Consider the following 282,679-nt stretch of genomic DNA (forward strand, 5'->3'; position numbering starts at 1 on the left):
GAAATGGCAAGTGGAGGCGATTTGCAGAGGGCCTCGCATGCAGAACTCAGAGACGGTACTGAAGTGACGCTAAACATTTCTGAGGAAGGATGGGAGAGGATGTTATGTGACAGATAAAGCAGAAACCAGAGCAGAGAGGTGGAGGGACGCAGACACTCGGGGGGAAGACGGTGGGGAGAGCGGTGGTAACATAGCTTCCTTCCTCTTGACCCTAAGTCATCAGGACGTGCTGTGAAAACGGCTAACGGAGAATCAGTGTGGCTGCAGGACGTCTGTGGTACCCAGACGCGGTGTTTCTGAAGCCGCTTGCTTGTCTTGCTGGGGTCTCCCCTGGAAGTAGCTTTCCAGGCTTGCTCTTGGCGCATCCCACGGTGGGGGAGCTCAGCTATCCTCCTGGCTGACTTCCCGGTGCCGTTTTTTGGGGACGGTTCAGCTGTGGTTTGGTTCGTGTCCGGATGAAATGGCTCTGAAGGGAGGGGCTGTGGATGCACCACATCACAGGGCGATGCTGGAAATGGGAGATCCAGGAGTCTCTCTGGCTTCCATTGTTGACTTAATTGCTTTCTGGCAAAAAAAATGAGGGCGAAATATACATCTTTAGCTATTCATCCTAATCATAATAATGAAATGATCATTGTTACAGCAGGAAGATGACCCTACAAGGCACGCCAGCTCTTGTTTTTCTTACTTCTTCTCGCCATGTTTCTTTGGGAGTGGCTCTGCTGGGGCACTGGGGGAGGACCATGTCCCTCTTGCGAGCACCCCTCCTTCCCGCCGCAGCCACGAAACTGGCCCCTCCTCCTTTCCAGTTTTATTTCAGGCCTCTGAGCCCCTGAACCACCTTCTCTCACTTTGCTTCTTTCTTCCCTCAGGATCTTTGTTCTCTTGTCCGTCTTTGGCAAAGTTTCTGTGCACGCGTTTGCGTTTTTATTAGAAGGTTTCTATTGGAATCTTTCTTTTTAGTACCTTTTTTTCCAATGGTATCTTCACTTACACAGTCTTACCCTTTTGCAGACTAAACAATGGACCATTCACACTCTAATTTTAGATGTTTGGATCTCTTGACACACATGTGAGAACAGCTGTTTTCATGCAAGTATGACTGTCAAAGGTAATTCAGTTTGTTGGCAACTGTTACGTTAATGAAATTTGGATTTCTTTTTTTTTTCAGCTCTCTCTCTTTCCCACTTGCGGCCTTTGTCTTATTTGGAAATAGCACAATTCCTTACACGTCCCCCGTCGTGGCTGGTATCCGTGCCTCTGCAGCCGGCTGTCTGAGGTTTCCGCGTGCTCGAATGTGACGCGTCTACAGTGGGCAGGCGAGCTCGGGCTATGGTGTTTCCCCTCTTCTAATTGGTCACCCTAGACGTGAGAAACCCGGAGTTTTCAGTCAGGTTAACACTGTGCTTTATCTGATGGACAACTCAAATACGCACACACACCACAACACAAATCTTGTGCTCAACAAAGAAAACATTACGGGCACAAGGGGTAAAAAAAACCCAAAACAAAGATAAAGTGCAGAGCAAAAACCTCCTCAAAGCAGGGCATTTGTTTAAAGTTGCTAAATTACACATTTTGGGCCCTAAAAACGTTTGTGAAAAGTGCTCTGAAACTTAGACCGCAGTCCTCCTTTTGCATCTGAAAAAGCATTCTGAGATTCTGTGACCTGGAGTGCAGAGCCTGGGCTGGTGGAGGAAGGCAGCACGGGGTAGCGGGGAGCGCTGGTGACAGGCTGGGCGACAAGGGAGGGACAGAGAGCTGTGTCTCCCTGGGTGGGGTGGAAGCAGGGGGGTGACAGAACTAACAAGACGGAGCTTCGGTCGGAGAACTATGTTGGCGGTTTCACGCCTCAAAGGAATTCCGAGGTTCTGCCCGGGACATGTGGGGGAGCAGCGTGAAGGCGGCTGGAGCTGAGGTGGGCGGGCACCCAAGGGAGGCGTGGGCGGCCAGGTGGTCTCCACGGATGTGAATGTCACCCAGCGAGCCAGCACCTCAGGATAAAGGGCTAAACCGTGAGCCAGAAAAAGACGGTGCCTCTTCTCATGACCTTCGATAGTGAAATGTCAATGCGTTCAACTCATTCAAAAATTCATGTGCTTTAAGTAGCAATCATAGCCTAGACCCTGGTCTGGGGCTTCAAAAATACATCAGGCATGGACCTGGAGCGTGGGGAGCACGTAGCAGTTAGGAACCCAGGGGCTCAAAGCTCACCTAAAGGAGGCAGCATGATTCTGTGTTAGCAAATCTGATCTTTTTTTTTAAGTCAGAAATGCAGGCTTATGGGGTAATATTTCCTGACTTAAAAAACTTAGCAAACAATTAAAAAGTTAAAAGCACAGTACAGGACAATGATTTGTGGTCTCTGATTTAAAGAATTGGAGCTGCAGGCAACTTTGGGTTCTTCTGGTTCTGCCTCAAACTTGCTAGTGATCGTCAACAAAACACCTCACTTCCCTGGACCCCGTGGCCGCATCGATAACGGGGCAGTAAGCTGTGCTGGATGAGCTCTGGGATCTTTCCCAATTCTACAATTCTATGATTTCAATGTCTAGGTAGACTTCTTAAGTTTAAGTCTTTGATCCATTTTGAGTTTATTTTTGTGTATGGTGTAAGGGAGTGTACTAGCTTCATTGATTTACATGCTGCTGTCCAGTTTTCCCAACACCATTTGCTGAAGAGACTGTCTTTATTCCATTGTATATTCTTGCCTCCTTTGTCAAAGATTAGTTGACCAAAGGTTTGTGGGTTCATTTCTGGGCTCTCTATTCTGTTCCATTGGTCCTTATGTCTGTTTTTGTACCAATACCATGCTGTCTTGATGACTGTAGCTCTGTAGTACTGTCTGAAGTCTGGGAGAGTTAGATAGATTTCTAATTAATGTCCACCTGCAAAGAAGAGTGGGAAACACAGGGGCCACATCTTTTATGCTCCTTCCTCTGAAGTGTGTGGTGTCAACAGAGGGCTGCCTCTCTAGGGGAATTCATTATGGCGACTGAAGTTGGTTAACTGGACTCTGAGAAGGAGCCAGGTTTGGAAGCTACCATGATGACCTTTTGCTTTCTCTCCTCTCCCGTGCTGTGGTCAACAAGGGAGGCACTGTGGTGTAATGGAGTTGTTTAGATGGACATATGTGGGGATCTCAGATCTGTTTCTTAACAATCCCTGGGGCTTGGAGAATCATTTCCCCTGAGTCCCAGATGTCACCAGCTGTAGAACCAGAAGAGAGAATGTCCTCCCAATGAGAACTTGTTGTCTTCCCTCTGCCCAAGGAGGACGTATCATTTCCTGTATGTATGTCAGTTTGTTTTTCCATTTTGTCTAGAGGGCCACAAAGTTTACCAGAAAGCAAAATACTTGGACCAGACTAGTTTAATTCTCTAAAGAAGTGCTTCAACAAAATTATAATGTCACCGCCTCAGCTTTAAAAACTTTTTTTGGTCTTCAAAATTGCTGTTAAAGGCATTATTCAAAATGGTGGTTCAGTATTTCCTTCGAGGCAAGATGAAGGGAAATATCCCGGAAGCAGGCTGGAGGCATTTCCGTGGGGCACCATTTGGGTCCTCCCTGAGCTTTTGCTTTGCTGAGTGAGGTGGGCATGGAAAGGCATGAGCTGAATTGCTTGGGCCAATAAAGAGAATTTTTAGAGGCTGGTGAGGAGTTGGTGAATGGGGGAAGAGGCGGAAAAGAAAACTTAGCTGAAGGGGGACTGGAGAAGAGTCCTCGGGAACAAGGACAGAGAGAGCTAAGGCAAAACTGGATAAGGGTTGGCCACATGCTGGGTGATATAATTCTTTCCTCCATCTCTTTGAAAAACCTTCAGGAAAATCGACGCCACTTACTAAGGATTTTTGCTACATTTTTGATGTGATGAGTCAACTGCAAGGTGTGTGGGGTGAGCAGAGGCCACCTAAATAGTCCAGCCACTGATATAAGGTTCCCCATAATATTTTGTCTCCAAATATTATTGCCAGGAAATAGGAACTCTTGCCAAATAAAAGTATATGTTTCCTTCTGCCTAATGAGAACTATATGATTCATGGAATGTTTTGTTTCTTTGTTCAACTTTGGCTAAACAAGGCTAGAAGGTTTAGTACCCAATTGTATAATATCACCTGTTCCTAGGACATTTCTTTTTCTCTCTCTGTAATCTCTGACCTCTATTTCCTATGTTTATCTTAACTGTATATCTTGGCTATTTTAAAGACAACCCAGATTAGTGTTTTAAGATATTCCAGATCATTTGTGGAAGCCAAGGAGGGTCTGTCTCAACCAGAGCCGACTAGCAGAACATTCTGTGATGATGAGAATGTTCTGTATCTGTGCTGAGCACCTGGGGGTGGCCACCAGCCACATGTGACACTTGAGCCTTTGAAATGTGGCTAGTGCACCTGAGGCACTGAATTTTTAAATTTTTATTTAATTTTAATTAACTTTAAGTAGCTATCTCTGGCTGGTAGCTGCCATGTTGGACAGTGTAGACCTAACTGTTTATAAATTAACGAATGCTTCTGAACATCTGAAAAGGGGTCGAGGTTAAATGTTCTTCTTTACAAGATTGATTTACTTAGAGAAATCTTTTTATGCAGTAAGGAAAAAATCTTGTGTTGTACAATATGGAATTATAAGGTGGTTCAAACTCCATTTATTTATAAAAAATACCAAAATTAACCAAGTGCTTCTTATTTACTGGAGCTTTGGGAGTTCCACAATCAATTTACATCCAAATTTTTACTCAATGACTGAAATGTGATTGCCCAACCATCAGAACTAGCTGATAATTTTTGTTTTAAATAGGAACTTTGTGGGAGGCAATGTGAAAAAACAAATTTTAGTCCTGATTCTTGACCTGGGGGGTGTTTACCAGGTGTTCCCTTTATAACTATTTATTTAAATGCTTTTACATATTTTATGCATTTTTCTGTATCTGTTGATTTTCACAATAAAATACAAACAGATGCAGGTCAGTCTCTTTCATGTTTAGAGACATAACGTGATGAAACTGTGAAAGTGTCCATTTCATAGACTGACTGAGAAAAAATCATGGAGGATCGAGAAACAAACCCAAGAACAAATGGGAATTTATTATATAATAGAAGTGGCACCTCAAGTCAGTGGAGGGGAAATACGAATTGCTTAACAGATATTAAATAGGGAATATTCTCACCTATTTAGGATAACACGATACATTTGAATTTACATTTACTGGGATCAAACTATTGCCATTTGAATTTACATTTTTCCCAATGGAGTTTTTTTAAAATAAATGGTGTTAGGTGGGGAGGGTATAGCTCAAGTGGTAGACCGCATGCTTAGCGTGCATGAGGTCCCGGGTTTCAATCTCCAGCACCTCCTCTAAAAATAAATAATAAAACCTAATTACCTCCCCTCTGCCAAAAAAATAATTAAAATAATTTAAAAATAAAATAAATGGTGTTGGGTACCTTGTTTAGCTACTCAAGATCAAGTTATGTCATTTAAATTTACATTTACATTCTGAATATTTCAGTTAAGAGCAGACCTTGATACCACATTTCCCCAAGAAGTCTCTATTGCATTCAGTTTTAATTAAAGCTGAAAAAGAGTAAAAGTCTCAAAAGGTTATAACGCTGGAGCGTAGCATCAAACAACAGTGACTAAAGAAACAAATTAAAATAAAAAAACACTTCTGGATAGAAGCTTATTAATCTTAAGAAAATTTTTTTCCGTCTTTTACCTGCAGATTTAATTTCTTTTACTTAGTTGACATCCTTTCCTTAGTTGTCACCCTCAAATTAATTCTAGGTAGATCAGTGTTTACACAGAAGAAAAAATGAAGTTAAAAAACAATAGAAAACATTGGTGAGGATTTTAAAATAATCTTTGGGTGGAAGAGAGCCTTCTATAAATTTGACTCTAAACTGAAGAAAATCTCTTTGTGGCAACAAACTTCATAAACAAAGTAAAAGTGCAAACTTATTTACAAAATAATGACAGTGACAGTCTGATTTCCATAAAATACAGAGTTCTCAGATTAGCTTTTAAACTACTAATACAAAAGTGAGCACATTGTCTCAACAGGCAGTTCACGTGAAAGAAATACAAATAGCCAGTAAATATAAGATACTCTATATCAAATAGTAAAGAAATTCAGATTGAAAAGGTGGTTCATTATTTTTAAGGGAGGAGAGCCTCAGAATTGTATTAATGTATGCTATCTTTTTCTTTACTTTAAACTTACTATGTGTACTATTAGCACAATCTTGGGCAAATATTTTCTTTGAAAATGGCCTTGTCACCCATTAGAATAACTTTCAAAAGAAAGACAATGTTAAATGCTTGAAGGATGCAGAATCATTGGAATTCTCATTCATTGCTGGTGGGAATGTGAATGGTACAGCCACTTTGGAAAAAAATTGGGCAGTTTTTAAAATAAAATTAAACATACATTTATCATATAATCCAGTAATCCCACTCCTGGGTATCTATCCAAGAGAACTGGAAACTTTTGTTGATGTAAAAACTTGCACATGAATGCCCCAAACTGGAAACAACCCAAGTGTCCTTTGACTGGTGAATGGATAAAGGATGGTATATCCAAATACTGGAATACTATTCAGAATAGAGCAATAAGGAGCAAATTACTGGTTCACGTGGGTGAATGTCAAGTGCCTGTTGCTAAGTGAAAGAAGCCAGACTCAAAAGACTACATTTCCTGTGGTTCTAATTCTATGACCTGCTGGGAAATGCAAAATCATAGGAACAGATCAGTGGTTGCCAGGGGTTGAAAGTGGGGGGAGGGGTCCACTACAAAGGGGCAGCTTGAGGCAATCTTTGGGGATGAGGGAACTGTTCCATATCTTGATAAAGGGGGTCTGACTTCGTGCATTTGTCCCAGTCATAGAAGTGTACACCAAAACAGTGAATTTGACTGTGCATAAATTTAAAAAGGGAGCAAAAAGCTAATGTGTTTCTAAATTAAATGTTGGATCAAAATGAAAATGACATCTTTCTGTTTGTTTGCTTCTTGACTTAGATTTGATTACCCAGATCCTTTTTTTTTAGAAATAAACTCCTTCTAGGTTGATGCATAACATACAGGTAAAAAATACACAAATTGGGGGAGGTTATAGCTCAGTGGTGGAGTGCATGCCTAGCACGCATGAGGTCCTGGGTTCTATCCCCTTCTACCTCCATTAGATAAACAGATAAACCTAATTACCTCCCCACCACCGCTAAACAGATTTTTTTAAATGCACAAATTATAAACATACAGCTTGATTATACATGTCATAACTCTCATGTGCTTAACTAACCACCATCCAGATCAAGAGAAGGAACATCACCAGAGCCCCCTGCCACCACCCGCTTTCCTCTTCCCAGAAGGAACCAATATTCCAACCTCTAACACCATAGATTAGTCTTGCCTGGTTTTGAGCTTCACGTAAACAAAATCATCCTTTATTGAATATTGCACCCTTAATAGGCTTAGTCATATTTCAAACTAGTTTTCTATATAAGTATAGATGTGGAGACTGGATGGGTAATCACTATAATTTCTTATAGTCCTCAAATTTGGAGACTGTGAGTTGAGAAAGTTGTGAAATATTTTTGGTTTGAAATACATTTTTGGCCAACCAAACTGACCATCTTTTTTTACCTTTCTTTTTTTTAAGCTAATCTAAAGGCACTTGGGAAATGCACGCTGTACTATTTTTTAATGCTCTCTAGAATTATATTTTCCTGCAGTATTATTTTCCCTCGTGTGAGTAGACATCGGTCTGAAAATTGGCCTGATAGACTGAGCCTGTCATACGATACCTCCCTGGTACTTTACCAAATGGTGATCTGTGAACTCTTCTTGCTTTGTTCTTTTGAGATCATGCTTGACTTTTGCTCAGCTATACTTAAAGTTGTGGGGAGAAGGAACTTCTTGAAAAATACAGTACCAAAGTCTGCTCTAAAATTGAATATTTGGACGCCTCCAGGAAAAGTAAATCCATATGGCAGGTCTGTGATTCCTGCACAATTGGGTCCAAGATTCTTTATGAATTTGTGTGTGTGTGTGTGTGTGTGTGTGTACATGTGCAATCTTGCATGTGCCCTTTGTGGTGGAAGGCAATTATGCTGGTTTTGTTTTTGTTATTCTTTCCAGTGAGAGAAACTGGAGTATCAGTTCTGAGTTTCTGGGTTGGGGCAGGTTTTATTTTCTTAGCAGTAACCACGCCACGAAAGGGAAAAACAAAACAATCTCTGACAAAAAACGTCTTGAAAAATAATATCGGTAACCAATACTAACTTTTAGGAGTTCAGTGTGTTCTCCAACTAGTTCAAAGCCTAAATTAAATATTATGCCTTTAGATCCTTCTTACAAAGCCTGATGGGCCAGCTGCTCTTTCCATTGTTGGCGTCGCCCACAACCACACAGCTCAAGTGAAGGATGTCACTCGGCTGGGTGTGACCAGCAGGCCCACCCAACCCTGGATTCCTTGGTTATTATAACTCAGAAATGCCCCGAGGACTGGCCTTTGTGAACAGAGCTCAGCCGGAAGACTCTTCAATTGTATTTGCTCCTTTCCTCTCTCTACCTCTCCATGTTAGAATTCGAACCCTGGGTTTCTTGCCTTGTGGTGAGAGTTTTAATGCAAATCAGACGTTTTGCTGTTGTTGTTAGTTCCTGAGTTTGAGAGCATAGGCCAGTTCACATATGTAATGATAAACTACCCCGTAGGACTCAATTAAATTTGGAGCTAAGGGTCTACAATTCAAATCACAGAACGTTAGCAAATGAGTTACTGGGCTCAAAGAAGGTCCATGACTTGCCTAAGGTTCCATTGGTAATTAGTGACAGAAAAGGGACAGTATCTTGGAAACCTCTGATTTGTCAGTCAAGCACTCTTTTCTTATTTTCCTTTTTATTCTCCCAGAATACATTGAGGTAGTTTGGGGTTACTGCAGTGGAAGCTGGTACATTTGAGGAGTGTCTCGGGCATTTCGGTTAAGCTGCTTAGTTAAAGGGGTCTATTGGACCATGTCAGTGGATAGCCTGAGAGAGGGTGGGTGCTGGGAATGGTTTGATTTGGCAGCCCAGTGATGTCTTCTGAAACAAGGCTTCTTTTCCATCTTTCCACTTAGCCTCCTGTGGTGTCCTCTTTGTGGTTATAACACAGATGTCAGCAACTCCCTGGTCTGCCCACATCTTATCAGGACCACTGAAGTGAATGAGGGGTCATTCTGGAAGCCCCCAGAAGACCACTCTTCACATCTCCTTGGCCTCCACGGCTGATGGGTTCACTTAAGCCTGAGTCATACGCATTGTTCCAAAATCACATTCCCTTACAGCACGTATGTGGCACTGAGGAAATGCGGGTAACAGGAAGAAAATCCAGGTAGTCGCCAAGAAATGGGAAGTGCCTTGTAAGGAGGCAACTCTGATGTCTACTGTAGTTGCAAATATCAGAAATCAACCTGAACAAGCTGAGATAAAGGGTGGGAGTTAATTACACAGATACAGGTGTGGAATCTGAGGACAGGGAAGCTGATGGGTATGGGGGCCGGGGGTAGGGGCAGGAGTCAGGAATCAGGAGCCATCAGACATCCAAACTGGCCTTTCTCCCCTACCCCCCCTCCCCTCCCATCCTCTCTCTCTCTTTCTTTCTCTCTCTCTCTCTCTCTCTGGCTCATCTCCCAGGGCTCTGTTATCTGTCTGTGGACCGTCAGGTCTTGTGCGTCGGTGCAGACGGCAGAAGATGGCTCTCTCTCAGCTCCTGTACATTCATAGTCCCCCACCTTCAGTCAGTTTCAGTCTGACTTCTGTTCAGTCATAAACAGAAACTGACTAGCAGTCTCCGATTTCCAATTCCTCGTTCTGGGGAGCATCTACCTTGGCGAGCGAGGAACGCGCCTCTGCCCTGAGGTAAGCACAGTGTTCTAGTCCAGGTAAGGCCCCTGGGCCCACCTGTGTGGTGTGAGGTGAGGTGGGGCACCCAGCAGGGCTGATGGTTCTTAGAGAAGCCAGGCCAAGGGGGCAACCCCGAAGGGCCCCCTCGAGGAGGGATTTTAAGCTCTGGGTGACGTCTGTCCTCTAGACAATGACACGTCTGGCATGGGGGTAGAGTTGATGCGGAAATGCTCATACGAAGGAGCGTTAACCCACTTCCACTCAGGTCTGGAGTGCCAGGGAAGAGGTGTCGGGAGGGGAAGATGCAGATGGCACGGGGAAGAAAGGAGAATCCTTCCAAGTAACTTCAGAAATTTGAGGAAATTACACTTTATGGCCGTACAATCAAAAGGAGACATTTGCTGAATCACAGGCGGACTTTTCTAGCGTTTCAGCTCAAAGTTGGCGCTGTTATCGAGAGCTGGTCCTCAGTGATCTCCAGCAAGCCCAAATCTCCATCCTGATGATCCGTGGGGCCGGGCGGCTTCCTCCCCAGAGAGTTTCCCAAGGTTCTCAGACTTAGGTGTCCTGCTCACTGTTTACTCTCAGCAGCCCCACCCTTTCCTCTGGGAGGGTGAGTCACTGGCTGGGGTGGTAATGCCTGAGGTCTGAGAGCAAAGTCAGGCCTGACTCTTTTGGGGGCTTAATGCAAGGCAGTGAGGGTCATTTTGACCTTACCTTTGAGGATAAACCTATCAGAGAGCTTTTTTTTTTCTTTCTATTTTATTGTTTTACAACTTCCTCCTAAACCTAGAACAATAGCCTTATAATCGGGCAGGAAATCCTCCTGTGTCTGTTGGGGGTTGGGGCGGTGGTGGGGGAAGGGAATAGAGTAGCTGGTGACTTTGATGTTCTCTCATTCAACACAGACCAGGGTGGTTCCATTTGAGAAGTAAGATATTTCCAGAGGGTTTCTTTCACCTCAAGTGATTTTCAACTTTCCACAGGAACGAATCATTTGAGGGACCTTGGAGTAGCAATGGGTATTAGCCAAAGTTTAATGGGTTGAGAACATGCATAAACTCCAAGGCCCATCTCATCAGGGAAACAACGTGAAAACCCAAAGGAATCTGAAAGCAGAGGAGGGGGAAAGAAGGGAGACTGGAAAGAATTAAGAGGAACGAGGCTGAGAGCAGTGATGGCCACTGTTGAACCTAAACGGTAGGTTTGCTGGTTTGAATACTTGTCATGAGAGGTTGGCGGGAACTTTTTTTAATAGCACCGTGGACTTTACAAAGCTTTTTATCTTTCACATTCTTGGTATCATTTTATCTCCAAAGCCACATTCTGAGGTAGGCATTACCCCCATTTTGTGGGTGAATAAAGTAAGGTGCTGTAACGGAAACACTTTGCTGAAGGCCTTGTAGGAGTTGGAGCTGCGATACAGATTCCGGTCTCTGCGTGCTTTCTGCTGTCTTAATACCTTCTCACTGCGATGCAAGTAAGAAAGCCCTCCAGCCTTTCTTATGTCACTTCATTTTCACAGTGCCCCTGGAACACAGATGTATTGATTTCTGTTTTGCAGATGAAGAGATTCAGGCTAAATGACAATTTTTAACGTGCACTGGTTGTTTTTATTTATTTAATTATATTTGTTTATTTTTATTGATGTGTAGTTGATTTACAATGTTGTGTTAGTTTCGGGTGTACAGCAAAGTGATTCAGTTATACATACACATATATGTGTATCTATTCTTTTTCAGATTCTTTTCCATTATAGGTTATTACAAGATGTTGACTATAGTCCTCTGTGCTATACAGTGAGATCTTGTTTATCTATTTTATATATAGTAGTTTGTGTGTGTTAATCCCAAACTCCTAATTTATCCCTCCCCATCACTCCCCTTTGGTAAGCATAGTTTATTTTCTGAGTCTGTGAGTCTATCTCTGTTTTGTAAATAAGTTCATTTGTGTCACTTTTTTAAGATTCCACATGTAAGTGATATCATATGATATTTGTCTTTTCTGTCTGACTTATTCACTTAATACAGTAATCTCTAGGTCCATCCATGTTGCTGCAAATGGCATTATTTCATTGGCTGAGTAGTATTCCAGTGTGTGTGTTTGTGTGTGTGTGTGTGTGTGTGTGTACCACCTTTATCCATTTATCTGTTGATGGACATTTAGGTTGCTTCCAGTGGCTATTGTAAATAGGGCTGCTAAAAACATTGGGGAGCGTGTGTCTTTTTGAATTAGAGTTTTCTCCAGATTATGCCCAGGAGTGGGGCTGCTGGATCATATGGTAACTCAATATTTTAATTTTGTATGGAACCTCCATACCGTTCTCCACAGTGGCTGCACCATTTAACACGGACTGGTTCTTCCTAAGGTCAGGCTCTGTGCTGAGTTCCCCACACCATTATCTCCTAATTCCATGATCCTCCAGTTTAATGGTGGAGAAATGGAGTCTTGGAGATGCTTGGCAACGTGCCCTAAGCTGCCGGGCTGTGAAGTTTCAGCCTGAGCTCGCACTCAGAGGTCTAACCCGGAGCCTGCGTTCTCCAGCAATCCGCCAAACGGGTCATCGCAGGGGCTTGAGACCAGGCTCACCCGTCTTCCAACCACAAGCAGACATGACTGGGTTTATCTTCTCAGCCAAGCCTCAACCAACTCCTGCTCAATACATTTACTCACTTAACAGGTGTTCATCTGGTCGCTACGAAATGCTGGGCACTTTGCTAAGTGAGAAGGAAGGCTCGCACAGGGTACATTTCTGCCCTCAAAGAGCTCCAGGACTCACGGGGATGTGAGAGCGATCATCACACTGTTAGGGTGAGGGCTGTGACAGAGGAGCGTGGAGGAGGGTTCTGTGTGCCCGGGGCCACCTGCACACTGAGCACTGGAAGCATCAGGGTGTGTAAATGGGTCTCCGCGGGGCAGTTATCACAGTCAGGGCCAGCCTGGCCCTTGGACACAGGGGACTCAGAGCTGAGCCCCCACCATATTTGTAGGGATCCAAGAATAATTTCTCATTTCCTCTAAAGGCAGAAGAAAAAAGATTCACTTTGGAAGAATCTGTCTTAATATGTAGTATTAATATATTTGTCTTTATACCAAGGGACCAGGAAGGCCAAAACGCCTAAGGCTCACAGGAGTCCCGGGGTCCCTCATCATACTAGTCTGCTGTGAGGTGGAGCCCTTGCTGGAGCCTCCGACCTGGTTCCCCCACCGATGTGTGGCCTGCGCTCCTTCAGCCCACCTCCAGCGCTGCCAGTCACCGTCCCTGTCGGTCGAGGGTCTGCTCCATCCCCTGTGTTTGCATCGTTTCCCCGGCTGCACTGGGCTGCTCTGCAGGGACAGCTCGTGCAGGGAGGCTGCGGGGAGAGCGGGCCTTGCCTCCCCGTCATCATCTCCCCCTCCTCGTTCTTGGAAACATTCTTAAAAAAAAAATCTTCAAAAACACTTTTTCCCTGGGGAGAACTTTGCATACGTTTTTGGTTTTTTTCCCCTCGATGTTGATGTCTTGAGGCTGTGACTCTGGGCGGGCCTTAGCCAGTTGGAAACAGGCCGCGACTTCCAAGGGGTGGACTCACCTTCTTCGTCCCCCAGCAGCAGGTAGATTCTTTATGTTCAAGACGGCAAATTCAGATACAAAAGCCCACCGCCATCATGTCTCCTGCCCCCTCTGTCTGGGGCTGGGCTGAGGGGGACAGATAGAGCAGGGGCGGGAGATGGGGTGTTGACAGCAGACTCATGTATCCCGTGCGGAGGTAACGGACTCCCCAGTGAGGGGGCTCCCCTAGGGGCAAGGGGGTGGCAGAGGGGGAGGGTATTATTGCGTTTGCTGAGGGCGGACACCCCGCTTCTGTATCCCCTGCATCAGGAAACTAGGGAGGTGACGCACGACCTGTACACCCAACCCGAGGTGCCAGGAAGACAGAGGGACCAGTTTGGCAGCTGATGTGGAATGTGTTGGGGGCGGGGGTGGCCGCCCGATCTGGCTGGTGCCTCCCTGCACCTGACCCGGCTGAGGCAGGTGGGGAATAGGGCTGGGGGCGGGGTTGCCTGGGGACCCCAGCCAGGCTGGGAACTGGCGAGGGGCTGGTAGCCACTGGAGTAGGGCAGGATAATGGGACCCCCAGTGGGCTGGATGTGGAGCATCCTGCACATCTCTGCTTAGGGAGGCAGAACCCGGAAGTTTAGCGTGGCAGGGCGGTGTCAGGGAGTCTGAGGGCACTTTCACACAAAACACACCCAGACACCGGAGTGCCTTCTGGCAGGATAGCTCCATTTAGACTCTCCCATCCTGACAGGCAGTCGCTGCTCCGGCTCTTGGGATTTGCCTCTGGCCCTTGCCTTTTCCTCCCCATGTCCGTCTGGAGATGCCCCAGGATTGAGGCTACCTGGATTGACTGGCCTGTTGAGGGCATCGGACCTGTCTTGCCCGAGCACCTCCCCGATGTTTTGGAACTAGGTGAGTTGGGATTGGCCAAAACGGACATGACGAATGGCAAAGGTTACTGGAGTTTGGGTCAACTTTCTATGACGGTGAAGAGAAGAATCATTGTCTGTCATTGCTAGGAATTGGCATGGACCAAGTTTATTCTTAATATTGTGTTGCTAGGATGTTCCTAGCAATAATTAATAATTAAGGCAATGATTCATTTTTGGATTGCTTGGAGTTTTTTTTTTAAGTCAATTATTCATTTGTACGACAAACACAAAACTGAAATCTGTTTAAGTCACCCACTGCTTACTCGTTATTATACCTTAATGGCTTCCTACTGTTCTTAGGAGAAAGACTGAAATGTTTATTAGTGGCTCCTAGTCCCGGCGTGGTCCCTGCCCTCAGCAGCTCTCCAGCCCCATCCCCTGATCCCCACCCTCTCTGGGGCTCTGCTCAGCCCCCCCGGCCACCCAGCCCTGCTTCCAGTTCCCCAGATGCACCACGGGCTCTCCCGCAGGGACTTTGCTCCGGGAAGCAGCGGTCCTCAGCTGGACCGCTCTTTGCTCCCTCCACTCCCAGTGAGCTGCCCCACCCTTTCCGTCTCTGCTCCACTAGTGCTGAGCTGAGCGATGCCTTTCTTGACTTCCTTGATTAGGTTCAACTCGCGTGCTCTGAAGTGCGACGTTCTCCCATAGCGCCCTGTTTGCAGTCGTTCTGCCAGACTTATTTTGTGATCCTCTGATTCTGATCGGTCTTTCCCACTAGATTGATTGCCTGATGCCCCTCACCTCAGTGTCTCAGAGCCTGGAGGATGCTGGGTGTTTCATAAATATGTGTTGTGTGAATAATGCAATGAGTGAGAGGAAATTCAGGGCAAAGCAACCCCTTGTTGAGAGATTACGAGTCATGCCTTGAATATACCAGTCGTTTCTTAGAGCCAAATAGTCTTATCACCCTCAGACCTAAATTATTTACATAACACAGTTGTTTTTTGAGAATCCTGTAACTAAGCCCCACATACAAAATGATAGATGGCTATTATGTATTTTTCCCTTCTCTGTATTTTTCTTAATGGAAGCAAATGGAACTTTCCAAATATCACTGTATGATTGGAAAAACTGAAGCAGTGCCATTTTGGGGGGAGGAAAGGAAGGAAGGGGAAAGATTCTGAAAAGGGTTTATGTTTTCTAATCAAAGTCAGATGTCGAACTGATTTTGTGTTGCTTAAGGAACGTGCGAAGTTTTCTCCGTCAGGGGTCTTGTCCAGCCTTGGAGGTTCAGAGAAGGTCCCTCGAAGATAACTGTGTCCTTTAAATTCTGTGTTTAGCTGCCTGCTTTCAGCAGAGCAGAAACAACCCTCTGGGCAGACCTGAGACAAGTTTGAATAAGAACCTGCTTGAGAAAGATTTCCCTTACAAGCTACATGTTACATTTCCACTCCACAGAAAGGCGCTGCTGTGTGGCCATAAAAAGCTGGCCCCAACCACGTAACCTTTGCAGCTCGTCGTGTTATTTTTGGTTCTTGCCAACACGGATCACCGCTGTGACTCAACAGAGCCGCTGAAGCAAGAATTCAAAGAGTTTAAAGAACAGCGAACCCAGAAGTGACTTTTTTTCCCTTATGGTGTCATTATGCAACATTTCTCGTAGTTTACCTTTGCAAATTTACCAACTGCATACAGATGAGCTCAGCTGTTGTTTGGCACCTGAACCTCCGAGCTGCGTCAGCGCGCCTCCCCAGACCCCACTGCAGCCTGGGGACGGCGGACTTTCCTTTCTGGGGTGTTTGCTTTACGTCAGTCGTGACTTACTTTTCAGAGGTAAAAAAAAATATCTGTGTTGATATATCTCTCCCTCAAACAAACCAAAAATAGGATTGGGGTTGGATTTAAATGTTTGTAATTTCCCACTCGGAGGTGTCAGAGAGCCCGTATCATTTGGTTCTGTTTTGGGTTTTGCTTTTTCCTCCGTCTGCTCATGACATGAGGCCATCGGCCTTCGGGCTGACCGGCTGGAAAGCAGGCATGGACTTCAGTGGACAATCTATTAGTCTATTGATCAACATTCTTTAGATGTTTGGCTCCATGTTATTAATCACCACTGAAACTTGAAGAACATCCCAGTTCTGCCCTCTGGGGACGCAGTAGACACGGTGGAACTTGTCCCTTATCTCCTCAGTTACTGTGTTTTTAAGCTTTGTTGTTAGACTAGTTCTAAGGACTAACGTGTTTGGGTGTTTTTCGTGAGATACCTCATTAAGCAAACGTTTCACAGAACCACGGGAGAAGGCCACACATCTGATGACTTTTCTCTTTGGGAAGTAGATCCAGATTTTATGTTCTGTTGTTGCCATCGCTCAGGCTTGAGGATGCTCCCTGGCAAGAGCTGGGCTATCCAATGCATGCCGCCACTGGGGCCAGACTCAGTGCTGCATTTTGGGTATTGGAAGTTCAGTTTAAAATGTGGAAATATAATTTTGGAGCTTTTCTTCTAGGAGCAAGTGTGTTAGCCAAAAAAACAATTCTATTTCTATAATACTCCTTGGGTGTGGTCAGGAACTCCCTCTCCAAGGCAAGTAGATGATCCTTCTTTATGCACTGTGTTCAGGCATCTACTCTACAGAAAATGGGGGACACTACTGAGCCAGTGGGCCATCTGAGATTGGTCTATAGAACACAGAGGCACCGACTCCTTTTTAATTTAAAGAGATGGAGCTTTTGCTTTCTGTAGCCGGCTTCCCTTACTAGTTTTGTGTGTGCTTACACATACTTGAAAACTAGGAAAATTAAAGTGATTTGAAAATAGTTTTGTGCTAGGAGGTTTATTGTATCATTGTAATGGAAGAAAGAGCAGGAAACTCTTTTTAAAGCTGAGATATAATTTGTTTTTGTTTTTGTTTTTTAGATTCCACATATGAGTGATCTCACATGGTATTTTTCTTTCTCTTTCTGGCTTACTTCACTTAGAATGACATTCTCCAGGAGCATCCATGTTGCTGCAAATGGCATTATGTTGTCGGTTTTTATGGCTGAGTAGTATTCCATTGTATAAATATACCACCTCTTCTTTATCCAGTCACCTGTTGATGGACATTTAGGCTGTTTCCATGTTTTGGCTATTGTAAATAGTGCTGCTATGAACATTGGGGTGCAGGTGTCATCCTGAAGTAGATTTCCTTCTGGATACAAGCCCAGGAATGGGATTCCTGGGTCATATGGTAAGTCTATTCCTAGTCTTTTGAGGAATCTCCACACTGTTTTCCATAGTGGCTGCACCAAACTGCATTCCCACCAGCAGTGTAGGAGGGTTCCCCTTTCTCCACAGCCTCTCCAGCATTTGTCATTTGTGGATTTTTGAATGACAGAAATAGACTCACAGACAGAGAATACAGACTTGTGGTTACCAGGGGGGTGGAGGGTGGGAAGGGATAGACTGGGATTTCAAAATTGTAGAATAGACTACACTGTATAGCACAGGGAAATATACACAAAATGTTATGATAACTCACAGAGAAAAAAATGTGACAATGAGTGTGTATATGTCCATGAATAACTGAAAAATTGTGCTGAACACTGGAATTTGACACAACATTGTAAAATGATTATAAATCAATAAAAAATGTTAAAAAAAAGCTGAGATATAATTGACGTATAACATTGTATTAGTTTTAGGTGTACAATATAATGATTTGATACGTTATATACTGCAAAATGATCACTACAATAAGATTATTTAACATCCATCATCACACAGAGTTACAAAGTTCTTTTCTTGTGGTGAGGCCTCTTAAGATCTTCTCTCTTAACAATACTGTGTTGTATATGTGAAAGTTAACTACAGGCACCATGCTGTACCTCACACCCCCAGGACTTATCTGATAACTGAACGTTTGTACCTTTTGACCCCCTTCATCCATTTCCCGCCGTCCCCACCCTGCCTCTGGCAACCACCAGTGTGTTCTCTGTATTCTGTATCTGAGTTTGTTTTTTTGTTTGTTTGTTTGTTTTAGATTCTATGTATACATGAGATCCATATACTCACTTGTCAAAGAGCATTGTCTTTCTCAGTCTGACATTTCACTTTGCATAATGTCTTCAGGGTCCATCCGTGTTGTCGCAAATGGCAGGATTTCCTTCTTTTCTTGTGGCTAAATAATACAGCACTGTATAATTAGTTCTTATTTTAAGAAAGACTAATGGAATTTTTGAACTTGGAGATTCTGTAGAGATCATGTAGGTTTATCATTTTATTTGTAGATGCAGAAAGTAGCTCAGAGAGGTTGAAGAACTTGCCTAAAGTTACACAGCTAATTTGTGGTAAGATTGGGATTCACAGCTAGGTTCAGTATGTCCCTGGACTCACACCACCTGCTTTGGAACAAAGTGTCCCAAAGAACTAACTGCTCCCAAGAATTCAGATTCACAAATCTTAAAAAAAAATTGTTTTGATCACAAAATGTCATGAGAGAAAACACAGGATACTGAGTAAACACTGAGAATGTGAATAGAAATGGAAGTTGTGCCTATTGAAAGAAAAACAAAATGTTGCCTGTATCCTTATGTGTATCATGATTTTGCGATTATTTTTTAAGTTGTTGAAATTCAATTTGGCAAAGCAATCCGCTTTGAAAGACGCGTTCAGAAACTAGTTTTCTGTACTGACTTTCTGTCAACAGGGCGGCACTGAAATGTCATCTATAGGAACGAAGATTCACTCGCTCCTGGCACACACGGGGAGCTTGACAAACAGCTGTTGAATGGCTGACTGAGAACTACAGTGCTGTAGAGGCTCACCTTCGACTACAGACACATTAATAAGGCGTTGAAACTGCAGCGTGGAGCCGAGTAAGCCAGACACAAGTCGGCATCCTGCGTGACTCCGTTTACATGGAGTCCCAAACCGGGCACAGCGACTTTGATGATTCGAAGTCAGGACTGTGGTTTCTCTGGGATGAGCAGTTGCTGGAAGCGGGTCTGAAGGCTGGTCATGTTGTTTCTTGATCTGGATACTGGTTATACATGTGGGCCCAGTGTGGGAAAACTCACCGAATTGTGCATGAAGACATACATGCACTTTCTTGAAAGTATATTATACTTTAGTCAAAAGTAAAAAAAAATATGTATAGCATTTCATCTTAGGAACAGAGCAACTTGATAAATGCTTAGCACTTGGAAAGAAATCCCCCATAGCATAAAATAAAAGAAAATAAAAAAGAAGTTGGGGTGAGGGTTTTACTTTCCATATGCTGTAAAAGTCGCAAGTCTTACACTGTCATAGAGTAAACAGAGCTTTGACTTTGGGTTCAAGATTCAACCAGCTGCCTCCACAGACTTTTGACAGTTTTATCATATATTTGGCAGTTACAAAGGATGTTTTAGACACCAGGATGATACACACAGGTGTTGGCAGGTCTTATCTGTCTGCAGTCTTATAAAACTGAAAAAAGAAACTTAGCAAAAATAAACCATCAGGTTGGTCTATTGAATTATTTTTCTAGTTTTATGAAAAGCCCTTTCAGTGGAACTGGCTAGATATATAGTGGTGAAGAACAATTTTTCTAAATTAGAAAACTGATTTTGGTTTTGAAAAGTCAGATCTAAGTAAACACCCTTTTAAAGAAAGAATATGTTAGTATTAATGTGTATAGAACGTACTTGTAAATTTTTTTATTTTAAAAACTTATTTATTTTTATTTTTTAATATATCTCCTTTTCTAAATTTTATTTTTCACTTTTTATTTTGGGAGGAGGCAATTAGGCTTACTTATTTATTTTAGTGGAGATACTGGGGGTTGAACCCAGGACCTTGTGCCTGCTAGGCACGCACTCTACCACTGAGCTATCCCCTCTTGCTAGAATGTATTTTTTTTTTTTAAAGAGACAGTTGATGCCCTTTAAAGTTGACATGAGAATAGAAATCACAGTCTGACTTCTTTTTCTTTTCTTTTCTTTTTATTTTACTTTGAAGTATAGGTGGAGAGAAGGCTCGATAGGCAGGGTCCTCAGGAAACTGATGGGTATGATTTGATGTCAGTTTCCGCACGGGCAGTGTTTGGGGTTCATCTAGGCTTGGGGGGCATACTGGAAGAGTTACTGGTTGATTCAGATGATTAATAATTTACAGTTAGGCGTGCTTTCGAAGATGCTTATAGACTTTATCAAAATGCTAGATGTGGCTATTATGCTGCAAGAGGAACTGATTGAATTCACGGGTGTTCAGTGGAGCCCACACGGGACTCCTGGCTTCTTTATTTCCTTTCTTGGGATTAAGAGCAGAGATTTAGGCAAAGAATTAGAAGTTGGAAATTTAAGTTTCTGGCTCCTAAATCCTACTGGAGTATCACATACTTCAGGAGGCTGATAAATAGAGGTTAGTAAGTTCCATGCTTAGTTTAGAAGCGTGCGTCTCTGTGACTGGGACAGTGTGCTGTACACAAGAAATCGACACATTGTAACTGACTGTACTGCAATTATAAATAAATAAATATGATTTTAAAAAAAAGAAGAAGTACGCATCTCTAGAATCCACGGTCATCTCAGAGGGCAGAACTGCAGTCCGCCCTCAAAGGCTTTCTCTCCCCCCTTCTCTGCTTTGCAGTAGACCCATCAGCAAGCACACTCTCTTGCCCCCACACACATCCTTTCTTGACCTGCAGCCCCTCCAGCTTTTCCTGTCTTGTCTTTCCTTCACAGGAGACCTTCTTCTCCTCCTGTCCTGTCGACTTCTTCACTTTCCATTGACTTGCCTTCTGCACCAGCTGCTACTCTCTCTGCAGTTCACTCTCTTGAGGTCTCAGATGCTGTTCTGATGGTTATGTCCAGGGGAAATTCTTCTGACGCGTCTTACTTGGCACGTCCTGTAGCATTTTCACCGTGGAATCTCCTCTTTAACCCACAGCATGGCACTAGTCTCTCCTCGTTTCCCACCTACCTCAGTGGTAAATTCTTAGTGTCTCTTCCTCTTCCTACTGCTAAACTGTCAGTGGTCCCTAGAACTCTGTCTTGAGTGCTCTTACCCCTCTCTGCTTACCCCACTCCCCACTCATGCTTCCAACGTCCAAATCAGCATCTTCAGCCAGGTGATGCTGAGGGATACTCCTGGGTGTCCAAGCAGGTAGATGTCCACGTAGATGTCCTCTGAGGGCCTCAGACTCAGTCCGCCCAGAGCGGAACCCATCATCCTCTTCTGCTGAATGCTGTCTTTGCAAATATCACTGCTAGCCACATGGTTCCTCAAGTCAGAAACCAGCGGATTAACCACAGGGACCTGTCTGGTCCACTCCCTACATCCCTTCACCTCTGTTCCCTTCTCACTTCACAGCTGCCCTCACTATCGTTCGAGTCCTTCTCCTCTCTCGCCTGAATGGCAACAGCCTGCCTTCCTTTCCTCCTGTTTCTAGACGCATGGACATAATTTGCCTGCCAGCTGCCAGCGCTCACCCTTCTAACGTGCAAACTCGGTCTTGTCACTCCTTTGCAAAGAATTCCCCAGTGACTGTGCATCACCTGTTGTTTGATTTTTACTCCTTAGAAGGGCGTGTAGGGCTTTCCACAGCTAGGCCTCTTTTTGTGCCTTTAGCCCCAGCTTTTGACTCAGATTTCAGAGCCGTTGAAAATCAAGCATATGGATCACCTGGTCAGGAATCAAGGTCTTTCTTGCTCCTTGGCCTTTGCATATGCCATCCCCTCTCCCTGGAGTGTCCTCCAGTGACTCTTTGTCACACAAAATGAGACATTTACCGTTTTCCTGGCTGAGAAACTGGGGGTCCAAAATAAAGGACAGAGAAGTGATAAGTCCCAGCAACTGCCCATGTTTAGGGGCAGACATGCCACCAAGGGTTATTAAAGAGGCCGCAGGGGGTTCCCTGCGGCCCTCCGCCGTGACTCCCGCCTTTCCCCCGTTCTCCCAGGGAGAGCAGACGGGGGGTCCGACAGAGTCAGGAGTCAGCAGCCTGGTGGGGGCATGCATGGCCTTTTCACTCCCTCACCAGGGAGGCGGGGGCCTCTCTCCCCCAAAGCCAAGTGCACATGGGGAGCATCGAGAGAATCGCTTGTAGAGATGAGCGAATCCCAAGAAGGGAAGGCTGGGCTCTCACTTCTTGGCTTCGTGGTCATGAAGCTGGAAACCTGTTATCTGCTCTGGTGTTGCCACAGGAGGAGGGTGCTGCAGGGGTTGGGGGGGGGCTTGACATGCGCCCCCTGGTGTTTAGGAGCCCATGTAGCCATAGAAACTGGTGCCTCCTCTGTCTGAAATTTCTAATGGGAGAGGCTTTCTGACTCTTGCCAGCAGGGTGAGTGAGGTCCGTGGTTTAACATGATTTGGATGAAGAAGGTAGACGTTGGGGGCTTCACTGTAGTTCTCTTTGGCCTTCAGGGGACATGGAAAAGGACTTCAGTTGTTTCCGTGGCTCAAAATTAAGGAGCATGGATATTAGATGAGAGGCCGGAAGGAGGGCTTCCCAGGAGGCATCTGAGCAAGTCAGGGGATGCTGAACTTGGGGAGATGATTGAGGGCATGGACCACTGTCGGTGCCAAAGAGATACGTGGTACCCTTTCTGGGGGGATTCTCAGCCATGGAGAAGGCAGGAGTAAACCTGAACACCAACGCTAACCTCCCCCCCCCCCCCAAAACACACGTGTACTGGGTATACAGAAGCCACCATATCGGCAGAGGGCAGCAGCATCTGATGAACCAGAGTGAATCAAATGTGGTCCCCAGCACCACCACCAGGAGGACATCCGTTGTTTAGGATAACCTCTGCTTCCTTGTTTGTTTCTTCTAGTCCTTGTATCTGGAGGAAGTAGGCCCAGGAGAGAGAGGGGAAGAGGTGTCTCTGAACCAGAGTACACGGTCAGCCATTTCCCCTTCTTTCCCCTTGTCGCGGACAGTCCCTCCTCATCCTGCCCTCCCGTGTCTCCAACAAAATGACCGCTAGGCTGCTTGTCCTCTGCAGGTGACCACCGCCTTCCTCCACTCTCCTTTGCAAAGGACTTCTGAACAAGTTGGCTTCCCACAGTCCCTCCACGCCTCGGTTCCCACTCACGCATGGGCTCCCATCCATCAGCCTCCTGCCCATCTCACTCCATTGAAATTATCTTTGTCAAAGTCACCAGTGATGTCCACATTGCCACATCCAGGGGGCGTTCTCTGTCCTTGATCACCTGTGACATGGTGGCTCGCCTCCCTCCTCCTTTCCTGATTTCCGTGACACTCCTGTTCACAGTGACGTGTTTTCTCTAACCCCTCTGGTCGCTCCCTTTTGGCCTCCTTGTTGGCTTGTCTTCTGTTTGTGCTCCAACCTCGGTGTTTCCCAGGCTGCCTCTGTCTTCCTTCCCTCCCTCTTTCCATAAGTGACCCCACCCATTTCCAGGGTTTTAAATACCACGTATATACAGATGAACCGGAAATTCATTTATTCGGCCAGTGCCTCCTCTGAATGATGGAGTGTTTTCTCTAACCGTGTGCTTGGTAACTCCTTTCGGAAATCTTGAAGGGACTTCAAACATAATGCCTGTAATAGAACTTATCTTTTCCAACTGCTCTCTCCCTAACTTATTTTTTTCCCCCAAATTCCCATTTCAATAATGGGCCATGAGCCACTTTGTTTGCTCAAGTGTAAATCCTGGATCTCTTTTCTTCCCTAATTCCCCATGCCAATCTATCACCAAGTTCTATAATTTTCCCACCTCCACGTATATGTCCAATCCATCCACTGTCTCCACCGTCATCTAAGCCACTGTCTTCTGTCACCTGGCGTACTACAATGTTGCCCTCCTGGCCTTCTGGCTTTTATGCTCTGCAAAGCAGCCAGTTAAATAGTTTCAGGTACTTTATCAGACTGTTTCTCTTGGTTAAAACCCTTTGGTGCTGTCCTTTTATCCTTTGAAAGTCTAAATATCTCAAGATCCTGTCTGATATGTCTCTTGCTTACTTTTCAACCTCATGTCACTTTAAAAGTCGGCTTTATTGAAGTATAATTGATATTCAGAAAGCTGTATGTATTTAGTGAAGCAATCTGATGAGCTTGGACGTACGCAGACACCTGTGGAACCATCACCACAATCAAGGTCAAAGACAATTCCATTACCTCCAGAAGTTTCCTTATGTTTCCTCCACCTTCTTTTCTTTTTTCTTTTGGTAAGAACACTTAACATGAGATCTCCCTTCAACAAAATTTGAAGTGCACGATATGGTCCAGTTAACTAGAGGCAGTCTAGAACTTTCATAACTAGAACATAGAAGTCTCAAAAAGGATGTTCCTTGAGTTCTTCTGCTAAAAAGTAAGAGAAAATGACATCCAACAAGGGTAATTATGGTAAAACGCTTAACTTGAAACACACACTTTCGTAAACCTGTAAGTGATGATAATATCATTTTATTAATTTAACCTAAGTGGCATTTCAAACATCCCCCTTTTAGCTCACTTCTCATGGCGGGGGCAGGTCCCTTTCTGTCCTTAGCAGGAGCCCCCAGCTTGCTGATGCTGCCTGGAAGAGCTTGTTTTTACGGGTTCTGGGGAGTCTGAATTTAAAACAGGTGTATGTATGCATTTGAAAGAATCTGTTCCAGATGCCAGAAGATTCAGTTCTGGTGAGGGACGTGAAGGAAAATTAGGAGAACAAGTGTCCTATTCACATGCTTGGAAAATAAATGTTTTACTAATCCTTAAATAACATTTTACTCTGAGGTGTATTGGCAAATTTTAGTTTTATTTCTGTATGAAAGTCTCGTTTTTAGGAGTGTGATTTATACACATTTAAGGAGTAGAGGGGAGTGCTAAAATTGGTTTCTGTGATCCCAGGCTGATGTCTGTTTAGGAAGAGAATAATGTAGTTTTAGGGCCCTGCCATTTTGGTTATATTTAGTGAATAAGTTAGTATTTCTTATCATCGGCTACAGTTTAGTTTAACTGTTACGAAGGCACCTAGTCTTCTGTGTGTTGGCATCTTCTCCTGGTAAAGTATGCGATAGGGGAAGGTCCTGTGCGTTCTCTGTCTCCACCCAAGCCCTTAACCAATAGAATTCTGTTATTCAACAAATGTTTGTTTAGCACCTTCGCATGTGCCAGTTGCTGTGCTAAGTACTGGGATACAAAAGAGCTTACAGTCTAGATTTCTGGCTGGGGAAGAGCGAGGTCTGCTGGATTGTTACCTGCACTCATCAGACTGCCAATCTGGAGGGTGACTTAAAATTAGCTTTTTGCTACCTGCTCTGCCCTCCGCCCTAGTTTGCTCGTTAACAGGGTAAATTCGCTTGCCTCCACATGAAATCTGGGAAAAGAATGCCACACGAAAGCCCAAACTGCAGTGTCTACTTATTTCTGGAATATACTGTATGAATTTTATTGGCATGGATTTGACTTATTTGGTGAAAGGAAAAATAAACATGTAGTCATTAACAGGGAGAAGGAGTTATTTATCAAAGAAAAGACATTAGAAGCTTCTCCTAGGATTCAATGGAAGAAAAATTTCTCCAGGAGGGTAGGGTGGAGGGAGGGATAAATTGGGAGTTTGCAATTAGCAGATTCAAACTACTATATACAGAATATACCACTATGTACAAAATAGATAAACAACCAGATCCTACTGTACAGCACAGGGAACTCTATTCAATAGCTTGTAAAAGCCCATAATAAAAAAGAATATGAAAAAGAATATATATACATATAACTGAATCACTATGCTGTACACCAGAAACTAACACAACATTGTAAATCAACTATACTTCAATTAAAAAAATTTCTCCAGATAAAATTGCATTCTTCATAGTAAACTATGAGAACTGTATAATCCACTATTTCCATTTTTGTCTGTCCTCTCAGGAATCTCAGAGCTAAATACAGTGCTTAATTTGCTGTGATTTTAGGTACCAACACAATTATTTGGTTCCAACCTAATAATTTCTGATTTCTCTATTTATCTTTAATGGGGTTTTGATACCAGAAGTCACCTCTATTTGTGTTCGTGACACCGTGGAATTTAAGTTAAAATCAGTTAAATCATGGACTCCATATCGTAACAACAACAAATGACTCTTACGCAGTCACTGGAGGAAGCCATCCTGGAACCAGCGTTTTACTGTAGATCATTAATACGTGAGTGCTGAAAAGCTGACTCCAAGGGAGCCTCCTTACCCTGAAGGACCCCTGCTCCTGGGAGGGACAGCTGGTGGTCTGTATGGGGAAGACCCTCCTGGCAGCCCTAGCAGAGATGATGCGAACCCCAGCAGTACCCGATAAATCACACAGACCAGAGTAACACCACGGAGCCTCAGAAAGTTAAGTTGCCGTTGAAACCGCAGCCTACGGAAGGAGGCCAGGACCTCTGCCAGACCTAGGGGACTGCCTGGTAGAAGATTTAAGTGGGACCCAGAGACTCCTAACATAATAGAGAGAATGCCAGGATGCAAACAAACAGAACAAAACAAAAAACCAAAAACAAAACCCACAAGAAACTAAAAAGCCAAACCCAAACCAAACCCCAAACCACCTGTCATACCAAGAACCACGAAAATCCCAACTTGGGTGAGAGAAGACAATCAACTGACACGGCCACAGAGATCTATCAGATGTCACGTTTTCCCATCTCATCCAAATCATCAAGGATGTAAAAGCAGCTGTCATAAAAATGCTTCGTCAGTCAGTTACGGTGGGGGAGGGGATAGCTCAGCATGCGTGAGGTCCCGGGTTCAGCCCCCAGTCCCTCCATTAAAAATAAATAGAGAAAAACCTAATTCCCTCCCCCTCAAAACAAAATAGAAAAAAAAAAAGTGAAATTGTTTAAAAAAAAAAAGCTCAGAAAAAAACCAAGAAGAAAAACCTAGTCAATTACAAATTTTCTCTGGAAACAAACGAAAAAGCAGAAACTCTCAGCACAGAAACGGTAGGTATCTTTAAAAAAAGAATCGAATGGAAAGAATACAATTACAGAAATAAAAAACTCGCCAGATGGCCTCTAGTAGATTGGAGATGACCAAAGACAGTCAGTGAGCTTCACCCTCTCTGAAAAACCGAGAAAAGAGATGGATCAAAGTGAATAGAACCATCACCATTATAAATCTATTTGGAGTCAAGACACCTGGTGGTACTTTCTTCCACAGAGGAGGTGGCCGGGCTTTAATTATTAAGTTTTAAGATTAAAGCTGTAAGAATATTATTCTTTCAGATAAACCTTTCATTTTAGCATAATCTAAAGTTGACAGAAAGTTGCAAGGATAGCACAAAGAGTTCCTGTATATCCCATACACAGTGTCTCCAGTTATTAACATCTTGCATTATTACGGTACATTTGTCTCAGTTAGTGAACCAACATTGATACTGTTATTCACTAAATTCTACCTTTTGATCAGATTCCATTATCTTTTCCTTAAAAGCCTTTTTTCCCGCTCCAATATTCCATCCAGGATACCGCATGTATAGAAATCCTTTTAAAATTAATTCTTAATGGTCAAACTTCATACCTTGGAAGAGGCTGGTATTCAGAGAGAGCTGCTTTATTACTACCTGGAATGGTCAGTGGAGCAGATGGAGCTATGATAATACATTCGATCTACCTGTATTCCTGCCTACTGCCTACCAGTCTTGTTGGAATAGCTGTCAGGACCCTTGTCTTACAGCTCTCCCTGTGTAGCAAGCGTGCTTTTTTCTTTGATTGATTTTTGTGGCATGGGTGCTGATGGAGATTACGGGTTGGCTAAAAACCCTCGGGCCACCCCTTGTCACTGTAATCACATTAACCCACAATTTCGAGGGCATGAGCCCTGTTTTCCTCAGGCCACAGCTGCTGCCCCAGGCCTTGTGCAGTGGTGGGCGGAGGAGGGGGGGACTGTGCTTCGCTGGCTCTGTAAGAGGGGGAGAAGTTGTGGGCATGGTTGTTTTTAACGTGCGGTTAGTGCATCGTCTTGGCATTGGGGTCTGCCTTCAAAACGTGTCCAGAATCCAACCAGTTCCCTCTCCACTGCTTCCATCTGAGGTTCCCCATGAGCCATTGTCATCTCCCACCTGAGTGTTAGCAAGAGGTTCTCACCTGATCTCCCTGATTCTGCCCTGGCAACGCTCTAGTCTGTTCTCAACATGGAGGCCTGAGGGAATCTGTTAAAATTGAAGTCAGCTCCTGTCACTCTGCTCAAAACCATCCAATGACCTTCCCATCTCACACTTTTTGTAGTTGTTGCTGGCAGTGTTTCATGTAATTGTTTTTGTAATCAAATTTTTTATTGTAATGTAACATACATGAAAAAAGTACAAATGATATGTGTACCACTCAATGAATTACTCAAACTGACCGCTTCTGTGTAACCACCGCCCAAGTAATGGGGAAGACCAACTCTGAGCAACACGCCTCTTGGTTTCATCCAATCAATTAGTCCTACTCTTCTCTCCAAAGGTAACCACTAACCTGACGTCTAGAGTAGTCTGTTTTTCAATTTTATATAAATGGAGTTACAACATGTGCTCTTTTTTTATTGGAGTATGGTCAATTTACGATGTTGTGTTGAGTTCTGGTGTACAGCGTAGTGGTTCATGTATACTTACATATATTCTTTTTCATTATAGGCCATTCTGAGGTATTGAATATAGTTCCCCGTGCTATACGATAGGACCTTGTTTATCTATTTTACACATAGTAGTTAGTATCTACAAATCCTGAACCCCCAATTTGTCCCTCCCCTATCCCTTTCCCACCCCTCATAACTGGTAACCATAAGTTTGTATTCTATGTCTGTGAGTTTGTCTCTGTTCTGTAATTAAGTTCATTTGTGTCTTTTTTTTTTTTTTAGATTCCACATATAAGTGATATCTTATGGTATTTTTCTTTCTCTTTCTGGCTTACTTCACAGAGTCTGATGATCTCCAGTCCATCCATGTTGCTGCAAATGGCATTATTTTATTCTTTTTATGGCTGAGTGGTTTTCCATTGTATGTATACATACCTGATATATGTTCTGTGTCTGGTGTCTTTTCTTCAACATTGTGTTTGTGAGATTATCCATGTTATTGTGCCATCTTATGCTTTTTAAAAGCCGAATTCCTGACAAGAACACTCAGGGTCCTTGCTTGGCCCCAGTTCCCACCCTCCTTGGGGTTCTGATGTGATTTTTCTCCTGTTATCCCCTCTCGCCTCGGTCTCATTGGCTTCCCTGCTCTTCCTCAAACTCACCAGGCATGCATCTGCCTCAGGGCCTTTACACTTACTCTTTTCCACTGCCCAGAAATCTCTTTCCCCAGCTAACCTTGTGGCTGGTTCGCTTTCCTCTGTTGGGTCTGGATTCAAATGTTGCGTTCTCAGTGAGCCTTTGCCGACCATCCACACACTCCATGCCCCTCTTCCTTGTTTGATTTTTCTCCACGGCCCTTATTATCATACTATACACATACTAGTTTCCTGTTCTTATGAAACAAAATTCCACACATTTAGTGGCTTAAAACAACACCAGCTTATTATCTCACAGTTCCAGAGGTGGGAAGCTGGTAGGCATGTCTTCTCTGCCTCTGGCCCCACCAGGCTGAAATGCAGGAGTCAGCTGCGCAGGGCTCCTACCTGGAGTTTATGGATGAGAATTGCTCCCAGGCTTATTCAGGTTGTGGACAGAACTCAGAATTAAGACTGTTTCCTTTCTGGCTGATGGCTGAGGTTTGCTGGCATCTGCATCTAGATGGAGCTATTCCCCTTCCCCACCCTACAACCCCCACTGGCTCATGGCCCCTTCACCTTCGAAGCCAGCAAAGGCAGGTCCAGTTCCTCCTGCGTCTCAACCACCTCCCACTTCTGCATTTAAGGACCCCCATGGTTACAGCGGGCTCACTTGGTTATTCCAGGATAGTCTTCATATTAATTTATTTATTTTTCCATTTTTTAAAAACTGAAATATAGTCAGTTTACAATGTTGTGTTGATTTCTGGTGCACAGCATAATGTTTCAGTCACCCATATACATACATATATTCCTTTTCATATTCTTTTTCATTCTTGGTTACTGTAAGATACTGAATACAGTTCCCTGTGCTCTACACCTGTTTAGCAAACTGAATTCCATCTGTAAGTCCCCTTTGTAACGTGCAGTAACATATTCATAGGTGGAACAAGAGGAGGAGGGAGGGGCAAAAATCATGGGGACCACATCCCACCTACCACAATATATTTTTCTTAGTTCTTTTGTTCTCTGTCAATCTTCCCCCTCTAAAATCTGACTCGGTGGTATCCCCATGCCTAGAACAGTGCCTGGCACACTGTAGGAATTCAAATATTTGTTGAATGAATGAATGCAGATGGGATAATTAGCATGGACACCTGCCTTCCTCCTGGCACACATCAGAACTTTCTCATCCTCATTAACAGATGGCCTTGGTTTTCTCTTTAACCTGAATTTATCCAGCCAGTGTGGTTTTCCCTGGCTCTCACACACCGCTGGTTACAGCTCTGCTCATGAAGGGGGATGGCAGCACAATGACGGCAGATTTTCACGGGACCTCCTAGTTGACACACAAGAGACACATCCTGGACATGGGGCGCAGAGGGAACCACAGGCTGGGGCAGAGCTTGGAGGCCAGCACAAGCCATGGCGCCTCTGTGGAGCTCTACCCAGTGGAGCTAAATATCCAATGATTTCTTGGAACAGAACTCTTCTGGGACAGTAGAGCTAGTCATGGGAATGCGTTAAGCATTGTTTTGCTCAGAAAAAAAAAATTAATGCTTAATCTGCACATGTCAGCTATCCAGTGACAGTTTCCGAAAACGAATCATCTGGATGTTTCTAAAGATTCCATTGCTCAGTGTTATGCAGCCAGCCTAAATCCCCAAGTGACAAAGATCCGAGCTGGTGCGCAAAGTCTGAAGCATACACAAGTAACAGATTTGCCATTTGGGTTACAGTGTGGAAAAAAAGTCTCTGGAAACAGATTTATGTATTAGTTTTTCACTTTGCCACCAGATGTCCTTCATGGGTAGGAAAATATGATGGCTCGAATGATATTTTGAAGTGTGAATGCCCTGCATTTTTGAATAGTTGACAGTAAAAGGAAAGTGTGAGTGAATGTAAGTGTTACCACAGACTTTTGGATGAGACATGTATTTTGAAGGCTGTCTTACAGGTGTAGCATTCAGAAGCAATATTTATTTAACTCTCGAATGTTCATTTCTCATACTCTGCAGACATTTACTTACCATATTTCCTTTTCACTCAACTCCAAATGGATACTTTTCAAGTTTGAGCAAATTATTCTATTTAGAAATGAGTATTAAGAAATACTCAAGTCCTTACATTAATGTCGAAGATAAAAATGCAGTATGTGAAGTGGAGTTTCCCAAGGATTCTGGGTGATCAGACCTCAGGCTTTTTCACACAAAAGCCGCATAGCTTAGAACACTTTTACGTTACATGAATTCTAAAAGCAGCTACTTACATCTCGAGGAAAGTCAGTAGAAAGGGGCCAAGGTATGATTTAGCATAAAAACCAAAGACAGCAATGGCAGTGCCTTGCTTTTAGTACAATTCAAAGGAAAGCACAGAGTATAGAATATTTAACATATCAAATTAATATACCACCTCTTTTAAACGTAGAAACTATTTGGTCATGTGTGTTATAAATGTATCATAGAAACCCTCGTAATATGAAAGGAAAACGGGTGGAACGGCTCTTTTAAAGACTTTGTTGCGTAAATTTCCCTGCATGTTAACACACACCTGGGTACAGGCTGCTCACCCCATCCCGGTAGCACCAAAGGCACAGGGTAGACCTTCTCTTTAAGGGGAGGGCTCCTCACTCCCTTCAGTGGGCGGGAGTGGGATGGGCAACCCATTTCCAGAAAACTGAAGGCCATCTGCATGACACGTTAGCCAAGCAAGCAGATGTTTGATACGGATTGCCGTCCACATCCGGCTTCTTGACCGAATTCCTCCTCTTTCCACCCAGATGTTCTGGAGACAAGTACAGAGAACTTGGTGGAGCTGGTTCAGGCACACAGAGGAAGGGGCGGGTGATGTTTTGGTGTCCTGCAGGGGGCGTAGTTACCTCTGCTTTTTCTCTGATCACACATCCCAGCCGACTCCAGAGCCAGACCGCTTCCTCACCCTCACTCTCTCCCTCCTGAATCATCTGGACTGTGCCCAGCCTCCTGTTCTTCGACTTCTGGGGGCATGTTGGGGACGGTGATGGGGAGGGGCCAGAGAAGCAGCGGGTAGGGGCTGTGGTGGTCAGGGGCCTCTTACCCACCTGGAGTTCCGATTGGCTTGGAGAAGCGGTGGTCCCCATTTTGAGGTTATTAAAATTTCTCTTTATGTGCTTTGCCCTTAATGGATCTTAGGTCGTGTCCAAGTGCTTTCTGACACACATGTGCACACGCTGGGAGTGGTGGGGACGGGAGGAGAGCACACCCTCTTCTGGGTCCTCGGATGAATGTCACTGTCTTTATGGTTGTTGTCATAACTCACGCCACGTTTTCCCCTCCAGCTCTTAGGAGAGTCGTGTGCTCTTGTGTTTGTCATCTGGAGACCCCTCGTTTTCTAACACTAAATAACAGGACCCGAGAGGCCATCTTGGAGGAGACGGGAGTCAGGGTGGCTGCCCAGATGTTAATGGATAATGAATCACTAAGTGACATTTTAGACCCCTGTCATGAGTCCATCTGTCTCTCACCAAGTATCTAAGGAAAGGGGAAGGGGGGGGTGTTGGTGTGTGTTCTCTGCTGGGTCACACATGCATATGTAATACGTACATATACAGTAGATGGGTCACAACCTTCTCTGTGTTTTAAAGGGCACCGCCCTCCCAGGTGCCCTATGCTCAGGGTTTCACAGTCTTCCAGAGTTTCACCCACGGCCCTGACGGGTTGGAGCTACCTTTCCTCTGCTTGTGTCTCACTAGAAGTCTCAAGAAGGTGTGACTAGGCTTGAGAGAGGAGGAGGCCCTCGGCAGGAGGCCTGTCTCCACTTGTGATTTCACATCTTCTGATCAGAGCTCCTGCCTGCTGTGATTTTACGGACTGCAGTGATTTCATGCTTGTAACAAGTCCCAGACAGAAGAAAGAAGTGATGGAGGCTCTTGAAATCTAAGGGGCCTGGCATCCCAGGCCACGGAGGGATGTATCTCCTCCTCAGATGAGAGGAATCCCTGCAGACCGTCAGAGAAGGGCTTTCAGTGCCACTGATGTCGCCCTGCCTGAGCTCAACGGCTATGGGGCACTTGGAGAGTGAAAGTCTGTCCTAAAGACTACTGTGCCTGGACCAAGACAGAACAACAGCTGGGAGCAATCCAGAGGATGGTGGGATGGTGGGACCCTTACTCATTTGAAAAAGATTCTTTGAAATAAGATAAAAATGCTGATAAGCTCTGGATTAGCAGAAACCTCATGATCTTATAATCTCACAAACCCCATAGTCTTTATGTATTTGGTTGGTCTGGCTCCCAAATGCCTCGTACTATGTGAGGCAAGGCTGCCAGGTCAGCATTGCAGTTTTTTATTTCTATTGTGCACGCTTTCACCAGGTAAAAGATCAGAACGTTTTAAGAGAACTTCCTTCTAGGATCCATCGCTTGCGGGACATTCTTGGATGGGGTGAGGGCCAATGAATCTGCATCTTGAATGGCAGATAGTGGTAGTGTCGTTGGGGTGGAGGGGGCAGTGCCTAACTGAGAAGTGAGCCTGCCATGAAATTATAACATGTTTTATTTTACATGCTTGATCTTGTCTAATGTTCCCAGCAACCCGAGTTTCAGTGCCCTGTCTATGACCCTGAATGGGAGCATGCCAAGCCCCTACCCTTACTGAGATCACCTTTACCACCTCTCCTCAAGTTTTATTGATCTCACGTCATGTAAATTCTATTGCAGTTTTGATACATTATAATGCAACATTAACCAACAAACTGGACAAGCACTGAAACATTTCTAAAAAGCTGGAGTGAGGGTGGGGCTCTTCTATTATACTGTCTGATTACACCCTTCTTCTTTTGGGTGCTGGTTTAAGAAGCCAAGCCGAAGCCCAAATGAGGAGATAAATCAAAGCTCTCTGTCCTCGCGATGCCAGGTCTGGCTTATATTTGGCCCTGTCTGTGGAGTATGGGGTCAACTTCTCCAAGGGTATTGTCTCAACTTCCAGCAGCTGCCTTTGGAAGCCACGTGCCCGCTAAATGCCTATATTACATCAGTTAGAGAAACTAAGGAAGGAATGGGAAAACCGTCACTTTTCTGTTTTTCCTCATTTGATTCAGGTGCCATTGATTTAACAGCTGATTTTGCTTTTATTTAGTTAAAGCATCAATTTAGGCCTTTTATGTGATCATAAAAGAGGAAGGTTCCAACTGGGGTGTTGATCAGATCACTCTTCCTAGCGATGACCCCTTTGCCTTTGCTGCCTCGCCGCACCTTGGGTGCCTCCAAGAATTCTCAGTGCTTGAAACCTACGCGCGACAGAGGCGACGCCTCCGGGAGAGGGAGGGTGAAAGAAGGGGGCGGGTCTATTTAAATACAGACGAGACGCGCCTCTCCATTGGCCATCAGCCTGTCTGTTAACCAGAGGGGCGGGGAGTCCCGAGGGCTGGAGTGCGGTACCTGAGTGAGACTCGCACTAGAAAGCCCACGTTGGCCGCTGCGGGGAGCGCGGCGCGGAGAGTGGCGCGGAGAGGCGGGAGACTGCGAATTCCGGCGCCGACGCCGCTGCCGCTGTTCGGCGCACGGGTCTCCTTTCTTCCCATCCCTTCTGCGAGCGGGTGTGCAGGGCAGCTGGGCGAGCACTCAACGGAAAGCAGGATCCTCACCGCCTCTGCTTGGGGAGTCGAGCGGCGCGCGGAGATTTTGAGGGGGAGCGACAGTGCCCGAGGGCGGAGGGGCGCGGAGTTTGTGAGCAAGAAGGAAGTTTAAGCCTCGCGGAGAGGGTTGGCATCTTGAGACGCCTTGCCGCCACGGCCTGGGCCCTACGGCGGGGTAAACTTCACAGCGGCCGTGCGAGCCAGGGAGAGGCGTGCGCGGGGGTGATGCCGGGCATCCCACCAAGCTGGTGAGCGGCCCCGCTCCCCCGCCGCCCCGAGTCCCACCCAGCCGCTCCCGAGGGCGCAAGGCAGCGCACGTGCGCAGGCAGCCAGACCCGAGAGTGACCGGGTCGTGACCCGCCCAGGGGCGAGGGCGCTGGCTGCGGCTCAGCCTCGGCTTGGACGCACCTGGCTTGGACCTTGTGCCTCTCGAGACCTGAGCCGGAGTGTGGTTCTCCCGGGAAGCGCCCCCTTCACCTCCCCGCCAGCCTGGGCAACTGGGGGCGCCTCAGAAGACCATGAGAGATAAGGACTGAGGGCCAGGAAGGGGAAGCGCGCCCGCCGAGAGGTGGCGGGGGCTGTTCACACCAAGGGCCACAGCGGCCGCGCTCCGGCCTCGCTCCGCCGCTCCACGCCTCCCGGGGCCCGCGGGGCCAGCCCGGCCGGGCGGGGATGCCGGGGCTGGGGCGGAGGGCGCAGTGGCTGTGCTGGTGGTGGGGGCTGCTGTGCAGCTGTTGCGGGCCCCCGCCCCTGCCCGCCGCTGCCGCCGCCGCCGCCGCCGCCGGGGGGGCGCTGCTGGGGGACGGTGGGAGCCTGGGCCACGCGGAGCCGCCGCCGCCGCCACAGACCTCCTCCTCCTCAGGCTTCCTCTACCGGCGGCTCAAGACGCACGAGAAGCGGGAGATGCAGAAGGAGATCCTGTCCGTGTTGGGGCTCCCGCACCGGCCCCGGCCCCTGCACGGCCTCCAGCAGCCGCAGCCCCCTGCGCTCCCGCAACAGCAGCAGCCGCGCGGGGAGCCTCCGCCCGGGACGCTGAAGTCTGCTCCCCTCTTCATGCTGGACCTTTACAACGCCCTGTCCGCCGCCGACGACGAGGACCCGGCGTCGGACGAGAAGCGGCAGCCCGGGCCGCGCGGAGGGGCCGGCTCGTCCCAGCTCCGGCAGCCGCCCCCCGGCGCCGCGCATCCCCTGGGCAGTAGGAGCCTCCTGGCCGCCGGACCTGGCGGTGGCGCGTCCCCACTGACCAGCGCACAGGACAGCGCCTTCCTCAACGACGCTGATATGGTCATGAGCTTTGTAAACCTGGGTAAGGATCTGGGGTAGCTTAACAACCAGAACATTCCTCCCTTTCCAGTCTCCAGGGCCGGGTGAGAGGGTGGAGGAGCCCCTGGAACCCGGGTCCGGGCTGGCGCAGAGGGGATTCGAGGACAGGCCGGCTGCCCTCCCGCTACCTGCGCGGCCGGGGGCGGCACGTGCGCTCCCCGCGCCCGGCCCCGGGCAAGGCTGCGCACCGCGGCGGCGGGCGGGCTGGGGCGCGGGTTCCCGGAGTGCTGTGTCCGCGGGCGCGTCTCCATGAGCGGCCGGAGCACAGCCGCGCTTTTCCCTTTGGTGCCCGGCTCAGGCCACGTTAACTCGACTGTGGCAGGAAGGTCCAGCCCGAGCGGAGCCAGCTGGGAAGGAGAAGGTTCTTCAGTACTTTCCCCTCCCTATTTTGTTCTGCATCCTTAATGCTCCGAGTGCGTTTTCCCACCGGGACTTCTAGGGACTCCGACAGCAGCTGAGAACTTTGGAAACTTGACATGATTGTGTTAAGTGGTATCCACGGAACTGGGGGAGGAGGGTTGCTGAAGGAGGTCCCGAAAGGATCGCGGAAGGCGCGCCAGTCCCGGCGAGGCGGGGCTTTCGCGGGTTTGGGGCGGGATCCCGAGCCCAGTTGGGGTTACCCACCCTGTACCCTCGCTCCCATGCCTTTGGCAGTGACCCCAAAAGCTGGACTTTTGATCAGTGTTGCTGAAGCTGCAAGAGCAGAGAAAGGGTGCGAGTTGGGGGCCGGGGTTGGGCCCTGAGTTGGTCTGAACCGGTTGCCAGGCAACGGAATGGAAATTCAAGGGCGGCTAAATTGGGCTCAGCCACAAATGTTCTGTGGCAAACCCGAACGGAGTCACAGAGCCTTTTCCCCCTTGAGTTTTCTCATCTGTAAATGAGAACGGTGTAAGGAAGACTTTTTTCCAGAATCAGTGCCTCTGATTTGTGCTACTCTTGATTCAGAAGTTGGTTCAGCTTAGCGTAGACAAAGCTATGTTGGGGACGCATTCTGGGAGGGGAGAAGTGCGGGTGCGGTAGCCACGCCCGGGGTGGGGTGCAGCAGCGCCGTGGGCTGAGTCTCTGCGGACTGCCTTTCCCGTTCGAGGCGCGTGGCTCTGCCCAGGCCCCAAAGTGGGTTAGCAGACATTTGCCACAGTAGCACCCACGTCTCCAAGCCACGTCGAAGACTTCTGTCTTCTAAGGACATGATTTCCTTGAATGAATCCCATGTGAAATACTCCGGCGAGTTCTTTACAAGTCTGAGAGATGATTCTGAACTCCTCTGAGCTTTGGGGGAAGAGAGGAGGGGTGAGGGCCGAGGTTGGGGGGGGGGGGGAGGTCCAGGAGGATGTGGAGCAGGACGAATGGCATCCAAGTGGTGCAGAAATCCTCCTGGGAAACTCATGAAACAGAATCTTACCGGGAGTGGAGGCTCCAGGCCTGCCGGTGCACTGCCAGGGGTTCTGATTGGACACGAGTTTTCACCATTTATTGGGACCAAATCCAAGGTTGAGCCACCTCCAGGAAGCATTCTAAGGAAATTCTCATGCCACTCAGTAAAGTGTGTGTGGGAGGGTGGGGGAAGAGAGGGAGGGACCAGTGCTTCTTCTTATTCTACCTTTTGTGCTGCTTCTGGTTTAGTAAATTCCACCCCTTTCCCTCTCCCCCACTGCCCCTCTCCCCCTCTGCCCTCCTCCCCCACTGCCCCCTCTCACCCTCTATCAGTTTCCTGACAGCCTTAGGGGAATGTTTCGTTGCCTCTTGGGGGTGGTCCCAACCTGAAAAAAAGTGGGGAGAATGACACATTCGGCTCCTTCAGAGACAGCCATATTACAGTGTCTAGAAAACAGTTCCCAGTCTTCGGACCGTGGTTCGCAGCCTTGGCTGTCCATTAGCGTCTCCCAGGGCCCGGGAAGAAGAGATGCTGGGTTGAGCTGCTTCCCAGAGCAGTTAAGGTGGATTCTTAGTAGATATGTTCTGCCTTTTTTTTTTTTTTTTTGAGTGCCTTAGGTTTCCCTAAGGTGCTGCCATGGTCCAGAAGCACTGGCACAGGACACCATGCCATCTGAAGGAAGTCACATCATCCTAGAAAGCACTTAAGAGCAATGCTTCCTTATGTTAGTGGCTCTCAAACACTGCTGCCCATGAGAATCACCTGGGGGCTTTTAAAGCCTAAATGCCCAGGTGATACTCAGTATCAGTGAAGTCAGTGTATGGGCTGGAAGCCAGGCATCAGTGTGTTTAAGGATCCCCAGGTGATTCCAGTGTTTTGGAACCACTGCCTTAGAAGGTATTTGAAATGGTGAGAGTTGGCTTGAGGCAAGTTTGTCAAGTACAGTGACATTTCCTGTGTTGAGTGACCTCCCAGTTCTCCCTGCTCCTTGCTTTTCTGACCTTCCCTGGTCTGCAGGTCCACACTGCTTCTGAGTCACTGCTTGAAGCCGGTTGTCATCTAATTCTGCTACAGTGATGATTTAACATAGTATCTCCCCAGGGCTATTTTCATTTTCCATAAAGGATCTTTAAAGATGCAATAAATAGCACGGAAAAATTCCAAAAGCACTCAACAATAGTGTAATTTCAGGCCCAGGACAGGCTGATGTGGAACGGAAAGAGACTGCTGTGTAGGGAGCTGTGTCCCAGGCTCCTCCTGTCCTAACTGCTGGGCTCTGACTGCAAGTTGTAACTATCTGTTGGTCCAATCCTGGACTCCACATGGGTGTTTAGAAAAGAAAACCTTTTCCAGGTAAGTAGAATCTGAGTCGCAAGCCATGCCACCTGCCAGTCAAGCAATTCTGATTAATCTTAACTCAATTCAGGAGGAGAAGAAGATTGCATGACAGGCTAAAATGTGATAAAATCTAATGATCATAGTTCTGAGCATAAGGACAGTTCACCCGAAGACAGGAATTGCTCTCTAAGGATGTTGGGAGAATTCCACAGGCTTCTTAATCGGTGTTGATGGCATGTTAGTTACTGCCTTACATGACTAAACCTACAGAAAGATACACCTTATAGCATGGATTTTAAAGTGCTCTCATACCGACTGAATTGGACAAATTACAGAGTATAAGGGAATGTGTGAACTAGTTGTAAACATCCTTCTTCCCTGGAACAGCGAGTAACTTGCTCATGAAATACATTTGAAACACTATGAGCCTTTCAGCGTGGCTATCAGGAGGTATGAATCAACAGGATAAGCTTTTCTTGTGTATCCCAAAGGCTGGTCATTTGACTGGCCCACTGTTGTTGATGTTGACGGTTTTAAACTCTCTCTGGGTGAGAAGCCTGGGGATGTGTAGCCTCCGTAGTGCTAACCAGCTGGTGTGCAGTGTGCCCGGCCAACCTGGGTGCGCTCGTGGACCTGCATTCAATCAGGGCCACAGATGGCAGTTTCTGCTTGTTTTCTAATGCTAAAAATGTCTTGGCAGCCGAATAAGCAAGCCTGCCAATCTGGTGACCTTGGAGAAGTACCCTGAAATATCTCAGGTCTTAGCTTAAAATTTCCCTTAGAGAAGAAGCCTTTTCTAACCACTCCATAGAAGCTGGTGCCGCCTCCACCCCCACCTGCGTTTTATCATCACAGCACCCTGTTTATTTCCTTGGTTGCACTTTTTACAAAGAGTGTTTTTTTTTTTTCTTTTAAAATTTGCTTACTCATTTGTTTGTCATCCCTCTAGGATATCAGCCTCCCAAAGCAACTAGGCTTATACACCGCTGTAACCTAAGTTCCTAACATGACACTGAGCACATAAGAAGGTGCTTAAACAAGGTTGAATTCATGAAGATAGACAATTTCCTCATTTAAAATTCTCATTTCACTAATCGAGAAGGGTACACCTGATTTTATTTGGATCATTTAGAAATGGTATATCTGCTTTTTACTAAGTAAAACATTTGAAGTAAGTGAAGATAGGACATTGAGATTCATGGTTTCTGATGTAGATCATAATGTTTTAATATACCTCCTTTTTATTAGTTACATCTCTATATTAATTTGTAATATGCATTACATTTGATAAGATTTCTTTATCTCTGAGTTTCAGACTTCATTTATTTGAATTAGCGAGGTGTTGATCTACAGATGCTAGGATAAAATGAAATAAAAAAACTCAAATTATGGTCAGAAAAGGGAATCAGTATATATTAGTGCAAGTAACAAGAAACTTAATTGTGCTAAAAATACTGACAGTCTTCTGAACAAAACTACTCTTGGGAAACAAATTAGAAGAAAAAATGGAATACTCCCTACTTGGATTTGTCACCAGATACACTGTACTGTCTTTTTCTCACAGGTCAGTGGGCCTATTTTTTATGTAAGCTGTCTATACTTATGAAGATTTTTTGTTAGCAGAAAATAAATCCATGCCCCAAGCTATTCACAGCAAAAAGAGTCAGGAGAATTTGACTGCAAGAGTAGGGTTCAAAGAAAGCGGTAGATGGTCTCCTAAAGAGATTTCAAATAGTGAATGTGAAATTCAATGGTGTTTCAACTAGAATGTTGTACAAAGTGTTCTCAAACTCGGATCAAAGGGCAAGCAGATACCATTGTTTAGATCTCAAATGGTGTTTCCTCTGGTTGTCCTTCTAAGAATGGGTATAAATCCTTTCTAAATGTGCTGACTCATGCCTTGTTCCTCCACTGAAGGGCTTGCCTCTGATTAGCATGGAGGAAGGATTCCTAGTGATATAAACACCCGTGTAAGTGAAACCCCACGTTCAGCACTTCCTTCAGAGCGTAACGATTGTGTTTCATCACTCAGGGTCTTCAGAGTTTAGCTACTCAAAATGTGAGGTTTCACATCAATATTTTCCTTGGATCTGGGGGTGGGAAGGGGAACACTGAACATTGAAGGTAGGACAGCACACTCTCAGATCATCAGCCACTGTTATCTCTGCCTCTTGTTCATTTGTGTCTGAAGCTGAGTTAGGAAAGGGAAGAGGACAATTTCTTGAGTAATTAACCAGCGTTTGGTCAATTTTTCACAAGTCAGTTTTCCCACTGTGTCCATCCTATATTTAAAAATGAATTCTTCTGTGGAATGCTCTTTGTTGTTGTTTTTTCCTCAGTATAAAGCCATTGCAACTTTTTTCTTAATTTTTCCATTTGGAGCCTTACTCTGTTTTCTCACCCTCTTGTCTTGAATTTATCACATCCCCACCTTTGGTGCCTCCAGCTGTGGGAAGGAAAATAGGCAATATTTAATCAGATTGTTGTGTTCCTGACTAGAAGCTTCCAGAAGTGTCTTGAGTAAAAAGGGTAGAAATCGATACGGAAACTCCCTAAGATAGCAACACTTGTCAGAGTCCCCAGGTAGGTAACAGCGGTTATATATTAACCCCCGCCCCGCCCTCCCCAGTAGCAGGCAACAGAGCTGCCCTGGCCGCAGGGTGTCACCCGGGGGCTGGGCTGGGGGACAGCTGGCCTGTTCTCCCTGTTGGTGGTCCCCGCAGAGAGCTGGTGTGTCCCATTATCTTTGCTTCTGTTTCCCTCGTGACAGTTGAGTTGCTTTTATTTTCAGCACATTTTCTCACAGTACCCCTCCCTCCTCTTCGACACCCTGGCCCCCTCCTCTCTTTCATCGCTTGCCCTCCAGAAACTGGTGACCAAAACACGGTCCCAGTCTTACCTGGAATAATACGACAGTTGTGACAGTTGTGTCAAAGAGAGGGAAAGCCATTCCTGTGTTGATGAAGAAGAGAGTTACTAAAGAATCAGGCCGTGTCAACCTGCGGTTTTTGTGCGTGCCGGAAATTCTCAGCCTCTTGAGTTACACCTGCTCATCTTCCCCCACAAGCTTTGGAAATAAGACACAGTAGTTCACTGAAGTTAGATTTTTCCCCCTCTCAATTACAAGTGTTCTGAGGGAAGGGAGGGTAGAGCTCAGTGGTAGAGCGCATGCTCAGCATGTGTGAACGAGGTCCTGGGTTTAATCCCCAGCACCTCCATTTAAATAAATTAAAGAGATAAACCTAATTCCACCTGTCTGCCAAAAAGTGTTTTGAAAATGTTCTCTGCAATTATTTTTTTCCTCTGTAAATAGCATTTCAGCCCCCTTATGCATAAAGTTAGACTCCGGAGCTGGCTGGGGACTTAGCTGCCTTCCATAACATTGTTTTTCTGCAGAAACAGGCACAGCAGCAGATAGCTTGTTTGTTGTGTTTGTTTTTAATTTTAGAATTGAAGTGTAGTTGATTTTCAGTGTCGTGTTAGTTTCAGGTGTACAGCAAAGCAAATGAGCTACGCATACTTTTTCAGATTCTTTTCTATTATAGGTTGTTACAAGATATTGAATATAGTGCTATCCAGTGGGCCCTTGTTGGTTATCTGTTTTGTATACAGTAGTGTGTATCTGCTAATCCCGAAGTCCTAATTTATCCCTGCCCCCCTTTTCCCCTCTGGTAACCATAAGTTTGTTTTCTATGTCTATGAGTCTATTTCTGTTTCAGACAACCTGTTTTTAAACTGGGTTTTCTCTATCCATAGAAAGTTTGGGAGTTTTTGGTCAAATTGTGTTATTCACACATCCTAGAAGTTACAGCTTGAAAAGGTCCTTGCACATCATGTCCTCTCTTCTGTTTGCAGTTACGTTTGTTCGATTTACTCAGGACCTTCTCCTCCTCACTGCTGTTACGTCTTACAGCTGAGGGACGACCCACAGAACCGCAGAGAGATCCTAGTGTATCAGAGGAATGGGGTTGTGGGTCAGGTGTGAGTGGATAATTCAGGAGAAATGATAAAAACACACAAGAGCACAGCCCTGGGCAAGAGGTCGGGAGCCCCAATCTGGAATTGTGGGTTTTCTTTTAGTGGAGAGCATTCTCTCCTAGAACACTTGCTTTTAGAAGAGAAAAAAAGTCTGTAAATGCACATCTATAAATATCCTCCTGTTTGGTATGTTGAAGGACTGTTGAGCTGAAAGGATTGTTTTCTGCTCCAAAAGTGAGTTGAAAACCAGGTTGTCCTGGGCGGCATTGTTCCCCATGTCTGCAGGCACCCGTCCTCTTCCTGCCCTTCCCGCGTCCATTATTAAGGAGATTGAGTCCATAATAGAGATGCTATCTAAATTGCATCAGGTAATTCCCTGATGGGTCCCCACGGTCTTGTTATCTCTAACCCAGCCCCAGATGACTGGGTTGAAGACTCCGCTTCAAACATTTTTGCAGAGTGAGGTTCTGGTTCCGAGTGGGAGAGCTTCCTGACTCTCCGGTTCATGGGCACACGCCCTTGATTACTGGTCCTGCCAGAGAGGTTGGGATTGTCCTCTGCCTGAAGAGTGCTCGCTGTGTAGTGCTGATCATGTGTTCAGATTGTTTTCTCATCATCCGGAGCTCCGAGGGGGGAGGAGCGGGGTGGCTTCACGTCAGGCAGAAGGCACTGCCTGGTGGGCGGCCCTCTGCACGCTGAACTTTGACATCCACCTAGAGCCTTTCTTTGACTCTCCAGCCACTTACCCTTTTCACCTTGTCCAGAATGTGACCTCCAGCCTTCAACATCTGCGTTTGTTGATTATTGTTCCTGTGTTTACCGTCTTGTTGGTTTCCTGTCCATGAACATGGGCTGGCAGAGAACTCTGACTTGCATCTCAGCGGAGCATGAACTAACCCTGTCATCAGTGTGAGCTGTTTTATGCGCTGATGATTGGGCTGGGAGATTTTTAGAATTGGCCTTTCTTAATCTCTGAGACCACTTACTTTTCTCTTCCCCCTTTTAAATCTGTGAATTACACTGGAATATTCTAAAGACAGAGCTTTGTAAAGTACACAGTTTAGGACTGAAAGTTTTATTTTGTTTTTTTCCAGGCTTTATTGAACAGTCCTATGTCAGAATAAATTAACAGAGAAGCTGTGCATTTAAAGAAAATGCACCTTTTAGAGCAGTTTTAAGTCTACAGCAAAATTGAGGGGAAGGTGCAGATTTCCCATAGGCTCCTGCCCCTGTATGACTAGCCTCCCTCACCGTCACCACCCACCACCTGACTGGTAAATTTGTGACAACTGATGAACCTGTCTGGATGCATCATTATCTCCCAAAGTCCATAGTTTACATTACAGTTTACTCTTGGGGATGTGGGTTTGGATGAATGTCTAATGACATAAATCCATCATTATGGTATCATACAGTAGTTTCACTGCCCTAAAAATCTTCTGTGGAGAAGCTGTACATTTAGCCAGAAAAACACATCAATAAGAATCCAAAAATTCAAAACAGGCAGAGTTGGAGGTGAGGAGAAATCAAATACCTTTGTTGAACAATATTTTGTCTCTGGTGCTCTACCTCATTGGTGTATATAAGTAAGTTTGATAGACTATGTGGATTTTATTTTGTGGTTCTGTGTGTTGACACCAAATCCTTTGGAAGTCTTTTTTTTTTTTTTTTGTCTAGGAGTTTAAAAATCTTTCTTCCTCCACATACTTGCAGTGAGGTGTCTGTCACCATAGTACCTAGACAATCCCTCAGGCAGAGATATGAGCGATTAAATTTCTCGTGGGCTTGTGCCCTGTTTAATCCGTGCTCGGCAGGATTTGGGGGAGTCAAATAAGCCTGAAGAAAGAACAGTTACAGGAATTCTGTGCTTGTAAATTTATTGAAATTTGGGGGGGTGTTTAAGGGAGGGGTTAAAACGTTTTCAGAAAGGAAGGAAAAATGTTAAAACTTAGTGTGACTTTTGGGTGAAGAAACTCACAAACAGCTTTTACTGGCCTTTGTGGCAGGATGGAGGGGGCTTTAAAAGATTTTCTCAGGAAAGACTGTTGAGATTAAAATTAAATTGAGACTCCATAAATCCAGAGGCCTTTGTCAGTTAGGCCTGTTTGCTTTGAGCTGGTTTCTATGGGAAAGGACTGCACAGATTCATGGTAAATGAGAAAATGCAATGATACAAACAAGTAACATGGAAACCCTCAGGAGTGCTTTGAACAAACAGTTGGCAACTCATTTGAGATAGTTTGGGAACTTGTGAGCATTTCTTTACAAATACTGTACAGGTGAGACGTTTCTTGAACTCCCCCCCATTCTCCTTGTATCAGCTGTCCATGTTATGGGGGCATTTTTCTCCCTGAATTGTAGCTAAATTACTCATCATCTCCCCACAACATCCCTGCAGGGATGAAGCTTCTCAGGAAAGAAGAGCTTGGGGCCAGAGTGGTCTCAGTGGCTTTTGAGAAATTCAGCTTTGTTCTGTCTAACACCTGACTTGGTATGTGCTGTGGTTGAACCACCTCTTTGTCTGGTGGAATAGACGTTTCATTGAGCCCAAAGTGAAATGGTGCCAAAGGGCAGGACCAAGATGATGGAGGGTGATAGTGAGGAGGATATAGGTGTCTTCAGCTGAAGGTATTCAGAGAGTTGACTTTCTCCTGAGGGCCGTGGAACAGCCTGGCATTTTAATGGGGTCTGTTTAGGGCAAAGTCCCTTAATACCAGTATGGGAAACTCCTCCCACAAGCCTGGCACCTTGCTTCTTTCATGTACTTAATTGATGTGGTTTGACCCTGTTATACATGCACAGATATGCCATCACTGTGAGATGCAGAAACCAACATAGCAGCAGGGATGCAGGTGGTACCCAGTGGAGGCGAGTTCCCCTGTCTCCTCTGGCTTGCCCCTTTCTTCTCTTCCTCCCATTAGTACATTTGGCAACTGCACTGCATTTATTTCCTTTTTTATGTCTGTTCTTCTGCTGTAGTGTGGTGGCCTTTGGTGGTCACTGACCTAACAGAGCACATGTCCACGGAGTCTGGTAGTTTAATACCTCGAAAATGCCGCCTCGCTCACTGGAACAGCTAAGTAGCTGGCTTTCTTGATGGCGCTAGAAGGTGCTTAAGGCCTCTTCAGTATACAGTTAAGGAGCAAGCACTTGATTCAGGAAGCTTGAGCTTCTACTCTTAGTGTTACTCCTTTTTGCAGTATCATGTTCAAGTCACTTAACCCGATCTCTGGGTCTTTCCTTGCCTGTAAACGTGACTGCTGGGCGAGATCAGCATTTTCCAAATAGCATTGTCACGGAGCACCACTTCTCCCAAATGTTCCGCAGGGGAAGCTCACGGACGCCCTGCATGTCCTAGTCCTCTCTCTGAGGTTTCCTTGTCTGTGAGCATATTAAAGCCCTGACAAGCCCAGCAGTAACGAAGTCTGCTAACTTGCTTTAATAGAGGTTTTTGCACTGACTTTTGCTCTGTGGCCCACTTTTTCCTGAAACTTGTCAGACCCGGGCCTCTCTGCCCCAAGAGCCACTCCTGACCTTCCCTTGGTCTTCTCTGTAGAGCGGGGTGGGACCCAAGGAAGCTGCCTTTCTGGTGGTTCTAGCTCTCTCTGGAAGGGCCACTTTGTGTCACCTTTGACTGGTGGCCCTGACTCTACTTTTTCCTGCAGGTGGAAGTGGCTTCTGGCTGTCATTGGTGGGTGTGTCACCACAACTTGCTTGTCCCATGGTGATGCCTTCAGCCCCCTGTGTTCAATTCCCTCTGTTGTAAACACTTGAAAGGGTTTCTCTTTCCCTGGCTGGGCCCTGATTGCTGCAGCCTGTTAATTCTCTGGAACACAGCAGAGAAACCCCAGGCTGGACAAGGCTCAGAAATGAATTCTAGGAGTGTTCCCTATTGTGTTCCTATTGTGTATCTCTGAGTGCTTATTTTTTAAAACAGCTTTCTTGAGATATAATTGACAGACAATGAGCTGCATTTAAAGTGTACCATTTGATAAGCTTTGACAATTACAAGCACCTCTGAAACCATCAGTGCCATCAAGATAGTGAGCACATCCAGAGATATTCTTATAAACAGTTGCCTATGCTGGGAAACGCAGTATCAGAACACACAGAAAGTGTAGTGAAAATTCTTACCTTTCATTGATGCCGTTGCTGTTCATGCTTTTAGTTTACACGCTTTGAACATCCTTAAGAATGGAACTTGCTGAAGATGTTTGTGAATGGTTTTCTCGGATGGGAGAACTCTGGAGTCAAGCCTGCTCTTTGCAGTGGTGGCCGCCTTCATCCTTTGTCTCACCTCCTGTATTTATTTTAGGAAATCATAATACAAGTGAGCAGATCTCTTCTGACTTTGAGATCAAGCATCTGGGGGCACTTTGGGGGTGGTTAGTGATCCTGTTGGCATCCCGTTTCTCAATACTCAAGTTGAAAAGATTGGCTCCTTCTGGAAAACATCACCAAGATGCTTCGCTGTGTTTCTGTTTTAAATTCTGGCAGTTTAGGTAGGGCACAAGTCCAAGAAATTGAGGAAAGTAGACCCCAATTTACTCCTAACATCCTCCCACCCCCGCTCCGCACTCATCCTTTCCCAATATTCTGTAATCTTAAATAGAAACTGCATTTTTGGGAGGTAAGAAAAGTATTTTTTATGGCCTTTTGCCCTAAAGAATGTCTGATGTCACTTATCCTATTCGCTCAGCAAGGCAAAAAGAGACTTTTGCAGCTGCAAATTTACATTAACCATTAGTAGATAGATGGGGAGAACTTGGAGATTTTTGAAGGAAATTACTATCTAGAGTAGCATTAATGTTCCACGTAGCGCCCAGTCCCGTGATAGAGCAGTTTTGTGAAGTTACTTAACTCCCTCCCGTGCCTCCCTGCCATTCGGGGAAGCTGTTCCTTCTGGTCTGCCCACCTTCTCCTGTCCCCTGACCGCCTGGTTTCTGTCCCCATCACTTGGCGGACTTTCTTCTATCGGCCGCAACTCACCACTCTGCCCAGCACCTTCACCCTCCTCTCTTGTAAGCCTTTATCCCGCTGACACTCCTTACCCTGCTGCTATACAGTCCTAAGAAAGTCTCTCCTTAGCTTCTCTGATGCTGCTTGCTCACTCTTGGTTCTTTTTCCTTCCCACAGATTGCTCCTGAAACGTAGTAAAAGACACAGAAGGGTTGGCATATGGCACCAGACCTATACAGAGGGCTGAGACGGCCGTGGGTTTGGGGTGGGGTACCACCTGCATCCCTGCAGCGATGTTGGCTTCCACATCTTACAGTGATGACGTATGTGGACTGTAGGAGTTAGGAGATGACATGCACCCAAGTGCCAGCTTTCGGGTAACCCGTGTGGAGGCTGAGCGGACCGTGGTGATGGGGAACCCAGCAGCTGGTGGATTCAGGCGGCCAGATGTCAGACACAGGGAGACCTCTCAGCCCTGAGCACCTCCTCACATGCCCCCCTCTTACCCAGGCATCTGTTCAGAGTGTGGTCCTGCCCTGGAGTTAACCTAGTGCAGTACTTCTCGAACTGTCTTTGTGCAAGACTCAATTTGGTTTTTTAAAGTTTTTTTAATTTCTGGGGACCCATACTTTTGTAAAATTAATTAAAAATGAATTATTAGGTGAAATGGATAAAAACAAATATGTATAGAATCGAGCCTCAATTTTTAATTATTCAGTTCCACTGACATAAAATGATCAGCCAGGATGCTCTCAAACTGTCTGGACAGCCTCGGTTTCTGTGCCGATCTCACTGCAGGACAGGAACACAGAGGTGGTGGGTCTGCACAGATCTCTCGTTTTTCTTGACATGCGGTAAAAGCCTTCTTGGACCTGGCCTAGACTCGGGGGATTTGCTCTGGGAATAGATATTTTAACAAGTATGTTTGGATGTGAGGTGGTGACTAAGGGTCGAGAAACAGGGTGCTAGTTACTCGGGCTCAGCCCTCACTCCCACACCCGAGCAGGGGCCAGACCTACTGTTTCTGCTTCTGAAATCTCTCACTCCCATCTTCCCATCTTTTCCCTCCACTCTCTCCCCATGTTCCTCAGATGAGGTCTTTATGAGCTTGGCCTTGACTTCTGTGCCAGCCTCCTCTGTTGCTAACCCACCCTTGCCTCCACGCCAGCTCGGTGTTTCTGTGGCACAGATGTGATCTGCCGTTATTCCTCCTCCAGCACCTTCACTGGATCCTTACGGCCGCCAGAGGAAAGCTGGCCTGCCATCCGGACGCCCTGCCCTTTCCATTTCAGCCCCTCCCCTCCTCTTGTATCCTCTCTCCTTCAGCCTGTGAACTCCGTGCTGAGATTTCCTTCCCCTGGCCTTTCCTCCTGATTTCTTGCATAACTGCCCGTTTGATGTTCTCAGCTCTACGTGTTCTTTAAACCCCAGCTCAAATGCCATCTTAGCAAGGAAGCCTTTCTGAAATTTGCTTACCATGTGTCATGACTCTTGGGAGGAACATCTGGGACTGAGTGACCTTCCCCGGTGCAGAACAGCTCGCATTCGATGTTCAGATGTGCATTTGCAGACGAGCTCTGTGTGGCTTAGAGGAAAGGGTAGACAGCCTTGGGTTCCAGTCTGGGCACTGCCACCCACCTGTTGGGTGGATGTGGGCAAATCACCTTCAACCCTGACTTCTCTGATTCTTTTTCTGTTTTTTTTGTTTTTGTCTTTTTTTAAATTGAAGTTTATTTAGTCAGTTACAATGCATCAGTCTCTGGTGTACAGCACAATGTCCCAGTCATGCATATACATACATAGATTCATTTTCATATTTTTTTCTGGTTCTTGATCCTACAATGTGTTATTCATCTTCCTACCCCTTCTCCCGCCAAATACTGAGCACGATGCCTCACTTGAGATGGTACTCGAGAGGCTCATGACACGGATGAGGGTCGGTTTCTCCAAAACAAAATTAGTGTGTATGGTCTTCTTTCTCCCTCTCATTGCTGATAACATCAGACCTTTGAATGAGAGGATTCTAAACTGAAATGCTGTGCAGATGTGAGGGATGCTTATTAACCTCCACTCGCACCCGTGGTTCTAAGGAGAGAGGCGTTGCCGCCTTCTCCTTTTACGTTCTGTGACTTTCTGGATGGTGGTAGAGGGAAAAAAAGACCTCAGGAAGAAGAAATGTCATTTTCCCTTTATCTGATGTCATTGTGACTTTAATAAGTATTACTAGGAGTCAGAAAGAAATGCTGCCGAATCTAAATTTAAGTTTCCTGCTTGCGCCACGACCCCGCCTGCAGGTGCCGACGCCAAACGCTTATCTTGTCAGCTTCCACTGGAGGCGGCTGGCTTGGCTTCCATGTGAAGGTGTTAGACGTTCTGTTTACACAAGGGCTGAGGGGTGACATAATGTCTATTGAAGCAAAATCACTTAACTCCCCACTAGGCAACAGGGAGCGTTTAAAAACCAAACCCAGATCAAAGTCGTGGGCAGGGTTGAGATACCCCTACCCAGGGGCCTCAAGGTCTGGCCAGGGAGAGGGTGGTCTCTTGGTTGGGTGCCCGGAACAGACCTTCATTATTGCCTCGGTGTATTTCCAGACCATTGGTGAAATGGATCAGGCAGAACTCAACTCTGAGCAGCCAATCCAGAGAGACTGCATAAGTGAGCACAAATGCTTCCAAATAGGTTGGAAAGCATGTCAAATCAGAGTAAGCACGTACAAGATGTGATGTCTCTCGTTTTATAGGCTGTTATAAAAGTTGTTTAAGATTAAACAGCTCTTCAGGACTTAAATTATGTTTAATGAGGCAGGTAGGTCCTGTGACAGAAGTTGGTCTTTTTCCTTCGTTATCCCACTTAACATCTTGCCGTCCCCACCACAGCATGCCAGACGTGAACACCTTCATTTCTGGGATGAATATTAGCCTTAGTGTGGAGGAAGGGGGCAGAGATGGAGTTGCTAGAGGCCACAGAAGTAGTAAACCTGGTCCTGTTTCACCTTTTACTTGATGAACCACAAGGATGTTGCCATGGGAACTATGAAAATAATTGGACTCATATTGTAAGTCCCATCAAGTGATAACCTTACGTATTTTATACCTTACATATAGATGTAGAGGAGAGTGTATTACACAGTATACACTCCCTTAACAGCCTCCCCCCAGGCCCAAGTAAGTCGCTCATTGATAGACTTCCCAGCTTTGTGGCAGTGTAACTGACAAATAGCAATTGTCTATATTTAAGGCGTGTACCTATTGTGAAATATGACAGTCAAGCGAATTAACATGTCCACTGCACATAATTACCATTTTCTTTCCTTTTTTTGTGGTGAGAATACTTAAGATCTACCCTTTTAGCAAATTTCAAGCATACAACACAGTATTGTTAATGGTATCCATGTTGCTGTGCAGATCTCCGGAACCCATTGGTCTTACATAACTGAAACTTTGTCCCCTTTGATGAACATTTTCCCATTTCTTCTCCCCAAGCCTGTTGCAACCACCGTCCTCCTCTTTGCTTCTACGAGTTTGACTGTTTTCGGGTCTAGAGACAAGCAAGATCACGCAGCACTGACTGGCTTTTTTTCACTTAGGACACGTCCTCCGGCGTCATCCGCATTGTGGAAAACGGCAGGGTTTCCTTCCTTTTTAAGGCTGAATACTATTCCCTCGTGCGTGTGTATAGCCCACATTTTCTTTTTCCATCCATCAGCAGATGCTTAGGTTGTCTCCACACCTCGGCCAGTGCACTGCTGTTTATGTTTTGGCCGTCTTTAGGAACCAGTAATTAATTGTGTGTAATGTTGCATTATTCCGGACTTACAAGGTAAGGGTGTCTTGGCTGTTGTAATGCCTCATTTGTTGCCTGTTTGGCTCTAGCAAGGAGTACAGTTTATCTTACACCTGGAGAGCATCCTCCAGCCACGTCAGGTCCACTGTCCCCTCGGGGCTGGATACACGAGACCCTCTTTTCTGAAGGCAGCATGTCTTCCCTTTGGCTTCTCTTTACCTAGAAGCATTTGTTTTCAGGACAGGAGAAGCGCTCGCTCATTCCCGTTTCCTGATCTCCCTCTGTGTCCCTTGTTTCCGTGGCTCTTCTGGTGCTCGGGGCCCTGGCTCACGGGAAGCTGAACTCTGAATCAAGACTTCCCCTGCGGCGCCACCTTGCATCACCGAAACCCCAAGGACGGCCAGGAGAGCCCCGTTCCACACTATGAAAATAAAATGTGTCACCAGAACGTTTCACCAGACTGAGGAATTTATTTCCGTGACTCTAAGGTCAACGACAGCACGTGCTTTTTCCGCCTGGGCCGCAAGCAGGTTTCACCAACCTCTTAGCTAAGTGCTTTTTGTTTACAATCCCACAAAGAATTCCTGGCTTCCTCCAGGCTGATTCCTGCAAGTTGTGATCAACCACACCCTTCTGAGGAAGCAAATTCCAAGTTGCCATCCATCGTTTAATTCTTGCCAACATTTTATTGTGAACATTTTCAAACGTGCCGGGAAATGGGAAGATGGCTGGGTACCTCCACAGAACGCACAAAATAACCTTTATGAAAGGGTTACAATGCAGCACATGAAGACAAGAGGATGTAGCTTCCACCATCGTCCTGTTTTACTTCCTGGAAGACACAGTGGTCGATAGCATGCCTCTAACCAGGTGGCATCTGAGCATCCTGGGTGATGCACGCCCTTAAACCCAGGGACTGTCTTCAGTGTTGGAAGTGACATGTTATTTGGTGCTATGGTGCTGATGGAGTCCCTCTGAGGCACTGGGCTCAGTGCTGGCTGCAGTAGAGATGGGGAGAGGTGGAATTGCTAAGTCAAGAGAAGGAGACAGTTGCTTGGACCCCTGACCCTGACCCCAAACGTTGTACGGTGGTGCCTGAGGTAGAGGGAGAAACAGGATAGTGTAGGGGTGCCCATGAAGGTGGATTCATTCACGGAGGGACATGACCTTCAGGCTGAGTGTAGACAGAAGTGGCTGTCTGCTGGTGGATGTGGAAGGCACAGGTGTCCTGACTGAGGACCACAGGAGGGAACTGAGGAGGGGGCTTTGGGCGAGGCCAGAGGTCTGAGGAGCTGGACCCCAGGGTGAGTGGAGCCTGGTGGGACTCAGGTAGGGAGAAGTCTAGAAAGGGAGGCCGAGGCCAGCTTGTGAGGGATGGGGGAGCATTTCTCTGGAGCTTACTTGTTACTGGTTTTGTAGGTGGCGAGGACCTATTTACAACTTCTCAGTGAGGCTGTGGAGTGACTGGTGTGTGCTTTACAAAGATATTTCTGGTCTCTGTGTGGAGCAGCCCAGTGTGGGGAGACCCGGTAGGAGGCTTTCCATCGTGGTAGCTGTCTAGGTAAAACCCCCACGTACCCTGGACTTGCAGCCTTTGAGGGTCTTTCTGAAATCTTTAAAGTATTTTGCATTTTCTTCTTTTCCTTCAGTTAAGTTCAGAATGCTTAATCAAGAGGGGGTGACAAATGCGTGAATAGCGCCTACAGGATGGTAATTGTGGAAAACGTACTCCTTCTAGTAACTGAAATCTGAAAGGTTAGGATTTAAATAGACATTTGACTAGACTGAACCTGGTCTCCCTGGAACTCTTTCCCTCATTTCTCCTTACAGCTAAAGACACCCATTTGTGAGCTTAGAATTGTGGTCGAGGGGCAGAGAACGCCTTTGAAACTTAATTGGCTCGAGAGGAGGCTTAGCAGTGACCCGAGCCTGGCTCACAGGCTGCTCGGCCCAGCAGAACTGACCAGGTGGAAATTAGCCTTCGTTTGCCACCTGGTTTGTCTCCACTCTGTTGGCCGACCCACACCTGTGACAGGTGGCGTGGGAGAGAGAGGGGCCGGCTCCTGGGGCTGGGGATGGGCCGGCTCCTGGGGCTGGGTATTAGCCAGTCCTGACTCAAGCAGGTGACATACTCTTCTTTCTACCTCCCCAATTCATCACACGAGGAAAGTTTTGTTTACAGCATACAGTTTGCATAATGTCACTACTTCCATGCACACAAACCAGGACAACCCTGTGTGTGCGATCTGGCTCAGACCCGACAGTCAGTGGTGGAAGCATTTGCGGCGGCAGGATTCTGGCCCTCCTGGGGCCCGCCCCCTGCGGTTAGCCTGTGAATATGTTACCTTAAGTGGCAACGGGGAGCTGAGATTGCTAGACAGTGGACCCTCAAATAGGGAGACTTTCCTGCATGCTGAACCACGTGGGCCCTTAAAAGCAGAAGTGGAGGTGGAGGAGGAGAGATTCCGAGGGCGAGAGGGACTGTCTCTGAAGACGGAGGAAGAAGCCTCTAGCCCAGGACTGTGGTGGCCTCTAGAAGCCGGGACTGGCCCTCGGCTCACAGGCAGCAAGGAAACGGGGACGCCAGTCCTTCAACCACCAGGAGCTGAAATCGACTAACAGCTGGAAAGAGCAAAGAACCAGACCCTCCCTTCCAGCCCCAGAAAGCAGAGCAGCTCGACTGGCAACTTGACTTGAGCCGGGCGAGGCGGGAGTCAGACCTCTGACCTGCAGAACTGGGAGAGAATAGAAGTGAGTCGTTTTAAGCTGCTGGGTTTGTGGTGCTGTGTTACAGCAGCAGTGAAAAATGGATACAGTGGTATTTACACAGAGCCTTGGTCCTCTTCTCGGTCCGTTGTTTGGATGTGAGCCTTCCCCTCTAGTCATCGGTGCTTCAGTTTTACCACCTCTAGAAACAGGAACCAGCAAATCCACGTAGTTCTCAGGTGCTTGTGAGGACTGGCGGAGGTACGCCCTGTGGCAGCTTAGCACCGTGCCGGCGACATCTTCAGTGCTCGGAAGCTAGACGCTACTGTGGGATGTGCTTGCAGCTCGAGGCCCTCTGAAAAAGAACTTTACATTCCTTTCCTGTCATGCAATTTAACACATCGTCTGCTGCCGCTGAGGGGTCGGAAGCCATCAAAAAAGAAGACTGGAAAACATCGGACAGTTCACATTTAGTCTCAACTCCTTCTGGGAAGCACTGAGGCATCATGCATGCTCTGGAACTCGAAGAGATGATGTTTACGAGAGAAATTATAAAGCCGAAGCACTATGTCACCGCAAGGTAAAATAAAGTTCGGGGACCACAGACGCCCTGTGAGTAAGATCGTTGCCCACGGGCAGCTCCTGCCTGGGTGGAGAAGCGGGCCCTTACTGAGCCTGCCCAAGCAGGAGGATCCAAGCTTCACTGGCGATGTCTGAGCAGTCGTCATGTCCTGAGACACATTCCAACTCTGTAGGCCTATAATTTTGGAATTCCAGAGTCCCCAGATTTCCATAGGCCTGTAATTTTCTCGCATCCCATGACGGCCTTGGTCTCTAGGATTGCAAGTGCGCTGCTGTGTTATGATGTCCTATTCCTGGAATCAATAGAGGATGAACCTGTGGAAAAAACTGGAAATCTCTACCTCATTTAGCCAAATCAGTTATCCTCGTGAAGCAGGAAGAATCTCTAGGACTGCCATTTTGAACTCCCACATTGATGCCACTGGTGTTCCACCCTTCAGTATAAGTGCTTAGAACTTTCCAGCAGATAGGCGTTGTCTAATGTGTGTTGCATCCACAAAGGGCAGCCACTGATGAACCACCGCACCTCCACTGGGGAGGGGGAGGGGGAGGGATCGGCATTCCACGCTGTTGACATGCTTTTTGGGATACGAAGCTCCGCTTGGCTCAAATTGCCAATATTAGGGAAACGCAGGATTTTTTTCTAACCAACTTTGGTTTTGTGCAGTGCCTGTTGGGAATGTTGTAAACGGGCCCGTTTCCGTTTTTGCTGGTCACTAGGAAACTCGGAACCACTTCTACTTCCTGGATGGTATTTATTTTTCTATATTAACCTGTCTTACTTTGCTGCCCTATTTTCCTTTTGTTCCTATTTCCACCTCTATTTAATGTCTGTTTTCTAAAATTGTATTTCCATAAGTTGTCTCAGCTTTACTTTCAGGATGAGGCGAGGGAGAAAGAAATTACTGCTCCAGATCAACAATAAATTGTCAAAGAAACCATTGCCTTTTTCATGGGAGCCAGTAGGGCCACACCTGTCTCCACGGCCGTGCCAGTGGGACACTTCTTTATAGAAACAGCCTACACCCCCTGCTACATCACCACGCATGTCTGGCTGGAGTCTTTTGCCAAATGGTTATGTGTCAGACTCAGTCCCCAGTGCAGAAGGGACCGTGTGACATCGCCTGCTTGATTAACAGTGAAGGCAGGTTTTTGTTTTTTTTAAGTATTTTTATTTTAGAGTTCTTTTTTAAAAAGTCTTTTTCTTTTAAAACAAAATTGTTGGAGGGGGAATTAGATGGTTTTATTTATTTACTGATTATTTTTAGTGGCAGTACTGGTGACTGAACCCAGGACCTCGTGCATGCTAAGCACACACTCTACCACTGAGCTATACCCTCCCTTCCTGAGGCAGGTTTGATTTGACATTAAATGTGCTTTGTTTGTGGATAATGGATGTCAGAATAATTGGAAGAGCTTGTTAAAAATGTACAATCTTGGGCTTCTGTTCCATTGGCGTTGCACCAATATGTCTGCTATGGAACCAAGGATTCTGCATTTTAGGAAGCATCCAGAATGGTTTTTAATCCAGGAGTTCATGGGAGCAGACTGAGAAACACTGCCTGGAAGGGTGGGTGGATGGGATGTGAAGAGGCAGGTGGGGTACACACCAGACGGTTAAACTCTCAGAAGAAAAGGCACAAATGGTGATAATGGGCAAGAAGGGGTCCCCGACCCGGGGGCTAAAGTAGGGACACCGTGTGTGTTGAGGGCACTTATCCTACTGTCAATACCGTTGGTAAATCCATCCACTTAAACACTGGAGGTGCCTATTGGCTGCCAGCTACTTGGCCAGGCACCAAGGATGCTAAAATACATGGACCACCTACTTCCAGCAGCAGGGTTTTCAGAGGGGGGAGGCTGAAGTGTAGGTACACAGGATTTGTGCAATGTAGCAGGCTCTGTGATGGAAATACATTCAGGAATGGTTAAGGGCAGGACGAGGAAGCGGAAGGGTTCCGAAACTGGCCGCTGAGCAGGCATTTTCCTTCTTCTGAGGTTCTGAACTTGCACCATGGCCGTGATTTAGCTTGAGATGCCCCGGAGTGACTTTCACAATAACTTTTTGTTTTTGTTGGCTGCATTTCACGTGCTTTACCTGTCTTTTTGCTACCTCATTAAATGAGCTCCATAAATATAGGGACCTCCGCTGGGTATATCTTGAGATTTTTTTCCAGCTGGTTCTGGAATTTGAAATTTAAAAAGAAAAATCAAAGTCCCTTTGATTTTTTTTTAAATTCCCTATTCTTTAAACACAAAGTGAACATTCTTTATTTGAAAGAGAGACTTAATAAGTGGTAAGATTTTTAATAACTTGGCTACTACTTACTTCTTTTTAAGTCTGGTTTCCATGGTCCTCAAAAGCTTTGAGGTTAAACATCAGGTAACCTCCTCACTCCACTCGGTGTCTGCCCAGCTTCTGCGACGTTGGGGCTCTAATCCCGTCCTCCCTGTGTCTCTCTCTGAACCGTGCTGGCTGTGGTGGTGGATGGCCCATCTCAACATGCTGCATAGGCTACTCTTATTCCAGAGCCAGAACTCAAAATTCTCAACCTACTTGTCCTTGGCTACAACCCAAAGCTTCGCATGTTGTTGGATTAGTCTGTACTCAGCCACATTAAGCTCAGTGCCTTTGATGTAGCTCGAAGGCCGACTTGACCAAGTGGTATTGCCCCCCGCTGATATTTAGCTGAAAGCCAACACCATAAAAATGAACGTTTTACTGAGAGCGCTCCCCTCTCACTGCTACCTGCCAGCCCAGCCAATTGCACTGCCAAATTGGTCAAAGAAAGAGTTGGCTTGAGGAGTGCAAAGTGTGTTCCCCTGGCAGAGAGCCAGAGCCCGGCTCAGTCTCACGGGGCTCCCTAACGAAAATGGAGTCAGCATGTCAAACTCTTTAATTGGAAACGTCAACCCCCACCCCCCAAAACCCACTCTCTGAATTTGCTGCATTATAAAAGCAATTTGGTGAAGAAATGGAAAACAGCGATGAATCTTTTGACTTGTTAGGCCTAACTTCTCCACGAGCCCACCCACCTGGATTTCTAGAAGACAGTGCTTACTCTTGTCATGAGAGATCCTAACAGCGTGGCAGATGTTTCAGAGGATGTAGCTGGGTTGACACGTATGTTTTCTGCCCGAGAGCGAGCCTGCGGGAAGATTTGGCGACCTGGATTACACAGAGGCATCATTACATTATATTTACAAACCTCTGCGGAGCAGTCACAGCGCGTTAAGAGCTCTAATGGCCACGGAGTTAGGCACGGCCCCTGGCCAGCGGAGTCACCGCTGTGGGCCAGCTGCAGACGGACCGGCCACCAGAAGATACCAGGGCGCCCCTTTCCAAGGTGCGTGTTTTCTTGTTTTCTTTAGCTTCTCTTAGCTGTAGCGCCAGATGTTTTTCTTTGTGAGTCAAGTGAGACAGTTTTTGAAGACATCTGATGCGGACCTCTGTGCTGTTGATGGCCTGAAATGACGTAGAATCCACAGGTGTGCCTCGGGAAACCCTTCCAGTGGTGACTTCACGCCCCTTAACCACCGTTCTAAGACGGTGCTCATTCAGGAGCTGCTTCAGCCTTTCGTGTGACGGGAAACTCACTACTGCACAAAGATGCTTCATTTAATTTGAAAATTTTTTATTTTTTTAAATTAAATTAATGTTTTTAAGAGGGGAAGTAATTAGGTTTACTTATTTTTGGAGGAGGTACTGGGGATTGAACCCAGGACTGTGTGCATGCTAAGCGTGCGTTCTGCCCCTTGAGCGCTGCCCTCCCCCCTAGTTTTCTCTTTTTTAAATTGAAGGATAGGCGTTTTACAGTGTTGTGTCTATTGCTGACGTACAGCATAGTGTTTCAGTCATGTATACATACACATTGCAAATGTGTCTTGTGATACTCCATGGCTTTCCGCTCAGTGTAATGATTTCCCACCTCCTTAAAACCTCCTGGTCCTCGCTTGTTCTTCTAGAGCAGGGCTGGCACCTTTTTTCTTAAAGGGCCAGATGGCAGATCTTCCTGGCTTTGCAGGCACAGGCTTTGTCACGGCTACCCAGCTCTGCTGCGGTCATGCAGAAGCAGTGCTTCTGAAAGGGGGAGTGGCTGGATTCCAGTTAAACCTTATTTATAAAACTGGGTGGCTGGCTCATGGGCTGCAGTTCTCTGGCTTCTGTTCTGAAGCTGTATAATCGAGGTCCTGAATAAGAATTATTCAAACTTTTCACTCCAGGCTGGTTCCATGATGTATTGTGGGGCCCTTACTCTCCACTGGTTCTTGATGAATTAAGAAAGTCTATCTAAAGTCATTCAGTCCATCTTACGAGAGCCTTGAAGTCCTCATAGAAATGAATTTATAACTGGAATTAAAATTTTCTGTTTTTAAAAAAGGGGGACAATTTTAATACTGCATAGTTTTTTATGCCAGGAAGCTGTAACTTCAAGAAGGAGCTTTTAGTGTTCCATCATTGAGCTCTCTTGACTGGGAGTTGGCAAACTGGAGATGAGGAAGGTGCAGGTGAACAAAAATGTTTGCCTGTGAAGAGCAGAATATTTTTATGGCTCTGAACACAACCATCCTTTCAGTGCCTAGACTGTAATTTAGAGGGATGCAGAGAATAAGCCACATGACACGCCACTCACGTAGCTTTCCCCCTTCCCTCTTGCCCTACGTATTTCCCTCTTTACTGATCAGCCCCGCGTACAGGGCCGTGGTGTGCCAGAGGACTATCTCGTGGGCGTAATAAACACCTACCCCTAGCGCGGGGAATCAAGGCACAGGTTCAGCCAAGAGTCAGGGTCTGTCATGCTGCAGAAGCAGGTAACGTTAAGCACAGAACCAGCCTCATTTTTAAGATTTCTCATTATATGTGGTAAGAGCACTGCTGTTGTTAAAAAGAAAAAAATACTGGCCTGAGTCCAAAGTAATTTAAGGCATCCAAAAAGCTTCCAGAACATTTCAAGTAAGGGTTATGAAAGCCAGTCCTGATCTCAGTCAAGTACCTGCTACTTAAACTTATCAACTGGTCACTGGCCAGCCCTGTCTCTTCCATCTTTAGTAACTTTGCTCCAATCACTCACCTTTTCTGGGCATTTTCTCCAGAGAAGGGAGAGGACACAGGAAAAGTGAAGAACTAGACTGGGAGGGAGAAATTGTTCCTGGTTAAAAATGAGGCTTGTGTGTCGTTTGGAGGAGAGGGTTCTTGGTCTACCCACTGAAAGCGTGGTCTGCCCTACTAGGGAGCTGGTTAGAAATGCATCAGGTCAGGCCTAACCCCATGTCTGTGGATTCAGAATCTCATTTTCACAAGACCTCATGGTGATTGATAGGCACAGTAAAGTTTGAGGGGCACTGAGCTAGTTCAACACCTGCCACCTTCACAGAGGTGATGTGAGAAAGCTATCTTTGTTTCAGAAATGCCCACATTTAAAAAGAGCTTGAGTTGTTTTCTTGGGAGATAATTGGAGGGGAGAAGTCAGACTTCCCATGGCATTGGGATTTTGCCCAGATATCTACAAAATAAAATTATTCTAAGGGCCCAATTATAAGTATTCTAGTCACTCTGGTGCAGGGACCTTTCCTTTTTCCGAAATAAGCATTAAATGGTAGAGATTTCCCTCTAACCATCAGTTTTTCCTCTTGTGTTTTCATTTGCATTCAATTCAAAATATTTTAAAAATTTCCCTGGTGATTTCTTCTTTGAACGGTTCATTATTTAGAAGTATGTTGTTTAATTTTGAAGTATTTGGGGTTTACTGATTTCTCCTTGAATTCCACTGTAATCAGAACACTATGTGATTTCATTCATTTTGAATTTGAGTCTTTTTTTGGAGCCATATCTTGGTGAATGTTTGTTGTGCACTTAAAAAGAAGATGTAGTCTGCTGCTGTTGGGCAGAGGGCTCAATAAATGGCAATTAGATTAAGTTGATTGATTGTGTTGTTCAAGTCTTCTATATCTTTACTGGATTTCTGACTACTTGTTCGACTGATTACTGAATGTTGAAATCTCCAACTATAATTAAGGATTTGCCCACTTCTTCCAGTTCTATTTTTTTCTTTATTATGTTTTGAGACTTGGTTATAGGGGAATGCTCACTTAGGATTGTTATGTGTCTTGATGAACTGGACTCTTTTAGCATTATGAACAGTATCCCTTATATCCCTGGTAATATTCTTTGTTTTGAAGCCATCTTCTCTCTGAAATTAATATGGCCACTCCAGCTTTCTTTTGTGCACAGCATAATTTTCCAACCTTTTACTTTTAGTGTATCTGTGTCTTTAGTCTTTATATATAAAGTGGATTTCTTGTAGATAACATGTAATTAGATCTTGTTTGGTTTTTTAAATGATCTAGTGGTCTCTGCCTTTTAACTGGAGTATTTAGACCATTTACATTTAATGTAATTATTAACATGGTTGAGTTTAAAAATACCATCTTGCTATTTGTTTTCTATTTGCCCTGTCTGTTCTTTGTTCCTTTTCCCCCTCTTTCTTTGCCTTCTTTTGGATTAATTATGTATTTTTTATGATTTTATTTTATCTCCATTACTATGAATTTATCATAGTCTACCTTTAAATGTTTTACCATTTCACATATAAAGTAAGAACTTTACAAAGCTTGTTTCAATTTCCCTCTCTTGTCTTTTGTAAAATTGTCATATATTTTACTTCTACATACATTACATATCCTTATACTGTTATTTTTAAAAGCAGTCAATTATGTTTTAAAGAAATTAAAAATGAGTAAAGTCTTTTATATTTATCTACATATTTACCATTTCTTGTGCTCTTTCTTTTGTGTAGATCTAAATTTTCATCTTCCTTCTGCTTGAAGAACTTTTTTTAACTTTTCATGTAATACAGGTCTACTGGTGATAAATTCTCTCAACTTTCATTTGTCTGAAAAAGTCTCTTTCTCCATTTTTGAAAGATTTTCACTTTCAACTTCTAATTCTTTCAAATTATGATTTTAGGTTGACAGTATCTTTTTTCTTTCTTCACTTTAAAGATATCATTCTATTGACTTCTACTCTGAATGGCTTGATGAGAAGTCTGCTATCATGTTTATCTTTGTTCCTCTCTTTGTAATGTGTCTTCTATTATCTGGCTGATTTTTAAGATTTTTAAACTTTTATCAAAACTTTTTTTTAAATCATTTTTAAATCATGTGCCTTAGTGTTATTTTATGTTTCTTCTATTTGGAGATCTGTGAATTTATAGTTGTTTTCAAATTTGGCCATTACTTCTTGAAATCACTTTTCAGTTTTCCCCTCTTTCTGGGACTGAAATTACTGAAATGCTAGACTGCTTTTTATTATTCCACAGTTCACCAAACCCTGTTCATTTATTTTCAGCTTTTGGGTTTTTTTTTTTGTTTTGTTTTGGTTTTTTGTCTCTGTGCTATATTATTTTGTTATGACTTCAACTTCACTAATATTTCCTTCTTCATTATCTAAACTGCTGTTAATCTCATACAGTGTATTTTTCACTTGACTTCTGGAAATTTTATTTGCATATTTTATATATTCCATTTATTTCCTCCATGTACTAATATTTTCCTTTGCATTCTTGAACACGTTTATAATAGCTACTTAAGACAAGTCTTCATAGGTGGAAGGGAGATTCCCATTGTGTGGTATAAAGAAGGTAAAGACTGTGCTAGTTATATTATTTGCAAAATGCATAGTATGGTGTATTAATTTCCTGGGGCTTCCATAACAAAGTACCACAAATTGGGTGGCTTTAACTAGCAGGAATTTATTCTTGCACAGTTCTGGAGGCTAAAAGTCTGAAATCCGGGTGTTGGCAGAGCTGTGCTCTTTCTCAAGGCTCTAGGAGAGAATCTGTTCCATGCCTTTCTCTTTGCTTCTGGTGTTACTGGCTGTCCTTGATGTTCCTTGACTTGTAGAAGCATCACTCCAGTCTCTGCCTCTGTCTTCACATGGCATTCTTTCTCTCTCTGCTGATTTTGTGTCTCTTCACATCTTATAAGGACATTAGTCTTATTGGATTAAGGGTGCACCCTATTCCAGTTATGACCTCATCTTAAATAATTATATCTGCAAGGACCCTATTTCCAAATAAAGTCACATTCTGAGATTCAGGGAAGGAGATGAATTTGGGGGGGAATACTGTCCAATCCAATCCATATGGCAACTGTGATCCCCAAAGTTCCTTTGATCCCTTGAAGCTATGATTTCTTCAGTCTCTAATTTCTTCATTCTCTCTCAGAAAAAAAGGAACATCAACCATTTCTCTTTTTTTTAACAGAATTTTAAAATAATATCACTTTTATTTTTTTATTTTTGGTGGGAGGGGATTAAGTCTATTTATTTATTAGTTTTTTAATGGCAGTACCAGGACCTTGTGCATGCTAGGCACACACTCTACCACAGAGCTATACCCTCCCCCTCAACTATTACTCTTGTCAGGGAAATTTTTTATACTGAAATAAGACTAGTTTCAGAGATGCTGTCAGTTTCATTTCCAGACCTCTGCCCTTAAGTCTCCCCACCCTACCAGCAAACCATTGGTGTTCTCTTATGGTTATACCCAGGGCTTCATTTTCATAGATTTTCCTGCATTCTCTCCCTTTGAAGACTCACTGCACTGCAGAGCAGGGTTGAAGCCCCATCTAGTATTCCTCTTCATTCTTTCCACAGTCCTCAGTCATAACTGCTGGTCACTATTCCTTAACCTGCTAAAATGGCCCGTCTTTAAAAGTTCAGATGTTTTGGAATCCTGCCTCAAATTATCCTCACAGGTTCTCTAGCAGTGGCTCCTTTTCTAGGTCAAAGCTCTGTAGATGAGAAACAGAATCGCCACAAACTAGTCTTTGTGGTTAGAGCAGAATGCTCATGCATGGGAACAACAGTAAGTAAACGTATAGTGTTTTTTGCAAACATTTCACACACAACCCTACAAAGTGATAGCTCAGCTTCGTTCTGGAAAGATGGCGATCTGTGCAGATCCCGGCATCTCTGAGCTCACTTTGAGACTGTGAATGCAGGTTGAGTAGCCGCACGCTTACATAGGTGACATCCCTGCTTTCCAGGCAAGGAGCTGCGTAAAGGAACAAAGATTCTCACTCAAGGCTAGACATTATGGGCGGGATCAGGAATGGATTTAGAAAATGTTGGCCGAACACTCACCACCAGGCATTTTTTTTTTTTTTAAGACCAAGAAATTCATCTGGATTTCTATTAGGTCCTTGTGAGACCTTACCAGGTTTGTGTTTTGGAAAATGGCCATACTGACAGCTATGGTTTGCTACAAAGCCTATTTAAAACAGGATCAACAAAACCCCTGTCTTCCCTTCAGTGCTTTGTGGTCTTCATGTGTTAATTTTGACTTCTTTTGAATAGCTGTGGTGCTAGTGGCTAAAAGGTGAAGCTTTGGGATGCTTCAGAGGGGCTGGTCACAGGAGGCCAGCTGCAAATCTGACACATTAGGGAAGTGCAGCCTTTGGGTCTGGCTGTGCCTAGTAATTTTGGTGTCCAGTCCTTGACCCAACCACAAACCACCCCCACTCTCCACCCTCCTTCCACATGCTCATATGCACCACAGGAGGTGGGGCCGGCTTTCCCTTCTCTGTTTGCTCACCTTGTCCACAGGTGCATCTGTGGTTTGAGGAGAGGCTGTGGGCAGTGGTGGAGCAGACGTGTCTTGGGTCAGACCAGTGTGATGGTCTGTTTACTTATCAGCACTTCCCGCTAGACCAAGAGCTTCTAAGAGCAGAGCCTGGCTCATCCCTATGTATCTTTGAGCGCAGAGCCTGGCACATGTTAGCTATGGAATTATCTTCCGAATGGTAACGTGGTACAAGGAAGGCTTGCCTTTGCGAAAGATCATCCTCACTAATGATATGGGGATTCAGTGATTCAGGAGATGCTCTTACACATTCTTTAAGTCCCTTGTGACCATGTAAGTATCCTCAATGGTAGTAATAGCTTTGGTCTTACCAAAAACTTGTGTCCCTAGGAAGGTCATATGGCACCACTGAAGAATTCCAGCAGATGTGAATTTCGCCAGACGGTTTCTTGGGCAGCTCAAGGTAGAAGACACCTTAAAGAGAGCATGGGTGAAAAAAGTGCAAGCCATGTGCCATAGGCAGCTGGAAATCAGCTTTTTCAGAGGTCCTCAGTCACCAACGCCACATGCGGAAATCCAGGACGCTCTGGTCCTGGTCCTGGTCCTGGTCCTGGTCTGCCACTAACTGGCTGGCGACCTTGGAGTCACGTAACCTTTGTAGATCCTGGTTGCCTCGTGCGTGAAACACGTGCTTTTGAAGGCTTTTGGCTTGGACTTGCTTTGACTTTTAGATGAGGGACACGTTATGTGGGATCGGGGAAGTCAGATTTTAAAAGCTCCAGCTGGCGTGAGAGAGCAACGTAAGCACTTGCTGATCCCGTTCATGTTTTGCCGACGTGAGACCTTCAGACTTTCAGCTTTTTGAGCTGCTGTGATCACCTGAGTAGTGAAGTTAAAACTGACAGCGCAGAATTATAACATATTTGGCCCTTTCCCGGAGTGTCTTTGTCCGTCTGCGTGTGGATTAAAGGGCATGAGTCATCCTCCCACCCTGACTTTACTCCTGGGCTACACTGGGCAAGTCACTTAACTCTCCTGGGCCATTGTGAGTTTTTAAAATTTATCTTTTAGTTTTTAGTTGAGGTATAGTTGATTTACAACGTTGTGATAGTTTCTGGTGTACAGCACAGTGATTCAGTTATACACACACACACACACATATATTTACACACATATATACATTTTTTCCCCGTAATAGGTTATTATAGGCTATTCAGTACAGTTCCCTGTACCGTACAGTAGGGCCCTGTTCTTCATTTATTCTGGACCACAGTGGGGTTTTTTTTGTTGTTGTTTTTTTTAATGATGATTTTTTTTTTATTGAAGTATAGTTTACAATGTTGGGTCAATGTCTGGTGTACAGCATGTTTCAGTCATACATATACAGACATATATTCGTTTTCATATTCTTTTTCATCATAGGTTACTACAAGAGACTGAATGTAGTTCCCGGTGCTAGACAGTAGAACCTTGTTGTTTAGGACCATAATGTTTTAACACATGAAAAACAGATGCCTGGAGAATGAAATGTAACAATCACAGTAAAAGTCTTGAATGGATCAAAAAGTTCTCTGTGAAATAAGCATTATCTTATGAGACCTCCCAAGCGAGTTTTCTTTGCCTAGTGCTGTAATTAGCGGGTGAAAAGTCTCCAGTTAATTTTCTAAAATAATATAAGCCTATCTGTGTGTTCTTTTCTCCTGGATCGGCAGTGCGTGGCTTTGACACACTTTGTTCGCACGGTCGACTTGGCCCTCGCCTTGGCCTGAGCGTTAAAGTTGCACTGCAAACTGATACCCTCTTCAAGATTCAGACTTTCTCCTCTTATTTTCTGCTTTTCTCTGTAACATTTCTCAGGGACCATCTTTGGATTACTTACACACACAGCTGTTTTATGAGACGACGTTGGAGCTTATGAGTCAGATTACTGTTAGCAAAATGTTTGTGAAATCACTTCTTAAGTCATATATTTGCATCATGTACAACCTGTCTGACAATCCAAACATTATGCCCTGCAGCACTTGGCTGGTCATTATCGTGAGTTTTCCAGCAGAGTGTTCCAACACAGTATAATTGGGCAGTAGACAGGAGGAACACAGTGTATTATTTGAACATAGAATTCCAAGAGCATTTCTCTCTTTGTAAGATGGAGAAGGACCTGGGATATTCTGTCATGGACTCGGTGCAGTCAGTTAACAGCAGAGAAAATTCCAGTCCTGCTGAAGGATGGCCCAGCCCAGCAGCCATGGTCGGTTTTTAGCGGAGGCAACAGGAGAGGAAGGATGGAGTGGGCCAGGGCGCAGGACCCAGACACAGCCAGAGTGGGCGCTGTCTCTCATCCTTCAGCATCTTCCACTCCGCTTTACTTGCTCTTAGCCAACCTTCAGGGCCCACCCCTCCTTAAGTCTTTACTGACCTCTTTGGCATAGACGCAAACTCCCTTTCCTTGAAGTCTTCACTGCATCTTGTTTGCTTTTCCCGGATGGCTCAGTTGTCACCTGTTGACTTTTTACTGCCCCCACCTGTTTCATCCTCCTTGAGGACACAGGTGGAGTCTTACCTTGCAGTCGGTGTAGGGAAGAGGTTGTGTCTTCAGTAAGACAGGATTATCCACGTTTGGCTTATTATTTTTCTCCCGTTCTTTTTAAAATTGAAGTATAGTCAGTTTACAACATGGAGTCACTTTTTGGTGCACAGCATCCTGTTTCAGTCGTATGTGTACTTATATACATGTTCCTTTTCATATTCCTTTTCATTGTAGGTGACGCAAGGTCCTGAATATAGTTCCCCGGGCTATTCAGTATACACTCGTTGTTTTTCGTCCTGCTGTGGTTCCCTCTTTATGTTTCCAGTTGAAGATCTTTTTCTTGCTAGGTTCCAGTCTTTATTTTTCCGATGGAGCTTTAGCAGTCAGCTGTGGTTTTGTTGTAATCGTGAGAGTAGGCGAGCTCGTGGTCCTACTACTGCGCCATCTGGACCAGAGCTTCCCTGTTTTATTTATTTGAATGGCGGTACTGGGGCTTGAACCCAGGACCTCATGCATGCTAAGCACACACTCCAGCACTGAGCTGTGCCCTTTGCCTCAAGGGAGTAGCACCGTTTTAATGAAATGCCATGTCTTATTTTTCAAAGACTATGTCTGGGCCTAGCCAGTGACTTCCTGGGCTGACATTTTATTTGGACTTTGAGGTTTGCTTGAATATTTCTCTGTACTGCTGGGCACCTCCTATTGCTAAGGTCCTGTGTGTAGGATTCAGAGCCTGATGCAGTAGTGCTTGGCCCCTTGGAGCTTGCAGCCTATCGGGAGATAAGAGGAAAGTATGACATGCATATCTCCTGAAAGCCAGCTGAATAAAGCGTCACTATGTCTGATTAGAAACGTGAGCCTGATCTCAGTCCATGATGAACGGAATGTGCTTTCCGGTTCTAAACATGACAGCGTCTATCACAATACTTATATTCCGATTTAATAAAAAGGTGCAACTTGCTGTGTGTGTCCTGCGTGTGCATCCACACATTTTAAGTGCTTTTCCAGCGGCCACAGTGTCCTACCAGGACACTGTGCACTCGGAGTCTCACGTTTATCCTTGAGGGGATCAGCTGTAAGATGCCAGGGACGCTTGATGGTTGGCTTGATGTTGGAGCTGCCGGGTGACACCCGTGTGCAGCCAGCAGAAGTCTGTTTTGCAGTCGCGGTGTCCTGGGAGTCTACAGGGGGCCTTCGAACACCTAGGATGTAGCCCTTAAAACGTGACTGTGAACCTCAGGCCCAGCTTCCCACCAGCGTTCTGCTCTGCAGATACTCCTGTGGGTTCCATGACTCTTAGATAAATAGGTGAGCTTTTAGGAGCCTGTGTTTTGAAGTACAAATTGATTTGAGAACTTGGAAGAAGTTCCGCAGTATCTTCAGCCTCCGCTCGGCAGCCAACTCCAGGGGGAGGAATAATCCAAAAAAGATCACAGAGAAATGCAAGCACAGGCATCCCTTTCCTTTGAAACAAGAGGATGGGAAGGATTCATTTCAAAAAAAGAAAAAATGTAATGATAAAGTTTGGTATTTTTACAGAGGATAAGGATTCTCTTCTAGATTATTTTAAAAAGTTTGGTGGTAGGGGAGCCCTCTTATGGGAATTTAAAAAAACCCACCAAAAACAAAAAGTTTCTTTCTGGACAGAAAGAGTTTCAAGAAAACATCTGCCTTTTCTTTTATGTCGGAGACCTTTACCCTCGTCGTGTTAAGACACCATGAAGGAGGCTTGTGAGTTTCATGCAGCGAGCTCCTTGCTCCAGGGGACAGGCTGCCAGATATGGAAGTGTGGTTTGTGGCCTGTGACAGTCAGGCTGGCTCTCATGTGCCTAGGCAGGACCTCTGATGCACTCACAGAGCTGTCCATTCCCTTGTGTCCAAAAAGTGGGGACCCCGTCCATCTGCTGTAAGGAAATGTTAGGTTCAGATGGACACGCAGGTGTGGCCTGTTGGCCCTGCTTAGAGGAAAAATCTATGTCTGTCTATAGAGCAAGTGATTCAAGGTTCCCCTCCGCGGCGACGTTCTCTCCGCCCACCCTCTTGGCTTACGACGGTGGCCAATTATAACTGGACTACGAGGTCGAATATATTGTGTAGTCTGGAGAAGGAGATGCCAGAAGAAAAGCTCTGCTTGGATCGAGCGTGTGTGTCCTGCGTTCATTTCAAGTCCTGTAAACAAACACAGCTGTGGAGTGGAGGCTCTGTCCTCAGAAACGGTGCAAAAACACGGCGGTGCCCTGCCAGAGGGACCGCTGCGGGGGAGAGGAGTTCCATGACCCGGCTCCACAGGAGCACGCTGGGCCCTGGTGTCTGCTGCGCGCGCGGGAGGCGCGGGCGGGCGCAGGGGCCAGGCTGTGTTTGCAGCTGAGGCCGTTGGAGCGTTTAGAAGGACTAGTGTGGGGAGGCTGTCGGGGGACGGGAGTCTGACAGTTCATCTGCTTTCCTTGAATTAAGCCTCCGTTTAATGTTCAGGCCGTGGTCTGTGCTTCTCTGGAGGCGATGAAAGGGAACCTTCCTCTTTCTCCACTTCCTCTTGTTTTAAAACAACCTGCAACTTGGAGAAAAAGGCCCTAGAAATTCGTGGGCCCAGGGGCCTATCTTTTATACATATGGCCTCAGGACTAGTGTTCTTGTTTGTTAATTTTATTTTTTATTGAAGTGTGGTTGGTTTACAATATTAGTTTCAGACATACAGCAAAGCAATTCAGTTATACATATACACACACATATATATTTTTCAGATTCTTTTCCATTGTAGCATATTATAAGAAATTGAACATAGTTCCCTGTGCTCTACAGTAGGTCCTTGTTGTTTACCTATTTTATATATAATAGTTTGTATCTGCTAATCCCTAATTTGTCCCTTCTCCCTCCCCCCTTTGGAAACCATAGTTTGTTTTCTATGTCCATGAGTCTATCTTTGGCTTGTAAGTAAAATTTGTATCATTTTTAGATTCCACATATATGTGGTATCACATGATATTTGTCTTTCTCTGTCTGACTTACCTCACTTAGTATGATAATCTCTAGGTCCATCCATGTTGCTGCAGATGGCATTATTTCATTCTTTTTTATGGCCGAGTAGTATTCCACTGTGTATACATATACCACAACTTCTTTATTCACTCATCTCTTGATGGACATTTAGGTTGCTTCCATGTCTTGGCTATTGTAAATAGTGCTGCTATGAACATTGGGGTGCATGTATCTTTTTGAATTATAGTTTTCTCTGGATATATGCCCAGGTGTGGGACTGCTGGATCATATGATAACTTTATTTTTAGTTTTTTAAGGAACCTCCATACTGTCCTCCATATTGGCTGCACCAAACTACATTCCCACCAACAGTGTAGGAAGGCTCCTTTTTTCATGGAACCTATCTGTTAAAGCTGTTCCCACTAAGGCTAAATCTTGGACCACACTCCTGTTTTTCCCCTTTACTGCATACACTTAGGTTTATGGTATGACAGGTGAGATACTGTAACACAGACCAGGCTGTCATGAGTCTCGTCATGATCTGAACCGATGACATTACATGGAGGTCAGATTTCTGTGGTCTGGTTGCCACCACATTCTTATTGCTGGAATTGGAGGGCCCCCAGCTCTAGGGAGGCCCAAGGCAGACTAGGAGAGTGAAGCCAAGAAGGGATTTATTTTGTGCCTGGAGGTCTTGTCACCTTGGCCATTGACAGCCGAGGGGTTCTATTCCTGCCTTCGTTGAAGAGACTTGTGTTAAATACTTCCTGTGTGCAGGTGAGAAGTTGACTTTGAGACCAGATCTTCTCTCCACAGCGGGAGACTTGTAACACATTTGGATTTCGTCTCATCCCCAGTCGCCTTCCTCTCCTCTTCCTCCTTGCAATATCATTCTCAGTGAGTCACTGTCCTTGGCTCCTGGTTCCTTTAAAAAGGGATCATAGCTTGAACTGTTAAAATGGTTTGACTTGGATAATTGGCGTCCCTCCAGAGTCCAAATCCAGCCTTATTCCTTAGCGGTTCCTTGGGGTTAAGACCGATCACCCACTGTTTTGTGGATGGTTTTGCAGAGACCAGTGTTGGGCACACCCTGCAGTGGTCAGCTGGACAAGCAGAAAGGAAATGCTCCAAGTGTTAGGGATGACTGTCACCTGGAGCTCCAGCTGCAGGATGAAGTTTTGGTCAAAGCCACACAGTGTCCTGTTTCAGTCTCCCTGGGATGCATCTCACTCCCTTTTGTTATAAGGCTGTGTTCCCCTGACAGATGGCGCCCTGCAGGATGTCCCTGGAGCAGGCCCGTCTTGAGACCTGAAACCCTGGAATTTCCCAGTGATTAGTCTCTGCCCCTCCCTCCTGGTTGGGTGAGTTAGCTGCTTGGCACAGGGATGCCTGGGGTTGTGGGTTTATTTCTCGTAGAGGCCAAGCTAGTTTCTCAGAAGGGGGAAACCTGAATTCATTCCAACGTGGTCATTTTACCTGCGTCTCAGGCTTATAGGAAGGACGGGGGTAATGACATCAACTGCAACTCTTCCAGGTTGAGAGAAGAATCACCCCCTCTCCTCCCCAAAACAAACAATGTGGGTGGTCAGTCCTTGCTTGGTTCTGTTGGTTCAAGTAGGTTAGCTATTCCACGGTCCCACCTCACGTCAGCAAGAACACGTGAGTTCATCGGAAGCACCCTTTAACCCAAGTCCATTCCTCACTTTGTCAGCATCAGCACCTCCCAAGGCGAGGGACCCAGGTTCCCGTTCTCACGTGAGCTCGCCGGCCTGACCCCCTTCAGCACGTGCCGGTGGGTGGCAGGTGCGCTTCCCGTTGCTGCTGTGACAAACCACCAGCAGATGAGGGACTGAACGTCTGCTTGTCCCCCGCCAGTCCTGCCCACCAGCGCCCTGGCCAGGGGCTGGTTCATCCTGGGTGTCGGCCAGGAGGCTCTTGGGGATGTATATTTCCTTGCTTTGTCCGGCAAAGGGGCCCCTTGTGGCCCCTCCCTCCATCTTCATCTCTCTCTCTCTCTCTCTCACCCCTCCTCATCACCTCTCCTCCACTCCTTGGTGACTTTAGAGCCTGTCCCATAGTGGTAAAGGCCCCAGCCCGTGCTCTCAGTGATGGATGTATTGATCGATGATGAGACCCACGCAGGGGACCAAACAAACGTAGTCAGAGAGCGGAACTTTCTCTCCCTGTGGGCGGGGGCGTGGCAAGCCAAGGCCCAGACGTGCCGCGGTTTATTGATTGACAGCGAGGATGATAACTGCCAACCGGACCAAGCCCTGGTGTCCCCCCGCTGGTCTGTGTTCTCCTGGGGGGCTGCTGCCCCGGGAGTCACGCTATAACCCAGTGGCCAGGCAGACCCGGAGCTAGAATGCAGGAGCCAATTAGATTTCTTAAATCGAGGTTCTGCCGGCAATCCCCGGGGCCAGAGCTCCTCTAACTCTGGGCATGCCTGGGTAGAACCTGTCTGTCTGGCTCTCTGGGCCCCTCCTTTTAAGATCGCGTGGCCAACAGGTGACAGGCGCCCCCTCAGCTTGCTGCTGATTAGCTCATTCTTAATTTTTTCTCTAGGTGTTTTATAGAACATTGATCTGATTACTCTCATGCCTTGCAAGCCTGGGAGCCAAACTTTCTCTTAACTGGATTCATTATGGGCTGATTTAAAAATTTCATTTTCCAAGGGCAATGTTCTCTTATTTCAGATTCCCAGAGGGGTTTCTCACTGTAGCCCTGGTGTGCTGGTCACAGTGAGGAAAATGACAAAAGAAAGATACTTGGAAGAACCTAGATTCTCAGTTTGCGTCGAATTTTGCTCAACGGATGCTGTTTCTGTAGTTCCCACGTGTGCACCGCCTTTCACACTTGCACAGTTTCCTGTTTCTGGGGGTGGGGGAGGGGAGCTGAGATGGTGGTGGTCCTGGGGCCAGTGTGGGGCGGTGGCTTCCTGACTGCCCTGCTGACAGCTCGGCAGGCAGGTGGTCCTGGGGTGTGGTTCCTTCCAGAGCCTGCATCTCCAGCTCTTCTGCTAAGTTTACAAGCATCTCATTGCCTGAATTCAGATCCTTTTTGCTTCAAGTTGCTCAGTCGGCTCTGTTATCTGCAGTCGCACCCTGACTTTGCAGAGGAGTCCCTGCCTGGTGGTACCTGAACACCCTCCCTGCCTGGATTGCAGAGGAAGCAAGCTTTGTGCTCATGTGACTATTTCCACTTTCCCTTCTCCTTTTCTCCCTCCTTTCTTCCTGCCTTCTTCCATTTTTTTTTAATTTTAAATTTTTTTGGGGGGGGATTTATTGATTAATTGATTGGAAGAACTGGGGATTGAATCCAGGACTTCATGCGTGCTAAACACCAGCTCTATCACTGAGCTATATTCTCACCCCCCATTCCATTCTTTTTTTTTTTTTTTCTTTTTTTGATTAAACTTTTTACTTTGAAGTAAGTTGAGGCTTTTCGGAAAGCTGTGACGCCATGTCTGTTAAATGGTTTGAACGAATTGGATGAAAAAATTTATAGCCGTGTGCATGTTTTGCAAGAGCAAAACCTGAAACCTGCATCTTCCTCTCCAGAAGAAAAGCATTTCCAAAATCCTGGGGAGAGAAAGGAAATCTGCTGAAGGAGCCCCAGATCGGGGTGCTGCTCAGTTTACGGACACGCTGTGTGAGGAGCACACGGCCTGGGTAGCGAGGATGTGCTCCCGGGGTGGGGCTCCTGCTGCCCGGCTCCCCTGGGCCCCGGTACTGAGACTGCGCTTTGAACAGCATGTTTTTGTCATAGTTTTCTGTGTGGGTGCTGATGGCATCATTTAGCTCTGTGGATCCGACGTCCTGACGGAGATGAGTAATTACAGAGGGGCGTGAAAACAGTCAGTAACCTTGCGCGTCATGGTCCAGTGGACTGCACGTGGGTGCTGCTGTGGTTCTGTTCTGGAGACGCTGACTACTTGAAAGGATGTCAGCAGATGTTTCCAAGAATGTGAATGTCTTCAAACAATTTCAAAACATTTGTGTTAAAAGCTTCAGTGGCAGGTTTAAGGCCTGGGCCTGGCCTGGGTGGAGGGGTGTTGTAGGAAACAGACTGGACTTGGAGCCAGGAGTGTTGGGTGTAAATCCTGAAATCTTAAGCTTCAGCTGAGTTATTTAGCAACTCTTGACCTCCGTTTTCTCTCTTGAGGGATGATAGGGGTTGAATAGATCCCTGTGGTGTCCTTTCTGGCTTTAAATGTCTCCATCTGTAAGTTATTCCTGGCCCCTGTGGCTGCCACCCTAATAGTGTTGGTTGCCTAATTTATCCTTGGGTGGCTCCACTGCACACAGTAGGTGGGCTGTGCCCCGTGGCTGCTGAGTTCGGAGTGTTCTGATGTCTACCCACCCTGATGAGTCTGAGCTCAAGCAGTAGCTTACAGGTGTTTAAATTGGCCCCAATCCACTGTGTTGCCCTCACAGAATACGGCGCAGTATATCCTCCATGCATTCCCCAGATCCTGGGAGGCTGTTTCTTCCTTGTTATTGTCGTGAACCAAGAGCCTGAGGCCCACGGAGAGGAGTACTCTGTAGTGGGCTCTCACCGTCATTGCCAGAAGGCTGTCAGCATTAGGTTCAGACTGTGGAAAGTTCCAGTGTTTTAGGTGCCGCGTTGCACTTTTATTCATTCACTTATGTATTTGACAGATATTTATCAGGTGCTTTTTAGGTGCCGGACAGGATGCCAGGGGATACAGGATGGACAGAGCTCTTGGTTCCTGGGCCAGAGGACAAAGATAGAAGATAAATATCAGCCTTGACCAGAAGGCACATCCTTGGGGGTGGGGTGGGGCCAAGGATAAATTATCCTGGATCCTACAGGTGAACACAGACTCAACTCGAAACCAAAGACAGCTGGAGGGCATTGAAGTAAGACGGGTAATTCCACTGCTGTCACTGCCTCGGTAGGTACCAGGGGTAAATATAAGATGGGAAGTCCACAACACCCTTCTCAGTGAGAGTCAGCCACCAGGGTGAATCACCACTCCATTCCCTGGTGTCCCTGTCACTAGGGGGCAGGTGGGGAGGAAGAGGCCCTTGTGTGGGGCCTGAGCAGTGATTCTGTTTTGCCCGTTTTCAAAACACGTGCTGAACCTCTGTGGTCGCGGCGTTAACACACATTGTATTTTCTTTTTTTAAGAAAGGATTCCAAACACTTTAAAAGATTTATTTCCGCAAGACTTAAAGTCTTTTCACATTAAGCGACATTGTGAAATTCTAAGAAATGTTGTATTTTTCTTGAAAAGAAATGGGAGTTCTTCCCGCCCCCGCTGACCCCAGTAATACTAACTCAAGTGCTATAAAAACTACGAGAAGGAAGGAGCAAAGGGTGTCCGGTGAGTAAGTGCCAACGATTATTAGAATCGGGGTGGCGGAGCCGGGCAGGGAAAAGCATTGAGTGTGCAATTCCAATGATAATACTTCGGAGGTGGTGGAGATTGAGAGCATATATTAGTCAGTGTTCCCCAGAGAGACAGAACCAATCGACTGTGTGTATGTGCGTGTATATAGAGAGAGAGCGAGAAAGAGATTTGTTGTAAGAAGTTGGTTCACGTGAATATGGAGGCCAGCCTTTCCAGAATCTGCCGACACGATGTCCTAATTCAAGACCGAAGACTGGAAGCTGCTGTAGAACCAGGAGGAGCCAATGTCCCAGCTCATCAGACAGGAAGAGCTGGTGTTCTCGTTGCTAGACATCAGGCAGGGTTGGGGGTCTAGGGGAGAGTTGGCCTTTTGTTCCATTCACATCTTCAACTGGTTGGACATGGCCCACCCACATTAGGGAGGACAGTCTGCTTTACTCATGCTACTGATTTAAGTATTAAGCTCATCTCCAAACACCCAGAACCTCACAGAAACCCAGAATGTTTGACTAAAATCTCGGGACCCCAGAGTCCAGTCAAGTTGATATATCAAATTCATCATCAAAGAGCTTATCTAGTTCAAAGAGGTGGTGCATGGCCTAGGGTCCCACTGCTGTCAAGTGTCAGGAACTGGAATAGAATCCAGAACTCCTATCTAGGGTTCTTTCTACCTCCTGCTTCCACAGGAGAACGTATCTGAAGGATTCCAAAGGTACAGAGGATCCCACAGCACATCTTCCCAGACCCTCAGTTTTCCTCAGTGACAAAGACCTTAAGACATTTCTTTATTAAACCAAGCATGGATAGATTATGAAACACATTGGAAATTCCAATGAATGTTTAAGATAAGGCATGAAATGTTCATTTCTGGACCTCTAGCTAAGCTGGAGATATCTGGGTCATAAAACTTCTTTTTTCTCTACTCCAAGGAACACTGTGGTGGAAAATTTTGAGAGTCACTGGCCTGCTGAAGTGACCTAGTGGCTGTGGAGAGCCAGTTTGTATTCTGGAAAGGCATGGAGCATCCACAGCCGCCACCAAAGGCCTAAGATTTTTTTTTTCCCCAAATGTCTTGGATTTTCTCAAAAAATCATGCAACTTTTGCTTTTTGTCCAGAATATACCTTGTTTATTTGTAATGTAAGGTAATGTTTTAAGTTATCTCTTAATGGACTCCCGAGGAAGTAGATGCACCTTTAGCCTATAAAGCTGACGACTCATTGGCAGAGAGTCTAGGGCTCATGTCCCACCGTGGGAGGAATGTGGGAGGTCAGCTCTGCTATTGTCACCTTCCCATTACCTTGCTTCCCCAATCAAAAATGATCTTTGCCTGGCATTCCAGACCAGATTAGCTCTTCTTCATTATTGGAAATGAAATTGATAATGTTCCACATCAACTCTAATGACTTAGTTCAGTATAATCTCTCCTCCATACTTCTAAAGTTGAGGTAAATGTTTGGGGCAACAAAAAAGGCATCACCATTCATCATCTCTTAAGAAGAACTTATATGCATCTTAGTAACTTTCAAACCCATTCTCCTCACATTAGGATGAAATAGCACTTCAAATAGAAGACTTTTATGTTTTCCTTTAATTTAAAAGATAGCAGTTAAAACATTAGACAATGCCCTAATTTGTTACATTAGCCAAGGGGGGAAACCAAAGTCAAGTTTTACAGTGCTTGGAAATGAAATGGCTTCCTTTTGAGGGGTGGTTACCAAAGTTGGTTAAGCAAAATTCAGAGCTGAAATAAGCAGTTGAGTCATTGTGATAGTTGCCTAAGTTATACATGAAGATGTTGACATAACTTCTCACACTGCCTCCTCCGTCTTTTCACTTCGGTCAAGAGCTTTAGCTAGTTGGGACTTGACTGGGGTATTTTAAAAATTGAAATATAGTTGATTTACAATGTGTTAATTTCTGTGTACAGCATAGTGATTCATTTATACATATATATTCCTTTTCATATTCTTTTTTGTTACAGGCTATTATAAGGTATTGAATATAGATCCTTGTGCTATACAGAAGGACCTTGTTGTTTGTCTGTTTTATATATAACACTTAGTATGTGCAAATCCCAAACTCTCAATTTATCCCTCCCCTCACCCACCCCCCACCCCAGTAACCATAAGTTTGTTTTCTATGTCTGTGAGTCTGTCTCTGGTAAATAAGTTCATTTGTGTCATTTTCTCTAAATTCCACATATAAGTTATATTGTATGGTATTTTTCTTTCTCTTCCTGGCTTCACTTAGTATGGTAAGCTCCAGGTTTATCTGTTGCTGCAAATGGTATTGTTTCATTCTTTTTTATGGCTGAGTAGTATTCCATTGTGTGTGGTGTATGTGTGTATATATATACACACTCATATACATACATCCATACATACACACACACAAAACAACTTCCTTATCCATGGACTGGAACATTTAAGAGACTCTCATAGAGACATTGATATAATAGAAGATATATTAACAGAAAGTAACATAACACTAGATTTTCTTCTTTACATATATGCCTTGTTTTCTTGGGTCCCCAGAAAAAAGGATGGTGCCCAAGGAACGCCTCCTTTTTATTTCATCAACAAGTCCCCTGCCCACTTCCAGTCTTTCTGGAGGAAGAACCTCACAGTGTCGGGTTAGTCACTAGGGCTGTTTCTTCAGTGATTTTCTCCTCCAGATTTGTTCTTATGACTCATTCCCCAACTCTACAATTGATTCTTGTCAAATTAAAAGAGTGCTAAGTGCAGTATGTTTAGATGCTGTGCTTCACGTTAACGTGTTTATTGATACGGGCGGCTGCTTAGGCCTGTACTCTGATTTCCTTATGATAGTGGAAGTGGAGAGAAAGGGAGAAGGCAGATGGACAGACAGACAGACAGTAGGGTGAGAATCAAGTCCTCATGGATAGTATGGTCACAGCTCAAAACAGTCCCAGACCTTTTCTTAGAAGGTCAGGCTCCCCCGGGACCACAAGCTGGGAGGTCATAATCAGAAACTGTGGACGCTGCATAGCTCGGGACGGCCCCTCAGCTCTCTGAGTGACAGCCTGGCCCGTGTGTTCAGCAGGATGTGGGGTATTTCCAGTGCCCCATCAAGGAAGGGTATCTTCCAGCTGAGGAGGTCATCCTCGGAACTGATGGGTGTCTCCTAGGTCAGGGTACATGGCGAGGTGAAGGCGGGCGGAGTGCTGGCAGGTGGCCCCCGAGTGCACCTCAGCCATCAGACCATTAGTGCTTACCCTGTGTGTGCACCGCACATGCACGCACACACACACACACGCACACATACTTCACACAGGCAGACATCAGGCTAAGAGAGAGTGGACTGTATACGTTTTTACACATCGTGGTCTTAAAAAATGACACAAGTGATCTGTGAATGCCTGCCTTTATCAGGGCACGCTCTTCAGAGCCTTCTCCAGCGCCCCTCTCGCTCGGGTCCCTGCCCTGGAACACGGGAGTGCAGGCAGCTCCCTGAGGCCACTTCAGACACAGCAAGAGCCTTGTTTCTTCGAAGACCTCTGGCATCTGCCGGCTTGGGCAGGGAGGCGGAGGGAGGAGCCAGGCATAGAAGGAGGAACTCGGGCCAGTATTAAAATATAACAAAACAAACACATGGACCTAATGAAGACCTGTATCGTTCTGCCATCATTATGTTTTGAATAAACAGGGGAGAAAAAGCTGAAAGTAAAGCGTCAAACCCGAGCAAACACATCAGAACTACCGAATTAGTGCCCTGTGCAAACACGCCTTTCTATTTAGAGCTGGACCAGCTTGGGTGACCGTCCTCGGAGGTGGATCGCCCAGGCAGCAGTGACTTCCAGCCCCGCATCCCTCCCGGGGCCCCCTCCCATCTGGGATGTGCCTGTATATGTTGGTGTTTTCTTTGGCTTCTAGGACGTTAAGGAGCGATGACTTTGCACTTCTGTTTTTCCTCCTTTCCCAAAATGAGTGCTAATAACTTCTATATAAGGAACATTACCTGTTCGTTCAGAAGTCTGGTTACCTGCTCGCATGCAGAGGGGCAGCTCCTCAGCCAACAGTGCTGTTTGGAAAGTACTTTAAATAACAGTTTGCTGACGGCAGCCGACCTTCAGAGAATGAGACTGTGGGGAGAGGTGTGTCATACAAGACGTGACCTACATTTCAGGGACCCTTATCTCAAAGCAGTGGGAGTTCACGGAGGATAAAAGTACATTGTAGGGAGACAGACGTGTGTGTGTGTGTAACTTTCAAACACAAGCATTATTAACAGCTAACATATATTGAATACAGTGCAGTGAACATTGTACTGAGTTCTTTTTTTCTCGTCTTTTATGTTTTAATTATTTATCTCCTTTTTTATTGAAGTATAATCGATTTACAGTGTTGTGTTAGTTTCTGGTATACAGTGTAGTGATTCAGTTTTACGTATATATTCCTTTTCATGTTCTTTTTTGTTGTAAATTATTACAAGATATTGAATATAGTTCCCAGTGCTCTACAGTAGGACCTTGTTGTTTATCTATTCTGTATGTAGTAGTTTGTATCTGCTAATCCCACACTCCCAATTTATCTCCCAGCTCTTCCCCTTTGGTAATCACAAGTTTGTTTTCTATGTCTGTGAGTCTGTTTCTATTTTGTAAATAAGTTAATTTGTATCATATTTTTTTAGATTCCACATATAAGTGGTATTATATGATATTTGTCTTTCTCTGACTTACTTAGTATGATTATTTCTAGGTCCATCCATGTTGCTGCAAATGGTATTACTTCTTTTTTATGGCTGAGTAGTATTCCAGTATGTGTGTGTGTTTACGTGTGTATATATATGTATGTGTATATATACCACAACTACTCTATCCAGTCATCTGTCAATGGACATTTAGGTTGCTCTGTGTAAAATAAACAAGGTCCTTCTGTACAACACAGGGAACTACATTCAGTATCTTGTAATAACCTATAATGAAAAAGAATATGAAAAGAATGTATGTATAACTGAATCCCTATGCTGTACACCAGAAACTGACACGACATTGTAAATAAACTGTACTTCAATTTAAAAAAAAAACACATTATTAACAGCTAGCCTTGTGCTGAGTACGATGCAGTGAACATTGTACTCCATTCTTTAAATGTGCAGTCTGACTTTACTTCCACGACAACCCTGGAGATGTTGGTCACCCCCATTTTAGAGATATGGAGCCTGAGGCCTTGGAGAAGCTCAGGGCCTTGTCCGAGTCTCACAGCAACAGCGGAGTCCAGGCGTGTCTGACTCCAAATCCCCTCCCTTGACCACGAGCGGATTCTGTCCCTCTGTGAACGAGTAGACAGGGAGCTGTTTCCTAGACTTCGCTGCCGTGGCTGCATGTTTGTAGGTTTCTCAAAACGACGGACAGGAAAAAATTGAAAGAAGGAGAGAAATTGGAACTGATGTTAGTGCCAGGATTTCGGACCTAGAAGAGAGTTTGAGATCATCTTGTTCTCACCCGGCTCTGTTTTACTGGTTCTGTGAAGTGCCTTCCTAGATTCCATGAGTGAGTCAGGGCCAGACCTAGTCTTGAGTCTGGGATGCCAGACTCTTGCCTCTGATCTATTATTTCTGTCCTTCACTTGGTATTTGTCACCTTCTTGCCTTGCTGATGATCCTCTCTATTCATGTCTTATGTCTTCAACGGGATTAGAAAGGTTCTGACAGCAGGTCCTGCCCAACTTCTCCCCAGGCTCATGGTTCAGCACCTCAAACATGTAGGTATTCAGATACTTGTGGCTTTAATGTAACATTACGCACGCCGGACCACTTGGGGAGTATTTCCTGGCTCTGGTGCTGGTGGGTGGATTATCTTGGAGATTTCTGGATCCCTGTGGGTCTCCCAAAGGAACTGAGCAAGAGGAACCCGAGTGCTTGCCTTACCAGGCAGGTTACAGCCCAGCAGGTGACTGATGGGCGCGAAGTGGCAGACACTGCTTTCCAGTGCCATGTCCGAAGCACCAAGTTACTGGGGCGCCTCCTGGGGGAGGCTCAACTCATCACCTCCACTCCTCACCTGAGTGGATTTCATCGCTAATGAGATTTTTTTTTAAATTGAAGTTTAGTCAGTAACGATGTATCAGTTTCCAGTGCACAGTGTGATGTTCCAGTCCTGCATATACACACATATGTTCATTTTCATATTCTTTTTCATTAAAGGTTATTACAAGATATTGAATATAGTTCCCTGTGTATACAGAAGAAACTTGTTTTTTAAAATCTATTTTTGTATATAGTGGCTAACATTTGCAAATCTCAAACTCCTAAATTTATCCCTTCCCACCCCCCTTTCCCCCTGTTAATGTGCAAATAGTATACTTCTTAAGAGTGGTAATAAGATATTGTTACTCTTCCATAGAGCTCTGTTTTGTCCAGCGTGTTCTCAGGTGCATGACTTCACTTCACCTGCAGTGTGTCTTGGTGAGGGCGTCAGCCCCATTTGAGAGATGGGGACGCTGAAGCGGAGAGGAACCTTTAAATGGCAGAGATGCCGTCTGAGGTCAGGAAGGGATTGATGAGAAACAGCCTTTTCCTGGTGCCTCCTCGGTGCTCACTGTGTCGTCTTGTGGTGTCTGGGGAGAGTGTTTGGGCCCTCTGGTCTTTCCTCCCTGAAACCACAGGCAGCCTTTGGGAACCCATTTGCAGCCGTGGTTCACCTCAGCCTACCTCCCTTCACGGGCTGTGTGCGGCTGGGTGAGTGTTTGAGTTAGGCGGAGTCTAGATAGCGCACACACCCAGGCGTTTATTTCTGTGCTGTTTCTACTTGAGTGGGGATGAGTAGTCATGACCTATTCCAGGGGAACCGAGACGCCCCTGCCTTTGTGATGTGTCTCTGTGACCAGTTTAATTCCGCGTCTCCTGGTGTGTGTGTTGCTGGTACCAGGCTGTCCACCCACCACAACAGCACTTTTGATTCTTTTTGAAGAACTAAGGAAGACCCTTCAGACTCTTTTATTAGTGTTCCTGAATCCTTGAATTAATCGGAATCCGCCTTCTATGTCCCGAACAGCACTTAGTCGGGAGTCAGTAAGTATTTGTTACATGTGAGTGAGACGTTTGTATTTTTAACCTGTACCCTTAGCAGCTTTCTTATCCAAAGAGTACACAGCAGTCCCCTCTTATCCATGAGTTCGCTTTTGAAGGGTTCAGTTACCAAGGTCAGCTGCCATTAGAAAATTATAGATGGAACATTCCATAAGTAAACAGTCCACAGGTTTCCTGTTGTGCTCCGTGCTCAGCAGTGTGGTGACACCTTGTTCCATCGCACCCGAGATGTGAATCTTCGCGTTGTGTTCCGTGTGTTCTGCCTGACGGTGGAGTATCAGGTTGACGGTGGTGTCATCTTGGTGCTTGAGTTCAAGCCATCCTCCTTTTACTTAAGAACGGCCTCAACGTGCACAAGGAGGGACGCTGGCCGTTTGGATGTTCTCTTGCGGTGCCTCACGTGTAAACTGAGCTTCATCGTAGGTGTGTCTGTGCAGGAAAGAGCGTAGTATATGTAGGGTTCCGTACTCGCCGTGTTTTAGGCGTCCACGGGGGAGCTTGGAACGTAACCACCACAGATGGGGGGTGGGGCTGACTATGACACATTAGGTGACTGTCTTATTTGCCGCAAAGTTGTCATTAAAGCTACTTCCACTGCTGTTTCAGCCCCTTCTCTTGAATGCTTAGTACTCAATAGTCAGGAGACAGTTTGCATTCTATTTAATCCTCACCAGATTTCTATAACATGAGTACAGTCCCCCTGCGGGATCCATGGGGGCTTGGTCCCAGGATCCCCCAGGGGTATCAGCATCCATGGATGCTCAAGTCCCTTTTATAAAATGACAGCATTAGCGTGTAACCTCCCTAGGGGACTTATAACACCCAATACGATGTAAATACTATGTAAAGAGTTGTAAACAGAATGGAAATGCTACGTAAACAGTTGCCAGTGTGCAGCAAATACAAGCTTTGCTGTTTGGAACTTCCTGGAGCTTCCCCCCACCCCAGTATTTTCTATCCGTGGTTGGTTAGGTCTGTGGATGTGGAACCTGCAGATGTGGAGGGGCCGGCTGTACTGTTGTTACTCTCATTCCCACTCTGCCGTGAAGGAACCGAGGCTCAGAAAGATTAAGTCACGTGGCCAGTACGTGGTGAGCCCCTCGCTCCTTCGTCAGCACCACGCCGCGCTGTCTGCCGGCCACCAGGCCTGCGTGGTGTGGGCTGAGACTGTGAGCTGGTCCACTGTTACACTGTATTTGTACAGATTCAGACTTGGTGAGCACATGCGTGGCGCGTCGGCGGGGGTCGGGGTGGGGTTGGGGGCGTGCGTACAGCGGACAAAGCACAGTCTTGTCATCTCACAGGCCTGGCTCAGAATCCTAGTTCTGTCACCCACGGACGTAGCACGTTATTTCCCCCAGTCGCATCTCATTGATTCATTTGTTCATTTAGCAAATGCTTACTGAGTGCCTGTCAAGTGCTAGGGACTGTGTGGGAGGATGCAGTTAAATAAAAAACAGGCATGGTGTCAGCCAAGGAGCTTCAGTGCTGACAATGATGGGCCGAGGTAAGTGACTGGAAGGAGAGAAGCTGTGAACCGGAACCAGGAGTTAATTCTGGGACAACCAGTGTCTGATCAAAGGCATGGCGGCAGCAAGTGAGGAACTTTTGAAGAACTGAAGGATGGGGCGTAGATGCAAAGTCTTAAGCAGCATTTGGGATTTTAACCTTCATCCCAGGAGCAGTGGGAGGCCCCTGAAAGGTTGAAAGTGACTGGTGGCGGGGGTGGGGGGAGGGCAGCTGACGTGATCAAGTACATATTTGAAAAAAAAACGCACCATGGGACTGGACAGAAGGGAGCGGGTGGAGTGGATGGGGAGCTGGTTCAGGGAGTGACTGTGGCAGGTGAGAAATGGTGGCTTGAATGGCTGAGAGGAGATGGAGAGAAGTGGGTGAACTTGAGAGCGATTTCAGAGGTGCACCGACAGGACCTGGTGATGGAGGAGACACGAGGGAGGTGGGGGGGGCGTGTAGATGAGGACGCACTGGTTTCCAGCTTGCAGACCTGACAGAGGGAGAGTCACTCATTGAGGTAGAGAACGCTGGAAGCCCAAGACACTGGGTGGGTGGGAGATAGATTATTGTTTGGGTTGTGATCGTGTTGAGTTTGTGGTGTCTTGGAGCCATGCAGGGGAAATTGCTGAGCACGCCTTGGTGCTGGAGTTCTGGAGTGTGAAGGAGAGAGGTGGGGTAGGGACAGAACCTGGTGCCAGCAGTGTGTGCAGGTAACCGAAGCAGTGGGTGTCCATGAGCGTGCCCAGGGGATGAGTCCAGAGAGAGGGAGAGAAGGCGACAGAGCATGGAGGCTGCAGAAGAAACCGAGGAGCAGCCTGGAGGTCAGGGGAAAACCAAGGGCACTGAGAAGAGGGTGTGCCGAGAAGGAGGCAGTGGTGAATGGCTTCAAATGCTGCTAAGAGATCACAGGACGAGAACTTAAAATTGTCCATTGAGGTTTGCCACGTGGAGGTCCTTGATTCCTGAGATTCATTTGATGGATGGATGCGGGCAAAAGTCAAACTGGGGTGAGTGAGCGTGAAAAGAAGAATCAAGAAAATGTAGACATGGTCCAGACAACTTTCATGAAATCTGGGTTGAAGTGGAGGAGAGGGGTAGGTCTGCACAGGAGAGGGGGGAACGCAGAGGGGAGTTTGTGTGGTTGCACTGTGGAGAGAGGCGTGTGTTTAAGTTGTCCCTGGGGAGGACCTAGGTGAGGGGGAGTGGCTGACTCTACAAGGGAAAGATTAGGTGATGGAGAGGATACAGTGGAAATGTCTCTCTCGTAAGATAACTATGAAAATTAAATGGGATCGCATGTTAGTTCTCAAAACAATTGTTGTTCTCACCCCTTGTGCTGTTACACATTTTTATTGGATTCTAAGCTTCCATCTTTCTGGTCTGAAAAGTTCTATTTTTATTTGATTCCTCTTTGCCACTTACTTCCTTTAGGTAGAAAAATGGTTTCTTTCAATGTTCATTCTTTCTAATCTTTTTTCTTCCTCCTAAATTCAGAATTTTTTATTGTCCAGTAAGTGGATATAAACATTATTTAGCAAGGTGGGTAAGCCATCTAGTATGTCATATGAAATTTTTAGTTGCCTTTATTTCTAACCTTCACACTCAGCAATGCATGTCACGTGATAAAATGTTCTTTCCTCCGTCCCAACTTCCTTTGGTGATTGTTGACATTTTTTGCGTTTCATCACTAGATGTGTGACTCATCTTCCTGTATCTCCTCCTGTTTATTATCTAAGTCAGTCTCTTTTTTAAAAAGGAAATATGAGCGTTAGTAATCTTCAGTGCCAATTTCTTTTAAAATGAATTGGCCATCTTCAAGTATAGCGCTGTGGGTCTGGTGTATGTGTCTGGAGTGTGTGTTCGGATCATGTGCTAGTAACATGTTTAAACTGTTGTCACAAGGATTTATTGCATAATAGAGCTTTTCTGTGCCAGGATACATTTTTTAAAATTTATGCCTCAACGCAGATATTTTCCCCAGGGTTCTTGTTCCCCCTTCTCATGGACAAATTTGGTGAAATTTGCTTTTTCTGGGAAGGTCCTTTGAACTTTAGATGACAGCGTTTGCTACGGGCGTGGGGGAAGATCAAACAGAAGAGAAGGAAGCGGAGTGAGTTGATCTTGGAAGAAGTGGGAGAAATCTTCTTACTGCACAGTAGGACGCTAGCCCTGAGCTTACAGGAACAGCAGAGGGAAGGAGGGACCCGCTGTCCCCACAGGGACGGGTGGCTTCCTACCTCGGATCTCCAGTCCCATGGCCACTTCCTCCTTCCCGGGCTCCAAAATGTGCTGAGGAAGTGGAGGAGGGTTTCATTTTTTATTACGGTTGGAGCTGGACTTTTCAGCGCAGGAAGGGGAGGCCCCTAGTACCATCTACCACCTACTCAGAGAAGGAATCACTGATACTTTCCTGCCAAACCAAGAGAGGTAGTCATGGAGACGAGAGAGTTTAGGTGAATTCTGGAGGAAACAGATTTCCCCCCTGGACACCTGTTCCAGGCAGCTGGAGGAGGGCCGTTGAGGGTTAAGACCGTGGTGGTATACCAGATAGCCTTCTGTGATGATCTGTTTTCCGTATTTTCCATTTAATGTTTTTGAAAACATTTTATTTATTCAAAAAATTGTTTATTTTGTTTGGGGGAGGAGGTAATTAGGTTTATTCAATTGCTTATTTATTTTAATGGAGGAGCTGGGATTTGAACTCAGGACCTTGTAGGTGCTAAGCACACACTCTACCACTGAGCTATGCTCCCCCTCCTTCAGTATTTATATAAAAACAGTGCTTGTCTCCTACCCCTGATGCTACAGAGGGAGAGAGGCTAACAGGCTTACTGGGTTTGGCACCCTTCAAATAAATGTTTAAACAAATGCAAGGCATTATTGCTGTAGTTGACACAACAATAGCGCTTCAAGAGTGATGCTCAATTGGCTTGTTTCTCTTCATTTCTCTTCATGGGTCGCAGCCCTGAGTCCTTGTTAGGAGCCTCCTTGGTAAATGAGAGAAGGGGTCTTTGTGTCTGAAATTCAGAATTGCCACTTCGTAAAATTGGTGTGTTTATTATGATTTTATAGCGCGATTGTCTCTTTGAGAGGCGGTGAGTGGGGAAAGTCCTCTGTAGCTGATGGGGGCGGGGTGGAGGTGGGAGGAGGGCGCCTCTTTTGTGTTCAACCCCAGTTGCATCTCAAGCTATGAAAGGAATAAACAGGGGGTGCAACGCAGCAATCTTCTTCGACTCCTCCCCTGCCTGCTGCTGGCAGAGGCGTGAGGAACAGCCTCATACTTTGCTGTGTCTTGCAGGCTGCTCTTGCCTGAAAACATAGTCTGTTTGTGGAGGGGAAGGACGTGGCTGAAGAAACACTTGTACATAAAACAGCTGTTAAATGAATCTCCACACACTGAGATCAAGAGAACGTGAAGAACTATGTCCTTCCAAGGACCCTTTTGCCAACTTGGAGCCTCCTTCAGAAAATAAATACAGCCACGCTACAAGTTTCTGGTAACTTAGTTACTGAAAAATAAATCAAGCTACTCAGACCCCGAACCTTGATTTAAAAAAAAAAATCTCTGCAATTGAAGCCAAGGGAACTATGCAGAAAGCTTCTTTACCCTGTTGTTCGTGAAGGGGCCCCAAGGAGTCCCGGAAGGGCACAGAGCAGAAGCCCCGGCTTCCCAGCGGAGGGAGAGCAGGTCCACGTGGGTCTGGCTCTTTAAACTCCACCCACGATGAGATGGTGTTACCAGGTTGTCAAGTGTTCTCTGCATTTTTCCTTCTCTGGGGCTTGATGCTCGGTGGCTGCCGGGAAAACTGGACGGTCCCCCTGTCTTAGCACCTCTGGGCACGCCTTTCCTCTGCCTGGCTGGGAACATCGCAGAGGGCTGATTGCCTTGGGTGCCGGCAACGCAGTCGGAGTGCTGTTTCTGAAAGACGAGGTCCCTTTAAAACTTCAGGCTCAGGCTTAGAGAATTCTGGTCGTGTGCTACAGATGTTTTACAGTTTATTTCCAAACAGCTGCTTTTCCCTTCTTTAGTCTGTTTTTCTCTTTTTTTTTCCCCTCAAATAAAATCCCTCCGGAAACCTTTCAGCTCACATCCTTGGCAACGCTTCCTTAGAAAAGGCCCTCTCGCTGCGCGGGGCGGCACGCACCTGAACAGCACCTGCTGCTGCAGGCCGGCCGTCGGCTCAGCAGGTCGCCGTTCCCTGAGTGAGGGGTGAATGTGTGCCTGTCTCACAAACCTCTGGGGATTCAATCAGCCTGGGACACACAGTCCCCCAGGGACAAGGGAGCCCTCCAGTGCACTTCAGGAGGCAATCCCCAGAGGAAAAGGAAAAGCAATGATTTATAATGCATAACACTCACGCAGAGCGTCAGGCAGAAGAGCCCTGTGCAGGCGACCCAGTTCAGGGGTCAAAGGAAGGATTTCCTTGAGGGGCCACCAATTTGACAGGCTGTCCCTCTTCGAAGTCCACCAGCTACCCTTCCAGGTAGGAAGAACAGGAATAATTAAGAACCACAGACAATTCCCAAATCTTGGTGATGGCTCTCACAGCCGCCTTTCCTGGTCCCTTTTCCCGGAGCTGCCACATGGAGCTTTAGTGGGCTAATCTGAGTTCGCCTCCTTCCGTTCCCTTTTCACTGATCCCCTGAGGATAATGAGAGAAGGAAAAGTCCAGTGGAAGAGGGAGGCGCTGGGGAGTCAGGAGTCAGGAGTTTGGGAAATCGGTCCTTGAATAGCTCGCGAAGTGTGGATCAGCTCTTAGTCCAAGGGAGTTGTGTTGCCTTGTCCTCTTGCCAGCTGTGCATATGCAGAGACACCACCTGTGTTGAAAACCGTGCATGGATCTCTGAAAAGAGTCCACACTGAGTCCATGTCTGAGATGGAGTTACACCTCAAAAACAGTTATCAAGTGTTTAAGGATGAGGTGCTGCGAAGCCAAGAGAGTAAAAACAATCCATGAAGGCGTGTTTGGCCAGCTCTCAAAAATCTTAGACACTTGCAACACAGTCCTTGGCTCGGATGCTGGATTTTTCCCATTCATGCGCTTTTTTGACAGATGAATTGTTGCAGGCTGCGAAAAAGCTCTGAGAGGAATCTGCCAGACTCCTCACTCACTCAGAGCCGGGGATCTCTTTCCTCGCAGCCCCGTGGACAAAGCAAGGGCCTGTCTGCCTTGTGCAGTGAGCCGTGTGGCCACTTTCTGGCTCTGTCTGAAAGGGTCAAGGCCTCATTCAACTCTGGCATATTTGTGTGTTGGGTTGGAATGAAGACTCTCAATTTAGTAAATATTCGACACTGATAGAACTTTTCTGGAATTCGTGTTTCTTAACTCCTATGGAATGTTTATTACTTTCATTATGGTAATAATGAGATGGCTTACCCACCATCCCATTAATCACTTGAGCTTGGCATTTCCCTTCTAGAGTTTGCCTTGCTTTTTCTCCGACGGGTGGGCTCACGTTTCTGTCTGGCGTGTTTTATCCACCTTCTGGGTTGCTGACTATGATGGACTGATTCTTTTTCTTCAAAAAAGTCATTTTGATAAAACTACATTGAGCTGTTTCACACGTAGCTTCCTTCACCCCACATGCAGTAAGTGTGACATGGTGGCAATAATAGAAACGGATGCTTCATGTTCAGCCACAAGAGTGGGCAGCCCCTCGTGCATGGGGAGTTCTTGCCCAAGCCTAGAGTACGTTTCTGGGATCAGTGGAGAAGGATTCAATCAGTTGAATTTAGACCTTCAGGTATTCTTGGCTGGAGCAGCTCAGAGGCAGTAAGTTGAGGGCATGGGAAAAAGAAGAGTCATCATTTGCACCTAATATAGAAAGGACTGGGGGTCACGTGTAGTCCTCCCAGCTGGACCCTACATATACTAGGAGTGACTTCAACTTCAAAGAAGAAACATGGCATATCCTACTGTATGTACATATTGTACATGGTACAAAATGGGGGAATGATTAGTCACATGCTCCAGATACTGGCCTCCGTGTATACGTAAAGAAACTATAAACCCCTTCCCACATTTTTAAGCCAACAATGAAAATTCCTAATCAATTTGAACAGTTTTAAAGGTCCATTGTGACAATGTATATCTGCTTTAAATATATTTTCATCACAACGTGGAAGTTGGGGATTTTCACACTGGGAAACCGTCCACCATTATAAAACAAACAGTGGCAAAACCAGTCCTCATGATAAAACAGATCCAGCGAATCAGAAGTGGTCACTGTGGTTTGGTTTTTTTTTCCCCAATTTAAGTCAACATATGTCTTCAAACCACTATCTGACTTCTGAATTTAAAGTCTAAAATATATAGATCAGAAAGGCAGGGACCTTGCAATGAATCTGTCACCTGGGGAAATAAGATCCCCCCACCATTATTATATCCTCTCTCTCTGTTTTATTTTTTAAAAAAATGTTTTTTATTGAGTTATAGTCAGTTTACAATGTTATGTCAGTTTCTGGTGTACAGTACAGTTTTTCATTCATACGTGAATATACATACCTCTCTTGGTTTTAAAGGGAAGTTTTCTGTACTTTTCTCTCCAGGTCTCTCCCTCAGGAGTACATTCTTGAATGACTCTTGTTCGTTGGCACCCCAGACGTTTCTACACCCTTGTCAATGTGCTTCAAGATTCTGGAGGGGAGAGAAGGCAGGGGAGGTAGGAAAGGAGAACCAGCATAATCTCAGGCTCATTGGGTTTAGGAAAGAATTCATATGGAAACTTGAGGTTCTGGAAATGTAATCTACTTTTAAAAACCATCCATGCTTATGCCCTCTCCAGAAAATCTCTGTCACACCCCCTCCACCCAGGGGTTTGCGGACCCCAGTTGGGAGATGACCGATTTAGAGCACGTGACTCTTAGTAGCCATCTGTGTAGAGAGAAAGGTCAAGGAAAAGGGCCTTCATGAACACTGTGGAAAATAAAGTAACCGGAGCATAGATGGAAGTTTAAAAATAGGTAGTAAAGTGCAAAGAAGATGAGATACACGAGGTTGTAGTTCACACGGTCCCTTGAATGGAAAATGCAGGGATATGAAGTTACGGGGGAGATGGACGGACAGACAGGCTGGCAGATACTCCTGTCTCAGAGGGTAGCTTGCTCCTTGGCGGCCAGTTCCAAAGTGTCTTAACAGCTTCCCTTCTGGAAGTGCTCTGGGCTGGTCATCACTTCCCAGCTTGTAGGATTTCTTCAGAGACTCTCCCTGCTGGACTTTTGACAATGACCCTCTATCTTTTCAAGTTACAGGAGGTTCTTGAGGGCCTCTTCTAACCCTGGCCAGTCTTCAGGGGCCTCACCGGACCTGGGGGTGTTGCTCTCACACCCTCCGACTGGCCCGGGTGGGGGCTGCCGGGCTGGCCTGTGTCCTGTATCCTTTGCTTTCTCAGTGTCGCCAGTGCTGGAGGCTTTGCTCCGTGTTTGTCAGCTTGTCATGTGGGGTCATTCCTTCTGTCTGTGCTTCTGAGCAATGCTCTGAGTTCCAGAGGCTGCAAGTATTTTACCAGTCGCCTCACTCAGCCGGGGTTCTGAACCTGGCCCACTTGCGGTGACGCTGGCTGACGACCACGCAGGCACAGCTGTTCCTACTGGGGTGTGCGCATGTGTTGATGTGTGTGTGTGTGTGTCTGTTCACGTTTGTTTTCAAGCGTTTTCTTCCCATGGTCCCCTCCTCCTGCCCCTTCGATGTTGGGGGAACTTTCCTAGCATCTGGCAGCGAGCATCAAGTCGATGCTGTTTGCATCGGTCAGTGTTCATCATGGTCCTTGAGGCCTTTGCTGTAAAAACAGAACAAAAGCCACCCAGTTCCTTTCTCAATGCCTGTAAGATGCCACTGCTTCTCCAAATACTTCTTCCTGCAGGTTTTCCTGCCTCCACATGTTTAAGCTTCTCTGAGGAACGGCTCTTCCTTTTTACCTTCTGTCACATGGAAAAGCTCTAATGCCTTCTGTGCCCCGTTCCAGCTCTACCCGGATCCTCAGATTCATTGATCTTCCTCCCTCTTCCCAGGTTCAGATCCACTTTTCTGCAGGCTCCTTCCCTGGGGCTTGAAACATGCCTATGGCCATCTGCCCTTCCCAGAAAACCTCCTGGCCTGCCCTCCCCTCCACCAGCGCACCGTCTCCTCTCACCTTCCCATCCCTCCCTCCCTCCACTGACACCCCTGTCTGGCTGCTTCCCATCAGAGGAGGGGGGCCTTAGACACATCACCCCTCTGTGTGCACAGCCACTCCCGCCACCCAGCGAGGCTGCTCCGCCGCGTCCTCTTGGCTGTCACTCCTCCCCTCTGGGAGGCATCGGCTTCCCCTGGCTTCTGTGCTGCGTGCTCTTGGTCGTTCCTCTGCTCTTTCTGCCTCCCCGCCTCCCTCTGTCCATCCTTACAGACGGCTTACATATTAGTTCTTTGGGCCCCGCCCTTGGCCCTCTTCACCACTTCTCGCTCTTTGTGGCAACTTCACCTTCTCCCAGGGCTTCACGTTGTCACTGAGCTGATGTCTGTTAAGTCTGCATTTCTAACCCAGAGCTAACTCACTCACTCTCTCTCCAGACCCTCCTAACTGCCCTCCAAAGATCACCCCTTGAAAGTCCCAGGAGCCCCTCAAATTCGACATGCCAGTTCCGTTCTTAAGCACATGGGGGAAATATCACCATTGTCTCCCTCTGGGACTTCCAGGAAATTCTCCTTGTTTCTTCCAGCCACCCATGGGACCATATCCGCTCTGCTACGCACACCACCAGGGGGCGCTCCGTGGGGGTTGTTGCCTCCTAGGGCTCCAGAGGGAAACAAACGCCTGGATCTCCAGGCCCAGCTGCAAGCCCTAGCATCCTCAGCCCCGCGCTCTGCCCCAGGCAAAGGCCTGTCCTCGGAGGCTCATGTCAGAGTCCATCCTTTGGCTCTTTTCTCTCGCTCTTTGTGTCCCATGACTTGGAAATTTCCTTTCGGGCATCCAGGAGAGAGCAGAGGGAGCCTGGCTCAGCCCCTGTTCATTCTATCAAAACTCTTTACAGAAGGATTTTGACTTTTGAAATTGAAAGACCAAGAGGTGGGCTGTCTTGTCCTCATGCTCTGCTATAATGATTTTTCTGAAATACTGGACTGACTTATGTCAACAGTGGCTCTAGTGTCCCAGGTGGAAAAAGGTCACAGGGCAAAAAGAAGTCTGGGAAGGGGCATGGGGGGCAGGAACACTTTAGCTGAAACCTCACAGTGAATTCCGCCACGTCAGCCTGCAGTCCCAGGCTGACGGCGTGGAAATGAGAGCAGAGTCAAGGACCTGTCCTCTGCTCATGGCCCTGAGCCGTAGGGCAGGGGCGTGGACACAGGTTGCTCTCGCTGTGCCTGCCGTTCATAAGAGGAGACCAGGAGGAAGCATGCTTTTCCAGGGACACCTGCCACAGGGTGAAAGGGCCATTTGCAGGACGCTCTCCTTCCTCACAGAGAACAGCTTCTAGCCTCAGATGCCAGCACTGTCTGGGGAAACAGAGTCCTTTTCAGGGAGCAGTTATGTCTTCTCAGTGTGTATTAAACTGCAAAATAGCTTAACAACGGCCCAGTTAAAGAAAAGAACCCACCGTGTTGAACATCTCTTTGCTGGGTGCTCCTGGCGAGCTGCCCCTCGGTGCGGGGGTGGTGGGCACGGTGGGGGTGAGCACGGCTGCTGGGCCAGAGCCTCTCACGGGCAGAAACAGGCGGGAGACTCACGTGCACGCAGCCTGGGATGTTGAAAGAGGTTGGCTCCAGGGGCAGCAGAAACCCCACGGAAGGGCCCTGGAGCAGTCCGATGTGGTTGGTGCAGGTTCCCTGAGGACAGAGTCAGGTCCGAAGGAAGGAGGAGTTGGCCCAGGAGACGGGCTGGGGGATGTGACGGGCGGCGAGGGGGATTCCGGATGGAGGAGGTGGAGTAGCGGGGCTGCGGTTGGGGGTGAGGTAGCCCAGCTGTCTCAGGAATCTCCAACACGTGGCTCAACAGGGAGGCAGGGTCCTGGCCACTAAGGGCCAATTGGTCCTGAAGCCACTTAGATCCAGTCCTATAGGGGATGACAAGCCACTGAGAGAATTTAATCAGGAGTGATGTGACCAGGTGCACCGCGGGGCGGCAGTGAGGAGGATGCATGGGAGAGAACTTCACGATGAGAAGCAGAGGCGAGGTGTGACAGGGTGGAGAACAGGAGACAAATGCAGAGGACACCAGGGGAGTCACACTGGTGGGACTTGGCACTGACTGGGAGGGGGAGGGGAGCAAGCAGGGTGTTGACGCTGACCCCAGAAGCCTGTCTTGGGTGTGTGGATGGAGGTGGTGCCTCTGAATGAGGCAGGCGATGAGGACTGCCGTCCGGGTTCTCCAGAGAAACAGAACCAACAGGATATATCCTGGGTTTGTATGTTTATATAAATTCATATATTATATATTTACTTATTAACATTATGAGTCATAAATACATTTTAAACTTAGACAATTTGTTATGAGGAATTGGCTTGAGCAATTATGAGATGGAAAGGTCCCAGGGTCTATAAGCTGGAGACCCAGGCAAGCTGATGGAATAACTCAGTCTGAGTCCGAAGGTCTGAGAACCAGAGGAACCAATGGTGTAAACCCCAGCTGAGGGTAGAGGAAGATGAGATATCCCAGCTCAAGCAATGACGCAGGGAAAAAAGGGGCGGATTCCTCCTTCCTCCTCCTTTTGTCTGTTCAGACCCTCAGCAGGCTGGTGTCGCCCGCTCACACCGGCAGGACCATCTCCCTCACTGAGTCTGCTGGGTTCAGGTGCTGTCTCATCCAGAAACAGCTTCATAGATAAAGCCAGAAACAGTGTTGAATCTGGAGACTCCGTGGCTCGTCAAGTTGACACACAAAATTAGCCACCGCAAGGAGGAACAGGGGGTTGAGGCAGGGGAAGATGGTGAGGTCATTTGGAAACAGATTGAGTTGGGAGTACCCTTGGGATGTACTGAGCAGGCAGTGGGAATCAAGTCAGTCACTTGTCTGAAAGGGCAAGTCTCGAAGCACAGGACGCGGAGCCTGCGGCACAGAGTGATGGCTGACACCACAGAATGGAAGTGATTGCCCAGGGAGAGGGCGGAGGGTGAAGACAGAGCGCTTCCTGGGGGAGATGGAGATGCAGGTGGGAGAGGAGGGTCCTGGGAAGGAGGCGAAAAGAATCGGGAGTGCATGGGATCTAAAAGCCAAGGAGACCGTATTCAGGAAGGAGAGCAGGCAGGGTCTGCAGAGAGGCCTTGAAGGAGGAAGACAGAAGAGGGCCATCTGGGTGGCCAGTAGGGAGCTGAGTGGTGACCAGAGGGAGGAATACTTGGCCGACTTACCACGGATGCAGCCAGACCACAGCCATCGTGGTGGCCTTGGTTCTGCGGCAGGAAGGTTCCTTCTGCCTTGGTGGAAAAATAATGTTATTTTCACCCTGTTCCCCGCATTGTTGCTTTAGGGCATGTTAAGTAACATCTCTCCCTCCCTTATATGTAGGAAGATTAGTTCTGGGCTTTGTCTTGATGCCAGAGCATCTTAACTAATTTTTCCTAAATTCACTTAAGTTATATTGCAGACAATCCGTTTAGAGAAAAAAAAATCACCCGTATGTGTCAAATGTCTTCACTTTTATGGGGCCTAGAAGTCATAGTGAGAAAGTCATACGTACAGAACAGTGTTTCCTCTTTCATTGCTTTACTCTTAGTTTAATCAATACCTAATGGAATTTTAGTTCCGTTTCATACAATATTTACTCCGTAAGGAAATGAATAGCAAAGGTTTTTTTTTTTTTTAAACAAAAGAAGGTTGCTAAATTCTCAGTTGAATCAAAACTTGAAATTTTGTAAATGAGTGAAATAATTCAGTGACATAATCTTCTGATTCTCAGTTCATAGCCACCCACGCCTTTCTGGATAACTGGTTCTGCTTCCCACGTATCAGCACGGTCTGAGGTGCGTGAGCAGAACTCTGGGCGGTGGTTTGTCATGTGGGGCTGGGGTTTATTTTTTTACTGTTTGTCAGTTTAAGTTATCAGATTCGGAGCCTAGATGTCTTCTTCCAGAACTGCGTCATTAAGTACTACCTGTTCCTAATAAGGTTCAGCGTGGGCTAGCAAATCCAATAATGAGGCGAATTTGGTAAAGCAGTAGGAAATTTCGCAGTAACTACAACAAATATACATCATCATACTCTTTGTGGAGATGACACACTGGAAATTTCAGGTGGTGCTTATTTTTAAATGTATGCTCTATTTAATGTGTCCCTAAGTTCTCAGTCTCCAAAATAAATCTAGCACAGACAGTACCCCCCCCCTTCATCTACCACACAAAACATGGGCTGTTACTTGTCCCGGGCCGTGCAGTGTATAGTGGCCTCGGCTTTCTCTTGGCATCTAAAGCCAAGGAACTAATATTCTGCGAGGTGATGTATTTTAATCCCAATAAGCACCTAGGAATTCATCGAGTGAAAAGTCAAGGTTAGCAATCGACCTTGGCAAATCGATGCTTGTAAATTATTTCAATGTGAAATTGTGTTTCAGGTGAGAGACACGCGTGGGTGTTGAGAGGAAGCAATAAACCATCCAACTTCAAACGGCGACCTGTCATCGCACCACTGTTCTCACTGGCCATTATTCACAAGCGTCCCTTTGATTTATTTTTCTCCCTGGGTCTGTAAATCTCTTTCTTGGAGTACACATTGCATGAGTAGTAAGTTCCACGGGCCAGGAGATCGCCAGGTTCATCTCTTAGACTTCAGCTTTATTAGTAACAGCAACAAAAAAGCGGATTGACGCAAGCTTTCCAGAGCCCCAGGTGAAAACGCAATGATTTTAGACTCCACTTTTTTGTTTCATGTGTATTTGTGTTTTTTTTTTTCTTTTCACTAAATGAACTTCTCTGTGATGGTTTGTTCCATGATGCTTTGAGAAGTGCAGAAACCAGCAGCTGAAGAGATGAGACGTGTCAGCTGGTCCCTCCGTCTCCCGGGATAGGGTGGCTTTACCTGGAATTACGTCGTGGACCCTGTTTCTCTGTCGTTCTCTCACTTTTCCAGCTGAAACTCCCCAGCAGGCTGATGTTCGTCTCTTAATTAGTTGCCTTGTTCAGTTGAGTCAAGTGCTAAGGAGATCAAGTCTTGGATTTAAGAATGACAGTCACCCTGCAATTGACACAGGGACGTAACTGTTCAGAGTACATTGATCTCTGTGGAGTCCATCAGCCTTCTTATACTTTTAGGCCAAATCAGCTAAGTTCTTGCCATGAGTCATTAGGTAGACCTGGATGCAAGACCAGAGGGCTGTGGACTCTGGGCTCACAAGGAGCCACAGAGATTGTCTTGGTTGGTAGGTCTGCTTGAACAGGATACCAGAGGTGGGGTGGCTTATAGACAGCAGAAGTTCGCTTCTCACAGTTCTGGAGGCTGGGAAGTCCATGATCCAGGCACTGGCAGATTTGGTGTCGGGTGAGCGCCTGCCTCCTGGCCGGGCTTGGACAGCCGTCTGTCCTCACGCGGTGGAAGGAGTGAGGAAGTTCTCCCGGGTCTCTGTTCTCAGGGCACTGACCCCACTCAAGAGGGCCCCACCCTCCTGACCTGAGCACCTCCCAAAGGCCCACCTCCTAATCCCACTGGGGGTTAGGAATTCAACATAGGAACTTTGGCGGGGGAGGGGGAGACACAGACATTCAGTCTGTAGCAGAGATGGTCCTGGTCATCATCCTACAGGTGCAGACCTGAGACAGAGGAAGTCAGAGCCTGTTCACAGTCACACAGGCCCTTGGAGCTGGTACTGGCCGACCACTGCCCAGTCCAGCTCTCTCCTGGTGTCTCCTCAGATGGCCCAGATCACTGTTGGAAGCAGGTGAACGCACCGATGCAGTGTTCATGTCCCACGTTTTCCCAGGTGTTTCCTCCTCCCCGAGGCAGTGACAAATGGCAGTCTTGTTCATCTCGAGGGTGAGGACTCAGACATCCCTTCCACCCCCGTGCGGGGAAGTCTGCTCTGTGCTGCACCCTGGGCTGAGGGTAGGGGTATGAGGACCCCTCGTGCACCTGCTTATGTGAGAGACTTCTACATCGTCCTTGAGATCTGCACCACGTGGAGCTGAAGGGAGACAATCTGCAAAGTAACCCCCCTGGATTCAGGTTTTATAACGACCAGCCTCAGCTCAGGGACCAGAGGAACCCCTGCAAGGATTAGCGGGGCTTGATTTCACAGATTCCACAGTCCGATGCCAGTGATACAGGCAGAGCAGCATCATGGGCACCGACGGGCCTCCTGGCCAGCCTGGGGAGATTGGATCATCTCATTACATCATTTTTAATTATTACCTCTTGACCTCACTCGCTGACTTTCTCTCACCACATCAGGCCCTGATTTTAATTGGTCAGTAGCCTGAGACTAACAAGCTTACTCGAACTTTCCAACACAGAGCGAGAAAACGCCGCTGCTGCGAATTCCAAGGTTCGGACGGTAAAATCTGTCCAGGGCTCCAAGGGAGGCGGAGAGGAGAGAGCCCCTTGCTCAACAGAATAGCCTCATTTCGGGGCCTGCGTGCCAAGCTTAATTTGTTAAAATGACCACACTTAGTTCTCAATTATCCGTTTCAAGGGTTATTTACGCTGTGGATTTGCAATGGTCACCAGGTCGCAGCCAATCGAAGCCGGTGGGGCAGGGTCGGACGCTGCACCAGGGATTGCGGATCAAGTCAGAAAACGACCAGAAACGTGGATTAGCTCGGGGACGGCCTGTGGAGATTAGTGATGAGATTAACGTTGTAATTTTTTCCTCCCGCAAAGAAAGGCGGTTTGATGCCAGTTGAAGGTCATTGTGCAAGTTACTTAGCTCTTCTGGGCCTCGGGTTTTCCCTGTGAATAAAGAGTAAGTTCTCTTTTCCCTTCCAGTGCCAACACCCCATAAGCACAGGACCGTGACTGCAAACACCTGCAGGAACTGATAGCGAGCTAGCCCAGCGTCCTGACCCGCCAGCTCGCTTCAGTAAATAAACAGTGAGGATTTATAGCTGACAACAGCAGCGGCCGAAACCTGCTTTCCCTGGCTTACGGTGTTTGTAAAAAATAAAATAAAATAATGTCTACAAGGCTTAAGAGCATATCATCTTAGACTCCTTGAAACTTTAGCAGCTTTGATTTTAACCCCCACCCTCCTTAGTAGTTGCCCCTTTGTCAGCGTCATTTCCGTGTGCTTCGAGAGCCCGTTGCTGATGGCTACGTGTGAAAGCAGACATTCCAAAGTGACGACATCTTGAATTGATGGGCTTCTGGTGATGCTTTTTGAGTCTCCTGCTGTTTATAGTATCTTTATCAGCATCTCCTCTCGCATTCAAAAGAGGCAAACGCTATTGCGGGAAAGGGAGGCGCGTGAGTGAGTGTGTGTGTGTGTGTGTGTGTGTGTGAGAGTGTGTGATCTAACAGCCGCCTCCCGTCCACGCGAGGTCCGCCCTCCTCTCACGACCGCCCCCAAACACGTCACGGCTCCCCCTCATCTCAGGTAAAGGCCGTGAAGTGGGAGGCAAATGAGATAATAAATGCAAAAAGCCCTGGAACTCTTAAGGAGCTTTTAAACGTAGGCTTACAGAGTTGTCTCGTGGAGTCCGGTAATCCCAGTGGGAAACATAAATGTCCGTAAAATGTCCCATCGAAGCCCTCGTTTTCCCGCATACTGGCCTTTGCCCCGTCGCCCCAGTGTCTCACAGCATCTCTGTCTACATTTATGCCCTGAAGTCGCTCTTCCTTTGCCTCTCTCCCTGGCCCCGCAGTCCTGGGAAGCCAGGTCTTGGAACTGTATCTGAGTGGTGGGAGCCCTTGGCTCTGTCCTCACTTAGCTCAGGGGTTGCAGGGGTAGCTCTCCTAACTAAAGTTTTCTTTTCCTTGGTGGGAGGGTGAGTTTATATATTTAGTAATTCTGGGGTTCCTTTTACTGTCCGTTTTATGTCCAGGTTCAGGAACACAGTGGAAGTATTTATTGGAATGGCTCTATTTTTCAAACCAACTGATTCAATCGATTCAATAATATTTCATTACTTTAAAAAATTACATTCAACGCCTGTTTCCTAGTGCCCCCTCAGCCTTCGCCTGAATTGGTCAAGGGGAGGTATTCAGGCTTCTGCTACAAAATAAAGCAGAGCAAAAGGGGGCCGCACATCCTTGCCTGTGGCCGGGGCTCCAGTCAGTCGAGCTGGTCCGTCCACCATGTCCGTCTCAGTTTTAGGGGAAAGCGCCCGCTCGCTGCCTGTCGCGGGAAGCTGTTAGGTTTCAGAACTGAGACTGCTCTCCAAGGGCCACTTAATGGGGAAGAAGAAGAAGTATGTCTCCCTTCCAGAACGTAGTAATGAAGGCGAAGATGACGAAGCAAAGTATTTCTACATGGACGATCCCTCCTGTGGAAATGAACAGAGTCCCTTCATTCCGGCGGCTTGGCATCCACTTCTTAATAGAGCCTTCATTAACTCAAGCCGTATCCTCTGCAGAACTTTCTTGCCGAATCCCCAGGCTGCTTTGTTTCTTGTTTGCTGAAAGACCAGTCCTCTTCTTTTTGGCCCTGCCTGATGCCACTGGACTTCAACCCAGCTCTTCATCGTGGGGCGGTGACGCACCGAGAAATCCGAGAGAGAGGCACCTGCGGCGCCTGACGTTCGGGCCGGGCTCTGCCAGGCCGGGTCTGAATGCGTCCTTGAGAGCAAACCCAGGTGAACAGGAAATCATTTCCTTCTGGCCGACATGGAGCTCTGAGGTCCACTGCGATCAGCTGCCGCGGCCGGGACAATGGGACCCTGCCAAGTCATGCTTCGCCCCCAGGCTTGGCATCCCCGTGATCTCAGGTGGTTTCACGAAATAGCTCCGGGACTAAAAAGGTCTGTGCAGATAATAGAGCAGTGTCGGAGGAAATATTTTCCCTCCATGCTTGCCTCCCAGTTTGGGAGAGGTGTGCCAAACTGGGGTGGGTGGGAAGCCCAGTGTTCCCAGAATGCAGCGCGAGGACAGATGCCTTCTGTGTCTCCACGGGGCTGATGCAGAGTTTGGCCTGGGGGCGCCTCTCGTGAGAGTGGTTCTCGGTTGGCGGAAGCAGCAGCCTGCCTGACGTTTAGCAAGGTGGGGTGCATGGTTGGATGGCAGGACTGATGTGCAAGGTCAGCTTGATCCAGGGCGGGGAGACACGTGCACCCCCTGAAGTCTGTAGGAAGCCCTTTCTGTCCAGGAGAGACAGGGTTCCCTGAACCAGACAGATCCAGAGGGCAAATTCCAAAATCAGCTTCCTGAACACACAGAACTTGGCCAGCTGGCCATTTAGAGAGCTCTGCTCGAGAGGTCTTCAGCTCGAATGAGAGCCTTATGCAAGCCAGCTAATTTAATACCGGCCCCATTGTTTAATGATGTTTTGGGTTTAAAAGAAGAGTATGACTAAGTCCTGTGGGAAGAGGGTCTGAAGGTTTTCATTCACTCGGTCACCCCCGAGGACCTCTCTGTTCCTGCCGCCAGCTGTGCAAAGGGGCTTTAAACGGGTGTGTCCCTGTCCTCTGCACCTATGGTGTCATACAGTGGAGTGTCATTCAGAGACTAAGGGTAGCCCTGAGAGTTGATCTTTCTCGAACCCTGGTTTCCAGAGGGCTTTTCATGTGGCAGTCAGAACTCAGATGGCTCGGTCGCCATGTTCAGCGTGAGCCTGGATTTTGAAGCACAGCTGAGGGAGGTTGCTGGCATCTGATAAGCAGGTGTTAGACCTCCCATCAGGGCGGAGGAAGGGCAGGTGGTCAGCGGACCTGCAGAGAAGGTGCGGCCCTCCCCTCCGTGCGCTGCTTCTGAGCAGGTTGCCCACAAGGAGAGGGCGGCAGCGGTGCCCTCGAATGGACTGACACGTCTCCTCTGGATTCTCAGTGGACCATGGAGCATCACCATGGTTCCTTCATCCCAGGGAGATGCTCTTAGGCAATGCCCGCTTGCCAGATGCTGGAAGTGAGGAGATCTGGGGCCCACGCGGCAGTCTGGCTCAGGGTGCACACGCTGGAGCAGGGACTGGGTTGGGCACTCGGTGAGCAGGTCCTTGCTGGCTGCCTGCTTCATGCTGGACACTGCTGGAGGCTGGGATACGACAGGAGAGAAGAGAGACAGGGTCCCTCCACTGATGACCCTCTCATTCTAAGGAGGGAAACATGAACCCGAGTAAACAGAACGTAAATAGCATCACCTCAGGCTTTGACGGCTGCTAGGAAAGAAGCACAGAAAGGGCTGAGTGGATGGGGTTGGCCGGGGTTGGCCAGGGCTGGTCCCTCCATCTGAGGAGGGGAGGAAGGAACTGAAGCATGGGAAGGACCTGCTTTGTGAGGAGTCAAGGGACAGCATCACAGGCAGAGGGAGCAACAGGTACAAACGCCCCGAGGCAGGTGACCTGGGCTGGTGCCAGTGTGGCCGGAGGAGTGGGAGAGGTGGGTCAGGCCGAGGAGGGAGACAGCGGCCACATCACTGAGGGCTTTGGATTCCTTGAAAAAGAGCTGGATTTGTTCTAACTGGACTCCACTGAAGCGTTTGAATGCAGTTGTGACGTAATCCAAGAAGCTGCTACGAGATGAGGGTCTGTGTTGGGTGTCTCCATCACACGAAAGCCTCAGGGACTCCCCAGTGCTTCCAACTGGCTTTCAGTGTCCTTCAGCCTGGCTTTCATTGCTTCCCTTCATGCAAACTAAGCTCCAGCTACTGTCCACCTCTCCTCCCTGCACTTTCCTGCCTCGAGGCCTTGGCCACACCATGGTCTCCATCTCCAGAGAACTCGCCCCATCAAGGCTCTGTTCCCATGGCGCCCCCTTCACCTCACCTTTCTTTCAGAGTTTTCCCAGCTCAGCTGTGACCTTCTTTCTCCACCAACCATTGAATACCACTACGTTTCACCAATTTCAAGACACACATCTTTTTGCCACATTTAACTTCTGAGGCTAAGTTGTACCTGACACTTGATAGCGTACCACAGCTTAGTCGGTAGTGCTTCCAATGTTCTTAGCAGGTGTATAAAGGGATGCTGTGTTTTACAGTGAGTGGCGTCTTAGATTGGATAAAATATGGTTATCAGTCTACCGTGTACTACTGTAATCCATGTAATTGCATTTATCCTCCTGAAATGAGAGTTCTGTGCTCAAGGAGAACGTGGTACCCCCTTTTTGTATCCCAAGGTGGGCACACTTGCTGACGTGCAAAGGTGGTGCTCTGCAGTGAATCTAAAATGCTAAATAAGAGGAAAATGTGCAGGAAACAATAAGGGGCTTACTCCGGCTAGATCTGATGGACCTACTTGGAGGACTATGTGACGTGGAAATGTCTAGGATGGGGTGGGTGACCGGTTTAGCGGAGAGCCCCAATGCTAATCCAGTAATCACTAGGATTATCTGAGACTACAAGTTAGATGCAAAGTCATGGCTACAGACCAAAAGCTTGGGTCCCCCGCCAAATCCATGCAATGAAATGTTACCCCCAAATACATTGGGGGTGGGGTCTTGGGAGGTGGAGTTGAATGAGGTCATATGGGTGGGGCCCTCGTGAGTGAGATTAGTGCCCTTGTGAAAGTCATGAGAGTGTTGACTTCTCCTGCTACGTGAGGACACGGTGTAAAGGTGGCCTCTGTGAACCAGGAAGCAGGCTTGCACCAGACTCCAGGTTGCGGGCATCTTGACCTTGGATTTCCCAGCCCCCAGAACCGTGAGAAATAAGTTTCTGTTGCCCATAAGCCATTGAATCTATGGTATTTTTGTTACAGCATCCAGAACTAAGACAGCCATGGAGGTAGGAAATTAAAGCAGATGTTTAAGTAAGAAGTGATTAATGTCCTTTTGGTTTTACCCCTCACTTCTGATCATTCTTCTTTTCCTGATTCTCCTCACTTCAAACATTGTAGATTTTCTTTTTTTTTTTTTTAAGACTACCTTCTTTTGCCTCCAGGCATCCTGCCATGTAAACTGGTTTTCCACACTCCTTTTTTCCCTTTGCCTTTCTCTCTGTCGTTCAGTAGAGATCATGGTCGTATACACAGTGAATGTCAGGGCAGAGTTTTCAGGCAGCTTGATGACTATCAGGACCAGTCAGCCAAGGCCTTTATTTAAACTGCTAGTTTCACATTCAACTTGAACTTCAGTGAGGATAAAGATTTTAGATCCCAAAGACACATGGGCAGTGCTAGACATCTCCTCTTTTCCCATTCCTGGAAAATTCACTCATTCGTTTATTCATTCAGCAAACATCTAGTGTTTTCTGCATGCCCATTACTCTACTGGGTTCAGAAAATACACAAATAAAGATGTTCCCCTCCTTCAAGCAGCTTCTATTTTAAACACAAAGGGAGCTGGGCAGCGGGTTTAATATAGTGTCAGAGAGCATACTGAGGACTCCTGTTAGACATGCAGAAACAACCTCCTGTACTGGGGTGATTTAAATTAAGGGACTGACATTTCACTAAGGGCAGTGAGTGATTTGAAAAACAACTTCCATCTTTTTCTGTGACTGATTTTTGGTGTATAAAAACCAGCCATTACCCAGAAATACCATCCCTCTTCTCCACCAACCTGCTGCTTGTAAACATACTTACGGGTCACACCAGAGTGACAAAATCTTCCGTAGAAAACAAAGTATTATTTCGAAGCACTTCTGGTGTTCAAAATGTAACCCTGTTTACATAATAACGCTGTTGATCTGCCGTAAATCTTCCTTGCCTGTTTCAATTTTTCGTCCCTAGTCTGGAGAGTCGATTAGATCTAGTAGACGGAGTGACACAGAGGCTCAGAGAGTCCCGGCCTGAGTCTTTCCCATGTCAAAGAGCTGCACTGGTCATTTCATCTGTCACCCTCTCCGTGGAGCCAGAGTAGGCCCCGAGCTCAGTGCCCACACTGCGTGTGATGTGAAGTTCATAAAAATGTTATCTTTTTTGGCTTACAAAACCACACACTGACATACAGGTATGTGAAGGGGCCTCCATCTACTCAACACACAACACACTTTTCATCTTGGCTGTAGTCCTCTTCAGAAGCGGCATGAGATTTGTATCTTTTCAGCTCGAGACACTGAGATGCTCCTTTTCTTCCTGCTTCTCTGCTCGGGTCATTTAAAGAACCGAGTCTGTCCTGCTGTCTTATTTTAATGGTTTAGGAGGGATGGGATTTTAACTGTATAGATGCATCAGATCCTCTGGAAGGAAACCAGATCTAACCCCACGAGAGGTCTGTGGAGGTTTCAAGTAACAGGAATGAATGTGAACCAATGAGCACATATTTCATTATGACCGGGGAAAACAAACAGTGTCAATATTTGGTTCAAGGGCTTTTCAGTTTTACAAGAGCTCTCGGAGGACCATGTAAGGCAAAATAAAACCCCACAAAGAGCATTTTGAGGGTCAGTAGAGATCATAAAATATTCTAGCACAGAAGTCACAAGGCCATTAAAATCTTAAATGCTCCGCGATGTGAAAAATGTCCCAGTGAGACTTCCCACACTGAGCGGGGTCATCACGGACAGCACATTTGGGTCTGTTTATCTCTGGTTGGAATGACACGTGACTGCAGCCGCATTTAGTCTCATTACTGCTCAAGTGTGAAGTGTGCACTTGGAAAGAATGCAGTCTCCCCCACGTAAGGATTGCTGCATTCTGAGATGTGGGGTCAGCAGTGTGGTTGGAAGCTTTTTAGGAGATTAACATCCAACACATTTTCTGCAAAGCCTGCTCAACACATCCAGTTAACCGCTTGGTGCCAGCCTCCCAGGGGCCCTGGGATCCAGAGGCAGGTGCCGCGCTCTGAATTCCCAGCCCCTCCCCCCACCTGGGGGAGCAGGATCTTCAAATGACGGTGACATGTGCATTGTTATCCAACCCAGCTGGATAACACCGATTTCTTTTACAGTGATCACTTCTAAGCAAGAGTAGGCAACCTGTAAGTTATACTCCTGACATCCCATTTCTAAGATTGCCCACCAGCTGACTTCCTTGTGTACAAACATCTTTATAATCCTTTACATCCTCATCCTGAAGTGTACATATCTCTTCTCATATGTAAATTGCAACTTCTTCCCCCGGGTTTTTTTTTAATTCTTATTTTTTATTGAAGTGTAGTTGATTTACAACAGGTGTACAGCAAAGCAATTCAGTTATTCTTGTATGTATATACATACATATGTATTTTCAGATTCTTTTCCATTACAGCTCATTATAAGAAATTGAATATAGTTCCCTGTGCTATACAGTGGGTCCTTGTTTATTTTATATATAGTAATGTGTATCTGTTAATCCCAAACTCCTAATCTATCCCTTCCCCCACCCTGCCCCGGTAACAACAGTTTGTTTTCTGTCTGTGAGTCTATTTCTCATTCGTAAATAAGATTTGTATCTTTTTTGTTTTGAGATTCCACATGTAAGTGACATCATATGCTATTTGTCTCTGTCTGACTTACTTCACTTAGTGTGATAATCTCTGGGTTCATCCATGTTGCTGCAAATGGCATTATGTCATTCTTTTTAATGGCTGAGTAATATTCCATTGTATAAATATACCACATCTTCTTTATCCAGTCATTTGTTGAGGGACAGTTAGGTTGTTAACCATGTCTTGGCTGCTGTAAATAGCCCACCCAGATTTTTGACTCAAAACTGTATAGCTTTCAGTGTTGTACAAATGTATCCCATTGGCTCTTAATAGCTATATTCTCTGGTTGTTTTCTCTCTGGTTCCAAGGAACCCATACTTCTACTGAGCCTGGCAAGTGAAAAAGAAAGTGATTTAAATAAAGGGAGTATATTGAAGCAGTTGATAAAGAATTTTTAGTACAGTCAGCCCTCTGTATCCTCTGGTTTCACATCAATGGAGTCAGCCAATCATGGCTTGAAAATATTCAGGGAAAAAAATTCCAGAAAGTTCCATAAAGCAAAACTTGAATTTGCCATGCCAGCAACTATTTAGATAGCATTTTCATTGTATTTACAACTCTTACATACCATTTACATTGCATTAGGTATAAGTAATCTAGAGATGACTTAAAGTATCCGGGAGGGTGTGTGTAGGTTATATGCAAATACTACACTATTTTATGTGAAGGACTTGGGCGTCGGAGAACTTCGGTGCTCAAGCTGGGTCCTGGAACCAGTATCCTCGGGAGGGCTGTATGTATGGCTTTTCCTTAGGTATCTTTTTCTTTCTTTGAGTTGGACAACTCTCAATATTTCACATCCTAATGAAATTACTTTCCACTTAGTAGTCCGCGTGTGATTGGGTTACTCAGTACTTTCTCAAGACAAAAATGTAGTTTAGAATTGGCGTTTCATGCTTTATCAAGAGGCCATGAATCTAGGTAGCTAGGCAGGTAGGAAGGAAAAGCTTCAAGAACTATTATGAGCTGGGAATGGATCGGTTAACACCCCCGTCTCCAGTTTCAACCATAGCATTGAACCAAAAATTGCCCCTAAGTGGAATAACTTCCTGACAAGAGGGTCCCGCTGTTTCCCTGCCCTGCCATTTCAACATTAAGAAGTCTATAAATGTCTAATTACAACATCTCGTGCTGCAGATTGTCAAGTCTCCTTTTACTCTTATGAGTGGAAAGCAGTGGGTCGTCCTCTTACATGATGCTGTCCTTAGCTGAGGGAGAGAGCAGTGCCCCACAGCAGCCTTCTCTCCTGTCCCATCTCCACCCTTCGCATACACATAGAGCAGAGGTTCTCAAAGTGTGTTCCACAAGCCAGCAACATTGACATCTTCTAGGGGATGATTAGATGTGCATTTTGGGGGGCCGCTCCGCAGACCTACTAAACCAGAAACTCTAGAGAGGAGCCCATCAACTTGCGTTTTAACTGCCCGCTCCAGGCAATTCTGATGCGTGTTCAGTTTGAGAACCCCAGCTAGAGAGGATGTTGCGGGGAGGCAGTCCCAAAGGGGAGAGGGCCACGCAGACCATCTAAGAAGGGCAGACTGCCCTGTCTCTCCATCACACTTCAAGTGCATCTTAAAGACAAGCATGGAGTGTAGCCAGACTGTACGCCCATGTCTGCGAATGATCCCAGTTCTTTTTCATGTTACTAATCTAAAGTATTTAGATGTTCAAAGAAAGTCAAGTAGGCGTATAAAGGATTGCATTCATAATTAAAGTCAGCTCATGCTCCTGGTTGGTAGAAGACAAACTTTTGTAAAATCTGAACATTTATTGATCGGTGGATGGAGAAGTATTTTGCAAGTAGACCAATGAACCATGCACATTTCATTGACCAGAAACTGCTCAGCACTCTTGGGGGAAGTGGGGGACCATCGCAAACATGCTCAAATCAATTGCCTGGAATTTCTGTGCTGCAGTTAACATCTCCAGACTGCAAGGTCTGAGTTGTCTGTTTGAGACTTTGCATGTATTCTTAGGACACAGGAGGTCAAAAGAAGATTTGGCTGGTCTCTGAATCCCCTTCCCTCTTCCTTCCAACAGGCACCAAACTTGTCAGATTCTGTTTACCCTGAAAGAGTGAACTGGGCAAATGTTCCACTGCTGTGATCAGAAGCATCCACTCGCCGTGAGCACTTCTGTGCCTCGAGACTCCAGAGCACTTGTGATCACAGGAAAATTTAGAACTAATTTTTTAAAATACAGAATTAAAAATTGCTTTGGCAAGGGCCCTGTTTCTTGTCGTGGGGGTGTAGGACAGAAAGCTACCCCCTTTTAATATCTACAGTGATAAAGACATAACGATTTTAAAGCAATGGCTTCAACATTCATCCTTGAAAAACTTCTGGCTTGAGTTTATTTGAAAGGGAGCCCTCTGGTAGCTTTTTTGCAACCTGTAATAAACTCATTGGAATGAGTGGGAAATAGATATCGTATGTTTCCTGAACCTTCCTGGGTCCGTGGCCAGGAGAGAACTGCTTGTTGTTCATGGGGTTAATGGTGTCCGAACCTTACTTGCGTGTGTGATTAAGGATGTGCCTCTTGCATTCAGTCCAGGTTTGGGGAAGATTAGCTGTTCTAAACAGAAGTGGAAGAACAGCCCAGAAGAATTGGGAAAAGAATGCGTAGCAGGAGCAACAGGATTCTTTTTTCCTGTGTGTGGCTCTGTCGGGGCGGAAAGGGATGAAACGCCGTTTAAAAATTAAACGCAGACTAACTGCTGTCATCCTCTGAGAGATGCCAGGAAACATTTAATCCAGGAGATACCCCCGACCGTTGACCACATCCCACCCACCCCCATTCAGGGGAAATCTTCAGACTCTGTCACTTAGACGGACACGGTGATTGCTGCAAATGCTGGTGGTTGTTTTTTAGGGTTTACAGCGCAATGGGCAAAGAGTATGTGACCGTGTTTGAGTTTATACTACATTCAGCTCCGGAAAAAGACTGTGTCCAAACTGGCCAAACTGGTTTCAATGCTTAAGAAGTCTTCTAGAGAATAAAACATGGTCAGAGACAGCAAAAGGAAGGGAAATTGAATCTGATCATGAAAATGGATCACTCCTGCCAAATCTCTTACGTGGTGAGATCACTTATTTGCACGTTTGTTCACTGAACAGTTGTTGGGTGGCTGCTTATGATGTACAAAGCTAGAAATTGTTAGCCCAGTTTTTTAAAATTTATTTTTATTTTATTAAAATTTTTGTATGGGGGGAAGTTAGGTTTATTTATTTATTTTTTATGGAGGGACTGGGGATTGAACCCAGCACCTCATGCATGCTAGGCACGCGCTCTACCACTGAGCTACACCCTTCCAGCCCACAGTTTTTAAAACATTAAAAAAAAAAAAAAAGACATATTTACATCTCCTACTCTACAGATTCTCAGTTGGATCGAAATTTCTTGGTTAATTGTATGTATTGATAGAAAAAAATATAAATATGAAAGTATACATCTCCTTGACTCACTGAAGAGGAAGAAACATTTCCTCCATGTAAAGTTGCCCATCTTATCCAGAAAATCCACAGATGAAAACAGCCCCAGAGCGTCCTGGGGTTCTGAAAGCTCCAAGGGGCGTCCGAGAGCCCCCACGCTGGTGTCCTAGACGTGCAGATGCGAACACCGAGCCGAGCCGAGCGCGCGGTGGTCCCGGGGCTGCGGAGGCGGCTGGGGGACTCGCCGAGCACAGGGGCTGGCTGCCTCCTTCGGGGCAGATGCTCGACACGCACTAACGCTTCTTGGGGCGCTTGACTGGGTTCCAGCTGCTCTGCTGAATTCAGTGACTAAAACGAGAACTAGAAGTGGAAAGTCGCCACCCTGCAGTAGCTCACAGTGCTTCTGTCTTAGATCTTCTTCCTCCAAAGCTGCCAAGTAGCAGCTTGCAAAGTGAGGGAATTAAGCAGAGGATCGCTTAGGAAGGATTCATTCTATAGGATAGTGGCACTTGGTAGATTTCACTCCAAGCGTTGAAACCCATGTATTCTTTTTTTTTTTAAAGGTTTTTTTGGGGGTAGATAATTAGGTTTATTATTACTGTTATTTTTAATGGAGGGACTGGGGCTTGAACCCAGGACCTCGTGCATGCTAAGCACGGGTTCTACCACTGAGTCACACCCTCCTCCTAAAACCTATGTATTCTTGAGAGAAGAGAAATCTCAGTGTGTCTGAGAGGCCACTCCTGGGCCAGCACTGACTCTCGGGGACAGGGGACGGGGCGTTTGAGATGAAACAGGCTTCCGATGTGTTCCTGTGGGGGTAACAACAGTGTGGAGTCTGACTGTGGGGCTGGGGGATTGTCACCCAGCTGTGGCCATCTTTTGAAACCTTGGGTCTGAAGCAGAGCCCCCCCACCCCACTTCCCGCAACTAACCATGTATCTTTCCCCCCGATTGGGAATTGCGACATCGAGGGTCTGAAAAATGCCCTGTCAGTTCAGTTCAGCTCACATTGGTGACGAGCGAGTCCCGCTAGTAAGTTATGAAGCTCGTGCTAAATGATGTCAAAGGGCAGGGGGTCAACGTGACGGCTGTCCTCTTGCGAAGGCTCCCACCTCTCCTTGCATCACGGGCCCGTCTCACCCCCCACCAGGCCGCCGTCCTCAGTGACTGCACAGTGATTCCTGGGTGGACAGATCTACCCCCCCAACTCCCACCCCGCTGGCTCCTGAACCCAGAAATCCAAGACACCCCCTTCCAGATGCCCCGCATTCCTGGCTCCTCTGGGGCCATGACCTGGGGCTCTTGGGGGGAGGTCCTACAGCAAGAGTCAGACGGGTGTGAAGGCCCACGGGTCCAAAGTTCAGGGAATGTAGCAGGTTGTGGGGTGGGGAATGCTTGCTTGAGAGACAAGACGGCAGGAGGGAGAAACCGATGGCGGAAGAGGAAATGGGAGAAGAATATTTGGAAGACGGTTCTGCTTTGTTGGGATGACTCCTGCTGGCCTGGTCACTGTTGCTACGGGGATGGGCTCCCTGTTGAGGCAAATGTCCATCTCCTAAGAGAAGCTTTTTAGGGATCCTTTCTGATCCACTGTCTACCTGAGACAACTTGATTTAGGAGACACTGTTTATAAAGCACTCAGTGTTTTGGAATAGGGTTGAAGTTCAGGGTCATTCTTTTCAGCTCCTCCACTTGATGCTAACACAGGGTGTCATTTGACCTCATTGATTCCAGGCTTCATCATTGTCTCGCCCACACGCTCCCACCCCACCCCCTTTATTAAATTCACGTGGGTCGTCTCTGCCCTCAGTTAAACTTTTCCAGTTAAACTCTCGCAGAGGTGAGAACTCCTTTACAGATAACTTCTATCGTGGAAGCATCCAGTTTTCTCTTGGGCTGTAAAAGCCTCTGATGATGAAAATGCTTAGGTTTTTGCTTTTAAATTGGGATTCTGAACTAAGTGGGGAAAATGTGTATATGAACATTTCTGCCCTGCAAATGGTTATAAGAGAACAGGGTAGTGGCTCTGCTTAGAGCTTTGAGTAAACATGGGCAGGTGTTCGGTGGGGGGGGGGGAGCATACTGAGGCCTGAGGTTCCAAATTCAGCATCGATTTGGTTGCTTGGGGTTCGAGTGGAGTCTGATCGAGGCTCGGTACATTTCCTATACTTTTGATAGAGCTGTGTTATAATTGGATCGAGAAAGTGGAAGGACTTTGGGGAGAAGAAATAAGGGAAGCTCTGGGCTCGTTCTGAGGACTGATGGTGCATGAAGTCCAGATAACAAGGGTCTAAACTTTCAATCTTAGGAAAAGATTCTGCTTAAGGACCACTGTCCATTCTGTTCTTATGAACATTGGCTTGAATCTCAGACGCATTTTGAAATTCAGTGGTAGTCTTTGGGCAATAGAAATTTTAAAAATGAAGCCATTACAAACTGCAAGAAAATAAAGGTCATTATTATTAACTGGACTCTAGACAGGAAGAAGCATTCCAGCTATAAAGTAGTAGAAGATTGTAGAATATGTGTGTATGTTATGTATACATATTCCTTACACATGTATGTGAGGAAACATATACCTATATATTAGGCTACATAAAAATTTAAACTTACTTGTGTCAAAATATAAACAAAAATAAATACATTTGTGATATTAACTCTGGTGTATTTGTGGCAAATGTAGACAACAAATATGACAAAAAGCTGTCCTTACTGTATAACAAACTCATGCACGTCATGAAGAAAATACTAAAACTGAACTTAAAATATGCAAAATACACACAAACAAAACATCAAGAAAGAAAGAGAAATGTCTCCGGTGCATTTTGAACAACTCTTCCCCGATGCGATGAGGCGGTGTCCTGTTTGTAAGGCCCCACGCGAGGGCTCTCTCCCAGCTCTGCACTTTCCCTGAGCACTTTCCTCTGTGAGTGGCGTAACTGCCCTTGCATCCTTGTTTTTGGTGATTACTGGGAAGGTAAAAACACCATCCTTAGCATGGGTGAGTGATCTTCATACCGTGCAGTTGGTATATGCCTGGTTTTCTTTACTTTCCCCCAATTTTCTCACTAATTGTCACCTTGATGTCTGATTTTATTTTGTAAGCTACCTTGAATATATTTGGAATGCCACAGGTTTTAAGTAAATCATTACATATTGTACAACTTCTGCAGACATTCCATAGCATCTCTCTGCAATTTACCTTGGGAATCCCATTGGTTCTGTGCACCTGAGTGGTACACAGCCCTGGGGATAAAGAGCTGGTCAGATGTTCAAAACGCGTCTCTCCCATTGTCCTGTCCAATGCTCCCCACTCCGTGTCCAGCCAGGGATTCAGGGATTCAGTGATTCGGAATGAAAACCCAGCTGTTCTTGTTTGGTGGTGCCACCTGGTGGCCAGTTTGGGGACTCGGCTCTTCCGGTTCTTCCTCCAGCCCCGCCACCACCTTTCTGGGCTTTGCATCATCTTCTCCAGTTACAGATGGGGAAACAGAGAGAGAGGGTAACTTGTCCAAGATCACAAATGGAAGAAAGGACAGAGCTAAGGTGTGGATCCAAGTTAGCCAGTGTATGGGTTTTCTACTGCTGCATAACAGGTTATCACAAATGTAGGAGCTTAAAGCAACATCCACTTGTTAGCTCGCCATCCTGGAGACTGTAAATCTGGGGCTGGGGGCATTGACTGAGTGCTCCGCTTAGGGTCTCACAAGGTGGGAATCAAGATATCAGCCAAGCTGGTCTCGAAAACTCTTGGAAAGGCATCTGCCTTGAAGCTTGTCCATGTTTCTGGAAGAAGTCATTTCCTTGTGGTCGTAGCAGTCGACTGAGGTCCCCATTTTCTTGGTTACTCTCAGCCAGGGCTGCCCTCGGGTTTGAGAAGCTGTCCGTATTCCTCAACAGACCGTCAGCCCCTCTGCCTTTTGAGCCGGCGATGGCATCATCCCGGGAACTCCTCTGATGTCCTCGTCCCTGCTGGTCGGAGAAAACGCTGCTTTTAAAGGGCCCCTGGGATTAGATTAGGTGCACGTGAATAACCTCTCCCCTGGTTAACTTTAAATCAGTTGGTTAGTAGCCTTAATTACCCCTGCAAATCCCCTTTGCCAATCGGGGTGTGATTTCTCATCGTATTTACAGTTCTGGGGATTAGGGCAAGAAGTCTTAGGGGTTCATTTTAGGAACTGACCAGCCACAGCCAAATGCCAAAAACTCTTAACTTTTTCTTCATCCTTAAGATGGTATTTATTGTGTTTCCCATTTCTATTGTTCTGTTGTTCAACACCTCCTGCTGTTTTTTTATTTTATTTTTTATGGAGGGACTGGGGATCGAACCCAGGACCTTGTGCATGCTAATCATGTGCTCTACCACTGAGCTGGTTCCCTCCCTGCAACCTTCTGCTGTTCAGTTTTATTTCAGGATTTCTTTTACTCTTCCACATAAAGCACCCGTATTCTCTTAACCTTCTCCTTTCCCATCATCTCTGAATTCTTCACTAGCATTCACAAGGAGCAGCTCTCTGCCCCGTCTCTTTTCTCTCATTACATCTCACTCCCCAGGCCAGTGGGTGGAGTGGTCTGCGAGTCAGGAGGTCCAGTCTGTCCCTAAAGCAAGGATGTGGCTTGTTCTCTTAGTTCCTTAGTGTCATCAGCTGGCGGGAGCGAACGTGACTCTGTTAACTCATTTGGGCTATAAAATGAGCTCATGTAAATGTTGCTTAAAATGTTCAAATGATGTGATGCCACGCTTGCTCCTAAGTTACCTGTTGTGAGACCTTTATTCTTCTCTTTCTGGGGCCTTTTCTTTCATGGCAAGACCAAGAATTCCTGGGATTTCATCAATGGATCAGCCTTGGGTTCTCTCACCAAGCTGTGAGAGCCTTTACTTGAAGTGCTTCCGAGAGGCTGTGATGCCAAAACATTGATGAGCGGATGGAGGTGGAGATGATGTTGGACGTGGGCCAACTACCTCTGTGCACGCAGAGTAGCAGAGTGGCCAAGAGCACGGACTGTGCAAAAAAAAAAAAAAAAAAAAAAATCTGGACCGAAGTCCTGGCTTTGACACTGATAAGCTTTGGGAGTTTGGGCAAGTGTCTCATCAGTAAATTAGAATAATATTGGAGATGCAAAAAAAATGAATTAGATGTTTGTAGAGAGCCCGTCACTGCTTGGCACATGAAAAGTGTTCAGTAAATAGTTGCAATGGTTACTTTCGCTGCTGAGACTTAATAGCATAGCCTTGGTTGAAATTACATTATAATGAAGCATCTCAAAGGGTCACATGATCATTGATGGATCATGAAGTTGAAGCATAAATTGATATTAAATTTTAAAAAATAATAAATACCATAATGAGGTCTTTAAGAGTAGAGGGAAATGGTTAAATTCATCCCCATTATAATTACTAATGAGCACCCCCCATATAATTACTAATGTGCTCACGGTTAACATTTTCCTTTGTCCCAGTGGCTGGACTTTCTAATACAACCCACTTATCCAAAGATAGAACAAGAGGACATAGGCCATAGTAGTGTAGAAGTAGTCGTTCTGGTTGGAAACCAAACGGTTGGCGGGGCATTTACCGATCACTTGTGTTCTGATGGGGGTTACCCCGTGCTCGCTGGCCCAGGGGCTGCATTTGGAATCTGTGACGCAGGGGGCAGGAGGATGGAACATTTCCCACAGTGAGGACCTATGGAAGTCCTGTCTTCTGGGTTGCAAAGCCATCAATTAGGATGGAAAATTGCAGGAAAGGCTTGTGTGTCTGTGTTCCTGACAAAATGTAAGAAAGGAAAAGAAAAGAATGGAGGAGAGGTGGGGGAGGCGGGTGGCGCTTATGTTCCTGTAACACCTGTGTCCTTTATTTTAATCCTCCCAACAATCCGCAGAATGGATGTCCTCCCATTTTAAAGGTAAGGAAGAGGCTCAGAGGTCAAATAACTCTTCAAGGCCACGCTAATTGGTAAGGGATAGGTCTGGAATTTCAACCCAGATCTGTCTGACCACAAAAACCTGTACATTTTCCACTGGTGTATGACTTAGGATTCTGGCCCAAAGTAAAATCCATAATTAGGAAAGATGGTATTTTCTGTGCATGCTGATCTTTATTTTAGACCAACTAATTAAACTGGGAGGGCTGGTTCTACTTATTAAAGTGCATTAGCACATCAGAGTATAGTTTGTCTGCCTTGGTGGTGGTTATTTTTGGTTTTACTTTTTCCCCTTAATGTCCACTTTCCCTAGAGGGGTTATATATTTGGTTAAAAAAGGAAACCCACTATGGTATTGGGGGAAAATGCTGTAGAAGGCAAAAATTTATTACTCTACCATGTCTAATGCTGGTTATTAGCTGACTGGTCTTTCCGTTACAATAATACTTCAGCGACTGAGATCAGAGCCTTCAGATCATCAGGATGATCTATAATTCTGAACTCTACTTAGGACAGAAAGTGACAAATTCAAAGACAAAGGCAAGCAAAGATTTAGGCTCCCACCATTATCAGTCTGGGGAAACCAACTCCTAGGTAGGTCCTTGGCCAAGCATGTATTCAGCCTAATTTAAAGTGATACTTGGCCTGTGAACTTTCCAGGCTGCAGAGTGCTTTTGCACGTGTTAATGAGCTCATTTAATTCTTAGATTCTTGTGTGTGTGTGTATGTGTGTGAGAGGCGTGTGCTGTGACTTCAGGATTCTTGCAACCAGACAGCATCAGTTTCTTTTTTTTTTTTTAATTTTATTTTGCTTTCCTTAATTTATTTGATGGAGGTACTGGGACCTCGTGCATGCCAAGCACACACTGTACCACTGAGCTGTACCCTCCCCCCACCACATTGGTTTCTATCTTCCTTTCTTGGTGGAAGCTAACGCAGACATGCTGCCGGAGACTCTGTCGTTAAAGAACGATGCGGTTGTTTGCTTATTGAAGCAGAAAACGGCCTTATGTTTTAGAGCTGAATGAACAGTGTTTCTTAGAATTGTGTTTAACCTTCAGCTGACCCAAATATTAGATTATCCCCACCACCTCCTGTAGCGACAGAAATGCAGCATTGGACTGAATGGGCTTCGAGTCCCTGTACCATCATCTTGTACCATCACGTGACATTGAAAAAGCACAGAAACCGAGGTCGGGAACGCCAGGCTGGCCGACATGACTCAGCCAGCCTGTCCCCGGCTGTTGTGGGTAATCACGGTGTGGGTCCGACAGGTGAATGAGTTTCCATCAGGTCTCCATGCCCACACATTGTTGTTTTTTTTAAACACATTTATAATTGGACTCTTTCCTTGAAAAATGTTTTAAAAGCATGAAATAGACCAAATCCGTGGCTTAGACTGTTTCGTTCTGCTGATTTTTCTCAGTATTTACAACATACGAAGAATTGCAGTAGATCAAAAATAAGCAAATACCTACAAATTAGAGCCGGGGAAGCAGCCCCGTGTTTCTCATCTCACTGCCATGGAAGCTTGGAAAAGCATTCCTGAACGTTCTCTTCTCCGTAAGAGTGGTACCATGATGCTTGCTTCAGACTTTTAGGATGTTTTATATTCAGCTAAAGGGGACTTGGGGAGGGGAGGGAACAGGAAGAATTTTTGGAATATTTAATCCTCCCTGTAGGATGTTCTTTAACTCACTGCCACCACATGTGGATACTTCAGGCACTTCTAATTCTGATTCGGGGAGTTTTTCCCCCAAACTTGCTGGCAGCTGCCGGCGGTAACTGACATCTTCATGGGAGTTGTGCGTTGTCGATAAACACAGCTGAAGGAATTCTTCATCGTGGCCTGCTGCTTTTAGAGGTCCCCTTTCTTGTGGATAAACACTGGCTATGATTCAATACTAGTCACAAACCAGCCCCAAAGGGACGTGCTTGTAGCCGGCATGGTCATGGTCACACAGAGCCAGAGCCCAGGCTGTCCTCAAACCAGGATGCCTCGTCCAGGCCTCGGGGGCCGGGACTCCGGCTCCACGGCCCTTGTTTTCAAAGTGAACAGGGATGGGGCTGCTTGTGACCTTCAGGATCACGTCAGCTGTCAGGGTCCACCTGGGCCAGGGGTCACATGTGACACCTTGATGACATCAAAAAAAGGAGAGGCCATCATGATTGGGGAGAGGAGATCCTTCTAATGAGCTGATGCTTCATTTTATAAAAACATAAACCCATGAAGTTGGCAAGATGTTCTTTCTGGATTTCAGAACGGGCTATCCCCTGTCCAACCAGGGAAAGACTTGAGAACATGAGTAATTAGAGGGAGAGACATTTATGATGACAAGATGAATGGTGAGAATTGGCTGGAGCAGAGCACGAGGGAAGGAAAGGGACCAGCTGTGGTGTGAGACACACACAGAGGCACAACCACACAGGCACGCGGGTGTGTGAGTACACGTGTGACTGGGTGCGCCCACGTGCGGACACGCGCGATCTCTGGTCCAGATTACGTCTAGAGAACGAGGCTTTAGCGGAGTCGATGTCCTGTGGCAGTTTGGTGACCAGCTCATCCCGGTTTGCCTGGGACTCTCCTGGTTTTAGCACAAAAAGACCTGTGTCCTAAAATATCCTTGAGTCTTGGGCAGACCAAGACCACTCTGTACCTCTTACTTATAGATCATCTTTAAGACCCAGCTGGTGAAAATGATCCAGATGAAACTCAAACCCGGGTGGACAGGGCACAACTGCATGCCTGTTCCATTGTCTGTCTTGTCGCTCGCGGTTGGCTGGCTGGGGTCCATCCAGGTCAGTTTATGTGCTCGTGTCTTAGGGGTTGCATGCCTACAACAGCATATTTTACTGTCAGATCTAGAGATCTAGCAATTGTTTGAAATCGGCAAACTTGAGCAGATAAATAGGCAGAGAGAGCAGTGACACGGGGAAGCAGGATGGGAGAAGGGAGGATGGGAGGGACTAGGGAACGGGCACGGCCCCTGGTCCTACTGAGAAGGTCTGCATCACGTGACTGGACCAGGATGCGCCCCGCCATGGCGACCAAGAATCCCTTCTGGAAATCCTTCTTAGGTGCATTTAACTTTTTTCCCAATTACAATTTTCTTCTAAAACTCAGCCTGTTAATGGAGATGGTCTTTCCATCCTAAATGTTATATTTCCATCTTCCAACTGGAGTTAATACTGTGATTTTTCAACCAGAAACAGATGCTACATTTTTTTTTTGTAATAGAGTTATCATAAATTGGACTACAGTGAATAACTTTTTTAATCAGAGGAAAAGAGGCATCCCAACTGTGTTTCTAGATGTCTGAGAATATTTAGCACTTTCTTCAAGAAATAAAGTTAAGACTTGGTGAAACAGGGGGCGTTTGTGGTCCACTTAAGTGATGGACTCAAAGTTTTAAAATTTTAAATAATACAATGGATTTTTATTATAAATAGAATACATTGTGAATAATTTATAGAGATAACCAAAAATAAAGAAATAGAAATTACCCATAATTTTTCTACCATCCCAGCTAACTAGAATTTTGTCATATGTCCTTTTAGTCTTTTTAAAAGTATATGTATGTAAGGGGGGGGAAGGTACAGCTCAGTGGTACAGTGTGTACTTAGCATGCATGAGGTCCTGGGCTCAATCCCCAGTACTTATGTTAGAATAAATAAGTAAATAAACCTAATTACCCCCCAAAATAAAAAAAAATTAATATATGTATATATATTTTAATATACGTCTGAGTTACAAATGGTATCACCTGTACATACCATTTTAAAAATAGATACTTTGTAAAGGCTTGCTCTTTTTAAGAACTTTAAAAAATGAGATCTGATTGATGTAGCACACTAGTTTCAGGCATATAGCGTGATGATGCGATATTTGTATGTACAGCAAAGTCTAGTCCCCAGTAAGTTTAGTTAACATCCAGCATCACACACAGTTACAGTTTTTTTTTTCTTACAATGAGAACCTGAAGATATACACTCTTAGCAGCTTTCAAATATGCGATAGCAACATATGCAAATATGTTCTTTTTTGTTATAAGATCGCTCTGGCTGTTGCAGCATCTCTAAAGAGGATTAAAGCTCTCCTCTCTAGACAATAAATTCAAACCCGTGTGGGTGTGGGTGTGGGTGTGGGCAGGAAGCTCAGATTCTCTCTGAAAAGGGTTTCCTTTGGGGCTCAGGCCTCACCGACGACTGTAGGCTTCTGTGTTGCTTCACGTGGCCCCTTCCCCTCTCCCCACCGGAAGGAGCTGTATGTAGGAGCTTTTCTGGCTCTGAGTGCTTTGTGGCGTGGTCACCGTGAGCACTTTAATACCTGCGTCCCCAGACATGGGTGAGCGGAGGGCGGTCGGCTCGTCTGCTGAGGCAAGTGAGCGTGGCCGGGGGAGTGCGCAGCCACTGAATCCCTCCTGCTTCATCGTCTGCTCACCTCAGGCCCCCTTCTCCCGCTGACCGTCGTCCTGCCCGTTGTGGGCTGTTCCTCCAGCTGTGCCTTTCTTCCGGGGGACCGCAACCTTCTTGAGCTGAGTAGGACACCCAGGCATCTTGGAACACTCTGCCTTGCCGTCCGGCGCGGTCTGGCTGTTGGAGCCAAGATTTGCGTGGAGAGGGGCCGGTGCTCCGGCTTTCCTGGCCCCGCGCAGGGGCTGGCAGCTCCCAGTCTCAGGGGGGGACTCAAGGTGACGGCTAGGGTTCTCGCACGTGCCCTCCAGACGGCCGCGCCTCTGGCCAGCCCTTCTGCTGTCGGTCCTCCCCGAATCTCTCCCATAGGACCCATGACTCTGCGGGGCAAGGGGACAGCATGGTTCTGAGGGGTCAGGTCCCAGTTCCGCCCTTATCAGTCACGTGGCCTTGAGCAGGTGGTCTGCGTCTTTGAGAGCCCATTGCCCCAGATGGGCGACGGGTTGGGAACGGCGACTCCCGTGCGTGGGCATCCTGACGCTGAGGTAAGACAATGCGCGTGCACCACTTAGCAAACTGGCCCGCGGCCAATAGTCCATATGTTCTTATGTCAGCACAACATTCTCCACTTTCTAAGAATATTCGACACCTGGCACATGACAAAGGAATCTGAGGGGACTTTGGCCATTTGGAATCTGAGGATGGAGAGGTGCTGGGAATGAGATTTGACCTGACACCAGGCCTAAGGTTCAGAGCGTTGTCTCCACACGTCTTCCTCCCTGTGCTGCTGAGGACGGACTGCGTGCTGTTCTGACCCTGGAAAGTACTTTCTCAGGGGACCCTGGCGTTTGACGGGGGAGATGCTTGCCTCTCTCTGCCTTCTCTGTGCAGTTTGCTGGGTCTGTTTGACCTCTTTCTCCCCCATCACCTCCTGACACCTGAAGCCAGTCTCCAAGCCTCATCTCACGCCAGATCACAGCCTGGAGCCGCGCCACCTGGCTGACCTATTTCTGTGGGTCTTCTCTTCACCCTGGGAGTAGGGGTGGAGACAGCCTCCTGCCACCCCTCAGGCTCTCCGCCTTCTAAGGTCCCCAGTCCACTCCTCCCTCTTCCTACCATGCCCTCAACCCCTGCGCTCTCCCTTTTTCTCAGTGTTTGTGAGATTCTCCCTCCTAATTATCACCACTCCTCTGGGAGCCGCAGGACAAAATGAAGCAAAACCGTACAAATTACCAAGAGTGCTGTGACTTTCCAAAGTGCGAGTCACAGAAGTCGTCGAGGCTGCCTTTGGGCTTTTGATGTGCTGGGATCTGAAACCATAGCAACTGTGTCCCCCGGACATTTCGTTGTGCAAACCCCAGCCCCCCGGCACCATGCTGGGGTCCCTGCCCTGCGTATCTGGTCCAGGGAATGTTCTTCCTCCTTTTTTCTGGTGTTGATTCATTTTAAAATTTGTCAATACAGAATCTGTGGATTCCAGCAGAGCTGTTGCGCATTTTCTGTAATATTCAGTACCCGATGTTTCTTTATTCTCCCTGATTTAAAAAAAATTTTTTTTGCATGAAAGACAATTTTCAGTTGAGAGATTACAATTACCACCACCAGGTGTCAAAAACTGTTTTCTGGAATATGCACACAGCTCACTTGTAGGAGTGATGCTGGTTGACTTGCTGGCTCTGCTTCGTTCCCAGGCCAGTGGGCAGATAGAAATGAGTCATATCTTTCACTTAGAGAATTTTGCACTTTATAATTTCCAAAATGCCCCCACATGTATTATCTCATTTAAGTACTGAGCAAGCTCTATGAGGCAAATGAGTTATTGTTACCTCCCTTCGGCCAATGGAGAAAATAAAATCAGGGAGGTTACTCATCCATTCGAAAGAAGTGTTGGCCACCAGCCGCATGCTGTGCCCGGTTCTGGGCACCTGGGGTATGAAATTGCATGACACAGACCTCTTGTGCTCATGGAATGTGCATTCTAGGGAAGGAGACAGATGATACATGAATAAATTCAGTGTAACGCCAGGTGATGACAGGTGCCGTGGAGATCTGGCCAGCAGGCATGTAAGGGGATGGGGAGTAACCAGATATGCTGTTAGGTGGTTAGGGAAGCCTTTCTAAGAAGATATTTGAGCTGGCAGATGTGGGAAGTGAGAGAGAGAGCGCTCTAGTTCTGTAGAGTAAGAGCATCTTACTGCTGAAGAAGTAGCAGGTGCAAAGGTCCTGTGGCAGGTGCTTGCTCAGCATGTTCACAGAATTGCCCTATTGAAAAATGTCTTCAAAGGTATGAAATGAAGTCAGAGTAAGCCAGGGCCAGATCAGGGTGGACTTTGTGTACCACCCTAAGGATTCTGAACTACATTCTGGAAAGGCTTTAGCTCCTAGAGAGAGGGCCTTAGAGGGTTATGTACTAGGGATGGCATCATCTGATTTGTGTTTTAAAAGCATCACTGTGGCTGCTGTGTAGAAAACAGGCTGAAGGGGCAAAGTAGAACCAGAAAGACACATTGGGTGCTTACTGCAGTAGTTCACATAACAGGTGGCAGCTTGGATTCTGATCGATTTTGAAAATGCAGCAAACAGGATGGCCTGGTGTCTTGGAGGAGGGTGTGAGAGTAAAAGGGGTGACAAGGAGGGCTCTAAGCTCAGAGGAAGAAGTCAAGAAGTGATGCAATATGATGTTGTCAGCTAAAGGCAGGTCCAGACCTCCTGATTGACCCGGCCCTCCCAGCGTTCTTTCCAGAACATTCTGAGCAAGGGTCAGTGAATAGCAGGGCTCTTCCTCTGGCTGGGCACTTATCCCTGTTGCCGTTGTGAATCTTCTAAGAAGTGATACAGCTGCTCCAAGACTCCCTCTCTCCCTCCTATCAAAGCCACTTTTGACCATAGATACTTATTGCTCCTTTCTGACTGGAGAACTATAGATGGGAGAAATTAGCACGTTATTGCTGTGTAAGCTTTTAATTAATCTCACGGACATGTAGGGGGCTGGGGGAAGCTTTAACTGAACATTCAATTAAATATAACATTTAGTATTTGTAATATCCTTATAAGCCCTTTAATGAACTTTAAAATTGTTTGTGTGCAATGAAAAGATGCTCAGTATTGCTAATTATCAGAGAAATGCAAATCAAAACTACAGTGAAGTATCAGCTCACACCCATCAGAATGGCCATCATTAAAAAATCTACAAATAATAAATCCTGGAGAGGGTGTAGAGAAAAGGGAACCCTCCTACATTGTTGGTGGGAATGTAATTTGGTGCAGCCACTATGGAAAACAGTATGGAGATTCCTTAAAAAACTAAAAATATCATTACCATATGATCCAGCAATCCCACTCCTGGGCATATATCTGGAGGAAACTCTAATTTGAAAAGATACACGCACCCCAATGTTCACAGCAGTGCTATTTACAATAGCCAAGTCATGCAAGCAACCTAAATGTCCATTGACAGATGATTAGATAAAGAAATTGAGGTGTACATATATAACGGAATATTACTCAGCTGTAACAACATGCATGGATCTAGAGATTATCATACTAAGTGAAGTTAAGTCAGAGGAAGAGTAAATACCGTATGATTATCACTTATATGAGGGATCTAAAATATGATGCAAATGCATTTATTTACAAAACAAAAACAGACTCACAGGCATAGAAATCAAACTTACAGTTACCAAATGGGAAAGTGGTGGTAGGGGGGATAAATTAGGAGTTTGGGATTAGCAGATACAAACTACTATATACAGAATAAATAAACAACAAGGACCTACTGTATAGCACAGGGAACTACATTCAATATCTTGTAATAGCCTATCATGAAAAAGAATGGATATGTATGTATAACTGAATCGCTGTGCTGTACACCAGAAACTAACACATTGCAAATCAACTCTACTTCAGTAAAGTAAATAAATAAGCAAAGACATGAGGGTGAGGTTAATGGGGGGAAAATGATCCGTGTGTAAATGTGACCTGTATAGAGAGTGCTCTGATCATCCCAAAGGCTTATTAACATACCTTGTAGATAATGGACGTTCGGTAAATATTATTGATTTTTTTTTAGGTGGATATCGAGTTTTGGCTTTTTCTGGAACATACGTATTTCCATTCTTTTCCTAGTACTCACACCTCACTTTCAGATGGCATTAGTGTTGGTGTTTCCAGTACTTTGCCAATAAGGAAATGGAGATGGGAAAAGTGGAAAATGGAGGCGCTTCCTGGCTGACACCACTGGCTCCCTGCTGATGGAGCTGGGAGGCTGCTGGCACGTCTCTGGGCTGAATCCCAGGCATTTGCTCTCAGGAGTCTCACCCCTGCTGCACTGTTGAAAATGTGCAGACCTTCAGCCCACGCTCACTGTCTAAGATCTTCTTTGGCCGGATTTGTCGACACTGTCGGGTCAGGATAAAATCTGGCCATACCTGGTAACTTTTGAAACTTTCATGGTTTTTAGAGACAAAGGGTTTTCCCAAGTTGTCATCTGAAGTAGGCAGAGTTGCTTTTCCAATCACATGGATATCAGAGGCTCCACCTGCTGCAGCCTGGTGGCAGCCTGTCCAAGCCATCATCTCTTCTTCCCTAATGGCATTTTGTTTGAGGCAGGACCACAAAAAAGAAATGCCATTCCCTCTTAGATGGCTCTCCCACCCACAGTTAACGGTGCCTTTGTCCCTTTTCGGCCCTGCCTGGTCCCACTCAGCAGGCTCTCCATCCGGGAAAAGGAAGAAGAGGGACCCCTGAGATGGAGGGGACTCTGGTATCTGTGAGTTGAGCCCCCGTCACAGTGGCTGCACATCCTTCCAGAACGCTCAGGGAGGCTTGGTGCAGGCTGGCTACCTGTTTCCAATCTTGGTTGGGTGGACTTTCTTCTCGGTTCAAAAGGGCTATAAAGCAACACCTTCCTTTTTTCTTACATGACAGTCACTTCCAGCCTTTCCCTTGTAGGTTTCACGTTCGATGCGCTAGGCTTCCAGGGGGTGTCCTAATCTCAGAATACAGTGGAGTTCCGAGAGCGAGTGGTCCCACACCTGGAGGGACTAGGGAAGTGCCTTCATCAGCCTGGGTTTGCATTACCTGAGGGCTAGTTATTTCATTAGCGGTTTATTTTGTGCTGGACTCCTTCCTTGAGAGCGTTTGAAGGCTACAAAAAGAGAAAGAAGAAAGTTCAGCCCACAAATTGCACTGATTCCTCATGGCTTTGGTGGAAGGTTTTGTGGGGAAGGCGCTGATGTTCTTAGGTAGTTTGAATAATTATTCATGACTTTCTCTCATTCTTATTCTCCTTTAGACTTGGTTTGTCTGATTTTTGGCAATGCCAGACAGGAAGAGAGAAAGGAAGGGGAAGACCGATGTGGGTGAACCGGGATACGGCACCTGGTGGTACTCACCGTGCACAGGCCACAGCCCCCGGAACTGAGTGCACAGTGAGGTCCAGCGCAATCACCCATCGAATTGGGACCAGACTTGTCCCTCCACGGCTGCGTGGTGGATTCTTTTATTATTGTCGTGTTTCCTCACCTCTTTTCTACTCACTTCCTCTCACCTGTCTTTTTCGGTCCTCTGAGCCATGACTTTGTGTCATTTCCGTGCCCAGAAGAGGCTGGACTTGATCCAAATAAACCACATACCCCGTGTCAATCTGAAGTCCAAGGGCAAGTGCCCTCGGTGATTTCCTGTTCTCCCTCTAGCCCTCCTCACCTCTTTCCCGAGCCCGCTGCTCCTGAGCCTGTTTGCTGGTCTCATCAGTCTGTGGTTGGGGATCCCGAAAGAATCGAGATCTTGTGACTTGGACGTGAGGACTCACCCCCCATGTGGACCTGCTGTGCTTCAGGGAAAACAAAATGTTAAGTGAGCAGTTTAGCTTGGACTTAATCGGGAGGCAAATCAGTAACTCTACACTGGGAGCCTCTCTCCATTGTGTTCTCAGGAAAACAAAGTGAATCACCGGAGCAAAGAATGTCCCCTCTGGTGCTGCACCAATAATGAAGCATCGTGTTTTGAATTAGGAGAGGGAGGGCGGGAGAGGGCCTGAGAAACCTCTGGCTGTCACTTTGTTCATTCCTCTGCCTCCCCCTTCCTCCCCTCAGATGGATGCTGGGATAAGAAGCTTCTCCTCCAGCCCGTTTTCCCCCCTAAACTCAGCCCCGCAGCAAAATGACAGGGCAGCGGTGTTTGACATGGAAATAATTGCAGAATGAATCCAAGATGGCTTTTTCTCGGGGAATAGTCGATGAGGACTTGTGAGAGCCCGAGCGTCCAACTCGGCCCAAATATGTTCTCCTTGCTGCACTTGTTAATGAGTAAATCAGAACCAAATGAAAAATACGAATGAGTGCGTCCCACCCATCTGTCACGCTGGAATGGCTCCCAGTGCCCTTCTGCCTTTCTAACTTTGTATTATCCATTGTCACCGTCACCCGTGAGGACCCAAGAGCACTTTGGTGGGTTGGAGTCCATTTTACTCTTATATATAAAACTACCTGGGAAATTACATTGTTCAGGTAAGGATTATCCATCTGGTTAACTCAGAACCCACATGATTTTTTTTTTTTTTTAGGAATGGGAAGATGGGAACCATAAAGCACAATATTTCCCGCTCTTTTCAGCCTCATTTAGGTGTTTCCTGCTGTGATTTCTTTTCCCCTTTTTCCTTCCACATCGTACATTCAAATGCTTAACCTGGGTGGGTCTGTGGTTGTTGTTTTAGCTGAGGCTTTAACTTTGCCAGTGAGCGCTGGAGTCCAGGAGGGCTGAACACGTCGGCACCGCTAAACTCAACAGGGACCAGGAGGGCTTGGTGCCCCAGAAAGGGAAAGAGCTTCTCTGAGAACAGCCCCGGGTGAAGCCTTCTGTTGTGTTTCTGCAAGGATGTGGGGATCCAGGTTTTGTCTCTGAAAGGATACCCTTTCCTGTGTTCGGGTGTTCACATGACACGGCTGTGCTGCGGGGACCATCTTGCACTGCTTGGGGGACTTTTCCATCTTGTTTAGAACACGGCAGCCGTGATCACGTGTTGGGTTAGAACCCCAGGTCTTAGGCTGACTGGGAAAGACTCAAGTGTCTGGCCCTCGCTACGGTCAGGCCAGGCCGGCCAGTGCCCAGGGAAGCGCAGCCCCATGGCCTCCAGGTGGCCGGTTCCCCCGTTCAGGGAATACGCACCAGCCACCTGCTGTAGGCAGGTGCTATTCCAGGCACTTGAGACACAGACGGGGACAAAACAAGATGCCCTGCCCTCGTGGGCACACGTCGGAGGGGCCCTCAGTACCAATACGCCTGTGTTTTCTTTCTCTGTGGCCTCGGGTTTGAGGGCCGTTAAGATGAAGAGGGAGGCTGGTGTGCAGCTCCCCCCACCAGGCTCCCCGGAGTCAGGCCACCCCAGGCTTGGACAGGAGCATGAGAACGGCCTCTTCCCACATCCCGTGTTTGGCAGGCTCAACGCTGCGCCACGAATAATAGCAGGTCATCTGATGCAGTGTAACTGAAGAGCAATATGAAACCCCTGTCACCCTGGGAACCGGGGCGAGGAACCAGCCCGTCAGTTACTTTCCACTTTTAAATCTTGAACGTTTCGTTAGAACCAAGCAGCTCCATTGTCATGGTCAAAAGTCCACTGTGGAAAAAGGCAGGATTTAGTGTTGATTTAAGCTGCCACCCAAAGAGAGAAAGCTGCCTGACAGAGCTCAGTTCTCAGTCATTTAAGGGCTGCTTTTTCCTTTTTGTGGCTTTTTTACGCTCTTGCTCTGTCTCTGCAGAAGCTGCGATGGAAGCGGTAGGATTTATTGGCCAGGGAAGGATGTGTGGAAGGGAAGCCCTGATGGGCGTGATTTTGATTAGGGAGTGCTCTCTCTTTTTTTCTTTTTTTGTATGCATGTATTTTTACTGAAGTCTAGTCAGTTTACAATGTTGTGTCAGTTTCTGGAGTACAGCACTATGCTTCATCATACATGAACATACATATATTCATTTTCATATTCTTTTTCACCATAAGTTACTACAAGATACTGAATATAGTTCCCTGTGCTGTACAGTGTAAACTTGTCTCTCTATTTTGTGTATTATTAGTTAGTATCTGCAAATCTCAAAGTTAGGGAGTGCTCTTAATAAAAAGAGTGCATTGTCTAGAACCTTCTAGCCCTGCCAGGCGTTGTCCTAGAGTTTTGGTGCACCAGGTCTGATTTTTCTCTGCCTCATGGTTGGAAGTGACTTCCCCACCTATTACGGGTGGTCATCAAATCTGTAAACAGGCATAGCAACCTCTAATAAGTGGGTTATTGATAGTACATTCTAGTCCTTGATAAAAGGACATCATCTTCATTTCCAGATTTCAGGCCACCCTGCAGGTGCCGCAGGAGACTGAGAACAGTTCAGTCCGTTGACAGACTGAAAAGCAGCCGTGTCTGGACCTCCCAGCCTGCGCCAGGGTTCTTGCCTGCGTACTAGATGCCTGATTTTCAAAAAAGGAAACAATAGCCGTTGGATTAGAGTCCTTCCCTTTCTGCCTTTCCCAGGATCCCTTCCGGCGAGCAGCTTGCTCTCTCATCAGTGGTTGGTTTTCAGTCTCTCCTGCCGCCCTCCCCACTTTGTTGACCTGCGAGGTACCCTTTTCTTCTCCTGACTCTTGGTCTACAATATCTACTTGTCCTTCTCCTGGTCTCTCTTGTGACTCCCCTGATTTAACCTCCTTTATAATCAGACTCAGCAAAATGTCTGTTGCGAACCTTCTGTGCATCAGAGATGGTGCTGGGTATGTTCACGCAACACTCAGTGATGCTCCAGCCTCTGAGATACCTTGCAGAGCTTGATCCTGAGGAGGGTGTTGAGCTAATCGCCCTAGTTTGGGGAATGGGCTGTGTTTAAACTCTGATAGATGGTTATTAATGCCTCCAGCATTGGCCTTGGGGAATCTGTGGCTGAGGAGACAAAGAGGAAAAACAGAAGGGAATGAAAGAAAAATGTAGAATAGATAAACAAGATTATACTGTATAGCACAGGGAAACATATAAAAGATCTTGTGGTAGCTCACAGAGAAAAAAAAATGTGACAATGAATATATGTATGTTCATGTATAACTAAAAAATTGTGCTTCACACTGGAATTTGACACATTGTAAAATGACTATATGTTAAAAAAAAAAAAAGAGAGAGAATGAAGGTGGAAACAGTCCAGATGTCCACCAATGGATAAACAGATAAACAAAATGTGGCATGTACAGACAGTGGACTATTATATAGCCAGAAAAAAGTACGAAGTCCCGATACTACTGATGAACATTGAAGACATCATGCTAAGTGAAAGAAATAAGTCTCAAAGCATTGTCTGATTCCATTCATATGACGTATCTTTAATATGCAAATCCATGCGGGTAGGACACAGATTGGTTGTTGCCAGCACCTGGGGGGAGGGGTGAATGGGGAGCTACTGCTTAATGGGCAAGGGTTTTCTTTTGGGGGGGCTGAAAGTATTTTGGAAGCAGGGGTGGTAGTTGTACAACATCGTGAATGTACTGAATGCCATTGAGTTGTTCACCTTAAAATGGTTAATTTTGTTATGTAAATTTCATTTAAAAAAAAAGAATGAAAGAGAGAAAATGTCAGAGGTCCGTTTCTCTGAATTAAGAATGAGATTAAAAATCCATTCTGCCTTTCCTGTGCATGGTGACCTTGTGATATGGCTTGAGTGTAACTGAAGTAATTTGAGCCGATTAATTTCTCTCCTCTGCTTTTTAAAATGTAACATGCTTGGAGTTTGCATCCCGAATGCTGAGAGCAGAGCAACGTGAACATTGGTATTCTGGGCACACAGTGCTGCTGCTTCAGAAAACTCACCTGGACAGAGGGGTCAAGTCCGGCCCCTAGTTTTGCTGTTTGTGTTCCGGAAGATGCCCCTGGGTCTGGAGGAAAGATTGCCGGAGCTAGAGTCCTAAGTCTGAGTTCTGTTCTGGCCCCTTTTGCCCATTGGGGATACACAGTCCTGGCTCCTGCATTCATTCAACAAACATTCTTGAGCTCTCTTGGGGATGTGAAGGTGACCGTGGCATTGACCCTACTTTTGAGAGGCTTACAGTCCAGCAGGTGAGGTAGGCGGCCCCATGAACAGCTGGTCATCTTAGTATAAGGTCTGGGCATAATTTCCACTGGACGTTGTGGGAACCTAGAGCGAGGGTTCCTGAACCAGTGGTGGGGTGGGGCGGGTGGAGAAGGAAGGCAATTGAGGAAGGCTTCCTGGAACTCAAACTTAAAGGAAGATTTAAAATGCTGCTGACTATGCACTAGGTGTTGTAAGTCATGGTTAGAGTTCTAGCAAAAGAGGGACACTTAACACTGCATAGAAACACGTTTTATAAATAAAAGAGTTTCAATTTGGTATTTTCGCCCAAAGCGTTGACACTTAGGGCAGAAATCGGAACGCTGCTGTACCTCCCTTTATTGTATGGCTTCACTAAATTGTGTTTATTTAGCATTAACGTAGGAACACCAGAGCACTTGCGAAATGTCAGGCCTGTAGAGTCTTCATCCCAGAGGGGAGGGAGAGAAGGGTTTTTTTTTTTTAATTGAAGTGTAATTGATGTGCAATTTTGTATTAGTTTCAGGTGTACGGTATAGCGATTCAATATTTTTGCAGATCGTACTCCATTTAAAGTCATAAACTCTTGGCTGTGTTCCCTGGGCTGCACAGTATCTCCTTGTAGCTTATTTATTTTATACCCAGGAGTTTCCACCTCTTAATCCCCTTCCCCTATCTTGCTCCTCCCTCCACCCCCTCCCCACTGTTAACCATTAGTTTGTTCTCTGTATCAATGAGTCTGTTTCCATTTTGTTATATTCATTCGTTTCATTTTTCAGAGTCCACATATAAGTGAAAACATACAGTATTTGTCTTTTTCTGTCTGACTTTATTTCTGAGCATAATACCTCCCAAGTCCATCCATATTGTTGCAAATGGCAAAATTTCATTCTTTCTTATGGCTGAGTAATATTCCATTGTGTGTGTGTGTGTGTGTGTGTGTGTGTGTCTGTGTCTGTGTGTCTCTCTGTCTGTCTATCTATCTAATTAACTATCTATCTATCTATCTATCTATCTACACCACATCTTCTTTATCATTCATCCGAAAGATCTTTTAAAGGGCAAGGTAATTATATAGGTAAGGCAAAGGCATGAGGTCCAGGGGAGTGTAGTAGAGTGATTTAATGTCTCCCAAGAGTAGAGTTTGAGGTGGGGGAAGGTGAGGGCTGAGGCTGGAGGGCGGCTGAGGGGATGGGATGGAAGGCTCCAAGCAGGCAGGTCATGAGGTCAGACCTGTGACTGTGGTCCTGGCTGCAGCGTGGAGAACAGATGGACGAGGAGCAAAACTGGAGGCAGTGGGATCAGGCTCTGTGCAGGGCGGTGGCTGTGGAGGGAGCAGGACAGGAGGGTGCTGTCCAGATGGGAGTGTTCCCTGATGTGCTCTCTAACACAGTATCCACCAGCCACACGTGGCCCTTGCACACTTTTAATGTGGCTGGTGTGACTGAGGAACCAAATTCTTCATTTGCATCAATTTAGATTGAATAGCTGCAGACGGCCGGCAGCTGCTGTACTGGACAGCGCCACCCTGGAAGGTGAGGTCAGCAGGAGCCGGCAGCGAACTGGCCAGTTGGGCCGGATGGGGTGGACCGAGGCAGGGCTGCAGGGCGGCTCTGCTGGGGCGATGAAGAGTTTCATTTTGGGCTTGTCGGGGCACAAGTGCACAAGGGCATCTGGATGAAGATGACCCGGCGGTAAGATAAACACATTCCTTAAGGGAGAGCAGCAGGCTAGAGGTGGCCATTTGGGAGGCATCAGCATAAAATAATAGTTCAGATTGTAAAAGTGAGTGGCACAGGGAAAGCCCTGAGCCGCCTGTGGCCTGAGAGCCCAGCTGATCCTGTGGTGATAATGTTTACTCTGCCCACCTACTGAGAAATGCATGAGAGCATGTGTGTGACAGTCCCTGTAAACACTTCAGCCATAAGGCAGGTTTTATAATATCTTTAGGAGTTGAGAGGAATGTGTCCCAAATGGTATTTTCCAAACACAACAGATAAAGCCTTCAAATTCTGGAAGTGTTGCAAGCTAGATAATCTACACAGCCCTCTGGCTACAATTCGGCCAGATCCAGGATAAACAGAGGCGAGGATGTCCACTGCCCAGATGTCAGCGACTCAGAGACATCGCTGAGGCTCCCCTGGCGTTGTTACTGTGAGCAAACACAAAAGCTGGTTTCTGGGAACGCACATACCGACACCAGCGCACATCCCGAGACCAGCACAGGTCCGGGCCAACGCGGGAGAGCAGTCTTAGAGGTTCCCACATGAAGCCAAGGCCCTCCGAGTCTCCAGGAGAGACAAATAATTCCAAGTTGGTCGTGTTCCTCACAGAAGCAGTTTTTTGTTTTTTTTTTTTTAAGGAAAGCAACAGAAATTTAAACACTTGGGATGAATTTCAGTCGAAGATGACCTTAAAATTTCCAAACACCCAAAGAAGTAAAACCTCCCAAATGAAAGTCATCAGAGGAATGAGAGGGCCATGCAGGTGAAGTTCCCCAAGGATCTCACGTATAAGAAGATGGGCACCAAGTTAGAAAAGACAAGACAATGATGTAGAAACACAGAGAATGGAGAATGGTATAAATAATACATAATAGTAACACAGGACAAGGGAACATGGAAGATGACAAAGCAGACCACAACAGCAGCAACTGTTGGAAAATTTTTAAGAAGTCATTAAATGATGAAATAATGTATGATTTAAACTATATGTTAAATACTAAAGCGAGAACTGGTGAACTTGTAGTTCTCTCTTTAGTATTTAACGTAGATGGGTCTAAAGAGAGTGTCCAACCTGGAGATGAAGAGGTAGGTGATAAAAATGTGCAGCTGAGAGATGTTGAAGTTTGGGGAGAAAGTACACCTCAGTGGTAGAATGCATGCTTACCATGCACAGGGTCCTAGGTTCGATCCCCAGTACCTCCATTTAATTAATAAATAGACATAATCACCTCTCCCCAAAACATTTTTTAAAAAAACAGATGTGGAAGTTAGAATGAGAAAGTCTAATATAACATGCATCTAACTGTCATTGTCAGAGGAAACGGAAGTTAATGCAGGAGAGACCATCTTTGATGAGCTAATGGCTAAGACTTTTGTCAGAACTGATGGGAGGTAGAGAACCACAGACACACAAAGGCCACTGTAATCCGAGTGGAATAAACAAAAGGAAACACACAGCTCGGTGTGTTGTCGTGAAGCTGCAGCACACCAAGGATGAGGACGCAGAAGCAACCAGAGAAACCAAGTCATCAAAAAAGACATGATTAGTCTGACACAATGAATACAGACTTTGATTTCTCCTCTCAGTCACGGTACATTTCACCCAATATTTCTGTGCAGTCAAAATCAGAGATGTGACATGAACCCTAGTGTTCACAGCAGCCCTGTTTACAATAGCTAAGACATGGAAACAACCTAAATGTCCACCAACAGATGACTGGATAAAGATGTGGTATATATAGACAATGGAATACTACTCAGCCATAAAAATGAATGAAATAATGCCATTTGCAGCAACATGGATGGACCTAGAGATTATCATATTAAGTGAAGAAAGTCTGACAAAGAAAAACAAATATCATATGTTATCACTTATATGTGGAATCTTAAAAAAATGATACAAATTTTACTTCAAATCAAAGATAGACTCACAGACATAGAAAACAAATTTATAGTTACCAAAGGGAAAAGGGCAGGGAAGGGATAAATTAGGAATTTGGGATTAACAGACAAGCTACTATATATAAAATCAGTAAACAATGAGGACCTACTGTACAGCACAGAGAACTCTATTCAATTCCTTATAATATATAATGGAAAAGAATCTGAAAAAATGTATGTATATGTATAACTGAATTGCCTTGCTGTACACATGAAACTAATATTGTAAATCAACTACATTTCAACTTAAAAAAAAGGGTGTGGGAGAGTCTTGAATTTTCTCTTTAGGCATTTTTGACTGAAGAACCTGTTCAACTTTTCTTATTTGCAGAAAAAATGTATGTTGTGTATGTTGATATTACTGAACGTAGTCTGATCGCTTCTTTATAGCAGTCCTTGGAAGCAGGCAAAAATGGGGTTCTTTGATATCAGCGAGACTCCGTCCAGGCGGCCCTGGTTCGGTTGAAGCCTCTCCTCGTGGCGCGCGCTTGCTGGCTTCAGCACTGAGTGCGTGCTCGTGTTGGCTGAGGTCCACGCCCCGTCCCACTCTAGCTCGGTCCCTTAGCAGTAAGGCCCGTGTGGTGGTGGCTACTGAGCCGACGGTGATATCAATACCTGTATGGGGCTATGAACAAAGGTTCTAAGGTGAGGTTTTCACAACAGCAATAATGGTGTGGTTAACCCTTATGACTAATGACAACACGTAAGCACTTATTATTGGTCCCAAAGCTCTTTATAGGATCCGGGCTGAGTCTGGTCTTTAAACGTCATTGGGAATAGAAGGGGAGCCTGAGGGAGTTCCCTTGTGCTGACTGGACAGTTCTGTACCTGGATTGTGGTGGTGGTTATAGGAATCTTCACATGTGATCAAATACCGTAGAATCATATACATACATACCCAAAGGAGTGCACGTAAAAACTGCCAGGATCAGAGGAGAGCCTGTCATCTTAATTAAGGTACTAATGCCAGTGTCAGTTTCCTGGTTTTGCTGCTGCCCTGCAGTTATATAAGATGTTGCACAGGACCAATCTGCTTTAAAAAAAAAAAAAATTGGGTGGGGGAGGTAATTAGGTTTACTTGTTTATTATTATTATTTTTTTATTTAATGGAGGTACTGTGGCATGAACCCATGACCTCATGCATGTTAAGCATGTGCTCTACCACTGAGCTGTACCCTCCCCCCTACTTTTTTTTAATCTATCCTATTTTTGCAACCACATGTGGATCTATAATTATTTAAAATAAAAAGTAAAGTTTGGGGGAAAAAAGTCATTTAGAGCATGGCAGCCAGGAAAATAGATTCTTCCTGATATTTGTGGCTCTCACAGAACATTAATGTGAACATTCAGAAATATTTGGTGAACCCTGGCAGGTAAAGAGTCATCTGACGGTGGTTAAAAAGTGAGTTGGGGAGTTCAGCTCAGAGTCTCTATTACTATTTAAGGTTGTACCCTTGCAACACAAAAGTCAAAAGGCCACCATTGTTACAACACTTGGAAAACTAGCCAGAACTTTCTGTGTTGCCTAAAATTAAATGAACTTGTACCATTGCATGAAAAAATGTTTACACTTGTCAGTGGAATGGTAACTTTTTTAAGAAAGGGTTTCAGGCTTTTCAAGTTTGGTCTCTAAGTGGAAGCATTAAGCATTTGGAAAATGTAGAATTTATTGTGGACTGAATATACAGTTGATCCTTGAACAACGTGGGTCCACTTCTTGGGGAATATTTTTTCAATATTAGATACTACAGTACCACATGGTCCATGGGTGGTTGAATCCATGGATTTGGAGAAACTGAGGATGTGAAGGATTGACCCCCAAGTTGTTCAAGGGTCAACTGTAATCCCCTTCACTGAGCTGCACTGAATGAACCATTGAGTGAGTCCAGTTATTGAGAAAATAATGAATATGTGACTCTCTTTAATATATTAAGAGATTGTTCTATTCTTTTCCCTCCTTCTTTCTTCTCTCTTTTATATTTGCAGTTGAAGTAGGCGGTGTCTTTATTTTTCTCTAGACAACTGTAATTGATATAATTCATACTTTATGGGATGATAGGAAATGCCTATATTAAAATATCTTATTACAATCACATTAAGCAGTAGTGAGAAATAAAAAGAAAACGACCTCCAGCACGATGAATCAAGAAAAAGGGAATCACAAGTAAACAGAATTAGAATGAGAAAAACCCTCTGCGACTTAGCGATAACACATACGGAGTAGAACTCTTGTTTCTAAAAAGCAGGTGAGTACCAGACACCTCATCACAGGAGGCCGCTTTTGGGTGGAGGCGGGGAACGCTCCGTGGAGCTATGGGTCACATTCCAGTTTTTAAGTTTGGTGCTGGCCCCTTGGTGCTTTATTATTATGCTTCATTTCCTCCATAAATCACCTATATCTTTTTGTACGTATACTATTACATAATTTACACTTACGATCTTAACCCAGTAACATTTATTCCTTAGGGCTGTGGCTCCTGCCTGTTGGCCAGAGGTCTGGTGCTGGTCTGAAATTTCCACTGGTAAAGTCTGAGGCAGAGAGAGAGAACAGAGTGAGTTTTATAAGACTAAACGGATTCAACCTCAAGGATTTGTGTCTATCCTTCAGTTATGTCCTTCCTACTTGATTTGCTGTTCAAAGGACCTTTAAAAATAAAACCACTGAGTTCAAAGGGCGCAGTCTGTTGCCTTATTTGTTTTATTGTCCTTACAAGTGGCAAACGGACACAGTCAATGCCCTTGGGTGAGGTCATTACCGTTAAAAAAATGTTTTCACTGGTCCTTGAAATAAAAAATTCTAGGAATTCCTGCCTCAGAGAACACAGCACTGTATCCAGGAGCCAAGCCCCAGGGCTGGTGACATGACAGTGGTGTCACTCGCTGCCCTTTCTGCAGAATGCGTCGCTCCCATTTAAAGAGCTTTTATAGAGGAGGCGTTCAGCGGCTGTCTCTAAAGACTCATGAGTAAATCTGAAAAACTCAGCAAACACACTCTCCACCCAGAGAAGCTAGATTCTCAAATATCAGCTAATGATCCTTACAACTAACGTGCACTGCACACTCACTCTACCGTGGACTGTTCTGTACAGATGGTCTCACTTAATCTTCACAAATGTTGTTATTCCCACCTAACAGATAACTGAAACTGACTAATACCTTGCACAGCATCACCTAAATAAGAGAAGGTGGAGCTGGAATTCAAAACCATTTTGGCAGCTTTAAGCACGTCGTCCGCGCTCCTGGCTGCTACTTACGTGTATTGCACACGTGGCACCAGCTTTGAGAAGCCAAGTGCAGGGGCTGCAGGATTGGTACTGAGCACTGGATTCAGAACTCAGTCCTCTCTCGTATTTCTTGAACTGCCTGATGTTTAAGGAGCCCAGTTCACAGAGCTTGCAAGGGGACTGCTAAGCTCACTGGAAACACGACTATTTTACTGTTGTGGTCTTCCAGTGCACACATTCCTGCCTCCCTAGAGACATCATGAGAGGTTCAGGAGATGATAAAGGCTTTAGGTGGGAGAGCTTAAAATGAGGTGGGTAGCAATCCGAGACTCATGGGGGCTGAGGAGACCGTGAATCTTCCCCCGGAAGGATGAAGGCAAAGCAGAAGACAGGTTAGCGTGCTCCGAGATTCGGTGGGGGAGAATGGGGGAAAGTCACAAATAAGGCACTGAGTTCTAATTCACACTGTAGTAAAATGCGGGCTCTGAACTACACTGCTGGTTTCCCATTTTTAGGTTCTTTCTCTCTCTCTTCACATCTGTCTGTGAGCTTTTGCCAGGATTCTTCCTTAGTCATACATGTCGCCTCCCAGGATTTCAAAATCCCTTATCCCTAAGAACTGTATGTTTCTCCCCTTCCCGGCAAGGTCAGACTCCCCTTCTCTCTTCCTCTCCCTCTCTTATCCTCTCCGGCCCTCCCTCCTCTTCTTGGGTGAGTTGCCGGTTACCGGGTAACAAATCACCCAACACATAGTGGCTTCAAACAGCCGCGTACTGTTACTCCCTCTCGCAGTCTCGGGAATGGCTAGGTTCAGCCGAGTCTCGGTTCCCACACAAGGGATCTCACGCGACTGCCCTCAGCTGGGAACTGAGGTCGGTGTCATCGCCCTGGGCGGGACATCCCCGCTGGCGTCTTCATCGCATGTCTAGTGCCTCGGCTGAGGTGGCTGGAGACTGACCGGACATTCCCCTCCGTCCTTCCCTCCTTCCTTCCCCATCTGTGTGCTCAGGCACCACAGAGCCTCTCTACGTGGTTAGCATGGACTTTTTCACAGCACAGAGGTTCCGGGGTAGCTGGATTCTTACATGGCAGCCGTCTTTCCCCCAGACACGCAACCCAAGAAGCAATGGAAGGCAGCTGAAAGCTTACGGCCCAGCCTCGCAGGGCACTCGGCTCCGCTGCTGCCTCCTCTTATTCCAGAGCCCAAGGCAGAGGGACCGCCCTAGGGTGCGAGCACGGGAGCTGTGGCTTACTGGGGGGCGCACCCCTCCAGAGACTAGTGAACATACTTCTCACTTATTGAAATGTCTGCCCCTTTCTTATTCCTTATAATTGAAAAGTCTTATGTCACTGTTTTATATCTTGCTTTGCATCCATATTTTTTCTTCCTAACGGTGGCTCCTGTTGAGGACAATGGCAAGGCTTCTCTGAGGAATTCTTAGGCATTCTTTCAAAAGAATCTTGAGGCTATGCTTTCATTTATGATTAAAATTTCAGCACCCAAAAGGCCCTCTAGGGAAGCTTTGTGACTATTTTTCAGAAAGTCTCTTTGGGAAATCAGATTTGATTCACTTTTTAACCACTGATGATAACATATCAAACTTAAAGGCAGATCAGTTTTAGAGAAAAGCAATCCACCCTCATGTGTGGGTGTCCTTGGGTGAACTCCCCAACAATCTTGCTTTTCATGCTTGGCCACTAATTAAAAAACCTGTTCTCTTGTTGGGACTGAACCATAGTTTACTTTCTGGCTGGACTTTCTTTTTTTTTTTTTTCACTTACATTCAAGCTCTTCCACAAGCCAAAGCTTATTCTCCCCCCCCCTCCCAGCAACTCCCCCACAAAAGGGATAACTGGAATCTAAAAGATTTGTTGCCTGGTCACATGGCAGTTTCAGAAATTCTTTGTTTAAAACCTCAGACGGATGGAGGGCTTAACTCTCCTGAGCTTCCGCAATGCCATTGAGGTCTCAAGTTCTTATAAAGAGTTATTGGCTTTTTTTTTCTTTTTCAAAAGAAGCTAAATCTGCAAAGCTTTTCTCTGGTGATCATGGAAAACAGCACATGGGGGAGAAAGTGGGCAGTTGGAGGTGGCAAATAACTTGATTTTTTTTTTTTCTCTGCCCACAAGTCCCGGAAAAACTCTGCATCAAGGATTCATTTGCTCATGAGATTTCACTGTGGTTGCCACTAAGGAAAAAAACTCCTAGGAACCGTAGGGCAGACGGGTTTCTGAGCTCTGGGGAGAGAGGACCTGTGGTGGGAAGCCAGGCGCTCCTTTTCCCGTTTACAAGGATGAGAGTTAAGCATCCGAAGTTGATAGCGTCTCTCTCACACTGAGCTGGATCCAGCCCTCTGATAAATGACTGAAGCATGATCAGCAGTAGTTGGGGTTTTCCATAATTTGCCTTTAAGAAAGGAAAAGGTTTCATTTAAAAAGAAAAACACCTTTTAGATGCAGTCCTTTCCCAGTTTTTAAAAAAGCATTCAAAAATAGCAAATTATCCTGTTGGCGAATTCTTTCTGCATCTCTGGCCTCAGACTTGGGTTCCACATGCAGATTAAATGGAAGCTTCACAGCAACCGAGGGTCCTCCGCTCAGAGTCATTCAGCCCTCAGTTTCTTCCAGTGGACTTTAGAGCAAGATTTTCTACGAAGCTTTCCACTGAACCCCTGAGCAAAAATTTCCACTGGACATGAGGCAAAGCATGTGGGCCCTTGGGGCCTGAGGCCCAGGCAGAATGCACTGCCCACCCCTCTCTGCCACCACCAGGACCCCCATGAAGGTCAGCTCAGGGCTCCCCTTGGTCTTGCCAATCTCTTGAAGACAAGAGAATGAACCAGCCTGGGGGCAGAGCCTCAGGAAGGAGGGGGGGCTGGGCAGGGACCACGGGGCCAGGACAGGCGTTCTCAGTCACCGTTTCCTGAATTCTGACAGCTTCCCCATGAAGCCCTCTTCATCCCATCCGTGCAGGTGGGGAGACCTGAAGCCAAGAGTTTCAATAACTTGCTTTCATGCACCTTGGTTAAACTCAGTATTTAAAGTCTTTCCGTGGAATCTAAGAATTTTATTTAAGCCTTGGGTAAAATGAAGGATTTTCATCTCAGCCCGTCTGACAGCCTCGCCAGTGGTCCTTTCCATCACCCTCCCCACCCTGGTCCCTCGAACAAGCCCTCGGTAACCGGTAATCCGCTTCTGAAGTAAAACGGGGGAGCTTTCTGGAGGTGAGCCTGTGGCACTTGGCCGAGTAACGACAGCTGTCACTCTCTCTTGTTTGATCCTATAGTGGAGTACGACAAGGAGTTCTCCCCTCGCCAGCGGCACCACAAAGAGTTCAAGTTCAACCTATCCCAGATTCCTGAGGGTGAGGCGGTGACGGCGGCAGAGTTCCGAGTCTTCAAGGACTGTGTTGTGGGCAGTTTTAAAAACCAAACTTTTCTTATCAGCATTTATCAAGTCTTACAGGAGCATCAGCACAGGTATGAAGGCTCGAGGCACCCCAGAGGGTGGGGCTGGCCCCCGTTTCCCTCCCTGTGGTCCCATCACCCCGAGTATGTCTGTGGAAGGTGGCGTGGAGTTCAGCGGCAGCGCCCCAGCGCGAGCAGGGATGTGTCACCGGTGGTCGCACGGAGCCAGCAAGCAGACTTTTTTTTTGCTAGTCAGTTGAAGATTTTCCAAACAGCATTCTTTTCCGAAGCAAGCCAGTGAGTGGGATTTACTAAGCCCCCTTTGTGATCAGAGAACACATGACTTACTGGGGTTAGTATGTGTCCCACTAACGTTTAGTCTCTGCTTTGAATGTTGGGTGAGAGAGACTAACATAAACTCACGTCTGAAAATTGTATGAGGATGGTTCTAAATGCTACTGATTCAAGTCAATAGATGGCTCTGTGTTTGTGTGCATAACACACACACATATGATAAGTCTTTGAGTGAGTGTGTTTGTATATGTGTGTGTCTCAAAGGTATTCTTTTTTTTAATATATATTTGAAAAGGCAGCATGATTTCTTTTTTTGTGCTCTTTTTTAACACCTTTAATGTGGTATGATTCCTGTACAGTAAACTACACATATTTCACGTGTACACTTTGATGAATTTTGATAGATGTCTACACCCATGAAACCGCCACCACAATCAGGATAGCAAACATCTCCATCACTCCCCTAGGGGTGCAAATTTCGAGTTCCCAGTTTATCCCCTCCCACCCCCTTTCTTCCCTGGTAACCGTAAGTTTGCTCTCTATGTCTGTGAGTCTGTTCTGTTCCGTAGATAAGTTCAAAGGTATTCTTTATCACGTGGACAAGAGGAAACCATGGACTTTTTTCTCTGTGTCTGTATTCTTCTCGTTTCCTGAAATGAGGCCACACCATTTTAAAAAAGAACAGCGGCGAAGTGTGTCCCTGGGGCCGCCTAGCAAAGAAAGAGAAACTTCCACGGAGTGACCGTTAGAGGCCTGGAAAGGCTGAGGGGTGAAGTATCGCAGCGGTGGGTTCCGTCCTGCCGCACACAGAAAACAAGCTCAGGGCCTTGAACTTGCTGAGTGTCAGGGGGCAGGTGAGCGGCTCAGCCAGGCCGGAGCACCTGCGGCCAAGGCTGGTTAGCGCGGCCCGTGGTCCTCCTGGGCCAGAGATGGGGACTGGGCCCGGAGACGACAGCCTGCCGACCGTACGGTAAATATGAAGATACAGTTAAAGGAAGAGGATGCAGGGGGCAGGAAGCCCCGCATTTGTGGATTCTATTAGCTTTGGTCTTATACACCAAGTTCAGATTCTTGCTTTTGGTCCTGGAAATCTATGGACTTCCCAAGAAGGTCCAAAAGTTTGGAGCAAGAAGGTCCAAAGGAATGAGTTTGGTTTCTCCTCCGCCGACAGATCTGTTTACAGGTCTGTCACAAACACATGCGCTAAAATAACAACCCACATTGACTTGCCCCGTCAAAGGCTTGTTTTGAGCACACTGCCAACATCGGGCTCCGAGGCACACTCATGTCTGTAATGAGGGAAAGAGAGAAGGAGGGCCAGGCCGGGCTCTGGGGACACTCCTTGGACTGGGACACTCACACGGATGATTGTACGTGAATGCTTATTAGCTGGGGCAGTTAAATAATCAGTGAAATCCAGCCGCTGTGGTATCTTTCTAACAGACCCAGCTCTCAGAATGGCAGGGAAGTATCCTGCTGTCTGGCTTTCACTCCTCAATCAAAGCATGTTCAGCGACTTAACTGTTAAGGGCCTGTTTCGAACAATAAATTATTGGTTGCTGGATCTTCATTGCTTTCGCTATTTCAGAGAGTGCTGGTGTTCAGTGGTTCCTTGGAACCGCTTCGGCTGCTGACTTTCAATCTGCCTAATGACACCCCACCTTCCTCCGGCAGGAATCACCTCCCGCTGGAGGGTATTTGTCTGGAATACATGGTTTTCTCTGTGGTGCAGGAAAAGTGTTACAGTGAAAACACTGGATTGGAGGTTTTGTGACTATGGAATTGTTTTCAAAATTATTATTATTTAGAGAGAGAGAGGAGAGCTAGCAGACGTTTGTAAGGTTTATATTGAACTCCAGCCAAAAATGCACAGCTGCCTTGGGCTCAAGATGGTGGCGTCATGCCTTCTCCAGGCCAGAAGCGCGCTTGGAAAGCAAACTCCCAAACGATCCCAACCTTTGATGACTCTGTCGAAGCAGAGCTGTGGTCGCCCTGCCTTCTAGGCTGGGAGTATTTGGCGATTGGATGTGTTTCCTTTCTGTGTGGAGGGAAGCAGAAATACTGGGAGAACTGAGAGACTGTCGTGCTTTTGAAGAGTTCCAGGTTGGCCAGGAGGAGATTTTCTTCGCTTATCGGTGGCCCGGCGCCCAGGCCGCCTGCGGTCTGCTCACATGCTGCCAGGGGCCTCTATGTCGGGCTGCGGGACCCCTTCTGGGGAAGGTTCCATCTCCCCGTCTGTATTGTGTCGGGGTGTCTTGGCTGAGAAGGATCCCCCAATGCATGTGAAGAATTGTATTTGTCTAACCCGAGTGTAAGTGAAATTTGTGGTATTTGATGGATTAACTTAACAAATGTGGGTCTTGCAAAAGAGTTGGCCTCCTTGAAAAAGAAAAAAAAAAAAAAGGCTGGTTTTCCCATGCTGAGTCATGCACTCAGCTGAGGCAGAAGAAATTCTGTGCTGGGCCTCTTGGTGTAAAAGGCGGCCAGGAAGCCCGACCCGGGGAGGGTCAGAAAAGATTCTTGGAAGATAGGCCATTGCTGTGAACTTTGCAGACACCAATTCCTCTGAGTAATAAGAAATCATTGGACCAGGTAAGTTCAAAAAAGTGATGGCTTGAACAGATGGTGCTTTGGGTAAGAACAGGGGAAATATTTGGTACATTAGTCAAAACCTGAGAAAAAGCTCTGGGATAGAATCTATGTCCTGAAAAGATCTGAACCAGCTCGTAGAGGGAGGAATGGGACCAGCAACCCCTCCTTGTGCACGACCCCAGCAGATCAGCACAGGTGCCCTTTGCAGTCGAGTTTTAAATTTACTCTATAGTACGCTGTAGTGTTGATCTTTTAAGATGAGTTTGGTGTTAATAGCTGGTGTTATAAATTGTGATGTTTTGATGATGACGCTGGTGGAAACTGGCATTTCTGTAGAGCTTAGAGTTTGGAAAACACCTTCCCACGTGTTCCCTCATGAGGATTCAGCCCTGACCCCATCAGATGGTTGCGCGGGCAGGTTGCCTCTTAGAGGATGAAATGGGGCACAAATGGGTTTTGCCGACTCCGTATTATGCCTAAACTATTGTCTGCTGTGTTTCCCAAAAGTCGCCCTGATGACATGGGGACAGTCCCAAGATGAAGGTCAACTGCCAGGAAGAGACCCACCTTCCATCTCCCTCTCCTTAGCGTGGATGCGGACAGCTTGAGGATGCTTCTGTTTGGATAGCATACGAGAGATCTCTGTTGGGGGTGAAAATGTATCCACTGGAATTCAGGCCCTGCTACTTTGGCTTTCGAGGCCTTTCAGTGGAAAACCTCTGCAAACCTTCATTGATCCGCTGGCCCACCACTGCTCTGTTAGCAGCTTTTCTAGGGGAGAGGTGTGGAGGAGAAGAAAGACTAGAAACAAATGACGCAAAAGGACTTATACTTAGTCACGTGTGGTGTCTTTGTCTGCGTACTTGGCCATTTTCTCCTGTGTCTCGTGCACACTAAGCTGTCCTCATACTTGGAGGGTTAAGGCCGCCCTGAATAACTGTCAACCTTCGGTTGTCATGTGTAGCCGTGTGGTGGTAGCATGTCGCTCTTCATAACCTGAACTCATGCTCTTTGCTTTCATAGCACCTTTCTATTAACAGTGCAGCTTGGGGGCCTTTAGAGAATATTATTTGCACCTACATTTCCTATTTGGTTAAAGACATTCTTTGACTCTTCTTAATTCAGTTTTGTATACCTAGAAGTCAAAGTCAAAGAGCATCTCCTGAAAGCTAGCCAGAGGTTTTCTTCAGTGTCTGGAAGATGGTTTTGTTGGGTACGTGAGTTGGCCACACCTGCCCCTGCCAGTTTCGAAATTCCATGTTCTCCTCTGTATGTTTTGGCAGTTGTATTGCTTGGCAGTGAAAGTCTGTCTTCCGAGTATGTGACAATTTACACTCACGGTGCAGTCTTTTAGAAGACATTGAAAGTGAGAATTACCAGATTTCAAATTCAGTTCCTCCTGGGATAAGCAATGTCACAACTGACTCCTCTGTTTGCACACAAAGTGGCTTTTTTGTGATTTTTTTTTTAAGTTTGTCATATAACTCATCTTAAGTTCAGAATCCTTAGGGCGTGAAGACATGCATCTCTGAGTCAGTGGAGCAGGGTAGTGCTGCCCGAGAGCTGGTTTTTAAAACTTGGAAAGATTTCCTTGACGCCAACCAGAGGCCATGGCTGTAGAGTACCCAGGGACAATCCCAGACTGAATTATCGTTTAAACTAAATGTGTGACGAAGTTCATCAATTCTGACCTAAAGATAGAATATAATTGTCCCAGGAGAGAAAAATAACTGTTGAACAAAAACAGAGTTTTCAGAACCTTTACTTTGATGCACTGCTCTGCACCATTCACAGAGATGGGGAACACAGGGTTAAGTCAGGGCAGGGGGCGGGGACAAATCCAAGTCTGGACACGTCTGAGTCGCGGTTGGATGCCCAAGAGGCAGTGGCATAGGGGAGTGTTTAGGTCAATGGAATGAGCTGAACTATAGAGTTCTGGATACTGTGGCTATTTCAGATCATAGCTGAGCTACAGAAGTAAATGAGACAGCTTAGCTGTGTAAGAATAGAAAAACCTAATTAACCCAGCACCGTTTATTGAAAATACTATCCTTTTTCCATGCACATCAGTGGCATTTTTGTCATAATTCAGGTGACCACATATGCGTGGGTCTGTGTCTGAGATCTTTATTTTGTTCCATGGGTTGGTTTTTCTCTTCTTGCACCACCTTATACTCTTAATTCTTTTAGCTTTGTAAGAAGTCTTGATCTCTGGTGTGTGAGTTCTCCAGATTTGTTCTTCAAGATTTTCTTGGCTATTTATGGCCCTTTGCATTCCCAAATATATTGTAAAATCAGCATTTCAATTTCCACAAAAGAAACTTGTTGGGCTTCTGATTGGAATGTCATTAAAATTTAGAGCTCAATTTGGGAAGAATTGCCGCTTAGTAATACTGAGTGTTCCAGTCCAAGAATATGTTTATCTAGGCTTTCTTTAATTTCTCTCAATAATATTTTACATTTTTTGGTATCCTGAATATTTTTCTTAGAATTATTCCAGGTATTGAGGTTTTTGGTATTATTAGCTTTTACAAATTCCAGTGTCTAATTGCTTTTTGCCCACATATAGAAATACAGTTGATTTTTATATATTGATCTTATGTCTAGCAACCTTGCAAATTTACATATGAGTTCTAATCATTTTTCTGTGAAGGATTTTGGAATTTCCATGAATATAATCATGTCATTGGTAAATATCATTTTAATTTTTTTCCTTTGTAATTCTTATGTTTTTGCTTGTCTTTTTCTTGTTTTATTGTGCTGGCAGAACATCCAGTACAATGTTGAATTCCATTCAAATTTCTGTTAGATTTCTAATCTCAGATTGGAAATCCCTGACAGATTACTCATTTAAGGGGGGAAACATTTAACATTTCACCATTAAGGATAATGTTTGCTATAAATGTTTTTGTAGAGTGTTTCTTAGATTAAGGGAATCCTCCACCATTTTTAGTTTGCTATAAGTATTTTTTTTTAATTAGAAATTGATGTGAATTTTATCAATTTTTTTCTTAGTTTTGGGGTTAATTACAGTTGGCCCCTTAGATCTTCATGTTCTGCATCTGGGGAGTCAACCAACCACAGATCAAAATATTTGAAGAAAAAAATTCCAGAAAGTCCCAAAAACTTGAATTTGCTGTGTGCTAACAACTATTTACATAGCATTTACATTGCATTAGGTATGATAAGTAATCTAGGGGTGATTTTGAATATACAAGAAGCTATGGGTAGGTTATATGCAAATACTACATGAGTTTATATAAGGGACTTGAACATATGCAAGTTTTGGTATCCACACAGGGTCCTGGAGCTGATCCCCCGTGGATACTGAGGGGTGTCTATAAGTGATTTTTCCTCTTTCACAGTGTTAATGTGAGACACCACATTAAATGATTTTCAAGTGTTAAACCAACCTCACATCTCTGGAACAAACCTCGCTTGTGACTTACTATCCTTTTTCTGTAAGGCTGGAGTCTAAGATCATGTCTGAAAACTATTATCTGGATCACCTGTGGGTCTGTTTCCACTATCTGTTCGTCCCCTTGATCCTTCCTCATTTGGGTTTATTTCCTGGCCTGCCTGATCATTTTTTGTAACCAGATTCTAGACACTATCTTTGAAGAACAGTTCTAGGTGCCGTGATCCTCCTTCAGACTGGATTTCATTTTCTTCCAGGAAGCAGACAAAATACAGGTCGTCTGGCTCTTTTGTTCCAAATGGGGCTGGCTTTCAGGGTGTGTGCAGGTTTCCCTGCTTCTGGCTTTCCCTTCCTCCTGCAGTGTAGCTCTCAGGGGTCTCGGCTGAAGGTCCAGGTTGCTCGCCGCAAGTCCTCTTCCCTGGTGGGCTCTGAACTGCGACTCTTACCTCCCCAGCGCTGAGAGGCTGCCAGAAACTCCGCTTTGCTTTCATCCTCTACGTGGTTTCCTTCTGTTTGTTTTCTCAGCTTCTTATTCCATGCAAACACAGCCTAATATCTGGCAAATATCTCAGATGGAAATATTTGAGTCCATGGCAGCCAGGACTTGAAGAGCCAAGGTCCTAGAGGAAGTGACCCCAGACTTCTCTGAGATCACTTTCGTGAGCTCACTTCTAGGCAGTCCCTTTCCTCTGGGACCTCAGCCCTTCAAGTCGTAACGTCCCGAAGCCCCAGTTTTTGTTCCCCACCGGCACTATTGCTCCAGGCTCTAGGCTGCTTCTCCTTTCTGTTTGACAGCCTTACATCAGGCTAGGAGTTAACAAATGCCCTGAAATAAACAGGTAACAGCCAATACAGGGCTCACCACAATGCATTTCTCTTCGCTCTGAGATCTTGACCCACCAAGTGTCGCCTTTCCTGGTTGCTCTGAGATGGCTTCAGACAGGTTTGCCTTCAGTTGCTCTTAGTAGGGGTGTTAGTTTGACAGATACATCATAGCCAGAAGCATATGTTTCCGAAGTGTCATACTTGTATTATTTCTATTTGGAAATCTTTATCATGAACCCCCACAACGTCTGATGTTTGATTCATTAACCAAATGGCATAGTTCTGGAAACAAGACCTGAACGCAGTAGTTGAGCCAGCTTCAGGATCTAGGAGAGCAGTTTTCTTAGAAAAACATTGTCCGTAGGCTGATTCTCATAGACTGACGGCTCCATGAAATCTGTTGGATTTTCAGTGCTGCCGACTGAAGCGAAGTGACGTGAACTCTTATCTGCCCTGACTTGAGAGTGAGATACCTGAGACTGTGTTCTTTTATGAAGAGAAGGGCAAATTTGAGAAAGCCAGGAGGGGAGAGCCCTACTGCAGGTTAGACAGAGGAAAAATCAAAGCCTTTTATAACTGTGCCCGGCCACACCTGTTTCTCTTTCTGCCTCTAGCTTTCACAGGTCCGATCCTCGGGGACTCCTGAAATCTTACTGCTGACTTGATAATCTCTGGCATGCTCAGAGCGGGCCTCAGGCAAGCACTGAACTTTTCAGCATTTGTACCTTTGCCCCTGGAAAGGGGATCATGTAACGGACCCACAGCTCTGGTTATGTAACTAGTTAGTTTCATCTTCTTCCTCAAGACCATACTCCGTATACTTAAAATGATCTACTGGAAGTTAAAAAAAAAAACTCAGGAATCTCCCAAACCTTCTTCCTCAACCTACCTACCTTCTGTTCTTTGCAAAGGCACAGTGTAGATGAGCACGTTAGAAATTAACGTTACCATGAAGAATGGCTCACACTTGAATGCTGAATTTTGGAGAGGGGTGGTCAGGGTGTCGGGGGAGGGGGAAACGTTGGGGAACTGTTTGTGCATGTGGTGAACAGGGGAGAGAAAAGAAAGTCAATTTTTATTTCCGGACACGATGCCTTCTGTAACATTCGTTCTCAGGAAGGGGCTGCTTCGGCTGCCTGCATGTCTGACCTGGTAGGGGGCAAGCTGTGATAATGGTTCAGATTATCTTGCTATTTTTTTTTTTTTTACAATCACAAATTAACAGTATTTTTACTGCTTTTATTTGGACAAGGACATGGAAGTAGAAGGTTGGTGATAAGAACTAAAACTTAGAAGATTTGCATAGGACATGTTTAAAAGGTGGCAGAACCCTCATCCGGTCTGTGCTGCCTCCCCCAGTGCGTGGGAAGGGGGGTTGCTGTGTTTCTGTGGTCAAAGAAGACCGGTTATGTAGCCATGGATTTGTATTAAGTCGTCCTCCTCCTTCCTCCCCTCTCCCTGTCTTGGGCGCACAGAAGCAGCACACAGAAGCAGTCCTAATAATGCTGCTGCTTTGGACTTGATCTTGCCTGGAATTCTGATTATTGGTCTAACTCAGTAACTCCTTGAGGGTAAGGCCACTCCCTAAGACAATCAAATGTTTCCTTCAGCAGCCTTCGTGACTTTGTACTATTTTAAGGAGAGGAGCAAGATATCTTGAGAGCAGACAGCTTTGAACCTTAAGCCTAAAAAGCCAGCTGGGGTCATTCTCCTCATCCTTAAAGAGTGCAGGCGAGTGCCAGAGGTCAGCGGCTCTCTGTGTGGTCCCCAGACCAGAGTCACCTGGGAATCCATCAGAAATGCAAATGCTCAGGCCCCACTCCTGCAACTCCGGGGTGGGCCTGGCAGTCTGTGGTTAACAAGTCCTCCCGGGGGTTCTGATGCAGGCTGACCTCTGCTGCGATTGCAGAGCATGTGCGTGGGCCACGTTGGAGCCAAGCCGCCCGGGTTGCAATCCCCGCTCTGCACACGCTGGCTGAATGAATGAGAGCAAGTTGCTTAACCCGCCTGTGCCTCCGTGTCCTTCTCTGTAAACCAGTGGTGGTGGTGGTGACAGTGTTTGGCTCTTCTGGAGGTTTGCGAGCAGCTCACAGGTGGAAAAGCAGGCACGGGGTGAGCACCGGTGTAAGGGCAGAGCTGTGTTGCGATCCTGACAGCACAGTCATGTGTATTGTTTGGTTGAAGGTGAGCCGTCCCTTGCGGAGTTAAGATGCCTTTGAGATTTGAAACTTCTCTTGATGCCAGGCTGGCCCATGAGGTGCAAACTGGGTAAATTCCCGTGGCAGGAGCTCAGCGGGAGCTTGGCTAATTACATGGTGACAGTGCTCATTTGCCCTCGTCACTCAAATCCGCGTGTCTGTGTGTGTAGCAGTTTACTCTGATTTGTAGTACTCGGTTTTCAAATACCCTGTTTCTTCCCTGTCTTTTTAGTTGCTGAATGTCTAGACGTCATCCTGCACACACAGTACGTTGCATAAGAGAGATGTAATGTCCTTGCCTTACTCTCGAATTTTCTAAAATGATTGCCTTCAACTTTCATTCTATTTGAAAACTTGGTTCCTCAGCAGATGAAAGTTATCTTGTGCCTCCATTTACTGTTAAGTCCAGACACAGAAATGGCAAAGGAGTCTGTGAGGAGGAAATAAAGAAACAGGATCATGGATTCACCTTATCAAATATCTCACAAATCTGCTTGCTTCAGACTTAAAAAGGCCACTTTATCAAGAGCACTTCCCTAGTGAAATCGTCAGTGGTCAGCTCACTTGGGAGCCACTTGTCAGGAAAGGTGACTCCGGGCCAGCGGGAGCTCAGATGCTTCTCCGGGGCGAAGAAGAGAAAGGCCCATTGCCTTTGCTTCTGGTCCTGCCTCTCAGCCGGATGGAGCACCGCAGCCGCGGGGGCACGGGCAGGTGCCTTGGGGGCTGTGTGACGGGGAGGGACCACACAGGGTGGCCTCGCCCCCGAGAACCAGTTCTCCCCGTCTTGGAGCAGCTTGCTGGTCCGCCAACTCTAGCCTCAGGGTGAACTTTTGAAAATTTTCTAGAAATCTCCCTTGGCTCAGGAATTATTAAGAGCTTTGTTTGCCTGGGACGCCCACAGTGTGAGGAAACTCAAGCCCTCGAGTGGGATGATGCTGAGCATAGCATCCTTGTATCCTTCAAGGCAGAACCCAGATCTGTCGTGAAACGTGGGGTCCCTGACTTGGTGGAGAACAAAACCGACAATAAAGTCATTTGGACTGTCTCTGTCTCTCCTGTTTCAGGATTTACGCTCAGGACATATTAACTTGAGTGTGTCAGTCTCTCAGTAGGAAGGTCCAAATAGTCCCATCGGGGAAAGTCATGTCGGCCAGACCCCTGGGAGCCTGATTCCAGCAGCGACAGGTGCTGAGGACGGGAGCAGCAGACCTGACGCTGACGGAGGGGATTGAGGAAGGAACCCCTGTTTTCACGTAGCAAACTCAGGGGCATCTTGTTTGAGACGACACGTCTACAGAGTCAGCCGACCAAGGCCGTGTGTCACTGAAGAAAAGTAAACAAATGTGGGTCACACCAGACCCACGCCTCAGTGACTTGCTCTGAGGAGTGTCTCTTAAATCCCTGAGTTACTGGAAGCATGGGGCCAGCGAAGTCCTTCCTTTGAGGCTGTCATTCTTCCTGAAAGCTCCTCACCCCGGCTGTGTGGCTGGGGGTCAGTGGTGGTCCAGACAGACGGCGTTCTGCTTGGGAGGAGGGGCTTGGTGGGGCTGGGGAGGGGCAGGCGCTGCGCATCTTGGAAGGATGTCTCCTGCGTGACCTTTCACCCCTTCCGCCCCTGACCCTGAGACAAGGGGTCGCTCATGATTGCTGATCCTGTGCAGCCCTGAGTGGCCCAGTGTGATTCCCGGATCCAGCCGCCGGTGGCCTTGACCAGTGGGAGGTTTTGACCCCGACCTTGTTCTGAGCCCTCGCTACCTCTGTCCTGTACTTTCCTTGACTCTGCTTTGTGGCTGTGCGTGGCTGAGAGCCTGGGCTCTGGTCACCCCACGTAGTACCTGTGTGACCTTGCCACACCTGCCCTCTCCAGGATGCACGCCCTCAGTTGTTGAAGGGACACTGTAGTAGGACCTGCCTCCCCGGGCTCCCCGAGGACCAGACGAGGCTCCTGGCAAGTGCTCACTTGGTGAGAGGTCACAGGAAATACCTATTGTTCCCCCAGCCAACATGTCCAGTTATTTTAAGCCCAAGCTCCCCCTCATCTCCCCTCCCCTCCAGGGGGCCTGAGCACCCTAGGTGTAAGCGGCTAAACCTGAGACGGCCTCACTGCCCGTGAGCCCCAGAGCTCTTTCCGCTCCGGGCGGGGCTGTGACACCGCGTGGGTGGACCCCACAGATCTCTTAAGCAGTGAGGACCAGTATGTCCTCTGTGTACAGTCAGCGGGGGTGGCCGAGAAGCACCACACAGCCCGGGGGCCCCATCAGGACTCAGTCAGGAACTCGGCTCCGGTGTCCACCCGTCCCCGCGCCTCTGCGGCTCCTCTTCTTCCCCACCGTGGTCGTGAGTCCCTCCCGTCAGCCTTGCTCCACCTGCGCCCCGGGTTTCGCTTGGGATTCCCGTTGCCCCTTGAATCCACGCATTTCTCCTCTTTTTCCTCTTCTCCGCTCTCTCCCACTTTTGGATGACGACCTTCTGTCCCAGCCCCCACTTCTCTAGTAACATCCTTGATCATAAATTTCACTTTTTGAAAATGCAAGCTCATTCTTGCTCATTCTTTCTCTTTCTACCACGTATGCCACACTGGTATCTTGGGCTGTATTTCCCTGCATCTTTGTTACAAGTCCTGAAAAATGATGTGCTGGCTGCCCCATAGGAGCTCCGAGCCACCAGTGACGCCCACACCCTGACCCTCTTCACCTCAGGGGCAGCCTTCTGCCCCGCCGGTCCCCCTGTGTCTTCGTTTGGAAGCTGCCCCTCTGATGGGAACGTGACTTGTACTTCCTTCAGGACTACTTTTCCCACATTGCTGTTCAGCGTCTGTGTTGTTTCTGGACGAGGGTCTCCTCCGACCTCCCGGAAGAGAACTGATGCCTTTTTACATCTTCACTTCAAAGCTTTGGACATGCCGTCCTCTCTTGCTGGTTTCCATGAATAGCCCCCTGTCTCCCTGCTCACGGTCACCTCAGGAATGGGGGGGTGGGTAATTTGTCAACAGAGGGTGGGACAGACGTGGCAGAGAGCACTTTAAAGAGGCAGGGCTGGATGCCGCCCCCCGCAGACGCTGTCCAGCAGCTGAGTAAACGACTTGCAGCCCGACCTCCTGCGCGAAGCGTGGAAACGATGACAATAGCGTTTCCTTCTGACCCCGAGCCACGTCAACAGGAGAAATGGTCTCCCCTCTGAGAGGTTTTTAACTCAGATGTTCCCCTGGCCTCAGAACTATTTGGCGGGATGGAGACACACCTTGTTCATTTGTCACAGGCTGTCTTCCATAGTCATCTCAAAAGGCAGTAAGTTGTCAGGGGGGTCTCTCAGTCCACTCGCTTCCTTTCTGCGAGATTGTTCTTTCACTGACTAGCTTTCGACCTCGGCCACGTGTCTGTAAACTCACGTCCGTGTCTGTTTCCCCAGCTGTTTTCAAGGTTGTTAAAGCGAAGTGGGTGAAAGAACGTTATAACTGGTTTAAATGTGTGATGCTGGTACTGCAATGCTCGTCCTAGATTTAGTATTGAATTTAGGATTGAAATCTAGTAAGTTCTCTATCCTGTGAGCTATCGCAGCAGAATATTTCCAGCAACAAGGGATTTGAATCTTTCCGTGGCCAAAACATCCCCCTTCCCTGACACGGGAATTCCAGGCCACTTCATGCCGGTGACCCTGCGATGTCAGCTCAGGTTGAGTGACCTTGAGACACACCTAGGTGACCATCCCTAACCGCCTTGTCACGGCATGTAGGTCCCTCTCTCTGTCTTCCCACAACCCCTAGAATGATGTTAGTTGGAAACTGTCAAAAATATAAAAGTAGTCCCCATGAGGCCCGAGGAGAGGCGTTTTGCTTCAAAGAGCCCCAGCTGTGGTTCACAGAAGCACCGGGACAAACTTAAAAGTCACTCAATGCACACCCACGGTCCCCACGAGAAAGGACTGGGCCCTCCAGGGAGACCCTTCAGAGGCCTTAATTAAAAGCAAAGAACTGGTGGTTGCTCAGAGCGAGGATGTGAACTCTGGTTTCTCCTTCTTTCACAGGAACTAACATTGGGGATAGTCAGGTCCTAATTTTAAGAAAAAAATGAACAAAGGACAACGTAGCAGATGTCCATATATATTGATCCTGATTTTAATATTCTCTTAATCCTTTTCCTCACTGCCCCGCCCCCACTTCCTCTCTTTTTAGAGTTCCTTAGCCATAAAGTAAGCCACGGTATGACCACTGATTGATTTATTTTTAATATACCTTAATTCTAGAAAAGATTTGGTGGGAGCCGGCTTTTGGTGGCACTATGGTGTCCCAGCACATGCTCAGTTCTCTCCAGATTGCGTCGGGCATGTGTCCTGTGTGATGTCACACCAGCCAGAGCCCAGCAGGTCCCCGTCCCTGATCTGACCCCAAGGCAGGACCGAGCGGGGATGGGCTGGGGGCCGGGCCCTCTTCACCCCGCTGTCTTCTCTTTCTTTCAGAGACTCTGACCTGTTTCTGTTGGACACCCGCATCGTGTGGGCCTCGGAAGAAGGCTGGCTGGAATTCGACATCACGGCCACGAGCAATCTGTGGGTCCTGACCCCGCAGTACAACATGGGGCTTCAGCTGAGTGTGGTGACGCAGGATGGTGAGTTTGCCCCGGTCGGGCCAGCAGTCCTTTTGGGTTCATTTCCCTTACGGAGGCAGGCATGGTTGCCCCGTGGATTATAGGCGACCCCCCTGGAATGGCTTCGTTTACTGTCCCGTCATGACTTCTCTTGACAAGTAAAGCCTTAACCTGAGGTCTCCTGGGAAGGACTGAGAGGTGGCTAGGTGGTCCAGGTTCCCAGAGTAACCACGGGAGGGCAGCTCTCGGAGGCTGAGACTGGGGCGGGAGGAGAAAGGGGGTGCGGGGAGAAGGTGCGTTGAGATAAAGAGAAAGGGAGAAACAGAGTCTGAGTTCTGACCTTGAAATAATGTCATTGGCAGCAACACGGACAGACCTAGAGATTCTCACACTAAGTGAAGTAAGTCAGACAGAGAAAGACAGATACCATATGATATCACTTATATGTGGGATCTAAAAAAAGTGATGCAAATGTACTTATTTACAAAACAGAAACAGACTCACAGACATAGAAAACCAACTTACGGTTACCAAAGAGGGGAAAGGGGGGATAAATTAGGAGTTCGGGATTAGCGGATACAAACCACGAGATATAAAATAAACAACAGGGTCCTACTGTACAGCGCAGGGAGCTCTATTCAATGTCTTGTAATAACCCATAGTGGGAAAGAAAATATGTGTAACTGATCACTCTGCTGTACACCAGAAACTGAGACAACGCTGTACATCAACTGTACTTCAGTAAAATGTTTAAAAAAGAAACAACCATTTTCAAGAGAAAAAGAGAACGCTGAACACAAAGGAAGACAACTAGCAGAAGTTGGGGGGGGGGGCTCGCTCCTTGCCGGCCTCCCAGCACTCTGGAAGGAGTGGTGGCTTGGGCCATCCAGGGGGCCTGGGGGATGCGAGGATGTGCCGGTCCTCACACTCCTCCTTGACGATCAGCGCCTGGGAGGCTAGGTGGGCTCCGGGGTGGGGCTGCAGCCAGACGTTTCCGGGCGTACCGAGAACCTTGCTCCGCTTTGCCCCCCAGGGCTCCACATCAACCCCCGTGCCGCCGGCCTGGTGGGCAGGGATGGCCCCTATGACAAGCAGCCCTTCATGGTGGCCTTCTTCAAGGTGAGCGAGGTCCACGTGCGCACCACCAGGTCGACCTCCGGCCGGCGCCGCCAGCAGAGCCGCAACCGCTCCACCCAGGCCCAGGACGTGTCGCGGGCCTCCGGCGCCTCAGGTGGGTCGGGCGGCCCGCCTTTCCGGGAGGCCTGGTTGGGGGACCCGGCAGTGGTTCCAGATGCTGCAAAGCCTGCAGGTGCCTGGTCAGTCACCGGTGATCTCGCCGGGTTCCCAGGGCCTTCGGGGGGAACGCTCCTTATCCAAAGATCGTCTGCAGGTTGCAGACGGCCTCAGTGTCTGTTTTCCCAGGAAAGCATCCTTCTGTTTGGTCAGCTTTCTCCAACTCTTTTTTTTTGTTCCCATTCTCATAAAGATCCTGAGAGCACCTAGATTTTCTTCTGGTTACATTACCCCTGGGAGGTTGTGATGTGCAAAAACTCTGTACATTTCTATACGATGGGCTTGTATTTGTTAATGCTCTTGGCTGGGGGTGATGAAGAGTCAGTTCACACGACCCTCCAGGGTGGATTTCACTGGTTCATTTGACTGGGAAGTTCAGGGTTCTGCCTTTGACGCACTGAGATCCATGAGTTCGGATGATATTAGGAATCTCTTGTTCTGTTTTTTTTGGCGGCATTGTCAGAAAGACTCTCTTGCCATGGTGGTCAGGAAGGCAACCTCAACTTCAGAAAGAGAGCATCGCTTTCATGGTAGCTGCAGTAGACAGCCGGGCAGGGGCCCCGAGCTCACCCCTGGAGCTAGGAAGTGTGGTCAGCCCCCTCCTGCCCTGAACAGACAGGTTCAAAGGGCAAAAGATAGGAAACAGCTCCCACTGCCCAAGTGTCAGATTCAGCGGTCTGTCAGAAGTGCCCCGTCCCATGCTACGCCTTTTTGGGAAGAGGCGCGAAGTCCACTCATCAGAGCAAGAAGGATGGCGGAACGGGTGTTCCCACCTGATACCCAGCTCACATAGTTAGTATTGAATTCAAACCGAGGGGCCTAATACTCTAAAGCTGGTGCCTGCAAGTTCTGGGTTTCCTTTGGCCATTTAAATAGCCTGGAAATCAAGCATGAAGTTGAAGGTTTGCTGTGGGGTTTGCAGTCCAAGATCTTGCTTCCCTCGTTCCTACTCTGTGACTTTGGACAGACCTAATCCGGTTTACCCAGCTGTCCAGTGGGGATGATTGGTCCTTGGTGGATTTGCTGGGATTGAATGAGAAGCATTGATTTGGCTCAAAGATTAGTTACATCCAATCATAGGAAGTTTTCAGGGTATGTGTTAGGGTCCTCGGAAAGGATGTAAAATATTTCTGGAAGATGCATAAATTCTTCCAGGCGACTGTTGGAAAATGTCACTTTCATTGGCCAGAAGGAGTGCATGGAACTTCCCCAGGTGCCCAACTATCCTTTGGGAAGAAGTATCTTCGTTTGGGGTTCTGACTTAATCAGCCGTTTCTTTTACCAGTAACTTGGACGTGGACCCTGAAGATCTACCACCCAGTGTGATGTGACATTTTGCTTCTTGTCATCCTGGTGTTTCTTGGAAGCATTGCACAGCATGGGTGTTCCTGTGTTTACCACTAGAAACAGTCAGGGCTGGGGTTTAAAGAAAAAGAAGAGGAAGAAGAAATAACTGCCTTCCTTTATTTGCTTCGGAGGAAGCCTGCCTAACAGAGTTAATCATCTCGGCACTGTCCTTCGGGGCTTGGCGGCGGAGCGGCCCTTCTTTAACGAACTGTGGTCATTAGCGTACTGAGACCTCAGACTTGAAGGCAGCTCTGGAAATGTTGATTGCTTTTTAAAATGAAAATTTGACTTGATTTATTCAATATCCCCTCCCCCACCAGCACACATATCAAGTTGTTCTTGTTTTTTTGTTTGTTTTTAATTGGGAAAACATGTCCTCTCTGATTTTGGGTTTAGTGGTATCACTGCATAAATCTCTTCCCAGTCCCTTTCAACATTTTTTTTTCAATTTGATGAGTTCAAACTAAATATGAGTATTGAAGTTGATCTAATTTGCAGTAAGAGGCAAGCCTGTCTGCTTTGTCTGGGTCTTGCCACCCTCCCATCCGCCACCTCCCAAGCCTGAACTTTCAAACGCATTTTGCTCCTTTCAGCGGCACTAAAGCAAAGGGTTCGTACCAAATGCCCCTGGACCACCTATTTGAAGTCCGAGACCCCCAGGAAAGTATTACTACGGAGGGCCTCCTTCCCTCTCACCGTCTGCAAAGACGCTCTCAAGCTGGTCCGAGAAATTGCTCGTGTGAGGCCCGCTGAAGTCCTACTCTATGTATTTGGCTCTTTCCTCCTTGCTTATCTGCGCCATTGATGGGAACAGACGTGCCAAGGAGATTGTTCTTGGATCAGGGATTTCCAGAAAGACGGCCGGCTACCCAGAGGCCCTGACCGACCGCTTTGTGCTTTCTCTGTGGGCTGTCGTGGGGCCCGATGCTGCTGAGACAGAAAGCTGTGGCCTCCGGTGTGACGCCAGGCAGGACTTGCCCCTTGGAAATCTTTCGGGAGGTTGCAGGAAGAGATTGCTTGGCCTCTGCTGCCCTCCTTCTGCCACAGAGCACTCCCGGGGAGTTCATGTTTCTCCACGGAAACAACACCCTGCAGGAGAAGCCCACCAGAGACTGTCCTGCATCTGGGTTAAGAATTTCATGTAATCCATCAAATTGCCTGTCATCAGGGTGACAGGTGGCAGGGAACTATGTGGCTATTTTGAGAACTGAGCTGCAGATGCGGGAGACGGCAGGACCAGTCCACAGCGAGGGAAAGGCCAAGAGCCCGTCCGCCTCCTCCCCATTGCCCACTAAAATCCACTCTTCTGTCTGCCCGTGGCCTTCAAGCTGGACTTTCCAAACACATGCACCAAACAATGGGTTTAATCCAAAGTCTCCCTGGATGGGTTTCGCTTGTCCTTGCTTCTCTGCCACTGTCTGCTCCAAGGCCGTGATGGATGTGGGCTGCGTGGTACTTCTCCAGGGAGCTAGCATACCGACGGACAGCATCGTTCATCGTTTTCACACATGTTGTATTAGTCCTGGTCCAAGCCGTGCTACGCAGCCCACGGGGATTCCTGGGACCCTGGCAGTTCATCTCGGCCTCCACGGCGGCCAGCCCGCTGCTCCCAGAGAACTCACTGGGTGGTCTCTTTCCACCTGCTACATCCCATCCTCTTTCCTAGCATCTTTCTTTTGAGGGCCACGATTTTGTCCCCAGGGAAACTCTGATACCGCCTGGCCAGCCCATTGCACGGGTTATGAACAGAGGGCCTTGAGGGATGGTTCCCTGTGGCGATGCTAGGTAATTGACGCGGCTAATTTTCCAGGGTCTTTCCAAGACATCTCTGGGGTAGCGGCAGCTAACGTGACTTCAGTTCAGCTGGTGAGTCAGCTTTTCTGCCATGTCCACCAGCTGGCTGCCAACACTGTGACTTAGAATTGCTCTTTGTTTTGACAGGTGGATAGTTTTGAAACATGTCCTGCCACCTTTAACAATTCACATAAAATTGGATTATTACGTGACCTGGGCCCCTTCCACCCCTGACGCTTCTGTTGCCATCGCTCAGCTCTGCCGACTGTCAGCGAACCAGCACCTTCTCAAGGCCCCCTCTGTCCTTTGCAATGAGATCTTTGATTCAGTTGCTACCTGTGAGCATCTCTTTGAGTAAATGCTCCTTCCATCTCTCTCCGACACACCCAAATCTTGAAGGATCCCGGGAGAAGGTGTGGCTCTGGCTCATGGAAACACTCTTGACCGTCTTGTTCATAGTGCACACCTTCTTTTCCTTGAATTCTCCAGTCGGGACCATTCAGTACGTTTCCAGAGTAAGAAACGTAACCAGAATTCATCAGTTTAAAAACAATGGTGTAGGTACCTTATTAAGACCCTGACATCTTTTGCTGTAGATTTCAGGGAATGTCAGTCCACAGACGAGGGGGTCTCATCCTTACAGGTCCGTGTTTGCTTGGCCTGTTAACTCCTGGCAGGTGTCCCCTCTAGTTCGTCATCTGCTTCCGTGGGTTAGAGTGTCCAAGATGAGAGGGGCAGACCCCTGCCATGGACATCCAATGCTTGGGAAGAATGGACGTGGGTCAGGGCTGTGAATTAGCTGTTTGTAGGCCTTCAAAGGCTTTGGGAATTTTAATTTGTCACTTTGATCTTGAATTAAAATTTTAGGGCTGGCAGCTTGGCTTCCAGATGTCTCAGTCAAGAGGTAGAGGCTTGTCCAAGGCTCCCTAAGTGAAATCAGGACTTTACTCTCCATCTGGGGAGGACAGACAATGGCATTAGTGATTTGAAAGTTAGCATCCTTTCCGACTCCATATTCATAACACTTGATGCTCTCTTGCCATCAAGCTCCGTCAGGATCAAGGAGTGAAGCCAAGTGGAACTTTCTGCCCCATCCCTAGGTTCACCCTTATGAATGTGCTAATGGCCAGTAATGCTGAGTAACAAAGAGGCAAAAGAAGACCGCTGAATAATTCACCAGCTACTGCCAACTCCCGATGGGGCGCTGGGGGCCGGGGGATAGAGCTGCAGGGAGACAGAGAGGCACAGGGAGTCATAGGGCTCAGTCTTTAAGGGAAGCCTCCATCAGTTTTCAAGATACTCAGCTCCATATTCTTTTATAATCAAGACAAAGGCCGAGAAGAGATGAGAGCCCCACCCAGATTCAATGGCGCCTTAGGAGATCTTGAAATCCTGGAGTGACAGAACAGTTGTCAACAAAATCGAGACTCTGAAAACCAAGCTCTTGCCCCCTGCCCCCTCAGCACTCTGAGATTACTGGCACCAGAAATCACAATCCCAGTGTGGTCCCCTGGGGGCCCCAGCATCAGCGGCATGAGGAGCAGGAGCCTCCAGCCAGTGATCGATGGCCGAGATGATTCTGTGGGGTAACTGGGAACCAGAGGTAGTTTTGGGTGAGACACAGGCGGAGCAGGCTGGAGATACGGGAAGAGTGGCCGGACCAGTGCGGACAGAGGTGCCATTTTCACAGCTGCTCTTTGAACTTGCCCTTGTCATCCTAGGAGGGAAGGGAAATGAGAGCTATGAACTGTTCCCTCTCAAAAACAAGTTCCCTCTGGGCAGACACTGTAGCCTGAGCTGAGAAGAGCTGGGCCAGGCGGACGGCATGCTCTGTTCCCAGCTCCCGCTGCTCTAGTGTTTTCCTGGCCGAGCTTGGGGCCTGCAGCTGGTGCGGCCTGCGGAGTGGGGTCAGCCCCTCTGCGGAAGCCCTGGCCGGGGGCAGCCACCTGCCTGCTCCTCTCACTCCTCCTCTGTCACCTGGTCTCTAGGATGCCCTGACTCTCTTTTCTGCCTCTTCCTCTGCCCACATCTTCCCTCTGTTTCTCCCTTCTCCTCTACTGGGGCTGGAAAGGGCCCCAGGCGGGCTGTCCTGACCCCTGGGACCTGGCTGGGCTGGGCTGGGCTAGGCTGCTGGGACTCAGGTGCGGTGCCTCCCTGGTGCTCCCAGGGGGCTGCCTGGCCTGACTCCAGCGTGATGGGGACCCTCCCTGTGCATGGCCTGCTCTGCAAGTCAGGATCCCTGCTACGCCTTCTCTTTCCACCCAGGCCCCACTCCCCTGAGAAGCTCCCGGCCTTGGCAAAGCATTGAAGAGCACAGGCGAATAAAGAACACGCTCTGGGCCCAGCAGCCTGGCCCTCCTTCCCCAGATCTCTGCTCGTCTCTTCTAGGACAGAGCAGTGGATGATCTTGCCGAGGGACCTTCATTTAGGGAGCAAACGGGCAGGTCTGTCTTTACAGTTGCTTGGATCTTTAAAAAATTCTCCCCTTCCCCCGAGTGGCCTCTGATCTTCTGGAGTGATGGCCCCTGGGGGACCGCACACCCTGAGATGAAACCAACTTAAATCTCCATTCAAAACCCGTGTTCAAATGTTTATGATACTCATTTGGAAAAGAGAGGCAGGATTGGGTTTTTTTTTTTTTTAAAAACCAAGCGTATCTGAAGGTTTCTTTACCGAAGGAGGTTATAAAAGTGGGGGGTGGAGAGCGGTGCTGAAAAGGCGATTCACATCCTTGTGACGTATTTGCAGCTTGAAAATCTATGGTGAGGGGATGTTCTCTCCTGTCGAGGAGCAGAGTAGGGAGCTACCTCCTTTTGATTGTGGAAGAAATTAGTCCTGGGGGCTTTTCTGATTGTTAGATTTTGTTACCTGGTGACTTAACAGTTTTTTTGCCCAAACCCAGCTGGTCTGGCTGGGCCAGAATCCCAGCCAGGTTGCTGGGCACTTGCCTGCCTTCCACTCTTAGGCCAGAGAATTGTTTGGAATGATTGGAGAGCCAGATGTCACTTTCTGTGTTCAGCTTTGAAAAAGCCAGATCCCTTGAAAATGCCTCTCGGGACCAAGACTATGAGCCGTCATCACATCTGCGTCCCAAGTGATGCCCAGGGAGTCCTCGTGTCCTGAGACAGGCTCTGTGTGGCTGGGGGAGGTGCTGTCCCCTGCGTGTGAGCCTCATTCTAAAGGGTGGTGCCATGAGTCTTAGTGTCTGCAGATCCAGCTGGGCCACAGTGGACCCGGCCCAGCGATTCTGATTTGTGAGTCTGGGGTGGGCCTCAGACTCCCCGGTGATGCTCGTGATCCAGGCATGGGCAGCCTGTGCAGCAGCCCGAGGACCTTGCCCCTTGGGGATGGTTTGTCAGCCTTGAGTCTGTTGCTCCGGTTGGTGTGTGTGTGTATGCACGTGTGTGCGTGGGTGTGTGTGCATGTGTATGCGTGTCTCCAGCTCTTGGACTACTTTTCTCTGCCCTGCCCTTGACTGGTGAACCCGCGTGGGCAAAGCTATGTTGCTTTCCTTTATCCCACTTAAGTAGATAGGGTCCCATCAAATTTATTTTTATTAGAATTAACTGGATTTTGCATTTGCAAATGATACTGACCAAATTTGCATCATTTAACTTTTGTGAAGTTCTTTATCTGCGCATGGAGCCAACATGCTGACAGTTACTGCTTCACTTTTTGAATATGCATCAAACAACTCAGAAATGAAAATAAGCAGTTAATTCAACAAAGCATTGAATGGTCTAAGTGAAACGTCATGGTACGTGGACTGGTAATATAATCTCACCTTTCACAGCTGCATGTGTTAAATTGTCAATTTTAGGTCCCATTACATTTAACTGCATAGGTTTTCACTGGCACCATGCAAACCATTCATCTAAACAGATATCAAAGGATGGGGCGGGGGGGATGCTTTTCTGCAATATGTCAATCCCCCAAAACCAGATCAAACCACATGTGGCCCTGTCAGTCCACTGCAGAGCCCTGGGTCCCAACAGCCACTGAGCAGCAGACCCAGTGTTCAGAGGACAACTGACCTTTGCAAATACTTGCCCATCCTTTGCCAGCACTCCACGTGGACTTATAAGGAGACTTAAGTGCGGCCTGAAGTGTCTGTAGGAAGAAAAACAGGAGAGCCAGTTCCTCCCTTTCCTCGCTTTAGCCCCGATCTTGACTCAGCGACAGGTGTGCCCGTGTCTAGCTCTGAAAGCAATAGCTGTCCCTGCAGAGTGAGTTCCCTGTGGAGCAGAGGGAGGGTCCTATCGGCAGGTTCACAGACACGTGGACTGTTGGTGGAGGTGGCCACGGCGGCTTGGCTCCATCAGCAGAAAGAGGAACTGTCCCTGCCTGCGCTCCGACACCAACCAGGGGGCCCCCCAGTCTGCTTCAGTCCTGACACTCACCGCCTGGGGTTAGCATGGACGCCACAAGGTCAAGGGCCCAGCCCCCAACAGGGCTGCCACGGCCCTCCCTTCAGATGCCACCTGCGGTTCTGACTTGGTTACACTTTCAGGGGTTCCCACAGCTCCCCCTCCTCTGGTCTGACAGTTCACTGAAACAACTGGTAGAATGCAGGAAAGCAGTGTGATGATAAAGGATGCAGGGGAGGGAGGTGTGGGACACACAGCTTCCGCATCCTCTCCTCCTAGATTCTGGCAGGCATTCTCCTGGCGTGAGGATGTGCCCACCAACCCCCAGTTAATTCAGCCAGGCTAGGGGGTCCTGGGTCACACAGAGTGGGTGTGTGCCCATCAGCAGGTGCTCGCGGGGCACTGCTGTCCCAGGTCGCGGCTTTAGTGCAGGTCACAGGGCAGGGAGCAGCACTGGGGAGCAGGGCCTGCTCCCCTGTGCTCCCTTCAGGATGCCTTTCCAGCCTGGCAGCTGCCTTAAAAGCCCCTGCAGCCTCAGGACTCTCCCTGTTTGAAACAGAGCAGGTCCTGCCTGGTGCAGTCGTCTTTAATGTGAATACGGTGTCTTCCAAGTCAGGGCCCAGGGGTGCTTGGGGCATCTTGGGCCACACCTACCCCCGTAGGCCTCACACACGACTCGGGATCACAACATCTGTTGCTGAAAAGGAGTCCCTTCAAGTCAGCCATTCCGTGTCATGGGCCAGGGTGGCCCCAGAGAGGACAAGACAGGGTGTGTCAAACACCCAGGCAGTTGGGAGTCTGCAGAGCTGTCAGGGACCCAGGCTGTGCCTAGCAGGGGCCCAGTGCCGGGCTCCCCTGAGCCCGGTACTGGGCCTGGCCCGTGGCAAACAGTCCAGGGAAGCTTGTAAATGAAGGGATAAAGGAGTTAATGGGTGCCTCTTCCGATCTCCCACAGATTACAACAGCAGCGAACTCAAAACAGCCTGCCGGAAGCATGAGCTCTATGTGAGCTTCCAGGACCTAGGATGGCAGGTGAGTTCTCTGACAGCAAGGGGGACGAAGGCCCTTCTTCTGCGGTCTCTTCTCTTCTTAATGGCAGCAGCCGCCATCAAAGACCTTGAGCTTTAGGACCGAGAAGGTTCCTTCTGTGAAGGTATTAGGAGCCCTCCTGGATGCCTGGCTCTGGGAGGGAGGTGGTGGAAGGCCCGCCCACGAGTGCCAGAACCCCCACCCCTTCCCCCGGCACCTTCCCGGGGAGCCCAGGCTGGGCTCCAAGCGCTGCATCTCTGCAGATCACGAGCCCATTTCCCAGTATGCTTCCCTCGCTCGTTCAAGGTCCACAGGGCATTTAAACAGATGCCCACTGTGTTTTGAGAAAGGGCTGGAAATACTGATCTAATAGTTAACTTCTCCAAGGGCCAGACTTCGGCTCACCCGACCTGGAAGAGCACAGATATTTTGTCCTAACACCTGAGAGCCTTCACGAGTTTAGAAGAGGCCAAATCCAGGTGCCAAGTGGTAGAAGAGTTCCCTGTGCAGGTGGCATTGGGATGACAGAGGTGCCTGGAGAGGCTCCTTTGGTCCAAGCACATGGAGCCAGCCTCCTGCGGGCCCCCAGGCCTCGGCAGGCGAGGAGCAGATCAGGACCGCAAGGGCTCCTGAGTCAGACTGACTGGGTTCACACCCTAGCTTTGCCCTTGAATGTGCCCTTGACCTCCTGGGTCTGTCCCCTTCCCTGTCCACTGTGAGAGATGCCTGCTCCCAGGGTTACTGAAAGCAGGATGATGCAAAGAGTTTATGTGAACCACCCTTTTCTGTTGCTTCCTTTTGCTTTAAATCAAGGACTGGATCATTGCGCCCAAGGGCTACGCTGCCAATTACTGTGATGGAGAATGTTCCTTCCCCCTCAACGCGCACATGAACGCAACCAACCACGCCATCGTGCAGACCTTGGTGAGCACTGTTTTCACGGCACAGGGAGCAGTGAGCCCAGACCAGGTTTAGTTTCTAATGACGCCCTTCCCTCCTGTTTTCGGAACAGGTTCACCTTATGAATCCTGAGTATGTCCCCAAACCGTGCTGTGCACCAACAAAACTGAACGCCATCTCGGTTCTTTACTTTGATGACAACTCCAATGTCATCCTGAAAAAATACAGGAATATGGTCGTGAGGGCTTGTGGATGCCACTAACTTGAAGCTAGTTGCTGGGGACACGCAGACGGCCTTGGACTCCTGGATGACATCTGCCTTAAAAATCACGCCGGGCAAGACTCTGAAACCAGCTGGTGCTGGCTGGCGCCTTCCTGCCCCAGGAAGGTCTTAAAGGACCTTGTTCAGAATTTGCTCACATAGGAAAATATCGTGGGTCGTGGTGGTTCTGTAGGAAGCTGAGCTTAAAGGTCTGAAGGATGAAATTGGGTCATGGCAGAAACAGAACTTTGAAGGGTTCCCCTCTGCCCCTCAAAACCCACCAAAATTAGTGTTCGCTTTAGATCAAGCTCCTTGTGGTGTTAGTGAGTAAACAGGGAAAACCATCTTAAAAAAGCAAAAGGATTCTTGGCTCAAGTATCAGCGGGTTCGGTCGTTCGTCAGCTCACGGGACTGGGGAAGATGCCCGTCTTCAGACCTCATTCCCGGGGAGGTGGGGCTCACGCGGGCTCGGGGCCGAGGTGGGAGCCGGGCCACGTACAAGTGCCTTTAGTCTCGGTCGTGCTGTTACGTGTTTGTCGGTGTGAAAAGATACTTCTTTCAGTCCAACCACGTTATTTCCACAGCCCTGTCCGCCCCTGCCCCCCCCCCACCCCCCGTGCTGATTTCTTTCACTAGGACCAAAAAGAGAGACTAGAGTGATCACTCTGAGTGGAGGCTCCGGGCACAAGAAGCCGTGTTAAAGCCATCGCTGTAACCGTGTCGCACACGAGCGCCGCTCTGCACCTCCGCCCTTGGGGTCGGCTCTTTGAAAAGCACCTTTACTTCGGGATTGTCCGCTCTCATCTGTCCGTGAAATGGTTCTTGGCCCTTGTACGGCGTCCTGGGTCGCAGGCGTCGCCCGACAGAGGGCACCCAGCCCCCAGGAACAGCTTCGGACAGGCGAGCTGTTTAGGACCCGAAATCACAGTTTTCTCCCGTAGAAAGTCAGACTCAGATCTCACTTTGGGAGATTTTTCAAACGTCTCTTTCACGATCATGTACTGGGAAACCAATTTCATACTAAACTGATTAAACCTTACATGTATGCTCTATAGCTACCTTTACAGCTTTTCTGTAAATATCAACTATAATTTATTGTCTGTTTGATAACTGTTTGCTGTAACATTTAAGGAAAGGGCAGACCATTTTTTTAAAAAAAAATTTTATTTAGAAAGTATCATAGTGTAAACAAATTGTACCACTTTGATTTTCTTTGAAAACAGGATTTATGATGCAAGCGGAAGCCACTCAGATTGTGCTTCTCCAGAAAGTTGGGTTTTTTTTCCTTTAAAAGAACATCTGTGAACCATACATGATTAATAAAGATTTCCTTTAAGGCAGAGGCTGGCCGAGGTCCTGCTGTGCTCGTCTGCCACAGACAGCAGACATGGTCTGTCTCCTAAGGGTCGCACCACCAGTTATTTTGTGCTGGTGACCACATCCCCTGAGCACGGCCGCTGGGCATGGTGGGGTGTTACGAGAAGTAACTTGATGGCAAAGGACGGACAGGTACAGACCTTAAGGGAGCCTAGTTCTGTAGCTGCGGACTTCCAAGGGTGATGGTAAAAATGCTTCCTAACCAGGGTAGCGTGAACCACTGGGACGCTAGCATCAGTGGTGACGTGGCCTGCTTCACCCTGACATGGCCTTCCCTCCGTTTGTCTTTGGTCCTGGGGTCAAGTTAATCCCACTCTTCATATGGCAGGAGGCTGACCTCGAAGGCAGAGTACAGGCCACTGCCTCTAAAGGGACCGCTGAGGGCCGAACCGGAAACCCCTCCTAGCTAGGGCCAAGGAGCGGGGCTGCGGGCTTTCCTTAGACCCTGACACCCAGGACCTGGGGAAGCTCGTCTGGTCCTCATGCCCCAGGCGGCAAATACAACCAGAATCTTCCCAGGAGCTAACAGGAGAGGCCGTGTGGAAACTTCTAAACTTCCAGGGGAAGACATCAAATCTGAAAGTTCGCATGGACTGGCTTCATGTTAACTAACGAAGCCTTTCACTCCTGAGAGACAGCAGTATCCCTTGAGCAGGAGTGAGTGGTCAAGTATCCACACACGCCTGGGACCGTGGCGTCGGCACGGTCTTACTCGGGCACGTGGCCCGAGGACCACTGCTTTCCCGACGGCGAACCTCTCTCCATAAGAGAGCTTTCCCCGTAAGCGAGCAGCCACAGAAACAAAGCCCAGGCGGGGCTGCGAAGGCGGCTCTCCCGGGGGTGGGGCTGGTTTTTCACCTCTGCTCCAAGCTGCGGACCAACCTCGTGACTGACCAGTCGCCTGACCTTCGGATCAGAGCGACATCAGTGCTGCCCCAAGGCCACCTTTCCAGAATTCAAAAACTACGCTCTGGATGATGCTGCCACCAAATCACTCTGGAGCCAAAAACAGTCGATTTTCCTCGACTCTATTTTAGTCTCAAAGGAAACTACTGAGAGTTCACCAAGGGAAGGGTCAAGGGATGACAGGTCACCACTAAAAATATTTAATCTGCGAAGGGATCATGACTTACGTTTACTTAGAGAAACTTAAGAAAGGCCCTGCAGCGTGTGTTGGCTGAAGCACACACGCACGCAGGGAGGAGCTCTGAGTCACTGCCGCTTGAACGTGGGCAGGTCTGCGAGGCTGGGCTCCCGCACGCCGGGGCCCGGGGCCGGGCGGGGAGGCGGCTTCCAGCCGGGCTCACAGTTCGTCCTTCGCTTGGCGCAGAACAAAATGGTGCAAGGATTCCAGGTCTCTGCCCCCACTGTGCTCGCTGACTTTTTTCCCTCCGCGGAAAAGCAACAGCGTGGGATAGCCTCGTACCTTTAAAAAAAAAAAAAAAAAAAAGTTTGCAAACCAGTGGTCCGAATCACACACAGAGTGCTTCTTAAATAAAATCAGAAAAGACCCTAGAGTGGTTGGTGGCCATGAAAGGCTATGGCTAAGATTTTAAAATGTGGAGACCCTCCAGAAAGCACCCGGGAGCTCAGAAGGCGGAGCCCTGGGGCTCTTCTCCACTTCCCAAGCCCAAACTACTTTCGAGATTAGCGTAGAGGGGCGATTTCAGCCCAAAGCGGAGCTTCCCAGCCTTTCATGCACATGCGGTGCTGGGGGAGCGGGGGCAGATGCCGGTGGGGCCTGAGACTCCGCATCTCCGGCCAGCTCCCAGGCGACACCCAGGTGCTCTGCGGAGCGCAGGGAGCAGCCCCGAGATCCCCAAGGATACTCATTTGTCAGCTGTAACTCACCTCTTTCCAAAATATTTTAAAGTACCCCCCTCGTGCCTGGCATCCTCTATAAGTAGATAAGCCTCTGTGCTCGTCTATTCTGATCAACCCCAGCAGCCTCAGAAGTGTTTTAGGAAAACAACACAAAAGGAAAAATATAAACCGCAAATCTCTTAGGCTATCAGACAGCGCGATCAGCTTGGAAAGAAGGCGACGGGTGAGTAACCGACCCAGGCCACAAGCCCGGCCTGGCCGTAAGGCCCTCTCAGGAAGCGTGTGTCCAAATGCCCTGCACTCAGCACCGTGCTTCAGAAGCCATGCAGGTGCTTACGATGAAGGCGACAAGCCAGCTGGTGGTTTAGCCGGTGAGAATGGCTGCAGAGGGGTGCCGGTTCCCAACCTCCGAGTCCCAGCTCCTACCCAGCCTGATGCCCAGATGGCAAGGACTGACCCCCACCCCACCCGAGTCCCAGCTCCTGCCCAGCCTGACGCCCGGATGGCAAGGACTGACCCCCACCCCACCCGAGTCGTGCAAACTCACAGAAAACAAAGAAAGGCTTTCCTTTGGGAGAGCAGCTTTTTTGCTTTTCAAAATGTGGTGGACAGGGACCTCAAAAGGACACCAAAAATGCTTTGTCAAGAGGGTACAGGCAATGAGTTATCTGGTTGAGTCCATGACACCAAATGACAGTTCCACTTGGGAACTGCCCCCGACTCGCAGCCTCCCCCGAGCGCCTCCATCCACCTGGACCCACCGAGTACTTGCTGCAGATGCTGCGCTCCGTGGTGCAGTCCACTTTGGCGATCCTGACCTCCGCCAAGCCAGGGAATTCCTTTCTAGAGAGTTCTTCCCAAGTGGGGGCCAGGTTCTTGCAGTGACCACACCTAGGGACAGAAGAGCCACAGCCGAGGTGAGGTCGGGGGCGGGCTCGCTCACCTACACTGCGCTGCCAAGCCTGGTCTCTTCTGTAGGAGGCGGTCAGCAATCAGCACTGCCTAGAAGTTTACAAACCGCCAGGTTCTCCCAGCAGGTGCGCAGTGCTTCCTCCCCGATCCCCAACAGGAAGCTCTAACTCCTTCCAAAGTAGGTTTTCAGATAACCTGATGGAGACAAGCTGTTCTGAAAACAAGTTTAGATTTTGAAAGCATTACCATGATATGGTAAACTGGGCTGACTGGTTTATGGAGGCATCATGGGCAGGAGAGGAACCAGGAGACAAAAGAGACGCCAGTTTAAAAAAAAAAGCCCTCCGATTGCCAACAACATTTTAGATTAGATTTCTTATGGTCTCAAATGTTCAAAACAACTTCAAAGCTCCCCTGAAGCTTCGGTGACTTGGTGTGAGCACTGAGGCCACGGCTTGGTTTTGTCAAACCCTCCTTCGGCCCGTCTCCCGCTCTAGGAACTGCTCGCCTTCAGTGACAGGGGCTCCTCTGTCCTCAGACTCGCTCTACAGAGCTTTAGGTTTAAAAAAACAAAACAAAAAAAAAAACAGAAAATACACAGTAGTGTTAAAGGCATCACTTACTAGTGTTTCTGCTCTAAAAACTGCAACTCACCCAAGTCACATGCTCATTCACTGCTGTTTTTCATGAACACGTGGAGTGAAACAAACAGAAGAGCAAAAATGTTTTTGTTTAGAAACAGGACCTAACACTCTGACACTGTTTTTCCAAATGGGCTGTTTCATTTGTGAACACAAAAGGGTGTTCCCATTTTACAGCTGAGGAAACTGAGTTCAGAGGCTGTGAAGCACCCGGCAGGTGTAGTTGTTCACGGTACCTCTGGGAACCCATCGCCCTCCCGGCACTTCGGGTTGTCCCGCCTCGCGCTCTGTGCAGCCGGTCTCTGCTCCGGTCCCCGCGGGCCGTGGGGCAGGAAGGTCAGGTAGCTGACGTCCTGCGTGGCTCTAACGCAAAGCTCAGCTCTACCAGATTCTTCTCTACCATCCAGAGAGACTGGGGGCAAAGCTGCATCGTGATGTTCATGGTGCACGTAACCAAAAAAGCAATCTATTTAGAAAAGTACCCAGATACCACAAAACTTAAGTTTTATATGGCCAGGACAACTCTCCTCCATTTTATGTTTTCCCCAGAGCAGGTTGAACCTTAAGTTCACCTCATTCTCCATAATTGTTTATGAAAACCACCAAACTTTAACAGATCCGAACAGAGGAGCATGAGGGTAACATCCTTGTCCCTGTAACACAACCATATGTAAATATTAAGTGCAGATGTAGTACTGGCCCAGCGTTGAGTCTGGAGGGTTGGCTTAAGACCCGAAAAATAGGATGTGACTTAAGTGCCCTAGGACAAAGGAGTTTCTCATTCAGCACTTACCAGGGAGCATAAAACTTGATGAAAGTTATGCCTTCTGCAATGGTGTCATCGAAGTTATTTTCTGTCAGTGCCAACACAGTGCCCTACAAGGGAAGGAAAAGCCACAATTCAAATACACTGTTTAGAGTAGAGCGGGGTCATGCTTTGGGACTGCAGAAATACAAATCTGTCATCTTCTAAAATGCTGTTACACATGCCCCAAGGCCACGCAAACATACCCACAGAGCTTGCTTTTCTCAAAAGCTCCACAAAAGGGCCAGGCAGCAACTCCTCACAGGTCCCATGGTCCTGAGCCCAGGAGATGCTGCGAGGAGCTGGCGGGGCACAGCCAGTGTCCCACCACCGGCCAGCCCAGGTGGGTTCAGGTGCGGCTTCTGTCCCCAGGGCACCTCTGGGTGGGCTGGGCCCCAGGCTGCATGCATGCCCTGGGCTGGGAGCCTCGAACTGACCGGAGTCCAGACACCCACTGACTGGCCTCCCTCAAGACTGCACAGATACCACTGCTCACCGCCCTTGCCACTCGCACAGCGTGGAGCCATAAAAATGATCTTCTTTGAGTAACAGAAGGCCCTGAGTTACAAGAGCACAGGCAGTGGCATGTGCTTTACATGTAACACGCTTCTTTCCATTTTTAAATTCAAAGTCAAGGTGAAAACTGCTCTTTTAAACTAGTTGGAAAATTTAGGGCAAAGATGCCACAGGGCAGCCCGCTCTTATGCGATTCTATCCTGATGGTTCACTGCAGAATTATGTCCCTGTGTTTCTCCAAAAATGGCCCTGTGATCCTCTCATGAGAGGAAAAGCACGGATGATTTACCACGTGGCTCATGCCCCACTCGAGTCCAGCCTCAAGTAACATGTGTCAGTGACTGGGAGGCAAATCGGGCGAATCGGGCCAAGGGGCCGTCAGAGACCACCACCATCCTTCCTTATGACCAGAAACATGGTGCCACACTCACCGAAAAACCCGCTTCCCGGTGGAAAAAGTTATTATAAACAGAAACCATTCTGTGGTTGATGGAAACATCCCCAGTATATGATGATACTCATCTGGGGTGACCTTTACGACCACCGTGACACACACTCCCCCGACACATGTAGTCATGACAACTACAAAACCATTTGTTTATTTCTTAAACCGAAACTTCGACTAACACGCAGGCAGCCTTCGACCTACGCGGGTCCCACTGAGGGCTGGGGGGTCGGGGGGAGGCTGTGGGTTTTTACAATTCAAAACAGCTAGGCCTCAGAGCCTCATGGCTCCAGTGAGTCACGATCTCTCACGGAGATGCTGAGGGCCGGAGAGTGACCGGGGAGGCCGCCTCCCTTGGAACCAGAGACCGGGGGAGAACCTGACTCTGGAGTGCAACCATGTGAACTGAGGCAGCAATGGGAGGATTTTGCTTTGGGAAGAAACTGACACAGAGGCCTCTGGCTCATGGCTGGGAAACCCGAGCATCGGTTCCCTGGGAAAACACTATTTGACTCCCCCCGAATCACCTCATTTTCACCCCTGGCTTCGGCATCAGCTTGTACCTAAAGCTGCGGACACGTGACCCCATCCACCTAGCGTGGACAGCCTGCCTTAGCTCCAGACTCATACACTTAACTCTTGCCAACTGCATGCCCCCCAGAGCCTCACCAAAATTGGCTTGAAAACAGGGCTCATCCCCTTCCTTACACTCTACCCCGAGTCTCGTGCTTGGTGCCCGGCCTGCGGATGTGCCGGAACTCCATCCCTCCCCGCCAGGCTCTCCAGCACACACGTCATCCTTCAGCCGTGCGGTGACACTTCTCGCCTCTCGCCCCTCACTTGTGTTCCAGCCCCTGCAACACCTGCACGTGTGTGTTCTCGTCTGCGTCCCCCTCCGGACCCACCCCTCTTCACAAACTGCTCCGGGTTTTGCTTCCCGGTGGCCTAGGACTGCTGGAAACACCAAGGCTTGATACATGCCGAACAAATGAATGGAAAACCTGACCATCTACAAAGATGCCAGGGGTGGCCTGAACAAATTAAACACCCCTTTGAAATTCCGAGGCATACATCCTTCCTGCTGGAGGTCTTTCCGGGCCCCTACCACCTTGACTGCGGCCAGTCATGGAAATGAACAAAGCGGACCCAAGAGGCAGCAGCCAAGCTCTCACAGCGAATGCCTTCACGTCTAGTGATGACAGCCAGGGGGAGGAACCTTCCAGAAGTGCTGCCACCTAATACTTCCAGGGCCCTGTCTCCCATCTACTCCGGTTTCTCAGAGGGAAGCTGTTTACATGTGCCCCTAGGAGCATATGTACAAGGAGCTGAGGAAGACGTTTTGTGTTGGGAAGTCCACCGCCGCCAACCGCCCGAATTCCATGCACCGTCCCCACGCCGCCCTCCATGGCCCGCTCTGGCCTCGCTGACCGAGGCCAGCACCCACCTTGTCCGCCGCGGGCTCGGCCGCCAGCACGGGGGCCTCTGAGGGCCGGGTGGTCTCCGGGGCGCCCTCCTCAGTGCCCTGCAGCTGCGAGTCCACGTACTCCCTCAGCGACTCCAAATCCCGCTTGCCCTTGTACTGATCGATCTGTGGGAGACACAGGCAGGCCGCTGGGCCAGCACTCCTCAGGGCTGGGTCACCTTGCCCGCCGCCACCCACACAAGACCCCCCCCCCCCACCAGAGATGTCCTCACAGGGCGCGCCAGCTCTGCAGGGGCTGCTGCTCAAATGTCGATGCAAAGTATAGACGAGCAGCCGAGTTTTGGTTCTGGTGAGAGAACTGTATACTGCCTGCCTTCGGTGCAGCCAAGGCTCACAGGAGTCTGGGTGTCCTGAGAAACTGACCATCGGCTGGGGAGGAGTCAGGGAGTGAGTCTCAACAAAAGCGAGTGTTAATCCCTCTCCAAGGTCATGATCAGAGCAGTTCCCCTAGGACCGTCGATTCGGGTTATTCTAGAGAAGTTTCAGAGGAGTTCCGAAATGCTTCAGGAGAGTGTAACAGGTTTTTGGGTTTTTCTCAACTATCTGAATCTTACCAATTAAGGGAAAGACATTCTTGTTCCAGGGTGTGTGTTCCTTTAAACCAGCGCCCAGACAGCACATACTGGGAATGCGCCACCCCTGTTAAGTCACTTGACCGCTCAGCCCACCGTGGCGAAGACAGACTTCTTCTGTATCAACACGGAGCCCTGCAGACGTACCTTTTTGCCGTCGCGGAACCAGAGGAGAGTAGGGTAACCTCGGACCTGGTGTCCGGAGCAGAGCTCATGGTGCTGCGTGCAGTCAACCTGAAGGCAAAGACCGCGTGCCCAGTCAGTGTCTCACGCGCCTGCCTGACGAATGGACCGTGGCGCACTCGGTGATCTGCTACGGGAATAGGATTTCTAACAGTCCGCGTCGGCAGCATCTCCAACAGCAAGCTGCGGCTTTTGGAGAGAACATCCTAAAAGCTGCCCCCCAGCACACCTGAGCTGTGGTTCAGGGCGACGGTGTGTGCTCCAGGGTACACTCTGCTCACGTGAAAACGCCAATGTTCAGGGAGCAGTATTTTACCCTGCGCGGGTGAGGAGCTGGACATCTGGTGAGGGGGACGCCTGGCCATCTGGGACGGAGAGCCACACCAGTCACAAAGCCAGCTGAGAAATGTGTTCTCAGGTTCAAACTTACAGAGTTTTAAAACCATAGAGGAGCAAGGAGTCAATTTTAAAGAGGAGAGTGTGTGTGTGTGTGTGCATGCGCACACACATACATATCTGGTACACAAGTAATAAAGATAAAACTGAAAAGATTGTGAAGTTAAGCATTTAACAAGCAACAGTGGGAACTGCTTTGACGACGATTACAGCCCACCAGGCACCTGCTCTTCGCCAGGCACTGCGCCCAGCATTTCACTTCCGTCCCCGCCAGCCCCCCTCATGCCGTTAGATCTCCTCGCGGTTTTGCCGTGGGGGAGACCGAGGTGGGGAGAGCTGCTCAAAGGGGGCCAGCCAGGCCTGCCCGAGTCCCAGGTGTCTGCTCTGGACCCTCTCACTGTGCTGGGTGGGCCATCTTATTAATAACTACAGTTCCTGGATATATAGCATCATTTCTCTACTGAAATCAGTCCCCTGGCAAAGCAGAAAATGAGATTTTTATGAAAGGAATCCAGGCAGGGGTGTCCAGTGGGTGCCAGAGGGTGGATGAGATTCCAAGCACTCGAAGGCCCAGAGCTGCGCGGGGTGTTACCAGGATATCCGCTGTGAGGCCTCACTCCGGCCGCCCGAGGTAAAGCAGGAAGCACGGGAAGGCATTCCAGGCAGCTGGGCAAGCTGGGCCACCCGCGAGGGTCTCCCGCACACCTGTGTGAGCACGGAGCCCGGGGTCCTTGAGGAAAGAGCTCTTGGGTGCAGTCCAATGTGGACGGTCTCCAAGTACACCCAGGGAACGCTCTCCAAGGCTTGGCCCCAAATCTGCAGAAAGGGCTCTGGGGCTGCCAGCTCAGGACTGGCCACAGCTTTCTAACCCACAAAGGAGCCAAAGCCGTAATTTCTCTCTAGGCCATGGAAGAGCCAGGCCACCATCTGGGAAGGTGACATGAATTATCAGGTGGCACACTAGATGGAATTAATAAATCAGGTTTGCGACTCCGCGCACAGAATGAATAATGGGCCACTCTGCTAATTCATCCAGCCAAAGGTGGCCTGTTTCCAGTTTAATAAGGGCTTTCCTTACCTTGCCAATCTTGACAGTTTCGGAATGTTCGAGGCCCAGAGCCAGCTGCTCCCAGGTCGGAGCCAGAGCTTTGCAGTGACCACACCACGGGGCGAAGAACTTGATGAAGTGGTCTCCTTCAGTGGTGAGAGAGGTGGGGGGAGAGGGGAGAGGAGTGTGATTTCCACCCACCAGCTAGAGGTCGGCGGGAAGCACCTCATCTTTGTCCTCCTGCAAAGCTCAGTTCAGGGGGAGCCCTTACACTGGGAAAAAGTGACTCCCCACCAACTATCACAAGGACCCTTAGAACAAAAACTTACTTGCCGTCTTTGAAGAACAATAGGGGGCCAACTCATTATTTGGGAAAATGGCAAAAAAGGGAAAGAACCAGGCACCTGGCCTGTCTTTCCTGTGTGAACTGCACCCCCAGATAACCCAGTGGTAAATGAGTGCAGGTGTCTCTTGCTAAAAAGATGACACAGAGGGGCTAGAATTACAACAGCAGCATTTGGCGTCCCCAGTGAATGAGTGACGTGGCTGCTGACATCACAGAGAGACTTTCCAGCCAGGAAGTACCTCCCACAGACATCAAACAAAGTGATAATTTTGCCAGACCCACCAACTCACAGGGAGCAGAGACATCAGGGAGCCATGGGCAGGGACACTGTACGCCACCCCGTGGGAATACAGTCGGCCAGGTCCCCGCTGTGGGGAACTGTCCAGGTCGGACAGTCTATGTGCTCAGCGAACAGAGGGCAAGGAAGAAAAGGACTCTGGGAGGACACGTGGGTTAAGAGAGACTTAAAAGAGATACATTAAAAAAAAAAAAGACCAAACTAAACTACTGTACTGAAAAACACACCTGGGTGAGGAAACCATAAAGGAAGGCCAGGGGTGGTTTCCCTAAAGTCAGGGCAGCCCCCCGGGGGGCCGTGGGGGCAGGGCTGGGCCTGGGCTGGGCCTGGGATGGGCACGGGGAGCTGGCAGTTTAATTTCTTGGGCTGGACAGTGGTTACAGGGTGAGCGCTTCATAACAACGCACTACCCCCTACGTTTGTTTTCTGTATCTGTGTTTTATTTCACAATAAAACAGAAGGTTTCAAAACCTGAGTGTCACTCCCTTGGCTAGGAAGAACCCACACCTCATGACACGGTGATTTAGACGATGGAGACTTGTCTAGGCTGTTCCACCTGGACCAGCCTGGGGCCAAAGAGGTGTCAGGCTGAGATCAGACCGCAGGCAGGCTGCGGCCGGGGAGAAGACTAACCCACGGATGTTGACTCGGGACTCAGGCTCAGAGTCAGACTTGGCCGTGGCAGCGCTCACGGCGGCATCCTGTCACCGTGGCAATGGCACATTTGAGAAAAATGGTGAAAAATTAGCTTCGAAATATTAGCAGCTGATTGGCAAGGCTGAAAGGATCTCTCCAGACAGGTATGTCGCTACTGTGTGCTGTGAGCTGGAGACGGGAGGTCCAGGCCTCCGGGAGTCCCGAGGGGGAGCCGTGGGGCAGGGGAGAGACCCTGCTGCATCAGGCCCCTCTGGTGACTTGCTTAGGGAGGGACTGGGCGGGGCTTCCAGGAAACGGTCTACAATGGGTGGTTCTGGCAGTGCATCCTGCAGGGAGCCCAGGCCCGTCTCAGGTTAAAGTGGATCCCTGTTGGGTAGAAACCCTGCAGGTTCACTGCCAGCACATCGGTACCAATTAAATAACAGCCTTTAATTAAAAACAGAAAACAGTTGAAGGCGTCACATCAAATGATTTCAGACCTTGAGTGGGGTGGGTTTCAGCTCCCAGCAGGCATGAAGTTACAAGGCCAGATACCATTTTAAGCCTTTTTAATCGCATTTCCGACCCCGTCTTAGGGGAGGATTTCTCTCCATGGCAGCATGTGAGAATGGAGGTCAGCAAGGAAGCTGAGTTCACATTCACTGCTGAGTCAACGCTTCTCAACGTGTGCGGAAAGGACTTATATATTATTAACATTAGAAATTGTACACAGATCATTTTGATATTGAGAAGACTATTTCCAAATAACGAGACGCAGTATCAAGAAATATTTTATGTGTAAGGAACACCTACTCGGATGCACGGGCTATCAGGGTCCCACTAAATTCTGGGTGAAATGGGTAAGAGAGACCTCCGTTTCTGCCTCAGGTCAGTGAGCACGTGGTTAACACTGACATGAATAAACACTTTCTTACCCAAGGATGCGCTGGCCAGCCAGGGTACAAGTTACGTGTACCACTCATGCTGGGGGAGTCGTCCACTCCCAAGGCCTTCACTTAGGGTTAAAGCTGGCGTTTCCATCAGGACTGAGGCCAAAGGAGAGAGGATTTCCCAGAGGACGAGCATCACGCTCTGATGTGACCGGGGCTTCGCGACTTAACCCTTGACAAGCGGCACCTCAGGAGGCGAGAAGGGGCTCCCAGCCGACCCAGGAGAAGGAAAGGACGGCGGTGCCGAGACGCGGCCCCGCCCTGCACGCCCCCGAGACGCGCCACCTACCTTGCGCCACGTGCTGCGCGAAGCTGCCGGCCGAGAGCTCGTACAGGCCCTGCTTGGGCTCGGGGACCACGGGCGGTGCCACCTCCGGCTCGGCCTCCCGCTCCGGCGTCTGGTGAGGAGGAACCGAACAAGGGTCGCTGAGTCCAGCCGTGAAGACCCGGGGGAGCCCATCAGGGCTGCTGTCTGCCCCCGTCTGCGGCTCTCCTCCCTCACCTGGCCACCTGCAGCCGCTGTGGGGTGCTGCTGGGCGGAGGGGGGCTCCGGGCAGGAGGCAACTTTGTCAGGTGGGCTGGGGGGAGGCAGCCCCTCGCCGGCCTCACCCTCGGTAGATGCTTTCAGACCAACACTCCGGGGCAGCTGGGCGATGGCTGTCCCTGCGCCAGCCTGTCCTTTGCTGCCCCCAAACCCAACCAAACAGAGCAGACACCCTGGGGGATGCCCACCCCCAAGGCTGTTCCTTGGAACGTGACCTGAGACCTCACATCAGATACAGAAGGAAGGAGCAGCAAAAGACACGGGGGAGGGGGGGGAAGTGGGCAAAACAGACAACGGGAACAGCAGAGAGCAGGAGGCCTGGCCACCCCTGTCACTGAGTCTGGGACAGGCACATGCAGTGAAGGGACAGGAACTGGCTTTTTAAAAGGCACGCCTGCCAGAGCAGACACCAGGTGGTAACTAGTCACCATACCACACCAATCAAAGTGTCTCACTTTTTAAGGCCAACACGGCTGCGGCCTCCAACCAGAGCAAGCAGAGGTGAAGAAAAGATCGCTGAACCTACGGCTCGTGGCTGTACGTGGCTGGGTTTTTATCGAGCAGTTCACGCTCCTAGGAAAGAGGACGTCCTGGCTAAGTCATTAAAAGCGCTCAGGGCTGACCACTCAGAGTTATAATCCTGAGGCACCAGGAGATTTTCCTTCCTGCTGCTGGCCTGACAAAGCCTTCCAAGTGCTAAGGCCCCGCACAAAACGATGCCTGAGTGAGTGAGGGCTGGGTGAGCAGTCGGTGAGTCCCAGCAAAGTGAGACCCCACACTGCGTGTAAAGCCCACACTGCGTGCCACTCCAGGAGATGGTCAAAGGGCCGGCGGTCTTAAAAGGTACCTGGGGAGCCAATGCCCGTGCCCTGTGACAGGGACAGGCGGCCAGAGTATCACAGAATGGGGACCCTCTCGCCCTGCTGGTGACCATGTGAGCGACAGAGGCTTAAGAAAGCAATCTGGAATACTCACCACCATCCATAAAAATGGTCTTGCTTTTTGTTTGTTTGCTTTGCAATTTTATGTTTGGGAATACAGTCTAAAAACACCACTCAGAAGTAGAAAAACTCTCCTTCGCAAAGCTAAAAATGTTCCTGAGAGCATTTCCGATGACAGAAAAGTCACAAATACCCTAAATACCCACGGACAGAGAAGAGGTCGGTCATGGCAGGTCCACGGCATAAAGCATCAGCATGGAAGCAACACAGCTGTATAGAAAGGCCGTTAAGGAAACGGACCCCGTTTGTACGACTGTAACTCCTCAAGAAAAAAATGCAGAAGGAAACACGGAAATAAAAATTGGAGTAGAACGTAAGAGACGGCAGGTTTTCTCTTCCTGGACTTTATACCACTGCCACGACGCTGGGAGGGGGAAATCTAAACTCACCCTGTTTACATACGCAAATGTGTACGTTAAGTCACTTAGGTACAAATACAGAGGAAGTTTTTAGAACGCTTTCGCTCACGATATAAAAAGCAAAGTTCAGAGGTTTGCAGGATGAAGTCTGAGTATCTGAATTTTTCTGTAATAAGGCACACTGTCACTGTTTCTGGCAATCATGGGAGATCCCTGCTGCTCTGAGACCTGGGGACATGGCGGGTGGGCCGCTGTGGTCCTAGGCTGGCGATGGGGAGGTTCCAAGTGGCCATGCCCTCCCCGGAGCCTCAGCCTGGCCTCACCGTCCCCAGCCTGTACTTCCAGCTGCCACTCCCCAGAGGGCTGTCTGGCTCCTGAGATGAAGTCTCACTGACGTCCTGACACTGGTTGATGGTTCCCTGGGTAAAGCCACCATGGAAGACTGGCTTTTTTTGATGAAAAGTTCACTTTCAATGTCTTTTTGGAGACTATTAACTACCCTTTAAAACTGGGTTCCTCCCCTCAGAGAACATTTTCACAAAGGAAACAACCTGAAGTTTACATGAAAGTTACACCTGCTTCTCCAGCCTTCTTGCTGTGACAAAGATGCAAATGTACCCTCTGCGAGGTTTGTGGTTTCCCCTGTGACCCAAAATTAGGTAAGTCTCTGGTCAACACATTCAGTTCCGCTCACCAACATTCTTCACTGAGCGGTTCCAGATTTTTAAAAGCGTGAGGCAGAGCAGCACCGCGGCAGCAGCCGGGCTTCCGATTAGCTGGGCCCTCGGCACAGAACCCAGGGGAGAGGTGAGGGCCAGGCAGACACCCTGGGAAATGACGCCAAGCAGCAGCAGAGCCCCAGAAAGGGCCCTGGAACTGCCCACGAGCAGACAACCGTCAAGCCACCGAACGCCTGCCTGCTACAACACGGCAGCCTTAGTCAAGTGATGACACTGAAATCACAGTGAAAGACTTCAGACGCTCTTAGGGTTTCACTGGGAACGCACAGCACGAAACACTGGGCATCTTCCCAGCTAAGCTCAGCTCAGCCTCCGCGGGCCTGAGCTCAGCACGAATCCGCACGCACCAAGCATGACGGGCCCACGATCGTGGTGATTTCTAACAAAGTCAAGGCTCCCGGCGTCCCCTGGGGAAGGGGACGGTTATCAACTTTCCTTAGTAACACTCTACACATAGCCACGTCTTTAAAAAGTACTTTCTGTATCATCCTTAGAGAAGGGAGGGACACCCAGAGTATCAAGGGCACTGAATGACACCATCAGCAAAGCCAGCCTGGGCCGCGGGCACTGAGGGAGGAGAAGAAAAGCAAAGGTCTGCACTAGGGGCGCAGCTGGCGGGAGCGAGGATGAGCGGCAGGTGGAGGCCGAGGTCCTCGGGGAGGAAGGGCCGCGCCGGCCTGGCCTGGACGCTCGGGGAGGCCTGGCCCTGACCCCAGGTGGCCACGTGTCCGTCCCTGGTGCTGAGGAGTTCGTGTGAATTGTATTACACGTGAGGAGGCTTAGAGGTTATGTTAAAAAGTAGTAAGTGCTTATCAGTGAGATGCATTCTGAAATATTTACAAAGGACACTCCCTGGGGATGGACTCCGCCGCCAAACAAGGGGGAGGCACGGAAGACAAAATGAGAAAACACCTCGGACGTCTCTGCTGAAGCTGAGGGACAGGCACCGGGCACCACCTTCCCTGGACCCCACCACTCACCACTCATCAGACCCTCCTCTCTGCCTCTGGGCATGTTTGAACATTTCCATAATAAAAAAGGTTGTAAAAGTTAATCTTTTCTCACTTACATAAAGTACTTAGAGTGTCAAATACATAGAGACAGAAAATCAAGCGGGGGTGGCCAGGGGCTGGGGACGGGGCTGGGGTGTTTGGGTTTAATGGGGACACGGTTTTGGTTTGGGAAGGAAGAAAACTTCTATGGCTGGATGGTGGGGATGGTCGCACAACATTATGAATGTATGTAATACCACTGAATTGTACACTTAAAAATATGAGGGTAAATTTTACAGTGTGCGTTTTTTAACCACAATTTAAACTGAGAAGAAAGAAAAGTGAATCTCTGCTTATGCTATCCGAATTCTAAAAGAGAAAAAAAGTGGCTTTAAGACAGAAGTCTTCCTTTCTCACCTGAAGGGGCCTCTGCTCTTACCCCAAACACATGGGCAGGAAGAGAGGAGGGGGCTTCTGTGTACTCACGGGGGGCTCCTCGTTCAGAGTCTGCAGCATCCAGTTTTCCAGTGTCTGGAAGTCCCGGGGACCCTGGTACTTCACAGCTTCTTGGCCAGGCTTGAAAAACTTCAAGCTGAAGAGGAACAAAGGATTAGACAGAGCGGATTTTAAAGCACTTCAGACCAGAGGCAAAGGTTGACAGAAACAAAGATAAAAACGAGATGTCGGGTGGGCGGCAGCCAGCACGTCCCTGCCACTCTCTGATAAAACCTTGAAAAGAAAGGAAAGTAATGTTCTACAAGATAACACGTTCACTTAATCCCAAACTTTTAAGTTTCTTATGTTATTCAAGAGAAACAGACGTCCGGCCCTAAGGCCGTGAGTTCACGCCCAGGCTATGAGCATTGAGGTGCAGGCTTCCCCGGTTTCTCCGGGCCCGGGTCTGCTACCCTCCCCCGGCTTCAGTAGTTTTTAGGCTCTGCATTAAAAAAACAAACAAACAAAAAAAAACTGTAACTGCAGTAAATGTACCTCCAGGCTACCTTATCGGCCATTCAACTCTTACAAAGCACAAATATCCACGTGTTGTCAGAGTTCAAGTTTCCAACTATCGTAAGAACAACCTTGACACTGGCTACTATGCTCCATTCACTTTTTCCTTTTGTTTTTCCTACGCACATTCGCCTCTGAAGGTGTCTGCAATAGAGCACGGAGCACTGCCTTCTGAGGGGAGCGAGAGACATCACCAGAGGCCGAAATGAACACTTCGGACCCTGTGTGAGTCATTCCACAGGTGATGGGAAAACCTGCCCTTGATAAAACTTAATAGAAGGTGTCAAGGATGGAGGGGGAAGTATGGCTGCCGACAAAACAAAGAAACCCAGCCTCGCATCTGGGGCAGGCGTGCTCATCTGAAACACTCCCTGCTCCCACCGCCCCGCTCCTCAGCACACAGGTGGATTCTGTTCGGAGATGCCCAAGGTGCAGCATCACCCTGGGAAGTCGAGATCCGTGGAAATCAGAACCATGGGTTTTAACAGCTAACCCCACAAAGGTCTTAAGATGAAGTTTCACATGAGACAAGGAAACCAGCACGTGGGCTGTAGGAGGCGCTGGGATGAAAACGGGCTTACGGGCCTGACCCAGAAGCGAAGTCCTTGGATGGACGAGGTGCCGCCCCGACGTGCTTCCTGTGAGGAGTCCACGGCCACCTCCGTGGCAGCTTATACGCTTGTCACCGTGACAGAAAGCCACAGTCCAACTCGATTCGGCCAGTGTGCCTGTTCTTTCACGGTGTCACGTTTTAAGCCACTCCCAAGCATGCACGCACAACTGTGAACCCACACCCACCACCCTGACAGCTCTGGAAGCGTGTGCTGTGCCCACGTCTGAGATTCCTGCTCAGTTCCCAGAGCCCAGGGCGAGAACAGGCGCCCTCACAGGAGCCTTCGTGTGCCTGGGGCCTCGGACGTCAGCGCTCACTGGAGACAGACGAAGGGGGCCGTGGAGAGTCGGCCTCGGAGTTCCAGCCCCGAGTACAGCCCCAAGCCACCACGTGGGCACTTGCTTTCCTGGCGGTCTGTTTCTCTTTTAGGGAGACCGCAGGGCAGAAAATCCCCACTGATGGAAAACAGTGTGCTAAAAAAGTTCCACCACTAGAGATGAGAGGGTGTTATGGGTTGAATGGTGTCCCCTAAAAAGATCTGCAGAAGTCCTAACTCACACTACCACGGAATGTGACTAACCTTGGTTAGAAACAGGATTTTTATAGAAGCAACCAAGTTAAAATAAGGTCCTTAGAATGGGTCCTAATCCAACATGACTGGTGTCTGTACAAAAGGGGGAAATTCAGACAGAGACACGCACAGAGGAGAAGGCCTTGCTAAGGAGCGGGACTGGGCCGATGCACCTGCGAGGCAAGGAACACCAAAGGCAGACCGCAGACCCCCAGGATCCAGGAAGAGGCAAGGAAGGCCGTCCCAACAGGCTGCAGAGGGAGCCTGGCCCTGCTGACGCCTTGATTTGGGGCTTTTGGCCTCCAGAACTGTGAGAGGGTGACTTTCTGCGCTTTTCAGTGGCAGTCACAGCCCCGGGAGCATCCTTCAGCCATGCCCCTACCAGCATCTTCCCAGATGATAAGGATTCTTTACTGGCTCAACAGCAAGACCTCAAGACATCTTCCTGAGTACAGGCGGACTTCCCTAAGGGCCTGGGAACCCAAACTCCCTCCCTCTCCAAACCTTTACTCCAGTTCAAGGTGCCAGGGGAGGGGTGACATACAGGATAATGTGCTGACACCCACAACCCACCCCCTCCATGCTCAGCATTCACGTCATCATTGGATTTGGGCCTCAAAACATCTCCGTGAGATGGATACTGTTTCACAGGAAGTAAAAGCTCACACAGGGTAAATCTGTGAACGCCCTAAGGCCACTACACTTTTTGCAGTGCCCTGCCTCCCGCATTCTGCGAAAAAAATCTCTCTTATTGGACCATGATGGTCACGGAAGTGCCTTCCCAAATCACGTTCGGTGTAGTGGAAGCTCACTTTAGTTCTTTTTAACAACACAAAACCAGTGCATGGTTTTCTTGGGGAGATCATAGCTCCTAAATAATAATCAGGACACCTGCTCCAACATGGAGTTTTTAGAGCTTTGTAAATAGCACCTGTGCTGTGACTGATGCAGCCGGAGCTGCAGGACCAGGTCCGGGGAGCCCTCGACTCCTTCTCCGACACCCCCTAGCACGTGCCTTCTCAGCCCTGTTACTGGTCCCGCTTCACCCTCCCTGTGGTGTGGTCTGAGGGCCACACGCAGCCAGCTGATTAGCAGTGGACACCACGGCCAACCATCTCTGTTGCTCCTGCACTTTGAAAGTAACAGGCTCTCAACGGTAACATCTGTCCCCTCACTGGTCCCGCTGCTCACTGACTGCTTCTTTGGGATGCTCTTCATCGAAGCAGAGCTCACTGTAAAAGCAGTGCAGTCAAGCACAGGCCAGTGATGCCGCCAGGCAGGTACACACAGCAGGAAATTTTATCTCTACGGATGTGGTTTGATGTAGACTCGAATTCCACACTCAGGTTAGCAAGCAGCCACCAAAGGCCAAGAGTTCCAGAGCCCTTTATGGCAACGTCAAATTTCCAAATGTTAGGGGAAACCTTAACGTTTCCTGGCTTTGCACACCCGATATTTCATACGACGGTGTTACTGGGGAGGCGAGGGGGGTGGGTATCAGCATCCTACTTCAGACTGAGGTTATGAAACACGGCCAGAGCTGCATGGTAAGTAAACGGTGGAGCTGGGATCCAAACCGCGGTGTCTAGGTTCCAGCCCAGACTGCCCCCAGCTTTGCCATACAGCACTTTTCCATGCCGCCTCTCAGATCTGAAGATAAGCCCTGGCTTTATATAGAACTGACTTCATTCATCAATTTGAACAAGTATTTTGGGACCTGCAGAGCCCAATCCCTCCCACATCCTTCTGGAAAAGCATCTTCCCTTTTCTGGAGACACGCTCTTCACTCCAACACTTGCCACATGGTCTGAATGGGCTGCCATCTTCCCACGAGATCCCGCCTCTCTGGCCACAGGACTCTTCCTGGAATGAGCACTCTACGCAGGCTGGGCCCATCAGCGGTGGGCCCGACGCCACCAAGGCAACAGAGATGCAGGGATGGGAAGTTAAGTCACCTTAAGGAGGAACACACACAAAAAGGCCTCCCCACCCTGAGAGCTGAGTCTCAGAGTTTCCCCCACCACCTTCAAAGTAACCCCCTTTTCTTTATTAAGCCAGTTTCAATTTCTGGTCTTAAAACCAAAAACCCATTTTAACTGTCAGGGAAGTAGGTAGTGTCGCTGGTCAGACTGCGGTTCTTTCTTTCCAACAGAAATAGCCCTTGTGCTAGTCATGTGGGGAATTACTCTAGAAAGGAGGCTTAAGAAGCAGAGTGACCAAAAATTCCGACCAAAATTCAGGACAAACTCTGTGCTCATAGTGTAAATGTACTTGTGAACATTGGATGTGACCGGATCTCACGGAGAATGCCATTTTTGTCTCGCAGACACACTCTTTTATAAACAGGAAAACCCAACTGATTAATTAAAGGCTTTTCTGAAAGAATACAAAGGCATCTAACACAGACATGGTATTCAACGTGACCTTTCTCCCAGCCAGAAATCAGCATCTCCTTGCTCCTCAGAACTACAAGGGAATTGCCAGAAGTGTAAGTTGGGCTTTCTCTGGCCAGTGCGGCTGGCAAGAAGCCGAGGAAGATGAGGACTCACGTGGGGTACCCGCGCACGCCCTGGGCGGAGCACACGTCCGAGTTGGCCGTGCAGTCGACCTTGGCCACGTAGACCTTGGCATCCTCCATGCTGTTGTACTTGTCACCCAGGTCATTCCAGGTCGGCTGCAGCCGTTGGCAGTGTCCACACCTGTAACACAGTGACAGTAACAAGCCTGCTGAGGACCAGGTGGAGGATGCCAGACCCACCTCCTCGGCCATCTCCCTAGGGCAGCGGGGATCTCTGATCCGACCCCTTCTTTACAGGACAGCAGAGGTGGACAGCTCACAGCCACTGCAGAACCTCGCTGCCCAGCTTAAACCCTCCGGAGAATCCCTGCATTGTTCTCAGCATGAAATCACAACTCAGCAAGGGGCTGTGCTGGATCCCCCTCGATCTGGCCCCTGCTGAGCTCCCATCTGACCTCTATTCCTGGCTGCCCTCCTTCCCTTATGGTCACCGCTGGGCCACACTGCAGCGTTTCCAGGTGCCCGAAAGGGCCACGGCATGGTGGGGCCCATGAATCAGCATTCCTCTCCTGACACATCCTCTCTAAACCCAGCTGGCTGATTCCTATCTGCCCTGCAGGTTCAGTTTGGGTGTCGCTTCCTCCAAGAAGTCCGCCCTGACTCCCAGGTTGTTTAATGTCCACCCTCTCCTCCTCTTCTGGAAAGTTCCCTCGCTCCCCCCAGGGATGGAACCAGCTCAGCATTTCCCGCTGCCATCAGCCCTTTGTAGTCAGGTCTCCTGTCACAGAACTGAGACCCTCCAAATGCGAGGCAATCTCGAAAGGAAATCAGTTGTGTTCTCTCCAGGGAGAAGCTTGAAAAAAAAAGCTTGCAGCCACCCAAAACTTCTACATTGGATTTGCTCAAACGTATACTTATAATAGTCATTGTATGAATTTAACTGCACACCAGTATTTTAAAGTCACCAGCATTTAAAGTGAAAAGTTAACTTAGAATTGTTGCCTCTGCTCTTCACACTGCTTGACAGCACCATCCTCTTTCCCGTCGCTAAGCCTACTTTTTCAGTCGTATAGCTGGTCACCTTCAGTAACTGTCAGCTGCCCGCGGTGCCATCACAACACTGCAGACTTTCTCTCACGCCTCAAGGGCAGTCACACGTCATCACTGCCCATGGCTTTGTTTCCTTCTTCCAGTCACCTCGTAAGCGTGCACTTGTGATGCTCACGATGTGATGACTTATTTGCTGTACTGCTTTTTAAGGTGTTGTAAACAACACCCCACACTTACAACTGAGTTCGTCCTTAAAGTAATTTCTCAATAAAACCAGCGTGGAATCTCGCCTCACCGGGAAGCATGTAAAGGCGGCACGGGGAAAGCTGGCTTCAAGCTGACCTGTCTTCCCTAAGCAGCACTTAATCGAGCAGCGAAGGGAACCCTGCTTTCTCAGAGACTCAAATAAGATATGATTCCCTCTTTCCTGGAAGGTAACTGTGAGGGGAGACCTGCGTCCTGTGTACGTATTTATGGTACAAGTGCCAAGAAGACGAGCTCTGTCCTTTCCACGACTCCGTCCCCATGTCTGGCACGTGGGTGGCGTGCACCATCCGCCTGGCCATGTCTCAGTGGTGAATCCACAGGCACCATGCAGTCGGCACTTCTGGTTTGGGGCCCTTGGAGCCACAGCACAAACCCCTGAGACCGCCACTGCATTCAGAGGCTCTTCGTGGCCACATAACAGAGCAAAGCCACCTGGCCCTTTCAAGAAGGCGGCCCCAACCTTGACCTCACTGTCACCAAATTCAATGTCCGAAAACTGACCAGAGAGAAGCTGTGACCTGATGTTGGCACAAAATCTACAGCAGTAGGACAACCCTGCATCTGCCAAGTTCAGAGCAAAAGTACACAGACCAGTGTTTTCATGACTTGGAGCTCCTGTCCCCCAAAATCACGTGTGGGCTCCCAACATTTCCCAGAGACTGAAATGGAAAGAGATGAGGGGTGGCCCGTGGCGTGTTCTACCTGAGCTCCACTCTGCTCTTAAAGTCTAACTTTTAAATGTCATCATTGAACCTCTCACACCTCTATTTCATAGTAGACTATTAAGAAGCAAGCAAAAAAAGAAGCAAACAAATAAAAACTTTAAAAGTTACTTTTTCTGGGAGCATCTGCCTAAAAGTCTATAAGCCGCTTACAATGAAACAGGAATGTACCAAGTCCCAAGTGCCCAGTCTTCTCCCCGACTCAGTCCAGGACTAGCTGGTGAGAATCAGAGAGACTCCAAAATTAAACTCCACTGGCACTGCATGGCCTTACTATGTCTACATGTCAGCTACTCTTTAAAAAATAAAGAAAAAAAAATCCCTGGACAGATTTATTCCACTGAAATTGGCTCCAATTAACTAGTGTATTTAACTGGAACAGCTGTTCTGAGAATACTCCTTCACAAAGGAACTGTCCATATCAGTTATTTTGTGCCACAAAAGATCTTCTTCACCACCAGCAGGTCTAAAACTTCAAGTCGGTTGGTTCTTGCAAACTTGAAACACAACATATCCCTTAGATACATCATTAATAAATGACAGCTGTGGCCCAGACCAAAAAGTGTTGGTTTAACTCCAAATGAACTGAAATACAGTAATAACTGGAATATGGGGAGAAAGAGGAAAAGTTTCCTCCGACTTCCACCAGCACATGTTCTGAACAGGCCGCTTTTCTTGGGCACCTTCTCTCCATTCCTTCCTGCATCCCTTCCACACATCTCAAGGGGCCTCCTCCCGCTCTGGGAAAAGCTGCCAAATTCTGCATAAGCATGCAAACAGCCTTGGGCCCTAAGACTGGCTGTCTGCTTGGCCCACAAGGACCCTCCTTCAGCTCGGGCATCTAGGCCCTGAGAGTGTGAATGACAGGAAGTCCTTCTGCTGGACAATTCCCAGGACAGGGTCTCTGGGGTTGGCACCCAGCACACACTAAAGCCCCCACCTAAGAACCACGCTATGAGGGGCCGTCTTCTCGAGGTGGTGGCCTTTCCCATCTCACACTTTGTAGATGACGAGGCCACAAGAGAGCAGAGGGGAGCAGGTGCCAGAGGACAGCCTTGGGTCCAGGGCCAGTGGTTCCTGTTACCAAGAGCACAGCTCCCCTCCTACCCGGAGCTGTGCAGGAGCCCCCAGGACGCGGGGAAACGCAGGCACCCTCTTCCCACCTCAGGAACGCACAGAGTGGAATCACGCCTCCGCGAGTTCCTAGTTTGCAGTTAAACCCTCAGGCTAGGGATCTGCCCGGCGGCGAGCTAACAGGATCGAAAGTCCAGGTGTCCAGGCTGAACCCCAGGCTGCACGTGGCCCCCGGGTCCCGGCCGCACCGCAGGCCACTGCCTCCGGCAGGCGCCAAAGTTTGAGGCTGGGGCACGGGGGACAGGTGGGCTCTGGGCTCCTGGCTACCGCGAGAGGCGACGACCCCCTCCCCATATCTCGGTGCGGGTATCCGGGGGAAAAGTGGGGGGATCAGGAGCCGGAGGGACGGCCTTTTCCGGTTCGGCCCTCGGGGACCGCCCCCTCCCGCTCCGCCCCGGCCGCCTTGCGCCACGTCAACCGTGAGCGCCCGGCCCGCTCCCCTCCGACCCCGTGCCTCCACGCGCCCCGCTCCCGGCGCCCGCAGGCCGCGGCCCTGCGCCCCCCGCGTGCGCAGCGCGGGGCCCCGGCCCGACCCGCGCCCGTTGGAGCCCCAGGCGGGCGGCGCGGCCAGTTACCAGGGCGCGAAGAACATGACGAAGTGCGCGGCGCTCTGGATGCCGTGCGTGAACATGTCGGCCGTGTACAGGTGCTTGGCGTGCGGGTCCTGCCCGTCCCCGCCGTCGGCGGCGGGGGGCCCGTCGGCCGCTGCCCCCGGCTCCTGTGCCCGGGCGCCCCGGCGCCCGCCGCCGCTCAGCAGCAGCAGTAGTAGCAGCGGGGCGGCCGGGGCCAGGGCCCGGGGCCGTGGCGAGAGGAGGCGTCCGAGGCACGCGGGCATCACGGCGGGCTGGGCGCGCACTCGCCGCGGCGGCAGGTCCCCTCCGCGCTGCCCGCCGCCGCCGCCGCCGCCGCCCGCCCCGCACCCCGCGCCCCGCCTCCGAGAGGCCCCGCCCCCGAGAGGCCCCGCCCAGCCCCGCCCCGCCCGGTCCGCGCGCCGGGAGCGCCAGGCTGGGAACCCGAGGAAAGAATGGGTCCAGGCCCGGGAGAGCCTTCTGTGCGGGGCCTCCAGCACTTCCCAAGACGGCGCGGGTGAATCCCGCAGGGCCCCTGCGCCTCCTCATACCCAGGCAGTGCCCTCTCTGCCCGGAGCAGCGCTGAGTTTCGGAGGATCGGAGAGGCCGGGCCCAGAGGCCGCAGAGAGGGACGTCAGCCTCAGTTAATCTCAATTTACACAAAGACCCCGGGATTCCAGGCAAAAGGAAGAAAACAGCTGCTGTCAGAATTCAGGAAATTGAGCAAAAGCGGGAGGGGCTACCACCTGAATGAGTCAAATTCTTGGCCAGACCTCAACTGTAATTCTGGGCCAGAACTCAGAGGTGTGATGAAACCCGCTTTCCAAGCGAAACCCTTGCTAGTTATCCCTGCCCCGCCTCACCCTGGGGGTGAGGAGAGGAGGTCAAAGCACCCTCTTAGACACAAATCCTGCAGGCTTCCTCCTTCAATAAACGACTGGCTGCCGTCCTACAGCGCCCTAATTCCTCCCCTTCCCGCCGCACATCAGGGTTATAAAGACACCTCTACGCTGCCCAGGTGGAAGGGCTGAGAGGTATCCCTAGGTGTAAATTGGGTGACTCACCATTCACACCTGCACACACACCTTATTACCTGTAGTAATGGAAGGTTAGGCCCTGCCCTGGGGATCTGAAGCTAAATCAGGGACTCACTGGGTTGCTTCCAGGGCTCCTGCTTGTCCTTGATTATCCCCAATCTGGGAACCCCACCCCACCCCACCCCCACCCCGGGCAGTTACTCCTGGCCGCAGCAAGGAATGAGCCCAGTGATTCACCTGTCATTACACCGCTCCAGCCTTTGCTTTGGTCACTACTCAGCCTTTAGCTGTGGTTTGCCAAATACCAAACCATCAATCTCCTCTCCAAACCTATCCTCCCAGCCACACTCGAAACAGGGGAATCACCTGCCACTCACACCCTCCTTTCCCTTATCTCCTGTAATTCAGATGAACCAAGTTTCTTGCCAACTACCTCTTCTTCCCACCATTCTCAGTATTCATACCCTGATTAGACCTTAACCCTGGCCCGTGCAGTAGTGTTCTAAGGGCCTCTTCCATACGCAAGCCTGGAAAGTTAACTTTCCCAAAGCCTGCCTTTCACCATGATGGTCTGCTGCTCAACATTCCCCCCCCCCACCTCCCACCTCCAGGGCAAAGGTTCCTCATTCTGTCACTCAAGGCCCTTTGAGATGTGGTTCCTTGTGCTTTGCATCCTATGAAATTCACCACTAGAAGCCCAGGGATCCTCTCCCAAAATCTCATATTTGCCAGACTCCTGTCCCAATGCTCCTCAAAACCTCATCCCTCCCAAACTCTTCCACTGTGCTATGAGGAAATTCCACCCAAGGACTAGCACACATTCTTAGAGCATCAGCACCTTTCCTTACCTTCAGAGGCATGGAGACACAGGAGCCCGCTGAGCGGTGGCTGTTTGTCTTCCACATCTTCGCTCCCTTAGAGCCAGGAAGGAAAGCAGGGCTTCTTTGCTCCTCTGGCTCCCTCCAAACCATCTCTCCTTCTTCCTCCTGCAAACCCCTAACGCCCTTTCCATGGAAGCCATTCAGTGTGGCACCCACGGCTCCTCCAGTCCCCGTCACCCACCCACTCTATCACCTAACTTCTTCCAGGTTGCTCCCACCCTGTTCACTGAAGATTTTGGTTCCCGTCTCACAGTATTCCCAGCCACCTCTTTCTCTTTCCTGCCTCCATTCCCAATATCTTCAGCATCCAAGTGGAAGACCCAACTCCCTGTCCCTCAGTGACTCCCTCCCAAAGGGAAACCCTAGAACTTATCTCGGAAACTGCGCCGTCTCCAAAATCTGAACCAAGGGCATCCCATTCTGCCCAACATCTCTTGCCCCTCCAGTTCACTTGCTCAGTGTCCTCTGAGCCCCCGATTCCCCACTCTGTGCAGTCTCCTCACAAGCCACCAGGGTGCCATATTTTCCCCAGCCTCCTGATTAGGTCCCTTGGAGTCTCATACTTAAAGCCTCGCTGCGCTCTCACAGCAACACTGGCCAGCCTGAGGGGTAGACTGGCGTCCCACTCAGCGCAATGCTTCCGCATCTCCACCCTCCTTCAGTCACCAGCCCTCTCAGCTGTCAACGTGACCTCATACTTCCCCCAGAAAACTGAACCCCAAGCAGGAACTCCCTCATCTTTGCGTCACCAAATCTACACAGCTGCGTGGATCCCTTTCCCCTCTCCCCTCTCGTTCCCAGAAGGAAGGACGTCTCCCCCTCCTGGCAAAGGCCAGTCCTCCACAGCTTCTGGAGCCCATCTGTGGCGGCTGAATAATGCCCCCAGCGATGTCCAGGTCCTGATCCCTGGAACCTCCAAGTGTTACCTTACAGGACAAAAGAGACTCTGCCGGTGTGATTAAATGAAGGCTCTTGAGGTTATTCTGGAATATCTAGGTAGGTCCTGTCACAGGAGAGAGGCAGAGGGAAACGACTCCAGAGGAGTAATGATGTGACCAGAGCAGGCGGCAATTTGAAGATGTTCCACTGGCAGCTTTGAAGATGGGGGCGGGGGGACGATGAGCCAAGGAGGCAGCTCTAGACGCCAGAAACAGCAAGAAATAGATTGTCCCCTGGAGCCTCCAGAGGGGCAATCTGACTTTTGTCCCATGAAACTGATTTGGATTCTGACCTCCAGACCGTCGGAGGAGACACCTGTGTTGTTTTCTGGCCCCAGGTTCATGGTAGTTTGTTAGAGCAGCGGGGGGAACCCAGACACCATCCCGGGCTTTGAGCCTTCAGCTGTCTCCTGCCCTGCGTTAACTACTGACTTCTCCCTCTCGGCTGGGTCATTCCCAGCCACAGACAAACCTCCTTAGGAGCTCCTAAGTTAAAAATAGGAAACACCCCTTGAGCTCACAACCCCCCAGCTACTGTCCCAATTCCTTAGTTTTCCTTCATTGCAAAATCTTTCCGTAACTGTCCACACGTCACTGTTGGTTCATTCTTCAGCCGATGCCTCCCTGGGCTCCCACATCCACTGACACCAAAGTCAGCGAGGACGTCCACGCAGCTCGCTCATCGTACTCGGCTTCCCGGCAGCTCAGCTCGGGTCCGGCCAGCACTGGCCGGATCCGGATCCACTTCGGGGTCAGCTCTGGCAGCGGCTTCTCTGAGGCTCCTCCCACCCTGTGCATCTCCCCTCAGGCCCCTCAGGCCCCTCAGCCCGACCCCCAGGTGCTGGCTTCTACCCACGCGTCCTGTCCTGCTGCACACTCACTTCCCAGCCGAGCTGCTTCACAGGGTGCCTTTAGAGCCGTCCGCAGGCGGATGACTCCAACGTTTACGTTACCGGCCAAGACCTTTTTTCTGAGCTCCCGCTGCCTATTCCATCTCACCACCTGCCAGCCTTCCCGGCTGAGCCTAAATCCTGCAATCCGCCTGGCCTTCAGTGTCTTCAGCTGGGAACACAGTGCTTCCCTGCTGTCGGCTCAGACCAGAAAGCCAGCTCGCACCCTTTCTCCCCTTTTCCTATTGTTGGTCTCAGTCACTGCCATTTCTGAAACATAGCTGAGGTCGGCCTCGCACTACCAGCGTTAGGTTCCAGAGTCCCTCCAACCTGATCTTCCCACAGCTGCTGTGTGCGGAATCGTAACACTCTCACTGAATTCCCTTCAGTGGCTTCCTTTACTCTTCGCATGAAATCCCAACTCTTTGCCTCCACTTTCAGGGGACTTAAGGAAAGATGCCCTCTCAACCCATCCCCTGTGCCCTCTGCACCCCTCCCCACCCCGTACTAGCCGCTGGATTGTTCTCATTACTCTCCAGCATCTCCTGCCTCCACACTTGCGGTGCCCGGGTTGGCTCCCTCTCTTCCCTGGAATGGCCTCGTGGGGCCCTCAGGTCTCTCCCCCCCACATCACCTCCTCGGGGACCTTCCCCAAGCATCCGTCGGAGCTGCCGCCCTCTGCTCACCACGCTCTCCCCACCGCTGCACAGTTTCATCTCCACGTGGCCCTTTGCACAATTTGATGTCATTTTGTTGCAGAAGTATGTGTTCACTTAGTTAACTGGCCCTCTTCTCCATCAGAAAGCCCCACAAAGCCCCATACTCCCCCTAGAACCCGCTTGCCCAGCACGTAGCAGACACTTAAGTGCTGGGTGAGAGACACATCTTTCTCCCCATCTCTCTCTGCCAGGCTCTGCGAAGACTAAATGACTTACTCTTTTCCAAATACACTTTGCCTAGAAGGTCTCCCCTCCTCTGGGCCAATCACAGGCCTGCCTTTCTTCCGAGACCCACCAACACCCCTCCCCAAAGCCACTCAGCATGGCCAGCTGGTTGTGCTCAGCCCTGCCTCTGAATTCCCAGAATATCTGTCCTTTCTCTCCAGATCCCCGAACAGAACAGTAATTATGTGTTTTTGTAATTTTTGGTGTGCCAGGCCTCCCTCCTAGTCTCTATGGGGTAAGAGATGCTGCCATGATGCCTGGTGCAGACACTGAATGCACGTTTGTTGAATGAATGCGTGAAAGTCACATGTGTTTTCCCTCAGATGATGGCTTCCTGGAGGAAGAAACTTCACCATCACAGCCTCGTCCCAAACAAAGGAGGCAATGGCACAGGGGTCAGTGTCACCACCAGGAACAAACAGCATTGCTATGTTGCCCTCTTCTTGTGAATCTGCAGTCTTCTGAGAGCTGTACCCGGGCCCCCACAGCAGCCTGAAAGGTGTGGGGGCAAAGCTGTCCTCATCCCAGTGAGCGTGGGAGGGACTTCCACTGACCGGGGGAAACTACTGCTTTGGTTTTGCACCTCCGAGAGTGAAAGAAACCCCCAGCGTGCTGCTGCTTTGGGAGGAGGACCCCACGGAATGTTCTGCTCCTATAGAAACTGAAATGCCACCATCTGAACCCCCTTCACAGGTGCATCCTGAGTTATTATTAGGCTAAAAATGCTACTTTTAAGCAGGTGCTGAAAGCATTCACATCCTCTTCTACCTGTTGCTTAGAACATTCTAGAAGGGGCAGCTATAGAACAAAAGAAACCTTATCTTTTTCAATGAGATGTTGGGACGTTCAAATGTGATGGTTGGGACAGAGGGCAAAGTTGGAGGGTCGGCCTCAACACAGAAAGTCCAAAGACAAAGCCTGGGGCAGCTTCCCAGGCTCGAGTCGCTCAGAGCAGCGGGGCTCCCTTCAGTGTTTCAGGGGTTAGTGGAAGTGCATATTTACTCACTACCCTGTAACCTCCTTGGCCAACACCGCCCACCTTCTCCTAAACAATTAATAAGCCCCGGAAGAGGCATTCTAATGTAAGAGATTCAGTTGTTTGGGAGCTCGGTCTTCCCAAATCCAGGTGGGATCCATGCCAGGGAAGAAAGACAAAGAGTTCCTCTTTTGAATGGATTGTGACCACAAAGCTGAAAGAACCATGCTGGTTCTCAAGGTCCGTGGACTTCCGGGTCCAGCTCTCCTCGGGGCTCATTTCGTCCTTGTACCTGCTGGCCTTCTCTACTTCTCTCCCCAGCATCCTCTCGGCTCATTTGCTGGATGCTCTTAGGGCAGCTCTTCCCCCTGCTCCCTGGGTCCAGGGCCATCAGACTGATACAGAAGCTTGCCTGTCAGCACCTGGGTTTGGGGACAGGGGAGCAGTCACCTCATGGAGGATGAAGGCCACTCCCTAAGCAGTTGCTCTTCTCTTGGAGGTACTGGCTGGTGCTGATGGCCTTGGCCATGGTCTGTGATGTTCTATGTGAACACGGGGACACGCTCCCAGTGGCTGCCCAAATCCCTTTTCTAAATTTGGAACGAAGGGAAATGGTGGCCCTAACCCAGCAGTTCTCAACGCCGGCTGCACACTGTAACCAGCTGCGTCCTGAGCACAGCGCTGATGCCCCGGCCTGGCCCCCGGAGTCAAGAAGCAGTAAGACCAGGTGATGCACAGTCAGGATCTCCGCCTCCGGTGCCCTGGAGAGGGGAGTTGCAGGGCCCTTCGGCACAGACGTGGAGCAGACCACCAAAGGATGCTGCTGTTCTCTGAAAGTTAGGTGTTTTCTTAAGAAAAGGATTCTGACTCAAATGTGTTTGCAGAACACTGGATTTCAACAGAGACAGAACAGCAGCCAGGAACAGGGACCAAATTACACCACAGTACTGCCCAGATGGAGCTGCATTGCTACCCCTCAGGGTGCATACTCTGCCTGTCCAACCCCTGGTCCAGGACACAGGACATGGCGCCTGCAACTTCCCGCCCACCAGCATCCTTGCGGGCATGGATTTTGCATGACACCTGCTTCTCCACAAAACTAGCTTCCAGTGGAAGACTCACCACTTGAGGGCTGAGTGGTCTGCACTTTAGTTCTAACCTGGAGATGTGAGGTGGGTGCCCCACCAGCCCAGGGAAGGTGTTCCAGGAAGCTGGACAGCCTAACGGAAGGGCCAGATGAAGTGGGAACGGGGGAAGGCAGAGAAAGATACAAGCTTATTTACGGAAGGATTTCTCAGAGAGTTTCATATGTTAATGCACCCTGTGAATCTCTCCTTGTCTCCTGTGCGATGTATCCCAAACTTCTTTGATCACAGATCCCTTTTTGTTTGTGGTTTATTTTGCATCATTAATGTTCTGAAGGACTTGTTGCAAGAAACTTTATCACGGTTATGTAATATTTCACGTGAAAAGATAAACGTCTGGTTTCATTTACTGGCTGTAGCTGTGACATCTCCTCCTTCATTTCTTGTCCTTTGCAGGAAGGAAATTCACTCAAATATGTATCAGTGCCTAGTCTGTGTCAGACACAGTTCTAGGTGCTGGGGTCTGTTTTTTGTAATGCACTTTGTTTTAATTTTTATTTCCTATATGATAAAAATAATACATGCTTACTATAAGTCCTACATTACAGAAAATTGGAAAACTGAAAATTTCTCTAGAATCCTACCCTCAGAGATGACAACTACTCTTTTTGGTAAATGTTCTGCCAGATCTGGGGCTTTGGGGAGTATACAGTAGTCAAGTCAAGAAACAGGATCAAGTGGAATTCGACGACGACTAGATACATGCTATTCTGCTCTTGTGCAAGTTTGCAAATAGTTCTGACAAAAACCTCAACTGACCAGTTTCTCCAGAGAGCTGCATGCATTAGTTTCAGAGAAGATTCGACCACACAGTGGGTAGGAAAACCTCTAAGATTTCCTTACCATTCAATATGAAATATTGCTCAAAGTATTAAAGGTGAAATAAAGTTCAAAATAGGAAATAAAGACTAATGAATTTGGTACAGAGGAGAAAACAGTCCAGAAAGTCATGGCAGTTCATTACCAAAATAAAATCTCCTAAATTTCACTTCCAGCAAGTATCATGACTTTAACATTGGAATTTGGGAAACAATCATCCCTTTACCATCCAATACAGCTGGAAAAGGCATTCTACAATTCTTCTCATTGGATCAGTGCAAAAGAATACAATGTACACGGCCATCCAGACCATCCAGCAAGGACTGAAATAGACCAGAAATCACCCAGTAATGGAACTTCACTTCCAGCTGCAGAAACAGCCAATAAATAAGATTAAGAGATAAAAACTGTCAGTCAGTGGTTGATGCTAAAGAGAAAACACAGGCAGGGAGAGGATGTGAAGTGTCAGGGCTCTGGTGGGACTGATTTTAAGAAGGACTCAGTGAGCAGGTGGTTTTTGAGTGAAGATGTAAGGGAAGTGAGGGAGGAACAGAGGTGAATAGTTGGAGGACAAGCATCTCGGCTGACGGAACAGCAGCTGCAAAGGCCTCAGAGCAGAACGGACGAAGGGGTAAGGACCAAGGGAGGCAGTCGGAGAGGACGTGGTCACAGAGTGAGGCAAGTGAGGGCAAGAATGTGTGGCTTTTATAAATGAGAAGGGAGGTTACAGAGGGTTTTTAGCAGGAACACGACACTCTCTGACTTTCTTTGCAACACTGTCGCTCCTACTGAGGAGTGAGGATGGGGCGAGGGCAGACGTAAGGCGATTAGTTAGGGAGCTGTTACCAGAGTCCCAGCTGGAGATGCTGGTGCCTCCCACCAGGGTGGAGGCAGGAGGATGCTGAGAAGCAGTCAAGTCCTGGATCTGTTTGGGTGTAAATGTCCACAGGGTTTGCTGGTTGAGCAGATCAGGGCTGTGAGAGAAAGATGGGAGTTAAGGATGACTTTGAGGGTTTTAGCCAAAGCAGCTGGGAGGGTTGTGATACCACTGACTTTGATGGGAAACAGGATTGGGAGGGAAAAGGAACTCAATGGGGAATGTATTCCGTTGGAGACACCAGCAGATACACAGAGTAGGCAGCTGTATATTTGGGTTCACAGGAGAGATGGGGCCAGATATAAATCTGAGTCATCAGCATGAAGAGGGTATTTAAAGCCCTGAGCTAGGATGCAACCACTGAGGGAGCGAGTGTAGGGAGGAGAAGAGGGTCAAGGCTGAGCCCTAGAGCACCTCCCTGTTTAGAATACCAGCAGATGAGGAAGCACCGGAAAAAGAGACAGTCAAGGAGCAGCCAGGGAGGTGGGAGGACAGCCTGCTAACTGTTGCCCTGAAGGCCAAGAGCAGAAAGGTGTCAAAGAGAAGAGAGTGAGCGGCTGCTTGGAATCTGCTGACTTGTCTTGGTTTGCCTTGGTCTGACCGCCCCAGCTCCCACCTATGGACTAGGTTTAATCACTGTTCACTCTCAAATGCATCCCAGTTCGGACAAGTGACAGGTCCTCCTACTGACGGGTCAGGTGTGATGAGCATTCACACTGGCCTCTGGATTTGGCCATGCGTAGGTCACCAGTGACCTTGATCATGCAGTCTGAGTGAGAGGTGGCTGCAACGTCTGAAAGGAGTGGCTTCAGGAGGGGCAGGAAGGAAGGAATTGGAGACAGTGAGTACAAACAACACGTTCAAAAACTTCTCTTGCTAAAAAAAATAAAAGGAGGGGGTCCGCCCTCGCGCGCCCGCTGGGTCAGCGGGGCTCAGGGCTTGGGCCTCGGGGGGGGGGGGGGGGGGGTCGCAGCGGGCACGCGGCTCCGATGGCGGCGCCACCCGCTCCGCGAGCTTTGGACCGCGGAACCTGGGAGCCGCCGCCTCGCCCTTCCCCTGCCTGGCCCTCGCGGTGCCCACCCCGCAGCCCAGCTTTGTTACGGGTTGACCCGCTCGCCCCGGTTCTCACGTTAACGCAGAGCGTCGGCGTCCAGGAGAGGCCCCAGACCCCCGCCAGCCTCGTAGCTGGGGCCCCGGGCCCACCGCCCGCCTCTGCCCGCTCCCCTCTCCGCAGCCGGCCCCGCCGCCCTGCCGCCGCCGCTGCCCTCGCCCCGGAGCACGGCGGGCAGCTCCTGGCCTCCTGGCCCCAGGAGTTCCAGAATCCAAACCAGATCTCATCTCCCAGCTGGAGCAAGGAAAGGAGCCCTGGGGCTTGGAGCTGCTGGAAACCAAGGAGGGAGAGACCCCAGGAGACCCTGGCACAGATTCCAAATGGGGGTCTCTGTGTAAGCAGGCGACTGCCAGGGTGAAAATTACTCAAGGTGCAGAGCCTGAAGGAGGAGGATCTGAAAGCTGCTCAGGGGGTGAGCCTCCAACACGGGTCTACAAAGAGACCCTCTGGCACAAGGGCAGGTTAGGGAGCCTTGGGACCTTCCTCTCCCAGGAGAGACAACTGCACCGAACGTGCTGGACAGTCTCCACAGGAGAAGGTTCCCAGAAAGGCGGTAAATGGGGACCCAGCCTTTCCCTTAGTCCCCGCCTTGGGGCCCGCGAGAGAAGCATGAAAACGCAGACAGCCCACACGTGCAAAACGTGCGACAAGAGCTTCAAATACCTCTCGCGCCTGGTGCGACATCGGGCCACGCACAGCGGCGGGAAGCCGCACGCGTGCGGGGAGTGTGGCCGCGCATCCAGCCAGCGCTCGTGCCTGGCGCAGCACCGCAGCGCGCACGCGGGCGAGGAGCCGCACATCTGCGGGCAGTGCGGCCGCGCCTTCACGCGGCTCTCCACGCCGCACCGCCACCAGCGTGTCCACAGCGGCGAGAAGCCCTTCGTGTGCGAGTGGTGCGGGAAGACCTTCAACTACAGCACCCTCCTCGCCCAGCACCAGCGCATCCGCAGCCGAGAGAGGCCGTCCCAGTGTGCCAAGTGCGGCAAGGGTGTCATCTGGAAGCCCAGCTTTCGGAATCATCCGAAGTCCCACTCGTGCAGCGATGCGGCTTGGACCTCTGCGAGCTAAGCTCTGGAAGCAGCGGCTGGAGGGGAGAAGCTGGGGCTTCTAGGGAAATGAGGGGCTGATGCTCCAGGTTGGGCCCCACGGAAGGGTGTCTCCGGGCCAGGGGAGCGGCGCCAGAGTGAGCCCGACAGGACGCACCGGGTTGTTCCCCACTCGTGATCGGTGTGTGCATTTCAGGTCCAACAACAGGAGGGGCCCAAGTCTGCAGTCCGGGACCAACAGCACCTGGTCGCCTGCTGGATTTGGCATGGCTGTGGCACCTCCCTGGACAAAGTGATGCTTTGAAAGTTACTATTTTCAAGTGCGTCCAGATTTTATTTTTGAAACGGAAAATGTAGGTCTTTGTCTTTATTTGCAACATAGGTGGATTCTAAACGCCTCTGGGATCCAGACAGGCTGTAGGTCTGTCCTCACCCCGCAGCCCCGAGCACCTGGTCAAGGGCAAGGGCAGGTCACATAACCCTCGTCACTTTTCGTTCTGTCTGGTTACTTTCCGATGCCAGTTGGTTGCAACAGGATGTGACTGTTCATCTTGGGCAGCCCAGCCCTGGCGCTGCTCTGCTTGACTGGCTCAGCTTCACGGTCCTGTGCTGACCTGCGTCAGGCAGGCAATATGAAACAGTAAGAGTGTGCCTTTCATTTGAACTGTTCTGTTTTTCATCCATTTCTTCCATACAGAGTAAGTTTGCGTGGTATGAATGTTCTCTATACAATAATCACGTTCCAAAAACTATTCAAACGTGGCAGAACTAAGATAAAATGTATAAAATAAACCAGTGGTTGTGAAACACGTAAGATCGATGTGAAAGCTAGTTGGCAAACGATGCCCAGGCATCAGGGTCAGGGGGACAGCTGTGTCTTTGTGCAGTGTGATCACCCTCTGAACTCCCGGAGTTCCTGGTAGATCCCACCAGCACTTTGAGGCTCCTGTCACCATGCTGAGTGATATTCTGAACATGCTCAGCTATTTTCTTACAGACATTAAATAACTGAATTACAGAAGCAATACATGGTCATTTGAAGAAATATAAATATATATAAAATAAAATACAATATGAAATAAATAAATAAATAAATAAATAAATAAAAGGAAAGGAACATGACAGTAATTGGGAGGGAAGAATGTGGCCGAGTTTTGGTTTTTTAACCTGAAAGAAAAATCAGCCTGTTTCTAAGCTGATGGGGATGACCCAGAGAAGGAAACACTGATGCTATAGGAGAGGGAAGGCAGAATTTCTGGGGCAATGTCCCTGGTGAGTGGAGGGTGACGGGGAGATGTCACTGGCTGCACAGGAGGAGAGGCTGGCTGCCCAAGGAGCACGGACAGTTGTCTGTAACAAGAGAAGGGCAGGCACAGGGGTGAGCCCTGGTCCAGAGAGGATGGATGTGGAAGGTGGTGGGCGCTTGCATGGGTCCTCTTCTGCTTGTCTCCATTTTGTCACCATAATGGGCAGCAATATGACAAGATGAGACTGAAGGTGGGGGAAGAAGTGCTGGAGTTTGGGGAGGGAAGAGAAAACATGAAGTAAAGGTCTAGAAAGTTGTGGGAGAGCGATGGACCACTCTGATGCACCAGGGTGGTGGGCGTGACCGTCTGGTGGCCTTGAGGACTCACCTGAAGTCGATGGGACAAACCTGGACTTCCTCCTGTGTCCCCAGCCACACAGTGGACAAGGAGTTGGGTTTAGTCAGCCTTGTGATTTAAGCAAGGGAAGTAGCAAAGAAGGAGAGAGGCAACAGAACGTGAGCATACGTTGGGAAGAAATTATCATACTGGACTATGGAATTTAAACTGGGAAAGTTAATAAAACAATTATCTCAGGAAGTTGTAATACTCAGCCATATACAAGTTCATCACATCTCTGATAAGATCATACATTCCAGTAGGTCACCTGCCAATTTGTTTATTGAGAAGTCACATTCCACACCTCCTTCTCCAGTTCTACCACCACTGTTCAGCAACTATTTGGGCCAAGATCACCTTGGGACAAAAGGTCTATCCTGTCACCACTTTGACCCCAAATAAAGATGAGTTCTTTCTTACTACATCTCAACGTGAAACCTCTACACGGCTTTCACAGCTTCCTCTACTTTTGCAAACTTGTTTCTTGCACTGGGTGACTTTGCTCCAGAAAGGCTGGTTTCCTTATTGCCCCTACCAGGCTATGCTTTCTGCATGAATAGTTCTCTCTGCTTTTCAAAATTCTACCTGTTGAACATACTACACTGCAATCGTGGCAGACACAGGAGAGGAGGGGGTCAGAGTAGTGAGGTGGGAAGCCCCATGAAAAAGACCGGCAGGACCCCCAGGCAGGGCTCCTACTCTCCTGCCAGCACCATCCGGTTCCCTGGCCTGGCGGCATTATCTCATTTTTTGCCTCTAAAACTGCTTACTTCTAGGAAAGTGGAACTTACCCCTAAAGATTCTATTGGTTCCCTGAGCTAACTCCTGATTGGCCCATTGGTAGTGCCTCATTTGCATGGAGTTCACTCCTGGTTGGTCCATTTCTATCACTCCTGATTGGTCCGTTTCTACAAAGCTTGTTCCTAATTAGTCAACTTTGTTACACCTTATTTACATATGATTTTGCAAAGTATAGACTGGCAGCCTATAAAAGCCTATGTAAACTTACAGATGGAGTCCAGAACTTAAAGTGTTAACTCTTCTGGGCCCGCTGGCGTAATTAACCTGAGTTCTCCAACCCTCCTAGTGCTGCTTGGATCCAGGTTGCTGTCACAACTGAGCTGTAACACACTTAGCTGCAAAATTTCAACTGGAGTGCATCGTGTGTGTGTGTCCGCGTGCAGATGTGGATACCCACATACATATCTATAAATCTCAAATATATAATATGTCACCTCAATTTTTGCAATAATTATGTTTTCGTTTCACTTGTATAATTCTGCAATTGAATAAAGTTTCAATTTAATTTTAAAGAATGCCTCTGCATTGCAACTTGGCAATAGGTATTTTATTTTATTTATTAAAATTTTTTTCCTTCCAGTTTTATTGAGATATAATTGACATTAGCACTGTATACTTTTGGGGGTGGTAAAGGGGAGGTAATTAGGTTGCATTTATTTATTTATTTGAACGGAGGTACTAGGGATTGAACCCAGCACCTCGTACTTGCTGGGCATGCTCTCTACCACTGAGTCATACCCTTCCCCTGGCAGCAAGTGTTTTAAATTTAAATAAGCGTAAGTATACTTCTTGACCCAGCCAAAGGTTGAGGACCTTATCATTGGGAGATAACTTCACAAGGTCATTGCAGCCTTGTTTGTAATAGCAAACCATTGGAAACAACACAATATCCCTTAGGGGAGGATTGGGTTAAAAAAAAAAAAAGGGTATATTCAGACTGTTCACAATGCGCATGGCAGTGCATTTTAGTGGTTATTGGTGCCACCTCTGTATCAGACTACTTAAGTCTGGGGCTTTAAGCTCTAGCCATTCTGGCTGTGTGACTTTGGGTAATTAAAATGTTCTGTCATTAAGTTTCTTCAGCTGTTCAGTGGGGACTAGCACAGAATCTACCTTACAGATTTGTTGTAAGGAAGCAATGAGTTATTATTTATTTACTCAGGTAAAGCATTTCCACCCATGCTTGGTTCCACCCAGATGTGGGAAGCAGGAAAAACTATCACTCTAACAACAGAAAGAAAAAACAAAACAAAACAGAAAAGCTGCACTTGAACTTTCATGAACTTAGCAGAATGCTGAGGCCACAGGGCAAACAAATATCCTTAAATCCAAGGAAAGTCAGGCCCTTCCAAGGAAAGATGAGTCACCACGCTGCCTCATCCACGGCAGAGCACGGGAGGAAGAGATGCGGGGACCATACGCATGGGTGAGAAGAACTCACCTAGATTTTAAAGTAATTGCAAAGGGCCAAGTTGGGCTGGCGTTAGAGAACAGAGCTCCAGAGAGCACAGCCAAGAGAGTTTGCACTCACACTCAGGAGCTTTTACGTGGACCTCCCGGGATGCTCACAAGAAAGACTGAGAGCAGAGCAGGAGATCAAGAGAACCTCCTTTGATGGTGTAGACCTGGAAAACGGGAGTGGCTGTTGTTACAGGAAAGGCACAAAACCTTGACTGGTTCCTTCTTCCCTATTAAAAAAAAAAAAAGAGTTTTCGCTTACTGGGACACTGGTAAGCTGGAGCAGCTGAGGGAAAAGGAGGGGCGGGAAAACCAACGCCCTTTACCCCTGGAGAGGGAGCAGGAAATGATTCCAGATCATTATCTTTCTGTATCACAGATAAAACAGACTGTAAATTAGATATTGCCTTCATGATTGAAGAGAATCTATTCATGAATTTGTTTGTTTTGAATTGCAAAGTTCAAGTGAAATTTACCGCCCTTACTCTCCAATGAGATTCCTCAGCCTCTACTGTATTTTATCTTACAAACAGCTGATTCAGGTCTTGACTATCTAGCATTTAGTCAGTTGTGCCTTCTTACTCAATGTTTTACTAAACATGGAAGAATCTACAGCCCCACACCCATAAGTCAGACATAATATAAAATAAACCAAATGCATTTAATGATGGGCAAAGCCCAGTGATGTAACCGTAACTTTTCTGCTCCATTAAAACTCCCTTTGCACTTTTCATCAACGTAGTGGTGTTATTCCTGTTCTTCCAGCCAAATCCCAGCACCCACACTGGCATCCTCCCTTTCGTATCAAGGAAGAAACCCGGGGCATCTCAGGGGTGGGGTGCTGCTACGTGCAGTCAGGCAGCTCCCGCCGGCAGGGGAGCCACTCACATCTGTGTCACGGAGGCTCAAGGGCCTGGAAATTCTGAGTTACGGGGCCGTGTCTGCCAAAGACTTCCTGGCAGAGTGTTTTGTCTGCAAAACAGACACAATAAGGAGGATCTCATATGGATTTTAAGAGATGCCCTACACCCTGGAAACTTCCTTTGGAAGACCCGAAGGAAGAAATCCATTCTTTCCCGAGAAGAACATGTTTCCACAGCAGCTGTTAACTTGGTCTTTGTACAAGACCTCGAGGGCCGTTTTCTAAATGCAGAAAAGGCCTGGTGACAAGACTTCACACTAGGTCTCCAAAGCCACCTCTAAAGGGGATGGTCTTTGAGGTTCTCGAGGGGTCCTTCTTAGTGACACCACTGCAGCCCCGTCCAGTCTGGCCGGTAAGTGTGCCCGTGTCTAGCTGGCCAGAGACACAGACTCTAGGGTGCTGTTTGTTACCTGTGGGGCTGAAGGGTCTCCCCAACCCCCCACTTCATATGTCCTAACCCTCAGTAGCTTGGAATGTGACTGTATTTAAGTTAATGAGAACTTTAAAGAGGTAATTAAGTTAAATGAAGTCATATGGGTGGGCCCTGATCTAATGTAACTGGTGTTCTTTTAAGAAGAGATTAGGACAGACGCTCACAGAGGGAAGACGGTGTGGGGACACAGGGAGAAGACTGCCATCTGCAAGCCAGGGAGAGACCTCAGAAGCCACCCACCTTGCTGGCGCCTTGATCTTGGACTTCCAGCCTCCAGAGAAAAACAAATTGCTGTTACTTAAGGCCCCCGAGTGTGGTACTTCATTGTGGCAGCCCCAGCAAAGTAGAACACCATTCAAGTCTTCCCTTCACTCAGTGAGGCTGAGTCAGAATATCCTTCCATTTCAGAAGGAGACCTGCATCCTGGGAACGGATGACAGCTGCCCAGGTGGCTTCTGCCCATTGGTCACAGCTCTTTGAAGGAGGCACCTCTTCTCCGATATCACACTGAACTTCCTTTTCTTATTTCCCTCTCTGTGCTTTTTAGCACAGCAATACACAAGACCAGTGAGAGGCAAAAAAAAACAAAACAAAACCCGTAGTTGCTTAGAAAGCTCCAGCCACAGTCCCTACTGTCTGGAAGGGGGCAGCCTGCAGCCCCACGCTGCCCACAGCCCACCCGCTCTGTGACTGTGCCAGGAGTGTCCTGGAGTTCTCAGGAGGGGCCCTTTTCACACAAAGCATTGTAATAGAGAAGAACAAATCTGAATCCATATTGGATCTGTTTCTTTTACTTTAACCTTTGCATTCTATTGCTTTTGCTACAAGTTAATCCCTAAAGGGATCTTGCCTACAGCTTAAGTACACATAATGGCCCATCTCCAGGAACCCTGCCTCCCATGCCTGAGCGATAAGCTAAAATACCTTTGTTTAGTTCACAGGAAACATCCTGACCAGGCCCGCCTATGAACGGCTGCAGGAAAGAAGAAATTGACACATCCCCTCCAGAGAACTGGGAAATATTTGCAACAACTTATCATCTTTTTTACTTTACCCCCCTCACCTCCCCACTCCTTTGGCTAGAAAAGAAACACATCCAAACCAGGCAATATGGTTCTTTGGGACACTGATCCATCTTCTTGGTCCTCTGGCTTTCCAATTAAAGTTGCTGTTCCTTGCCCCAACAACTCGCTTCTCAATTTATTGACCTGTCGTATAGTGAGCAGTATGAGCTTGGACTTGGTAACAATATGGGTGATGTCACCGCTAGTAACCACTAAGTAGGCATGGTCTGTGAGTTAGTTTTTGCCATTTGTAGCGTAAAGGACATGAACCTTCCTTTGGTTCCCATTTTGATTCACATTCAGTCATTTCTAATCCTCTCCCATCTATCAACATAACATCTTGTCAGCTGAAGCTTAATTGCAACACCAGGAAACTTGTTACTTTGCACTGCTAGGGAACAATGTCCAATTGTAGTGGGGGAGAACAAATCTGAATCCATAATTGATCTGTTCCTTTGGCTCTAACCCTGGGCTCAGTTTCCTGGGCTTAGTCATGCTGGTTCTGCACCTTTTGTAAAAGAATGTTGCCTAGAGCCTGAAATGTACAGGAGAGCCCATTCTCAAGGCTCTGACCTTTAAGGGGATAACACTTTCCCATTCATATGAAGATAGTCATATAAGATTTAAAAAGTTGCAGAACAAAGCATCTTTTATCTTACTGGAGATTTACAGGAACATCATGACCTGACCTACACGGACAGTTGCAAGAGCAAAGGATTCCAAAGAACAGAATACAAAGGTTAAGTAAAGTAAAAACACCAAGAAGTTTTCACCAACCAACCAAGCACACACTCTTCTCTTTTTAGTAAATGGAGCCTGAATTCTGACTTGGGGAAGATGGTTCTCCAGGACATTAGTCCCTCATCTTCTCAGTCTGCTGGCTTTCCAAATAAAGTTGCTATTCCTTGCCGCTACACCTCATCTCCCAATTTAGTGGCCTGTTGTGTGACAAGCAGAATGAGTTTGGACTCGGTAACATGATTATTGCACATTTGTTCTATTTATTTGTTGATGTGCCTCCAGATTTGGGATCACTAGTTGCAAAGGGTACTCACTCAGCCTTTGAGATTTCAATAACAATACAGTAAATCTTTTCTCTGCAGTTTGAAATAATCAGTGATTCCCCCTTGTGGGTGATACCCAGCTGACATAAGCTCCCTCCCACCTTGTGGTGTGTGTGAATTAGCAGGGCGGCAGGTAGTTTCTAAAGGGCTGTTCGGGACCACTTCTCCCCAGCTGGCAGTGGAACGCTCACTTCCATGCGGGATCAAGACCCACACGGGAACACCACCCACGGGGCCCGGCCACTGTGCCCAGGCTGGTCTCCTGGGCCTTCTGATCTCCTGAGCCATGCCTCTTACATTACACTTTTGATGCTACTTTAAAAAGGCAAGCTAATTAATATGGATTTACAAAGTGCCCGGTAAAACATGTTTTCACAGCTGTGCTCACATGCTTAGATGAGACCATTTCAAGGGAGATGGCCTGATGCAATGCTGGTGACAGCACAATTGTCATCCTGCTACAGAGAAGAGTATTGCGATCTCAATGGAAAAGAAAAGTGAAGCTTTCATCTGCGGGCTCGGATCCCATTTACTGCAATAATCTCAACCTCTGAGCAGGGCCAGGAGTGGAAATCACTCCAAGCCGCTCCAAGCAGATGTCATCTGGCCACGCACAAATCTTAGGAGTCTGACAGCCCAAAAGATGGCCTAGATGCGAAGGAAGACAATTCCAGCTAAGCTGACCGTTTGGCCAGGTTGACAGGAAATCCTTTCATAAACAGTTATTGTCTTCATCTTCTTTTTTTTTGGTTTGGCAACTGTCACTACAATGACAACAAGCCATTAGCTTCCCCCAGAGCCATGATCAGCAGCGCCCTCTGCGAGGAGTTAGGTGAGTTTTAGAGCCCTTTCCCACTGCAGCTTTCGCAACTTGGGGGTGGGAGGCTGGGATTTGAACGAGAACATTTGCAAATGTGTTGTTAGTTCTTAGGCAACATTTCCTGATAGGATGCTAACCCCAGGGACCCTTCAGGGAGGCTCCCCGAGCTCATACCTGCCACGGATAGACCGAAGTTGTCAAAGCTCGGAAAGCGAGTGCGTCCTGCCTGCTAACTCTGGAGCTGCTCTCCTGTGTGTGGCAGAGCGCTGGACACATTTTTCTCTGCTCAAATTCTCTTCCATGAGAGGACACGCACCTTCCTTCCATGACCTGGAGCTGCTTCTATCCTGAGCTCCGGTGTCCTTGTGACTCTGGATATGCTATTATATCTGTATTATGGAACCGTATATGCTGTAATCATAGAAGTGGGAAGAGATGAAAAAGATACCATTTCAAAGGAACAAACAGCACCAGAACCATAAGGCACTTGGACACAGATGAGATCTGGGAGGAAAAAAAATTCCTTTGACTCACTTGACTCACTCTCGCGGCTTGGTCTAAAGCATCTTAGGATTTAGTTGGAAAGCGGGTTTTAATTATGTTTTATTCATCAGTTTCTTCACTATCCACTGCTTTTTTTGTGTGGCTTTACATCAATATGTTGGGGTTGTTTTTTTGTTAATTGAAGTATAGTCAGTTTACAATGTTGTGTTAATTTCTGGTGTATGGTACAGTGGTTCAGTTATATATCTATATATTCCTTTTCATGTAATTTCTCATTACAGGCCATTACAAGGTATTGAATATAGTTCCCTGTGCTACACCGTAGGACCTTGTGTTTATCTACTTTATATACAGTAGTTTGTATTTGCAAATCCATGGAGACAGCCCCTCTGCAACAGCGCCCCTCTGGTTAGGATGATTTTGGAAGTCCTAGTTTTAATACAGTCAGGTAAGGGCATCTTTTAAGGAGAGAGCCTGAGAGGAAATCCCTCAGAGAAGGACGAACCATCATAAAGACGGATTTTGCGACACCTCTGTGTGTATCCAAAGATCCTAATTTCCCAGAATCCAGCTACACAGTGGGAACTTGGGGGTGGAAATGTAGGCGCTCAAGGAAAGACAAACACTCATGCACACACACACAGGCAAAATAACAAGAGGGCATTGTTAAGAATTAGGAGATCCCATATTAAGCATTTTCGTGTATCCTGAAAACCGTTAGTAAACATGTCTTTAAAAATGGAAGCTTCCACAAATAACTAAAGCAGCTATAAGCTATAAGTACAACTGAATGTTTAACTGCCATGAAAAAAGACACAATGAAGACTTTTTTTCACAGTTACTATCACCTCTGACAACAGCCACCACCTCACCTCTAACAACAAAAAATTATTGTAAGGACTTGACACATAATACGTGTTTGATACATGATTAATAAATGTCTTGTTGAAAATGTAACAATCATGCTTTGTTTTTAAAATACTGGTCCCAATTTTAAAAAGTGTGTGTGTGTACACATACACACACACAAACATATATGCTATAAGCAACAGTAATAATAAGTTTAAGGCTACTGCATATAGTAAAAAATATTGTCAAATACTATATGTAACCACTCAAACTGCATCACATTTTGATATGTTTCACACCAACCAAGTCATATCTCATTTATTGGGTAGAGCTCTTTTTTGAAAATTGGTGAGAAGATAAGTTTATGCTTATTTTATCGTCATTAACTCTTCCTCATAAAATGAAAGGTACAGTTCAACATGTGATTAAAGGAATACAGATCATAGTGAAGAAGTGTGCAAGTTTGAGATAGAGCACTTGCAGTGGGAAATCTGTTTGGAAAGCAACATCAATATTTATAACTCAATGTTTTAATATAGTATATATAATATAATATAATCTCAATAATATTGAGACTTAAAATATTATACCAAGAATTATATTCTTTTGGGCTTAACTAAATCTACAGAAGCCAGAAAAGTATTCTACTTTAAATTAAATTCATGATTTTATTTCTACCTCAAAGAAAAAAATTCATTGTTTAAGCCACAAGCTTATCAAAGGACATTTATTGAACGTACCATTGATGGTATAAGAAGTTTTTTTAGCCCTAAAAATACTGTTACCTAAGAAATAATTCTGGGCTGACTTTACGTGCTCCTCTGAAATGTGTAGCTAGAGTATGAATTCAGGAAGACCATTATACACGACTCAGGAATAACATAGTGCAGAACAAAACGGAACTCTCAACCAGCACCCACGACCAACCAAAGTAAATACACCACTACTTCCCCACCTTCTAAACTAACACAGGAAGTAGTGTAGGATTGACTATTTCAAAGTACTGATAAGCCCCCCCCCAGGGCACGGTGATATTTAACTACTTTTTATAATTAGTTTCTGCAGAGAAAAAAGGACTGCTATTACCTATCATGTACCAGTGAATTCCTTTTCTGAAGAACCCACACTTGAGTCTAATTGTTTATTTGGAGGGAGAGAGACTCATAATTAGTTAGGGTTTTGTTTGTTTTGTTTTTTAACTTTTGTGCTTAGAATTTTTGTGAGAAAAAAATTTTTTAAGAGTTCTGATTACATTACACCATTTTCTCTAAAGGGACAAAATGAAGTCAACAAATATAGTACCGCATGATGCCAGAGAGAAAGTTTCAGAATAAAATCCAAACCAATGAGGAATTTGGAAAGTGTATGAGTGGGGGAGAGGTTTGAGGTCAAATTTACCTTGACCACTATTATTCTTTTTGTTTCCCAAAGTGGAATTTTTACAGTTCTCTGAATATTTCACCAATAGAAGCATCCTCTTTGGTCTTAAAAGGCAGATATAAAGTTCTTTTAACGTCTCCACTATTTGATGTGAACATTACATATGATCTTTACATTTATTTTATCAATTGTTGCAGGACACTGGTGAGGTCATACAGAGGTTCTAAGTGATCTCCTTGGTGCCAACATTGAGAACATCCAGAACCTCCTGGGGATTTTTCAGGGCTGACAGTAGACACTGCATGTCTTAAGATGCCCAGAGCCCACAAGGGTGTAGGATCCTCAGATGTGATCTTCAAGTTCAAGTATCCACATTGCTGGGCTAGACTTCTACCTCCTCCTAAGCTTTCTTGATAATTCCTCAGTCACATGTCTCAGAAATTGGGTGTTACAGTGATAGGAAGGACTATGGGGAATAAGTTGCAGTGTAGGATTTGTCTTTAATTTTTTGGGGGGGGGGAGGTAATTAAGTATATGTATTTATTTATTTATTTTTTTAATGGAGGTATACTGAATATTGAACCCAAGACTTTGTGCATACTAAGCATGTACTCTACCACTAAGTAAACCCTCCCCTCCTTGCAATGTAGGTTTTAACCTATAAAAACTTTCATTAGGTATTTGAATTTATGTAAACTTATATGAAGTCTTTTTTTTTTTTTTTTGGATTGAAAGAAAGGCAATTGCATTGCCTTCTCCAGTTTTATAAGTGGATAACAGGAGCCGAATAAAATGTCCATGATTTTTTTTAATAAAAAATTAAAAAAAATTTTTAAAACAATTTTTAAATGTTACTTTCCATTTACAGTTACAGGGAATATTGGCTATATCCCCAGTGTTGTACAATACGTCCTTAAGCCTGTCTTATACCCAATAGTTTGTACCTCCCACTCTCCCACCCCTAAACTGCCCCTCCCTGCCCCACTGATAACCATTAGTTTGTTCTCTAGATCTTTGAGTCTGCTTCTTTTTTGTTATATTCACTCGTTTGTTGTATTTTTCAGATTTCACATATAAATCATATCATACAATATTTGTCTTTCTCTGACTTATTTCACTTAGCATAATGCCCTCCAAGTCCATCCATGTTGCTGCAAATGGCAATGTTTCATTTTTATGACTGAGTAGTATTCCATTGTATATATATACACCCCATCTTCTTTATCCAGTCATCTGTTGATGGACACTTAGGTTGTTTCCATGTGTTGGCAATTGTAAATTATGCTACTGGGAACATGGGGGCACATGTATCTTTTCACATTAGTGTTTTTGGATGTATACCGAGGGATGGAACTGCCGGGTCATATGGTAGTTCTATTTTGGTTTTTTGAGAAACCTCATACTGTTTTCCACAGTGGCTGCCCCAATTTATATTCCCACAAACTGGGTACCAGGGTTCCCTTCTCTCCATATCTTTGCCAACATTTGTCATTTGTGATGATAGCCAAAAAGTCCATGATTTTGCCAGTCAGGTGAGATCCTGGCAGCAGCTTCAGCTGCTGAAGGGACAGGCCAAGAGGAGTAACACAGTTCATTCTATGTCCTAATGAACAGGTTGTTTACACGATGGAAAAACATCAGCCCACCACTGTGTTCTGGAAATACAGACACTGAATGCAAAAAAGGACATTCTCTTGGCAATATCTATTAAAAGGCTTAAATTTGTTCAAGTGCTTCTTTTCAGAACTATTTCTAAGAATTTATCTTAAGGAAATAATCTCGGAGCTTACAAAATATTTCCTTGCTTGTTGGCTTTGGTTTGGTTTGCTATGATCAACAGCATGCTCCTCAGTAGCATTTATTATAATAGCAAAAAGTTCAAAACATTTAAACATTTGATGAAATACATCTATGTTAAATATATCATATGTTAAAACACTATGCAGCCAGTTTAAATGATGCCTTAGAATATTTAGTGAAAACATGCTAAGATGTTGATTACTATTATACATACAATAAATGTTCGCTATTATTATATATAAAGTAAAGGACTGGAATGCATCTTCTGAAACATATAGCTGAGTGGTATGTGGTTATATCTCAGTGATAGAATGGATAATTTTGATTTTCTTCTTTTTGGTTTTTGTATTCTAAATTTTCTATAATGAATATATAAGAAAGAAAAAACTAACAAAAATTACTACTCCTCAGAACTATATTCTTAAATAGGATACTCAATTTAGATTCCTTTTAAAAAGTACTTGGAATTAATTTTTATATAATATATATAAAATATATATTTACATATTATTATGTTTATCAGAAATAAAGTTTCAGAGTAGTTATGTACTATTTATTTTGCAACAGCAAGAGAAATAGGTTTGATATTTTTAATGAGAAGAAAAAAGTTTAAAAGTTTACCTTTAGAACTGTGTGAAAATATTTGAATTTCGTGTAACCTCATATTACTGTCTTCCTCCCCCAAGGTTTTCCTCCTCCCCCCTTGCAAATAACTCAGATTGGGTATTAATTACATTGTAAGTTTTCTGATGGCAGAAATACTTTCTTCCTAGCTTTCGTATTCTTAGAACATGGCTCCAAACACATTCTCTGTATGCATTAAATAAATAGGCTAACAAATCTTTAAATGTCTTACACAACCTGTACAATTTTCCCATTATGTAGCCTTCATTCACGTGAAGAAACATTTCTCTCTAGACATAAATCTGGAACTTGGACAAACCAATAAGGTCGCATTTACAAAGTGACTTCTACAGGCTGTGGACCATTATCGCCTTCTGTGGAACCAAGAATGCAATTGTGTAACAGAATTCTGAGTGGTTAGGCGTAGGCGAATAGCCATGGATAATGCTTGTAGCCTTGGATTAGATGCTCTTCCCCTTGGTTTGATCCAAGCAGACTGACTTGAGAGGACTCAGGGCATCCTTGGGTCCTGTGAGCCTCGTGCTAGAACCAATCAAATCAAGGGAGCAAGCTTGCCCGTGCCTCTCAGCCTGGTGTGTGCCAAGCCAACGAGATACCCTGTGACTTGTGTGCAATGGAAGGGCTACCTTTTGCTCCCTTTTGAATTGAGAAAGATCTGGGGACTACAGGTTCTTTGAATGAAACTCTTCTTTATAACCAGCCTACACCGTTCATGTCACTACACCACGTGGGTCTGGTTCCCAGCATCCTCCCACATTTACAGCCCACTCCCTGCCTCCAGGAATATGTACCTGAGTGGAATCCACCCAGGTACAATCCTAGTAAGACTCAAACGCTCCTCTCAAAGCAGGAAACTATTAACTGCTGAATTTCCCAGGCTGATCTGACAGACCAACCAAAAAGAGGAAACCCTTAATGTTGACAGGTATCCATGCTGTTTTCTCACTGAAAACCCAAGTGTCTAGTAAATAATTACAACTATAAAGTCAAGAAGAAAAGTGGCCCTTTAAAATAAATTCAGATGATTCAAAAGTTTAACTATTGCTTTGGGGAGTTAATCACTCAATGACACATTTCCTCTCCCAAATAAACGCTGACTTTTTGACATCTGGTGTTGGAGTTCATACACTGATGGATACGGCTCGGTTCCTGGATAGAGAGGAGTTAGTTACACAGAATGAGTCATCAGGCCACACCTCAGTGTACCCACCACAAGGATGCTAACAAGGACTCACGATAATTTCCCAGATGTGGTCTCTGCCAGGAATGCCATGAGAGGAAAAATGGTTCTTAAACAGAAAAACGGCAGGGAAAAGTTGGAAAGTGTGCTCATATTAAATACAGGTTCGGTTTGGTTACTCTCTGGGAATAATTCCGCGCTGAGTAAATGCAGTGACAGCACGAAGGATAGATTATCACGTGCTGAAGAGCCTAACTTTACAGCCCAGGCTTCCACAGCTCTTACCTCCTGCAGCTTATTAGAGTTCAGTTTCCTTCCTGATCTTAAGGTCTCCCACTTTAGAAACTGAAATTCTTCACAGTTTCCTGTGATTTTTATACAAAGTTGAGAGCATCGATTTCATACGGCAAATGTGCATCTCGGTGACTCAGGAGCAAACCAGGGGCTGACAGTGGCTGTGCTTCCACTATAATGTCAGTGCCAACGTTTGTCGACACTGAAATGTACAATAATAAAGCTGTACGAAGTGAAAATACGAAAAGAAAACGTGCAGGTCAGGGCTTCTTATCTCCTCCGCTGCGTTACTCGCTCTCTCCTTCATTGCCCCCCGCGTCACCAGGTACCACCCGTCATCTCTTTCTCTCTCCTCCATCTTCTCTCCAACATGGCAACTGTGCAGGAAACTCTTACTACTCACTAAAGGGACAAACACCAAAAATAAACGAATAAGCAGGGCTAAAACTAAAAGAACAGACGCTTCCTCCCAAAACGGTACAAATGACAAAAAATAACATGAAGACAAACCCGTTATCTTTAGTTATCTGGGAAATGCAACGTAAAACCATGAAGAGATATTACTCACCCCCCAGGAAAGCTGAAAATAAAAAAATCCACCAATGCCAAGTGTTGGCAAAGATGTGGAAGAACCGAGTGAAAGAAGCCAGATAGCAAAGATTCCACTCTTGTTGGTATGATTCCACTTACGCGATGCCCAGTGCTAGAAATCAGGCCTGGCGATGAAATTAGATGACAATTGCCCTTGGGTGGGGTTAGAGGTGACCAACTGCAAAAAGGGACCCAAGGCAGCTTTCCAGGGTAACGGACATCTGTGGCTTGTGATGGGGGTGGCATTGCATGAGTCTACATACCTGTCTATACTTGTCAAACTGTTAAGTGTACATGTTTTATTGTATGTAAATTATACTTCAATAAATTAGGGCACACTAAAATGGAATGCAACCAGAAGGAGTCCCCAGAAATGAAAACCTAACATTTAGATGTCAGATGTGTATTCTCTAGGAAGGGAAAAGGGCGTTACAGAAAGTTTAGAGCAATGGGGACACAGTGGCGGGGGAGGGGGTGGAAGGGGGAACCAGGAGTCCTGCAGAGGTCCCACTGGGGCCAGGTACTCAAGTGACCCATCAGAGCAAAGGAAAAACAGCCCCAGGATCGTGAATTAAGATAGCGAATGGACAAGAACACGAAGGCAAGAAGTAACGCAATGTCTCACTCCAGGCTGCCGTGGAGGCTGGCCTGTGGAATAACCACCCCACTGCCCTCCCACTCTCTCTTGCTCCCTAGCATCCTTAGGGGAGGGCGGGGGCTGGGCAGGACAAACGAGTTTACTTCTATAGTCTGGTGCACTGAGACAGACTAATAGCAAAGCTAATTATTTTAAACAGTGAGACGCTTAAATATACACCTTCAGCTAAAATGTCTATTAATGGTATTGCATTAGTCATTCTGCAAATATTTATTAAGGATCTTCTAGGCATTTATTCATTTCAAGATGGAAGAGGCAAATAAAGAATGAACAGACAACTTAGCCATAAAAAGAATGAAATTTTGCCATTTGCAGCAACATGGATGGACTCAGGGGCATTATGCTTAGCGAAATAGGTCAGATAGAGAAAGACAAACACTGTATGGTATCGCTTATATGTGGAATCTAAAAATAAAATAAAATAAATTAGTGAATATAACAAAAAGAAATAGACTCATAGAGACAGAGAACAAACTAGCAGTGGTCGGTCACCAGAGCTTCTCTAGTCACAAAAATTAATTTAAGATGATTCTTTGACCTGAGTGTACAAGTTAAAAATACAAAACATCTAGAAGAAAAAACAGAAATGTTGCTCTTAGGCAAACGTTTTCAAAGCTCTCCAAAGAAGAACATAAAACCACTTACCATTAAATGAAAACGTTGATCCACTGAACTTCAAAATTAAAATTTTTTGTTTTTCAAAATAAGCAGCTTAGCAAGAAAGACATTTACACAGTTTTGATGTGTTTGTGACAGTTACAGTGCAAACCTTGTTAGGAGGACAAGCACGGAAGGAAGGCACGTGTCCGATGGAGCCAAATGCTCGGATCCTTATCCAGGGAAGTGACTGCAAATATGCTTTAAGCGTTTGTTTAAAACTATTCAGAAGAACTCTCAAAATGGGCAAAACCGGGTTAGCTTTGATTAGTTGGATGATGAGTAAGTCAACAAGCACTATTGGCCACCCTGGTGAAGACCACAGCGGTGGCTGCGGGACAGCACAGCGGTTGTGACAGTGGGCGGAAGCCTGGCTCTGCCAGCCTGGCTGTGCGGCTTGGGCGAGCTGTGTGATCTTGCTAAGCCTCCGTCCGTTTCATCTACCTTCTAAGCTTGTGAGAGGTAAATTACAAGAGAAAAACCCAGGAAAGCTTTTTGAATTCTGGCTGTTATCAAATAAGCACTGGATATAAATACGTGGTGCTGTTACTGGTGTCCCAGGACCTCTGAACGAGCTGTCTCGACAACAGAGTCTCCTATGGCCCGGCTTTCCCAGGTTGTACAAATACAGAGAGAAATGCATGTGAGTTACCAATCACACCAAGAGTGTACGTTCGCATTCATACACACACACACAGAGAATATCAGTGTTTTTAGGCATATAAGTGGTTGTTTTTATAAAAAGAGTACGGCCAAAACACCAAATGTAAAAGGTGGGGGTAACATCTGGTGGCTACCACCCCAGTGTTTCATGAGGGGAAGGGTTCACGACAGGAGGGAAGAGGGCACCAAAAGACGGGGTTTAGAACAAGATAGTGTGAGAGAGATGGAGACAAACTAGAAAGGATTCAGAAGGACAAGCTGCTGAGGGGACTTCGAAAAACTGCATCTGTAAGTGATTCCCTTAAATCGATGTGTTTAACCCAGAGATAAGACAGGATGGCGTTTTCAACCAAAGGAAAAACTGGGCCTTTTCTGTCCGCCCTTCCCCCTTCTCCCCCAGGCGCGGGGCTATTTCCAGCAGGAAGAGAGAGACTGCAGTTCAGTAAAAGAAAGCCGTCTAACGGGGAAGGCCGTCCAGCCCTGGAGCAGAGCTTCCGGGGCTCCTGAACCCCACAGGCACCGAGTGCTCGGCGGCTGAAGGCGCTGGTGACGGAGAGGTGTTGGGACCTGCTGGCTTGCTCGTTTCCACGTGCAGCCCCGTTACCACTACTCCCTTGGGTGTGACATGGTCTCTTGGGGCAGCTTTCAATTTAATTATCCATGAGCAGGCTTTCCCTGACACTGAGCGAAGTCTTCACAAAATCGGCTGCAGTGTGGCTGGGCGTGCACTAGTGTGCTGGTGTGCGGCCGGCTCCTCTGCTGACTTGCTCTCTCTGCGGATTCACACGCGCTGCAGACACCAGCTCAGCGGGTGCAAGAAGGGGGAACACACGAAAAGCCCCCCAGCGCGCCCCTGGGAAGCACCAGTGAGAAGGCTCTTCTAATTTCTATTTCCTTCCACTTCGATTTGCTCGGAGAACAGAATGAGAAAGAGAGAAAGCGAGACGGCCCCCAGGCCTCGCAGAGATGGCCCAGTGGGATGCCAGTGCACACTGGGCGCGGCCTGCGGGGGAAAAGAGAAAAGAGGAAACCAGAACGAATTTCCAGACCTTCTAGACACAAGTATAGACCCAAAGGCATTTTATAATCTATGACATTAACTTGGATTAAACATAGAATTGTCCTAATGAATCAAAGCCGAAGACTGGACGCTGACGAACTTCTGTTTCAAATGAGTTCTGATTAAGAACTACAATAAGAGGGTGTCTTTAAGCTGGGTGTTAACACTGGTTTGAAACTTAAAACAGAGCTGCTTACAGAACATTCTGAGAATGTGGCCTTTGGTGTTGAAAGTTCTCATCTTTGGTTTCAGTCCAAAAGTGAATTTTTTTTTCCCTGCATGACTTAATAATAAGGCATTCAGTCAACGAGGGGCTGCCTGCCTATGAAAAAGCACCGTGCGCCTGCAGAGTGCTCCCCAGCCCCAAACATTCTTCACATTTCACTGTCACTGGCGAGCCTGTTCCTATTCATCCCTAGGGGTGAGCTCCCCTCCAAGGTTCCTAAATGCAGAATAGCTCAAGGAGGGCCCTTAGGCTGACTGTGACCTTGTGCTCTGTGGAAATAGAGACTCACTCACCACCCCACATAAACAGAAGCCAGGTTTATTTATGGAGAGAGAGGAGAGGGAGGGTGGGCACGGGGTCTGAAGGAGCAGAAGCAGAGGGGTTCGTGCCTCAGCCCTCACTTCAGTAGGAAACCAACGTGGACCCCTGGAGGCCCTTTTGGGGACACTAAGGGAAGCAACAGCACCTCGATGGTGTGGTCTTATCACCCTGAGCTTCCAGAAAAGAACGCTACGGCTGTCTCAGAGCAGAGTTTTTCCCTGATGGGAACCAAGAGCAAACTCGCACGGAACAAATTTTAGCCTGATTTCTCTAATTTCAGAGCTAACATCAAATGGTCCTTTATGGTCCTAAAGCAGGTCCGTTCACCTCCAAAATTCTTGTTCTCAACTACCTCCCACCTCTGGCTTCCACGCAGTGCAATCCTAGAATTCTCTCTGGGCATCCAACCTAAGCTGCATGCCATCCCCCATCACTGCCTGTCATCTCAGCCTATTTTGTCTACATAGCACTGGTCACATCTGAAGTTATCTTGCATAACTGTTTACTTCCCTGCGGCCCCGACCGACCGCAGAGGGCAGGGGCTGTGTTTTGTTAAATGCTGCTCCATCCTGACGGTAGATCAGGGTCCGGCTTAAAGGAAGCGCCTGAGAGCGGGGCTGGGGGGGGAGTGAATGAACACATGGAGGGTCAAAGGAGTGAATGGAGGCAGTAAAGAAGTAGAGCAGGAAATTCTAACGTGTGGGATGTATAAAATAGAAGAACAAAGAAAAGGAGAGAGAAGGAAAAATGAGATCAGTTTGTTTGCAACCTGCAGTCACCTACTGTCTGCCAGCTCTCCCAGCCACTCCCAGGCCACCCAGCCCTCCCTCAGGGATAAATCCCCAGACCTGCTTTGAGAGACATCCAGTGGCAGCGTGGTCACAGGGAGCTAGTTCCCTGACGATCTTTTATTCAGAAGGGCTGAGGATGACTAAACTCACATTTGTGGTTCAACTATAGTTGAGCCCGGACAAATGTATAATGACCTGTATCTCAACCAGAGGGGACATCCCGGCCTCTCTGGGAGGAAGAGCAAAGTGGAGAAGTGTGTGGAGTGTAACATGGTCTGGGTTCTAACCTCTTTGTTTGCTTTTGAATCTTTTAACACTTAATATCTGGGGGCCAAGGTTCAAAAAGGCTGTAAAGTGAGCTAAATCTTGTGATCAGACAAGATTTTTCACAGAAAATTTTAACAATCAGAGAGAATCAAGGATGAATCTGAAACTTGGAGCGTCAATGCCCAGGAGGGCAGTGGTTTCTGTGAACCATTACGGGGAATTTAGGACAAGCTAATTCAGGGGATGAAGCTAAGCATAATTTTGAATGAGCTGAGCTGTAGATGGCAGCAAGATATCCCACAGAGCCTGCAGCAGCCTGTGAGGGAGCCAGTGAAAAGGACAGCGAGAGACACAAGCAGGAACCTTATATAAAATCTGGGTTATGCCCCAGGGTACGATGGAGAATATATATCTGAGCTTTGTCCCCAGCTCCAGGCACAGAGATCCAAAAACCCTTGGAATTTCCAGTGACAGGAGTGTCTTTGTTATGCTAATGAGATGACTCAAGGTGGGTCCCTAGAAAGTTTCTGGATGAGGCTGGTCACCAGAAACACCAATCACTTGATTAGAGGGTTGTTATTTTGGACCAGCTCAACTTCCAGGAAGGCGGACTGGAGATGGAGTTCAATCATGTGGCCAATGATTTAATTAATCATGCCTACTTAATGAGACCCCCCCCTCCCCAAACCCCTGGAGCTTCCTGGTTGGTGAGCACATTGACGTGTCCAGAGGGTGGTGCACCCAGATTCCACAAGGAGAGGCAACGAAGCTCTGTGCCTGGGACCCTCCCTCTGAGTCCCTGCCCAGGCCATCTCTTCCCTTCGGCTGCTCAGGATTTGTATCTATTACGATAAAACTGAAATCATAAGCACAGAGTTTTCCTGAGTTCTCTGAGTTATCCCAGTGAGTTACTGAGCCTGAGGGGGACCCTCACACTTACAGCCAGTGAGTCAGGAGTGAGGGTGCCTGAGACTTCCGGCTGCTGTCGGACGTGACGGCAGTCTTGTGAGTGTGACCCTCACTCTAGCAGCTGGGGTCAGACTGTGCTGCAGGACACCCACTTGGGGCGCACATGGAGCATTTACACGTTGCCTGTTGTGCGCACACGTTTTACACAACAGTTGCTAAGGTGCACGGGACCTTTAGACACCTAGCTCCAAATGGAAGCATTATTGAATTTTGTATTTTCTCTCTCACCGGTCTGAGCCACTGACATGATGGGTGAGGAGTTTGCATACCTTTTATCCAAGAAATACAGCGTTAGGATGATCACCCTCCTTGGGGGACAACCACTTAATCAAAAAGGAAAAAAGCTTGATCTTGAAGCTTTAATATGTAAAAGTACAGACTCTGAGGAAATACAGGAAAACTTAACTCTGCTTAACTCCTAGCCTCTTTATTCCTTTGACTCTAAGATGCCACTGATTTTTAAGATGATGAGTTAGTAACAGACCTTTGGGGGGAGCGGGGGGGAGGAAAGCAACTCTGCCATGTTACGCATAGATATCCTTTGTAAGACGCGATCCGTTTCAGAATTGTAACGTGTGAAGAAATAATCACGTGCATCTTAGGTTTGAGGGAATACGGTAATACAGTGGTCATTAAGATTGTCTTTGCTTCTCTTTAACTTTCAGATGAGTTGCCTTAAATGTGTTCAGTGTAATCATTTTTTCCTTAATCCATTTTCTGTTCTAAAATATCACCCTCTCAAAGCCTGTTTGTAGTAACACGTCTACACTGATCGGGGGCAAAGTGGCTGAGATAAGACAAGGGCCTATTTCATTCCATTCTAAGCCTTCTGAAGATAAACAAAAAGATGCTGAATTCATCACCTTAAGTGAATTTTGGGAAATCACTCTTCACTGATTGTACGCTAGTACCTTCTGCACTGACAGAAATCAGTTTGTCTCATACGTGCACACACTCTGCAGGCCTCCCGTGGAGTGAGCAGCATCACTTCCCTGCTAGGTCCTACCTTTCTACTTGGAGAAGATGACTCAGAAGACCCCCTGGGACTTCTGGATGGCCACCTCCTTTCCCACCCACCCTCCAGATGGCGGCCCCAAAGGAGGCAGTACCGCAAAATCCACAGTTCTATGTTTAGGGCTCTGTGCACTAAAACCCCTCGTGGCACTAAGTGGATGTCATGCCTTTCTGGCCTCAATTTCTCTGAGTTGTCTATGGCAAGATAGTGAACTGCCCCATGCAACAAACTGGCCACTATGGAGATCAGATGACTAACCTCAGTCTTAACTAGACCAAGAGGCTAATGACAAAGATGCTTCAAGCAAGGTGCGCAGCCTGTACTCAGACCAAAGCAACCTGGAGCTAAGCCTCACCTCCACTTGCGAAACTCTACTGAGAGTATGTTGTGTGAGAGCCAGGAAACGTAGCTTTTATTGAGGTAAGACTCACACTCCTATGAGCTCCCGCTCTTCAGGGGATTTAAATAACCAACAAACCTATCCACATATTAAGAAAAAGGAATGCTATAAAATCCAGAGGGATTTTTTTTTTAGGTCACCTAGCACAACACCACGACAGATGTTTGATCAATGCTTCTGGGGATGACACTGCTTAGTTTATAACTGACAGAGCAGGAGTGGCTGAGGGGAAAGAGTAGGCTGTATTTACACACAGGGTCGTGAAGGCACTTACCGTTGACAAGGGGGCTTTGGTGTTGGAGTCGTAAATCACTCCGCAAACATCAAGGGTGCATCAAGGCTCCAGTAACGCAGCAGCTCTGACATCTGCTCTGAGCCCACGTTGAAGAGGAAGCTCTGTGACCTTGAAACAGAACTCAGATTCCCTGCTCTGCACTGTGCTTGTTCCCTCAGATGAACGAAGGTCATTAGCCCTCACACGCTGCACAGGACTGGCAGTGTAAGTGATTTATAGCAGAGTATTCCACTTAGTACTAAAACAAGCATTCCTTTATCCCTGTTTTAATTATGACTCTAAAAAATTCTGAGACAAGGATGGAAATCTTCATCAGAAACTGACAATGGAAATTGTCAAGGGTGCTGCCCACCTGGTGCATCTAATGTCTCGAGCTGGAAAAGCCTGCAAAGCAATGTGTCCCATTTCAACATCTAAAGGCAAGTGTCTGGGGAGGGTACAGCTCAGTGGTAGAGCGTGTGCTCAGCATGCACAAGGTCCTGGGTTCAACCCCCAGCATCTCCATTAAATAAGTAAATAGATAAATAAATAAAGGCCAAGTGTGGTGAGCAGAACAGTTAATATTAGTTTCAGGTGCTCTTCAGGCAGCTCAGAACAAGCAGGTCCAATCTCCGAGACACCTTCAACTGCATCTCTAGGTTATCAAAGCCACCCTTGTGAGTGAACTATGTCTCAACCAGGGAGAGGGTGATTTGTAAGACAACCAAACTCTCATCTCCATGGAGAACAAACTCACAGTCACCAAAGGAGAAAGGAAGGGAGGGATAAATTAGGAGTTCAGAATTTGCAGATACCAAACACTATATATAAAACAGATAAACAACAAGGTTCCACTGTACAGCACAGGGAACTACATTCAATATCTTGTAATAACTTATAATGAAAAAAGGATATGAAAAAGAATATATATGTATAACTGAATCACTGTGCCATACACCAGAAACCAACACAACACTGCAAATCAACACTTCCATAAAAAACCAAACCAAACCAAACCAAACCCCTCCTCTCGTCACACAATCGTGTATTTTTTAACAAAAGCAACCGAAATGAACAGATTCTCCAAGGTGAGTGGCTTGCATTAACATTAAAAAAAATCACATCTCTGGACATTCTTCCCTGAGGCATACACCATGAAATGTTCTTCACAGGACTCAGGAATAAACCCAGTCCCCTGGCTGACTTAGAGCCCCGGTTTCTGTTGACAGCAAGGGCCGGGCACCGGGAAGCCACGGGCTGGCCGCCCCATCCCTCTCTGCTCTCCGGCGGCGGCGTCTGCCAGGTGTAGCCCCGACGTCCAGAGCGCCTGGCTCCCGGTCACATCCTGCCTGTTATCTCTGGCAAACAACCACCCTGTGCTTCCAGAACAGGCACTGGTGATAAGTTATTCTCAGCCGGCTCTGCCAAACGTCTTTCTGGCCGACGGACGGAGGAAGACCATTGTCGCTGGCTGTTATCTCTCGCAGACTCCGCTTGGCAGATGTGCAAATCCAGCCCTCTGGTGTGGAAACCAGGCGCTCGACTGACTCTGGATGAGTCAACACGTTAATAAACAAAAGCCACGGAGGAAATAGCGACCAGTCTTGCAAACAAAAAAAGAAGCAGGTTGAGGTTTACTGGATGCCGGGATGTTTGTCCTCCGCGGCGGCCCCCGTTTTATCTTACTCCGCAGCCTTCCTATCAGAGACACGGGGACGTTAGCAGTTCATCACGTGTGCGGTGGCGGCGATGTCTGTGTGTTACTTACGCAGCACGGAAAGTATTTCTTGGTGCTGTTTTCTTCAATTGTGAGTTTCTGCCTTTGTCATTCATCTCCCCTTTGGTCAGACCGCATAGTCAAGGAAGTCCTCAGTCTCCCAAGACGTGAGGGTCTCCTGAACTGATCCTCGTGCAGTCAAGGAAATCACACTGGCTGTGCTTTTGGGAGAGCCCGCAGGAGATAAGGATGGCAAGCTTTCTTCTAAAGCAGACGGAGAAGCAGGCGGGAAGCCTTGCTCGGGGGAAGGGTCTGTGTCTGGAGCACAGACACAGGGCAAGGTGGGTGCCCACTGGACCTCGTACACCGTGTGTTCCCAGCAGACGTGGCATCACGCTGGAAAAACCGAACACTGGGCACAGGAACCAGGGACCTCTTGGCATCTGCACAGGTGACACGTAGGCTAAACACCAGGCCTTGGTGGTTCAGCAGGAACCACGGGAGATGAGAGCCCAACCTTGCAAGATGGCGGGTCCAGGTGGGATTCGTGAGGACATGGTGGGGGGGCGGGAGGCAGAGCCCTCTCCAGTCTCCTGACCACCTTCCTCTCAGAGACCTAGGATGGACAAGAGTGGTGTCACACGGGACCACAGGGGAGATGGGACTTCCGTGAGTGACTCAGGGACATCTGGCGTCACCTGGTAGTGACAGAGTCATCAGAGGGTGGCCAAACCCCTCACTTTCCTCGAGAAAACCCTGAGTTTATCTTGGCATATGTATTAATAATACCTTTTTTCTTGCTCACAAGGGTCCCTGTTTGGACGATAAGCCCCTTGTCAGTCCACACCCCAACGGGGCTCAAGAAAAGCTCTCCTGCTGCTGCGGCTGCCCTCACAGGGCCACTTACCACCTGGGCTTTTGTTTGATGTGCTTTCAACAAACATCTGCTCAGCACCCGTGGCAGGCCGGCCGCCGTGCCAGGCAGAGAGACAAGAACAGGACTACGAGGGCCAGATGCAGGGAAGGTGGCCGCCCGTGCTCAGCGCACAGCAGAGGCGCACACAGAACAGGACCTGGGAGCCGTCAGCTTGGTGAGGAAGCGCCCGCCCCCTTGGAGAGGTATCCGGGGTTCGTGCCATTAACAAGTGGGGATGGTGGTGGTGGCGAGCCGGGCGAGCAGGCAGGCAACCACAAATCCACGGACCAGACGAGCTGCTGGCTGTGCTTCCGGGAGCCCCCAGCACCGGCGAGCAGCGTGTGAGCAGGACAGGCAGAGACACCCTCGCACTTTCCCCTCAGGATGTGCACAGCTTTTATTTCCAGCATTTACTTCTACCAGTGCTGGGCTACTACCAAACATATAGAGTAACTCCACTCCAAAGAGCTAAGATCCCGGCACGGAGCGCAAGCTGAAGCAGGAAACGTCTCCCCCGATTCTGCTTCCTATTCCCACTGGCAGGGAACCCCTCCTCCTCCTGGCCGTCTTCTCCTCAGCCTTTGGCACTGATACAACATTGAATAAGGATGGGTTTTTCTCGCCATCTTGTTCAGTAGCGGAGTGAACGTGCCTGCACTTTTCAGCCTTGCTCATGTTCACCTCCTTTCTCCCTAGAACATCCCTGAGCCGACTTAATTTGTTGAAAAACCAATCACACTTTGACTCAATTTACATCCTGACTCCTTAAGAGAAACCAATCCTGGTCCTAGAAAGCAAGATCGCTCCTCATTCATCTTTTTTTTTTTTTTTTTAATTGAAGTCTAGTTGATTTACAATGTTGTGTCAGTTTCTGGTGTGCAGCATGGTGATTCAATTATACATACATATACTTTTTCATGTTCTTTTTCATTATAGGCTGTTACTAGTTATTGAATGGAGTCCCCCATGCTCTGCAGCAGGACATTGTTGTTCACATTTCATACACATTAAATGCGTGATTGTGTCTAATTCATTACAGAATGTATCGGCAGCATTACCTGATAGAGAACGTCCTGTCGTTATGGGTTTTGACAGGACAGTAGGGGGCAAACAGACTTTCGAGTGTGCAGGTGTCACCTGGGTCACTGAGACTCGTTTCTTCCCACATCACTGAGGTAGCAAATGACCCAGGCAAGCTGAGTAATTTATCCAAGATCGTACAGCCAGCTAGTGGCACAAGCAGGTTTTCTAATCGGCTATCACACTTCCCAGAGCGCTGAGTTCTTTCTTCCATGACACGCTGGTTTTGTCATCCAAAAGCATCTATGTGTGAGTTGAATTTCAAGTATGTTTTGACACTGGGAAGGAAACGAGGCTGGAGCATTTGAGTTGGTAGGACTTTCCAATCATGAGGTATGGCTGGGAAAGAAAAGAGGCGTCAGGGCAGGAATGGGTTAATTGGGTGAAGAAACCGACAGACTGTTCTGATGAGAATGAAGCAGAAAGCCGACAGGGGACGAAGAAGAGCTGAGGTCATCCTGTGAAAGCCCCTCGAAGCAGGAAAGCGAGGCTCTTGTTCTGCTCTCCGCAAAACGAGCAACCCTGTGCTTCAGTTGACAAGGTGATTTCGTACAACTGACCGTAACACCGGTGCAGCTGGGCGGGAGCAACGGAAGGGAGGCCGCGGACCGTGCCACGCCCGGCAGTGGGACCAGTGGTAAAAACAGGTCAGGATGAGAAGGGATGGAAGGAAGGGATGAAGGCTGTCATATGAAATACACTCAAAGAGAAACAAGTCCACACTGTACAGCACAGGGAACTATACTCAATATCCTGTAGTAACTTATGGTGAAAAAGAATCTGAAAACGAATATATGTATATACATGTGTGACTGAAGCATTGTGCTGTACACCAGAAATTGACACAACATTGTAAACTGACTAGACTTCAATTAAAAAAAAATCTATGTATACATTAGAAAAAAAGAAATGCAAGCTAAAAAAAAAAAGATTCAGCTCAGGGTGTAGGAGAACCTGAAAAGTATGTAACAAAATGTTAATGATTTCAAATACCTTCTCAAAAAAAAATAAATAAAAATTATAGAAATGTTGAAGAAAAAAATACAAAGAGAAATAAAAATTTTGTGGAAAATGGGCATTTTTTTCCAGACCCACAGATTTCATAAATGTAGGCTGCCACTGATTCTGTGCAGTACTCAAACTAATCATCGAAGAGCTCACAGTGTTTTTGTATGGGCTGCTCCAAACGTCATCACGTCTGCTGTGTGTCTCTAGGACACATCTGCCAGCACAGATGCCTGCTGGGGTCCCAGGGGCTTTCATGAGAGGCTCCTCGGATGTCATCTCAGCAGCATCACTTCTGAGCCATGTTAATTTGTCCATTCACATACTGAGTCCCTCATCTGAGAAACACTTATTGAAATTTATGCTAGGAGCTAAGGAAACAGATAAAAGACTTGGTACCTGCTGCCAAGAAGTTGCTTGGCTGCCTGATGGAATTCCCCAGAACCACTGCTGGCTCTTGGCTGTGCAAACATTAGATTTTTAGATTTTAACTCGAGATGATTCCATTTAGAAAAAGAAGCCTCACTACTGTTGCTCACTGAGGTTGCCACTCAGGCCTTAGGTACGAGCACAGGTCCTGCGACAGTGCCTGAGGAACGCCCGCAGCCTCTGCACGGGGACAGTGAGTTGGGAAGCCCCCCAAAAGACCAGCAGGACCCCCAGGCAGGGCCAATACTCTCCTGCCAGCACCGACCGGTTCCCTGGCCCAGCGGCTTTATCTCGCTCTTTGCCTCTGAAACAGCTTACTTCTAGGAAAGTGGAACTTACCCTAAGATTCTATTGGTTCCCTGAGCTAACTCCTGATTGGTCCATTTGTACCACCTCATTTGCATGGAGCTCACTCCTGGTTGGCCCATTTCTATCACTCCTGATCGGTCCATTTCTATAAAGCTCATTCCTAAATAGTCAACTTTGTTACACCTTATTTGCATATGATGTTGCAAAGTACAGACTGGCAGCCTATAAAAAGCCTTTGTAAACGTACAGACAGGGTTCAGAGCTTGGAGTGTTAACTCTTCTGGGCCCGTCAGGGTAATAAACTGGAGTTCTCCAACCCTCCGAGTGCTGCCTGGTCTCTTGCCTGGATCAGGTTGCTGTCACAACTGAGCTGTAACACTGAGCTGAAACACACTTTGCTGCAACAACAAGTTTGTGCCGCCTCTCCCAAAACGGCGTGAGAACAGCAAAAATGCTATCTTCGTATTGCTCTTCAATCTTAATGGCGAAAAAGAGAGCTGAAGTTTGCTCAGGAAGGAAGAAGATAACTGCGTGACTTCGGTGTGTTTGCTGGGATCTCATGTCAACGTGTGCTGGGGACGCAAGGGACACTGATACTCACAGGCACAGCTGTTTACAACTTAATGAAAACCAGATCACATCAAACCTCCTGGTCCTCAGTCACACGACCACCTTCTAAGTGCTCAGTCGTCCCCTGGGGCTGGTGGCTACCGTATCTCACAGCTCAGATACAGAACACTTCCATCATTGCAGAAAACTCTATTGGACAATGCTGGAAATGGAGTGGGTCTCCTAAGATGCTGGAAAGTTGGGGTTGCACAGGGGCCAATGGGTTTGGCTAACAACAACAAAAGGAATTACAATTAAATGTAATGAGATTTTGTTTTTCAAGTTCAGTTGGAACTTTTTAGCATGTAATTAAGCCAAACAATAATGATGGAAACGAAGTTTCTCCTGGCTTTGGGTGTTTGGATGACTGACTGCTTTGAATCTTGTCCGTAGGAGATATAAGATGCTGTGTCCCTGTGTTCAGCTGCCTGATGGGTCCCGGGCTCACTAACTGTAGATGTCATGCAGCTGCTGGCTGACAGAAGAGGCCTCGCAAAGCAAAGCACTGAAATTCATCCTGCACACTGAACAGACACGCCGTCTGCCTGCTACCGGATCCCACAATATGCGAGAGATCCCTTGTAACGAGAGGGTCCTCTTATTCATGTGACTGGACCCTTAACACGTTGATCGCCCACTGTGGGTCGGGTGCTCCTGAGGAAACACAACTGTCACCCAGGTCTGGGTGATGTGGCGGTCACCGTGTTAAAGGTCTGCCCTTGACCTGGTCACAGGAGAGGACTCGAATGGAGTCCTTCTGCAGTGGATTTTGTCAAGTGCAACTTCTCTTGCTCACCTGGACACGTATTCCATTTTACATTCCATTTACTTGCTCAAATCCAAGTCCACCTGATACACATGTCTCTTGATCTTAAAACACAAGAGGGAGGTACATGGGGGCAGTATTTCTGGAGTCACGTGGATAAACAAGGCCAATAACCCTGTCCGATTGGTACCTGGGGCTAAATAAGATTGGTCAGCGCTAGCTTATGACTTCTGTCTACCCTCTGGTGGAGGGACTCATCACTCGTTGGAGCCAAAGAAGGAAAGAGAAAGAGGAAAAGAAGCATGAATTATTTCCTGACTATCTCTTCAGTCCCTTCCTCCATCAGCTGGGGTTTGTTGTTTGTATGAGATGGCCGGCTTGGCGGGAGGAGAGCTGAGCCCCGTCATTGGTCTTTGCGCACCCGCTTTCCCGGGAACAGCAGGGGCCGCACAGAGGTGGGAGGGCTGCCCGGCCACAGCTTTTCAGTCTGAGCTGACGGGGCTATCACTCTGGGTGCAAAAAATGTGATGAGCTTTGCTGCCCGGGCAGGTCTGGAATCCATCCCTTGGCTGTGGATAATACCCAGTGATTCAGAGGAAGTCCTGTCCACTCTTCAAAGCGGACCTAGCCAATTGTGTAATGTTATTCTGGGGCACTGAAGGAGCCAAAAAAGAATGGAGACTGGGGAGAATTCTTTCCTTGGCAATGGTCAGCTTACATCCTGCACCCTCAGGTCTGATTATCCTTATCTTTTCTTGCATAACTGCAAATGTTATGACGGGACGTAAGTGACCAGACTTCCAAAAAAGAAAAAAAAAATATTCCAGCCACAATCTTTGACTCTGTGACTGCCTGTGGCGGTAAATTCCTTAGACTGGCCACATGCTGTGTGAAAAGCTACTTCCTTTGATTTATTCATGTAGCAGTTCTTAACTCCATCAGGTGCCCCCTGTTCTGGCCTTGTTCAAGGCAAAAGAAAAGTCTGCTCATTCTGCATCACCTCTTTCGTGTAGGCAGATTCCAGTTAATCTAAATGTCCTTTAATCTCTTTTCTCATATTGCTCAGTGATTTTTAAAAATTAATTCCTTTTTTAAAGCTAGCTTTTAAAAATAATTGAATAAGTAGTACAAAGACCCGATGAAAATTATTTAAGCACTGCAATGAATAGGAAAAGCATCTGCCCCACTGCAGACACTTGTCTCCCCAGCCCCATCCCCCATGCCAATCGCGTGGGGTAAACTTCAGAAATACCCAAACCCACCTGTGTGTGCATTTCCTCCTTTTAAAGTGCATTTTCACGTAACAATGTATTTTGGAAGATCATTCCAGTTTGTCATGGAATAGAGCTGCTTCGTCTTTTTTCATGGCTGCACAGTATTCCAGTTTGAATACGTGGTAATTTATTTAACCAGTTCTACACTGATGGACAGGTACGTTTCCAGTAGTTTACTCATATGTGAAAAGCTCCAGCAAAGATCTTTGTATACGTATCTTCCCAGAAAAGCACGTACATTTGACATGCTGACAGATATTTCCAGGCTGCCCTCCAAGGAGATTGCTTTAATTTATACTGTTACCAACTGTTTGTGAGAACCCTTGTTCCCTGCTTCCTTGCCAACACAGTCTACTGCAATAATATAATCTTCCATCAAATGACAATTCTACATAAAAAAACGCACACAAAGTGTAGGGACCCCCAAATACGCTTTGGGTCCTGACACTGAGCCTCCTACCCTGTCCCTTGTAAAACCAATGTCACCTACATAAGCCCCAATATCTAACAGAGCAAAACGAACAAGATGAAAGAAACAGAATGGGATACGTGACCAAACCAACCAGCTCCACCTAGAGGCCACTGGTTTTCAGGATCGCCAAGTTTGCCAAATACTCTGTACCAGTAACCATGTGCGTGCTTTTGGCGGGTGGAGGTAGTGAGAGGAATCCATAGTTTTCGTCAGATCCTCAAAATGGTCTGTGACTTCTGCCGAAGAAAGCTAAGAATCAGCGACTTAAATCATAAAAAAACAGAAAATTAAAGGTGTATAAAAATCCAAGTGCCTGATTTTATGACAATGTAGATAAACTAAATAACACTGTAAACTTAAACTGTTAATACATAAAATAATGAAATCATGCCAGAGCATTGATTCTCAAATTTTGGATTCAAAAAATTCCTAAAACAAAGTTTGTGGCCCAATGTGGTTTTGTCAGAGTTCTATTGTATCAAGTAGAGATGTTAACAACGAAAACCCTTAATATGTCTTGTCATCAATTCATACGACTATTTTAACATTAAATAGTAGGAAAGATATAACAGAGTAAAAGGCAGTCCTTTAAGCTGAATAAATGTAACTATTTAAAACTCCCTCCCCTGCCCCTCGTTTCCTCTTTCCACCATCAGCCCGAGAGTCCAAATGACACAGATGTCTGTGCCACTGGGGACCTGCTCTTAAATTCATGAAAGTCGGGGTTCCTTGTTACCGTCTTGTTTTTGGTCTGTGCAGCTGAACGATGCAGAGGAAAGAGCCCCAGATTCTGAGTCCTGGATTGGCCATTAACTGTAGTTAAATTACTGAATGCCTTGTAGTAACTTACAGTGAAAAAGCATATGAAAACGGATATATGTATGTTCATGTATGACCAAAGCATTATGCTGTACACCAGAAACTGACACAACATTGTAAGCTGAATATACTTCAATAAAAATATATATATTAAAAAGAATTACTTAATGCCTCTCCTGAACTTCAGTTCTTACATCAGATGGGAAGAGTAGCACCTTTCCTGCCTACCTCCCAGGACTGACAGTTTCAAGTAAATACGTGGGCCGGGTTTTTTGTAAACTCTGATGTATGATACAGCTTTAAAGTCAATGCTAGGTTTACTCAGCTAGAGAGGAGTGAGGTCAGGGCCCAGCCCCGCGACTCTCTGGCTCTCATTCCGTCCTTAGTCATCATGAGATACTCCTTCCTAACACAGTCCAGTTACTACTGTTACTCGATGGAGAGGGTGTGGAGAACAGGGACCCTCCTACAGTGTTGGTGGGAATGTAGTTTAGTGCAGCCATTGTGGAAGAATATGGAGATTCCTTAAAAAATTAAAATAGAGTTACCCTACGACCCAGCAATCCCACTTCTGGGCATATACCCTGAGAAGACTCCAATTCAAAAAGATACCTGCACCCCAATGTTCATAGCTGCACTACTTACAACAGCCAAGACACGGAAGCAACCTAAACATCCATCAAGAGATGACTGGGTAAGTTGTGGTCTATATATACAATGGAATACTACTCAGCCATAAAAAGCATAAAATAATGCCATTTGCAGCAACATGGATGGATCTGAAGATCATCATACTAAGTGAAGTGGGCCAGAAAGAAAGAAAAATGCTGCATGATATCACTTATATGTGGAATCTAAAAAAAGGACACAAATATACCTAGAACCCTATAATTCACATGTCCACTTGTGTTTGTCTATGTTTGTTTGCAGACTTTAGGATTTCCCTATGCACAAATATGTATATATGTACAATTTGTAACCACCATTTTAAATTTAACCATGTGTTGTGAATATTTCGATGTCAATGAATAGATTTGAACTTTATTTTATTAAAAAAAATGACACAAATGAACTTATTTACAAACAGAAACACACTCACAGACATAGAAAACAAACTTACGGTCACCAGGGAGGGGAGGGGGTTGGAGGGATAAATTGGGAGTTTGGGATTTGCAGATACTATTATGTATAAAACAGACAAACAACAAGGCCCACCTGTACAGCACAGGGAACTACATTCACTATCTTGCAATAGCCTATAATGAAAGAGAATATATAAATGTGTGTAACTGAAACACTATGCTGTACATCAGAAATTAACCCTACATTATAAACCGACTACACTTCAATTAAAAAATTATTACTGTTATTACTATAAACCTTATGTTTTAATTCCGACCACTGGCTGAACATCAATAGTTACTAGTCATTTGCAAGGCTCGGGCTCCTCTGACACGCTGGCAGTACCTACACCCACAGAGGACAGCTTGCAGGTTAATAAGTAAAGGATTTGCTCAGGGAACATTCAGCTCGATTTCCTTTTTGTCTTCAGGTATTAACTTTTGTAAGAAATTATAGACCTATTAGCTATAACCGCCAGGCTATATTGCTAAGAAAGATGACTGGGCACTATTGTATTCAAACTGGACATATATTATTATCTGGTGACAATATAAAAATGGGGGAAAATGGGATATAAAATTTAAAACGTCAAGTCTTTCGAGCAGTGCAGTCAGTTTACTAAATCTTTGTCTCTGCACCTGGTGTGCTCAGGTGCCCGGTGCCTGTGATGCTCCTAGTCGTTGAAGGCTAACCAACTCTTGGTATTTAAAAGGCTGTAACATATCCGACTGAACGGCTACGTTACCAAAGAATAATGTTGATAGAGGAGAACATGAATAGCATCTATTCTTAAATTTACGTGGCAGCCATTAGGATTTAGGTGCCTCATGGACATGCTGATTTCTCACAGCTGGTGATGTCCCTGTGCGGTCGTGAGAGCGGCTGTTATGGTAACTGGGCTTCATAGAGCTGGCTGACTATTGTCTGGAGCCAGTCCGGGGAGTGAGCCAAGATAAGAGCCAAAAATGATTCCACGGATACAAACTGGAGCCAGAGCAACAGGAGCAACTGACTTCAGGCCCCAGACACATCTGTCCTCCCTGCGTTCCTAAGCTAGGCCGAGGACCACCGAAGTGTGGCCGCAGCGGGCGCCACGGGAGGAGCCACGTGCCAGGACCCTGCCCGGCCCCCTCCCACCCTCCAAGCCCCCGTGGACACAACCCCACAACCACTCGTGCTTTCCACCCACCGCCAAGTCCGCGCTGGCGCAGACTCTTCCCCAGGCGTCCTTAGTGTCACCTAATACTTTTTAATGAAACAAATGGACCCATTTCCATCTACAGTTTCTCAGTTTGAGTCTCTGGGCATCAACAGAGCTGGTGGGAGTCAAAAGGAGATGATGCTGAGTGGCAAGGATTCCTCTCACACGGACACGTGGCCACGTGGAGCCGGGAGGAGGCTGCCAACCATGCTGCTCGGCCAAGTAAGGGCCCAGCTGAACAGAGGGACATCTTAAAGGGAGAAAGTCTCAATTTAGATATTTCCACTGTTTCTGAAGGATTGTATCAGAAATAAACAATCTGAAATGACAATTTCACACGACATTTTTAGAAGTTATGTATTTCGTTAAAGAAAAATGTCAAACAATTTGATTTGATGTCTCTGAGTGAAAAAGACACTAAATCAATACCTACCTACCCTTCCAGATAAGGAGAAGGTTTATGAAACCCAGGCGAGCCGGACCGCAGTCGACCTTTCTGGGAAAAGCTTCCGGAGACGGCTTACACAACCTCCCTGAGTAACGTTACAGTGTCTCCAGTCCCCTCATTCTGCTGTCACCCCCTGTGCCATCTGCACACGGTATATTATAGGTTTTATTTACTAGGGAGGCTATATCTACACGGAGTCCAATATTCAGATGGAATTTAAAACAGGCGATCCCCTGGAAGTTTCCGGACAGATTTATAATTGGCCTCACGTAGGCTCAACAGCCAAACGATGATGCCTGATTTTGTCTCAGTACACGAAGAAGAAAACCTGTGTGCGCATCCCTGGTGAAATAATTTACTGCAGTTTCCCTTCAGATGAGAATTCCAGAAGGTGGTGTCTAAATGTTAATCTTAATTGCCACTTTTTTGCCATAAACCTCATTAGGCCATGCTGGTGATGCCCAAATGATTAAGGATCAGAGAAGACGGCTCTCGTGAATATTCACAACCCATATTCAAGATAAATTCACAGGTTCAAAAAGCTCTCACACCACTGCAATGCACGTTACATTCATTCTAGAAATACACATTTCTTATCTGAACAGTCTGAAACGGAGTCTCAATGTCTCGTTAGGGAAACAATGTCATAACTGAGTCTCATTCCAGAAGCTGCAGGTGATCTCTGGGATGGTTCCCAGAAAGACAAAGACGAACCCAAGGCCATCATCCCACAAGCACAGGGAGGCTCCCAAAGCCAAATAAACAACTCACCCAGCAGAGCCCCTCTCACTAACACCAAGTGGGCAGTAACTCATTTCTGCTGGTCACTGGATGCCAGTGAAGGAAACTGGAATGTCATGCCTTCATTCACAACACCGTCTCATGGAATTATTTTTTCCGGATTCCTTGGGAAGTTAAAGTATTCCAGAAGAATATCAGGAACTGTTGTTTCAGCCTGTTTGGTGAGTAGATAATTGCCTTCCAGCCCCATTATTTCAGGAAATGATGTGTGCGGCATTGTTCCTGGACGGGGGTAGCACCGTGTTTTAGTAAGAGTCGTACATGCTTATTAAACCAAACAAAACCAAAGCCTGCAGCCTAAGTCACTTCGCTGAACTCAGACTTTTTGCATCTGGTCTCTAGATAAGAGGCTGGCCCCAGACAACCTACCCACATACCAATCACATTCTTTTGAAAGGGTGTAAGCAGAACTTGTTTTGGGAAATGAGAAATTTCACCGATATTACTAAATGTGGTCACGAATAAGTCCAGTAAATTAAGTGCTACCAAAATGGGCTCAGCAGAGACCTATTTGAAAGGCTAGATTTTTCTCTAATTTGAGTCTGAATCAAAGACCAGCCTGGGAACTAGAATTGCAGCACATTTCATCCCCAGAAGTACCTTTGATTCCATGGAATATATTAGCCAATCTTCCTGAAATGTGACATCATTTGTGGTACCAGCTGGATGGGTGTGCCATCCAAGGATTTACAAAACTAGTATTTCTTTGGCTTTAATACGTGTTTTAGGATCATAGAAAGCAGTTTAATCCAGCTAAGTGCTCCAAAGGGAACTGCTATGAACTTCACTTTAAGAAGCTTAAACTACTTATGATCCTGACCTATAGACCCTCTTTATGGGTGGATTACAAAGAGTGAATTCCCAATTGGACATCTAGAATCGACGGTGATGAAGATGATAGAACCGTTATAAAAAGCAAACGTTAAGTACAGCACTTATCCGTCAGGCTCCATTTAAAATATGTAAGTTAACTGATTTAATCCTCAGAACAAATTTAGGTAGGTTTGGTACTTTCATTACACCCCTATTTTACAGATGAGGAGGCACAGAGAGGCTGAGTAACTTGCCCATCTGTCACCTAATCAATAAAGGGCAGGGGTGGAATCTGAACTCCCAGGGGAGCCCTCAGCTAGCCCATCTCTCATGGTTCTCGGACACTTTTGTCTGATTCAGCGATGATACAACAATCTTATTTCCTCCTCATAGAGATTATTATTTGGATGGTTTGTTAATAAGATGATAAACACTGAAAATGTTCTAGTTAAGAGTCTAAATATTTTTGATAGAAACATCATAGTTCTATTATAATTCAACTTTAGTTCCCAATAATTGCTGTAGAGAGATCTCATTTTTCCCTGGGGCAGAATGCTGTAGTCCTGAATGAGGTCCTTCAGCAGAGGAAATGTTTCTGTGGAACATCTGTGACTAGCATTGTCATTCAAAGGTTTACGGCTGTGTTCTCTTCAAATGATTTTGTAAAATCCATTACCAAATGTAGAATTGAACTACTAAGAAATACTCCAGTTCTGTCACATTACACTTTGAAAAATCAGGTGTAAAGAAATCCAGGGACTAGTGGGAGGCAACGCTATCTCCAGGGCCACGTTCCAGGCCCCACAAGTTGAAACTCTGGATACATTTCTCAGAAAACAACAACAGCAAAAAAGAATCATTCAAAAGAGCGGCTGATGACTAGCTGATGTCATTACATGCTACTGGTCCTGCTGCCGGGACCATAATGTCTTAAGAGACCACAGTCTGTGGGCTGGAAGAGCCCGATCACTGTGCCCATCATTGTTTCTATCTGAAGATTCATTCCAAGTTCCAAACAGATGACCTGAATTTTTAGGGAAAAAAAAAATTTGTTCATCAGGAGTCACTGCTTTTTTTTTCCAAAGAGATGAAACTTCAAGTTTCTACTTTCATAGTATGTAGTTTATCTTAAAAGCTTTCCTGAGAGAAATAGCAAATATTATAAGTTGGGTGATGACAGACTAGAAACCTGAAGGTGTAGGTTAACAATAACAGAATGCATTTACCTAACCTTTAGCCTCATAGTGAACTACGGTAAAACACAAACGTAAATAGCATGGGTAATTCAAATCTTCCTTAAACTCATGACAAGCCTTATAATATGGAGGGAACTTTCCTTTTTTTTAATCACACAGCACGTGTCCTAAGCATGAGCTATAAAACAGCATAAAAGACATTCTTTGTCCTTGAACAATTTAGTCTTCTGGGAAAGGAAATGGGAAATCCTTGACTAGGCGTAGGTGCTTAATAAAACCCCACAGTATTTTCTCCCTAATTACATAGAAGACAAATATTTATCTGAAAGACAAAGATAGCTTTTTGATATCTTAAAATCTTTTTGATCTTCCTAACTAATACTGATGGTGTTCTCAAAAGAAAAAAAAAACATTCAGTCACTTGGGCCAACAATCATATGACTATATGTAAAAAAGCAACAGGGCTGGTTATCTAAATTTTATTGTCATCGGAAATATAAACAGTGTGTATGTGTATCTATATACGGATGTTAAAAATTTCCACCACCTTAAATTCCAAAGCAAGATTCATTCTCTCCCTGCCCTGTCTAGACTAGGAACTGCTATTTTCAGCTACATTCTCAAAACTCCACGTGCAGGGTAGTAATTTTCCTTCTGACAGTCACACGTCTGAGTCCAGAGTAACCTTTCAGTAACACTTCCACTGTGCCACTTACACTAACGGTCTCATTACCTACAGGATAAGCACAAATGAATAAAGTTGGAAATGATGTGAAAACTGTCTGGTGACGTGTTTAAGTCCCTGTGCAACTTAGTGATGGAAGCATGACTAAAACCTAGGTCTCTTGACTCTGGAACCAGTGCACTTTCCAGTTTCCAGCCTTAGCTACCTCTGTTTTCAACCTCAAAAGAAGTCTGTTGATTATCATTTGAATTTGACAGCATTTACACCTATGTAAAGGGCAGAAATCAAGCTCGTTTTACTGTTTTTATCCTTACTATTTATCTCGGAAAACAAAGTGGCTGGACCACACATGCTCCTTAAATATCTTTTGAACTAAAATAAACTGAACCAGGTATTTTGCCATTCTGTTCACTCTCTAAATCCTACTGAACTAAGTTTTATCTTTACTACTGATCCTCTGAAGATAACTTACAAAGATAGTTCCTACTGGGAACTCCCTTATTTTAACCATAAGCTGATTGCTTGGTACACATGGTCTTTGACATGATACTGTGTAACATTATGGTCCTGGTTTTTCTATTTCATTGTCACATGCACAACTCAATTATAAATTCCATGAAGACACAGTGCTATTAAGGACCGTATTTTTCTTGGAATAAAAGCCCAGACCCACCACAATGCTTCAAGGAATAAACGCTTATCCAATTCTACTTCGGCTTTCATACCAGGTGGGAAAAAAATACCCTGACAAAGGTCTTTAATTCTTATTATTATTTCCCACCAGTTACCATATTTTTGTCTCTAAAAGTTAATTTGGAAGTTGTAACTCTAATTTGGAAAAAAAAGCCACCAAGAATTTTTCCAAATCCATTTAAAAACATTATGGGGAATGCTGTTTCTTGAGTGATTTTGATTACATGAGTCATAACCTAATGAACTGTGTGCTGTTCTACACATCAATATAAAGTCTGAAGCATCACCACAGGGGTTTCCTGTGCTTTCACTGCTAATAAAACTCTCATACCAGTTACATAATTAAAGAATCTGTATGTTTGAAATATGAAGAAAATCAGGAAACAATACAATTCTCAAAAGTATTCCTAACCCTCCAGGGACACTATATACATTTTGGTGTTTTTGTTTAGGATATAACTTAAATCCATTATCTCTTACACATCTTTGTTCATAGATGGTATGCACCCATCTACATAAAACTGCTTAGAGGAAAAGAAAGAACTCTGTTATCACAGTGACACCTGCTGGTTTTCAGCTATAAATTTTAGATCCCAAGTGAAAAACAGATTCTTTGGCGTCAACGCTTTTCTTAGCAAAATGAAATACTGTTTTCCGTTTTCATTATTTATTTGAGGCATAATTAATTTCAAAACAAATTTATTCAATACAACACTGACCACAAAGGGGTTCTGGTGTATAAGGCTGATTTCACTGTAATTTTATGAACTATTTTCCTAAAAATGATACATTTCCAACACAGCTGCTGAAGTGATTCAGAGGACATGAAATCAAAGATTTAACCTGCATCTTCTATTCAAACTCTCTACAGATTCTATTTTAAGAGAATGCATTATAGTAAACTTTAAAAGTATTTACAAAATTATTTCTTTGAAGAATTGTAATTTTAGCAATATGGACAATTTCATAAAAGTCAGGAATTTGATGTATGGTAGAGAAACTTTTTAACACAATCTAGCTAACCCATATAATTTTTTTCCCCTTCCAGTCTTATTGAGATATAACTGACCTATAACGTTTGAGTTTAAGGTGTACAGTGACGATTTGCTGTATGTCTATATCAGAAAATGATTACTACTAGTTAATATCTATCACATCATATTATATAGTAACAATTTTCTTATGAGAACTACCCTCGTAGCACCTTTCAAATATACAATATTGTTAACTAGTCATGACATGACACTACATTATAGTCATTACATCCCCAGAACTCATTAATCTTGTAACTGAAAGTTTGTACCTTTTGACCTCCTTCACCCATCACCCACCCCCACCACTCCTGCCTCTGGCAACCACCAATTTCTTCTTTGTTTCTATCAGGTTTTGTGTGTGTGTGTGTGTGTGTGTTTGTGTGTGTATTCTAGGTTCTACGTATAAGTGAGATCACTTAGCATTTGTCTTTCTCTGACTTATTTCACTTAGCATAATGCCCTCAAGGTCCATTCACACTGTCACAAGTGTTAGGATATCCTTCTTTTTCATGGCTGAATAATATTCCATTGTACATGTATATGTATATACACACATTTTCTTTCACCAGTCATCCATCAAGGGACACTTAGGTTGTTTCCATGTCTTGGCTATTGTAAAAAATGCTGCTATGAACATGGAGGTGCAGACTATTTCTTTCAGAGAGTAATTGTGTTTCTTGGGATATATATCCAGAAGTGGAATTGCTGGATAGTATAGTTAGCTCTACTTTTAATTTTTTGAGGAATCTCCATACTGTTTTCCATAGTGGCTGCACCAATTTGCAATCCTACCAACAGTGCATGAGGTTCAGTTTTTCCTGCATCCTCACCAACAGCTGTTTGTTACCTATCTTTTGTGCTGACAGCCATTCTAAAAAGTGTAAAGTGGTATTTCATTGTGGTTTTGATTTGCATTTTCCTGATGGCTGGTGGTGTTGGGCGCGTTTTCATGTACCTGTTGTTCATTTGCATGTCTTCTTTGGAAAAATGTCTATTCAGTTATACAAGTTCTTTATATTTTTTGGCTATTAACCCATTATCACGTATATAATTTGCAAATAATTTCTTTCACTCTGCAGGTTGCCTTTTCATTTTGTTGATGTTTCCTTTGCTGTGCAGACACTTATTTGCTGTAGTCCCACTTGTTCATTTTTGCTTTTGTTGCCTTTGCTTTTAGTTTCATATCCAAAAAATCATCACAAAGATAGATGTTAAGGAGCTTACCCACTATGTTTTCTTCTAGTTTTATGGTTTTAGGCCTTAATTCAAGGCTTAAATCCTTTGAGTTGGTTTTTGTATATGGTGTCAGATGAGAGCCCAGTTTCAGTCTCTGCATGTGGCCACCCAATTTTCCTGACACAATTTATTAAACAGACTTTCCCCATTTTATATTCTTGACTCCTTTGTCTAAACTGGCCATACGCATGTCACTTTACTTCTGGGCTCTCTGCTCCACTGGTCTGTTTTTATGCTAATACCATACTGTTTTGATTACTGTAGCTTGGTAATATAGTTTGAAATCAGGATGTGCCTCCAGCCTTGTTTTTCTTCTTGAAGATTCCTTTGTCTATTTGGACACTTTAGTGGTTCCAAATTTTAGGACAGTTCATTTTATTTCTGTGAAAAATGTCATTAAAATTTTGATTGGGATTGCACTGAATGTATAGATTGCTTTGGGTAATATGGACATTTTAATAATATTAATTCTTCCAACCCACGAGAATGAAGTATCTCCCATTTCTTTCTTCTTTGATTTCTTTCACCAATATCTTGTAGTTTTCACTGTACAAATCTTTCACTTCTTTACTTTTATTCCTAGATATTTTATTCTTTTTGATGCAGTTGTAAATGGGATTCTCTTCTTAATCTTTCTGATAGTTGACTGTTAATGTATAGGAACACAACAGATTTCTGTATACTGATTTTGTATCCAGCAACTTTACTGATTTTATTTAGTTCTAAAGTTTTTTGGTGGAGTCTTCAGGGGTTTTTTATAAATAATATCATATAAGTAGTAAAACTGCCTCTATCTGCCAATGGCACTGACTTCTCTTATAGTCAATTTTTTTTTTCACTCATGGTGATAATATTTCTATGGAGACTAACTTTTCCATGTCTGCTTGGTCTCAACCAGACTTGATTTTCTTAAATTTAAGGGGGGAAAACAATTACTCCAAAGGAATGGTTGGAACCACATATTCCTCATTCGCTTCGATTTTTAAAACATCTAGGATTGCCTGTGCTGGCTGTGGAGTGGATTTGCTGGCCGTGGGGACTGGTCACACCGCAGGGGCTGCATCCTGTGCACTCTCCCCTCTTGCTTAAAGCAAATGCTAGCCCACCCGAACCTGGTGACTGTGCTGACTGTTCTCAGCGACCTGGAACCATGCATGGGTCTCTCCCCTGAAGTCGCATTCATGTTACGTTCTATCCTGTGGTGCAGCCTGACCATCCGGTAAATCGTGAAATGGTTCTTTTAAAAATAATCCAGAACAATTTAGAAGACTGAAATGTCACATTCAGGTATTCCCTGCTTTATGAAAGTTCACTTTACGCTGCTTTACTTTTATGAAATATCTGCATTAGCACCTGTTTTTGCTAACTGAAAGAAATCCAGAGGATTTTCACTTCCATGAAAAAAAGGCAAAAAACAAAGATGGCGTCCAGTGTGCGTGTTGCAGCCAGCTGCTACAGAGGCAGCATGTTCCCCCAGTGACAGGAGTGACACCACCAACCTCCTTCCTCAGGAACTAGACTCAGCACCTCAGCACTGAGCTGCCATAGCTTTAAACTGTGTCTGTGAGCATCTGTCCTTTATATCGACTTATTTTGTGCCTCAGTTAGCAAGATGTGCCCTACGGTCACATCCAAGGCTTCTTTGCTTTACACCATCTTGGCTTACAGAAGTTTCATAGTAGGCAAAACCTATGTTGACTTAAGGTTTGAGGTACACGAAGTGCTATTTAAAAAAAAAAAAAGAAAAGATGTAATTGTAAGGAAAAACTTTGAGATACGTCTGTACTATGGATTTTCATGATATCACTGAAGGAATCTTTTTTTTTTAAACCATAAAAGTAGTGTTTATCTGTTGTGCTGCTGCCGGCTCGATGTTATGGGCGCAAAACACTGTATTCGCTGTATTTTTACCATTTTGCTCTTTCTCTAAAAGAACAAAGTGAGTACATCTTGGTTATAAGAATGAAGTAAGATTAAATTACATCTAAGGCACTTAAAAGTACACGTAAACTATAAGCTGTGTTACGCAAGCGCAAGTATTGTGTTTACTTACCATAAATCCATTTTATTACTACAGAGATCATTTGAATCTTGACTTTTATGAGGCTCAAATGTTGTAGACTTACTAATTTATTGCTCTGTGGGGTGCATCACATTTGAAAATCTGTTTCTTTTCTCTTGCTTATGGAACCTAAGTATGAAAATACCAGAGAACATACTGCTTTGCTAATGTTGCCTGGAAAGTCACAAGCAAGCAGTGGTTCAGCAGTCATGAGAAGAGAGTATGTAAGATGACTGATTCCCTTCCTCCATTCGTTGTACGACCTTGAGTTGCACTGAGCCAATAAAATATTCATATTCACATTTTATTGGAATTGAAAATTAATGAAGTAATTATAAAACCTTTGTGAAGGATTAAGAGCAAGCTACTAGAAAATACATTTTCCCTAATGGTAGCTTCAAATATTTTGACTGAATTAATGTTTAAAATAATTTTCTGGTATTCTTCATCCTGAGATAATGACTTTCAGCCCCAAATGGCAAAAAAGAGCCCCTGGGGTAGAATTTCAGGAAAGGCAGCCATTATGCTAAATTCTAAAACAATAAAACCCTCTAACTTTTAATTTGCAATGGCAACCAGAACCCACTATGCTGAAACACATGGATGTTAAACAGAAGTGTTCAGATAGAAATCCTGTGTGTGACAGAAGCAACAAGAGAACTCACAATACATACTGGAGGCATTTGTGACTCCTCCCGATTTTTGTGGCTTTGGATTTAATATCACAGACCTAGTACTCCTTATCTACATATTCATAATAGGGACCTGGGACATTTCCACAAACTACAGTAATGTTCTAAAAAGAAAAAAAGAAAGAAATACAAAATGAAGTATTCAGATAAGGGTTACACAGGTTTAAAACAAAGACGACCATACTCTTCTTTGCTTTCATTAGCTTACAGAGAGTAGAAAGAATCCAACAGAAGTAATAGAAACAACCAAATTAGCTCACAGATAATAAGAAACCAACAGAAGAATAAAGAAATATATACCATACAAATGCTAACCAGCTGGTGTGGCCTATATAAATATTTCTTCTAAAAATATAGATTTTAAAGCAACATACAATGATTAGAAATAAAGGCCATGACTATAAATGAGTCAATTCTAAACTTGGAAAATAAACAATTCTAAACTTGTATGTTCCTAATAACAAAGCTCCAAAATATAAAAAAGCAAAAATTGACAGAATTACAGACAGAAATTAGAAAATCCACTAGAGTAGGAAATTTCACATCTCAGAATCTGAAAGATCAAGTAGAAGAAAATAACAACGGTAAAACAGAGACAATTTGACCAATATAATTAACAAGTTTGGTCTAGTAAACACCCAACAATTGGAAAATATGCATCCTTTCAAGCACTAACACATTTACAAAAACTGATCATATTGTAGGTCACATGGCAAATCTCAACCTTTTAACATCTCAGTCTTAGGTGAATCTATTCTCTGACCACAATCCAATAAAGCAGAAATCATAAGAATGGAACTTAAAAATCTATGTTAGGAAATTAAAAAACCCCACATACATAAGTCAAAAAAGAAATCATGATGAAAAATGAAAAAATACTTAGAACTTAAAAATAAATATTTCCATAGCACTTTAAAAATGACAAAACAAAATATTTGATCATTCTAAAATAATCCCGTGAGCTATATAAAATTCATATTATTTCTGCTCAACAGCGTAACAGCAGAAATGTTGTATGTTATGTAATTACCAAAGTTGATTTTTATATATAAATAAAATATGTATCAAAAGTGATTTAGAAACTGGGAAATATAGATGAAAGTGTTCACTACTAAAAATATTTGAGGGAAAACAAATCAACCAACTCTTTTAGAAACTATATTGAACAGCAAATAAAGTTAAAAGAAAGAATTTAGTATCAATGTTTAAAGCTCAAAAAGCCTATTAAATCATTATGGTCTAAGAAGTCCCTTAGATCCTTATATAATACACACACACTCATATGGTAAAGTATTTATTATTCATATGAGATGAGCAAACACAATCAGAAACCTCTGCACACGCAAGCGGAGTAACCGCAGTTAGGAGCGCATCCCTGCTCGCACACAGCCCTGCCTTCTTGGTTACAGCAGCTGTTCAGGGGTGTGCCGGCAATTACTAGCACTCCTCAGGCTGCCTACAGTAAGTACAAAGGGAATTTTCATTTTAGGCTCCCCTCCCCTTTCATGTGTGGGACATTTTTGGAAGGTTTTTTTCTTCCCCATCCACTGGAAGAGAATTAAAATTCCAACATGCCTGAGTGTCAGCACGTGCCCTTTTTAGTCCAGGTACCAGAGGATGATTGATGAACCTGTCAAGCCTACAGTAGCGGACAGAGAGAGTTGGCAGAAGTTCAGTGTTATTGAAAGAAATCTCAAATACTTATTTCATCTCCTCTATTAACTTTAATCACATTTTCAACATGCAGCCAAGAATGAAGCTTTGACAGTGAGCCATAAATCGTCGCTCTCCGCACCCACTGAGATAATGGGGCTGGGCATTCTCCTTCTTGTGCTTTTCCCTACTGAAGAGCAATAAAAAATACCTGAAAGATCGATCCACACCTTAAAGCCATGCGCCATAAATCTCTTGAAATTATTGCATTTAATTTTGCCTGGTATATGGCAAATAAAAAAAATCAACTTCGTTCCTCAATTAGATTGCTAAATGTAGATTTTTAGAGATCACAGTGATGACAGAATTGGTAACATGTTTCGTCATAATACCCCTGCTTATGAGAACAGACATTAAACACTAAAAAGGACTTACATTTACCATGGATCATTTGCCATGTGGGCAAATACTTCTGGTTTATTCAGAGCCAGAGTCTTTACATGGTTCCAGAGGGACTCCTTGGCAGATTTTGCTGATTACTCACTGAACAGCTGAAACAAGTATAGACATTATTTATCTTACAAAGCTTACCCACAGCAAAACAGACACAAAAATGAGGTAAATACTATGGGCAAGAAGATTAAGGTTCCTGGAAGGACTAAAAGTCAACTATATTTTTGGTAAGGTTTTCCTTGTAAGCACGTTTCAAAGGCTGAAATATTAAGTGCTGGGAGGCCACAAATGGAACACGTGTGTCTTGTCACCCAGTGAAACACGGCCTCATGCTGCAATGCATAATCTGTGACTTCTCCCAGTGGGCCGGCTAAAGACCAGCGTGGCCCTCTCTACACAGCGGAGCTAGGTTTTGACTTTCCTCTCTCTTAAATGTGACCTCTGCTCCCAGGTCAGTCGCTTCTGTCTCCAGTACTCCCGGAGTAACACCGTATACATTCATCCAACAGCCAAGGAGGCTGTGACAGGCAGCCATCCTATCTGCCTTCTAAGCCACAATAATAAACTAACACTAACCCTGTGTAAGAATGAGCTAAGGGACTTTTCTAAGAAGTCTCTACTTACAGTTCTCTGCAATCAATGCAAACGAAGACCAATCCCTATTAACCAAGAGCACATATGAACCATTTCCTCCCACTCCTCCCCATTCAAATGGCCACACAGAGGTACTTAAACTGAACAGACGGGGCACTCTTCGGCAAAATGTCTGTTTACGACTCCGGCAGAAGTTTCTTTCTTCTGATAGATGAGTGCCACTGAACATACTGCTAAGCTTGAAGCAGAGGCTAAATGGTTCGGTGGGAGCAGTTTTTTTTTTTTTTTTTTGTCTGGTGGGGGGCGGTGGGGCGGGGGAAGAAGTCAATGCTTTCTCATTAGATGGGCATCGCTGTGGCTCAAGTCCTCAGAAGGTTGAAAATTTGGCCAGGTCCTTCTCCATCTCGGCGTACTGCTCTCTGAGCCTCCCCACGGCTCTCCTGTGCTCTTCGTCCACTGCGGCCTGTTTGCTATGCTGGCCTTTCATGAACTCCTCCCACTGGATTATATGCTGTTTTTCACTAGCTAGTAAATGGTCATTATGAATCTGAGAAAAGAAAATGCGAAAGTCATGTGACATTTTCCAGATAATTATTCTTCTATGCAGAAGAGACAAAAGATCGTTTTATTTCTTGATAGTTGCTCCCTGCAGTATGACAATCAGCTTGTAAGGCACGGTGGTAAAACTGCATTATAGTTAAGAATACGGCATATTAGAAACATCTAAGGCTTTTCTCACCATGACTGAACATGGGTATTCACGCTTCTGAAATGTCAAAAATGTCTAGTTATCTTTAAATGATGTAATCAAACATAATCCAAGGAAATTTTCATACCTCTATTTCTCCTCAAATTCCATTTAATTGCATATAATTTTAAAATTAAGTTTAAAGAATATATGCCAAAAAAGAAATTAAAATGCATGTCTCACATAAAATGTTTTGGGGACACACGAAAAAATCATTGATTCAATGGACGAGAACTCAAGAAATCTTTTTTGATTCAGTTCCAATCCTTAAAGCAAATAAACACCAAAAGCATCTGTGTCAAATAGCTCAGCTCCTCCTGAGATGTTCCTTAGTATTTCCACATGAGGATAAAATTTTTTTCTTTTAAGTATCACAATAAAGATGAAACAATATATAAGTAAAAAGGCATAAATTTAATATAATTTTAATTACTATCTTTGATATGTACAAAGAACTAAATGCAAAAAGAAAGTATAAAAATAACTTTATCTCTGCCTCAAATATTGCATGGACATGTCTTTAGAAGTTTTGACACAGCCTAAATCCTATGAAACAAACACCGTGACAGGAGCAAACCATAAAAACCTACAAAGCACCTGACGTCTGATGAGTCCCTGCTCTAACGAAGACAGGACACCTGTACACTGAGAACACAGGTGACTCAGGCACAGGCCACCAGGGAGAGAGCTGACAGGAAGAGGACGGAGCCCATTCCCTCGCCGCCCACGACGCCCCACTGCTCGGCTTCCCCTGGCGTCTGGGCAGTGAAGAGCTGGAGAAGCCAGCATGCGCTAAGAATCTGTGAAATGCGTATTTCTGCGGGTTGTTTTGTGTATCTTATCTGTTTCTAAGATTCCAGTGTTCTCATTTTACAGATGAAGAAACTGAGGCTTAAGGACACCACATTCACTTTTCCAGGGTCACTCAGCTCTGAAGTTGTGGGCTCAACCCTAGGACTTGCTGACCCCAGACCTCTGCCTTTTCTATTGCGAAGTGCACATTGGATCTTTCCAGGAAAGTTTTACACAGGTAGCTAAGTCTTTTGCAAGACAAAAAAAAAAAAAAAAAAAAAAAAGAGGCTATTGCAAGAGTATTTTTTCTGCCAATCTGATCTGAAGTTCCTCAACACCAAGGCTTTCCAAGTAAAAAGAAGCTGAAGTGAATCTGAGGTTTCAGTGAAACATTCCCTTAAAGTATGTCTGCAGACCCGAAGGATCTGAATAATTACAGTGGTGGGGAGAGAGGTTGGGGCGGGGTTTGCTGATCCAATAAATTTGGGAAATGGGTTAAATAAAATTCAAAACATGACTTTTTAAATTTTCAGCTTTCTGGACTGTAATTCTCCAAAAGATGAATAAACATGAAGAGTTCACTAAATTCTTTTCATGGAATTTTTGCAAAACTATTATGTTCTAAGAGAAAAATCACAGCTCAGAGTAAAAAGAGAAGAAAAATGCAAGTGAACTTCATCAAAATGATACTGTGCTTTAGCTGTCCATTAACTTTTAATAAACAGAGGATAATAACCCGGCATACTCAGGTGCTGTTTAATAAATCAGTCCTTTCTTTTTAATTGAAACACCGTAATTGGCTCGGCTGGCCCTGTGAGCTGGGTCACAAGGCAGTGGCCCAAGTTACACTTCCCACCGGACAGCATGTTAACCAGCATGGCACAATGGAGAAAAATAAAGATTTGGGAAGCGTATAACCTGGCTTCAAATTCTGATTCACTTGTCAGCAGTTGCATGACCGGAGCAAGTTAAATTTTCTTTAACTTTAAAATGAGGAAAATGATAGTTTACATTCTCAAATAAATGTATTTATATTGTAAGTTCCTATCCCAGTGCCTGCAGTGCTGAATAGAAGGTAAATAATATTATACACATACAAGCAATGCATCTAGAAGGCAGATCAAACTGCTCTTTATCCTTCTCAATATAAATTTTTCAATCTTTAATTTTAGTAATTTGATTTTAACAACGGCTTTTTATCATTCAGACGACAATCCCATTCCAACAGCCATCGCAGTCCTCCTGGACGGTCCCACCATTTACTGCTTGGCTCTGAGACTTTAATTAAGACACTGCCGAAGACCAGGGTCTCGACTTTGTAGTTTCAGAATATTATGACCAAAGACACATACGTGCAAGTAGCTTTTTCACATAAGATGTATCAATTCTTGGCCTCCTCATCCAGGTAAAAAGAAGCTGAATGCTGACTACTCCCTAACCCAGTTGAAAATCTAGTCTTGCTTTCACATCAGGAAGTTCTTGAAGTCACTCTGTTTCATCTAACTTTTTCTTAGTCTCCCACTTTTAATAATAACTGCTTTGCAATTCTTGCAAAGAAAAAAAGGGAGGGGTAGCCTGTACATTCCTGTATTGACAACACTGTAATCTTTACATATAAACAAAACTCAGCTACCTGGAAATAATACCCACCTGAAACTTAGTTGAAACCTATATGGTAAGAACTTTAAGCCATCAAAAAAAAAAAAAAAAAAAAAAAAAAAAAAAAACCCCAAAACTCCCCCAAACCCGAAACAAAACAACACACACACAACCCCCCCCCCGCCCAAACAACAACATAATTAACACAGAGTCCATTTGCACATATTGCAGTTTTCACGAAAAGCTCTTCTGATTCTGAATCTACTTGCCCTACTTCACACACAGTTCTAACCAGGTTAGTTAACTGGCTTCCAGAACTACCCCATGTTAAAAGTCACAAATTAGATAAGGAAAATGCTGGTAAACGAGACAGAAAAAGATGGCAGGCATCAGCCTTACAGTGAAGGAGAAGACAAAAACAAAAGCATAAAGACAGACAGTATCTGAGGGCCCAGGGAACAGAGAAACACGCGCCTTCTCTAATTCCTGGGGGACAACACCTTTCACCACAATGTAAAATTTCACATCTTTAATAATTCCTAATTCATAAAGAAAATTAACCTGTAACATTTAATATATTTTTTGTAAAAACCAGAGAAGTGTGGAATATATTTTTAAAGAATTCCATCCAAAATAGTTTAAGTTATAAAAGTCCTATACTTAAAGAGGATGAACATCCCAACTTCGCGGGAAACCTGGCTCTGTGGCATGACTCACGTTCTAAAACGTCTACACACGTGAGGATTTACTGTACATAACAGCAGAAAAATCCCAAATTAGCTCTATCTTACACATCACCCAGGAGGAAGCTAAACAGTATTCTAAGCCAGCAGGGGCGCAGGATTTAGGGCCCACCTCTTCCCAACGTAAGGACATGCAGTCCGGCCAGCTCCCCCACCTCACAGAGCAGACGCACAGGGCAGCCGAGCGGCCCCTGGACCTGCAGCAGCAGAGACATCGTCTCCGGATGCAGAGCCCGCCCGCCGCCAGGTCCCACAGTAGCATGCCTCCCAGTTCACACACGAGGAAGTCATAAAAGCCAAAGATCTAGCCTAACATCCCAAGGAATCTGTTTACAACTATAGAGAACTCTCAGAAATAAGGAAAAATCTTCCATGAACAGCGAGCCCATCACCGCCTGTGCACAGTAATTCTGCTCTTACGTTCAATGAACGGACTCTGGGTAAGATGTGGTCTGCAATAAGGATTCCTCTAATAGTGAAACACGTCTGAGAAACAACGATCACATCCAACTATAGTTACGTTCACACAGATTCACACAGGTCTGACAGAAGGAACACAATATAGCCACGGAACCATTTGCCATTTAAAGCTTAAAACTACCTACCGCTATGGTTAGCAGTTCAATTTCCAGCAGCTCCCCAAAAAGTACACACTAAATTATACATGTAAAAGTTGACATTCATGGTAGTGGGAGTAATTAGAATCTTTTTGGTAAGCAATTTACAAAAACCTATCAAAACAGAAAGTGCAATTATCTATGGCTCAGGAATCCCTCTCATACTTGCATCTCCCCTTGCTTTTTAGTAAAGAAGTATCCCAGAGCTTAGAAACAAACTCAAACACAAGCATATGGAGCGACAGCTCCCCCACCCCCAACACACGCAAGTCCTTTCTCTCCCTTCTGTCCTTTTTCCTAGTATTATCACTGGTTTGATGGGGACACTTACAGACTCTTTCCTACGTTTATACAAACATTTCTTTAACAGCAACAAAATGGAGTCACGTTATGAGCGATGAGCTGAGGCTTTCTTTGTTGCGGAAGGATACGGCACACATCCTAGGGGTATCCCCGCAGCAGGGGCGTGGGAGAGCCCTGCCCCAGGTGCAGGCAGTAAGGGTGTGCATTGTCTGTACAGAATTTAAATCACTGACACAAACAGCTGAAAGACTGTTCTTTATTATCAGCAGGTGCTGGCAATACTGAGTGATGTTGGTGATAAAATACTGACCCCAACATCCTCCTTTTTGCTGGGGTTGCTGTTGAAGTTTAGTAAAGTATGTTTCAAATTAACATATTTTTACTGTTTACCCTTTAATAAAGTTTGCATTCTACTTTGAAGTTAATTTAAAGGACTTCTAGCTACACAGCCAGTCCTGGACAAAGTGAGTCGGCTACACTCGTTCATTTCCAAAGTAAATTCCTAACGGTTCAGTGTCACGACAGCTTTCTTCACGTGCTCGGCCCCTCTAGCCCCTGGGTTACTAAATATTCTTGCGTTTAAAAAAACGAAAGAGCAATTGCAGAAATAAAATCTGAATTAGTTCAAATCTATCATTCTACATTACGATTTTTTAAACTTAAATTTGTTTATGTTTTACACTGTACTTAAATTTTTTATACCGTGGAGACATTGGGAGCCATTAATTAAGTGGTTTCCAAAGAATAAAGACAGTATTGCAATTTCTAGAATTTATTGTGAAATGTGATTTTTATGAATCTCTTCCAGACTTCTTATGTTTAATACTTTTTCCAAACTATGTATCTGTTGCTACATGTGAAAGAAATTTTTCAAAACTGTAATTAATAAAATGTATTTCAAATCAACTGTTGGTAAAGATAGGGTAAATCTGTCTATACTATTTACTGAATTCAAATATGCAAAGAGTAGATTTGAAATGATTAACAAATCTGCATAAGAATTAAAACCAAACTGTAACATTATTAATTACTGACAGATATACATTTTCCTCCTTTTTTCAAAAAATATATTAAAGTTAAGGCAAAACCAAACCAAACCAAACCAACACATAATCATCTCAACTGATGCAGAGAACACTTTTGACAAAATTCAACATTATGTTATGAAAACATTCCACAAACTAGTAATAGAAGGAAACCATCTCAACATATGAAAGGCTGTATGAGAAAAACTCACAGCTAACATCATGTAAGATGGCGAAAAACTGAAAGCTTCCCCTCTAATATTAGAAACAGGACAAGGATTCCATTTTTGTCACTTCTATTCCACATAGTATTGTAAGCTCTGGCCAGAAATTAGACAAGAAAATAAAAGGCATCCAAATTGGAAAGGAAAAAGTAAAATTATCTTTGTTCACAGACATGATCTTCTACGTAGAAAACCGTAAGACTGCACCAAAAAAACCCTATTAGAACTAATAAACACATTCAGCAAAGCTGCAGGATACAAAATCAACACTCAAAAATCAGCTGTTTCTAAAAACTAACAATGAACAACTCAAAAAAGGAAATTAAGAAAACAACCCCATTTACAATAGTATCAAAAAGAATAAGACAGTAAAAAATTTAACCAAGGTGGCAAAAGACTTGTATATTGAAAACTACAAAACATCGATGAAAGCAATTAAAGACACAAATCCATAGAGAGACGTCTCATGTTCATGGATTGAAAGACTTAATATTCTTGGGGTGACAATACTACCCAAAGTGATCTACAGAGTCACTGGAACTCCCATTAAAAGCCCAATGATGTTTTTTGCAGAAATAGAGAAACTCACCCTAAAATTTATATGAAATCTCAAATGATGCTGAATAGCCAATCTTGAAAAAGAAGAACAAGTTGGAGGGCTCACACTGTATTAACCACGTGTTTCTGATGCTATGACATCTGGGACCCAGGTGACCCTGGAGAGACTGTCCCTCCCAGGGATAACTTATTTGTAGAGATAGTAAAGGACTCCCCTGCGAGGGTCCCTTTTATATGCAAGCCTATCAATCCAGAGCCCACACCCCAGGGCCTTCTTTACGGTGCTCTCACACTCTGGGCCATCATCCGTCTTCCCCAGTCACCCAGGGCCTGCTGAAATTATCCAAACTAGCTAGCCGTAAGCCTGCTTACCCTGCCTCAACGGTCCTTCCTCCAGAAAGCACAGTAAAAGCGCTTGCCCACGCTTCCCCCTCGCTCTGCCTCCTGACCCACGCCGGTGCTTCCCACGTGGCTCCCACATGGATCACCTCCTTCTCTTGGGAACTGGGAGCAACAAACTGTCTTTCCACGGCAATCGTCCCCTCACCAGATCTGAATAATAATAAAACCTATGTTTATAAAAAAATATGTCCTGATTTCAAAACTTACCGCAAAGCTACTGTAATCAACACAGTGTCGTACTGCCATAAAGACAGACATATAAACCAATGAAACAGAGCAGAGAGTTCAGAAATAAACCTTTACATACATGATCCAATGATTTTTGACAAGTATGCCAGGACCATCCAGTTGAGAAAGAACAATCTTTTCAACAAATAATGTTTAAGAAAACTGGATATCCATAAATACAAAACAGAAACAGACTCATAGACATAGAATAGAAACTTGTGGTTGTCAAGGGGGTTGGGGGGTGGGAAAGGACAGACTGGGAGTTCGAAATTTGTAGATACTGACAGGCATATATAGAACAGATAAACAAGATTATACTGTATAGCACAGGGAAATATATACAAGATCTTGGGGTAGCTCACAGTGAAAAAATAATGTGACAATGAATATATGCATGTTCATGTGTAACTGAAAAATTGTGCTCTACACTGGAATTTGACATAACACTGTAAAATGACTATAACGCAATAAAAAATGTTAAAAAAAAAAAAAAGAAAACTGGATATCCATGTGTGAAAGAAAGAAAGAAACTGGACGTTACCTTGCATTATACACAAAAATTAACTCAAAATGGATCAAAGACTTAAATGTAGGATCTAAAACTATAAAATTCTTAGAAGAAAACATAAAGAGAAAGCTTCATGACATTGAATTTGGTAATGACTTCTTGAATATGACACCAAAAGCACCAGAATAATAGCAAAATAGATAAATTGGACTTCATCAATTTAAAAACTTTTGTGCATCGAAGGGCACCTTCAACAGAGTGAAAAGGCAATCCACAGAATGAGAGAAAGTATTTTCAAATCATATATCTGATAAGGGGCTAATATCCAGAATATATAAAGAACTCCTACAACTCAACAATAACAAAAAACAAACCACTTGGTTAAAAGATGGGCAAGGAGCCTGAATGACTATTTCTCCAAAGAAGACAAACAAAAGGCCAACAAGCATATGAAAGGATACTCAACATCACTAACCGTTAAGGAAATGCAAATCAAACCACAATGAGATACCATTCACACCCATTAAGGTGGCTACAACAAAAGAAACAGAAAATAACAAGTGCTGACAAGGATGCAGAGACAATGCAACACTTGGGCACTGCTGGTGGAAACAGGAAATGATGTAACTGCTGGGGAAGACAGTGTGATGGCTCCTCAAAAAATTAAAAACAGAATTACCATATGATTCACTTCTGGGTATACATCTAAAAGAATGGAAAGCAGGAATGTGAACAAACACTGTACACCCGTATTAATAGCAATGTTATTCACAATACTCAAGGTAGAAGCAAACCAAGTGTCCATCAACAGATGAATGGATACACAAAATGTGGTACATACAACGGAATATGATTCAGCCATAAAAAGGAAGGATATCCTGATACATGCTACAATATGGATAAACCCTGATGACATTTCACTAAGTGAAATGAGCCAGTTACAAAGGGGCACATTTTGTATGATTCCACTTATATAAGGCACACAGAGTAGTCAGTTATAGAGACAGAAAGTGAAATGTTAGTTTACAAGGGTAGGGGAGTGGGGTAGGGGAAGTCAGTGTTTAATGAGTACAGAGACTTAGGGAAGGTAAGAAAGTTCTGGAGATGGATGGTGGTGCTGGTGGCTGAACAATGTGAATGTACTTAGTGCCACAGAACTGCACACTAAAAAATGGTTAAAATGGTAAATTTATGTTATGTGTATTTTATCACACACACAAAAATTCAAAACATGTTTCAGAGGGTTCTTCCTAAATGAAATCAGTTGCTTCTCAAAGAAGTGGATACATTAGTTTTCTCAAGATAAAAAAGAAAATGCCAACTTTAAAAGAAAATAAAGACAAAGTTTATTAATGAGCTATAACTGTGTACCAAAAGAAATTAGTTATAATGGCTTGTCTTTTTCTGCAACAGAGAAAGAAATAGTAATAATAACACAGCTTACATATATCCCACTTGAGATAAATTTAGAGAAGTCAACCCTGAAGGCAAACGCAAACTATGCCTGGGACCAAATCTGTAAATGAACCCAGGGATATATAATAAACACACACTTTTGCACGCAGTAGTCTAAGTCAGTAATTCTCAACAGGGTGTGGTTTTGATGCTCCTTGTCTTGATGCTGGTTTTTGGCTGTCCCAGCGCAGGTTGCTGGGTTGGGGGGTGATACTGGTATCTCATGGATAGAGGCCAAGGATCCTGCTAAACACCCTACAGCACACGGGACAGACCCCACAACAAAGAATCATTTGGTCCAAAGAGTCAGTAGTGCAGAGGGTGAAAAACATCGGTCTAAGGGAAAACTCTGAATAAGCCAACTAAGGTCTAAAATGTCCTTTGGAACATCTGTCAGCAATACACCTACCATTAATTTTACATACGCCTTACACAGATAAATGAGAAAGTATCTGCTTCAAAACAGTGTCAGAATAACAAATACCAGAAATTATTTTAAGTAGAATATTATGTACAGTCATCCCTCGGCATCCACAGAGTTTTGGGTCCAGGACCCTGCCATGGGTACCAAAATCTATGGATGCTTAAGTCTCTTAAAAAATGGTGTACTATTAGCATGTAACCTGTACATTCCCCATATACTTTAAATCATCTCTAGGTTACATATAATACCTAATATGATGCAAATGCTATGTCCGTACAACATAAACGTCATGTAAACAGCTCCCAGCGTGTGGCAAACTCAAGTTCTGCTTTTTGGAACCTTCTGGAATTAAAAATGTATGTATTTTCAATATTTTGGTTGAATCTATGATGCAGAATCCACGGATACCGAGGGCTGACTGTCCTGATCTATTACTCTGTATTTTCAAATTCTATCAAGAAAATTGTGTAAGCCATGCTATCCCATTGCCCTCATTAGAAAAAAAAAAAAAACACCAAGGGGTCAAACTAAACCTAATAAATATCTGTGGACAAGATGAATCAAAGGAGTCATGTTTACTATTATCTCTAGTCTGGTTGGACAGAACTTCACAAGTGGACGTTGTGCACGAACTCAAGTTTAGACTAGTGACAGGTACCGATCAGCTCACCATCTCCCTCAGTGGCATATTATAATCTAAGTCAGTGAACTGGATAAGCCAGTTGTGTTTTCATTTCACTCTTCTTACTGCTCACGCCCAAAGTGCAGCTTTGTGTTAGTGGGTAGTTTTCAAGACATGTCAGATAACTGGGGAATGTGTATTTATTGTTCCTCTGAATGTACTTTTAGATATCAATTGTGGGAAATGTGACCTGGATGAATGACGTTTATCGTAATTTACTTCCTACAGAATTCCACAAATTGTCTTGGTTAAAAGAATTAATGATTAATGGCAATAGTCTATTTTATTCCATTACTACTCCCATCTTTCTTTGTTCTGAGAGCCATTCAAATATACAAGATGTAGCCAACGGTATAACCAGGGTGACAATTAACACTAGATTGTAAAATGCAGCTAGAGGTCAATTTTGCTTTGTACATATTTGCTAGATGAGAAATTAAACTTTATTCCTACGTCTTATACATATACAGTATGAAACCTCTGCCAAAGTTTTGGCAAAACCAGATATGGCAGGAAAAAAAAATCTTTAAAGAACTCACAGACCTAGAAAACAAACTTATGGTTACTGGGGTGGAAGAGGGTGGGAAGGGATAAACTGGGAGTTTTGAGTTTTGCAGATACAAATCAATATACATGAAATAAACAACATACTGTATAGCACAGGGAACTATATTCAGTATCTTGTGTCAACTTATGGCTGATTTTAAATGTTTTTCCACAAAAAAAATTCAGTAACATTCTCTGAGATAATACCTACAAGAAACATATTTAAGACTAAAATATTCTAAGGGTTTTACTATTTCTTGAGGACTTTTTTTGTTTGTTTGTTTGTTTGTTTGTTTGTTTTAAACAAAGGGACAGTGTGTTCTAGCCTGGAGAATCATGGACAGGCAGGATTCTCAAGCGCTTTGCCAGGGCCAAGAGACCACAGCAGGGCCCTTACCCAGAGCGGCTGCCTGCATCGCAAACAAGTGATGGAGCTAGCAGCGAAAAGGTGCTGCATGACATCTGGACAGTAAAGCTGCTTCACATAAATTATACAATACAATCTATCAGGTAAGTAGAACAAGTACTTACCTTGGAGCTCAAGAACCTGTCCAAGGGCAAGAGCTAGCTAATCAAGGGAAGTACCAGACATAGAGGACTCCAGGTACTTTTCACCTAATCTGGTCATTTTCCTACTTACATACAGTTAATGCACCAAATGAAAATAAAGTTCAAGGTGACAAAAGGAACTATCCCAATTACAATTCAATTTTAGGTGAGTTCTGCTCAAGAATGACAAGAACTGCCCTTCTGTCAGAATCATAACCTCTCTGATCATGTCTCAGAAAGACCAATCATGTATGAGTGCATATTCACGTAAAAAAGTCCCTTTTTCATTTTTATTTTGAAAGCCAAGAGAATTGCGTATGCTACAGCCAGTCACCGCCAGCACAGCCAGCGTCCATCGGAAAGTCTTCTGATTCTCAAACACAGAAAGTTCCTGGTGCTTCAACAACAAGCTGTGTATCATGGCACGAAAGGTGCTCTACACGCACCCTCTGAAGTATCCACTTAGAATCTGCACCCCAGCCCCACGGGACCACTGACTTTCCACATCGCCTTTGCTTCCACTGTGTCCCTTACCCTCCAGTATCCTTCTTCTCATCTTCTAACAACTGAATTCCTACTCCCCGATCAAGGCTGGACTCGGATGCCACTATCTTCCTAGTAAATTACACTTCCTGCCAAGACTGTGCAAAGTTCTTCGTAACTTTATCACAGCCCTTACCTTTATCCTACACTATATTAGTGTTAGTGATTTGGGACTCCTAGACTTTTAGCTTCTGCATGTACGAACTGCCTTAAACTAAAATCTTTTACCCCGCAGTGGCACCTAGCAAAGTAGAGGACTAGAAAAATATCTGCTGTCCAGCTGGGCACGGGCACTGACGCCCCCGGACCTGCCTTCACGGTGCTCTCTGGACCTGGTGTGAACATCACACCCCGACACCGGTCCTCCTGCTGGGGCTCTGCCCTGCTTCCCGATCTGGCCTGCTGGGTCCTGTTCCTCTTGGGCAGCCTTCCCACTGGGCTTAAATGGCAAGTCTTTTCTCTAAGGCTTGATTCATCAAATTGTTGAATTTTTAAACTTTATATCAACAGTGAGAGTTCAGCAGAGGGTGTAGAAATTTCAACTCTGGCAAGGTTCACATATATATTTTTTACAGTGCCGTATCTGCACCGTTTCTGTGGATTAACCACACATTCCAGAGAAATGGAGATGGTAACACTTGATGATACACATGCAAAAAGGCACTATTTCAGAGTGACAATGTTTTCAACATTTCTTAGTAAGTGTATCTCTACTACTTTAGAGCAATAAATAAATTATAAAAATACTTTATGAAAACTAAGTTAAAACACCAAATTATCACAGGAACTTAAATTCTTGTGCTGTTTTTCCACATCTGAATTTAGTTAAGATATAATTCAAATAAGCAAAGCACTACCCAGCAAGTAATTCATACACTCTTGTGACTGTTCATTAAATAACCCATCTACAGGCATGAATGCTTCCTTTTCTACAAGAAATACACATAATACACTCAATGCTTCAGGCTCAAAGGAAAGATTTGTACTTCCAATCTGGTGGGTAGTTTTTGTTCCATGTAAAAGTCCTATTCTCTCTCCTCCAAGAGACAAACACCACTTTCAGGGAAAAGATGGAAATGCTGAGAAGGAAAAAAAGATCTGCAATTTGAATTATAAAAATATAGATGGTGCAGTCATGTGACCACACCTCCGCAACACATCTTCAATGAATTAGCCATTTTTTAAGTGTTAAAAATCACTGCATAAAGAAAACAAATCCATATATGTATTTTTTTAATCGAAAGCAACTGTTAATAATACGATGACAATAAAAAGCCCTGGAGTTACAGGCCTGGTCACCCAAATGATCCACGTTTACCTTTTTTCGCTCCTGTTCCCTCTGTTGGAGTCTGCAGACTGAGTCAGTAGCTGCTTGCACTGAAAGAAAGCAGACAGTGGGTTTTCAATCAGCAGCACTTGCTCAAGGGGAGACTTCCCTGGGTTCAAAACAAAACAAAACAAAACCAAAAGCATCTGGATTGTGTTAGCTCTCAAGAAACTATGCAGAAAAGCTGGTATTTTGGTCATGGTGGGGTGGCTAAAAGGAAAAAAAAAGTTTTGCCAATATATTCAGGATGTCATAACTAGAACCACTACCATGCAGGGGCTCTGAGCTGTTAGCCAAGGGCATTTATCTAGTACTAATTCCAATGACAAGTTGTCAAAAATGACCTCAGAATTCTCTGAAAAGACATAAAACACCTGACAAATTTATCAGTGCCTTCTGATGGCTGAGGCCTTCACCGTGTCTCTCTGGCTCATCAGCTCGCCGTCCTCCCTCCCAGGTCCATGCTCCCGCTCTCCTGCGGCAGCTCTCCTGCAGGCAGCACGTGGTACCTGCACGGCTCCAAGCACTTCCCACTCCTCCTCTCCCTCTTCTAGCTCATCCTGGCCGACACTGCCAGAGTCACATCTTCCTGCACTGTTTTCACGGAGTCACTTTCCTTCTTAATAAATCAAAGCTGCTAGTAGTAATTATTACAGTTATTTACGGAGTATTACTATGCGCCAAGACCTGGGCTAAGTCCTTTCCATGTATCAGTGCCCTGACCCCACTTTCCTGTGGGGTGAGGATCACTGTCTCACTATGCAGATTTTTGGCAGCTGTAAAAAACTGCGGCATAAAGGAGTGAAATGTCACTCAAGGAGGTACCATTACTTGCAGGTACGGAGAGCAGGGCTTAACATCAGATCTCCGACGCTAAAGACTCGGCTCTCACCTTCAACACTTCACTCCTCCTACGACTTCACCAATCAAACTGGCTTTAATCCACCAGGTGTTCAAACCTCTTCCTTTCCTGGCCCCATTTTATTTCTGTACATGAATGTTTCCACTGTCACTCTGGGTAGTGGGCGGCTAAGAGGCTCCCTTAGTCCGTCGAACCGCGAGCTGGGCACAGACTGCTTGCGCGACGCCCTCGGGCCTGTCCGCTTGCTCGGCACGCAGCCGTGCGGCCGGCACTTCCTGGGCACCTGCCGCGTGCCCGGGGCTAGCGCTGACCAGCACTCCCCCAAGCTCTGAGGCTCGGCTCCTCACTCGTAAGATGAACAGGACAGCAAACAAGAGGACTTCAGAACTGACGCGAGAAATAAATGAGGTAACGCAGTAGATACTCTTCTTAAAAATAACTTCAAGGTTAATAATAAAAGCCACGTAGAGCAGTTCTTCACACGCAGCAGGCAGTCAAACGCTACTGTTACTACATTCCACGCACCATCCTAGCCCGAGCGGAAGCCCTTTCCTTACTCCTCTCCTCTAATTAAAATGTTCACGTGCTTCGAAAGCCCAGTTCAAGGCTGGCTGCTTCCAGAAAGCCCTCCCAGATTAACCCTTCTCCTGTGAGGATTTTCTCTTACTTGAAATTCCTTTGTCTGGCGTTTGCTTAAACCCAGGTTCACCCAGCTGTTTCACTTAGGCCTTTCTGCCCCACCCCGCCCGGCCCCAGTTAGTTCAAAGTTCCTACGGGGCAGGGACTGTGATTCCTCTTCCAGAAAAATGTTGGGCCCTTCCCTATGAGAATACAGCAAAGAGGAGGACTTAGCTTTTAAAAGTTATGCTTTTATCAGTAACCATTCATTTTAAACATATCAAGCACAATACTTCAGTACGAAAAATGAAAGTTCCCAATCACTGTTTGTTCTAACAGAAAAGTTGAAAACAAAACAAAATAGGAGTTGATTAGATCTGCCTTCTTTCGGTGGCATATTAACATTACATCATCTCTCCCGAACAGTGGTTCTATCATTTCCTGTTTTTTTTTGTTTTTTCAGTTTTTTTTTTTCCTGACTTTGAACATAACTTTTAAAAAATCCATTTCGTGGTCTCTGGGTGCTTCATCATTTTCAGATCATTCTGGGCCTAATCTGAAAGAAGAGTTACAGGACTATGACATTTATTTTGTCATTTGTTATACCCTTTAAAGTTTTAATCAGAACACGTCTGACAGAGGCACACTCTGTTCTTTACCTGGGTTATCTGTGCACCTAGAATACCCACTCGCAGAAATTTCAGTCCCTTTGAAGTAATGTACTTTTTAATAGTTTAGCCACACGATAAAAGGTTTGCTTTTGAATTTAATGAAATCCGCTTTCTCTAAAATCTAGGAAAATCACCGGACTACACCTTTCTTTCCCTTTCTTCACAATCAGAGACTCCAAGAGGCCAAGGCCCATTCACCAAACCCTCCTGCGACTTCTACGTCACTTACTGGTCACACCTAACTCAGTGGGAAAGCGTCTCCCCTGTCATCCCAGGGTTTCAGGAGACTACACTGACTTCAGAAAGTTAAGAATTCATCAAATTACTTTCTCTAAACCAAAAGATTATTTGAGGAGATTAGCACCACAAAGAGTAACTGTGCCACGTACAACAGTCAACAGTGTCCCCAGGTCCTCACATAGAAGAGAAACAAATTCATTCTGTCACAGTGTATATGTGTGAAGCTCAAACACGTACTTAAGAAAGTGATCTCAGTTTGGTATTAGGAACAGATGGTGGCTGAGTTCTCATTCATTCATTTCAATGGACAAATAGTTACTTAGGGCTGCAGTGTGCCAGGCACTGTTCTAGATGCCGGGGATACTGCAAAGAGAGTCCCCGAGCTCATGGATTGTGTATTTCCGCTCAAGATACAGACAACATCGAGAGAAATATTTAGCATGTCAGGAGGTGAGGGATGCTCTGGACAACACAAAGCAAGGAAGGGAGGCCAGAGAAAGCCAGAGTGAGGAGGGATGAATGTCACAGAGTGGCCAAAGAGGTCTCACCGCTGACATCTGAGCAGAGACCTATAGGGAATGAGAATGTACAGGAATCTGAGACAAGAGTATTCCAGCGGGAGCAGCAAGTGCAAAGGCCCTGAGGCAGGAGCATGCTTGGCACATGAGAGGAACATTAAGGAGGCCAGTGTAGGAACGAAGTGAGGGAAAAGGAAGTGGTAGGAAACAGAAATCAGGGTGGGGCCACCATGTAGAAACTTCCAGGACTTTGGCTTTTACACTGAGATGAGGAGATTATGAGACAGTGATAACAAGAGCCAAGCTACATTTTAAAAGGGTCATTCAGATGTTTAAGTGGAGAACAGGGAGGAAAGAGAGAAGAAATCATAGTTTTTTCTTTAACTAAGTTTTACCCAATTTACTTTTTTATATACTCAAAGTGTGGAAAGGGAAGTTATAAGCACATCTCAAAAGCAAAATAAGCATTCTTATTAATAATAATTTGAGTTTTACTTTTAGTGCTGTGTCTAGAAGGCTTGCCAAGGGCCGGGGAGGGTACAGCCCGGTGGTGGAGTGTGTGCTTAAAACAAATAAATAAATAAACCTAATTACCCACCCCTCCCCCCAAAAAACAAAAAAATTGTGTGTAAAAAAGTCTAGTCAATTTTACACTTCTGGCTTTTCCTTGCAAAGGAACTGAATGTGACCGTGGGAGGTCTGTCCCCACTCCTGTGGGCCTCACAAGGCACTGGCTAGCCTGGGCTGTACATGCCCTTACTCAGCTCGGCCACTGACCAAGCCTCTGGCCACCTTCCCTTGCAGGCCGTCACATCACTGGCCAGTTGTGCTTTCTCTTTTTTCCCTAAAAAGCTACTGTTTCATGCTGCACTCCATCATTATCTAACAGCATCACCCATCCTTGGACAAACTGAACAGGGTCAACATAGACCCAAGGAGAAGTCCTGCATTTCTGATATACCTCTAATTTTAAAATCAGTTACGATAAAACTCCTGTTATTTTATAATCTGACATGCTTAATAAGTACTCTTTTTATCAAACATCTCTCCACATTAAAATGTTCCACTTAATGAGAAAAAGTGATAAAATACAAACACTTGTAATAGGATTTTTTTTAAAGTTAAAAACTCTAGTATCCTGTTTGAAAAGGAAGCTTCATTTCAGATCCTAACTCCTGGTCATCAAACTTTCTTACGGATGAATTTTTTTTTAAGGTAAAGCACCTGCTGATTTTCTTACATCCTGAGAGATCCATCTTGCTCTGGAGATGAACTCTTCTAATATCAAGGGCAACACACATTTTTAAAAATGTATTTTTGTTTCTATTTATTTGTTTTTTTTGTTTTTTTGGGGGGGTGGTAATTAGGTTTATTTATTTATTTAATGGAGGTACTGGGGACTGAACCCAGGACCTCTGACACGCTGAGCACGTGCTCCACCACTGAGCTATACCCTCCCCACAAGGGTAACACACATTCATCACAAGATAACCCCTTCCTCTGTGACTCCCTCTCACGTGTCCCGCTTAGGAATTCTCTCTCCACCGCCCACCAGAATACTCAGGGAAAACCATTTCGGCAGAGCACGCATCTGGAACAGAGCAGCATGAGGAAGCCGCGGCTTACGTCTCTGGAGAACCTGGTCCAGGCTCTCCCGCATGGTCTCCCCACACGTGGGAAGCATGTGCTCATTGGTTTCGTGGATCATGTTCTTCAGATTTTCAAGAACGCGCATTTCTCGAAGACCACGTTTTTCCTATTAAGAGAAAGTTTTAGTTTTTAGTACATATTGCATCTTAAATCTTAGTAATGACTCGCTGGGACGTCCACGCAGGTTTTGGCTGTTACGCTATTACTCATTACTGAAATTTACACAGCCGTCTTCTAATTATTTGGCAATAAATGAGGTCACAACCTGGAGGTATTTTTTAAATTATGAAATGCTTCAGAAGTTGCAATATGAGTAATTTTTTTATACTAGTGTTTAAAAATGGGCATGAGAAATACTAAAAGAACAAGACAAGAGATGGACTCCATGCATTTCATTCTGTACAGCAAATTAAGAAATGATTTGATTTTAAATTCTGTTTTGTTGTTCTTACCATCATATAGCATCTCTTTTATGTTATATTTTTAAAAATCTGATTCTACTTTTCTCTAATAAAAATGGACGGTAAAAGTAATAGTATGTGGACACTTCCCTGTGAAGGAAAGAGTTAACACTGAAGGCCTGCTTGCAAGGTTGGCCTTGGACTGGGGGCCAAGAACTTAGCCAGCAAACAGTGTAAAACTTCCCGCCAATGAAAAGTCACCTCTTCCCTTCCGGGAGTCTGGAATTTTGATACATGCTAGGCAGACGCTTCTGTGTGTCCAGTCCCCAGTAAGAACTCTGGACTCCCAGGCTCAGGCGGGCTTCCCTGGGAGACCACACTTCACACGTGTTGTCACAACTCATTGCTGGGGGTGAGGAGCACCTGCGTGATGCTCTCCTCTGGGTGAGGGGGACTCCTGCAACTTTCTGCCTGGTTTCCTCCAGACTCCTCCCCATGTACCTCCCCAGTACAACCATATGCTAAGTCCTGTTAGTGAGTCAGTGAACTTGGGGTGGCCTTGGGGACCCCGAGTCCATCCCCCTTCAGAAAGCTGAGCTTAAACCACCCTCCCACTTGAGGGTGGGCTTGACTTAGTGACCTGCTTCCAAAGAACAGTGGATGGAATGAGAAAAATATTAAGTTTACCGCAGAGGCAATCAAGGTGACGTCGCCAGTGATGTCATGGTGACAGCATGCACTTCTCGATGTGCTGTGACAAGGACACTTTAACTTTCTGGTACTCCTTCCCCAAACTCATAACCCCAGTCTGATTTTAAGAAAAACAAAAGACAAACCCAGACTGGGGGGCTCTGGCCAGTACTCAAGACTGTCAAGATCACGAAAAACAAGGAAGGAATGAGAAACCGTCGCAGACCAGAGAAGACTAGAGGGACATGACAATTAAACGCAGCGCGGTGCCCTGGATCGGATCCCGGAACAGAATGAGGACCGTGATGGAAAAAGCTGGTGAAACCCAAATAGTCTGGTGTTTCATTAGCAGTAATGCAGCGATGTCAGTGTCTTAGTTTTCACCAACGTAGCACGGAAATCTAAGACGTGCACAATGGGAGAAGCTGGGTGAGGGGTTACAGAACTCTGCACTATGTTAGTAACTTACCGCGAATCCTAAAATAATACAAGACAAAAAGTTTATTAAAAAAAGAAGGGTGGTAAACCTGACTATAAGGAAACAGTGTTAGTTCCTGGGGTTTTTGTTTTAAACCATTCTTATGGAGCAGCTGCGGTCAGATTTTTACTGTAATTTTTCATAATAAAAAATTTAAACCTTACACAGAAGTTGAGAGAGAATAAAACAACAAATCCTCACGCACTCACCAAGCTTCAACTCATGGCTGATTCTGTTCCCCTGTAACACTCCACACAGTCCCCTACCCACAACCCTAGACGCTCTGCAAGCAAGTCCTAGACAGTGTACTGTCTCCACTGGGAACATTTCAACATCTGTCTTTAAATGACAGACTCCTCCTTATAAAGGCAGAAGACGACCACACCTCCCCTCCCTCCCCACTCAATAATAATTCTTTAATACTAAACATCAAGGAATTGTTCGCATTCCCTCAAATGTCCTCAAATGCTTCTTTGTATTTTATCCCCTAGATCATTTAGACCAAAATCCAAATAAGACTCATACATTGCAGTTGGTCGACATCTTTCTTAAATCTTTTTTAATCTATAGATTTCTCCATTTTTTCCCATGTGATCTGCTGGGAAAAAAGTGAGTCACTGTTCTGCAGTTTCCCACAATCTGTTTTTCACTGAAGGAATCCCCATGGTGTAATTTAAGATATTCTTTTGTCTCTTCTCTTTCCTGTAAATTAGCAGTTAGAACTCGAGGTGTGATCAGATTCAGGTCTTGTTTTTTGTATGCAAGACTCTTGCAGCGGTGGGCTGTGTACTTTCGGCGGGATGCTGGTGGCACTCCGTCTGCATTTATCCACAAAAATACCTACCTCCATAAAGAGAAATTTCCCCTCAGCAGCTACTTGGCTACTCTGAGATACGCTCATATATGCAAGGCAGAATAAAACATCCGATTATTTCCCTTTAGTCACCAGTTTTAATAATAATAACTTTTCCCCCCGATAGTCCCTAAAGCTTTTTGTTTCTATGTTTTCATGCAGTCTTGTGACTCATAGATTTAAACATATTTAAAGTTTTTAATCTTTTTGTCCTCAGTGGCACTCAAATTATCCTGTCTCTGTCAGGATAGCGAGAGCCTATTCGAGGGGCGCTGGGATACTGCAGTCAAAACCCCAGCGCGGCAGCCCCCTTGCTTCCTGGCACGACCTGAGGACCAGGCTCTTCCTGGCCGTCTCCTGAGCCAGACTGAGAATCAGAAGGTCTGCTTAGAGACTGCGCACTAGAGGTCAGCCATCGGTGTATAAGGCTAGGAAACAGGTATTTTTGTAAAAAGAAAAGATACATCTTGAGTTTACATTCAGAATTAAATTAGGATTTACAGGATTTCAATTACCCTCCTCTGTCTTGTATGTTTCTTTTCAGTTCTCAAAATACCGACGCAATTACTCATTTGCTTTATCACCAAGTCGATCAAATGACAATACTAACACTAGAATTAACAAAATGATTACTGACAATAGTTTGTGTTTTTTTGGGGGCAACTTTTTGTTTTGAAAGGATATTCCACTAGGAACATACAGAAAAGTTACTGTGCTTTCAAGTTACTTGGAAAAATTTCTGTGTGGCAATGCCACTGCCTAGAAACAGGTCTGCTTTTTAACATGTTCCTTGGTTTTTAGGGACTGCTCCTTAAAATTTAATTTTCTCTTAAATTATGTAAAATATTTGCATGGCTCCAAAACTACATCTATAAAAATACATGTTCATATGTATGTATATGCATGACTGGGACACTGTGCTGTACACCAGAAACTGATACATTGTAACTGACTGTACTTCAATTTAAAAAGTCACAGAAAATAAAAATAAAAACAAAAACATATGTTCAAAAGAATAGCATCTGCCACTGTCCTGTGTATCCTATTCCCTCTAGGTCATTATTTTAAAAAGTTATCCTGCCATTGCCTGACTGCTAAGGATATACATTTACATGTGTACACATGTAAGTGTATGTATACACACGCATATAAAAACATATGTGTGTACATATACATATGAAGGTGTAAGTGTACACATATTTCAACGTCCTCCTTCCTAAACAGAAATGATATACAGACGCTTCTTATTTCACTCTGAGCCAAGCTCACACACACACAATGAGTCGTCTTTCTCTCTGCGGTCACGTGATCCATTTGTTCTCTCTGTTGGGTATCTCTTTCAGTATTTAAAAAAGTTGGCATTTTTGCCCTCATGGTTATGTTTATACTAGTACCTCATCTAATACTCCTGCTCTCACCTTCCCGCTGCTGCCTATGGGTTCCCCACTACGCATGAGATTAATCCTACATGATGGCTCTTCTCTCTACGCCCTCTCCCTCAGGGATTGATTTGGAAGAGCATCCTTTCCCTCCCAGTTAATAGTCGTAAGGCAGCAAGGGAGCATATTCTGCTTCTCATAACCCTCTTCTCCCCAACCATTTTCTCATGGACTGTGTCCACGCCAGCAGGACACAGAGCCCTGGCTTGTGTTCACAGAGCCCGGGGGGCTGTCTCCCTCAGAACCATCGCTTAGCCTTAAATTGCACGCTGTAGTAAGGGAATATCTACCCTCACCTCTAACAGCCCATTAATGACAATAATTAATTTAAACAACAACAAACAGGCCCATCTGGTATGTGCTTGTTTTTATGCTCATATTTTCGACTAAGTAAGGCGTACTGTTGACACCCATTACAAAAGGAAGATTATAAACTAATATCTGTTTATTTGCTATATGAATATTATTTCTGGGGTGAAAATTCTCAGAGCAAGGCGTAGCACTAATGAAGCCTGGTGTCTGATGGATAACACTCCACAGAAGTACATAAACAGCTAATTTTTCTTAAGTTGAAATGAATAACAAGCACTCATGTAACGTGCTTAAGACAACGCCTGGCACCAAGCAATTAAAAATGTCAGCAATTGTTAATAACATTAGTACAGCTATTGTCCTATTTACATTAAAGATGGAATTCGATTGTATTAGAGAGGAAATGAGAGACCAATGTACTATTTAAAATTTTCAATCACAAAACTGGTCAGTCTCACAAGTTTTAAAACCATATTATATATACATAAATTTATTACATACCGTATGGGATAGACTTTTCTTGGTATTTAATAATCTGACAGTTACTCTTACAATCTAACTAAAAATGAGAGATCAGACGTCAAGTAAACTTCTGCTTTGTCCTTCCTTTTAAGGCATTTTTCCCTTTATCAATTCGACCCACATTCAAATACATCAACACGAACCCTCACGGCTGCTGTAATTACTGTCCTTATTTGGACAATCTTCTTTTTTGCCTCAACTTTAATCAGTATTTCCGCCATCTGTTCCCATTTCTCTAACATCTGATTCTCATCCTCAGCTCTAACATCAGCTCTTCAGTGAAGCTTTTCCTCCCAGCTCGGGGGCACTTGTTTCTGGGCCTGTTCGCTCCGCTGAGATCTCCGTCACCTCGTGCCACGTCGTCACCGTAATTCCACCGTTTCGATTCTTGGTGTGTCTTCTCCCCAGACTGCAAGCCTCCTGGAGGCAGAGGCGGTTTCTTCTTTATTCTGCATGTCTGGTAACTGAACTCCTTCTTTATGATATACCTGGGTATTCAGTAACTAGTCAATGAAGCAGTCAAAGAATGGAGTTTGCTAGAGATGAAGTAAGGAGCTGGGGCTGCACTGAACAGCCCAGAAGCACCTCATAAACGCTGATGAACCGGGTCTCCCTTGTCCCACACAAGGGGCCCTGGCATTTCTGTGGCAGGAAAGGTAACGGTGCAGTGACTTTACCCGCTGACACAACCAGACTGATGCTCGCTGCAAGGGCCCCACCGGGGCCTCTGCTCACAGTATTTACTGGACTTAAGGGAATAAAAGAGCTGCGTAAAGCCGGGAGCAAGACAGTCAACGGTGCTGAAATAGTGACCAACACGAAGAGAGCCGAGAATACCATTACCAGACCTTGGGTAGTTTAAGGAACGCTGCCACCATGTGGCCCTTTTCCCTTCTTTTAGAAATAAAATTTCATAAAGAAAAAGATAAGCGTGGCCATGGGCATTACCTTTTTGAACTATATCAACTATAAACAATTTTACTTTTAAATGTTGGCCAGTTTAAAGACAGGACGGAGGAGACGAAACTCAACTCCCAGGAGGCCGTGGCAGCCACCGCCCGCCCTGCCCAGCCCCGTGCCTCTGGCGGAGACACTTCTCTTAGGGAGAGGAGGTTGTCATTTGGGCCAAGAGAGAAAAGAACTGTAAGTAACGCACCACCTCTTCAGATCTAAACCTCTAAACGCCTTCCACTTTCTCTCATCATCTGAGGGGAAATGCCAGGGTGCAAGAGACAGAAAAGGGAGTCGAGTCTGACGAACAGACAAGCGTCCGGGCGCCAATCAACCCTCAGACAGCCTGGGCCGCCACAGTGTGAAAGGGCCGCATCGAGAACTTTCCAAGAAGAGGAGTCAGGTCACAGGTGGCCGGAGACAACAAACTCAGCCGACAAGAGCTTCTGAGCCCTTCAGAGGCTGTTCTTCACTGACGGCATGAGCCCGTCTCGCTTCACGAAGGTGGGCCCACGGCTGACTTGCTCACGGACGTAGCACTGGTTCCTGACACCATGTCTCACACAAAATAAGTGCTCGAGATATGCTGCTTGACTTTATTTAACAAGCTGACAATTATCATAGCCAGTGTGAAAATTTTATTCTTGAGTAAACATTTTCCTAAGATGATGTTTACGCCATTTGCTTAGCAAATCCCTACTTTCCCTAAAGATAATAAAAATTGAACCCAAACTCATTTGAATCACTGCAAATTCTGAATTAAGGCACTCAACTGGATTTTTCTTGCTCCCATCTTTCTCTTAATAATGACCGTTAACAACATCTGTCTAACATCGACATACTAGGGATTTTTAAATTGACACATCGTTTAATCCTCATAAAAACTCCGCAGTATATATTACTGTTCCCATTTTTAAGAAGAGGAAACTAAGCCTTAGGAAGGCAAGTAACCAAAGCTAGGAAGAGGGACGCCAGGACTGCAGCCCAGGCACGCCCACTGCACCAGACTCCAGGCCAGTACTCCTTCTGCTGCTCGGCCCCGCCCCCTCTGCACAGACCCTGGAGGGCTGAGCCACGCGGGGTGCAGGTCACTCCTCTCCTCTCAGGCACGTGCCCGTCTTCTCTTGGCAACTGTCTTCTATCCCAGTTAAAAGAGGTGTTGGCTTCAAAAGGGGGTGAGCTCTTAACACAACATATCCTGCAGCATAAATGTAGCACGTCCCTCATCATCCACTCAAACCCAGTCCCCTCTGCACAGCCCTTTCACAGAAATGGCCCGTATTATGCACTGAATGCTCAGCCACTAACTGGCTGTGTGACATTCCACACGTTGCTTTCCACCTCTGGGCACGGTTTCCATGAAGTCAGGAGGTTGGATTAGAGAAGCCGTCTTAATTCCAGGATTCTGTACTTTTAATATAAAGTAGACCTTTACATTTACAATTTTTTAAAATAAAAACTATTTAGTATTTCAAATGAACCAAACCGGCAAAAAAAAAAAAAAAAGATAACTTATGAGAAAAGACCACTGGATACTGGAAAAGCCGTTTTAGTCGAAGCTCTCATAACTGTTCTTTTGAATCATATTCAGTATCTACAGTGCACTAGACATCCTTTCAGGTATTTGAACACAAGAGAACAAAAAAGATTCGAGTCTACATTCTAATAAAAGAGCAAACAGTAAGGAAATACAGTTTTTAGAGCTTATGGTAGACAGAATTCTAAGATGGTCCCCGAAATCCCCTCCCCTAGTATACACACACCTTTCAGTTACTCAGTCAAACTCTAATCTCGGTGTTGCTTTGAAGATATTCTGCAGGTGTAGTTTCAAATCAGCTGATTTTAAGAAAGGGAGATTATCCCTGGTGGGCCTGACTTAATCAGGTGAGTCTTTAACAGGGACTGGTCTTTTCTGGGCAAGAGATATTGGAAACATGAGAGGGAGACTCCATTTACATCTTTGAAGACAGAAGGGGCCATGTGGCAAGGGATGTGGGCAGCCTCAGGAGCTGGGAGCGCCCCCGGCTGATGGCGAGGAAACACGAACTCCGTCTACCTCGGCAGGGAGCTGAGTCCTGCTACCGCCCTGTGCAGCAGAAAAAGGGCTCTGAGCGCCACATAAAAACAGAACCTGGCCAGTTCCTTGATTTTAACCTTGTAAGACCCTGAGCAGAGTATCCACCATGCTGTGCCCAGACTCTATTCTCACTAAGGAACTGTTAATAATTTTTGTACAGTATGATAAGGGAATAGTCTCTGGTTAATATTCTGTGTGGGGGGTAATCATTCTTATCCTAACCATGATGACAATAATGATGCCAAACGTAACCAGCAGTTATTCCCGGGTGCTGGGCAATGTTCTAAGTTACACACATCTTTAACCTTCACATTAACCCTGGAAAGCAGGGATTACGCAGATTTCCAGTCTGTGGAACCTAGAAATGGAGTCTAACGCCGCAGCTCCACCTTGAGGGCTCTGTACTGCAGGCTTCCCTTACTTTCGAAGGGTTTATGGAAAGGTTCCCTCCTTTTGGCAGGATTAGACTTCCTGCTTGGTTGGAATCTCATTTGAAAATAAAACCCCAACCTACATAGAATCACAAAATTGTGTTAACACCATTTACCATCTACCCAACAGCAGCCTGGGGTGTTACTCTTCAGGGCACAGTGAACCCACTGTGCAGAGGCAAAACCAACAGCACAGGAAACAGGATGGTGGGCTGGTGCAACAGCACTGTTGGGACACAGCATACAAGGCAGAGCACAGATGGTAAAGCTAGAAAGACAGGGGCCAGGTCACAGAAGGACGCTCGGACTTTGTCCTCTAGACAGAAAAGGGTATCAGAGGGTTTTCATAACAACGGTGCACTCTGGCAGCCGGATGAGGACCAGACTTGACCGGGCTGATAGAGCAGGCACACCAGTCAGAAAGGACAGAGATTTATGCTGTAGCGTCTAGAAGACTTGGTCGCTGGACGTGACCTACACGGGAGGGAAGAGCCCAGGATGATTCTCAGGTTTTAACTCAAGTGCTTCGGGTAAATGCTGATGCCCCAACTGAGGGAAAAATACAGAAAATCGGTCGGGAAAAGTGACCCATCTGTCTCTAGAATCTTTTTTTCACTAGATCTCATTTTACAGATGAAACAACTCAGATTAACAGACGTTAAATAGCCCAGAGGCACCAGAACTGCAGCCTGAGGCTCCTGCCGTCCACTCCCTCTGGCAATGTCAACGCTTCTCAGTAAGTTTTACTTTGTGTATCTTATGGACATGTGAACAGAAACCAGAGATTTTAAAACTAGAGAACTTCCCTTCCATATATTAACGCACTAACAATTAGGATAGGATTTTTACAAAGTCAGTTTTAAATACTCACTTCAAATTCTTTCACAAAATAACGGGTTTCACCTTGGATGACAGGCCTGTGATCTAAAAGCCTTGAATGGATTTCTCCAAGATCTGTAAAGACAAAATGAAATTCTCGGTCAGTCCATGCTAAGTGGCATCCTCTCTAGCTTGTTTTACTCTTCTCCTTCCCCATAAACGTATGGAGGTTAAAATCTAATCCAGGCTGTGGATTAAGAGGAAATCTCACTGACACAACATTGTAAAATAACTATACTTAAAAAAAAATACATACATACATGTATATGTATATGTGTGTGTGTATATATATATATATATATATATATATATATATATATATACACACACAATTTTTTTAAAAAGAAGAAATCTCATTCACTGCCAATAAACTGGTATAAGTAGTTCTGAGAACAGTTAGCTAACACCTAATAAAGTTGAAGACATGTATACCTAGCAACGTCATACCTAAGTATGTGCCCTGGGAAAACTCTTACACAAATGAAAGAGACGTTTATAACGCTTACTACAGCATGAGTGTAACGTCAAAAGGAAAAAAAGGAAACAACCTAAACATATACCCATAGGACGGATATTATAAACCAGTGAAATTATGGATATTACAAAGTAAGATGAAAATGAATACACTGTAGTTACATTTATTAACATGGATAAATCCCACAAATATAATGTTGAGGCAAAAAAAAAGTTTCAGAAGGATAAAGCCATTTATACAAACTTTAAAAATACACAAAATGACACTTCCTTTTGGGAAACATACAGAAGCAATAGAACTATAAAGAAATGCATGAGAGTGGGGAGGGTACAGCTCAGTGCTACAGCGCATGTTAAGCATCCTTGCTTGTCTTGGACAATTTCAACACTCGGTCATATCTCTCTACAACCCACTCCATATACTGTTAATGCTCATTCTTCGCAGGAGAGGAGGCCCCTTTGTACCCGCAGATTTTGCACTTAACAAATTAATTTTATCAAGTAGGTAAATTCACAAATGCACATTCTGCATGACAAGGCTGCTCCATGTCTGCTGAGGGCTCTACTTAAAACACAGATCTAACCACATGACTCTCGCGCTCACTACTGTTCCACAACAATGTGGAACATTCAAGAAAAAGTCCAATCTCCTTTAAAAGGCAAGAAGTCTTCTTTGGTCTGATTACCAGCAGACGCCATCTTTAGAAATGTGTGGTTCCCAAATATGCCACGCTGCTTCAGGCCTCCGTTCCTTTGCTTACGCTGTTTCCAACTAGGTCCCAAACTACCTTTGCCCTCTTTTCTCAACTGCTAACACTTTATTCTTCAAGGCTCAGATCGGACATTGCATCCCCCAGGGACCCCTCCCCCTTGTCTCCTAACACCCACTCACAGGCCAGAAACCCTCAGAGCCTCAGGGGCATAAATAATGAAGTCATCTTATTTATTTCCCTTCACTAGACCCTGGCATTAAAACTCAACAAATACCTTTTCACCGCTGATGGTCTTCAAGTAAGATAAACTAAAAATAGATTTTTCAGAATGAAAAGAGTAAATGGTTCCACCAAAAAAGGCAAGGAGGTTCTAAACATACTGTCAATTATAGCTCAATTTTGGATTAACTTGAAAAACTTCCTTTGAATTATCTCCTTTTAAAAAAAGTACTACATCTGAAACTAATACTGTAAATCAACCATACTTCAACTTTAAAAAATACTACATCAAAATCACAAACTTCTGTGTATCAAAGGACACAATCAATAGAGGGAAAAGGCAACCCACGGAATGGGAGAAAATAAATGCAAATCATATCTGAAAAGGGGTTAATATCCAGGCTATAGAAAGAACTCAACAACAATAACAACAACAAAAAAACCCACCTGATTAAAAAATGGGCAAATGACTTGAATAGATATTTCACCAAATAAGACATACAAACGTCCAATAAGCACATAAAAAAATGCTCAGCCTCTGACCTCTAAACACAAACACACACACATACACAAAATGAAATACCTGACTAGTATTCAGCTTTAAAAAGGAAGGAAATTCTGACATGAGCTACAGCACTGATGCTCCGTGAAATAAGCCAATCACAAAAGGACAGGCCTGATTTCACTTTATATAAAGTACTTAGAGTCATTACATTTAGAAACAGCAAGCAGAATGGTGGCTGGGGGAGGCAAGTGGGGAGTTAGTGTTTAATGGGTACAGGGCTTCAGTTTGGGAAGATAAAAAGGTGACGGAGAAGGACGGTGGTAAGTGGCTTCACAATAATGTGAACGGACTAACGCCCCTGAACTGTACTCTTAAACAAGATAAACTTCCTATTATGTGTATTTTACCACAATTTAAAAAATTCTAGTTAACAGCTCACTGTTTGCACAGATAAACAATTACAAATTAGCCCTAACACCCACGCACCACCCTCGAACTCCGTATTAGACTTAAGAGACAACCTTAAGTCTCCAAAAATCTGACAGATACGGTTATAAAGAAACAGACAGCAACATGAGGATGCCACTCCCCCGGCAGCGCTGAAGGACGGGAATCCTAGAAAGGCTTCAACACTGCAAGGCGGTGGGGCTGCGGGGTTAAGCGAGGATGGAGATGAGAAAGCACAGAACCTAACTGGCAAAGACCTTCCTGCAGGAAACGGGGTTGAGAGCTTGGGGAATCAAACGAATTCGGGTTCTGTGAGAATCCAGGATGTAACTAGGTTGTAATCCTCCCCTAGCCCCCGAACCGACAGGACAAATGGTCACGCAGTGTCCGGTGCTTAGGCTTTAAGATGCTTTCTTACGCCCTCTCGCTTACTCCTGGCACGACCCAGGGGCAGAGAGGGTCAGCGCGTGGGCAGAGCGAACGACCCCGTTACACGGCTCTGAAGCGACCTGCCCGAGGCCGCGGGCCCTTGCTGACTCCCGGGCTCACCGCCTCACTCGGGGGTCGTGAGCCCCAGTCCACGCGGCTCCGCGCGGGGCCCGGGCTGGGGGAGGGGAGAGGGGCGGCCCCCACGCTCCCGACCGCGGCTTCTACGGGGAAGTAGGAGGGGCTGGGCCGCTTTGCCGCTCCTGGGAGGCACCTGGCGCGGGGAAGCTGGCGGGCCAGGCAAGGACCCCCCCATCCCCGCCGACTCCCCGCCACAAACGCGAGGCCGCGCGAGACCTGGGGGTCCACCTGGGGCTCGGCCCCGGGTCAGAGGGCGCCGCCTGGGAGGTGGCGCTGGGCTGGGGTCCACCAGGGCGGTCCGTACCCTTGATAATGACGTGCGCTGGCGAGCCTGGGGTCCCCAGCGAGTCCCTCTTCTTGCCGCCGCCGCCCGGGGCGGCTTCACAACCCACGGGGGTCTCCGTTCCTCCGCCACTCATCCCGACCGACTCCGCCCACCCGCGGCCGCGCTGCGCCTGCGCAAACCTGCGCGGCCAGCTTTCCAGGCGCGGTTGGGGGGTGGGGGCGAGGTCAACGTCATCAAAGGGCGTCGGGGAAACTGAGTCTGCGCAGTGGGCGGTTCCTGTAAAGCCCCTGTGGTGGCCGGCGCCGTGAACGAGCGGAAACCGATTCCGCCATGCTGAATTAGGGCAGGTCCGCCGGAATAGAAAGTTAGAGCTCAGCTTATTCCTCCCTAAACCTGCTGGAGTTAATGGTGGTTTATAGAGTTTGGCGAAGAGGGGATCCAGTCGCAGAATAATATTAATAATAGTGGTGTAAATCTGTTATCTATATTATTACCTGCCACCAATATTTTATAGAGGATGTGGACGGGCTTGCATTGTCACATTCAGTCATCATAGCCACTCCGGGGAACGGATTTGTCGTTTCTTTCTAACAAATGAAGAAACAGAGATTAAGTCATTTGCCCGGATCACTTCTCAGACTCACTTATGCCCCTGTGAAGAGGAAACTTATCTGTTCCTGGCATTTGTATTTAAGAAATCCCAGCCAGTTGTTACATGGGCTAAGATAAAATGCACGTAATTATGGAAGGGGCCGTTTTGCTAGGCTGCTTTGATCTGTAGTCATGAAGAGACAACTACGATGCTGCCATGTATCTAGTGCTGCTATTTGGTGAACTCCATAAAGTTCATCTTATAATCGCAAGTCTTCGTGCCTGTTCAAAGGACAGGCGGTGCAACTTGGCAGTGGCTCCTTCATCTCCCGTGTTCATCCAGGGGTTCTTTCTAAGAATCGTGTGTTAGTCTCTCCCATTCTCCCTCCTCTCTTCCTGCACAGTCCTTACCCTCAAGGATCTCACAGTCACCAACATTTACAACCTGGGGCCTCTAAATGATAGGTTGTAGAAAGATGCAGCACACATGTGGGGCATCTGGGGGTGTGAGGTGGCCAAGAAAGTCTCAGAGGAAGTATACTTTGTCCTCAGTCTGACATGAAGAAATGTTAGCCAAGTGGGGTGTGGTGAGGATGGAACTTGAGGTTTTCTAGCAGAGGAAATAATAAAGAGGCATAAAATAGATGAATTAGTAAATAGAATGTGAGCTTGGTTAATTGCAAGTTGTTGGGTCTGGCTTTTAACCTTTCAAGCCTTATTTTCTCTTTCCTCACTTTAGCATCAACTTCTAGAAAATGTAATTATTTTTAAAGCCCTTCATTATTCTGTCAAGATATTGACCATCTCCAAAGCCATAAAGATCCCCATAGCCACTTTTTGTAAACTTTTGTAATGTACCTTCCTCCTTGAACCCACCCTAACCTCTGACAACCTATGATGAATCCTCCATTTCTAAAATTTTGACATTTCTAAAACATTACATAAATGGACTCACACTGAGTACTTCTCCTATGTTTTAAGAATAGCTGTTCTCAACTTCACCGTACACCCTCTGTTAGATCATTTTTCAGAGACTCAGTATCAAACACTTCCAAACCATGGAATTGTAAAAGGATTTTTTCCAATTATTATGCTTTTTGAGAGTCAAGATGTCCAAAACATGAAAATAATGCTAACTCAGTAGAAATAAATTTCTGACTTCAGGGTACATTATTTGCTAACTCCTTGTTGAACCTTATAAAATTAGAAAATAAAAATAAAATGTGTGTTTAATTACATGCATCTTGAGGACAACATTGAAGTCCATTCCCTCGTATAAGCCCACCAAGGGTAAGCATACTGGGGGGGGGGCTAAATTTATTCTGCTTTTTATCAGATCTACTTTATGAGATTTCTTCTGGAATATTTTCTATTTATACTTTTTTGTTTAACCTATTTCTTATTTTTAAATTTCTGTTTCTTTTTTGGGGGGGTAATTAGTTTTTTTTTTATTTTTTTTTTTTAGTGAAAGTACTGGGGATTGAACTCGACCTCATGCATGCTAAGCATGCGCTCTACCACTGAGCTCCACCATCCTAACCTATTTTTAAAGCAGGTTAAAAAAATTAAAAATGGAAGAAACTGATGAAAATAAAGGAGGAGAAAAGATTAGGTGGTCTTTTGGGGTTAAGATACTAGATATTACTGTGTATTAATCTTATGAAGTTTTGGAAGTGCATATGGCACCCGAGGCCCAGAAGCTGCATGGTGTGAAATGACACCCTGGATATTGGCATCAGCTGTCTTCTCGGCAGCAACTTTATTGTCCTGGACTGAACCTTCCTGGACGGAATCCTGCTTGTTCCCCGTACAGCTGCTTCTGGTGTACTCCATCACTTGGAGAACACGCAGTGCTTTACCATAGGGGGCTGCTATGGGGAGAAACTGTGCTCCTGTGACAGAGCCATCCAGTCAGAACACAGGATGCTACGATACTACACTGGTCCCACCTCCAGAAAGTTGGACTCAGGTATGCCAAAAGACCAAAAGGTTTTGGATGAATACAGCTGCTCTATGACTGTTTGTCACAGAAGCTTTGGACAGGTGTCATAGAGTGGTTTTCATGTTGTGGTCACCACAGTAGACCTCATGGATCAGAACCTCAGGTGGGGACCCAGCAGTCTGTGTTTGGAGAAGCCCCAGGTGATGACCACACATGCTGAAGTCTGACAACCACTGCTTTCTGGCAACATCTGTTACCCATCCCCAAACTTCTGATGATGACCTTCATTCACTTCTAGAGTTCTTTTATGCAAGTGACAAGGCTTAAGTCAAATGCTGAACAGTCAGGCACTGAAAAGCTGGTGAGGCTAATCAGAGGGTTAGACATCTCTAACAGCCTTTAAGACAAGGGGTGTGTGTGTGTGTGTCTGTGTGTGTTTGTGTTGCAGAAGGTTGGAAAAAATGGGGCAGTGGAGGAAGGACAAGCCGAGTTGCATGAACAGACTAGTCCGTGGACTTCTCCAAAGGAACTTGGGAATTTGTAACCAGATGGCGGGAAGTTTGTGGCCTTATTCAAAGCAGGCCTGCAGCCTCACTGTTTAGAGCGATGCCTTGTCAAATTAGTTGTGTGGCTACTGTGTTTCAAGCTTAACTTGGACAGACAGGCCTGCCAGGCACAAATTTCTCAAGCAGATGATGTGCGGGGGGTAGGGGTGTGTGTGGCAAAAGTTATCCCCTGCAAGACTGTGAGGACAGATGACCCTCAGCAGAAATGGGAAGTCAAGCCTGCAGGGTCCCTGATGCAGCGGGCTAGCCCTAGGGACCCAGACTCTCTGGAGGGGAAGAGACAGCACAGATAAGCGTCACTTAACTCGCCAGGCTGGCAGAGCGCGAAGCCTTCATTCCCCCCACAAAGGAATGGAAGTTTAAAGGATTAAAATACTCCTAAAGGAGTCCTGATAGTGGAAGGAGAAACCCTTGAGACTTAATAGGCAAAATGGCCAGCATCTCAGATTCCCCTACTTCCTGTCTGCCCTCTTTTGGCCTCTCTCGTAAGAGAAAGATGAGTTTTGCTAGATTAGGTAGCAGCTGGAATTAGTTTTACTCGCCAGCGGTGTGGGGCATAAAGGCAGAGCCTGCAGGGATGTGGGCTCCAGCAAGTAATCATTACTGCAGAACAAAATTCACCATCTTATCTTTGATGTGTCTGTATGTAACCCTACAGCTGGGCTCCAGTGCTATAAATCCAGCGTGGAAGACACGGAGCAGTGGGATATAAAGCCCCCTGTGTATCTAAAAGCTCTGCCCAGCAAGAAAGATATACAGCGGTGACTTTCTCCCCATTGCTTTTGCAATAAAATTCACCCAGAGCTCCAGGAAGAGTTGGGAGGCAATTCAGCATCAATAAATCAAGACTAAAATTAAGATGGCCAGATATGTCACAGCCACTCAGGTGTACGGAGAATTTGAAATTTAGTGCCCTGGTAATGGGTAGGGGCAGGTTATGTAATTACAGAGAAGAAGAAATACTGCTCTCTGAGGTTAAAAAGCTTAATGCAGGAATCCATTAAATCACCTCATCTCTGCCAAAGCTGGATTAATATTAAAGTTTGTGTAACATCTGGCATTTTTTTAATGAAAGGAATGAAGTCAAACGTTAGGGAAAAAATATATAAGTGAAAAAGCTGTACTTCACAATTTTGATGACTTGTCAAATAGTTGTGTGTATTATCTTTCCGTGGGATGTACACGTGTGTACCTGACTGTAAGAGTTCCATTCTTTCCGACAATACCAGAGGAGACCAGAGAAGTGTTAGGGGAGGGAGTAATTTGCAGCCCTGAAACTTCAGGTGGAATGCTCACAGCACACCCAGGGGGGCAGCGGTCCGCAGGGACAGTCAGACAGGCCCGCCTCTGTGGTGGACGGACAGACTCCCCAGATTCACTTGAGCCCTTGAGTCTCTGAATATACAAATACGAGTTTCTAGTTTCTAATAGAAAGGCTCCTTTATAAAATTAAAAATGCTCCCAGTAGCAATGTATTTCTAAATCCAGTCCTGTAAAAACTGTCTTGGTCTACTACAGTAAACTCACGCTCTTGGCCTATTGAATCTCTAGACTCAGTAACATGAAGGGCAAAAACCCGGTGGGATGGGAAGAGGGGCGGTGAGGCATTCTTACAGAGAAGCCTTTACTGAGTGCCAGGCTGCAGGATGGGCTTTTCCACATACATCGTCCCAGCTCATCCTTATGACTTAGGTCTTATGCTTTATCTTTACATTTTATTTTTACAGATTAAGAAAATGTGGTTAACTGATTGGCTTCAGGGCACACTGCTGGTAAGTGATAAAAGCACGACTCACCCAGAGGGATGTGTATTTCCCAAGTCTCCGCTCTCTGCACTTGGACTCTGAGCTGTGTAGCTCCGGAGACCCGCATCAGCACCCGGATATTAAATAGCGAAGCGCTCAAGGACTCTGTCTTATTATTATTTG

The 282,679-nt window shown here is 46.4% G+C and overlaps 3 protein-coding genes and 1 long non-coding RNA gene across 12 annotated transcripts; 2 read left to right on the forward strand and 2 right to left on the reverse strand.

Annotated features, from left to right (window-relative positions):
- The first annotated feature begins 1,787 nt into the window (after nt 1-1,787).
- Nucleotides 1,788-22,553, forward strand: LOC141574193 (uncharacterized). 2 transcript variants are annotated; one of them, XR_012500938.1, is made up of 5 exons: nt 1,788-9,895; nt 10,867-11,080; nt 14,173-14,333; nt 15,752-17,523; nt 18,982-22,553. It is a non-coding gene; the product is annotated as an uncharacterized LOC141574193 (long non-coding RNA). The 2 variants fall into 2 exon arrangements; XR_012500937.1 differs by having other exon boundaries at nt 1,790-11,080; nt 18,982-22,552.
- A 12,304-nt stretch (nt 22,554-34,857) lies between these two features.
- On the forward strand, nt 34,858-166,903 carry BMP6 (bone morphogenetic protein 6). Its single transcript, XM_010945739.3, has 7 exons — nt 34,858-36,357; nt 140,539-140,731; nt 154,442-154,590; nt 155,603-155,800; nt 164,326-164,402; nt 165,213-165,323; nt 165,412-166,903. Exons 1-7 carry the CDS (start codon nt 35,724-35,726, stop codon nt 165,559-165,561), a joined length of 1,512 nt encoding a protein of 503 aa, XP_010944041.3. The 5' UTR covers nt 34,858-35,723; the 3' UTR covers nt 165,562-166,903.
- Nucleotides 166,904-167,950: 1,047 nt separating this feature from the next.
- Nucleotides 167,951-190,432, reverse strand: TXNDC5 (thioredoxin domain containing 5). Of its 2 annotated transcripts, none has more exons than XM_074348070.1 (10): nt 190,091-190,430; nt 186,374-186,523; nt 182,116-182,221; nt 178,283-178,391; nt 175,794-175,909; nt 174,284-174,370; nt 173,526-173,669; nt 171,109-171,191; nt 169,524-169,653; nt 167,951-168,364 (listed from the first exon to the last, which is right to left on the reverse strand). In XM_074348070.1, the coding sequence occupies exons 1-10, from the start codon at nt 190,348-190,350 to the stop codon at nt 168,242-168,244; spliced, it is 1,308 nt and encodes a 435-aa protein (XP_074204171.1). In that variant the 5' UTR covers nt 190,351-190,430; the 3' UTR covers nt 167,951-168,241. The 2 variants fall into 2 exon arrangements, 1 of the variants encoding a protein (XP_074204171.1); XR_012500936.1 differs by lacking the exon at nt 167,951-168,364 and adding an exon at nt 169,921-170,227 and having other exon boundaries at nt 169,522-169,653; nt 190,091-190,432.
- A 21,767-nt stretch (nt 190,433-212,199) lies between these two features.
- On the reverse strand, nt 212,200-277,871 carry BLOC1S5 (biogenesis of lysosomal organelles complex 1 subunit 5). Of its 7 annotated transcripts, XR_012500943.1 has the most exons (7): nt 277,671-277,844; nt 274,434-274,516; nt 265,385-265,514; nt 260,841-260,899; nt 246,965-248,123; nt 246,448-246,515; nt 244,470-246,328 (listed from the first exon to the last, which is right to left on the reverse strand). XR_012500943.1 is itself a non-coding variant. In XM_010945737.3 (5 exons), exons 1-5 carry the CDS (start codon nt 277,783-277,785, stop codon nt 247,944-247,946), a joined length of 567 nt encoding a protein of 188 aa, XP_010944039.1. In that variant the 5' UTR covers nt 277,786-277,844; the 3' UTR covers nt 244,470-247,943. The 7 variants fall into 7 exon arrangements, 4 of the variants coding, with proteins under 4 accessions (XP_074204173.1, XP_010944039.1, XP_074204175.1 ...); XR_834618.3 differs by having other exon boundaries at nt 244,470-246,515; XR_012500941.1 differs by having other exon boundaries at nt 246,448-248,123.
- Nucleotides 277,872-282,679: the final 4,808 nt, after the last annotated feature.

This window comes from Camelus bactrianus, chromosome 20 (assembly GCF_048773025.1).
Source record: "Camelus bactrianus isolate YW-2024 breed Bactrian camel chromosome 20, ASM4877302v1, whole genome shotgun sequence".
NCBI classification, from domain to species: domain Eukaryota; kingdom Metazoa; phylum Chordata; class Mammalia; order Artiodactyla; family Camelidae; genus Camelus; species Camelus bactrianus.

Bases quoted from the DNA above. Each gene is read 5' to 3' on its own strand.
- BLOC1S5 (XM_074348072.1), bottom strand. From the start codon at position 277,785: ATGAGTGGCGGAGGAACGGAGACCCCCGTGGGTTGTGAAGCCGCCCCG. The intron at 274,517-277,670 runs GTACGGACCGCC...TTGTCTTTACAG, and splicing joins AGCGCACGTCATTATCAAGG to ATCTTGGAGAAATCCATTCA. The intron at 260,900-274,433 runs GTGAGTATTTAA...GCTTTCTTTCAG, and splicing joins ATTTTGTGAAAGAATTTGAA to TGCAAGCAGCTACTGACTCA.
- BMP6 (XM_010945739.3), top strand. From the start codon at position 35,724: ATGCCGGGGCTGGGGCGGAGGGCGCAGTGGCTGTGCTGGTGGTGGGGG. The intron at 154,591-155,602 runs GTGAGTTTGCCC...TTTGCCCCCCAG, and splicing joins GAGTGTGGTGACGCAGGATG to GGCTCCACATCAACCCCCGT. The intron at 155,801-164,325 runs GTGGGTCGGGCG...GATCTCCCACAG, and splicing joins GCGGGCCTCCGGCGCCTCAG to ATTACAACAGCAGCGAACTC.
- TXNDC5 (XM_074348070.1), bottom strand. From the start codon at position 190,350: ATGCCCGCGTGCCTCGGACGCCTCCTCTCGCCACGGCCCCGGGCCCTG. The intron at 174,371-175,793 runs GTAAGGAAAGCC...CTTTGCCTTCAG, and splicing joins AAACTGTCAAGATTGGCAAG to GTTGACTGCACGCAGCACCA. The intron at 171,192-173,525 runs GTGGGTGCTGGC...CTTCCCTTGTAG, and splicing joins CCGAGCCCGCGGCGGACAAG to GGCACTGTGTTGGCACTGAC.